The sequence below is a fragment of the Leuciscus leuciscus genome (assembly GCF_965113295.1).
Source record: "Leuciscus leuciscus genome assembly, chromosome: 23".
Classification (NCBI taxonomy): Eukaryota; Metazoa; Chordata; class Actinopteri; order Cypriniformes; family Leuciscidae; genus Leuciscus; species Leuciscus leuciscus.
The window spans coordinates 22,233,156-22,513,687 of record NC_138747.1 but is presented as its reverse complement, the minus strand read 5'-3'; the positions used below and the strand labels follow the sequence as shown (position 1 = coordinate 22,513,687).

The 280,532-nt window shown below is 41.2% G+C and overlaps 5 protein-coding genes and 5 long non-coding RNA genes across 14 annotated transcripts; 5 read left to right on the top strand and 5 right to left on the bottom strand.

Annotated features, from left to right (window-relative positions):
* The first annotated feature begins 26,035 nt into the window (after window positions 1-26,035).
* On the top strand, window positions 26,036-44,740 carry LOC309488542. 2 transcript variants are annotated; one of them, XR_014202162.1, is made up of 5 exons: window positions 26,036-26,406; window positions 26,615-26,642; window positions 36,027-36,276; window positions 36,663-36,827; window positions 43,989-44,739. It is a non-coding gene; the product is annotated as an uncharacterized lncRNA (long non-coding RNA). The 2 variants fall into 2 exon arrangements; XR_014202161.1 differs by lacking the exons at window positions 26,036-26,406; window positions 26,615-26,642 and having other exon boundaries at window positions 35,268-36,276; window positions 43,989-44,740.
* Window positions 44,741-70,497: 25,757 nt separating this feature from the next.
* LOC309488539 lies at window positions 70,498-113,202 on the bottom strand. The gene is made up of 5 exons (XR_014202157.1): window positions 111,863-113,202; window positions 78,926-79,103; window positions 78,768-78,846; window positions 78,282-78,428; window positions 70,498-71,169 (listed from the first exon to the last, which is right to left on the bottom strand). It is a non-coding gene; the product is annotated as an uncharacterized lncRNA (long non-coding RNA).
* On the top strand, window positions 93,382-98,592 carry LOC309488522 (uncharacterized protein). Of its 3 annotated transcripts, XM_082156799.1 has the most exons (8): window positions 93,382-93,541; window positions 93,877-94,070; window positions 94,389-94,551; window positions 94,938-95,033; window positions 96,533-96,802; window positions 97,074-97,141; window positions 97,686-97,729; window positions 98,046-98,592. In XM_082156799.1, the coding sequence occupies exons 3-8, from the start codon at window positions 94,485-94,487 to the stop codon at window positions 98,101-98,103; spliced, it is 603 nt and encodes a 200-aa protein (XP_082012925.1). In that variant the 5' UTR covers window positions 93,382-93,541; window positions 93,877-94,070; window positions 94,389-94,484; the 3' UTR covers window positions 98,104-98,592. The 3 variants fall into 3 exon arrangements, 2 of the variants coding, with proteins under 2 accessions (XP_082012925.1, XP_082012926.1); XR_014202145.1 differs by lacking the exon at window positions 93,382-93,541 and having other exon boundaries at window positions 93,861-94,070; window positions 94,389-94,528; window positions 94,938-95,027; XM_082156800.1 differs by lacking the exon at window positions 93,382-93,541 and having other exon boundaries at window positions 93,865-94,070; window positions 94,938-95,027.
* Window positions 102,496-110,616, bottom strand: LOC309488476 (uncharacterized protein). Of its 2 annotated transcripts, none has more exons than XM_082156736.1 (18): window positions 110,340-110,616; window positions 109,021-109,268; window positions 108,807-108,915; window positions 108,636-108,716; window positions 108,019-108,420; window positions 107,769-107,873; window positions 107,404-107,636; window positions 107,139-107,317; window positions 106,305-106,398; window positions 105,990-106,225; window positions 105,603-105,717; window positions 104,780-104,897; window positions 104,599-104,690; window positions 104,322-104,439; window positions 104,115-104,216; window positions 103,856-104,029; window positions 102,996-103,172; window positions 102,496-102,824 (listed from the first exon to the last, which is right to left on the bottom strand). In XM_082156736.1, the coding sequence occupies exons 2-18, from the start codon at window positions 109,099-109,101 to the stop codon at window positions 102,616-102,618; spliced, it is 2,625 nt and encodes an 874-aa protein (XP_082012862.1). In that variant the 5' UTR covers window positions 109,102-109,268; window positions 110,340-110,616; the 3' UTR covers window positions 102,496-102,615. The 2 variants fall into 2 exon arrangements, with proteins under 2 accessions (XP_082012862.1, XP_082012863.1); XM_082156737.1 differs by lacking the exon at window positions 110,340-110,616 and having other exon boundaries at window positions 108,807-108,827; window positions 108,860-108,915; window positions 109,021-110,298.
* Window positions 113,203-122,700: 9,498 nt separating the features above from the next.
* LOC309487614 (uncharacterized protein) lies at window positions 122,701-128,138 on the top strand (the record flags this gene model as incomplete). Its single annotated transcript, XM_082155336.1, has 3 exons — window positions 122,701-122,947; window positions 123,296-124,626; window positions 124,660-128,138. The coding sequence occupies 2 exons, from the start codon at window positions 122,701-122,703 to the stop codon at window positions 124,492-124,494; spliced, it is 1,446 nt and encodes a 481-aa protein (XP_082011462.1). The 3' UTR covers window positions 124,495-124,626; window positions 124,660-128,138.
* A 3,163-nt stretch (window positions 128,139-131,301) lies between these two features.
* On the bottom strand, window positions 131,302-254,700 carry LOC309488495 (bactericidal permeability-increasing protein-like). The gene is made up of 16 exons (XM_082156769.1): window positions 254,613-254,700; window positions 253,145-253,263; window positions 243,417-243,531; window positions 221,228-221,359; window positions 220,970-221,125; window positions 220,177-220,240; window positions 220,005-220,065; window positions 219,794-219,885; window positions 219,124-219,300; window positions 132,780-132,839; window positions 132,535-132,702; window positions 132,378-132,445; window positions 132,235-132,277; window positions 132,083-132,146; window positions 131,608-131,684; window positions 131,302-131,462 (listed from the first exon to the last, which is right to left on the bottom strand). Exons 2-16 carry the CDS (start codon window positions 253,245-253,247, stop codon window positions 131,421-131,423), a joined length of 1,422 nt encoding a protein of 473 aa, XP_082012895.1. The 5' UTR covers window positions 253,248-253,263; window positions 254,613-254,700; the 3' UTR covers window positions 131,302-131,420.
* On the top strand, window positions 137,380-145,065 carry LOC309488549. Its single transcript, XR_014202170.1, has 3 exons — window positions 137,380-139,134; window positions 139,686-144,889; window positions 144,928-145,065. It is a non-coding gene; the product is annotated as an uncharacterized lncRNA (long non-coding RNA).
* LOC309488486 (protein FAM200B-like) lies at window positions 222,940-224,859 on the top strand (the record flags this gene model as incomplete). The annotated part of the gene is made up of 2 exons (XM_082156757.1): window positions 222,940-223,658; window positions 223,698-224,859. 2 exons carry the CDS (start codon window positions 222,940-222,942, stop codon window positions 224,857-224,859), a joined length of 1,881 nt encoding a protein of 626 aa, XP_082012883.1.
* Window positions 225,850-229,727, bottom strand: LOC309488553. The gene is made up of 3 exons (XR_014202174.1): window positions 229,549-229,727; window positions 228,868-229,513; window positions 225,850-225,983 (listed from the first exon to the last, which is right to left on the bottom strand). It is a non-coding gene; the product is annotated as an uncharacterized lncRNA (long non-coding RNA).
* Window positions 254,701-260,991: 6,291 nt separating the features above from the next.
* Window positions 260,992-261,546, bottom strand: LOC309488134. The gene is made up of 2 exons (XR_014202032.1): window positions 261,187-261,546; window positions 260,992-261,069 (listed from the first exon to the last, which is right to left on the bottom strand). It is a non-coding gene; the product is annotated as an uncharacterized lncRNA (long non-coding RNA).
* Window positions 261,547-280,532: the final 18,986 nt, after the last annotated feature.

The following is a 280,532-nucleotide window of genomic DNA, read 5'->3' as shown; positions in this document are numbered from 1 at the left end:
AAAAAATCTGTGCTTGAACACTGTGATGGATTTTTAAATTAATCATAACTAACATTTATTTTCCTTGCAGGAATAACATTTATATGCTTTTGAAACCTAAATGTTTCCAAACACTTTGGTCAAAGTCAGTCAGTCAGTGAATCATCTCCGAATATAACAAAAGGGGAAATGAAACTAGACAGATGTTTAAATATATAAACTCATGACTTTGAGTAATAAAGCTTCTACCTAGTAACAGAATGGTTTGCTGGATTATACATATGAAGAACAAATCATATTGTAGGAAAATATCGAATGAATTATGTCACCTTTGCCATGCTCCTATTCTATAAAAACTGTTGTATTCTTTTTGCTAGTGGGATTCTCTCTGAAATTGGTCTGAGATCCTCCGGCCGTGATTAAAGCATATTCGAAAGCATTGCCTGGAGTCTGTTTAGTTATTGCTGTGCAGCAGGTTAGTGGAACACTAGAGACATTATTCCCAAATGATAGTGTTCAAAAAGGAACGAGACATTGTTCGACTCAGTGTGATACTCTTAGGTGGGGTTAGATGTGGTCAGGTTACTATAATTTTAAGGCATTTTTTTGCGGTCAGAGTAGCTACACTTAGGCGTCAACCATGTAAGGAATATGACTTAGCTCAAATGATTATAGGGAATCAAAATTATGAATCGGGTTGATTCATCTATATTCTTACAATATTAATAAATTATTGAAGCTGAAATTTAGACTTATTCGTATACATCAATGTTCAATTACAATGAATTATAATTCAATCATTAATATACCAAAATGTCCCTCTTTCAGATCAATTAATCAGAATAATTTTAAGGGAAATTAATGTATTAATTAAACAGTTGTTTGTCCCGCAAACTGGTCGTAAAATTAATTCCATCAACTTCTCAACAAAATTATCTCTTTCTTATAATTCGAAGAAAGCTATATTTTCTGGCCAAGAAAATTACTTTCTTGTTCTTATAAAATGTAGGTTACTTAACAGTAGCGCATTTGTAAAGCGTAGCTTGATCGTCATTTCATTGACTTGTAAAATGAACACTTATACAGAGACAATCTAGGATATAATGGGTCTTTAATAATTTGACTAATACTACATCGAACTAAGGAATAGAAGTTCTACAATTTACATGAGTATGCATATAACAATACAAACAGTACAATACAATACAATACAAACACCACGGGGTGGTGGTGGCGCAATGGATAAGACACATGCCTTTGGTGTGAGAGACCCGGGTTCGAATCCACTGTGAGACACTAATGTGTCCCTGAGCAAGACACTTAACCCCTAGTTGCTCCAGAGGCGTGCGACCTCTGACATATATAGCAATTGTAAGTCGCTTTGGATAAAAAGCGTCAGCTAAATGAATAAATGTAAATGTAAAATGTAAAAACAGTAAAGACAAATACAAGACTAAACGGAATAACAGATGAGAGAGGGAGAGGATGAAAGGGAGAAAGTGAAACTAAAGTTCAGGATGAGAGATCACCGAGATGATCTCAGCATGGAAAAATCACAGGCACTGTAACCTTGAGAGACAACAAGAAATCAGATTACATTAAAAGTTCCATAACTTATCTTGCAAAATGGTTCTCTTTGTTGCTGAAGAACGCCGAGTCGTGTTCGGGCGTGTGTCCTAAGAGCAGCGTGCGTGTTTCTTTAAGAAAGCAGGGCTGGCTTCTGTGAGCGCGGCCGCGGGATGTTCAAGTCTCTTTAAAGTTGAGGTTACCGGCTACGTTCATTTCACTGAACGTAGGTAGAGTCCGAAGACGAAAATAAAGAAAAGACTTAAAGAAAAGAAAAGAGAAAACGGAGAATGCTCCCTAAAAGGGAGCCATGTGGATCTTCTCGCTGACGAAGATGGTTCGTAAAAGTGCTCCCTGAAGATTTCCTGAGTTGGTCTTTTATGGAAAATATGGGTTGACGCCTCTGTTCGCACGAACAACCAATGAACGTCCAAAGATCTGAAGCGGGAAAAAGTTATTTGTCTCTGGGGGGCGACACCCACTCGAGGGAGTTATGGTGTTGTCTTAATACTCTAGTAAGATGATTCATATAGTAATAATCATATCATTGCAATCTATTATCGAGATTCAACTCCGTTAAGTCTCAAGATTTAAAATGATATAAAACATGTCATATGAAAGATTATGGGAATACACAAAGTTACATACTTGTATGCATCTTACAAACATTTTAAAGTTTTGATTAATACACGATAACATTGCAGATACACAAATTTGATATGGGAAAATCAAATCCTTGTTTATACATTTCTTAAGTGGTTATACATAAATGTAGGATTAACACTTTATTCCTACTCCTCTCCTGGAATCTCAGTTTGCTTGACATTCCGTTAGGGCAATAAAAACCAAGTGGGGGGAAGGCAATTGCCAGACAATCTTGAATGCTGATTCTAGATTACACATTAGAAAACTACACCTCTATTATAAAGCAAAGCTAATCACACATGCATAATGGCATTGTACTTATATGAAAATGATATTTCTAAGTTCTAATACAAAGGTGTGTGTGTGTGTGTGTGTGTGTGTGTGTGTGTGTGTGTGTGTGTGTGTGTGTGTGTGTGTGTGTGTGTGTGTGTATGCATGTATGTGTGTGGGATGACTCCTCAGTCTCCCAGGGGGTGTTGTAACGTGTTATCCTATAGCAGGAGGAAGTTTCGTTATCTCTCTGTGGTCCAGAGAGGGGAAGGGGGTTTGGAATGTCTCTGAGGTGCAATTAGTGTCGTAAAAGTCCATTTGTCGCCGACTAGCTGGAGCCGAAGCATGATTTGCACTTACGAGTTCAAAGTGCACCAGCTTTTGTATTCAGGAAGAAATGTTTTTAGCAACAGAGTATTTGAATTTGTTAATTCAAACCAACGACGAATGATTCGATAGCCAATGTTGTTACAACCAACACGGTCAGAGTCAGTCACCTTAGTATAATTTTGTAGGTGTCAGGGTTGTGTCCGGGCATTCTGCGTCTGAGTGTAAAGGAGATAACTGTCTATTTATTGTTTGTTTATTTGACTGTATTGTCTGTTCCGATTTCCTGGCCAGAAATTCATCTTTAACACTGGCATAAAAAACAAATACAACACTGTACAACCACATTATATACCACATAATAAAACACATGGTACACACATCCCCGTCCCGGGGTCAGCCCTATGTTCCCACGGCCCTATGTTCCCACATTTCTAAGAATTATTTTTTTACTGAAAATTTTGAAAATTAGGTCATTTGTTTTATGAATGTTTTGGATGGGGACAATGGGAGCATGTCTATGTTCCCACAACCATATGTTCCCACAGTCCTATGTTCTCTCATTTAACTATGTCCCCTATGAAGGGTAGGTTTTAGTGCTTGTGCTGGTACAGGGATAGCCCAATTATGGCGCTTTTCCACTGCATGGTACGGCTCGGTACGGTTCGACTCGGCACGGAACGGTTCGGCTCGCTTCGCTTTTCCACTGCGTGGTACGACTCGGCTCGGTACGGCAGGGTTCGGTTCGCTTTAGCTCGGTTGCTTTTCCACTGCAGTTAGTACCGCTTCAAAGTGGGTGGGACTGATCGTTATAGTTGCCGTCTCTACTGCCATGACATCATCATATTAAATGCGAATTTTTCATTCCGGGTTTCCCCATCCGCTCCTCGGCAACCAACGAGAGGAACGTCTGCACCTCGTCCACTGACCACGATTCAGCCATTTCTTTTTTTTAAGTTTATACAATTTTTTTGAAGGAAATACTTTTAAAACAGGCGCTACAGCGTTGGCTGTTGTCTACTGGCTATTTAAATCTAGCGGGTTTAGTGTCTCGTGTTGTAAATACAATGACGCTGGTAGTGATGATTCTGTCTGACTAATCAGTGATCTGCAGTGTTTCCACGTCACATTTTAGTATCGGTACGGTACGCTTGGAACCTCAACAGAGGTGGTACCATTTAAAGCGAGCCGAAGCGAGCCGTACCATACCGTACCATGCAGTGGAAATGCGCCATTAGTGAGCCGTACCGAACCGAGCCGTACCGTACCATGCAGTGGAAAAGCGCCAAAGCGTGCCGTACCGAACCGAGCCGTACCGTACCATGCAGTGGAAAAGCGCCATTACATCCCAGACAAGTCTCCCTCCTGTGAGGGGTAGCTTTAGGTATGTTAGGGTTAGGGTTAGGGCTGTGGGAACATAAGGCTGTGGGAACATAGGGCTGTGGGAACATAGACATGCTCCCATTGTCCCCATCAAAAACATTCATAAAACAAATGAATACAATATATACATGCATAAATACACTCACACATACTTATGCATACCTGTACAAACGTACTGTAATGTTGCTGAGGAAGACAGACGAAGACGAGGATCTAAACGCAGGGTGATTTAATGAAGTAACACAAAACAGAGAACACCGAACTCAAAGAACAAAACCTTGGGAATCGCAAAGAGATAAAACCATTACACATACAACAACTGACCAAGTAACAAGTGAAACACAAGGGCTATAAATACACAGGGACCAACAAGCTAAACAAGATAACAAGGGGGTGTGGCTAATTAGAAACACCTGGGAAGACTAATAAACTAGAAAACTACAAAACATGGCACAGAACAGGAAATAAGTCCACACAAGACAGGAATCATGACAGAGCCCCCCCTTTAAGGAGCGGATTCCAGACGCTCCACACACAAAAAAAAAAAAAAAGGTCAAGGAGGGTGGTGGAGCAGAGGTGGAACGGGGGAGGGATGGAGGGCCAGGTCCGTGGAATGGAAGAGGACCTGGAGACTGCGGCAAGACGGGAGGCCAGGGCGGAGCAGGCAGTGCAAGTGACCAGGGCGGAGCAGGCAGTGCAGGCGACCAGGGCGGAGCAGGCAGTGCAGGCGACCAGGGCGGAGCAGGCAGTGCAGGCGACCAGGGCGGAGCAGGCAGTGCAGGCGACCAGGGCGGAGCAGGCAGTGCAGGCGACCCTTCAGGCGGAGCAGGCAGTGCAGGCGACCCTTCAGGCGGAGCAGGCAGTGCAGGCGACCCTTCAGGCGGAGCAGGCAGTGCAGGCGACGACCCTTCAGGCGGCCAAGGCGGAGACGACCCTTCAGGCGGCCAGGGCAGAGACGACCCTTCAGGCGGCCAGGGCACAGGAACAGACACAGGCTCAGGGACAGGAACAGACACCGGCTCAGGGACAGGAACAGACACCGGCTCAGGGACAGGAACAGACACCGGCTCAGGGACAGGAACAGACACCGGCTCAGGGACAGGAACAGACACCGTGGCAGCGGCCATCTCTGCTGACGGCTCAGGTTCAGGAGTGTCATTGGCCATCTCTGCTGAGGGTTGAGGTTCTGAGATGGAGGCAGGTTCAGGACTGGACAAAACCAGTGGCGGAAAAGTCTCTGTGCTGGACGGGACCAGCGGCGAAGGAAGCTCTGGACTGGACGGAACCAGCGGCGAAGGAAGCTCTGGACTGGACGGAACCAGCGGCGAAGGAGACTCGGGACTGGACGGGACCAGTGGCGAAGGCGGCTCTGGACTGGACGGAACCAGCGGCGAAGGAGACTCGGGACTGGACGGGACCAGTGGCGAAGGCGGCTCTGGGCTGGACGGGACCAGCGGCGAAGAGGGCTTTGAGCTGGGCAGGACCATCACAGACTCTGGCTCGGAGGCGGCGGCCATCTTGTCCAGAAACACTGGAACAGACGAGACGTGAACAGCCTCTGGATCGGCAGACGTGACGTGAACAGCCTCTGGATCGGCAGACGTCCTTGGGAAATGAGAGCGCTGAGAGCAGTGAAGATCTCGGGATATCGGCTGCTCGGGCAGATGCCAGTGGCAGATCGGCCAACTTGGACAGCAGTCCTCTCCAACCTCGGACAGGTCCAGTGCACGCAATTGTGCTGGCTGATGGTGCGATCTGCGATGGGCCACGCTCCACGGCCAACGAAGTTTCAGCTGTATAGCCCCCTCCCCAAAGAAGTCTTAAGGGTGAATCCTCCACTTCGCCCACAGTGAAGGGAGATCCACACAATCGTAGAGCCAGATTTATATATTGGGCCAGGGTCCAGCCAGGATAATCCTCCAGCATCATTTGGGCAATGTTATCATCCAGCCCACTCCAAAAAAGGTCCATCAGCTGGGATTCATCTAACGGTGCTAGATGACAGCAAGTCAAAAACTTCTCCACATACCCTTCGATAGACTGCCCGTCCTGAAAGATGGACTAAAGCACTTTCAAAGGATCCTGATTACCTCCTGCTAGATCCATATTTTGGTCAGTTGTTCTGTAATGTTGCTGAGGAAGACAGACGAAGACGAGGATCTAAACGCAGGGTGATTTAATGAAGTAACACAAAACAGAGAACACCGAACTCAAAGAACAAAACCTTGGGAATCGCAAAGAGATAAAACCATTACACATACAACAACTGACCAAGTAACAAGTGAAACACAAGGGCTATAAATCCACAGGGACCAACAAGCTAAACAAGATAACAAGGGGGTGTGGCTAATTAGAAACACCTGGGAAGACTAATAAACTAGAAAACTACAAAACATGGCACAGAACAGGAAATAAGTCCACACAAGACAGGAATCATGACACGTACATATACCTATAGTAACTACCTCAAATAAAGATTTGATTTAAAACAGCCACGCCAGTGGAACAAATTATCTTTTATAAATGTTCTTTTAAATCATAAAATAAACTTTGTTGCAAGCAGAGAATCAGAACCAAATTCGTATTGTGCGCAAATCAAGCGTAGCGTTAGTTCTGGCAGGTCACGTTAGTCAAGCTCGCATCAGCTGACTATCAGCTGATCCACATCTACCTATAGGAATACGACGCCTATCACCGTATACATATATAAGCTCCTTCAGTATTATCAGCAGCTATCGCGTTTCTCAGGAGCTAATTAAATGGCGAAATTCAGCAGGCAAACAACATCATCTCACAAGGAATCGTGCAATCGGGAATTTAGCAAGAGGAATTCGTTCCCCACAAGGATTTCACCTCAGATTCATCTTAAACTTGAACACGAGATTTGCTACATTGATCATAAGTTGCCTGATTTGGAAGTTGCCTGCTCGCATCGCTGCATTATTGACACAGGACTCGACGTGAATCATTCTCCATTCATCTCTGAAAGTCTTCACAAAGCTAAGCTAAGTCCTTTTTTGCTCATTGCTAAAATCTAGCAGGGTTTTGGCAACATGCTTGTTGCTAATGCTATACGTGTGGCTTGGGCTAATCTAACTTAGTCATTTTCATTAAAATGCTCTTGCTAGGCTCATGCAATCGTATTGGCTATGTGCGTTACTATGTGTTGTCATTGGCAACTGATCGCGTTGCACAGGCTGTGCTTTTAGCACTATGCAGCACAGATTCAAGCAGCTGCTTGATATTAATTAACAATTCATGGTACAAACGGAAATATTCTGCTGTGGCACAGCTTTAAAAAAGACAGTAAACAGTCACAATTCAGTTGAGTCACTTCGGACACGCTTGGTCTATCTAGTTCTTGGAAACACGTCGTTCTTAAAGCTGCTTGCATTTGAATGCATTCTTATATTTTTTTTTTTAAGACCTTGCATTTTTATAGGCTGACATTCAACATGGTTCTATATTTAAGCTGTGTATAAAGTAAAAAATAAATAAATAATAATAAAAAAAAATTATTGAAACACTGCTTGTTCTAAGGCTAGGCCTATCTAGTGGCTATTTGAAAACTGCTTGCATTAAAAACTGTTAGTTGCTATTGGGAACATGGTTGTTGAACTTTTAAGGTTATTTAGCCCAGTCGTTATTTGGAACATGGCGTGTTTTAAGCTTATATCTGGTGTCATTGTGTCACATGCTGTGCTAAGCTTATCAGGTATCAGCAATATGCTGTCTTTTCAGCAACACTGCTATAGCGCATACTGTCCTCAGCGCATGGCATAGTGCTCAAGAGTTGTTTTATGCTTATCTGGTTGTATTGGAAAATGCTCGTTCTTTATTCTATTCGATTATTGCAACGTGCTGCTTTAAAGTTACCACATGCTTGTGGATAAAGCTATCTAGATATCAGTAACATACTTGGTACACAGTACATTCACCGCAGGGGTCTGGTATTCAACACTAACAACACCATAGTTTGATGGTCCTGTAAAGGAGTGTGTAATCAAGGGAGTCGTCATCTTCACCTCCACAGTGATGGAATCCGTAGGACGGGAGCAGGAATCATGTTCATGAATGAGGAAGCACACTGTATTCATAGCTTAGCTGCGCACTGCATATGACTCGAGCTAGAGGATGTATGCTTCTCCGATCGGACTACACTAGATTTAATACTAGTCCTATGGTTTTACAACATGCTAGTTGTATCAGTTTGGTTGCTGCTAGTCTGAGCTATTGCTGTAGGGTGTATGCTTCCCCTGCCAAACTACACTAGTGTTAGCAATGGTTCTGTGATTATACAACATGCTTTTTGTACCAGTTGTTGCTGCTAGTCTGAGCTATTGCTGTAGGGTGTATGCTTCCCCTGCCAAACTACACTAGTGTTAGCAATGGTTCTGTGATTATACAACATGCTTTTTGTACCAGTTGTTGCTGCTAGTCTGAGCTATTGCTGTAGGGTGTATGCTTCCCCTGCCAAATTACACCAGTTTTAGCAATGGTTCTGCGATTTACACAATATGCTTGTTGTATCAGTTGTTGCTGCTGCTAGGGGTGTAAGCTAACCACAATAGATTCCGTACAATGGTTAAATTGGCTACAGCAACACGCTTGTTGCAATGCGTCTTGCTTGCTCCAGTGTGGAGATGTTAAAAATCAAATAACAAAAACAATTTTTTTTCTTGTTTTCTACAGAAGTAAACTACATCCAAGTATAACAAGGTCATGATGTCATTTACAGTCGTCACTCAACGAAACTGGAACTGGACTGCGGATATACAACAAGCAGCAGCTGATACATTTTTGATATCACAATTTTCACTTTTTCATTTCAGGTGGTATGTCATTCATTGCAATATGCATGTTTACTGCTAAGCATTTCGGGTATTGACAACATGCTTGTTGCTATGGCTTATGCGGGTATTGGCAACATACTCGTTTAGGTCATCCAGGTAAGGGCAACATACTTGTTGCTTAAGGCTTTCCGGTATTGTTGGTAGCATGCTGTTGCTCAAGCTTTTCAGGTATTGGCAACATGCTTGTTGCCCTGGCTCACTCACGTAACTATAAAGCATCCAGATTGCGCTGTCAGTTGGTTTTGGGGGATATTGGCATATGGTTGTGTTTTGGGGGGTTATTACTGCTCTCCCTGCTCTTATCCATGCTAGGCTGCATGGATGCGCAGGGAGTTCTCGCCCAGAACGGAACCATACCGCCAATCCAAATTGTATGCTAATTGTCAATCATATATGACGATAGTGGTCCTGACAGAAATCCAGCGTAGCGTTAGTTCTGGCAGGTCACGTTAGTCAAGCTCGCATCAGCTGACTATCAGCTGATCCACATCTACCTTTAGGAATACGACGCCTATCACCGTATACATATATAAGCTCCTTCAGTATTATCAGCATCTATCGCGTTTCTCAGGAGCTAATTACCCTCCTCCATCCCCAGCTCCTCCTCTCATCAGTAAGGATTTGGCATTCTGATTCCCTTCGAATCAGAATAAATTCTCGAATTATGTCGTACTTTAAAATCTTGAATGAATGATATCTGCAATACATTCATGTTGGTTCTGTTCTGTTTACCCCAAGGGGGGTTATTGCTGCTCTCCCTGCTCTTATCCATGCTAGGCTGCATGGATGCGCAGGGAGTTCTCGCCCAGAACAGAACCATACCGCCAATCCAAATTGTTTGCTAATTGTCAATCATATATGACGATAGTGGTCCTGACAGAACTTTTATTAACTAAATCACAAACATAATCTAAACACACAACATACAATCACACAAACTTGGGTAAAATGGGAAGTGACAGAATGAAACCAGAAGCAGGAAATGAAACTATGGAAAAGATCCATTTAACTATGAAAAGAACCATCAGCTTATTATTTTCAGAGCACCTCATTAAATATATACTTGCATGGCCTTTGCTGTGAAAGCATTTCGTGAAGTTTCTGAAGAAGGATTTTGATGGTCCCCTGAGTCTCAATCGATTTCTTCTGCATTGAGTAAAGAAGAGGTGATGAACTTGCATGGTTTGTTTGACTCTGTTCTGGTTGGAAGTTCTCTCTCTTTTCATGAGCACATGGCTGGAGCGCAGATTGTGGCTTGCCGGTCCTGGGCCGGAGAGGCCACGCAGAGCAACCAGGAGAAGGGAGGAAGTCGGAAGAGTTGATGGTTGGAGTTGCGATGGCACAACTTCTTCATTCAATGCAGAAGAAGTCCAAACTCCTGATGTTGTCCTTGATTCTGTTGTGGTTGAGAGAGTCCTCTCTCTCTCCTGAATGAGCACATGGCTGGTTGTGAGTCAAGGCCTGCTGCCCTGGGGCCTGGTGCGGCCCTGCAGGACAGCAACCCGAACGTACAAGAGAAGGCCAAGAGAGGGAAGGGCTTGTATAGAGGCCATTTAAAGCCTGAGAAAGGTCCCACATCTCAGGTTTGGCTCGACAAATAAGAAAGGGGGAATTTCCAAGCGGGAAATTCCTCTGTTGGGAGGATTTATGACTCTGTCTCAAGTGTGGGCCTTGCCATTTGTGTCCATTTATACTCAGATAGATATCACAAACACACACTGCATTCTATGAGAAGGTACACCAAAGTCTGAGTTATTAAATGAGGATTAATTGTAGGAGACACGATATAGGTGGGGTTACATTAACTAGTAGTTTTCTCATAAAGCATTTCTGCTTTCTTGAGGGCCCAAGTGTGCTTGTTGTACCACAGCTTCTGACTATTTTCCTTAATCTTCAAGCACAAAGGAGCAACCACGTCTAAAGTGCTGGGAAAGAGAGAGTCAGTAGTTTATGTTGCAACATCCATTCTTCTAAGCTATCTGGTATGCTAAGGAGTAGACACTGAACAGGAAGATTATTTATAAAGCAATATATAATGGTAGAAGTTATAGTTCTAACAGGAGGTTTGTTTTGCAGCCTTGGCTAAATACTCAAGACTAGAAAATGATCCGAGATGTAATCGCTCTGCTGCATAACTTCAACGCCATCAACATCAATTCCATGTGACAATATTAGATCTAAAGTATGATTACAAAAATGTGTGGGTCCTGACACGTGTTGTCTAACTCCAATAGAGTTGAGAATCAGTCTGTAAATGCCAATCCCATTGCGTCTTTTTCATTATCTACATGTATATTAAAATCACCAACAATTAAGTCTTTGTCTGTAGCCTGTACTAATTCCTATAGAAAATCAGCAAATTCTTTGATAAAGTCTGTATGGTGCTCTGGTGGCCTATATACAGTAGCCAGTACAAACGTCAAATGGGATTTATCACTTACACTAGATAACATTACATAAAGGTCCATCACGTCAAGTCACCTTTATAAATATTGCTTTTACCAATATAGATTGTTTCAAAGCAGCTTTACAGTGATAATAGGAAATTAAAGTTAACATAGATTGTTTTGGCTAAAGTTAACCAGCTAAAGTTAGTTTTGATTGATTCATTTCCATTGCAAAGATCATTAGTTATTAACTTAGGGGCCGCTAACAAGACACCGTTCTAACAGAAAACCAACGCTATCTCACGACCAATTTGTACAAATTCATACGAGTGATAAAAAGGTGGCTAATTCCTACGAATTCGTACGACCTCACTCGTACGAATTTATACGATTTGTCTAAACCCACGTGATGGGTAGGTTTAGGGGCGGGGTCAGGGGTAGGTCATTCGTATGAATTCATACAAATTGGGAAATTCGTAAAATATGTACGATTTAGCAAAAATCTTACTAATTCGTACGAGTGAGGTCGTATGAATTCATACGAATTAGCCACCTCGTAGAATTCGTACGAATTGCCGTGAGATCAGGCTGCAGAAAACCCTTAATGCGCTCCGGCCTGCTCATTTGCACAACAACAGTGCCTGGTGGATCGAGAACGCAAACCTTGAAATATGTTCCAAGGTGCAAGCGGTGACATTTAAAAAAAAAAACTTTATCATCTCCACGTAAGCTTCAAAAACGCGAATCTGTGAAAACACTGACGGTGTGCACATGCATATTACGTGTTCAGTCTATAGGTATGCGCGTTTGAATATGCGCGCAGGCGTTTAGTCTTTCTTTACAAATTGACCACACCAAATTACTTGTCTGGCCTTAAAAATTCATAATACAGAATTTTTTGTTGCTTCCACGTATCCATGTGAACTGGAATCATTTTGACGTTTTATCTGTACAGGGGAAAAGGGAAGGGAAGGAGGCCTTCACAGAGGAGAGACTAGTTGACACTTCAGGACTGCGTTGTCATCATGTCCAGGCACAGGGCCTTCATCAGATCTGGATACTGCCTGGATCCGGCGGACTGCGGTAAACCTCGGGATAAACAGAGAGACTAATATTAGCGTGGACGCCATTCTTCTTATGATGCAACGAGTACATCAGGATTTATGGGAAGTGTTCCCGGTTCCGGCTGACCTAATCTATGCAGCCTAACATTGAATTATAGAAGTTGAAAATGTGTTATGTGTATGCTAGGTCAAAGAGATGTGTTTTTGGTCTAGATTTCAACTGACAGAGTGTGTCTGCTTCCCGGACAATGTTAAGAAGACTGTTCCAGAGTTTAGGTGCTAAATAAGAAAAGGATCTAGAAAAAGAAAATGTCTCTGCACTCAATTGGATAGACCTACAACCAATCAGAGCAACGGAGTAAGTGACGTATGTTTTTCATTCATGTTTCCGATCGACAAATGCCTTGATCGCGGTTCTCTGTTCCTCTTTTAAAATGAATTCGCTGTCGATATCTTCTATAACAGACGCGATGGCGGAATCTACACATAATGTTTTATAAACAAAGTTCGAGAGGAGCACGTTCAAATCATCAATCCAATCAACTTGTCATCAAACAATTGCCGTCTACAGTATCAGCATGAGAGGAAGCATATATTTATTCACTATGTCAACTCACCTAACATTCTTTGACAGTTTTCAGCATCCCTCCACTCACTCTCACGCCTGTATGCATTTATTCTATGTGACTTATTTGTAAGTGTGAACTCGTGAAATAACAATTCTCCAGCGGCAGTCATCTTTGTTGTAAACGAATTCAACCCAAGCGCTCGTTGGTGACGTGGATGATGATTACGTTACGTTGCTCATCTGTCCATCATCGAATAAAGCCCGCCCTGACAATTTGATTGGTCCGAACAATTTTTGTTCGGGCATAATAGCTCCTCAACGGATCGAGTCCAGACCGAACTTCCCGACCTAAAAATTTTGTGGGCGGGACTAAGTTCGGCTGGCATCCAGGCTAGTGAAAGACTATAATGCGTTAAGAGCTCACTCAAGTACTGGGGAGCTAAACCATTTAGTGATTTGTAAGTAATCAGCAATATTTTAAAATGTATACATTTTATATATATAAAAAAATATTTTTATATTTTAAAATTCAAAAGAATTAAAATAGACCTCTGAGTAATACTATAAATATTATAGTAAATATTACTATAAATTACAACAACACCTCCCCTTTATTGATCCTTTCTTACATTTTTCTACTAAGACCAGTTTCTTGCACAAAACACATTAAAGCCGTAACAACTTCTATTTGAGAATCATCTATACTTAACACCATTAATATTCCATTTCCTTCCTAGTTCAGTGGTGTTTTCTTTAAGATTCTTCCTTTCTTCCCTAAATTTCTTACAATTTATTAAAACATGTTCAATGTTTTCTTTGCATTTGCATATCTGACATTTATCTGAGTTTACTTTATTCATTAAAAAGAATGTATTAAATCTGGTATGTCCTAACTGTAGTCTTGTATAAATGATTTCTTCTCTTCTATTTTTACTTTTATATGCTCTAACTTTAATTGTTTTTTTGTATCTTGTAATATTCTCTTTCTTTATTATCTGAGACCCAAATCTCTTGCCAGTGTTTATTAATGTTGCTCGTAAATAATGATTTACCTTCATTTTTTACGAGGGAGATCTCTATTATGTCATCATGATTTAATTCTTTTTTTGCTAATATATCAGCGATTTCATTGCCTTGAACACCTATATGTGCTGGAATCCAACAGAATTGGACATCTATTTGTAAATGTTCTAATTTTAGCAGTGTTGTGTATATTTCAATTAAAATGTTTTCTATAGATGTTTTACTAGTATAAATACTCTGTAATGCTGCTGCTGAGTGTGATAAAATCACCACTCTGTCTGGTTTGATTTCCTCCACCCATTGTAAACGTACTCGGTTACTAACGTAACCTCGGTTCTCTCTAGAAGAGGGAACGAGTACTGCGTAAGATATCTTACGCTAGGGGAAAATCCTTTTCCGCGAGATATTGAAGCCAAAAATTATCCTTAATTTTGTAATAATGCAAAACGCGTTGCAGCAGCAATGCAGACATAGGCGAGACAGCTCGCGCGCCTATTGGCTGCTCTGCGGCAACTGCAGCAGCCTATCGAGCGAGGCCTGGCGTGACGTCAGACCCAATCAGGGCACTTCGCGCCCGCTGCGTCACGTCCCGCCGAAATGGGCGTGGTCTAGGCCTATAAATATCGCTCGCAGGCAGCTATTATCTGGTTTTTCATCATCGAAGCAACCAGAGCGTGTGCATGCACGGCAAGATACGCAGTACTCGTTCCCTCTTCTAGAGAGAACCGAGGTTACGTTAGTAACCGAGTACGTTCTCTTACGAGAGGTCTCTCGTACTGCGTAAGATATCTTACGCTAGGGGACCCAATGTAAAACGCCGTGCATGCTGAGATCTGACACCAAAGACCCAAGGGCGAAAGCCCGGGGTACATATAGTGCACAATCACTCAGGGAACTCACAGGGAGTCCGGGAAGAGGGAGGGGTGCAGCCTCACTTTTCCACATATAGTAGCGTCGATGGGACGCGAATTTCGTCATACAGACAGGGCGGGGTACGGCCTGAACTGATGGGGAAAATGTGGGTCTTACACAGTTTGCCCAGCTTTATACTGTCGAACATTGAGCTGTGCTCAGCAGACGCAGCATTCTGAGCTGATCGCATCAGGTCAGATAATACTGGTAATTTAGACCGACAGCAGCCTGGCCTGCAGGGCGGGAACCTCTAGGTTATAAAACCTTATAAATGTAGACGGGGAGGCCCAGCCTGCCGCCATACAAATATCTTGCAAGGCAATCCCACTTGACCAGGCCCACGAAGAGGCCATGCCTCTCGTGGAGTGCGCTCTGACACCCAATGGGCACTGCATGCCCTTGGAGGCGTATGCCAGCGCTATAGCATCAACTATCCATCTGGATAAGCTCTGTTTCGACGCGGCTAGTCCCTTAGAACGTCCGCTAAACGAAACAAAAAGCTGCTCCGTCTGTCTGAAAACAGACGAGCGAGACACATAAGCTCGTAATGCCCTGACTGGGCAAAGGAGGCTCGCGTCTCTTTCCTCATCAGGGACCGGTAGGGCTGACAGGGAGATAACCTGCGCCCTAAACGGTGTGTTGAGGGATTTTGGAACATAACCGTGCTTAGGTTTGAGTATAACTTTTGAGTCATTGGGCCCAAACTCCATGCACGCCGCGCTCACAGAGAGCGCGTGCAGATCCCCTATGCGCTTCACTGAAGCGAGAGCCAGCAAAAACACCGTCTTGAAAGACAGGTGTTTCAAATCGATTGACTGTAAAGGCTCAAATGGCGCACCTTTCATGGCTTCCAGAACCGTAGAAAGGTCCCATACGGGGACTGAGGGAGGTCTGGGAGGATTCAGTCTCTTAGCCCCTCTAAGGAAGCGGATGACTAAATCGTTCCTTCCCATTGACTGACCAAGCGTTGTTTCTGAGAACGCTGCTATAGCCGCCACATAAACTTTGAGCGTGGAGGGGGCCCTGCCCCCATCCAACAGCTCTTGTAGGAAGGAAAGCACCTCCGTCACACCACAGTTTGTGGGTGACACACCACGGGCTGTGCACCAGCCCGAAAACACCGACCATTTCGAAGAATAGAGTCGTCTTGTAGACGGAGCTCTAGCCTGCGTGATCGTGTTTAATACTCCTTTAGGGAGTCCAACATGTACCCGTTGATGGCCCAGACATGAAGGGACCATAGTTCCGGGTGAGGATGCCAGATCGAGCCGCGGGCCTGTGAGAGGAGATCTCTCCTCATTGGTACTGGCCACGGGGCAGTACTTGCTAACTGCATCACGACTGGGAACCAAGGTTGGTTTTTCCAGAACGGTGCTACCAGCAGTACTGAGCATCCTTCTTCCCTGATCCGTTCTATCACCTGAGGCAGGAGAGAGACGGGGGGAAAAGCATAGAGCGGGTGGCGGGGCCACACATGGGCCAGCGCGCTCCTGCTCTTGGAGAAAAATTCTTGACAGTGAGCGTTTTCTTGAGACGCAAACAGGTCCACTTCCGCTCTGCCAAATTTCTTCCACAGCAGATGGACTGTCTGTGGGTGTAGAGACCACTCGCCTGCCGGAACATTGTTCCTGGACAGTCTGTCCGGTCCTATATTCAAGATCCCTGGCACGTGCGCTGCTCTGAGCGAGCGGAGGTTGCACTGAGCCCATACCAGGAGGCGTTCTGCCAGCCTGTACAGTTTCTCGGATCTGATGCCGCCCTGGCGATTTATGTAGGACACCACAGACATGTTGTCCGAACGGACCAAGACGTGGTGACCTTTTATTTGGGGACAAAAACGCGTCAGCGCGTTGTCTACTGCCAGCCTTTCGAGGCAGTTTATGTGCAGGAGCTTCTCCCGTTCTGACCATTGGCCGAAGAACGGTCTGCCCTCGAGCAGCGCTCCCCATCCCGAGGTGGACGCGTCCGTGGACACCACTTTCACCCTTGAGGAAGTTCCCAGGCTTACACCTGATTGGTACCAGTCATTCGCTTTCCAGGGTTTCAGAGCTGTGACGCACTTCTGATTGACCCTGAGGCGAAGCAAACCGGGTGCCCACGCTTCGCGTGGGACTCGCGCTTTCAGCCAAAACTGCAGCGGGCGAATGCGGACCAGGCCCAGCTGGAGCACTGACGATGCTGAGGCCATGAGACCTAGCATCTTCTGAAATCTCTTGAGCGGGACAGACGCGCCGCAGCGAAAAGAGTTCGCTGTGCGTCGAATGTCTACCGCGCGCTGTTGTGATAGTCGCGCTATCATGGATAGTGAGTCCAGTTCTGTGCCCAGGAAAGATATTTTCTGACTGGGTGACAGGGAGCTCTTCGCCCAATTGACACTCAGACCCAAATCCTCGAGGGGATCGAGTAAAATGGTCGTGTGTTTTATGAGCACTGCGCGAGATTGCGCTAGAATCAGCCAATCGTCCAAATAGTTTAGCACTCGCATGCCTCTCATTCTGTGGGGTGCGAGCGCCGCATCCATGCACTTCGTAAATGTACGGGGTGCCAGGGACAAGCCGAACGGCAGGACTGTGTACTGATATGCCTGGCCCTCGAAGGCGAATCTCAAATATCGCCTGTGACGTGACGCTATCTGTATTTGAAAATACGCGTCTTTCAGATCTATTGACACAAACCAATCTCCTTGGCGAATCTGCACAAGGATTTGCCTGGTCGTGAGCATCCTGAACTGTCGCTTCACAAGCACTTTGTTCAGTTGCCTTAGATCTAGTATGGGTCTGAGACCCCCGTCTTTTTTCGGTACCAGGAAGTGTCTGCTGTATAGCCCTCCTTCGCTCTGAACTTGAGAGAGAGGCTCTATGGCCCCTTTGCTCAATAGTTTCGTCACTTCGGCTCGAAGTAGATGTGCTACTTCTGTTTTTACCGTGGTCTCGACGCGCGCCACATAGCGGCGAGGGCGTCGGCGAAACTGCAGCGAATAGCCTCTTTCTATAATGTTCAGCACCCACTTCGAAACCCCGGGTAGCTTTGCCCATGCGTCTGCATGGATAGCTAGGGGTTGAATACGAAGCGCGCTCCGCTCGCTCAGCGATGGAGAAGCTTCGGCGTGCTGTAACACAAGCATGGCGCTCGTGACATTTGAGGCATGGTAACAGCGGGCAGATTGCCCGCGCTCGACTCCTCTGCGGTGGTCAACCGCGAGGGGGAGGGCTGGGCGGTTCCCGTAGGAACTGTCATGTCTATGTGTGGATGTGGGCGCGGGACAGCGGGCACATATCACACCGAAAGCATCGATCGCTTGAGTGAAGCGAGTGCACGTTGGTTTCGTTTTTACAGAAACCGTGAGACATGCATAACGTGGTGTTAGTGGGCACTGGGTAGTGGGCACATTCACCATGTTTGAAGCGCAATCGATCTGAGTCGATTCATGTGCGCAAGCCCTGTGTGACGGGCTGTGCTTGTGTGTAGAGATGGGCACTGGGCAGTGGGCATTCTTTCTACACATAAAGCACCATCGGCCGTGGCCGGGACACCAGAAAAATTCACGCTTATGGGATTTATCTGGGTAGCCGTAAAAACGGCGTTTGTGTGCAGGCAAGCGGGTGACAGAACCGACTTGTTTACTGCAGGATACACTGGAACAGTCACATTTACTGGAACTGAACGAGCGAGAAGTTGCCATAGAAACAGAGAGCGTCAACATGCTGGCGTTTATTGCAGGCCTGCGTGCATTACAACAGGCTTGTTCACTGCAATATTGACATTTCCAGTCGCCTGAGTTCCAGAGGGGAATGGGAAATGTATAGGAAAAAGGAGGTTGATCCGTCCGCAGCGGGACCAGAAAAACTCCCCTTTTTTTCCTTACGCCAGTGACGCACGGAACACCATAGAAACGGTGTTTGGGTGCAGGCGAGCGGGTTGTACAACGCGCTCGTTGGCTGCAAAATACACATCTGCAGTCGCCTTTTCAGGGAACTGACAGAGCGAGCATTGACGGCATAATTTTATCTGCCGGTAGACCCGGGGATCGAACGCGGGTCTCTCGCGTGCAAAACCTGAGTGTCTGCCACTGGGCCACAGGGGGAGACACATTATAACTCAGTTAGCGCGAGTATTATAAGAGAGCGTCAACGTGCTGGCGTTTGTTTGCAGGCATGCGTGTATTACAACAGGCTTGCTCACTGCAATACTGACATTTCCAGTCGCCCGAACTTCAGAGGGGAATGAGAAATGTACGAGGGTTGTGCCACGCGCTCGTTGGCTGCAAAATGCACATCTGCAGTCGCTTTTCCGGGAACTGACAGAGCGAAGCATTGGCGGCATAATTTTAACTGCCGCTAGACCGGGATTCGAACTCCGGTCTCTCGTGAGGAAAACCAATGATTCCGCCACTGAGCCACAGGGGGGAACACAAAGGCTTTCGGATGCACGAGCATATAACAGCGTCACATGCTTTCTTCGGCGTATGCTTGCAGGCGCGCTTGTATTAAAACAGGCTCGCCTGCTGCAATATTGATATTTCCAGTCGCATGATCAGGGAACTGGGAAATGTATGAGAAATTGAAGGTCAGTCCATCCTCGGAGGGACTAAAGACACACCTTTCTCCTTTTGCCGGTGAGTGACGCATGAATGGGGCGCAGAGGCAGGGTAGCTTTCTTATAACGTAAAGAAAAACTAACCCCGACCGTCCGCTTCCAGCCTCCCTTGTGAGCGGCGCAGTTTGCGCGGCTTGAACAGAGGGAGAGAGAAAGCTAGCCCCGTGACCGCCCGCTCCTGACATCCTCTGTGAGCGGCGCGGTGTGCGCGGCTCGAACAGAGGGAGAACAGGTATCGTCCCCCAAACAGGCAAGGCAAGCGGGCGAACCGGCAAGCTTTGCGGGTTGGGGGTGGGGGGGCGGAGGAGCAGTCTCGGAGAAGGATGCCAGGTGAGTCCTCAGAGTCACCACAGGCAGTAACTAGCTCGCAGTGAGGGCAGTCGCCGTCAGCGAGCGCGAGAGCTGCGTGATCAGGAAAAGGGGCGTCTTGAAAAAGACGCCCAGCTCTTTTAGTGCAATGGGAGTGTGTGTCGCGGCGGCGAGCACACACACATACATAAACACAGTAGCAGAGAAAGGATATAATGCCGGATAGCGCAGCAGGAAGGCAAGGAAGGTGGCGCGGCCAGCGACTTCAGTGACTCGTCCCGCTGAAGATGCTCTCTCTCAGACGGCGCGGCTTCTTATCCAGCTCCAGCGATGCGTGTGCTTCGCTTGAAGGATGAAAAATCAGATAATAGCTGCCTGCGAGCGATATTTATAGGCCTAGACCACGCCCATTTCGGCGGGACGTGACGCAGCGGGCGCGAAGTGCCCTGATTGGGTCTGACGTCACGCCAGGCCTCGCTCGATAGGCTGCTGCAGTTGCCGCAGAGCAGCCAATAGGCGCGCGAGCTGTCTCGCCTATGTCTGCATTGCTGCTGCAACGTGTTTTGCATTATTACAAAATTAAGGATAATTTTTGGCTTCAATATCTCGCGGAAAAGGATTTTCCCCTAGCGTAAGATATCTTACGCAGTACTCGTTCCCTCTTCTAGAGAGAACCGAGGTTACGTTAGTAACCGAGTACGTTTACAATGGGTGGAGGAAATCAAACCAGACAGAGTGGTGATTTTATCACACTCAGCAGCAGCATTACAGAGTATTTATACTAGTAAAACATCTATAGAAAACATTTTAATTGAAATATACACAACACTGCTAAAATTAGAACATTTACAAATAGATGTCCAATTCTGTTGGATTCCAGCACATATAGGTGTTCAAGGCAATGAAATCGCTGATATATTAGCAAAAAAAGAATTAAATCATGATGACATAATAGAGATCTCCCTCGTAAAAAATGAAGGTAAATCATTATTTACGAGCAACATTAATAAACACTGGCAAGAGATTTGGGTCTCAGATAATAAAGAAAGAGAATATTACAAGATACAAAAAAACAATTAAAGTTAGAGCATATAAAAGTAAAAATAGAAGAGAAGAAATCATTTATACAAGACTACAGTTAGGACATACCAGATTTAATACATTCTTTTTAATGAATAAAGTAAACTCAGATAAATGTCAGATATGCAAATGCAAAGAAAACATTGAACATGTTTTAATAAATTGTAAGAAATTTAGGGAAGAAAGGAAGAATCTTAAAGAAAACACCACTGAACTAGGAAGGAAATGGAATATTAATGGTGTTAAGTATAGATGATTCTCAAATAGAAGTTGTTACGGCTTTAATGTGTTTTGTGCAAGAAACTGGTCTTAGTAGAAAAATGTAAGAAAGGATCAATAAAGGGGAGGTGTTGTTGTAATTTATAGTAATATTTACTATAATATTTATAGTATTACTCAGAGGTCTATTTTAATTCTTTTGAATTTTAAAATATAAAAATATTTTTTTATATATATAAAATGTATACATTTTAAAATATTGCTGATTACTTACAAATCACTAAATGGTTTAGCTCCCCAGTACTTGAGTGAGCTCTTAACGCATTATAGTCTTTCACTAGCCTGGATGCCAGCCGAACTTAGTCCCGCCCACAAAATTTTTAGGTCGGGAAGTTCGGTCTGGACTCGATCCGTTGAGGAGCTATTATGCCCGAACAAAAATTGTTCGGACCAATCAAATTGTCAGGGCGGGCTTTATTCGATGATGGACAGATGAGCAACGTAACGTAATCATCATCCACGTCACCAACGAGCGCTTGGGTTGAATTCGTTTACAACAAAGATGACTGCCGCTGGAGAATTGTTATTTCACGAGTTCACACTTACAAATAAGTCAGATAGAATAAATGCATACAGGCGTGAGAGTGAGTGGAGGGATGCTGAAAACTGTCAAAGAATGTTAGGTGAGTTGACATAGTGAATAAATATATGCTTCCTCTCATGCTGATACTGTAGACGGCAATTGTTTGATGACAAGTTGATTGGATTGATGATTTGAACGTGCTCCTCTCGAACTTTGTTTATAAAACATTATGTGTAGATTCCGCCATCGCGTCTGTTATAGAAGATATCGACAGCGAATTCATTTTAAAAGAGGAACAGAGAACCGCGATCAAGGCATTTGTCGATCGGAAACATGAATGAAAAACATACGTCACTTACTCCGTTGCTCTGATTGGTTGTAGGTCTATCCAATTGAGTGCAGAGACATTTTCTTTTTCTAGATCCTTTTCTTATTTAGCACCTAAACTCTGGAACAGTCTTCTTAACATTGTCCGGGAAGCAGACACACTCTGTCAGTTTAAATCTAGACCAAAAACACATCTCTTTGACCTAGCATACACATAACACATTTTCAACTTCTATAATTCAATGTTAGGCTGCATAGATTAGGTCAGCCGGAACCGGGAACACTAAGATATCCTACGCAGTACGAGAGACCTCTCGTAAGAGAACCTAAAGATATTGCAACTAGTTCTGCAGCTACATTATTGGAATAATAAATATTTTACTAATATTTATTTTAAATTCCGGAATAACAATGCCCACTCCTACATGTGTCTTTAGATCCATCAGTATAAATTTCTAAATACCTAAAATAGTTTTTGTTTATAGATTCTTAAACTATATATACTATCCTTTCCATTCTCTAACCATTCCTTTTTCTTTTCAATAATATCTAAGTTAACCATAGGTTTTGTGAATATTCATGGTGGAATTACGCTTACTGTATGATATTTTCTGTAATAAATTCAAATGTATTTAAGTCAAGTCATCTTCATTTATATAGCGCTTTTAACAATGTAGATTGTTTCAAAGCAGCTTTACAGAGATAAACGTATAATTTAAGGTAACAGAGATTGTTTTGGCTTTATAGTGGTTCTTTAATAAAGTTATTTTCCAGCTAAAGTTAGTTTTGATTGATTCGCTTCCGTCGCAACGATCGTTTGTTATTAAATTAGGTGCCGCTAAGACGACCCCATTCTCTCTACACAGACTTTAAACGCGAACCTGTAATAAACGCTGCGCATTAAGAATTGGTTCTATAGTTATGTGCGTTTAAATATATGTGCGCAGGCAAAGTTACTGGTCTTTTCTTATACATTTTTATACAGAATTTTATTTTATTTTGTCACTTCGGGGTAGGTACGCGAAACGAATTTTCCCGACAACGTTTTATCTGTAGAGTGGTAAAGGGATCCTCCATAGGGAGAGAGTTGGCACTTCAGCACTGCGTTGTCATCGGGTCCGGGCGAAGGTCCTTCGTCAGATCTGGATACGGCCTGGATCCGGCAGGCTGCGGGAAAACTTCGGGATAAACAAAGACACTAAAATTAGCGTAGATGCCATTCTTCTTATGAACACAGTTAGCAGACAGGGCATCTAATACGGGGTACACATAGATATACACATATACAATAAAGTGCTATTCTATGTACTTCAAGTATATTGTAATTATGATAAAATACTAATAATACAGTAAAGGGCTGGATCTGGTTTGGAAAAAAAAAAATAGAGGTCATCTGGCTTTAGATGACCTTTCAGATGTTTAAAAACCTTTATAATCTATAATAACTAAATTATATAAATTATTTATTTTATGTTTCATTTAACCCCTTGGGGTCGGCTATTGCAAATAATAAAAACAAAACGTTTTTCGTAAAATAAAATATAAATAAACATGATGCGTTGTCCCGTCTCTCTCAAAGTGAAGTTCATTCTGAAATGTGTCAAAAAATGATCTGTAACTCCGCGAATGCTTGTCACTGTGGCTTGAAACATGTGTCTTTACAAAGCTTGAAGTCTCCATTTTTAAATGATGTAAACCATATAAAAAACAAATATTCTCTGTTTAAGTAATCCGTATGAAAGCAACGACATATGTACAGTTCCCCTTCGAGGGAACTCGCACTGCGTCGTCGTCGTGACGACACTAGCGTCTCCCCCAGCGTAGCGCGTCTGAAGCATGAATGAAATCCATCCAATCCTGATTGGTGCTGCGTCATGGCGTAGTAGATGACGGCATACCCGGACGATACAAAGGGACGCCGGCACACACACACGTTAGCTTTTTTGCTCTTCAGCTAAAGGGCTCTGTGTGAATTGTCTGTCTATTTGGTGTTGTCTGTCCTATAGTTTGAAAACAGTTGCACAAGAATGGCAAGCGAGCAGTTTAGAAGGTGTGTGCACCCGTGTCCGCGTTATTTATTGGGCACGGACACACACGAGCTGTGTGTGCAATGCCTCGGTGTGCAGCATGCTAGGGCGGCTCTCGAGGGAGCCGCCTGTAGCGAGTGTGAACTGCTGCCGCTCAGGGTGTTGCGCTCACGGCTGGCCGTGTTTGATGAGCACGGCCAGGCTCGCGAGCCCCGCGGTTCTGGGGGCGCCGCAGATCGTGGGGCTCACAGATGGATCTCTCAACGGGACACGGGACTGCTGCGGCATCTTCCCGGTCCTCGTCTGATGATTCAGATGTTCTCCCGCCCCGTGTGGAAGCCCGTGGCTGAAGCCCGGGAGGACCCGATGCTACAGTTATCTGGCTCTGAGGAGTCAGATGCTTTAACCCTCTGAGGTCGGCAAACGCGCCCCCGCGTTTTGCTGGATTTTCTTCACATTGTAGCACAATAAACTTATATTACTCCGTCATTTATGGTCATACAGAAAAAAGAAATATAAAAAAAGAATCTGTGATATTTCTACTTTTGTATGTGTCCACTTACAATCAAATCAAAACATTGTACTTTTGTAAAATAAAGAAAATAAACAGGGTGTGAGTTCTGCCTCTCCATCGCGGTAAACTTTTTTTTTCTTGAGCACGTCTATAAACTGAAACAAAACTCAGTGAATACTTGTCACACATTTATGAGCCATATACCTTTATACACATTTAAGTGTGTACTTTTAAATGATCGGATTCAAACTGAAAACAAATATTCTCTGTTTTAGTAATTTGTATAAAACCAACAGGATGTCCAGTATCTCAAACGCTTGCTAATTACTTTTAATTCGACCACGCCCACTCGGGCAAAAGTGATTCACATGCAAATCGTCCACATGGAACGCGAACGCGTTACCTCAAACACAAAACACCAAAAAACGTAACAAGTCTCTGCTTTTCGTCGAGTTTGGAAGACACGTCTGAGCTTACATTGGATTTACCCCCAGAAGAAGAAGAACGCGATTTGAAGACAAGAAAGATGTAAGGTAAGAAATTCTTACTTATTAGTTTATGGTATTGTTGCATAAACTTCACATTGCAGTTGAACTGTTGCTAGATATATGGTGAATATTATACTATTTAGACCCGTGTTTACTGTTAAATATTGTTTGTGGATATCTGCTCAAACATAGATATGTATAACCATAATGTTTAATATTTTGGAGCGCGATCCCGTTTGAATGTATCATATTTTGGAGCGCGATCGCGTTTGAATGTATCATATTTTGGAGCGCGATCGCGTTTGAATGTATCATATTTCTGAGCGCGCTGTGGGTTTGAATGTATCATATTTTGGAGCGCGATCGCGTTTGAATGTATCATATTTTGGAGCGCGCTGTGGGTTTGAATGTATCATATTTTGGAGCGCGATCGCGTTTGAAAGGAAAAATGCACCAAACATTAGGCTTTATGTTTTTACTATTATCTCATTTCATATCATCATAACGAATGGAAACATTTGAAGTAACATAAGATAATCAATATATTTTTCTCTAGCATTCCCATACAAAAATGTAATATATGGCCATATATGTACTTATATATTAAATAGCATGACATATCTATACATATATTTGACTTATCTGAGAACACAATACATGCCTGCAACATATATGAACATTTATGTGTCCAAACATGTGAAGAAAATATTTGAGTTCATCCATATATGATACCATATATCTGCATATATTACAGTATAGTATTGGTTTCTCGCATATATGGACAACATTAAGTATAAATATGTGACATACATATTTGTTTTCCACATATTTAATAAATGTATGTAAACATACACTGTAACCCTTTACTGTAAATTTACAGCGAATTTCTTACTGAATTGTACTGTATTTCCGTAATACAGTATTAGGCTGACTGTAAAGGCATTGCATTGTGAGATTGATTTCTTTCGCGCTCAATTCAGTTCAAATGTGACGCGAGCACACAGTAGCTACTACAGGCAAACTTGTTTTGTCAGCGGGATTCAACTGAACAGAATAATCATTCCTGTTATCAAGATAAACAATGTCTGCGAATCTGTGAGCAATTTTTAAGCTTTTGTGAGCTTCGGTTCGTGTTTCAAACATTAGTTGCCTGTGACGCAGCAGAAAATGGACGACGTTAACGGTGCATGAAGACGGATGGAAGAATTTGTCATCTGAAACTGCGCGTGATGATAAGTGGGATTTAGAGTTTGAGAAGATGGAGAATTATTCAACTGAGTGATACGGTAAGCCAATATATAAGTTTTTGTTTTGCGTTCGCATTTCTACATTGTTTCCACATATTTGGTTTGATTTTGCGAACGCGGTTTACTACCGTGGCCGCAAGCAATTCACTGACTCTGTTCCACCTGTTTACCAAGTAACTTAGACATTTCACATAATAGGCAACATTTACCATGCTATTTGCATGACGTGCTTTATTTTTCGTTTCAGGCTTTGTAATCTGATGGCCAGTGTTAATGTCAAGTCAAGTCAAGTCAAGTCAAGTTTATTTGTATAGCGCTTTTCACAATACAGATTGTATCAAAGCAGCTTCACAGTATTAAATTAAAATAATACAACAAAGTTTGTTTCAAGAGGAATTTATTGATTGATAAAATTAAATTAAATATCCCCAAAATATCCCCAACTGAGCAAGCCAAAGGCAACAGTGGCAAGGAACCGAAAAACTTCATCAAGTGACCTAATGGTGTCCTAAAACTCCATCAGGTGACCTAATGGAGAAAAAAAAACCTTGGGAGAACCCAGGCTCAGTCGGGGGCCAGTTCTCCTCTGGCATTTATGAGCTAGAGGCCGGATTGTAGTTTGAACTGTAGGATTATATGAATGCCTGGCTGAAGAGATGCGACTTTAATCTAGTTTTAAACTGGGAGAGCGAGTCTGAGCAACGAACAGTATCAGGAAGACTATTCCAGAGTTTTGGAGCCAAATGTGAGAATGCTCTCCCTCCTTTGGTGGTTCTGGATATCCTAGGTATGACCAAAAGCCTTGAATTTAGTGATCTTAAAGAGCTTGGATGGATTATAGGGTGATAGAAGGTCCGTTAAATAGACTGGAGCTAAGCCGTTTAGGGCTTTATAGGTCAGTAGCAATACCTTGTAATTAATACGGAACTTTATAGGTAACCAATGCAGTGATGATAAAATCGGTGTTATATGATCATATTTTCTTGATCTAGTAAGAACTCTAGCGGCGGCATTTTGGACTAACTGTAGCTTGTTTATTGAGGATGCAGGACAACCAGCTAGTAAAGCATTACAGTAATCCAGTCTCGAGGTCATGAATGCATGAACTAACTTTTCTGCATCAGAAACTGATAGCATATTACGTAGCTTAGCAATGTTTCTAAGGTGGAAAAATGCTGTTTTTGTAACATATGAAATATGATTTTCAAAAGACAGGTTGCAATCGAGTATAACACCCAGGTCTTTTACTGTAGAGGATAAAGTAACAGGACATCCTATGATGTTAAAGTTGTATTGTGCGAGGTTTTGTGGGCGGTTTTTTGAACCGATAAGTATTACCTCTGTCTTGTCTGGATTTAATAAAAGAAAATTACGGGTCATCCAATCTTTTATATCTTTAACACACTCTGTCAATTTGGAAAATTTTGCGTTTTCATCCGGCCGTGATGAAATATATATTTGAGTGTCATCAGCATAACAATGGAAACTAATTCCATGTTTCCTTATAATATTTCCAAGTGGCATCATATATATTGAAAATAACAGAGGGCCTAATACAGATCCCTGCGGCACTCCATAGTTTACTGGAGTTATGATTGATTTTTCTCCATTTAAATAGACAAAATGGTAGCGGTCAGATAGGTATGATTTGAACCAGCTTAGTGCTTGTCCTTGAACACCAGTATAATTTTGTAGTCGATCTAAGAGTAATGTATGATCTATAGTATCGAACGCAGCACTAAGATCAAGTAAAACTAGTATTGAGATACAGCCTTGGTCAGAAGCTAAAAGTAAATCATTTGTGATTTTAACGAGCGCAGTTTCAGTGCTATGATGCGGTCTGAATCCAGACTGAAACTTTTCATAGATCTCATTTTGTTGCAAGAAAGAGCCCAGTTGAGCAGACACCACTTTTTCTAATATTTTAGACATAAATGGAAGATTTTAAATGGGTCTATAATTTGCTAGATTATTATGATCTAATTGTGGTTTCTTAATGAGAGGTTTTATAACTGCCAGTTTAAATGTTCTTGGAACATGACCTAAAGATAAAGACGAGTTAATAATATTGAGGAGAGGATCTTCCACTACAGGTAACACTTCTTTCAGTAGTTTAGTTGGTATAGGATCTAATAAACATGTTGTTGTTTTAGATGAAGTGATAAGTTTATTTAACTCTTTTTGTTCTATAGTTGTAAAGCACTGTAATTGTTCTTTCGGGGTGATAATTGAAGCTGAATTATAAGGCGCGATTGAAGATTGAACGTTTACAATTGTGGTTCTGATGCTTTCTATTTTCTCAGTGAAGAAGTTCATGAAATCATTACTACTGAACTGTAACGGGATATTTTGTTCGGGTGACGTCTGTTTATTTGTTAGTCTAGCCACGGTGTTAAATAAAAACCTTGGATTGTTTTGGTTGTTTTCTATTAGTTTGCGGAGGTACTCAGCCCTGGCCGCTTTTAGGGCCTTTTTATAACGTGACATACTGTCTTTCCACGCGATTCTAAAGACCTCTAAATTAGTTTGTTTCCATTTACGCTCTAAAATACGGGTTTCTCTCTTTAAAAAATGCTTAGTATTGTTATACCATGGTGCTTTATTTTTCTCTCTGACCTTTTTTAATTTAATAGGTGCAACCACATCCAATGTTCTAGAGAGAATGGTGCTCATAGTGCTAGTTAGTTCTTCTAGTTCATCTGTTTGTTTGGGTTCAGGCAGCAGCTGAGACAGATTAGATAAGCAATTTGAGAAATTATCTATGGTGGATGGGAGGATTGTTCTGCCTGGTTGATAACGCGACGCCGCATGACATATTACAGCAGTACGTAATATGCAAGTTACCATGTAGTGATCAGTGACTTCATCACTTTGTGGAATGATATCTATATCGGTTGGATCGGTTCCATGTGATATAATTAAATCGAGTGTATGATTAAGACGATGAGTTGGTCCGGTGACGTTTTGCTTGACCCCAAATGAATTTAATAAATCTGTAAACGCAGCTCCTAACGCATCATTTGGATTATCTACGTGTATGTTAAAATCTCCAACAATTAGTGCTTTATCGACATTGACTAATAGGTCTGAGAGAAAATCTGCAAACTCTTTTAGGAAATCAGCGTAAGGCCCTGGCGGTCTATATACGGTAGCCAAGGCTAGAGATAATAGGGATGTTTTTCTAACATCTAAGAGCGTAACATTTAGTACAAGTACTTCAAATGAAATAAACTTATAACCCGTTTTCTGGGTAACATGAAACGGGGCTCATGCTTATAACAGTATCCAGGAGGAGTAGACTCATTAATACTGAAATAATCATTTGGTTTAAGCCAGGTTTCAGTAAGGCAAAGTATATCGAAGCTATTATCTGTGACTATTTCATTTACAATAACTGCCTTAGGTGTGAGTGATCTAATGTTTAGAAGACCTAGCTTTAGAAATAGTTTTTGTTTACTAATAGCAACATTTTCTGTTTTAATAACAATTAGATTTTTCCTAGATCCTGCATTAGATTTATTATTTGATCTCACTAAACGAGGAATAGACACGGTTTCTATGCAATGTTCTACACTAGTATTTATATCAGTTGAATTGGTGCAGCAGAGACTATGATTTGGACTTTTGGTTACTAGTCAAAGGGTATTTAACATTTTGGAGATGTTATCTGACAGAAGATCCGCTCCGAATCTGCTTGGGTGTAAGCCATCAGCACGGAAAAGCCTAGGACGCTCCCAAAACAGATTCCAATTATTTACAAAGAGCAGTTTCTGCTCATTGCACCATGACATTAACCATTCATTTAGCGCAAATAATCTGCTGAACTTTTCATGCCCTAGTCGGTACGTGGGAAGCGGTCCTGACACAATGATCGTTGTTTCAGGCGATGTGCTGCGTACCGTATCGATTAGATTCCTGAAGTCTTTCTTCAGAATCTCCGTCTGGCGCAGCCTGATGTCGTTCACTCCCGCGTGCAGGACCACAGTTCCGACGCGCTCGTCACCGTTCAGGATCTCGGGAACGCGAGCAGCGATTTCAGAAACACGAGCACCAGGAAAGCAGTGACTTTGCACCTTACTTTTACCTAACGTAGCGTGTACATGCCGAACGATGGAATCGCCGATGATCACAGCATCGCGTTCTGTTTCGCGTAGAGGGGAGAAGCGGTTTTGTGTCGATAACTCGAAAACCGGGAGGGTCGGAGAAAGTCTTGGTCTAAACCTGACTCGCGTCTTCCGCTGCGGAACCACCCAGGCTTCGTGGTGGCGTGTTGGAGCCGGAGTGAACGAGACCATGGCTGATTTCGACCGATGCTGAGGAACGCACGGAGTAGGGATGGGCGATATGGCCTAAAAAATTTATCACGATAATTTCAGGGATTTATTGCGATAACGATACAAATGACGATAAATTATTTTCTTCTGTAAAATATCAGATTATGTTATGTTTAAGTTGTGTTCCAGTGACTGTGCTGAAAAACATCACACAACAACAATTACACAATAATAATTCAAATCAATTACAAGTTAAAAAAATGTTATTTATTTATACTCTCATGGTGCAAAAATTGTGCAAAGCAAACAGCAAAAGTAACAATCACCATGTCTTCAGTTGTGTTTCAAAATTACAACAGAGTACAACTGCAAATAAATCCTGATAAAGTAACAAACATGTTAAAGTAACCTGATAAAGTAAAGAAGTTCAGAGTGAAACACACTCTTAGAATGTAAATATAATACGTAAGTGGAACATGCTAACACCAATTAGGTAGTTAAATTATCAACACTCTTGTCCCATGGAACAAATTGTAAAAATAGTGCAAACACTGTATCAAAAAGTAATGATCCCAACTATGTCTTCAGATAGTTTACAAAATAGTGCAAAACAAGATGATAAATTAAAAAACAAATCAATAAATTAAATTTAAATAAAAGTTTAATTAAACTGTAAACACTGATATACTCTTGCAAAATATAGAAATGAGGCTGACATGAACATGTCTGGTAGTGCAAGTTGTATAACACACATACTAGTGTGATTCAGTAGCTTTCAAAAAGAGAACAGGGCTCACACCTTAAGATTTTTGGTCAAGAAGACCAACATATTCACAGTAGCTGGTTTCAGAAGAGACCTTTGGCATGTCACTACATTTCCAGCAGCGCTGAACACCCTCTCTGAGGGTGTACTAGTGGCGGGGATGCACAAGTACTTTTTCACCAAACGACTGATGTTAGGGAAATTCACCTCATGTACCTTCCACCACGTAAGGGGATTGCTTTCACCATCTGCAAGTGGCCCATGCAGGTAGTTGTTTAATTCAGCCTCAATTTTCTCTGTTTCAGAAAGCGTGGTCATCTCAGCAGCTGGTTTCTTGAAAAAACTTCCAAGACTCTTCTTCTGCCTTTTAGATGCACTCTGAGTTTCTTTTGTTGATTCAGATGACGTTACAGGGGTAGAAGAGCCAGCATCACTTGGCATGACAGAAAGGGATTCCACCTCTCTGACTACTCTGGCTTTGATGACCAGGATCTCTTCTTGACTCATATACTGAGTGCGGAAGCGTGGATCAAGAATTGTTGCCATGTTGATCAGTTCCTGAACCTCTTGGTCACCATATTTGGTGTTCATGTAGTCCAATATTGAACTTTTAATTGTCCTGGTGAGATCTGTGTCTTCATCTTTCCCCTGCAGCAGCTCACTGTTGAATAGGTGAAGAGTAGGCTTCAAGCATGACACTGTGACATAGTTTTCAGAAGAGAGGGCATCTGTAAAATCAAGAAGAGGCCCAAGTGCTTTACTGACAGAGTCTAGGACATCAATATCCTGCCAAGTAGGCACCAGATGCCTGGTTGACCTGTCAGCAGCCAGGACTTGCGTAATGGCCTTCTCTTGCTCAAGTATCCGCTCGATCATCTTCTGCCTTGATCCCCATCGTGTTGCTGATTCAGTCACAAGTTTGTGTGGCGGAAGGCCAAGTTCTACTTGAGCATCTTTGAGTGTTCGCTGCTTTTTCCAGCTGTGCGAAAAAACACTGACAATCTTCTTACAGACTCCCACAGCTCTGTCAATCCTGGTATCCCTCATGCTTCTCTCTGCAAAACAACAACAAAACTATTTATTTTTATGCATGTCTTTTGCACAAGAATAAAATAAATACAATAAAAAACAAACAAAAACAAAAAAAAGTTAAAAGAAAAGAGTTAAAGATCAGTTAAAATTAAAATAGATGAACCTAAAAAATCATTTAAATAAATGAACATTTAATATTAAACATGTAATGCATTTCTGTTCAAAATAATGCATAGTCAGTCACGTTACTAATGCAGAAACAAATACATAAATACAGTTAATATTAAGCTCATATTTGCTCAGTGTGCATGCATTAAATATACTGACACTAAGAGAAAAAGAGTAAACTTACCAATAGCAATGTGTAGACAATGGCCAAAGCAAGACAGTCTTGTCCACATGTTTAGAGTGGCTGCTTTTACTATATTGGCCCCGCTGTCCGTTGTTAGGCACACCTGTTTCTCCTCATCTAAATTCCATTCTTGAAGAAACTGCTTCAAGCCACTCGCGATGTTTTCACCCGTGTGGTCATCTGGGAAAAAACTTGTCTGGATGCAACAGCTGTTCAAACTCCAGTCACTCGTTATGTAGTGGACCGTAAGACTAATGTACGGCTCAGTCGCTCTGCTACTCCACATGTCTGCAGTTGAAGCATAAAAGTCCGCCGTAGACAGTGATGTTTGTACCCTACCGCGGCACTCTTCATACATCGCTGGCAGGGCTGTTTTGGAAAAGTACTTCCTTGAGGGCATGTTGTATCTTGGGTCCAGTTTATGGATCATTCGCTTGAATCCTTCTTTTTCGACAGTTTGGAATGGCAACATGTCTTTTGTCAAACAAAACGCCACTGCCTCCGTCAATTCGTTCCATCGTTTACTTTGCTTATCATAAGGGACGCAACTAGCAAATGCGCTGGCAATTTTCGTCTGGGTGGATATTTTCTTACCCCTAGGTCCACTTGTAGTTTTCGCCTCCGTTGCCTCGCGTATCTTCAGACATTCGTCATGCTCTGGTTTGTGTTTGTGTTTCAGATGGTGGAACAAATTGGACGTGTTTCCACTCTTTGTAACCACCGTTTTTCTGCAAACTTTGCATATTACGGTAGTTTGCTCCTCGTCTGATTTTCTGTAACCAAACCAGTTCCAAATTGTGGAGGTAGCTCCTCGCTTAACAACAAGCTCCTCTTCAGCCTCACGTCCGCCTTCCGCCATGCTTGTTTTCACTCCACACAGAGAATGTCCGCACGTGAACAGTGAATCGCGCGCGCGTGCACAAAACTACGTCATCAACTAGACTTATCGTTATTATCGTGAGGAGACACATTTTTATCGTGAGGAGAATTTTCAACGATATATCGCAAACGATAAGATATCGCCCATCCCTAGCACGGAGTAGACGCGGTCGGAGTCAGCGGGTTAGTAACGTTAAACACTGATTTGTGTGCATCGGCGCGTGATGTTTCAAGAGCCAAACACCGGTCTCTCAGCTCGGCCTGTCTCAATAAAAGGTTGTGGATCTGTTTCTCAACAGCTTCCAGCTCAGACTGCAGTGCGTGCAGCCAGGGGCGTCGGACTGGGGGGGTAAAGGGTACCGAGTACCCAGGGCCCGAGGCAGGGGGAGGGCCCTTAGAAGTCAGTTTTCTATACATACATATACATGCACTAACATTTGTATAGCATTTATATACAAATAAAAAAGTTCCTGTGCAAAACTAAACTTGTAGTTAGGCACTGGTTTGGTATAAAAAAAAGTCATTTTCATGCTGTGCAGGGCCCCACCACCCCTCTCGAATCAATGTAAATGGTACGACCCGCAGGTCAGGTGCTTCTGCTGTGGACCTGCGGTGAATCAGTTGATGAGACAAGAGCTGGAGTGAGCCGTGGTAGGAACTAGGAAGACAGGGGAAGAGTTATGTCTTTCCTTAAGAAAGGAAAATCAGGGGCTCAAAAACGAAAAGAAAAGAAGATTAAATAGAGAAAGGCAAATGAGGGCAAGCAGTTGCTCACTCAGTTTTTTTAAAAGAAAGGTGAGCTCCAAATGCATCATCGAGCATTGACATCTTTTTAACATAAATATCTACTCCAGGTAGAATAGCCTACATTTATGTTCGTACTCTATTTGAATAATATACCAATACTTTATAGTATCACACCCTACATAGCGAGCAAACAATGTTTCTGGGTAAATAACAGGGAGTGAGAAGCAGACGGAGGCGGAGCTGGGAGCTCAACACACTGCCACTCCAGGCAGCTGCGCAGCTTGTCTCCTCTTCTGCTGCAGTTCTCCCCAGAGTCAGAAGTTTACATGAAAACACTGTATATTTCCCTCCATTGTCAAAATCTAACACCCGCGACAACACAGATCGTTAGCGCCGATTTTACCGCATTGTTATGCAAATTAGCTCGCGCACGCTCTTACATTAAGTACAGGATTGTTCTCAGTTTAATGCACATCTTAATGATTGAAAATGACTTATTTTAAAAACGTAATTCAAAGACTGAATGTCTAGTTTGGCGGTTAGTGTACCCTGTGATTCTATAGTCTGCATTTATTTTAAATAATCATCAATTAACTTGTACTTTTGACAATAAAACAAAAATAAATTAATCAGAGTGTGGCTTATTTTGTTTACATTTTAAGTGTTTTTATGATAAAATGCAATACCCCACCCATTGGTATCACTATGGTATTTGGTACGGGGGCCCAGCAAGATGGTTTGTACCCAGGGCCCAAAATTTGGTGCTACGCCCCTGCGTGCAGCTCAAATGTGTCCTCACCTGCACCAAGCGGTAGACTACTTACATCTGATATATTCGCCATTTTAACAGATGGACAGTGAGTTAGCAACGAAGCTACCAGTGATGCTATCAATAATACTAATTTATATTATAAGTTTGTTTGTAAGTGAGTGTGGAGAAGACGCGTTCAGCCGTGATCCATGGACGTAACCTTTAAGAGTATGCAGCGTTGGATCACTAATAGGCTTGAGACGCGTCTGCTCAACAGTCCGCGTTGTAACTATGAGGTTTTTTAGGTTTTTTAGTGGTAGGGGTGTAGAGTAGACGCACGATAGGTAAAAAAAAAAAAAAAAGTTTGTTTATAAGTGAGTGTGGAGAAGACGCGTTCAGCCGTGATCCACGGACGTAACCTTTAAGAGTATGCAGCGTTGGATCACTAATAGGCTTGAGACGCGTCTGCTCAACAGTCCGCGTTGTAACAATGAGGTTTGAGCAGTAACATTAGTGCTTCTCAGTGAGGAAAAGTAGAAAATGTTCGTTGTAAGCGAGTTTAAAGAGAAAAATCAAGAATTATAAATCAAATCGATAGAGCTCCAAAAACAACAACGCATTCAGACGCAACGCATGATAATAACAGGACAAGACATTACTCACCGTGTTTGTTGAGTGTTTCTTACTCACCTGAGCTTTAATGTAAGTGATTTTAAGTAGTGTTACAGTTATAGTCTATGTGGTAAAAAAAAAAAAAAATGCTATCAAATGCTGTCAGTTCTGTGATCGTGCTTTTGAATCGTTGTCAGAATTTTGCTAGCACATGAAAATCCATGTTCCTAATGTTGTTTTCAAATGTAGTATTCCTGATTGCAATGCCATGGTCCTACAACTAACGTTAACTCCCACAATTCAAAGAGAAGTTAGACGGTGTTATCCTTCAAGCAGATAAGTAGAGATTATTCAGCAAATCTCATTAATCTGAAATAAGTTTTATGTTTTGGTTCTGTTGATCATGGTTGTGCTGTCCTTTTTAAAAATTGTTTCAGGAATTTGCAACGCTGATGTCCAGCAATCTACATTTGCCAGAGAGTCCACGCCTTATTTCCTGGTATGTAAACATTAAAGGGGTAGTTTAAACCTAAAATGAAAAGCCATCATTTACTCACCCCACTGCAAAATATTTTTTTCTTAATTAGTGTTTTTATCTTGTTTCCAGTCCAGATATCTAAAATTCTTACATGAAGAAGCATTTAATAGACAAGTAAAAATAATTGTCTTGTTTTCTGAAAGAATAAGTCAAAATTAAGTGAGTTTATGCCTAAAACAAACAAAATTATATATTCATTTTAGCATTCTAACCCTAACCAATTTTAATTTTTAGTTGAAAAATTTAATTCATAGAACTATGAATAGACAACTACATCGAACCACAGTAGAACCCACAGTAGTTATTTTGATTATTAATATTATTATTATTATTTTATTCCATTACAGGTCAATCTCTAAGCAACCAGTGCTGGACATTAAGTTTGGAAAGTCAAGGTGTGTGTGAAAGGATCACAGCCTAACTTCATCACTGGCCTGGCAGCGCTGTTTGCCTCCTCCTATGAGTTCAGCTTGCAGTACCAGGAAGAGGCAGCACCTTGAGTTTGTTCAGAGGTTAGTCATTGGCATATTTGCCATTCATATATTAGACTGAATTGTGTCATTAACCTTGACTTGACAGTATTTATTAAGCTGACTACTGGTATGAACAATATGGCCCTGGTTTCCATACAGGGCTTAGCTTAAGTAAATAAATAAATAAATAAAAAACATTACTGGTGTGCATCTTGAGACAAAACAGTGGCAGTCACATATTTTAAGATATGTCAGTGCAAGTTGTTTTCAGTTAAATGATTAGTGAAAATTCTGTCATTAATTACTCACCCTCATGTCGTTCCAAACCTGTAAGACCTTTGTTCATCTTCAGAACACAAATGAAGATATTTTTGATGAAATCTGAGAGGTTTCTGAACCACCCATAGACAGCAACGTCTTTGCAACTTTTAAGGCCCAGAAAGCTAGTAAAAACATTGTTTAAATAATCCATGTTACTACAGTGGTTCAACCTTAATATTATGAAGCGACGAGAATATTTTTTGTACACAAAAAACCCCCAAAATAACGACATTATGCAACAATCTCTTCTCTTTCACGTCATTCTCCTACGCTGTTGGCGTAGTGTAAACACTAAACAGTGTCAAGTCACCTTCATTTATATAACGCTTTTAAAAATATAGACTGTTTCAGCTTTACAGAGATAATAGGAGATTACAGTAGCATAGATTGTTTAGGCTTTACAGCAGCTCTACAATAAAGTTATTAGATCGACTATTGCTAATTGACTAAATGCCGGCGGACACAGCTTCAGTGAGTTGTTCAAAATCTTTCTATTAAACTCTGTGTACACAAACAATGTTTTCAATGCTGGACAAGCACAGTTTCATGTTGTGTCGAGCCTTCTTAGTGTTTTAAAAATAGTGAGTTTTGATGCTATCATAGAAGTGCCACAAGCACTCCCATTCAAAAGGCAATTTGACCAAAAACGAAAATACGGTCAAACTTAAAAGTGGCATTTCCATTCTAATTATGGTTCTCTTACGAGAGGTACTCTCGTACTGCGTAAATCTTACGCTAGGGGAAAATCTCTTTTCCGCGAGATACTGAAGCCAAAAAATTATCCTTAATTTTGAAATAATGTAAAACGCGTTGCGGCAGCATGCAGACACAGGCGAGACGGCTTGTGCGCCTATTGGCTGCCCTGCGGCAACTGCAGCAGCCTATCGATAAGGCCCACTCGTGACGTCAGCTCCAATGGGGGCGCTTCGCGCCCAATACGTCACGTCCCGCCAGAATGGGCGTGGTCTAGGGCTATAAACATAGCTTCGAGAGGCTAGCTCACTGATTTTTCATCTCTTCAGCGAAGCTCTCGCATCGCTGGATCCGGAGAGAAGCCGCGCCGTCTGAAAAAGCCTTTCAGCGGGACGAGTCGACACTCTGAAGCCGCTGGCCGCGCCGCCTTCAGTCGCCTTCCTGCTGCGCTATCCGCCGTTATATCCTTTCTCTGCTACTGTGTTTTGTGTATGTGTGTGTGCTCGCCGCCGCGACACACACTCTCATTGCACTAAAAGAGCCGGGCGTCTTTTTCAAGACGCCCCTTTCCTGAGGATCACGCAGCTCTCGCGCTCGCGCTCGCGCTCGCTGACGGCGACCGCCCTCACTGCGAGCCAGTTACTGCCTATGGTGACTCTGAGGACTCACCTGGCATCCTTCTCCGAGACTGCTCCTCCGCCCCCCCCAACCCGCAAAGCTCGCCGGTGCGCCCGCTTGCCTTGCCTGCTTGGGGGATGATACCTGCTCTCCCTCTGTTCGAGCCGCGCAAACCGCGCCGTTCACAGGGGATGTCAGGAGCGGACGGTCACGGGGCTAGCTTTCTCTCTCCCTCTGTTCGAGCCGCGCAAACTGCGCCGTTCACAAGGGAGGCTGGAAGCGGACGATCGGGGTTAGTTTTTCTTTACGTTACAAGAACGCCTGCAAACAAACGCCAGCATGTTGACGCTCTCTGTTTCTATGGCAACTTCTCGCTCGTTCAGTTCCAGTAAATGCGACTGTTCCAGTGTATTCTGCAGTAAACAAGTCGGCGAAACAGCCCGCTTGCCTGCACACAAACGCCGCTTTTACGGCTACCCAGATAAATCCCATAAGAGTGTATTTTCTGGTGTCCCGGCCACGGCCGATGGTGTTACGAATGTAGACGAAATTCCGACACACAAACACAGCCCGTCACACAGGGCTCGCGCACATGAAATCGACCCAGGTCGATTGCGCATTAAACGTGGTAAATGTGCCCACTGCCCAGTTCCCACAAACACTACGTTCCGCATATCTCAAGGTTTCTGTAAAAACAAAACCAACGTGCATTCGCTCTGCTCAGGCGGACAATGCTCTCAGTGTTGTAAATGTGCCCGCTATCCCGCGCCCACATTCACACATAGACATGACAGGTCCTACGGGACTCGCCCAGCCCTCCCCTCTCGGTTGACCACCGCAAAGGAGTCGAGCGCGGGCAATCTGCCCGCTGTTATCAGCGCGCCCCCTGCCTCGAAGCGCGACGCTTATGTTACAGCACACCGAAGCCCCTCTGTCGCTGAGCGACCAGAGCGCGCTCCGCATTCAGCCCCTAGCCATTCGTGCAGATGCATGGGCAAGGCTACCCGGGGGTTTTGAAGTGGGTGCTAGACATTATAGAAAGAGGCTATTCGCTACTGTTTCGCCGACGCCCTCGCCGCTATGTGACGCGCGTCGAAGCTACGGTAAAAACAGAAGTAGCACCACCTACTTCGAGCCGAAATTTTGAAACTGTTGAGCAAAGGGGCCATAGAGCCTTTATCTCAAGCTCAGAGTGAAGGAGGGCTATACAGCAGATACTTCCTGGTACTGAAAAAAGACGGGGGTCTCAGACCCATACTAGATCTAAGGCAACTGAACAGAGTGCTTGCGAAGCAACAGTTCAGAATGCTCACGACCAGAAAAACCCTTACGCACATTCGCCGAGGAGATTGGTTTGTGTCAATAGATCTGAAAGACGCATATTTTCAAATACAAATAGCGTCACGTCACAGGCGACGTTTGAGATTCGCCTTCGAGGGCCAGGCATATCAGTGCTCAGTCCTACCGTTCGGCTTGTCTCTAGCCGCTCGCACCCCTCAGACTACAGGGCATGCGAGTATTGAACTACTTGGACGATTGGCTGATTCTAGCTCAATCTCACTCGGTGCTCATAGAGCACAGGACCATTTTGCTCGATCACCTCGAGAATCTGGGTCAATTGGGCGAAGAGTTCTCTGTCTCCCAGACAGATAATATCTTTTCTGGGCACAGAACTGTACTCGCTGTCTATGATAGCGCGACTGTCACCAGAGCGCGTACTAGACATTCAGCGCGCAGCGAGCTCTTTCCGCTGCGGCGCATCTGTCCCGCTCAAGAAATTTCAGAGGATGCTAGGTCTCATGGCCTCAGCATCATCAGTACTTCAGCTGGGCTTGCTTCGCATGCGCCCGCTACAGTTCTGGCTGAAAGCGCGAGTACCGCGCCGAGCGTGGGCTTCCGGTCTGCTTCGTCTCAAGGTCAATCAGAAATGCATCGCAGCTCTGAAACCTGGGAAAGCAAACGACTTGTACCAATCAGGTGTTAGCCTGGGGACTTCCTCGAGTGTGAAGGTAGTGTCTACGGACGCCTCCACCTTGGGATGGGGAGCACTGCTCAAGGGCAGACCGTTCTTCGGCCAATGGTCAGAACGGGAGAAGCTTCTACACATAAACTGCCTCGAAATGTTGGCAGTAGACAACGCACTGACGCGTTTTTGTCCCTAAATACGAGGACACCACGTCCTGGTCCGCTCGGACAACATGTCAGTGGTGTCCTACATAAATCGCCAGGGCGGCCTCAGGTCCCCAAACCTGCAAAGGCTGACAGAACGCCTCCTGGTGTGGGCTCAGCGCAACCTGCTCTCGCCGAGAGCAGCGCATGTGCCAGGGCTCCTGAACGTAGGACCGGACAGACTGTCCAGAAACAATGTTCCGACAGGCGAATGGCCTCTACACCCACAGACAGTCCAGCTGCTGTGGAAGAAATTCGGCAGAGCGGAAGTAGACCTGTTCGCGTCTCAAGAAAACGCTCACTGTCTGGAATTTTTCTCCAAGAGCAGGGACGCGCTGGCTCACGTATGGCCCCGCCGCCCGCTCTATGCCTTTCCTCCCGTCTTTCTCCTGCCTCAGGTGATAGAACGGATCAGAGAAGGATGCTCAGTGCTACTCGTAGCGCCGTTCTGGAAAAACCAACCCTGGTTCCCAGTTCTGATGCAGCTAGCAAGCACTGCCCCATGGCCAGTGCCAGTGAGGAGGGACCTCCTCTCTCAGGCCAAGGGCTCGTTTTGGCATCCGCGCCCAGAGCTGTGGTCCCTTCATGTTTGGGCCATCAACGGGTACCCGCTGACCTCCCCAAGCGGAGTGTTAAACACGATCACGCAGGCTAGAGCTCCGTCTATGCGACGTCTCTATTCCTCGAAATGGTCAGTGTTCTCCAGCTGGTGCACAGCTCGTGGCGTGTCGCCCCTAGACTGTGGGGTGACGGAGGTTCTCTCCTTCCTACAAGAGCTGTTGGACAAGGGCAGGACCCCTTCCATGCTCAAAGTGTATGTGGCGGCCATAGCAGCGTTCTCAAAAACAACGCTGGGTCAGTCAGTAGGAAGGAACGATTTAGTCATCGTCTTCCTTAGAGGAGCTAAGAGACTGAATCCTCCCAGACCTCCCTCAGTCCCTGTATGGAACCTTTCTACAGTGCTGGAAGCCATGAAAGGTGACCCATTCGAGCCTTTACAGACGATTGATCTTAAACACCTGTCTTTCAAGACAGTGTTTCTTCTGGCTCTCGCTTCAGTGAAGCGCACAGGGGACTTACACGCGCTCTCAGTAAGCGCGACGTGTATGGAGTTTGGGCCTAATGACTCAAGAGTTATACTCAAACCTAAGCACGGTTATGTTCCAAAATCCCTCAACACACCGTTTAGGGTGCAGGTCATTCCCTGTCAGCCTTACCGGTCTCTGACGAGGAAGGAGACGCAAGCTTCCTTTGCCCAGTCAGAGCATTAAGAGCTTATGTGTCTCGCACGTCTGTTTTCAGACAGACAGAGCAGCTCTTTGTTTTCACTCTACGGACGTTCTAAGGGACTTGCCGTGTCGAAACAGAGCCTATCCAGTTGGATAGTTGATGCTATAGCGCTGGCTTATACCTCTAAGGGCTTACAGTGCCCATTTGGAGTCAGAGCACACTCCACGAGAGGCGTGGCCTCGTCGTGGGTTTGGTCTAGTGGGATTGCCTTGCAAGATATCTGTATGGCGGCAGGCTGGGCCTCCCCGTCTACATTTATAAGGTTTTATAACCTAGAGGTTCCCGCCTTGCAGGCTAAGCTGCTTTCGGTCTAAAATCGGTACTGTCTGCCCTGATGTGTTCGGGCCAGAATACTGAAACTGCTTGTGCAAATGCTCGCTGTTGGATCGCGCAGCTCTATGGGCAGTGTGTAAGACCCACTATATTCGTCAGTCCAGGCCGGGGGTCGCCCTGACTGTACGACACATCATCAGTATAACTGCTCCTTATAAGATGTTATATTATTACAGGAATGATGCTATTCTAGCCACTCTTTCCTGGGCTCTCTGTGAGTCCCTTATGATCATGTACTATATGAGCCCGGGCACTTGCCCTTGGGACTTTGGTGCTGGATCTTAGCATGCACGGCGTTTTACACTGTTTCCCCTAGCGTAAGATTTACGCAGTACGAGAGTACCTCTCGTAAGAGAACGTACTCGGTTACTAACGTAACCTCGGTTCTCTCTAGAGAGGAAACGAGTACTGCGTATCTTGCCGTGCCTGCACACGCTCTGGTTCGCTTCGGCGATGAAAAACCAGTGAGCTAGCCTCTCGAAGCTATGTTTATAGCCCTAGACCACGCCCATTCTGGCGGGACGTGACGTATTGGGCGCGAAGCGCCCCCATTGGAGCTGACGTCACGAGTGGGCCTTATCGATAGGCTGCTGCAGTTGCCGCAGGGCAGCCAATAGGCGCACAAGCCGTCTCGCCTGTGTCTGCATGCTGCCGCAACGCGTTTTACATTATTTCAAAATTAAGGATAATTTTTTGGCTTCAGTATCTCGCGGAAAAGAGATTTTCCCCTAGCGTAAGATTTACGCAGTACTCGTTTCCTCTCTAGAGAGAACCGAGGTTACGTTAGTAACCGAGTACGTTTTATACAAAAGTTTGCCTCGGGTAGAAAAAGCCAGTGCAGCGCTTCTGGGTTCTACGTCAGAACGTAGGCTTATTATTGGCCGTCTCTGGTCGTGTGTGATGACCCAGGAGCTAGCCAATAGTGAGCCTACGTTCTGATGTAGAACCCATAAGCGCTGCACTGTTTACACTACGTCAACAGTGTTGGAGAATGACATGGAAAAGAAGAGATTATTCAACAATGTCGTTATTTTGGGGTTATTTTGCGCACTAAAAGTATTCTCGTCACTTCATAATATTTAGGTTAAACCACTGTAGTTATATGTACTATTTACCAATGTTTTTACCACCTTTCTGGGCTTTGACAGTTGCATGGAAGGACAGAAACCTCTCAGATTTCATCAAAAATATCTTAATTTGTGTTGCGAAGATGAACGAAAGTCTTGAGGGTGAGTAATAATGACAGAATTTAAATTTTTGGGTGCAAACATGTAAATTTAGTCTGGTAAATGTCATGTTTAACATTATCGTGTAGTCATATATGCAATAAACATTGCAAGGCTTGCAATAAGTTCAATTATTTCTGTCACAAAGGTTTGGGCTGGATTCTGGCAGTGTGTGCTCTATATAAACTGAGAGTCTATGGCTGCCTTTCCACTGATACTCTGGGACCTGATGAGGGGATGATATTGTTAATGAGCTGGGTGATGAGTAGACAAAAGTAGTAGAATAAAACTTTAAATCTGGCAACCCCACTTTCAAAAGTTTAGTTAGTTGACAGTGCGCATGTAAACAGACACATTGAGTTGATGTATTTTAACCAGGGCAGAAAAAATATCAGTTATTGATCACAACATCCAACATTGCATTTTTTTTTTATCCAAACAGTCGTTAAAACCGGTATCTGGTTTCTTTTTACACATCTTTTGTGCTGTCTCTCTCTGTCAAAATATATAAACTCAGTCCATAATATTTAATTGTTTTTCTGCCTTTTAGACGCTTTCTTGACATCAATCCTGAACGTGGATCAAAAACAAAGAAAGGACAAGTAACTTCAAAGAAAACTGGCCAAGTTGTGCAAAACAAGACCACCACTGTAAGCCTACACAGGTTCCCTCACTTCTGCGAAAACTTGCAGACTTTGAATGGGATTTCGTTTGCACTTTTATGGACTTCAAAACAGAAACAGCAATTCACTGCCATTATAAAGCTTGGAAGAGCCAGGACATTTTTTTATATATCTCCGATTGTATTCGTCTGAAAGCAGAATGTCATATACACCTAGGATGACTTGAGGGTGAGTAAATCATGGGCTAATAAAAAATGTTGGGTGAACTATTCCTTTAATTAAGTGCTAAGTGTTACCTGTTTGTTGTTAAGTGTTAAAATTGCATTTTATGTTTAAAAAATTATTCAGCCAACATGTTCACAGAAGGCAATTTTCTGATCTTTGCTTTTAACCTAAATAAATGTTTTAAAACCCAGAAAATGTTGTTTTCTTTTTCCTAGTGTGGCTACTCTTATGAAACCTTAAAGTATAATATTTTAATTATGTAGTAACAAAAGCATTATTCCCTGTAAAATACAATTTATTGCTGTAGACAAGTTTAATATTGTAAAAGTATGTGGCATATACTGTATTTGGTAATTACAGTGGAGTACTGTAAATGCTGTTTACTGTACTAGTGTTGTAAAAATACAGTATGTGGATGGCAACCCAGCTGCCAGTATTTTACTGTAAATTTACTGTGAAAAGTTTTACAGTGTACATGCATGTGATGTGATACTGATGCATTTTTAAAGCTGTGGCATATGGTTATGGTACTTTGTGGATGTATTTGTCAAAAATGACAAAGAAAACACTGCATTATTGTATTAAAATACTAAATTTGGTATTCACACAATAGACACAAAATCTCCAACTATAGGCATTTAATTACAATGCATTCATATATAAGATTTGTATCCCTAATATAAGTGAAAGTATGTACAATAGAAATAAGTACATATATGCATGTACATATATGCGTCATATACGCATGTATACATATATGCGTCATATACGCATGTATACATATATGCGTCATATATGCGTATTACATATATTTCACATTTATGTGCATATACGGGAAAATATATGGCACTTACATGAAAACGGCCATTTTTGCTATATTTTGAAATATATGTTTCATATATGTGTATGTGTTTTACATATATGAATTTTGCATATATTCTCATATAGGCAGCAGACATACATGGGCACTGACATTATATATGTAATTTACATATATTGACATATATTACATTTCTGTATGGGTTGTTACTGACATTTTTTGGAAGATTTATAGGCTGCTATAGGTTATTATTATTATTTTTATGCAGTACTGCACATAGCTTGTGCCTACAAGGCACAACAAACATGGTGTTCATTATATTATATATTGTTGGAAACATTTGTGTGTGTGTGTGTATTCTGTGAATTTTAAAAAGCAATTTTAACCAGAAAAATCTAAAATTTATTCCCAAAATCGTGCAGGCCTAGTTTCTCTTGATACCAGTATGTTCACTTTTTTTCTTTTCTTTCAGGGACCAGATGCAACTGAGTCCTGCTGACTTCAACATTCACATGAGTCTCTGTACATGAACATGGTAAAGTGAAAATCAAACACCTTGGAAATGAAAGGTATGTACAATGTTTTTAGGAATGGCACAAAGGTCTCTGTCTTTGGATCATTGTTTTCAATGTGCTCTTTTTGTCATTTGTTGTGTATTTTTGGATTATGTTGTGTTGTAAATAAATCCAAACAATCTAAAAGCCATTCTTTTTTAAATCTCCTCATTCTTTGTGCAAGGTTGCTCTGAATGACAGGGCCTGATCGCTCCTAATAGGGCAGTTAGGGGAGTGTCTTTGTCTTTCTCAGGGGTTGAAGGCTTACATATTCATGAAATGATCACGCCTCTTCGCATATGGCTTTCTCACACAAAACACGTCTTAGAAATTTTAAATCAATATATTGTCTTATCTGAATGAGCAGTCAGGGTGATTTTCACATAGTTTTGGAGCAAATATTCTAGGCTACGTGATACAATTTTCAAAAGTCTTGTGAAGAAATAATCAGTATGGGTTTCATGGCCTTATTTCAGTGACAATTTTTTTTTGTATTTTCACAAACCACGCATAAATGTCATTATCTCAAAACTGCAAACTTTTACATACATGCTGCTGATATATTATTGTAGCAGAGTTTGTGCTAAATACAGTGTAATAAGACTTTAGCCATGACAATGTCACAAGTAACAGAAATAAGCACAAATGTCAGAGCATGTCAGAACACCTCCAGGGCCAGAAAACAGCTCAGACCTCAGAGGGTTAAGCATCAAGGCGGGTGATGTGGAGCTCGATCCCCCACTTCACGCACCCGCTCAAGAGGAGCTGGTGGAGGTTTTGACCCGCGCTGTGGCCAAGTTAAGAATTGATTGGCCACAAGAAGAATTAGAAATCCAGCCGCCAAGTAAGCTGGATGAAAGATTTTATAAGCGCAGGTCTCAAACTCTACGCCGGGGCCTTCTGTTTTTTCCTGACTTGCACAATGAGTTGAGCAAGTCATGGGAAAGACCATATTCAGCCAGGCTCTCCAACCCCCCAGTGCTTGATTTTTCTAATGTGCTGGGGGCGGCTGAGCGTGGTTGTGGGACAATGCCTCGGGTGGAGGAAGCTCTCCGAGCTATTTTTCTCCTGAGGCCACATCATCCCTTAACACTAGAAGTCCCAGAGTTTTTTAACCCTCCTTTAGCCAAGTGGATGCTAACTGGCCAGTCTTTTGGCTATCATTAGCATCAATTCATGTGTAAATGTGGTCATTACCTGAGCAATCTGCAGGGGGGTTGGGGGGTGTGTGTGTGAATGGTTGCTGGTGGCTTGTTTGTATGTGTGGGGGAGGGAGGGCTGCTAAAAGCAGAGAACTTGACTCGCTGCTGTTTCCTGCAGTATATTGCAACTAAACCTGACAAGTTTGGGATCAAGTTTTGGGTGGCTTGCGACCTAAAATCCAAGTACATTTGTAATGTCTTCCCATATCTTGGCAAGGACCCTAGTCGTCCCAGTGGAGAGAGACTGTCTGAAAATGTAGTGATGAGGCTGATGGAACCATTCCTAGACAAGGGCAGAAATGTTACCACGGACAATTTCTTCACATCGCCAAACGGAAGAAGACCGTGTACATTCTTAGCAGCATGCACAGCGTGATTCAGACTGAAAATACCACCAAAAGGAAGCCAAACACTATCACCCTTTACAACACCACAAAGTGCGGCGTGGATGTGATGGACCAGATGGTGCGGGAGTACACTGTCCGCACAGGGACACGGCGCTGGCCAGTTGCCGTGTTCTATAACATGATTGACATGGCAGCACTGAATGCACATGTGCTGTATCAAGCATGCACCGGAAGGCAGGAAAGACGGGTGGACTTCCTGCTGGAGCTTGCAAGAGAGTTGGCTAACTCTCATATGTGTGCGAAGAAGGCAAGAAAAGAACAATTGCTTCGGACACAACCCTCCACACCTAGCCCTGGAAAAAGAGCCATGTGTCAGGTCAAACACCAATGCAAGAACAATCATGCCACTGTGCGATGTGTTCACTGCTACAGATACACATGTGGTAAATGCAGACGGGAGATACCATGGCAGTGCCAGGATTGTGAGTGATTGCTGGAATGTACTCACTCACTTTTTAATATTATTTGTAAATATGTGTACAAATGGTTGGTTTCTTTTTTATTTAATTTTTTACTGTTTTTATCAATAAATCTCAGCAACAAAGGAAAAAAAAAACATGTGTGTTGATTTCTCCCTAAGATGGCAAAGTGAAACACAAGTTTCCTTGAAGTGGCTCAGCATAGCCCCACATTGTTTGCATAACAAAAGCAACTGTTCACAGCTGATTAAGGATATTAGCCTAAAGCCTTCCAGCCCATCGGCTGTCCTGCGGGTTTTATAGGTAGAAAAGCCAAATGGCTGCTCTCTGGGACTTCTAGTGTTAAGGCCCCGGTACTGCCCACTAAGCCATGCCGCGATACATCTTCGCTAGTGGGCAGGGCTTATATGGCGGCTGGGCGGGCTGGTAGCTTCCTGCACACTATGGCGGTGTTGCAGGCCTACCAGGCCGACCTCCTCAAGGAGCTTGATGAGGGCAAGGGTCCCTCTCCGAATGATATCACGGAGCTAAGGAAGGCCACCGACCTTTTCTCTCCGCATCACCAAGGAGACGGCCCGTGCCATCGGCCGCTCCATGGCTGGTCTGGTGTGTGTGGAGAGACATTTATGGTTGAATCTGTCGGGGATGAAGGAGAGAGAGAAACATTTTCTCCTAGACTCCCCGATTTCACCTTCTGGCCTCTTCGGCGGCGCGGTTAATACCGTCGTCGAGAGGTTTCAGGAGGTGAAAAAGCAGTCGGCGGCTTTCCAACAGTACCTCCCTCGCCGCTCTGGCTCCTCGGGGAAGGCTGCCTCAAAGGGGCAGCCTCGGCCGTCTACCAGCTCCTCGCCCCGACAGGTGCAAAAAGAGAGTGTCGCCTCCCGCGCCCCTCCCAAGGGAGCCTGGCAAAGGAGGCGGCGCTCTCGCTGTAAGCCTTCTGAGCCTACGGTCGATCTGAGGACCGTCCTCCAGGCAAAGAAGGCTTCCGCCAAGCGGTCCTAGTTGCGGCCGGACCGCTGAGAGCTGTCCCCCCCGGGGCGGAGCGATCGAGGTCGCCTCCCCCCCGGAGCTCTCGGGAAACCAGTGCTGTGTTCCCGCCGTCCTGTACGCTTCGGGCAACACTGATTTCCCGCGCACGCACGCCGCTCCAGCCGCCTCTAGAAAGACCTGCGGCTGGGCAGCGAACGCGTCCGCACACCAAAAATCATTCTCGACTGCTCCCTGCCGGTCAGCCGCTTCAGGGGGTCGGGAACGAGTCTCGGTTGACACGAGTGGCTGGTTCCCTTAGTAGATTATCTCGGCGCATGGTCATGCTTTCCGAATATATCTGCGTGGGCCCTGCGTACTGTAGAGCTGGGTTACAGACTGCAGTTCAGCTCCCCTCCCTCGAAGTTCAGCGGGGTTGTCTGGACTGTGGTCGGCCCAGAGCAGGTTCGGGTTATGGAACAGGAAGTTCAATCCCTGTTGGTCAAGGAGGCCATAGAACGTGTTCCTCTGCCAGACAGGGAGTCCGGGTTCTACAGCCGGTACTTCATAGTTCCCAAGAAGGATGGGGGGTTGCATCCAATAATAGATCTCAGGCACTTGAATCGTTCTCTGAGGAGATTCAGGTTCAAGATGCTCACAATTCCAGCCATCGTGAGTCAGATCCAGTTCGAGGACTGGTTCGTCACGATAGATCTGAAGGACGCATACTTCCATATATAATAATAATAATAATTAATTACATTTATATAGCGCTTTTCTCGGCACTCAAAGCGCTTTACATAGAAGGGGGAATCTCCTCAACCACCACCAATGTGCAGCATCCACTTGGATGATGCGACGGCAGCCATATTGCGCCAGAATGCTCACCACACACCAGCTTACTGGTGGAGAGGAGACAGTGATGAAGCCAATCGGTATATGGGGATGATTAGGAGGCCATGATGGACAGAGGCCACTGGGCAAATTTGGCCAGGATGCCGGGGTTACACCCCTACTCTTTCGAAAGACATTCTGGGATTTTTAATGACCACAGAGAGTCAGGACCTCGGTTTAACGTCTCATCCGAAGGACGGTGCTCTTTGACAGTATAGTGTCCCCGTCACTATACTGGGGCATTAGGACCCACACAGACCACAGGGTGAGCGCCCCCTGCTGGCCTCACTAACACCTCTTCCAGCAGCAACCTGGTTTTCTCAGGAGGTCTCCCATCCAGGTACTAACCAGGCTCAGCCCTGCTTAGCTTCAGTGGGCAACCAGTCTTGGGCTACAGGGTGACATGGCTGCTGACGATCTCCATCCTTCCATGTCACAGGAAGTTCCTGAGGTTCGCTTTCGGAGGCGAAGCGTCACAATATCGGGTTCTTCCCTTTGGCCTAGCTCTCTCCCCTCGCACCTTCACCAAGTGCATGGATGCAGCGCTAGCTCCCCTGAGACTCCAGGGCATCCGTGTACTCAATTATATCGACGACTGGCTAATATTGGCCAAGTCGCGCGTGATGGCAGTTTGGCATCGAGATGTCGTTCTGGCCCATATCAGGTGCTTGGGGCTGAGACTCAACACGAAAAAGAGTGTGTTGACGCCCTCCCAGAGGACTACGTTCCTGGGAGTTGTATGGGACCCCACGACGATGCGGGCACAAATGTCTCCCGCGCGCATGGAGTCCATACAGGCGATGGTCTCCAGAGCGAAGCTAGGCCACAACCTCACTGTGAAGCAGTTCCAGAGATTGCTGGGGCTCATGGCAGCAGCGTCCAACGTCATACCTTTTGGCCTGCTACACATGAGACCCCTACAGTGGTGGTTGAGAGCCAAGGGGTTTTCCCCGAGGGGAAATCCGTTCCGTATGATCAGGGTAACGCGCAGATGCCTTCGTTCCCTTGTCATATGGAGAAAACCTTGGTTCCTGTCCCAGGGACCGGTGCTGGGAGTATCATGTTGCCGGAAAACCGTTTCAACAGATGCCTCCCTCACTGGTCATGGACGGCCGCTTTGCGAGAGGCCTGTGGGAGACCCGGCATTCTTCCTGGCACATCAACTGCCTGGAAATGCTGGTGGTCACAAAGCTCTGAGGAGCTTTTTCCCGGACCTCCGCGGCCACGATGTCCTGATACGCTCGGACAACACATCTGTAGTCGCGTATCTGAATCATCAGGGGGGTCTGAGGTCGCGCCCTCTATGCAGACTGGCACACCAGAGCCTTCTGTGGTCCCAGGGGAAACTGTCATCTCTCAGAGCGATGTACGTCCCCGGGGACCAAAATCAGGGAGCAGACGTCCTGTCGAGGCAGGGGCTGAGGCCCGGGGAGTGGGTCTCTTCGCGTCTCAAGAGACGTCCCACTGTCCACTGTGGTTCTCTCTCAGGTATCCAGCTCCGCTGGGGCTAGACGCCATGATGCAGACGTGGCCGAGGCTGCGTCTGTACGCATTTCCCCCGATTGCTCTGCTCCCGGGAGTCTTGGAGCGGGTCCGTAGGGAGGGGATCAGCCTACTTTTAGACCCCGCTGGCCGACCCGGGTATGGTTCTCGGACATTGTAGCACTGCTGGACGGCCTCCCGTGGCAGGTCCCTCTGAGGAGGGAGCTGCTGTCGCAGGCAGGGGGCACAATATTTCACCCCCGGCCAGAGCTGTGGAACCTCTGTGTCTGGCCCTTGAGGGGTCCTTGGTACCTAGAGGCTGGCCTGTCAGCAGGTGTTGTCGAGACCCTACTCAGCTCCAGGGCTCCTTCCACCAGGAGACTGTACAGCCTGAAGTGTTTTCCACTTGGTGTAGAGAGTGTGAGGTGGACCCAGTTAACTGCCCAGTGGCTTCAGTGCTGGAGTTCCTCCAAGATCGTTTCTCCGCCGGTCTTACCCCGTCCACACTTAAGGTGTATGTGGCTGCCATTGGGGCTTTCCACTCGCCTGTAGGTGATGGGCCCTTGGGAAAGCTCCATCTGGTTGTACGTTTCCTCCGTGGGGCTCGGAGGATGAGGCCTGCGGCTGACTCCAGAGTCCCAACTTGGGACCTGGCGGTGGTACTTGAAGGGTTGGCTGAGGCCCCCTTCGAGCCACTGGAGTCGGCTGAGGCAAAGAACCTGACCCTTAAGGTGGCCTTTCTCCAAGCTATCTCACCTCTCTGAGGAGAGTGGGGGATCTCCAGGCCTTGGCTATAATGTCAACTTGCCTGGAGTTTGCCCCCGGCGGAGTTAAGGCCATCTTACATCCTAGACATCCTTCTTACATCCTTTACATCCCTCTTACATCCATTACAAGAAGGCCATCTTACATCCTATGTGCTCAAGGTGCCGTCTAGTGTGGCACGGTCAGTGGTTCTTCAGGCCTTCCATCCTCCACCTCACGTGACGGCGGAAGAGGGGAGACTTCACCTGCTCTGCCCAGTCAGAGCCCTAAGAGTGTACTTGGAGAAGTCTTCTCAGTGGAGGAAGTCAGACCAGTTGTTGGTGTGCTTTGGTTCACCCAAGAAAGGGCTGCCTGCATCTAAACAGACAATCAGCAATTGGATTGTCCAGGCTATAGCCACGGCTTATCAGGTGCGCAATTTGCCTTCGCCTATGACCGTGAGGGCTCATTCCACCAGGGGCATGGCCTGGGGCATGGTGAGGAGATTTAATATTGTCGACAGAGACACAGTGCATTCTGTACGAGTTCATCCAGCTGATGGCTTGTTCGGAAAAATTTAAGTTTGTCAATCTAGACAAGAGCATTTGATGATTGACGGTATCGAATGCCCTTTTCAAATCCAGGAAAACAGCACCAACAACAGAATGAGTGTCTAACGAATGTTTGACCTTTTCAATAAAGACATTAACAGCTGTTTCAGTAGAGTGATAGGTACGAAAGCCAAATTACATGGGATGCAGAGGAGAGCCACATATATTTAAATGCTTTATTAATTGTTTTGCTATCCGTTTTTCACTAATTTTAGATTTAACAGGCAAAATACTGATTGGTCTATAATTATTGATGTCTAATCTGCTCCCTGATTTAAAAATTGGTGTAATTGTGGCCATCTTCCAATCTAGTGGAACAACAGACTGTTTAATTGATAGATTAATCATATGTGTAATAGGGCATACTAAAGACTCTTTGTGCAGTTTAATGAAATTTGTGTCCAATCCAAACATCAATGATGGAGGCCACATCTGGTTCTGTAATTTCTTCTATCATAAATATAGGCTTTGTGTAGTTAACAGGGGAAGAAACACTTTCAGATGGGATGAATAATTGAGATATTTCTTGAACAGAATTTTTAAAAGACGAGTTTAACTCAGATGCTAGGATGAGTGGATCTTTCACCAATACATTATTACCAGTTAATTACAAATATTTTCTGTAAATTAAAAATTCACCTGTTATTTTAGGTATTGGGACATTATTGACAATTGTTTTCTTAATGAAAAAAATTCTGATTTATTGTTTTGTTACAGTTTTTTTGGGGGCTTCCAGTCATTTGACCATTTATCATTTAACTGTTTTGTTACTGTTTAATTACAGATTATATTTGTACTTTTACATACATTTTTAATGTAATTTGTCACCATTGTTGCAATTCATACACTGATTTTTGATGTCTGTATGAGTCTATATGATCCTGTCAAAAACTTTTAATAACTTCATAAAATCGTTTAGAGTATCACAGCACAGTATTGGCATGCACAATTTACAGCCAATATTTAACAACTTAATCAGATATTAGACTTCAGGTTACCACCAATAAATCAGGCCACTACATGATGATTATCATCACTGAAAGAGACCAAGATCATCTGATCTGAGTTTCTCTTGGATTCCTACCATAACAAATATGTATCAGAGACACACAGTTAAAGCAGCCAGAGAAAAACTAATGTTTAACACTGAAGGGTCAAGAGCCCAACTAAAGCAAACACTGATCATCAAACTTTATTATTTTCAATAAAACATCAACTTCTAAACCTCTGTTAATTCAATAAGAATGTTAGTATGAAATAAAGTCTGGATTGTAATAAGTGAAGATGCTGAGACCTTGAGAGATCTCTTAGTGTTTAAAGGGGTCATATAATGGTACATGCACTTTTACAAGTTGATTGTACTGAAATGTGTGTTGGCAGTGCCTGTACACAACCATCATAAAATGATAAAAATCCATCCAGTGGTCTTTTTTTAATCTCCTTATATGTTTTCCCCCATCTCAAATCAAGCCGTTCGACTGTGTGACGTCACACGGTCGGACGCCCCTCCTATGCTGTTGATTGACAGCAGCGTTTCAACACAGACCCGCCCCCGCTCGTGAGCGAGCTGTCTGTCATCATAGTCCGCGCGTCATTGTTGACACGCTGGAGCACTGTCTATGAGCAGAATGGCGTCTAAGCGATTGTGGTGTTCTGTTCTTGGGTGCAATAAGGAACACAGCAGTCATTTTGATGTTCCTAAATCTGAACCGCTGAAGACGCAGTGGCTGAGTTTTGTTTTTCGAAGGGAATATTCCCCACGATCAATAAACTCGAACACTGCTCCGGTGTTACTTTTAACTCCCTGCTGGTGGTTCACATATAAACACTGAGCGGTGTTAATTTTACACCAGGGATTTAACTGGGGATGAGACTCAAAAATGGATTTGAAGCGCCAAGGTGGCAGGTAAGTTTCACCTGTGAATAGGCTATTGTAGTTTTTTTTTTTCTTTGTTTACTTAGTTAAGCAATAAACTGCTAGCAGCTGATAGCAGTAGCAGCCAATTACTATTATCACTCAAAAGGACATCATCATTATTATCTATTGTAAAGTTACAGTAGTAATTTAGCAGACAAATATTCGCATTGTTTTATAATGGGTTTAGGGAGCTATAGTGCAGAAAACAACAGAACCCTTACGAAAATGAACCATGGTTTTACTACAGATTTCCCAGCCTGAAATTGTCCCATTCTAGCCCTGTTCTACATGGTGGTTGTTCAGCCTTGATACATTCATTAGCTAACAAAATTTGAAATGCAGACATCCCAACCTGCAAAAAGTCATTTCAGGGAGGCACACACGCAAGGTCTCTCGCTCTCGCTCCCTCTCTGCCGTGCGCGCGCTACACGGTTTGGAACACTCCCTGCGTCCCAATATGCATACTATCCACCCTATCTGCCATAAATAGTATTGACAATTACTAATGTCACATACTATTTAGGATGGATAATATGCACATTGGGACACAGGCACAGTCTCTGTCTCGCATGCGCGCTCTCGCTCGCTCGCTCTAGATTCCGGGAGATTTTAACTCATTTGCGGGCATCAGGGAGCCGCTATCTATATGCGGGAGACTCCCGGAACTTCCGGGAGACTTGGGATGTCTGGAAATGTATTAATATGATGTGAGGTCCGGTTACCAGCGTGACACTAAAACAGGTAGTAGTGACTACAGTTTTTTACTCGAGACTTTTTAAACATGTGTATGTGTACTTCTACTTTAGTGAAGGATGGTGTGTAGCTTGCCATCTGTGAGGACAGAACAGTGTTATGGGAGCCAGGAATAATGTTTTGTGGGCACAAAAAAAAAAAAAAAAAAATGTTTTCACGAGTTCACACTTACAAATAAGTCAGATAGAATAAATGCGTATTTGGCGTGCTGTCCGAGGAGAGGGCTCCGGGCTTGGTACGGCCCGAACCCAGAGTACTCCCCCCGTATTCCTGGCTGTGAAAGAACAAGCCAAGAGTGAGGAGTCGGGGTGGTGGAGGGATGCTGAAAACTGTCAAGGAATGTTAGTGTCACGGATTCAATCATCAATGACACCACTCCATCAATTTCAACTCAGCGCACCTGGTCCCGCTCGTCATCCCCGGAATTCTAATTGCTCCCACCTGCTCTTCATCATCACTCACCCTGATGCACGCTGTTCTTAAACCTCAGTCAACCTTCACTCAACGTCCGGTCTCGTCTTTCATTACCTGACTCTCTGGTTCCTGGAACTCGTTGTCCGGATTCAGATTTAGCATTCCTTCAAGTGGTTTACACCTTATCCTAACGTCCTGTTTATATCTCCTCTGCAGCGTCCGTGAAGTGGGTTTCCAGAGATTCACAATCACCTTCCTGTGTTTCTCCTGCACTGATCACAGACACTTCAAGTATCCTACAGTAAGACCCAGCGGATCCATTCAAGCTCTTCCATTATCACTCCTTCACACGTATCCCCGGGGACTTTGGATCTCCGTGTGACATCACGAGCCTTCAAGTATTCTGAAGTTGCTGATGCTTGTTAAATAAACATTGTCACTCTACCTTGGTGTCTTCGTTCCTCAGTACAAACGTGACAGTTAGAGTGTGAATATATATATATATATATATATATATATATATATATATATATATATATATATATACAGGGTTGGGGAGTAACGGAATACATGTAACGGCGTTATGTAATCAGAATACAAAAATCCAGTAACTGTAATCCGTTACAGTTACGTCAAAAAACATAGTAATCAGATTATAGTTACATTTTGAAAAAAGGGGGAATACTTTCAGGATTACAATGGTTTCATTTAAAACTAAATAAGTATTTTGGCATAATAACACTATATTAAGCGCTGCTTGATTGTACAGTAGTTCCTGGTTCTGTTGCCAGTAATGACTCACGTGTGCCACCCGCTGGTGCGTGTGCAAATAACAGCTGTCTACAATCTCCTCAGACGCAGATTGAATCACTGCTGCTGGTAGAAACGATGCTGCCTGCGGGTAAAATCGCTTTTAATTCATGGAAATTCCGCTGCTATTTTGTAGAAATTAGGAGAGTAGTTTTTTTAGTACCCAAAATGTCCTTTCAAATCTTTTCTCCCGTAACGGGATGTTCGCTGTCTAGGTAACGTAGGGGAACTCCCACTGCCAACGCCCCACGTCCAGTCAGGCAAATTAAGAAAGATCACGGCTTTAGTCAACATGTAGGCCTATTTTAAAATAAACTAATATGTAGATTGTGTAAAAAATGTAAATGTTGAGTTTTTATTTTTTAGTTAAAAATTAGTTAAAAATAAAACAATATAATCTGTAATACCATACATTAGCCACTAGATGTCTGTATAGCCCTTTACATAAATACATTTCAGGCATGTGTGTATATTTTGCAAATATTGTACACTGGACCAAATTCTTTAAAAAAAAAAAAATTATATATTTCTTCTTGCTTGACTTTATTTATATATGTGACCTTGAAGTAATCCCAAAGTAATCAGTTACATTACTTTCATATTATAGTACTTGGATTACGTTACTGAATACTTTTTTTATGAAGTAATTTGTAACTGTAACGGAATTCATTTTTAAAGTAACCCTCCCAAGCCTGTATATATATATATATATATATATATATATATATACTGTATATATTAGAGATGCGCGGATGGGCTATTATTTCATCCGCAACCGCATCACAAAACTCATCATCCGTCCGCCATCCATCCGCACCAACGTTTTTGACCAATTTTCAAAACCACACCCGCCCGCCATCCGCTGAATGTATGCATATAATTTTCATTTGATTGGTTCATTTGATTGGTTCAACCGCCCGCCACCCGTCCGAATTTAATTAAAATATTATTTTTCGTCACGTCATCCGCCCGTCCGCGACTGTAACCGCCAACCGCGCAGCTCTAGTATATATATATATATATATATATATATATATATATATGCTTCCTCTCATGCTGATAGGGTAGACATGGTAATTGTTTGATGACGACTTGATTATTTGAACGTGCTCCTCCCGAACTTTGTTTATAAAACATAATTTCACGAGTTCACACTTACAAATTTTGGCGTGCTGTCAGAGGAGAGGGCTCCGGGCTCGGTATTCGGCCCGAACCGAGAGTACTCCCCCCAAAAGCTGCAAATAAATGCAGGACAGCCGCCATGATGATGTTGATGACCCCCCCAAAACAACTTGCAGAGTGCAAAGCTTAAGGTATCAGAAGTGGAAAGGGGTAAGTCGCTGGAAGGCTTCTTGTGACATCGGACGGGAGTTGATTGTCATGACGTCAGATGGGTGTGCCTCTAAGGTGGTAGGCTGGGGATGGTCATATGTGATGTACTTCTGCGGAAGCGGAGAAGATGGTATAACCGCTGCAGTGGAAGCAAGTTTGATGGAGAATTAGCTCTAGAGATGACCCTGCTGCGGCATTGGATCAAACTTGCTTTGGCTTGCTTTTCAACTATCTGATGGCAAAGGATGGATAATAGGGTACTTGTGGGAACGGAAGAGTAAACACTGCTGCGGAGAACGGAGCTCCTGCGGGAGTGGAGGAGATGACACTGCTGTGGCAGTGGACCAAACTTGCTTTTCAATTTGCTTTTAAATATCCAAAACTATTTTGGACATACAACTGAGCTCCTGCGGGAGTGGAGTAGATGACACTGCTGCGGCAGTGGACAAGTTTGGACGGAGTAACAGAGCTCCTGTGGGAGCGGAGTAGATGACACTGCTGCGGCAGTGGACAAGTTTGGACGGAGTAACAGAGCTCCTGTGGGAGCGGAGTAGATGACACTGCTGCGGCAGTGGACAAGTTTGGACGGAGTAACGGAGCTCCTGTGGGAGCGGAGTAGATGACACTGCTGCGGCAGTTGACCAAACTTGCTTTTCAATTTGCTTTTAAATATCCAAACTATTTTGGACATAGAACTGAGCTCCTGTGGGAGCGGAGTAGATGACACTGCTGCGGTAGTGGACAAGTTTGGACGGAGTTACGAAGCTCCTGTGGGAGCGGAGTAGATGACACTGCTGCGGCAGTGGAACAAGTTTGGACAGAGTGACGGAACTTCTGCGGGAGTGGAGTAGATTAGCTGTAGTAGAAGAACTTGGTTGACTTGCTTTTAACTGACTGGAGAGCCAGTTGGGTGGAGAAAGGGCTCCTGTTGGAGGAAGAGGTGATGCTGCTGTGGTGTTGGAAATAACTTGCTTTCGAACTGTGATCTGAAAGGTGAGTGGGACGGAGATCTGAGCTCCGGCTGGAACGGAAATAGAATTGCTGTTGCAGAAAAGCGAGGTAGGATTGGGAACGTGGCTCCTGCAGGAGTGGTGGCCTGTAGGGTTGGGTGTATGGGGAGTTGGCAAAATAATTAGCTGATGAGGGTTCGTTAGCTGTTGAGGGTTCGTTGGGCAACTTTGATATGGAAGCGATTTGAGCGGATGTAACTCTCGAAGCCCTCCGATGACCAGCGGCCAAGTGCTTGGATCTGCTGCTGAGAGAGGCCTTTTTTGGGCAGCTGTGGTTGCTGCGCCTATGCGAAATGTATGGCTGGAAAAGTGGTCTGCTGGGATGCCTGAATGGAGCAAAACAGACTTAAGGTGTTTTGAAACCAGAAACGTCTGACGGGGCGGTTGGAGTCGTCTGCGAAAAGTGGGTCGGAAGGGGATTTAGTCTGTGAATTTCTGAAAAGCAAGTAGGCTGAGAGAGTTTGGTATGTTGAATTGGTGATGAGAGATTGAAAAGGTATATGAAATGGCCTTTCCCGGTTTGATCTGTCTCACTTTGCTTTATGAAGTAGGAGATGGTTTCGTTGTCTAGCACTGATAGATCTGTGATTGTGGGGTGGACTTTTGGGTTAAAGCTGGAAGTGATGGTGAGTTCTGAGCATCTGAGGAAACCGAAAAAAGCCACTATGAACATTGCGTCCAGTGTGTGGGCAGTGTTGGTGGAGTGGTAGCCTCGGCGGAGGGTGGAGATGCATATAGTAAGTATGTCTAACGTTATTGGTTGTCTGGCATCTGGGCGAGTAGGTTGGGTTATGAGGTTAAGTGCTCATGGAAGAAATGGGTTTTCAGTTGTCGTCTGAAGGTTGCCAGGGATTCTGCATTCCGGATGAGGGTGGGGAGAGCATTCCACCAGCATGAAACTGTGAATGAGAATGTTCTGGAAAATGATTTTGTGGCTCTCTGTGATGGAACCACGAGACGTCGCTCGTTGACCGATCATATGCTTCTGGTAGGGATGTAGGTTCTGTTGGGTGAAATATGCAATTGATTCTATTATGACTCATATAAACAGTCTTATATTGACTATAACAATGCTTGTATGTAAAGGAAAACACTGTATACGGTTTTTATAAGAAACCTTAATGTATGGAAACAATGTAAGAGGTTTTTATAAGAAACCCCTGAACGTGGTTTATGATAAGAGGTTTTTATAAGAAACCCCTGAACGTGGTTTATGTAAAGAGTTTTATAAGAAACCCTTTATTTTTATAATAATGACACTGAGACATGTTTTATTTGAAATTGTTTATTTGATTTATAATAATGACACTGAGACTTGTTTTTATAAACATGTTTATTAAGAAATTGTCATTAAGAAAAGACACCACAACTGTTGTTTGTAAAGTCATTTATTGAGAGAAAATGATTTATAAAAAAGAGACACTGCAATTGGTGAAGTAAAGTCATTTATTGAGAAAATGGTTTATATAGAAAAACAAACCACACTGAATGTTGTAAACATTTATTAAGCATATGGCAGAGTAGAGAGACATTGAAAATGTATTAGAAAGAGCTTTACCAAAGAAAGAAGAAAAATGCAATCATTACCGTCTATGTGTTGCGGACGAGACACAGAAGATCCAGCGATGAAGAAAAGGTCCAGAAGAAGGAGGACGGAGAGACAAAGGTCCTAAGGATAACTAAGTCCTAGGGGGTTTCCAGGAGAGGGTGACCAATGAACAAGTTTTAGGGAGTTTCCAGGAGGAGATTTCTGAAGATGTCCAAAAGTTGATGGACTTTAAAAGAGCTGGAATGACATGTCCAGTCAGACGCTGATTCACCAAGGACGGCCTCTCCGGTGTTAGATGCCTTGCCATTGCGCCTCATGAAGATGAAAGCTTGTAAATTATTTGGTTTGGATTTGCTTTTATTGTTATTTTATATATTAGTACCTTTTATGTAAACTAGTTAACCTATATTTAATAAATAAAAAAATACATATAATTGAAATTAAGAAGCTCGCCTGCCTTAAGTCTCTGTTTTACAAAATATTGAGCTGAACTAAACCACAGAGCAGTCTTTCGACTGAATTGTAAGTATGGAAATTTATATACTTATTGTTTAGAACGAATTCGACTGACTTTACCTAACCTGAGAATAAACAAAATAAGGTAGAAGGTGTTTGCACCATAAAACAGTTCGTAGGAGTGAGTGAAAGTAGGAGGGAGCTGAGCCTGTGATAGATCTGTAAGCAAGCGTCAATGCCTTGAACTTGATGCGAGCAGCGAGAGGTAGCCAGTGCAGAGAGATGAACAGAGGAGTGACGTGGGCCCTTTTGGGCTGCAGCATTCTGAATCATTTGTAGAGGTTTAGTTGCACATGATGGAAGTCCAGCCAGAAGAGCATTGCAGTTATCGATGCTGTTGAGATAGGATATGGATGAAGTGATGGCGAGCAGAGAAAAATTGGGAAAAGGCAGGTTGTATGTGAAGTGGAAAGACTTAAAAAGACTTAAAATGCTTCCATGCGGTTAAGTAGGATTGGAGGGTGCTGGGTGAAACGGCTTGAAGAATGGAATTAAGAGAGGCATCAAGAAGTGGTTTCGATGGGTGGTTTATGTGGATATCAGCTCTGAACATTGAGGTACTGAGGTTGGGAATGGGTCCGCGTCTGGTGCCAGCAACCTGAATTTCTGGAAAGCAAAACGGAGAGAGTCAGCTGTTTGATTTTTGGACCCGGGAACATGTTTTGCAGTTATGATGAACTGATCGCAGGCTACAATCCAAATGAGGCATCTTAGGAGAGGCATTAGTGCAGGGGAAATTTGAGCGGCCTTTGTTGATGCAATGCACAGTTGCTTCGTTGTTGCAGTGCACTATGATGCTATTAGAGGACCATTCTTTACCCCACAGGAAAGCTGCTACCACTAAAGGATACAACTCGAACAGCGCTGAGGATGTTAGTGACTGCGGTGAGTCTAACAGCTGGGTGGGCCATGTAAACGTGAACCAACGGCCTTGGTAGAATCCCCGATACCGATAGAGGGAGCTGCATCGGTGAACAGTTGGATATCCACAGGGAGAGAAAATCTCTAGAAAAAATTAAAAAAAATTAAAAAAGGACAGGCCGTTCCATTGTTTAAGGAAGGTTAGACAGAAACTGAGCTCCTGCGGGAGCCGATGGTCACATCACTACTGCGGCAGTGGAGAACATTAGCTAGAGAAACTGAGATCCTGCAGGAGCGTGAGGGGACATCACTGCTGCGGCAGTGAAGGCAAGGTTAGCCAGAGAAACTGGACTCCAGTGGGAGCAGAATGGACTGCTGTGACAGTGAAGAAGGTTAACCAGAGGAACGCCAGAGACGGAGCTCCTGTGGGAGCAGAGGAGATGACACTGCTGTGGCAATGTGAGAAGTGAGTGGGATCCTGCGGGAACAGTGGGGAAAGGTGGATATGGTGAGCTTGTAGGTTTAGAGTTTAGAGGGCAGCCTTGCAGGATTATGCGCATCTGAAGTTTAAGTGGCCGAGCAAAGATAGCAGTTCGCGTTTAGGACAGTTTAAAATGTCTGGGAAGGTGGGTGAGACCAGAAATATCCTTTGATTTCTCCTCGTGCAGTGCGGCCTGGAAATGAACTGTATCCAAGTTAATGCCCAGAATTCAATGGATGTGGCTAGACCCATGGTTTATCCTGGTTGACTGGAATCCAAAGCTCACCGGAAACCATGTGGGGCTGAGAGATCGATTGCTAAATTATTTTATTTTATTTATTTTGAACGAATACATGAGAAGCCTAAACGGTTTATAACCTGCATATATTCACCTCTGACGCATCGATTTGATACTGTAGTCGTTGTTTGATCAAACAGCAAAGTACAATCTGATTTAGATGATCGTTTGTTCCTTTATCCGTTGCTGGTTCATTTATTTAGTGAAGTTCAAAAGAGACTCACTTACGGTGAAAGACAAAGAGCTTTCATAGAATTTCACGCCTTGAATTTATCCAATTGTGTTTGAAAATCGCTAAGGACTACTAACTTTGCCGTGGAAACACACTGCTTGTATGAATTTTTATTTACATTTTTTCTCCTCATTTCTATGGGTCACATTACATGCCGATTTTGTTCGTTCTGAATCAGATTTTTACCAATGGTGAAGCTTTGGTTTTAAATTACTTTAAAAATAAAAATACATCTGTGCTATAACTAAGTTTCTAAGCGATTTTTGAAGATAAATTGCAAGACAGCGTTAACGATAAGGTTCTTAATGATTCTGTGTCCGTGCAATCTGCACGTAATGTGCGAGCTACTGTTTGTACGTGTGAGTTTAAGCCGTTTGAGTGAAGCAGCGCGTTAAAGGGATAGTTCACTTTGAAATAAAATTTTGGTATGTTTTAGCTTACCTCAAGGGCATCCAAGATGTAGGTGTCTTTTTTCCGCAGTAGTTTCAATTTTGATATTTTTAGGTCAAACCGTTCTTGTCTGTCAGTCATATAATGCAGGTCTATGGTCATTATCTCAAAGAGCATGCACAGAGTCCAAATTAAAACAATTCCCCATCGTCCAAATTAAACAATTCCCCATCGTAAGTACACATTGATGGCCTAAGACGGTTTCCAATGAACTGCAGTAGCCAAGGCGACATCTAGTGTATATATCTATGCACCAGTCTGCGCACACGTCACACAGCAGGATGCGCCCGCGCCCTCAGATCACTTGGACGTGGCTGTGTTCAAGAGGTAAAAACTTTATAAATACTGTTCGTTTTCTCACACAAACCGCTCGTTTCGTGTCTTAGGCCATCAATGTGTACTTACGATGGGGAATTGTTTAATTTGGACGATGGGGAATTGTTTTAATTTGGACTCTGTGCATGCTCTTTGAGATAATGACCGACCTGCATTATATGACTGACAGACAAGAACGGTTTGACCTAAAAATATCAAAATTGAAACTACTGCGGAAAAAAAGACACCTACATCTTGGATGCCCTTGAGGTAAGCTAAAACATACCAAAATGTAATTTCAAAGTGAACTATCCCTTTAATGACAGCAAATAATTTGAACAGAAACCATTTAAAACGTATTCCCCCGATCAAAATGAATTTCCAGATGGCAATACTGTGCTTGTGACTCAACGACTGAAGCGATGCGAAATTTAACCAGGGACATTAAAACGAGAAGGTTTTGAGCTGAGCACTCACGGAGTCGAGCCAGCGGGGGTTGAGAGTGTGAGCTAGCCAGCCGGGACTGAATCTGCGGCGCGGCTTACTGAGAGCCTGCTGCGGCGGCCTCGTCCTGGAAGAAGGCCCGTTTCTTCGTGTGAAGAGGGCGGCATTGCCCGAGACGCGAGCGTGGTGCTCGGCGGGCCGTATTGTCCATTTCTCTATTGCAGGAATTATTGAATGGTTCAGTTTAGAGAAATGCGCAGAAGAAGATTGCGGATGTTTCGCCCGTGGTGGCGAGGATCCGTTTGTTTGGGCCTGACGCCCGCGAGATAACACCAGAGGATTGCGGCAAAGATTCCTGAAGGACGAAAGATTCTTCATTGGACGGGAGAGCTCATTTCGGAAATGTTAGGAAGGTAGGGCGGGGCCAAATGCTGAAAACTGTCAAGGAATATTAGGTGAGTTGACAGAGTGAATATGCTTCCTCTCATGCTGATAGGGTAGACATGGTAATTGTTTGTTCACGACTTGATTGATTGATTATTTGAACGTGCTCCTCCCGAACTTTGTTTATAAAACATCATTTATTATTATTATTATTATTATTATAGCCTACCTACACAATAGAAACAAGGATTTGACTTTGACTTTAGTGGACAAAAATGAAAGTCAACGTTTTATACAAAATGATGGTGCATAACATTATACTTTCAATAAAAAAAGAAGGCTAGAAATAATTATGTTAGTTCTTCGAAGTTTGAGTGCTCTGGTTTCCCCCACAGTCCAAACTCATGCAGGACAAGTGAACTGGAGAAGGTAAATATAGGTGGAATGTATATTTTAGAATTTTTTTTCTTTCAAATATTTGACTTTAACTGCAAGAGATTCACTTTTAACAGTGTTTGTTAGTGAAAATTGAGGAAATATATGTGAAATAACTGTTTTTGTTGAAAAGTTTAATGAAGATTTCTGTAAAAGTCTTTTGCACTTTATTTAAATTAGGATATTTCACATTCATTTTACAGTTTTTGTATGGAAGCCATTGCTGACAGTCATTTGACCATTTTTTTATTTAATTTTTTTTTTCATTGAAGGTGTTTGATTGTAATAGTTCAGGAAATAGCTGTGAAACTGTTTTTCTGTAAAACATTTAAGGAAAATTTCTGTAACAGTTAGGGATAACAGGATATTATACTTTATTTTTACGGTTTTTGTTTGGCAGCCGGAGCTGACAGTCATTTACCGTTTTTTTTAAGATTTTATTTTTTACAGTGATGATAACATTGTTTCTTAGTTTGATTTCTGTAAATCATATAACTTGTTTTTAATATTTTAAAACCCCAATTATATGACCAATTTTCAACATTTTTAATTGCTTCCTGAATTTTATTATTAACATACTTAAAATTGTTTTCCTCTTTTCCAAATAACTCCATCATCAGCATATAATGTTGATTGAATCCCTGATCCTACATCCCTAAACATACCGTTAATCATAATATTAAATAAATTAGGACTGACTACACTTCCTTGTGGAACCTTATTGACCTATTTGTTAAAAAAAACTCATCACCCAATTGTAAAGTCTTCCTCTTATCCCTAGATTATTCATTTTCATTAATAATCCTTCTGTTCACATGGTATCATACGCTTTTTCTATGTCAAAATAAACTGTCATCATTACTTCTTTCATACTAATTGTCTTTGCAATCTCATTGCTTACTTTAACCATTGCATCCATTGTTGACCTACCTCTACAAAATCCACATTGATTACTATTAATTATCCCTCTTTTCTCTAAAAAAAGATGTAAATCTTTGTACTATCATTTTCTCCATCCATTTACATAAATGTGATGTTAAGGCTTTTGGCCTATAATTTTCAGGATTTCCAGGATCTTTTGTCATGAACGAAAGAGAGCAGAACAAAAGCAGATCAAATCACGTTTATTCGAGAATAAACAGAGAAGGTCAGGTCCACACAAAATACGACACACAGGGGCGGGAGAGTGACGCAGGGACTTCGATGGGCAACCGGGCTGAAGGTGGATGGTGGATGAATGACGAGTCCAGTTCCAGAGAGTGAAGATGAAGAACGGAGATGAAGACACAACGAACAATCCAGCAGGAACGGAGACCATGAGAGAATGCCAAATGGGAACAGGAACAAACACCAGGAACACCACAACAATCTGACAACACAAGACACCAGTCACTGAGAATATATAGCTGAGTAGAGTGGAATCAGCTGGCGCTGAAGATCAGTGGTAATCAGAGGACACACACACACTAATCATACACACTACACAATCACACGAGAGTTTTGAGTTTGAGTTTGGGTTTATTCACAAATAACTACCAGCAAATTCTATAATACAGCGGGGGTACAGAATCAGAATTTGGTATAGTGAATGGGTCCCCCAAAGAAGCTAAAAAAGCTTATAGGTGGGGGCCCATAGTTTATGAAGAAGAAGTGGTACAGACAAGGTACACAGTTACCATCTGCAACCAGACGATGGTAAGTGAACTGAAAGCACGCAAAAGCGCACCAGTACATACATAAAAGTACATACACATACACATACAATCATACACATACATCCCAGTAGTCCATGAGAAGACAGTTATATATTAAATATAGGTTGATAGATAATATTTTTTTTGTTGTCTTTTAAAGTTGAAGATAAAGGGCAACACCTTAAGGCCATCATCAATCCCGTTCCAAATCTGCGACCCCCTACAGACAACGCTCATACTGGCGCGAACATGTCGGCGATATTTTCCAGATATGAGTGGTTTGGTTCTCGTTTGATATGTGTGCTGGGGGCTGGATATAGGAACAAGACTACTCAATCTAGAGTTCAGACTATTAACAATTTGAAACATAAGGCAGGCATTATGATATTTATTTAGCTCAGCTAGTCTTAGTAACTCAAAGCGATAAAATAGAGGGTGAGTAGGAGAATTTATCTCTGACCAGGACAGAGCCCGTATGGCTTTCTTTTGCAATGATCTAAGTTTTTTAAGATGACTTGTGAAGGTGTTGCACCAATATCACATTACAGTAATTAAGATGTGGTTCAAAGAGAGTTTTATACAACAAGAGTAGGGCAGACAGCGGAAGAACGTGTCTGATCTTATAAAACAAGTCAACATACTTTGACAGTTTGTTTACAAGATGATCAATATGACATTTAAAGGTAAGAGATTCGTCAATGAGGACCCCCAGGAATTTAGTGGAATGCACTCTTTTTATCAATTGGTCATTCATTTTAATCAGGCAGTGGTCAGTGTTTTTAAATAATTTTTGCTTGGTCGATTTGAATATAATAACATTTGTTTAGCTTACATTTAATGACAGTTTGTTGCATTTAAACCAAGAGTCAACTTTGATTAACTCTGAATTGACTATATCTTGTAGAATAATTGGGTTACTATGTGATGTAAACAAATTTGTGTCGTCTGCAAAGATGATTTTATGGAATAATGTCGATGAATTTACAAAATCATTTATATATAGAATAAATAAGAGTGGCCCTAAAATGGAGCCCTGGGGGACCCCAAAGATTATGGGCTTACAAGTAGAGTTATGATCATTGACACGGACATACTGTTCCCTCTCATATAGATAACTTCTGAACCATTCAAGTGCTAGACCTCTGATACCATAGTGTTGTAATTTGTGCAATAAGATATCAAAATCAATGGTATCAAAGGCTTTTGATAGGTCCAAGAAAATACCAATACCACATTTTCCCTCTTCAATACAGTCATTAATTTGTTCAATTAGGTCTAGTATTGCCATACAGGTTGTGCTCTTTTTTTCTGAAACCGTATTGAGAGGGAACAAGAATATCTAATTTATCAAGATAGCCACTAAGTCTATTGTATACTACCTTTTCCATTACTTTAGAAAAAGTGGGTAGAATTGATATGGGCCGGTAATTATTCATATAATTTCTATCGCCCGATTTAAAAATTGGAATTATCTTGGCGATTTTTGTCATTTTAGGTACAATACCAGTAAATAAAGAAAAGTTAATACAATGAGCCAGTGGCTCTACAATGACGTTCGCAATTATCTTACTAGATATTCCATCTACACCAGCGGTGTATGAGCTCCTCAAGTCCAAAATGATCTTGAGGAGTTCGGTACTATCTGTTGGTATCATGAAGAATGAATGAATGTAACTACCAGAAAGAAAATGCTTAAAGGTGACACCCTTGGGTTGACTTATCTTTTTAGACAGATTTACACCCATTGAAGCGAAATGATTATTAAAACTCTGTGCATGATCAGCTTTGGCATCACCAAGATCAGGTAGAGCAGTCGGTTTATGCAGCATCAGGAGTCGCACTGTCATAGACAGAAGCCCACGACTTGGCCTGTAAGTTAACAGTTAAATGCTGTAAGGTTCTCTCATTAAGGATTTTAGATTTAATTTTAGAGAGTGGAGGAGAGACTGATTTGCCAGAGCCAAAAAATATTGCAATTGGAAAATGATCTGTGATGTCAGCCTGCACGACTCCCGTCTCCAGCGTGATGTTTTGAATATTAGTAATGATATTGTCAATAATAGTTTTGGATGTAGGTGTTACTCTAGTAAATCTATCAATGGTGGGGAAGAAAGAGGAGGAATGCAATGTGTTCATGAAATCATGTTTTGCCCCATCTTCCTTAGAAATATCAATGTTATAGTCACCAAGTATACAGTCTTTTTTTTTATTATTCAGTTTATGTAATAGATCTTCCAGTTTACAATAAAAAGTGTCAAGAGCAGAGTCTGGTGGATGATAGATTACACCGATGATAAATGTTTTGTAATAATTGTTAATCTCAATGAATACAAATCACAGATATTTACTTGGAGGCTACTCTTTACATAAAGGCAGGCCCCTCCACCTGTTCTATTTGGTCTGTTCTTAATGTGTAGATTGTATCCATCAAGGTTAAGTAAATCAGCATTTGAAAATTCATTAAGCCAGGTTTCACTACACCCAATAACATCAAAATGACAGCTTGAGTTAGATAGTACAGAAACTAACTCAGAATGATGTTTGTTTAGGTTTCTGATGTTTAAATGTAACAGTGAATAATTATATATATCATTTAATTGTTTTAAATTATCAGGGTGAAAAATATTACAAGTAGTATTGCCAACCATATCAATGCAGTGCTGAGAATCTCCAACAATATTGAAATCATCAAAACCCATTTCAGTCAGGACCACTTCGCCAAGTATGAATAAATAGATTTATTGTGATAATATAGCATACAGTTAGTGTTGGCGGTATGGATCTGTTCTGGGCAAAACTCCCACGCCTTTCCATGCAGCTATGCCTGGACAAAGCGGGAGAGCAGCAAGGCAAACCCCCCATGGGGTACAGAACAGAACCAGTATATGCATGATTACAATTCTCAATTACATGAGTTGAAATGAGCAATTACATGTGAAATACAATACATAATAGAAATTTGCCAAGATTACCCTGTAAAGAAAACAAGTGATCAGAAAGATGAAGGTTTGGTTAGGAGGAGTTGGGGTTGGACGAGGGAGTTTAGATGCGAGCAGCAAGCTATGTGGGAAATGCTGCAGGAGTGTGAGATTTTATGTGTGCCGCTGAGATAGATGTCGACACTGGATTGGACCACGTCATGAACAGCTGACTAACAGCTGATGCGGGCTTGGCTGACGTGGCCTGCCTGAACTAACGTGATGCTTGATAATATAAACAGTACAAATTGATCATGGAGTTTTCTGGGATTACATTGAGACATTGACACGGCGATAGTCGCAAACATGCTCGGAGCAACCAAACACACGCACATACACAACACACACAAAAATATTCTAGTACCATTGTATAAACAATTTGTACCACACCGCAGTCATCCGTGCCGACTCGCAAAAGTAAAAATAAAGAAAAGAAATGAAAGTAGTCTCATAGAAATTGAAAGCAAAATGTCTCTCACCTGAAAACAAGGTTCGAGCCTCCAGTAAAGGGGAGTAGGCTATTAGAAACATTAAGTCATGATAGAGAGACTATCGCCCAAAATCCGCAAAAGTGGAGGCAAACAGATCACCGCTGTGCGCTGTCAATGGAGAACGGAATAAGCTCAAACGACAGTAAGCCGTGGCCTGCAGGTCTGTCACCCTCGTCGCATGGATTTGGGCAAACTATGATCTAGGTGTTCCGCGAGGGCAAGGAGACAATGAAAGCTTCAGCCTCAGCTACCGTGGGAAAGTGTTTCCTACCTCCCGACTCCATCTTAATGTAAAGCCTTCCAGGTAGAGCAGGGCCGGCTTGAATCCACGCTCGTACAACTCTGACATGACCGTCTTAAACTCTTTCCGCTGCTCCACAACCTCTGGAGGATAATCCTCAAATACAAGGATGGAATGGTCCCGGAATTTCAGCCTACCCCTCATGGTCCGTGCATGTGTAACCCTCATCTCAGGGTTTTGTGATCTAATAAAAAAAATACAAATTGTCCAAGTTCATTCAAGGAGCTTTGGGATTTTTTTCTTCTAGTCAAATACACAGAACTAACTGAATAACTAAAATATCATGAAAAGAGAAAAACACAAAATAAAGTAATGCCACACACAGAATTTAAGTTAACCAGAAATATATTTAGCACTTCAAAACACCAGAATGCTAAACATCAGATGACCCTCAATCTCAGATCAATAACAGAACAACAGTACAATTATAACAAAAAAAATAATTGACCTTTAAAGTCCAAATCCGGAAAGTTCAATATCTTCTTTTTTTCCTTGGGGACAAAATGTGGGGGGAAAAAAGAAAAAAAAAAGAAAAAAAAAATCTCAGTCCTACCACTTCCCCAAAGGAATCAGTAACTCAAGGACAAAGAAGAGCTGAAAGCTGGCGATGAAATGAAGAGGATCTGTTCCAGACGATTCCTTTCAAATGATTCAGGTCCCAAATGTATCACCAACAACCAGTCCAAGGAAAAAAACCAGTCTGCACAAATATACATTTCAAATTGATTACATCAATAACATTAGACATTTAACCCATTCTTCGTAAGAGAAATCACATGTACACTTTAAAATAAATCAAATTCTACAGTTACATTTTATGTCAACAATTTCACTCGGCATGTGGAAAAAACACAATAAGCATGGGCATCGTACACCTCATGCTCTCCATGACTAGCAAAACTAGCATCATGGTGGCTGTACTTAGCTTCCCTCTTAATGGCTTGAAAACACTCTTCATGAACAATTTAAACACATTTTTCTCTTTGGCAAATACATTCTGACTGGTTTTGCTCAAATAATAACATTTAGTTACACTCACCAGAATGCCTCAGAAACAGTCACAGAAAGCAATATGTATTCTTCGTTTTCTCTTCCAGTGTTTCAATTCAACCTCCCAGCTGATATATAAAACAATAAATCAGGTATTCAAGTCACACTATAAATGCTCATTTTAGTCAGCAAGTCAGAATTACTCACAATCTATGCGTTTTCTCCGTGCTTTTCTCCATGCACATTCACTCTGCGCGCTTTCACTGTGCACTCGCTTCCTGCATGAACTACCCTATCTCTTAAAGGTGCAGTACCCAGGTTTAAAGAAACGCAACTAAGAATTGAAACAGGATATAAATGTCAAGGGTTACATTCTCCCCTTCTAAATCGCATGAGTCCCTGCGTGCGTATTAACAGGAAGACTGGCAGAGAGAATGCCTCCCAAGGAATCAAAAAATGTAATTAGAGCAAGAATTATGGGCTTTCCTAATTCCTCATATTCTAGTGTCTTTGGTGGGCGTCTCTCCCGACCTGAACGTCTGAGGGGTATGGATTCAACGTCAATTGAATTGTGGGGCAATTCTTGGGATTCTAACCCTGCATCTGGTAAAATCTCCTCTGGGATTTCAATGACAATATGACCAGGGGAATGTTCGATCTCAATAGCCTCTGAAGCCAGAGGGACTGGTGTGCCCCCAGTAACCACCTCAGAGTCTTCTTGTGTGGGTTCAATCACAGGCTGGACAGACTCTGATCTGGGAATAGTTGAAATATGTGGAGAGAACTCAGCTGCGTGAGGGTTCAATGGGTCTGACGTCTTCCCAGAAATATCATGAGAGGTTAGTGGCCCACCATCTACTTGTATAATGTAAGGACTCCTTGTGACTATTTCGGGAATGGGTATTTGAAGGCAACTTCCTTCCTCATCACTGGACAGTTCCTCATTACCATCACCCTCCTGCATCTCCGTGTTTACTCTTGTTCTCATCCGTTTCCTGTTAGCGGTGTGATTTGTTCCAGGCACCGGCTCTTCTGAGCTCACAGGCAAAAACCCGCAAGGCAACAAGAGATCCCTGTGAAGGGTACGATGTGGACCATCACTCTTTTCTGGCTTAACTATGTATACGGGGCCATCTGAAATTCTCTTGACCACAGTGTGGACAGTCTTTTCCCATCGTTCTGCAAGTTTGTGCTTCCCCCTCAAACTCAAATTTCTCACAAGGACCCGGTCACCAGGCATTAGTTCAGCTGCTCTCACCTTTTAATCAAATCTTGCTTTGTTCTTTGCATTCATTTTGCGAGAACTTTCAACAGCCAATTCGTAGCTCTCTTGGAGATGCTCTCGTAGCTTCTTTACATACTCAGAGTGGGTTTTGTGTGTTCCACTTGAAGAACTCATGCCAAAAACAAGGTCAATTGGTAGCTTTGCCTGCCGCCCAAACATTAATTCATAAGGTGAATAGCCTGTGGTGTCATTCCGGGTACAGTTGTACGCATGTACAAGGGGCTTTACGAAGTCTCTCCAGTGAGATTTACCTTTCTCATCAAGGGTCCCAAGCATACTGAGAAGAGTTCTATTGAACCTCTCCACAGGGTTCCCACGTGGGTGATAAGGCGTAGTCCTAACCTTGTCAGCTCCAATAAGGGCACACAACTCTCGGATGGTGTGGGATTCAAAATCCTTTCCTTGGTCACTAAGGAGGTGACTTGGGAACCCATAATGGACAATGAAATTCTCCCAGAATGCCTTCGCAATGGTCTTAGCTTTCTGGTCTTTTGTCGGTACCGCCACAGCAAATTTGGTAAAGTGGTGGTCATGACCAGTATATTTCTAGTGTCATGACTATCAGGCTCGAGAGACAAATAATCCATGGATACTAACTCAAGGGGATACGTTGTCTGTATGGATTCCATGGGAGCTGCTTTCTGCGGGCACGCTTTCCTCCTAAAACATCTCTCACAGGTGTAACATCTGTTCTCAATATCCTTTGCCATCTTCGGCCAAAAGAATCTAGCACGAGCAAGGTCAACTGCACGTTCATAGCCAAGATGGCCCACCTCATCATGAACACCATTCAATGCTCTCTCTCTGCACTTTTGAGGCAGAACCAGCTGGTGCAACACAGCCCCATGGGTTGTCCACTTCCGGTATAACACTCCATCTCGTAGCTCAAGCCGTTTCCATTCCCTCAGGAGCAGTTTTACCTCGAGGGGTTCAAACTTGGTACGTTGGAAGTTGGGTTTCTGACCTTGCTCCATGAAAGAAATGATCCTTCCCAAAGTTGAATCCTCCCTCTGAGCTCGGTACCAATCATCACGGGTCATTCCAGGAATAGTCTCGTACCCTGTGGTGGTGAAACTTTCAGGGACAGATGAAGCATCCAAAGCCAAGGACTCTGCAAGAACAATAGACTCTGATGCCTCTGACACGTCGCTTGACAAGAAAAACGAATGACGTTCACACATTGCAGAGAGTAATTCGGGGGAGATCACTTCAGTTTCTTTGCATAATCGCTGTTTCAAGTCTCCAGTAGCCCTCTCTTCTTCAAGGAACGCATCATCTTCCTCAGGTGGATTTTGAGGTCTCCTGGACAATCCGTCCGCATCCTTATTGACAGATCTAGCTCTGTATTTTATATTGAACCTGTAAGTAGATAATGCAGCAAGCCAGCGATGTCCTGCTGCATCGAGTTTTGCCGTGGTCAGCACATATGTCAGTGGGTTATTGTCCGTGAGAACAGTAAATTCAGTGCCATAGAGATAATCGCTGAATTTCTCACAGATGGCCCATTTCAAGGCCAAAAATTCTAATTTGTGGGTAGGATAGTTCCTCTCACTTTTTGAAAGACCCCTACTGGCATATGCTATCACACGGAGCTTGCCCTCCTGCTCTTGGTAGAGAGCTGCGCCAAGCCCCTCCCCACAGGCATCTGTATGCAATACATAGGGAAGTACTGGGTTTGCAAAAGCGAGGATTGGGGCAGATGTCAATTTCTCAATCAGGGTCGTAAATGCATTCTCACACTCGACTGTCCACTCATTACCAAGGGGAGCATTGGTAACTACAGGCATGCTCGATTTCTCTCTCTTGTAAACCTTCCCCCTTTTCCTTGGAGGACTATATCCTGCAGGCAGACTGTTTAACGGCTTTGCTATTTCAGAGAACCCCTTGACGAAGCGCCGATAATACCCAGCAAAACCTAGAAAACATTTAAGCTCCCGTCTGGTTGAAGGACGAGGCCAATCTTTCAGAGCGGAAATCTTTTCGGGATCGGTGTGAACCCCATCGGCATCCACCACATGTCCGAGATATTTTACAGATGATTGGAAAAAGTGGCATTTTTCAGGAGACAACTTTAGTCCACAATCTTTCAGACGAGTCAACACTTTCATCAGCCTGGTTTCGTGTTCCTCAAGTGTTTTAGAAAAGACAATGAGATCATCCAGAAACACGAGTACTTCATTCAAATGCAAGTCCCCTACACACTTTTCCATAAGCCTCTGGAATGTGCTAGGTGCATTTGTGACACCTTGAGGCATGCGATTAAATTCAAAGAATCCCAGAGGACAAACAAAAGCAGTTTTGTGTTTATCTTCTTCGGCTACTTCAACTTGGTAGTATCCCGATTTAAGGTCCATGACTGAGAACCATTTAGCCCCACTGAGTGCAGAGAAAGTCTCCTCTATGTTGGGAAGCGCATATGCATCTTTTATAGTGTGCGCATTAAGCTTCCTATAATCGACACAAAGCCTGATTTGTCCATTCTTCTTACGAACCAAAACGATTGGTGATGCGAAAGGGCTCTCTGACTCTCTGATTATTCCAGCATCTAGGAGCTCCCTGAGATGTTGCTTAACAGCTTCTCTGTCACTGGGATGAATTGGCCTAGGTCGTTCTTTAAAAGGCGTCTCATCCTGTAGTCTAATGTGATGCCTCACTGCAGTGGCGTGACCATACGACAAGTCATCCACAGCAAAGACCTCTGACATGGAATTGAGTTTATCAGAGATGCGTTTTTTTCCATTCTTCAGGAATGGGTGAGTTATCAAGTTGGAACGCCAGCTTCCCACAGGGCAACTGAGCAGAACAAGACAAAAGATCAGTCTTCAAAGGCAGAACATAAGCAGCTGCCATTTCAGCGATCACACGCTTGGGATGAAGGGTAATATCACGGTCAGTTATGTTCTTTAAGACGACAGGAATCTTGGAACAAGCCCTGTGTGGGGCACCGACCACAGCACACTCAAGCAGAAGACCACCTGGCAAGGGAAAAGACTCAGGTTGCTCTAAAACAAATACGGCGTTTGACATTCCCTTAATCCTCACTTGACCAAGGAGGCATATTTTCTGTTTGGCAGGGATAGTGATTTGGCCTTTCCCCATTGCTTTCACTTGGAAGGATTTCCTCCCCCTCTCATAATTCTGAGCAACATGCTGAAAAAGCAAAGCATAATCACTACTGCCACCAGGTTTTTTAAAGAACTTATCCCCTTTCCTCTCTACACCCTGCTGATACAAGCGGTCAAGAACATTTGTCCCAATCAACAGCGGGACTTTACTGTTGAAGTGACAATCTGGAACAACAAGAAGAAGAGAAGAAAGCTCTTCCTCTGCACCTGTGACAGTACAAGGGAAGGTTATGATGGCTTGGATGTAACCAAGGTATGGAACATTCTGTCCACCAGCACCCTCAACCTCAAACAACGCATGAATTGGCTGAATGGGAACTGAAGAAAGATTGATCAAGTAGAATGACTCAGAAACAGTCGTAACTTGAGACCCTGTGTCTAAGAGAGAATCACACCGAGTTCCTTCAACAAGAACAGAAGCAACACAACGTTGGCCAATAAGACCTTGCGGCAAGAATTCATCCTTAACCCTGATGTTTGTTTGGGTTTCTCTCGCACAATGGACTGTATTGTGAATCATCATTGTGGGACGAATGTGTGTGCTGGCAGCTCCTGGGTGTCCCGCAACAGGAGCTGTTAGAGGTTTAAAGAAAACTGTGATGTCCCATGCAATCTCCTGTACTCCTCCCGTCTCTCTCTTAGCCGTGAATTCTTCTTCCGAACAAGCTCAGGGTTGGGTTGCTTACTGCAGCGAACTGCAATGTGTCCATCTTCCCCGCACTTGAAACAGAACCAGGGTTTTGGCATAGTTGCAGAGTCAGGTGTCACGTTGGAGCTGGACACAAGGCAGTCACTGGTAACTGCACTTTCTTTAGAGTCTTTCCCAGCTTTTATCTCATAGTCTCTAGTTTCACCTCTCCTTGACAAGTATGCAACTTGTTTTTTCAGCGCAGCTATCTCTCCTTTAAGCTTCTGGGTTTCATCCTGTTGGCATTTATTTGTCGGCTCAGGCGAAGGTTCAACATTAACAGGTATACCATACACTGAGTGAGCATGAGCAGCTGCTTTCGTGCTGCCAAGATGTTTCTTCATTCGATCTAGCTTTGCTGCTTTTTTGTCTTCCTCGGTTCTCACAGAGAGCAGGAGTTCAGGAAAGGTTGGTGGATTGTCTTTACGATGTTCAAGCTGAAGTCCAATTATCATGGCCTGGTCCCAGCACCCTCGACAGAACTGGCGAAGCAGGTGCTTACGGGAATCTGCAGCACTCTCCCCCTCTGGATATTGCTCGGGTAAGCAGAGTATGCAGTCGTTGCAGGTATGTTGACGGCTTTTCTCCCGCATTTTGATTTAAGTTGAGAAAAGTTGCAAAGAGCTCCTCTCCATCTTCTACTACACCAAAGGCGGATTCAATCTGGTTAAGGTAAGAGCTAGGTGAAGAATTAACACCTAAGGGCTTGACAATGTCAGCTGCTGGGCTGAGCAGGCTCTCTAAGATCATCCTCACTTTCTGAGAATCTGGCGAAGAGGGGTCAGAAACTAGAAGATCAACTTGAGTACGCCACGTCTCATAGTCGACTTCCCCATTTGGCTTGGGGGTCCGGCCGGAGAATGTGCGGATGCGGCTCTGCCTCAAGGGGGAATGAGCAGACTCATTACGGATGACGTGCTCTACAACAACCCTTTGAATCTGAGGGGGGTTGAGCATACTTTCATCAACATGCAGTGGACTTGGTGGAGCATGCAAGGGGGAACGGTTTGGAATCCTAGCTTGAGCTTGACTTAACTCAGCAGGGTTAGTTATTCCTGAGTCACGAAGACTTGGGCTGCAAACAGTGGTATGTGGATCTGCTTCAGCTGCTTGGGAATCATTTGAATGAAGCTGAATGCTCTGAAGTTCATTCTGAAGTTCATTCTGAAGAGCAAGTAGGAATTCTGCTCTACCACTGCCGGGGATATCGTTTAGTTCATCTAAATATCTTAATGCCAGTTCCCTGCCTAGCCTCCGCTGGCATAGATCACGGACTGTTTTTACATTCCATGTAATGGAAGGGTCTTTTGGGCTTGGCTGGTCACCTAAACAATCAGGGCTGATACTCAAAATAGATTTCTCAGACAAATACTGAATTAGGAGTCTACCGACTGGCTGCTCTGACTCATCAGGAACTCTAACTATTTTCTCAATTTCCCCATATGCTTCAAAAATACTCTGAATATCCTTATCGTCACAAATTTCTACTATCCCCGTAACATACAGACAGTTCTGACCATATACATCAAAACGGTCACAAAGATCCATATTTAGTTTTGGAACATATAATCAAGCTAAAAAAAATGAAAATAAATGTAGATCCCACTCTCAGAATATTGAATGAAAATCAAAATCACAAAAAATAAATTTCTTGAGGTAATTAACACAACAAGTAAAATTTAACCCAAGCTCCTGGCTGCTGGCTCGCCACTATATTTGTGTAACCCTCATCTCAGGGTTTTGTGATCTAATAAAAAAAATACAAATTGTCCAAGTTCATTCAAGGAGCTTTGGGATTTTTTTCTTCTAGTCAAATACACAGAACTAACTGAATAACTAAAATATCATGAAAAGAGAAAAACACAAAATAAAGTAATGCCACACACAGAATTTAAGTTAACCAGAAATATATTTGTGAGGCAATTTAAATGCTCTCTGTTCTAGCACTTCAAAACACCAGAATGCTAAACATCAGATGACCCTCAATCTCAGATGAATAACAGAACAACAGTACAATTATAACAAAAAAAATAATTGACCTTTAAAGTCCAAATCCGGAAAGTTCAATTTCTTTTTTTCCTTGGGGACAAAATGTGGGGGGGAAAAAGAAAAAAAAAAGAAAAAAAAATATCTCAGTCCTACCACTTCCCCAAAGGAATCAGTAACTCAAGGACAAAGAAGAGCTGAAAGCTGGCGATGAAATGAAGAGGATCTGTTCCAGATGATTCCTTTCAAATGATTCAGGTCCCAAATGTATCACCAACAACCAGTCCAAGGAAAAAAACCAGTCTGCACAAATATACATTTCAAATTGATTACATCAATAACATTAGACATTTAACCCATTCTTCGTAAGAGAAATCACATGTACACTTTAAAATAAATCAAATTCTACAGTTACATTTTATGTCAACAATTTCACTCGGCATGTGGAAAAAAGACAATAAGCATGGGCATCGTACACCTCATGCTCTCCATGACTAGCAAAACAAGCATCATGGTGGCTGTACTTAGCTTCCCTCTTAATGGCTTGAAAACACTCTTCATGAACAATTTAAACACATTTTTCTCTTTGGCAAATACATTCTGACTGGTTTTGCTCAAATAATAACATTTAGTTACACTCACCAGAATGCCTCAGAAACAGTCACAGAAAGCAATATGTATTCTTCGTTTTCTCTTCCAGTGTTTCAATTCAACCTCCCAGCTGATATATAAAACAATAAATCAGGTATTCAAGTCACACTATAAATGCTCATTTTAGTCAGCAAGTCAGAATTACTCACAATCTATGCGTTTTCTCCGTGCTTTTCTCCATGTACATTCACTCTGTGCGCTTTCACTGTGCACTCGCTTCCTGCATGAACTACCCTATCTCTTAAAGGGGCAGTACCCAGGTTTAAAGAAACGCAACTAAGAATTGAAACAGGATATAAATGTCAAGGGTTACACATGGCGGATGATCTTATCCTTTACCTGGAACCTGAGGAGATGAATGATGATCGGTCTTGGCCGCTGGTTGGGTGGAGGTTTGAGTGCCAGGGCTCTGTGAGCCCGTTCACACTCCACAGGCGAATCGAGGACCCCTCCAAAGACCTCCTCGAGCATCTTGGTGAAGAAAGCTGTCGGTTGTGGCCCCTCCACGGATTCAGGTACACCAATGACCCTGATGTTGTTACGCCGGCTCCGTGATTCGACGATTTTAGTTGCTAGTTTAGCATGGTCTGTCTGGAGCTTGGTGATAGCTTCCTTGGCAGCCTTCAGGCATAGCTCTCGCGCGTCACCTTCACTCTCAAGGATTTCGAGTTTCTCAGCGTGTTCTGTCACAGTAGTTATGACACCGTTCAACTTGGTCTCAAGAGCTGAGAAAGTTTGTTTGAAGTCCTCGGAGATGGCGGTTCGATGAGACTCAAGCAGGTGGGTGAGGGACGCCATTGTGACCGTCTCAGCGTTTGAGTTTGTCTGCACCACTTTTGCCTTCGGCATGGTCACAGCAGATCAGTAAGTTAGTAAATCCACCACTTTGGATACGTTTAGGAGAGAGTTAAGTTACAAACGATGAGTTTAAAGATGAACAAACATTAGCGAGGGCGCGAGACGCTGCGTGCTTCGCTTGTTACCACATCACGTGACCACCATCTCGAACCATCACCATCTATAAGCTAAATCGTATAGAGATCTAGCGAAGACACAAGGAAGAGACAGTGAATTCATGAACCGTGACATATTTCCCTGGTTTATGAAACGGTAGGATTGTTGCTCTTTTCTATTGCCTAGGTATATCACCTTCACGCCAAATTCGATTAAATAGCTTAAGAACATTCTCTAGAACCTCTTCTGGCAGTTGATGGTGTAGGGAATATGCAAATTAACTCAAATGGTAATAAAGGGGAATGTTAATAATGAATCAGGGGTATGATTCATGTATCGCATACAGTTACATTAAATTATCGAAGCTGAAAATAGATAGATTGTATATATGAATAATCAATCACAACGAATTATAATTCATCATTAATATATCAATAGTCTTATTACAGATAGATTATATGAGATAACCCTTAACCCTCTGAGGTCGGCAAACGCGCCCCCGCGTTTTGCTGGATTTTCTTCACATTGTAGTATAATAAACTTAAATTACTCCGTCATTTATGGTTATACAGAAAAAAGAAATATAAAAAAAGAATCTGTGATATTTCTACTTTTGTATGTGTCCACTTACAATCAAATCAAAACATTGTGCTTTTGTAAAATAAAGAAAATAAACAGGGTGTGCGTTCTGCCTCTCCGTCGCGGTGAACTTTTTTTTCTTGAGCACGTCTATAAACTGAAACAAAACTCAGCGAATACTTGTCACACATTTATGAGCCATATACCTTTATACACATGCAAATCTCCACATGGGACGCGAACGCCCTCGTTACCTGAAACACAAAACACCAAAAAACTTCACAAGTCTCTGCTTTTCGTCGAGTTTGGAAGACACGTCTGAGCTTACATTGGATTTACCTAAGAAGAAGAAGAACGCGATTTGAAGACAAGAAAGATGTAAGGTAAGAAATTCTTACTTATTAGTTTATGGTATTGTTGCATAAACTTCACATTGCAGTTGAACTGTTGCTAGATATATGGTGAATATTATACTATTTAGACCCGTGTTTCCTGTTAAATACTGTTTGTGGATATCTGCTCAAACATAGATATGTATAACCATAATGTTTAATATTTTGGAGCGCGATGGCGTTTGAATGTATCATATTTTGGAGCGCGCTGTGGGTTTGAATGTATCATATTTTGGAGCGCGCTGTGGGTTTTAATGTATCATATTTTGGAGCGCGATTGCGTTTGAAAGGAAAAATGCACCAAACATTAGGCTTTATGTTTTTACTATTATCTCATTTCATATCATCATAACGAATGGAAACATTTGAAGTAACATATGATAATCAATATATTTTTCTCTAGCGTAGTTGTTCTTGAAATCTTTTGGAAGATTTAATTTATTGTTGTTATTATTTTATGCAGCACTGCGTAGCCTATGCCTACAAGGCAAAACAAACCTGGTGTTCATTATATATTGTTGGAAACGTGTGTGTGTGTGTGTGTGTATTCTGTGAATTTTTAAAATAAATTTTAACCAGAAAAATCTAAAATCTATTCCCAAAATCGTGCAGCCCTATAGTTTCTCTTGATATCAGAATCAGAATCAGAATCAGAAAGAGCTTTATTGCCAAGTATGCTTGCGCATACGAGGAATTTGTCTTGGTGACAGTAGCTTCCAGTACACATACAATATAAAGTGACAAGACAAGTGACAAGTAACATAGGTATAAATAAAAAAAATAAAAAAAAATAGAAAAAATAAAAATAAAATAAAAATAAAAGATTATAAATTATAAATATATATAAAGTTATAAGGTGCTATAATGAAATGTCTGAGGGAAGTATTGCACATGTTTGTTCCACAGTAGGGGAACATTTAAGTGTTCATGAGGTAGATGGCCTGGGGAAAGAAACTTTTCCTGTGTCTGGTTGTTTTTGTGCTCGGTGCTCTGTAGCGTCGACCAGACGGTAACAGTTCAAACAGAAAGTGTGCTGGGTGTGACGGGTCCAGAGTGATTTTGCGAGCCCTTTTACTCACTCTGGATGAGTGCAGTACTTTGAGTGTGGGAAGGGTAGTGCCAGTGATTCGCTCAGCAGTCCGAACTATCCGCTGTAGTCTACGGAGGTCGGTTTTGGTAGCAGAGCCGAACCAGACGGTGATGGAAGTGCAGAGGATGGACTGGATGACAGCTGAGTAGAACTGTATGAGCAGCTCCTGTGGCAGGTTGAATTTCCTCAGCTGACGCAGGAAGTACAGTCTCTGTTGGGCTTTCTTCACAATAGAGTCTATGTGAGTGTCCCACTTCAGATCCTGAGAGATGGTGGTGCCCAGGAACCTGAATGACTCTACTGCAGTCACAGTGCTGTCCATGATGGTGAGTGAAGGGAGTGCAGGGGGGTTTCTCCTGAAGTCCACGATCATCTCCACTGTTTTGAGCGTGTTCAGCTCCAGGTTGTTATAACTGCACCAAAGAGACAGCTGCTCCACCTCCTGTGTGTACGCAGACTCGTCACCGTTCCGGATGAGTCCGATAACAGTAGTGTCGTCCGCAAACTTCAGGAGCTTGACAGAGGTGTCTTTAGAGGTGCAGTAATTTGTGTACAGGGAGAAGAGCAGTGGTGAGAGAACACATCCCTGTGGAGCACCGGTGCTGATGGTGCGGCTGTCGGACGTGATTTTGCCCATTCTGACTAGCTGTTGTCTGTCTGTCAGAAAGCTGGTGATCCATTGACAGATGGAGCTAGGGACAGAGAGCTGGGTCAGTTTGGTCTGGAGCAGTGATGGGACGATGGTGTTGAAGGCAGAACTAAAGTCCACGAACAGAATCCTTGCATAGGTCCCTGGTTTGTCCAGATGTTGTAGGGTGTAATGCAGTCCCATATTGACCACATCATCCACAGACCGGTTTGCTCTGTAGGCAAACTGCAGGGGGTCCAGCAAGGGTCCAGTGATGTCCTTCAGATATGCTAACACCAGTCTTTCGAATGACTTCATGGCCACAGATGTTAAGGCAACAGGTCTGTAGTCATTGAGTCCTGTGATCTTTGGTTTCTTCGGGATTGGGATGATGGTGGAGCGTTTAAAGCAGAAAGGGACTTTGCACTGCTCCAGTGATCTGTTGAAGATCAGTGAGAAGATAGAGGCCAGCTGGTCAGCGCAGGTTTTCAGGCAGGCTGGTGAAACACCGTCTGGGCCTGGTGCTTTCCTTCTCTTCTGTTTCCTGAAGATCTGACGCACATTATCCTCACTGATCTGAAGTGCTGGGGGGGAGGGGAGGGGGATGGCTGGAGGTGTTGATGGCTGTGTAGAGAGATGGTCAGGGCGGGTATGGGGTGTCTGATCGGGGGTCTCAAATCTACAGTAAAAGACATTCAGCTCGTTCGCAAGATGCTTGTTGCTGTCGATGCTGGGGGATGGTGTCTTGTAGTTGGTAATGTCTTTCAGGCCTTTCCACACTGATGCAGGGTATGTTTTCAGTATTCTTTTTTTTTTCTTTCAGGGACCAGATGCAACTGAGTCCTGCTGACTTCAACATTCACATGAGTCTCTGTACATGAACATGGTAAAGTGAAAATCAAACACCTTGGAAATGAAAGGTATGTACAATGTTTTTAGGAATGGCACAAAGGTCTCTGTCTTTGGATCATTGTTTTCAATGTGCTCTTTTGTCATTTGTATTTTTGGATCGTGTTGTGTTGTAAATAAATCCAAACAATCTAAAAGCCATTCTTTTTTAAATCTCCTCATTCTTTGTGCAAGGTTGCTCTGAATGACAGGGCCTGATCGCTCCTAATAGGGCAGTTAGGGGAGTGTCTTTGTCTTTCTCAGGTGTTGAAGGCTTACATATTCATGAGATGATCACGCCTCTTCGCATATGGCTTTGTCACACAAAACACGTCTTAGAAATTTTAAATCAATATATTGTCTTATCTGAATGAGCAGTCAGGGTGATTTTCACATAGTTTTGGAGCAAATATTCTAGGCTACGTGATACAATTTTCAAAAGTCTTGTGAAGAAATAATCAGTATGGGTTTCATGGCCTTATTTCAGTGACAATTTTTTTTTGTATTTTCACAAACCACGCATAAATGTCATTATCTCAAAACTACAAACTTTTACATACATGCTGCTGATATATTATTGTAGCAGAGTTTGTGCTGAATACAGTGTAATTAGACTTTAGCCATGAAAATGTCACTAGTAACAGAAAAAAACACAAATGTCAGAGCATGTCAGAACACCTCCAGGGCCCAGAAAACAGCTCAGACCTCAGAGGGTTAATTCTGAAAAAACAGAGATTCTAATTATTGAACAAAAAACTTCCTCACGTAATAACCTAGAATACTGTCTAACACGTGATGGCTGCTCTGTTAAATCTTCATCGCTGGTTAGGAACCTGGGTGTGCTCTTTGATACCAATCTTTCATTTGAAAGTCACGTGTCTAGTATCTGTAAAACCGCATCTTTCCATCTTAAAAATATATCTAAATTACGTCATATGCTCTCATTGACAAATGCGGAATAATTAGTTAAAGGGATACTCCACTTTTTTTGGAAATAGGCTCATTTTACAACTCCCCCAGAGTTAACAGTTGAGTTTTACCGTTTTCGAATCCATTCAGCCGAACTCCGGGTCTGGCAGTACCACTTTTAGCATAGCTTAGCATAGATCATTGAATCGGACAGGACCATTAGCATCTCTCTCAAAAAAATTACCAAAGAGTTTCGATAGTTTTCCTATTTAAAACTTGACTCTTCTGTAGTTACATCGTGTACTAAGACCGACGGAAAATGTAAAGTTGCGATTTTCTAGGCTGATATGGCTAGGAACTATACTCTCATTCCTGCGTAATAATCAAGAAACTTTGCTGCCGTACCATGAGTCCAGCAGGAGGCGTAATATGACGCAGCGCCTTTTTTCTTTTTTCCTTTTAATTAGGAAAAATATCGAAACTCTTTGGTAATTTTTTTGAGAGAGATGCTAATGGTCCTGTCTGATTCAATGATCTATGCTAAGCTATGCTAAAAGTGGTACCGCCAGACCCGGAGTTCGGCTGAATGGATTTCGAAAACGGTAAAACTCAACAGTTTAACTCTGGGAGAGTTGTAAAATGAGCCTATTTCCCAAAAAAGTGGAGTATCCCTTTAATGCGTTCATGACATCAAGGCTAGATTATTGTAATGCTCTAATGGGTGGTTGCCCTGCACGCTTAATAAACAAATTACAGCTGGTCCAAAACACAGCAGCTCGAGTTCTTACCAGAACCAGGAAGTATGACCATATTAGCCCTGTTCTGTCAACACTGGCTCCCTATTAAACATCGTAAAATGTTTTAAATATTGCTGATTACTTACAAAGCACTAAATGGTTTAGCTCCGCAGTACTTGAGCGAGATCTTAACGCATTATAGTCCTTCACGTCTATTGCAATCTCAAAATTCCGGCCAGTTGATAATACCCAGAATATCAAAATCGACTGCTGGCGGTAGATCCTTTTCCTATTTAGCACCAAAACTTTGGAACAGTCTTCCTAACATTGTCCGGGAAGCAGACACACTCTGTCAGTTCAAAGCTAGACTGAAAACACATCTCTTTGACCTAGCATACACATAACACATTATAGACTTCTATAATTCCATATTAGGCTGCATAGATTAGGCCAGCCAGAACCGGGAACACTTCCCATAAATCCTGATGTACTCGTTACATCATAAGAAGAATGGCGTCTACGCTAATATTAGTCTCTCTGTTTATTCCGAGGTTTACCGCAGTCCGCCGGATCCAGGCCGTATCCAGATCTGATGAAGGACCTGCGCCTGGACGCGACGACAATGCAGTCCTTAAGTGTCAACTAGTCTCTCCTCTTTCGCCGGATCCAGGCCGGATCCAGATCCGATGAAGGACCTGCGTGACAACAACGCAGTACTGAAGTGTCAACAAGTCTCTCCGTTTACTGAAGTGAGGTGGACCCCGGCCATATCCAGATCAGATGGTGGATCTGCACCTGGACCCAACCATGACGCATCCCTGAAGTGCCAGCCTCATCAGCCCTGTGAAGGCCTCATCGACACGACCAATCTGACTTCTGACCTGTAACGCTGCCTGGATCATAATCATACACTGTTCGCTCGTTGGCCAGAGGAGAACTGGCCCCCGACTGAGCCTGGGTTCTCCCAAGGGTTTTTTTCTCCATTCTGTCACCTGATGGAGTTTTGGTTCCTTGCCACTGTTTCTTCTAGAAACAAACTGTTGTATTATTTTCATGTTATCAATGTGAAGCTGCTTTGATACAATCTGTATTGTAAAAAGCGCTATATAAATAAAGGTGACTTGACTTGACTTGACATACAGGAGGCCGTAGAACCAGGCCAGCGGAGGACAGCAGAAAACGTAGTGCGAGTCCTCGGCGAAGGGACTAGAGCAGTAGCGCTCACCAGTAATCCCCTATCTACTGGCGAGCTCTGGCTTTTAGTTGACAGGTCGAGACGAAGTGACTCGCGGAGCCGCAGTAGAGGCAGAGTCGATTCAGTATCCGTCGTTGACGTTCAGCAGCAGAGATGTGGATACCCCCCAGCAGCAAATCTCATCCTTGATATCCGCATTCAGCCCTTCAAGGAAACATGCGACTAACGCCGGTTCGTTCCAGCTGCACGTAGTAGCCAGGGTGCGGATTTCAATGGAGAAGTCGGCAACAGTCCGCTTCCCCTGGCGAAGCACAGCGAGTAGTCATGAAGCTTTGCGACCGCAGGCAGAACGGTCGAACACCCTGACCATCTCCTCCTTAAAGGGCATCTTGCAGGTCAGACTACCCAGTAAGTCAATGTATAGAAAAATAATGTAGGAACTAGATTTAAATATAAATATATACTTATAAAACGCTATTAAGGCTTCTAGAGTCGTTTTTGTGAGAAAATTTTACTTCTGCATCTGAAAACCGCCGGAAGTGACGTAACAGGAGGGAGTGCGGTCAAAGTAAACAATAGGAAAGCAATGGATCGCAATGACAGTTCGGACGCTGAGGAAATTGTAAATGTTTACTCGTATGACGGACCTCAGCCATATAAGTTAATTATGAGCCTGCTATGCAGCCAAGAGAGCAGGACAGGCCAGGCAACTACTTTTATTTGTGTAAACAACAAGAAAACGTAGTGCTTTTGTAAAATAAAATAAAACGAACAGGGCGCGCTTTCATGATCTCTGTGAATTGGAGCGCGTCTCAAAAATTAACTGAAAAACAGTGTATAGATAAGCCTCACAGACATGAGAAATATAACTATCTATATAAAGTTTATAAAAAAAATGTCCACCAACGAAAAAAATCCAATCGAAAGCAAATACGGTACCATCTGATTGTGTAATCCTGTCCGTATGAAAGGCGCATCTACATTACAGCGGAAATGTATGGAGATATGTTTGAACCACATTCTGACGACGGACTGGGCGACCTGATGAAGATGCTGTGACAGTGTGCACATATCGCCATCATCTCATATAACTCCATCATATCGCAGGGATTATAATCATCCAGTCTATAGTGAACGCTACACACTACCATGTTTTTCGAAGCAGATGCAGAAGTGAAGTCCCGTCTTTTCACCTGCACATAATGCAGCCAGGCACGGAAGATAGCACCATCCTGAATTGCAATCATCCGGAAACCTGTGGACTCGAAGTCCTGACAGGCCATAATTCACAATAATTTACCACGACAATGATTCATTGAAATACAATAACCACCGAAAACACACTGAATCACGACCGCTCTCACTGAACACCAACCTACTCTGCACTAAGTGAACGCAGAGCCCGGCAAACGACTCCCTCTCATCACGTAATATGACGCGATGATGGAAAAAACTGCTTTTTCAACACGGTCAAGGAAACTGTCACGTTTCTACTAAATTTGTGCCCTTATGTCTTGCAAAACTATTTTAAATCCTGCATTAACTTTTCATATGGTATTTTCATACAAGTTTATATATTAATTTTGAAAGAAAAAAAACCTGCAAGATGCCCTTTAAACAGTACATATTGGTCGCAACAGTACATATTGGTCGCAGCAGTCCGCCTGCGAGTCCCAGATGGCCGTTCCCCACTCACATGCCCGTCCAGTCAGTAAGGAGACCACAAAAGCGACTCTGGTGCGGTCCTCAGCATAGGTGATGGGCTGAAAAGAAAACACAACCTCACATTGTGTTAGAAAAGAGCGACATTCGGTGGGCTTACCGGCATAACAAGGTGGATTATTGATCCTGGGTTCGAGGATACTGTGAGTCTTCGGAGAGGATGGCGGATCCAGGCGAAAGTGATGAAACTGCTTTCACAAGTCAGTCACCTGGGCGGCCAGACTCTCCACAGCATGTCTAGCTGCAGACAACTCCTCTTCGTGTCTGCCCAGCATGGCTCCCTGAACCTCGACCACTGAACGGAAAGGTGCCTCCTTCGCTGGGTCCATGGTGGCCAGATTATTCTGTCAAGGAGAACAGAGGACCCAAGAGCGAAATGCAGGTACAATCTCAAATTTAATGAAAAAAGAGAACAAAGGCACCAGACGGGCGCAGAACTGGTTAACAGAAATATTCTTGTGTAAACTTAATGAAACGGAAACGGCAGGGACCCCAGGGTTGGGTAGCAGCAGTCAGCGAGGGTACACAGTTTTAGACCTGCAGTAGCCGGGCGGCCGGATGGAGAGTAGACGAAGACCACGAGCAGCAGGGTAGCTGGGCAGAATACAATGTTAACAGACACGGAGACGAGGCAGGACAAGATAAGACAAGACAAGGCAGGTATCCAGTAGAGGAATAACGGTATACCATACAGGAACGAGCCTTACAATAGTAACAATAATCTGGCAATGAGACAGGGAGAGAGGTAGGCTAGAAGTAGCAGGCAATATCAGGAGGGAAGAGAAAACCGGTGTGGAGAAGATCAGCGCGAACGCTGATTGCGATGAGGATCAGCTGAGAGAACGAGTGGGTGTGAGTATGTGTGTATGTACGTGAATGTGTGCATGTGAGTGTGAGAGAGAGGGAAAAAGGAGAAAGATCAATCATGGTTCATGACAGATGCAACGTGGCCATCCTCGCCACAAGTAAAACAGTACCATGGTCTCGGCCTACCTATTGGTTTCTTATTGACTGGATTCTCACTCACATTACCAGAAGCTCCTGCCTTCTTTTTGTCCTGTTTGTCTACTGCTGCTTGCAGTGGGAATTTCTTCTGGGTTTTAGGCTTTGTCGTAAGATCGACTAACTGACTTTGGAGCTTAGCTATCTGTTTCTTGAGCTCCTCCTTGCTCCAATTCAGCAGAGAACACGTTTTTGGGAATGCATCAGTGCTCTCTGTTTAGAAGACCCAAGATGTTGCTTCATATGAGTGACCTTTGCTGTATGTTTGTCTTCTTCGGTGTACATCGGGTCACGGGTGTTATAGGAAGTGTTTCCGGTTCCGGCTGACCTAATTTATGCACCCTAAAAATCATTTAACTGATTTGAATAATAGGAATGTATAATTTTCCTTGTGTATGCCAGGTTAAAGAGATGTGTTTTTAGTATAGATTTAAACTGACAGAGTGTGTCTGCTTCCCGGAAAATGTTATGGAGACTGTTCTAGAGTTTAGGTGCTAAATAGGAAAAGGATCTACTGCCAGCAGTCGTTTTTGATATTCTAGGTATTATCAACTGGCCAGAATTTTAGACGTGAAGGACTATAATGCGTTAAGAGCTCGCTCAAGTACTGGGGAGCTAAACCATTCAGTGCTTTGTAAGTAATCAGCAATATTTAAAAATGTATACAATGTTCAATAGGGAGCCAATGCAGTGTTGACAGAACCGGGCTAATATGGTCATACTTCCTGGTTCTAGTAAGAACTCTAGCTGCTGTGTTTTGGATCAGCTGTAGTTTGTTTATTATGCGTGCAGGGAAACCACCATAAGAGCAATACGATAATCTAGCCTTGAGGTCATGAACGCATGAACTAACTGTTCCGCATTTTTCATTGAAAGCATATGTCGTAATTTAGATATATTTTTAAGATGGAAGAATGCGGTTTTACCAGTGATGGGAATAACGGCGTTATAAATAAACGGCGTTACTAACGGCGTTATTTTTTTCAGTAACGAGTAATCTAACTAATTACTGCTTCCTCCATTACAACGCCGTTACCGTTACTGTCAATAAAAATGCGGCGTTACTTTAATTGAGCTCACTGAAGCGGTTTTCATCCGAGTAGGCTCTCTCTCTCAGCCATAGGAGCTGCAAAGTTTTTTCTCTGGTGTGTGAGTGTTTATGAGGCGCGGGACTCGACAAAAGCGAGGCGAATGCCCCGAGCGTGCTCGACAGTGCGCGAGAGAGACCGAGTGTGTCCGAGAACGCGCTCGACAGTGCGCGAGAGAGACCGAGTGTGTCCGAGAACGCGCTCGACAGTGCGCGACAGAGACCGAATGTGTCCGAGCATAAATACTTTATTTATAAATAAATTACACATATCAGCATTTGAATAATCTCTGTAGCATATTGGTATCATATGCAATGTTTTAATTAGTTTATATAACATAAACTCCAAAATAACCTGCAGGGAACGTTCAAACATATTTGTTTGACGGTTGTGAGCACGTGCGGCAAACACGACTAGAATTTGGCTAAAATAACCTCTGATGATGACGTTCTCTGTAGATTATGAAAATAACCCCCCAAAAGATTATATTGTTTTATTATTATTTATGTTGATACATTGTTCAGTATTATATTGAAAGCACTTTTTGTTAAACTTACTATTGTGAGGAAGAAAATACTTCAAGTAGGCTATACAGAATGTCTACCAGTTGTAAAGGTGTGTGAGTTAAGTTTTATCATTTTAATTATATGCACTAGTGTATGTGTATGTATATTTTTATTAGGCTACTATTTATTTATTTTTGGTACATTTCTTAAGAAGCATAATTTATTTTTAGACTTATTTGTTGGCCAGTTGTGGTCTGTGCAATAAATATTAAAAGTTCTAAACCATCTATTGTTTTATTGTTGCACTATAGTAATGATAATATTTTAATATTTAAGTTAATAGGTGTCTCTCACATTGTCCCACAGCAACATTAAAATAGTGTAGATTAGTGTACAACGTTTTATAATAATAAGATGTTCTATTTAGTGTCAATTTCATTCATTGAACATTTCATATTGGGGGTATCCAAGAAATTTCTTATATTTAAACTTTTTTTTTTTTTAAGTAACGCAATAGTTACTTTCCCTGGTAATTAGTTACTTTTGTAATGATGTAATTCAGTTACTAACGCAGTTACTTTTTGTGAGAAGTAACTAGTAACTATAACTAATTACTTTTTTTAAGTAACTTGCCCAACACTGGGTTTTACAGATGCTAGAAATGTAGCTTTCAAATGAAAGATTGGTATCAAAGAGCACACCAAGGTTCCAAACCAATAACGAAGACTTGAGAGAGCAGCCATCAATTGTTAGACAGTATTCTAGGTTAGTACGTGCAGAGGTTTTTGGTCCAATCATTAGAAACTCTGTTTTTTCAGAATTAAGTAATAGGAAATTATTAGTCATCCAAATTTTTATATCAGCTATGCATTCCGTTAATTTCTTGAATTTGCAAGTTTTGTCGGGGCGCAAAGAGATATAGAGCTGAGTATCATCGGCATAACAGTGAAAATTAATCCCATGCTTCCTAATGATATCTCCCAAGCATGTACAGAGTGAACAGCAATGGTCCTAGTACTGAGCCTTGTGGTACTCCATACTGAACTTGTGATGGATAAGACATCTCTTCATTTACTGCTACAAACTGATAACGGTCAGATAAGTATGATTTAAACCATGCTAATGCAATTCCACTAATGCCAACATAATTTTCGAGTCTATTTAAAAGTATGTTGTGGTCAATGGTATCAAATGCAGCACTAAGATCGAGTAACGCTAATAGAGAGATACAACCATGATCAGATTGATAAGAGCAAATCATTTGTAATTCTAATGAGAGCAGTCTCAGTACTATGGTACGGTCTAAATCCTGACTGGAAATCCTCGCAGATTCCATTTCTTTCTAAAAAGGAACATAGTTGTGAAGAAACTGCTTTTTCTAGTCTATCTGACAAAAAGGGTAGATTTGAGATCGGCCTGTAATTGACTAATTCTCTAGGATCAAGTTGCGTTTTTTTTAATAAGAGGTTTAATAATAGCCAGCTTAAAAGTTTTCGTTACATATCCTAGTGACAAAGATGAATTAATGATATTAAGAAGAGGATCTATGACCTCTGGAAGCATTTCTTTCAGTAGCTTAATCGGCATAAGGTATAACATACATGTTGTTGATTTAGATTATTTAACGAGTTTAGGCAATTCTTCCTCTTCTATAGCAACGAATTAATGGAATTTTTCCTCAGGGACACTACATTGCACTGCCTGATGCAATATTGTAGTAGACGGTTGCATAGTTATAATTTTCTCTTTAATATTATCAATCGTGTAAGTAAAGAAGTTCATAAAGTCATTACTGCTATGCTCTTTGGAAACTTCAGAAGTAGAAGCTTTATTTCTTGTTAATTTAGCCACTGTATCAATAAATACCTAGGGTTGTGTTTGTTTTCGAAAACAAAGTCTAAAAATAAGCAGATCTAGCAGTTTTCAAGGCCTTTCTGTACGCAGTCGTGCTCTCTCTCCACGAAATTAGAAAAGCGTCTAGTGTTGTTTTCTAAAGTGCTGTAAAAGAGAGAGTCAAAAGTTTCTGTCGCAATATCGAGTTCTTCTAAGCTATCTGGAATTCTGAGGAGATTAAACTGATCAGGAATATTATTAATAAAGCAATCTTTAGAGGCAGAAGTGATAGTTCTAACATATTTGTAACATGGAGTCGGCTTAGCAACCTTGGCTAAATGGAGTACTGTATACACGAGACTAGATAATGATCTGAGATGTCATCACTCTGCTGCAGAATTTCAATGGCATTAACATTGATTCCATTTGACAATATTAGATCTAAAGTATGATTATGACAATGAGTGTGAATTTTTCATGACAATGAATTTTTTTTCCCTGTTTTTTTTTTTCATTAATAAATATTTTACCCTTAAATTTTTGTATTTCTAATTTGGGGAACAGACACAGTCTCTATATGATGATATCTAGGTGAAAGAGTCTCTATGTGTTGGGATTTATCTGACCTCAGTGACGTGAGACAGCTAGCAGACGGTCAGTTTAGCCAGTCTGTCTGCTTCCTGACCTGAGCCCCAAATCGTCATGTTTGAGCTCTAAGACAATGTGCCATATTTCTAGAGAGAAGAGCAGCACCATCCCAGGAGGGATGAATACCATCTCTTTTCAATAGGTCAAGTCTGCCCCAAAAACTTTTCTAATTGTCTATGAATTCTATATTATTTTGCGGACACCACTTAGACAACCAGCTATTGTTGATGTTAAGACAATGTTTTTATGATCTGTTATACTACATACCTCACGTGTCATTCATATCTGTTTTAGAAGTCAACAACAGTCTATAACTATGTATTATGACATTTGATCTAAAACCTCTTTTATAGCCTTCTTCTGATGCTTTCAATAATAGTCTACCACAAATACAAAAAACAAAAAAAAGTCCCTGTGAACTGGAAGTTGCATGTGAAAGGGAATTTTGAACAGAGGGCAGGGTTTTACTCTAGCGCTCCTCTTCTCCATCTCTGCTCATAGCAGACTAACGGTTTGAGGGGAGTGGTTAGGCGTTTCCCAACCCAAGCCGTTAAACCTACATCATCAGAGAAGGAACGCCATTCCAGACCAAAAGTAACTTTTCAGATTTTGATGAAAGATTACCACGGCAAACATATTTTTTTTCTGTGTATATACTTGCATAAATTAATTGTTCACCTCAAGACTAGTAATATGCACCAGCAAAGTAAATCCGGTATATTTTGATTTCATGTCGCCTTTAAGTTGATAAAACAATTTTTAAAACCAGGTTCTGAGTAGCATTATACTGTTTCAGTTTTCTTTAAATGTTTTGAAAGTTAGGTCACTGTGGTAACAATATTTTTGGAGACTGTGACTTGTCAACAAAGGGTGAATTTTTTTATTTATTATCCCCTCATAACACATATCATTCATGTTTCTTTTTACAGATGCCTACTCTAAAGGATTGCTACATATGCAGTACAAAAATTGGAGTAGCAAGCAAAACATGTCAACACTGTAGTGCCAAGCAGCCGTATAAGCAAAAGCTTGAGAAAAAAAAGAACAGCTTTCCCAAGAATGGATTGACCGGCAAAAAAAAACCTGCAGTGTGAACAAAGTTTATGATGCAACAAATCTACTGGTAGGTTTATCTTTCAGATGTTAGTCATAAAATAGTAAGTACTGTAAATAATCCCTGATATTTAGCTTATACACACATGTCGTTGTTATATTTATATACAAAGGCTTCAGCAATTCTTTTTTCAGTGCATAAGGACTTAGGTGTAACATCTGTTTGTTTCCATTGAACTCAGGTCTGATAAAGAAGTTCTCTCTCTCTCTCTCTCTCTCTCTCTCTCTCTCTCTCTCTCTCTCTTTCTCCCTCTCCCTCTCCCTCTCCCTCTCCCTCTCTCCCTCTCCCCCTTATTAGTTTTATAATTCTGTCTCAATTTTATTCCAGCTCCACAAGTGGGAGCTTTTAGAGAGGTTCCCACTCCTTCTCCTTGCCAGGAGAACCTCAAATGTTTTTTCTGCTGAGTGCTTCTGTCCTTGGAAGATGGATACAGAAGAAACTCAGGATGCTTTTCTTACCATAAAGAGGTTGTATGAAAGTCTTCTTAATGGTAATAAACACAAATGCTCAATGCATGCAGAATTTTCACATATTTAATTGCTTATTAGTGCATCCTCAATTATATATATATTATTATGATTATTATATATTTTTTTCTCACCTTAGGTTTTAAAAATTGCATATAAAAACAATACTTCCAGTGTTTTTACATAGGGGAAATTACATAATAAAACTTGAGCAGGGTATTATTTTGATAATGTTAAATTGATATTACATTAATAAAAACAACCCATATGTGGACTTAAACGTAATAACAAATAAATAAAATAATAAAACCATAATAACACTTTATTTTATTATTTATTTATTTTTGCTGAATTATTATTTAATTATTATTACTCTCATGTCCACATCACAGTTTCTTTTATCCAACAGTGGCTATAAAAGCACCAAGCAGCACAGGAGAGAGTTCTGCCATTAACACATCAGCAGACCTAGCATCAGATTCCCCATCTCTGCTTACCGGTAATGGTAAAATGTTTCATTCAATTTAACTAACATGTTCTTGTACAGCAAACTATTTTTTTTGCACCTGTCACCCACCAAATAATAATATCTGTCCAAATGCAGACCCTAAGAGTTACACTCATTACACTCATAAAATCATAAATGTTTCATCCTTGAAAACAACAAAATACATTAAATATATTTTGTTTAATTCTACAATTTATTTCCATAGATTACTACATACTATACTATAGTAAACTATATTGTTAAGGTGAGCACATTGTATGAACTGTATCTGTACATGGTGGTGTAATGGTGTATTGGTTTTACAATTTCACACCATGTATGTCTTTGTGCAGCTTAAGGCTGGAATACACTACATGAATTTTGCCCATATTTTTGCCTCAATTCAGAAATTGATGCTAGTTGCTAGAAGTCAGAGCCAGCCTACACATTCTGGGCAGTAACATTTCGCAGGAAATAATGTAGTGTATGATGGCCAGACTTTTATTTGTATTTATTTTTTAGCTTCAGGCTATGATTATCAAACACTTTCCCTGTTTCACAAACAAGGCTTAAGCTAGTTCCAGACTATAATGCATGTTTCAGCTGCTATAGGGCACATTTATTAAAGTTACTTAAATGTCCTAATTGAACAAACACCGTGTCTTTAGTACATGCGATCAACACCGCGACAGGAGATAAAAGGTTATCTTCCATATTAATACATTTTTTTGTCCTAACCAGCCGCAACGGCAGCATGTGACGATTCTATTTTAGAAACGGTTTCTCTTTTTCTGTGACGCCGCGCTGGAACAACAAACACAAAGTGTGGCAATGATAATCTTTAAACATACTGTTTATGTGCTTTACTTAATGTTAAAAGTGTGTAATGTGACTCTGAATATCATTCAGTGCTCCAGCTTTGTAGCTGTAAAAGCAACAATGGAGAATTCACATCAGATCTTGAAATTAAACGAATGGGGAAACAAGAACATTCAAACTGTGAACAAACAAGTCTATTTTTGGAGAAATATTGTTTTAGTGACTCATTATGTATTTTAAATAATGTTTAAATGGTGTAATAAGTGTACATTTCATTATGTAGGCTACTTCACATAACCTGTGTAACACACACAGGTTACATTTTCTTGCGAATGCCGTCAAGATTAGTCTTTACCCTGGTGCTATGCATTTGCAGCGAGAGCCCGGCCCCGCCTACATGCTGTTCTGATTGGCTGTGGGTTTTGATTGATTTTGACGCATCTCGCAGTCGCGTCGCTTTTGGTGTGGACAGGCAAGTTGCTTGTCGCTGGAATCTTATCGCATCGCGTTGGTTAGGACATGGTGAAAGGCTTAAACCTGGCTTAATGTATGTGAAACCGGCCCATGTTGTTTTATTTGGTTATGTGTTTCCTAAGCAATGTAGGCACATGTATTTTAGTTTATTGTGCCCAGAACAGAGGCTACAAGTTGTATAGTGTATTCCAGCAGTTTTTATTTATTTATTTTTATGTGTGCAGAGACTCCATCAGCAGACCCAGCATCAGAGTCTTCATCTCTGCTCAGTCCTGAGTCTGACACTCTTCCTCCTGCATCTTCCTCCTTGGCTTCTCATCCTGTTTTCACCTTCTCTGAGTCTAGTCCTTTACCTTCTTCTTCTCTGGTCTCTTCTCTGCCACCGGCCTCAACTCTTTCTTCCTATTCTAAACTGTCCACTGAGCTAGGCAGTCCAGGTCCAGTATCTTCCTCAGGAAAAGAAAGAAAAAGAAAGAGGAAAGCAGACAATAAAGGTATGTGTGGATTTGTTTTGTTTTTTATTTTAACATAATGAGAGCTTTTTAGAGCTAAAAGAACATGGCCTTTCTCATTGTTTTTTTTAAAGGCTGGGTTAGAATTCTACAAATGTAAATATTGTAATATTTTCTTTTACACATATTGCAACATATTTATATTAAGCTATTCAGTGTTGTGACCATAACGTACCCAAACCAAGAGTTGATTGTTTGTTGAACTTTTTATTTTACTTGTGTCAAATTATAACCATATTTTTATTTGTTTCAGAATGCCCCATGCATAAAGACTCAACCAATTTCCCCTACAAAAAAATTTTGAAGAAAAGAATCAGGGAGGTTTGTTTTAAATAGCAAAATACTGAAATAACCCCACCCCCCCATCCTAAAAAAAACATTCACAGCAACAATACTATTTTGTACTTTTGTATGTTGTAATTGCAATGTATTTGCACAAAAAAGAAACATTACAAAATATACTAGATGATTAATGTAAGGTTTAGGTATTTATATAATTTGTGTTATAATGTTAAACCGTGTAATAAGAAATATTTTACTTCACAATTTAAGTTGTGCAAATTTAAAACCTTAACCATAGAAATGGTAGTGTGACAAAAACAAAAACTGCAGTATTGCAGTATACAATATTACAAAATTGTATTGATAATATAGTAATAAATTGAATTGTGCTAATAATTATTAATTAAAGTTTTATTATGCTTATTATGATAGATTTAGTCCAACTAACTATTTATTTCACTTTGTTTATTTTCACTTGGATTTAATTTTGTATTTACCGTTCAGCAGATGTATGACTGTAACTTCATGTGTTGTAAGTAAATGTCATTAACATTAACCCATGTTTCTTTCTGTTTCTGCTAAGGGTCATGCGGAGGTGTTGGTGCAGTGGCATCCTTGCTCTGGATGGTATGCATATTATTTGAAGTTTATATGCTGTACTGTAGAAAATTTACGGAACTTTTTTTTTAATATAAAAACATTAGAGAGAAAAATTTACATTGCAAAAACATTTATTCAGTTTTAACTGAAGTTGCAGTTTGATCAGGACTTCAGACTTCAATGTAATTAAAATGGTGTGCTTTTTATTTTTTTATCTATTCTTTAATGTTTTCAACCACTCTTAGTTTGAAGTATTTTTTTTATCAAGCCTTTGTTGAGAACCAAGATAGTATTTATATTCCATTAATAAGCATTGTAACTAACATTTTTTGCTGTCTTACAGTGGGAAAAAGTGGAAAAACTCCTGGGAGCCAAGAGAAAATATTCAAAGTTCATCATGAAGAAATCTCTTGATGTGTTCTCAACCTCAGTGTCAAAGTAACAGTGTTTGTATTATGATTGTCTTTTTATATGCAATGTTTTGTTCTATTAATTCATAATTAGAATAAGCTTCTATATATTTGTTTGTGCAAAACTGGGAACTGAGTTTTCAAGCAAGCCATTTTTTGACTAAGTGTGTGTGTGTGTGTGTGTGTGTGTGTGTGTGTGTGTGTGTGTGTGTGTGTGTGTGTGTGTGTGTGTGTGTGTGTGTGTGTGTGTGTGTGTGTGTGTGTGTGTGTGTGTCTGTGTCTGTGTCTGTGTGTCTGTGTCTGTGTCTGTGTCTGTCTGTGTGTGTGTGTTCCGATGTATTTTTTGTTGCTAGGTTGTAAAATGGATGCCTTATATGACTTGCAATTTTGTCTTTCAGTGTAAGACATAGCAGTTTGGTTTATTCTTGTGTTCTGTTTCTGTTGCTGCTTTGTACAGAACATTATCTGTTTTTGATGAGTGGACTCATCAAATGTTTTGAAATATGTCACTGGCTCTGTTCCTTCATATACTCTTGATTTTTACCATTGTTTATATTTGTAATTTTAGATTAAGAGAAAACATATGCACCCTTAATGCCTTTAATGATCTGTTTACTGCTGAAAATGTAAGAAAGCCATGTTGTTGTTGGTATTATTATTATCATTCATTACCCTAAATGACCTATTAGCCCACAGTCATATCTATAATGTGTGTATGGGAGGATAGACCAATATACTTTTGGGCCTTGGTTTAGAACCATCTGAAGCTGGTACGTCCTTTTCTGTAGGTAAGAACACAAGGAAGACAGCGATTGAATACTATTAATACGAGAACAATGCTTTTAAATGATGCCCCATGCCACGCCCACCCGTCACTGGGCTTTGATATAATTGGGTAATGTAGTCAAGATTTATCCTCTGTTATGAAATCACCCATTCATTGTAAAACTTGTTATTGGCCTGAGAGATATAATCATTGCCATGGGAAACCCCTGTCTTTGCTACACATTTAATCCCACTGGTCATAATTATGACCGCATATTTTTTCTTATTTAAGTGTTGTTATTGGCTTTGGGCAAGAAATTAAACTTTTTAAAGAAAAAAATAGATTGTCGTGATTAAAATGTATTACTGTCATGTGACTTGCACATCTAGAAGAAGATGTATTCCTCAGACTAAAAAGTATTATATAAAACACCTTAATTAACAGATAGAACTATCAAATTTTGTACATATATTCTCTAAAGGGTCTACTACTTATATATTTTGAGAATTATACTCCTGCATATATATTTTGCTTGTAAGAGGTGTAAATTTGTTAACGGTCACAATTGATGTTTGGGGCACACCAATTGGTTCTCATGAACATCTGCCTCATCCTCTAGAATCTAGAGGATGAGGCAGATGCTTCACGAGAACCAATTGGTGTGCCCCAAACAACCCTTTCAACGATGCATGGCCCATCTTCAGTGCACTGAATGAGTGCACACACATCTCAATGAAACTGGCCTATTAGGACAGGGCCCAAATGTAGTCCTTGGTCTACTCTAGCCCATAGAGGTCTAGCCGAACAAGCAGAAGTTCCTCCAGGGTGTAACTTTGTCCATGACAACCTTTTCATCTCACTAAGCCTCCTTCATGAAATGACAGAGCAAGATTATGGATGTCTTGGAATGTGTTGTGTAAATAGGCCTAATTTAAGTATTTGAATGAATTCTGACTATGGTGTTTCCCACCGGTCTCTATTGTGACAGAGTATAAAACCTATTATACCATGGTCTGGGTGAATACTCGATTCTGATTGGCTGCAGGGTGTCCGTTAAAAAGTGATAATGTACACCTAGGAAAGGCGTCCTTATAGTGTGTAAGTTACGTCTGGCATAGGCCTGCTGCCATTGCCTGTCTTTCTGTCTTGCTTGCTTTCCTTTCAACACGTGAGTGAATGGTTGACAATATTTGCTGTAGGCCTAATAAAAACGATTTAGGAAACTCTAAAATTTTTACTCTGAAACACATTAAAGTATTATTAATTGATTAAATATTTCTTTCTTTCGTAAGTGACCATGGTATAAGCGGGTTAATGCCCTTCGAGGTGTCCATTGTCAGGTATAATGGACTTCGGCGGAGGCAACCGTCCTCCGCTGCGCGTCGGACGGTTCACGCCTCGCCGTCGTCCATTAATACCTGATAATGGACACCTCGTCGGGCATTAACCCTTACATATTTCACTAACTTAACCAACATAAAAATCAATGAGGGCATAACGTTTGTGTGTTAGGGAGGTCTAAGGAGTAAAATGCATGAATTCAAATTGCAAGAAAAAAATTGTGATTAAACAGTTAAAAATGACAAATTGCAGAATTTATCAAATTAATCATGATCTTATGAGAGACACACTCTCTCACACAAACACAGGCACACACATACTCTCTCTCTCTCACACAGACACACTTTCTGTCTCTCCCTCTCTCTCTCTCTCTCTCTCTCTCTCTCTCTCTCACACACACACACAAATTTACCTAACCCTAAACCCTATTGCTCACACACTCTCTCTCTCACACAGACACACTTTCTATCTCTCTCTCTCTCTCTCACACACACACACACACACACACACACACACACACACACACACACACACACACACACACACACACGCACACACACAAATGTACCTAACCCTAAACCCTATTGCTCACACACTCTCTCTCTCACACAGACACACTTTCTATCTCTCTCTCTCTCTCTCACACACACACACACACACACACACACACACACACACACACACACACACACACACACACACACACGCACACACACAAATTTACCTAACCCTAAACCCTATTGCTCACACACTCTCTCTCTCACACAGACACACTTTCTATCTCTCTCTCTCTCTCTCTCTCACACACACACACACACACACACACACACACACACACACACACACACACACACACAAACACACACGCACACACACAAATGTACCTAACCCTAAACCCTATTGCTCACACACTCTCTCTCTCACACAGACACACTTTCTATCTCTCTCTCTCTCACACACACACACACACACACACACACACACACACAAATGTACCTAACCCTAAACCCTATTGCTCACACACTCTCTCTCACACACAGACACACTTTCTATCTCTCTCTCACACACACACACACACACACACACACACACACACACACACACACACACACACACACACACACACACACACACACACACACACACACACACACACACACACACACACACACACACAAATGTACCTAACTCTAAACCCTATTGCTCACACACTCTCTCTCACAGACACACTTTCTATCTCTCTCTCTCACACACACACACACACACACACACACACACGCACAAATGTACCTAACCCTAAACCCTATTGCTCACACACTCTCTCTCTCTCTCACACACACACACACACACACACACACACACACACACACACACACACACACACACACACATACACACACACACACACCTAACCCTAAAGCTCACAAACTCTCTCTCACACACAGACACACTTTCTATCTCTCTCTCTCTCTCTCTCTCTCTCTCTCTCACACACACACGCGTACCTAACCCTAACCCTAGATATCAATCTATATGCAGGATTGTTTATTGCTGTAATAAGTTAAATGAGTAAAATCCTGCAATACAATGTTTCACAGGCATTATACAAATAAAGAAAAAGTAATATGAATGATGTGTACATTAACTTGTATGTATTGTTATGAACTAATATCCTGCTTTGGCCACTTGTGAGCAAAATGCTAAAGAAAAGTTATAAAATTAAGAACATCAGTATCAGCATTCAGGGCACTATGATCATGTTAATTATTGTTAAGGATATAGATGCAAAATAATATTGAATACATATATTTACAAGATCTAAAATATAAATACACTGTATTCTACAAAATCTGTAGTTTGTATTGATCTGTATGAGTAGTATTGTAGTTAATGTAAAGTGAGGAAGAAAAAGAGTATTTGTCAGTTTTATTCAAATTAATTAATGTTTTATCATGGGATATACAACTTGTGCTAAAGTCTATGCATACAAATTAATATGCATATGCTAAATGTAATATTAAATATATTGCATCAACAACCAAAAATTTATGTTAATATAAATATTTATTAAATTTGCAATAAATCATTATTTTTAAAAGTTGTAGGTGTAATGTAATGCCACGTGTAAAATATGTAATATAAAAGTAACAAGCAAGCAAGCTATGCCTCTATAACAATGGTGACAGAGGTTTATGGATAATGTAGACCCTTCTGTTATTCAAATCTGCAAAGAGTTAGAAAATATTGGTGTAAAAAACAAACACAGTAGCTCAGGGTAAGACTGACTTTTACTTATTTATTTTTTAATTAATCTGAAAAATATTTAATTTCCAGACTCAAAAATCTGATTTTGGGAAGATGACGAATCCAATGCTTCAAATGTTTGTTCTAAAACTTTAAAACTCTTCTTCAGAAAGTTCTGGACTGCTGTTGTCCTCACTCTCCTCTTCAACATCTTCCTCCAGCAAGAAGAGGGAAGGGTCTGTGTTGACACTGCCATAGGTGCTGGTGACTGCTGCAAGTTTCTGCTGTAGAATGTGCCGCTTGTGTAAGATACAGCAGTAGAGCCCCCTGTGTCCATCTTCGGTCAGCTCTCTAGGCGGATCTTGAGGTAAAAAGTGAAGAAAATTGACGATTATTAAGCAGTATTTCATTAAAAAAAAAACACTAAGAATTGTGATTTTTTTAAAGCAATATTTACAGGAAACTATAACATCCTGGTTAGTGGGATAACCTTATTTATACACATTCAATAAAAAACATTTATCGTACGTACTATGGATCTTGATGTCCTCTTTAGTTTCCCGAAGAAGACTGTCCAGTTTGTCCAATGTTTTTTTTAGATGCTGATAATGCTGAGTCATCTCTTTTACAATTATTATCTTCTCCTCCTCCATGCGCCTGACCAGCATGACTTGATCAAACAGTCGTCTCTTCAAGCAGAGACTCGCCACTATTTTTGAAAATAAAAGTGGAGAGGAAAAATTTCAAACACTAACACACAACATATTCAGCTTTACCTCTAGCAGTGTTCTTCACTAGTCATTTTGAGCGCCTTGAGAATAATATTGATGAATAACTTTATAAAAATGTACAAGGGTAGTAATATAACAATATCCTAACTGTATCATCCCTTAAGTATGCATATAATAATGCAGCCAATACACAATTGACAACAACTGAAACATCACACTACATTACAATACAACAGAAAGTAAAAAAAAAAAAGCTCAGGCCAGTATTAAGATATGTTTTTATTTTTTTTATTAAAGACATATCTAATTGTGATTTCATGCTTGGGTTGGATTTTGCCATTTCAGAATAGATATGGCTCTCTTCTTAAATGTATTTGGCTATTGCAGCTCTTATATATAAAAAAAAAGTGATGACCACTACTAGTATAGAAGGTGTGTTACAGGAGTAACAATAACTATCAGATTATCACTATGTCTTTATATGGTAACATTACAGATAACTTTTCAGATAGCAACAGAATATATAATGTGTTATTCTTTACTGTATGTTACACCTTTTTTACTGGGTGGCAGTGTTAAATTGCTGAGTGTTATTACTTATATTAACAATCAACTGCATTTTGTGAATTCAAAAAAGCACAAAAATAAACACATTAATTACCGTCTCCTTGTGCTTCCCAAGGCAGAATCAAGTCATCAGAGAGACTGCATGCTGCTTCGGTGCCAATTTTCTCTTCACAGCCAGGAATGGTGTTGTACAGCACTATCTTCTCTCTGAGTGTCTTTTTGAGCTCACCAAGTCTTCTCCGTTTGCGTTGCCTTGTTTGGTTGCTGTCTGTAAGTTTAAAAAAAAAAAATGTTAGAAATTTTTTTTTTTTTTACAAAATGCAAGTTGAGTGATGTAGTATCAAATAGCCTACCATTTTGTCGATACAGATCATGCTTCTTTCTTCGGATTGAATAAATAATCTCATCGATTTCACTCTGGAGCTCTTCCTGGCTACTGTGAGTAATGTCTCTCTCTTGAAAACCAGAAATAAGCAAAGTCGACCATTACAGAAAACACAGTATCAAAAATGTAGACAAATATATATGGAAATGTATACACCAGCGACTATATTACATACCAGTGGCTGCCCATTGCTTGACATCACACACCCACCGATCTGCATCTTCCATAGAGATGTTTAACTCCTGCTTGAGACTCTCAAGATTGGCTGCTTCCATTTCTGCTCTCTGTGTAATCTATTTAAAAAGATTTTTTTTTTAAATGACAGAAAACATAGTATCACTGCAGAATTAACCACAATTGCCCCTGAAAGAAAATGCAGGGGAGAGCACAATCACATTCATAGTGTCTCCAGGGCCCAGGAAACACCTTAACATGCGGTCTAGGCTTCTTACATTGACAAATCTTTTCGCCAGTGTCTTGTGGAGACTCTCCACCTTCCTATTGTTCCATCCCATGGCAAGTACAGTAATCATATCTCCTCTGCCTATAAAAAAACAAAACCGATAAGAACAAATCAATTGTACAATCTAGCATTGTGTCAAACACAATGGTTAACCCTTTTTTTCAACCAACCTGACTTGGTCATGTACTTTGTAGTAAGAGCTGCCCTTGAAAGGAAGCTATTGACCTGTTCCACCTCTTCACCAACAGTGTTTCCTGCACCCTCCTGGCTTCTACCGCCCCACCTGACCTGCTCCCAAGAAGAAGACCAAGACCTTTATCATTCTAAAGACCTTTATCAATCTTATTTATTAGTTTGTGTATCATCAATTGAATTTGGTGCCATGAGCAAATTTTGATGTTTAATATTTTAAAAATATAAAATGTTCTGAGGTAGGATAACAATGAAAGAAAAGCTTTCACAACTGCAATTGTGCAGTTAGAACTTTTGGACGGGATCGGGAAGCAAATCCTGCAAACAACCCTGCTGTTCAACCAGAATGATCAATTCTCTTGTAACAGTGTGATCACTGATAGTAATGTTAACTATGTTTAAAAAGTTCATAAGCATTGTGTGTATATATACACCCAACACACACAGACACTAAATAAGTAGTTTTAAACTTGTCCTTGAAGATTAGCACTACACATTTTGTATATCTCACTTATATGACACTTGATTTAACTCATCAGCTCATTAGTAGAGACCGCAAGACCTGAATTGGGTGTGTCAGATAAGGGAGACATACTGTACACAATGCAGTGCTGGGGTCCTCCAGGACAGGTCTGAAAACCACTGCATTAAAGTATTTCAATAATGTTTACCGGTACTACTTTTGACTTATGAAACGTGCATATTTTCCGAGATAATAATCAAGCTAAATTTTTCTGATGCTGTAAGGATGTTTCTAAAAAAACTTAACATTAAAACGTAAACTTAACTCGCACACAGTACCTCACATTTGCCAGTGTGAGCCTTGGCATGCATTACAGATAAAAAAGGTTTCATCATGGTAAGTGGTTGGAGCTCGGGTATCTTTTCTGCCATCTTTTCCAAATAAGGCCAGTACCTGTAAAGAAAAAATTGCCAAAACTGGTAAGGAGACAAACCAGGACCTAAGTGACTAGTACAATTCCTGTAACCAATCAAATAACACTACAGTATGTAGTCATATGTATGGTAATTTGTCATATCAGTACTGATAAGGTAGTAGCCATATTCATTTTCTAATTCCATAATATAAAAAATGTGTGATATTTAGCTAGTCATGGTGTTAATGGTTATTAATAAAGGTAAAACATCAGTAAAAACTTCAGTTATCATTTGGCAATGGCTATCTACCTGCAAGCAATGTCCATACAAAAGAATGTTGCATTTGCAGCTTGTGCCAGCTCCTTCTGCAGGAACATTGGGTAGGCATATATTTCACCACGGTAGTGGTTCAAGCCTTGCAGCAAAATTCCATGTCTGCACACAGCTATTTCAAGGCCCTCTTCATCCACCTTGGCCCTGGACTTCTGTGCGATTTCTCTGCCTGCTGTAAATGTTGCCGGTCCACAGACATCATGACCTGTCCTCTGAAAGTAGATACAATACGTTACATGTAATCCCAGGACAAGAAAACATTCAATTAAAAAGAGTTAAAGAAATCCTTACACTTAACATCTGGCTTCTAATTTGGTCAACAAAGGCAGATACTTTGGCATCTTGTGCGATGAACAGTCCATCAAAAAGAGATGGTTCGTCTGTCCTGTTAAATAAGAGGAATTCATCGCCAACACAATTACATAATAATGATTTAACATTGCATTCACCTAAATTAATATAACAATTAACCATAAAGGTGCCACACATTTTAGTCTGTATAAATCACATTTGATCTGGAACACTGTGTTTAGAGTATCAGCTTGTATTTGTCCTGTGTAAATGAATGTTGTAATTTGGAATTAACTTGTGTAAGTAAAAACATACTGTTTAAAGTACAAATAGAAATAACATCTTTATTTTTGTTTGTGTCTTCAGGCTACAGAAGGGAGAAAAAGTTCCTGAACAATTTACCAGATTGCTGTCATAGAATTGTAAAGCTTGTTTAAAACAGTGCTATTTCTCTCAAAACACTTTTTAAATTGTAAAAGCATTTACGTTTGAATGTGAAGCAATCATACATTTGACACATTTTGTTACTTTCCATGAATTTCAAATAAAAGTATAATTATATAATGACTAGAGCCAAAAAAATTATGTTGAAGAAATAGGTTTAGATGCCACGAATGGTTGTTATTTTTAACAGCAATAAGGTAAAGTACAGTTTCTCTATATATCAGTCCATCCATAGCTATACTTGCTTTTCCTTTAGAGGGTCATGGCATGGGGGGTCTAGAGCCCATCGCATCTAGCACTGGGTGACAGGTGAGATGCAGCATGGACACAAAAATACCATTGCACCACCCTATATCCAAATTAAAAAAAGAAATGAAAAATTACACTTACCCTTTGGATTTCTTGAACCGGTAATGTTTTCTATTGCCGTCTGCAGATATAGCCAGCATGTCTGGTGTGCATGCTGGGCATTTAAAGGGCTCCATCAGGCACATATCTTCTTTCCTAAAATTGCAGAAGGAAAACTCCCGAAAGACTCTGTGGAAGGTGTCACCACAAATACTACCCGTCTGGAAAGGAGGATGGTATTATTTTGGTAAATAAAACATTTTGAAGTCTGGAATTCAAACACTTTGGAAATTAAAACAGCCCTTACCCGACCAGTGCAAAGACATCGATGTTCAAGCATTCTGAGAAATGCTTGTTGGGATAAAGCTGGGCTGGCTAATTTCATCTGCTCAAATGATGAGAACAGATCAAACTTAAACAGCATTTGGCAGCTGGTGGTTGCTGGCCAGTATCTGTATTGAAGCAAGTCACTAATCCCAGGAGTCCATTTGGAAGAGCAAAGTGGACAGCTTATACACGGCAGGCACAGGTTGTATGGACCTTAAAACAAACATGCGTTTACGATTTGGCCAGTATTTGTACAGCACAGTACAAAAGAATATAGTGAGCCATTATTATGCTTGACTTCATCTGGTTGGATATAAAAAGGTAGAAGGAAGTGACAAGACATACCGTTGATAGTCACCAATACGGTCTGCTTTCCTGGGATCATTTTGAAGTCAAGGTTTGGACCACAGGAACAGATTTGTATTGGTGGAGGAATTGGAAGCATACACACTGCAGAAAGTCAAAATCAAATTTCAGAAAGTCAAATTTCAGAAAGTAATATCAGTAATGTCTACACATTTACTCAACAAAGTAAAAAAAAATTCAATTAAAGGAAACTGCAGAGGGCACCTACTACTACATTATCTGAACATACCTTGTTCACGGAGTTGATATTGGCCACTTTCATCAACCACCACTACGGATGTTGGTGGAATGGGTTTTAAAAAACCATCAAACATTGCTTCCCTATCATGGAAAACATTTTTTCGGTGGATCTCGGTGTCACTTGATGAACAGAAAAACTGATTTCCTGAGGGGATACAGTCTAAGCACCGGACAACAGCATCAAGAGTTTTGCATTGTTGACAGGAATGCTGGGTAACGGTCTCTGCAGCCAACATGCAATTCAAAATCTCTGGCATTGCAGCCCTGAATTTCTTTTCAGAGATGACCTGTCTTTTGGTCCATGCAGACATGGTGGGTGTCTCTTCTACTTCCACTGATGCAGAGACAGCAACAGAAGTTAACAGGTTTTTTAGCCTCTGAAGATTTTGATCTAAATTAATAAAAAATAAAATGATAATAATAAGGAAAAAGCCAGTTGCAATAATGCATTTTAATAAAGCAAATTAGCAATTTCTTATATGGTTTTGTCACTTCATATGCATGATAGGAATGGGAATTACATACTTTAACAGTTGCCTATATGTGACATTTTAAATTTAAATAGAAAAGCTGAAATTATTTAGGCTTTCAATTCAATATGCTTACTAAGACTTGGTACCTCTTGCGGAATATCATTCATTTGCACCTCCTCAACCTCTGAGATCTCCCTAGTGCCGGCAGGTTTAACTGCAAACACACGTAATGATATAGAAAACATTACTGCTGACCAAAAGCTTAGACACTTGTGAACAACAGTATGCAGTATATTTTACTGACCAGATCGTTTCTTCTGAACACGTTGTGGTAGGATGTACCCATGCTGGTCTCTCTTTCTCCAGGAAACATTGGAGACTTCAGTTCCCTTTTTTTTCCTTTTCTTTTTAGTCTGTAAGTAAAAACTAAATGATACATTTTGGGGAAGCATTTGCAGAGGCATTTTCTTTTAAATTTAGGTAAATAACATGATAGAGAAATAAATGAAATATTTTACTTTTTGGGTTTCCAACTCATCAGCCATGGTTTTTGCTGCTTCCAGCCATTCATTAAATTGTTGTAATGACTCTGATGCCATTTGTAGATGTTTTTAAATAGAAATAATTGAAGGATAAAGTAAAAACATTAAAAAAAATACAAAACAGGAAAGCGAGAAATAGAGAGAGAGGAGGAAAAAGAAACTGGCTCTTAAAAGAACCAATTGATTTGTAAAATATTTCAGTGATAAAGGATGGGTACAAAAACCTGAAAACAAACAGATGAGATGATTAGACAAAACAAACCAGGGCTCTGTGTGGGCACAGACTGGTCCTTGTCAACCTGTTTGTGCCTATAAATCTGAATGCACTAGTGCAGTGGTTCTCAAACCTGTCCTGGCGTACCCCCAACACTGCACGTTTTCTTTCTCTCCCTAATCAAACACACCCGATTCAACTCATCAGCTCATTAACCCATGTAATAATGAGCTGATGAGTTGAATCAGGTGTGTTTGATTAGGGAGAGAAAGAAAACGTGCAGTGTTGGGTGTGCCAGGACAGGTTTGAGAACCACTGCACTAGTGGGTATTATTAAATAAATTTTATTTTGCATGTGAAGTGGGGACACTTAATATTCACCAATATTATTGATCTGCCTGCATTGGCACCATTATGAGAACTGAACTGAACTGGATAATGGCATCACTGTTTTCTCCAGAGCGGCTATATAAATGAACTAAATTAATGTTTGTTTGTTTTTTTAAGCTGATTTGAAACAATCTGTATTGTAAAAAGCAATATATAAATAAATGACTTGACTTGTGGCTATAACCTAAAATAGGCAATAACAATGAATGTACAATGAACAATTGATTCCGTCAACCGATTTTGCCATTACTGCATTTTTTTTAAGTCTTTAAAATGTTATACCTAGCTGAATTGATACCCTGAATTTAAATCATTTGGATAGCTGTAAAACTGTTGTGACCTATTTGTATAATGCTGAAACTACCTTTTTCTCTAAGAGAAAACATTTAACGTTACAGTTTTGGATACATTAGGCTGAAATTATTTGTGGCAATATGACAGAAATTGCAGATGCATGTGAAATAGCAACATGCTGCTAGCGATGAAGCTAACGTTAGATAGTAGGTCGCAATGAAATAACGTAACGTTAACAGTTACTTTCTTAATGAGTAAAATGGCTAACAGTTATCGCAACTGATTTGTAACCCAGACGGCAAAATGCACTCATTTAGTTCCACATAAATTACAAAAAACACACACAACTACTTATAAATATATATTAAAAAACAACAGCATAAAATTCACACCTTACCTATATCGACCTCGCACTGGGACTGTCAGGAAAAAACCTGGCCACGCCACTCCTCCGCCGCCGCCGCCGCCGCCGCCGCCGCCTTCTTCTTCTTCTTCCTTTTGGTTCATTGATTTTTTATTTTTTTTATTCAGCGCCACACGAATGTGGTCAAATGGTGATATGTTAAAAACTTTAGCTGAACTGAAAAAAAAATCAATATAAAAATGCTGAAAATGTTTTAAAATCACTACATATGATAATATGTCACGGTTTTATCATCTGTAGTGTTTTTTTTTTTAAATCATCGTTTTTTTTTTACTTTGTTGTTACAAAAGGTTTATCTTAAGTTATTTAAAAAAAAAAAGGATAATAGTTTAATTATTTTGATGTGGTTCTTTACTTTCCAATACGTTTTTTTGAAGAAGAAAAGCACATCAAATACATAAAAAATATATAGCCTAAATAAATTTAGGCCTACACATCTCAGTTTTCTGTATTAATCTCAAGTAAATGCAATAATAAAACAAATACTATTTTGATTGGTAATGACGGTAAACGCCATTTCATTACACACGACACCGTCATTATTAAAAGGAGCGCTAGAGGGCGGTTAACTTTAAAACGTAAGTATAGGTCGTAATAAGCTGCTTGCACATACGACCTTGATGGTCGTTTTTTGTAGGAGGACAGTCTCCAAAATAAAGTCATATGACATGATCTTGAAAAATATTTAACTAAAGGACAAGTTCGGTATTTTACACTTAAAGCCCTGTTTACAGATCGTTTCTGATGAAATAGAACGGTTAAGATAAAAATTTGGACACATGCTGCCGTCCCGAGAATTTTAGGTTTCTTTCGCTTCCTTCCTAAAAACGCATTAAACTTTCGTTTACAAAGACGTGAAACTCACTGAGTGGTCAGGGGTGTTCACTGATATGCTCACACAAAAATCGCTGCAAAAGATGCTTTCAAACAGGTGTTTTACCATTCGTTGAGAGCTTGAATAATAGACACTCCAGCCCAGTTGGTGGCGGAGTAATAGCGTACCTCACAGCACATCCAATACAAGTCAATGGACATCCAATTCAAGTCAATGGAGTTGGACAAAAACTACGATAAAACCTGTTGGAAAGCATCTTTTGCAGCGATTTTTGTGTGAGCATATCAGTGAACACCCCTGACCACTCTGTGAGTTTCACGTCTTTTTTTTTTTTTTTTTTGTGATTATGATTTTTTATTTTCAATCAATAAACAACACATATCATACAGAGAGAGCATTCAGATGAGAATAGAAATAAAATTAAAATAAAGTAAAATAAAAAACACATGCACACAGAACACAACACACTTAACAAACACTGGCAGCAAACTCATATTGACTGTAGAGTATTCAAAGAAGCTCTTTAAGGGCAGAGGCTATATTCATCCAGGTGTTGAGTTTCACATCTTTGTAAACGAAAGTTTAATGCGTTTTTAGGAAGGATTGTTCCAGTGCCCATATGCAGCCATTCTGGAGGTGGGGGGGGGGAAGCGAAAGAAACCTAAAATTCTCGGGACAGCAGCATGTGTCCAAATTTTAATCTTAACCGTTCTATTTCATCAGAAACGATCTGTAAACAGGGCTTTAAGTGTAAAATACCGAACTTGTCCTTTAACTAATGTTTTATGGTGCTTAATTTAACCCCTTATTCGGGTCTTAAATATAGACACCTTCTACCTTATTTTGTTTATTCTCAGGTTAGGTAAAGTCAGTCGAATTCGTTCTAAACAATAAGTAGATAAATTTCCATACTTACAATTCAGTCGAAAGACTGCTCCGTGGTTTAGTTCAGCTCAATCTTTTGTAAAACAGAGACTTAAGGCAGGCGAGCTTCTTAATTTAAATTAGATGTATTTTTTATTAAATACAGGTTAACTAGTTTACATAAAAGGTACTAATATATAAAATAAAAATAAAAGTAAATCAAAATCAAATAATTTGCAAGCTTTCATCTTCATGAGGCGCAATGGCAAGGCATCTAACACCGGAGAGGCCGTCCTTGGTGAACCAGCGTCTGACTTTGACATTCCTTACAATACTTTTTATAGTCCACACGCCCTCCGCACAGATTCAGTCCTTTACAGACAATCTGTCCAATCCGAAGTCTTGAACTGTCCTCCATTCTGGAAACCCCCTTGCAAACTCCATATATAAAGCTCTTTCCTTTGTTCTCCTTTGCTTGCTGTTCTGGACCCTCTGCCTTTGTCCTGCGTATCATGCTCCTCATCAAACGGGTAATGCTTGCCATTTCTACTTTGCTAAGATACATGCTTTTTACTGCTTAGTGTTACTTCTATCTACTGATTAAATGTTTTACTATGAGTACATCATTGTCGTTTCTTGCATGCATTACTACAATAAAAGGTTATTACAAAAACAAGTTGTGATGTCTTTCTTAATAAAACAGATTCATAATAAAGACTTTTATAACACAAGTTGTGGTGTCCTTCTTAATAAAACAGATTCTCAATAAAGACTTTTACAAAACCAGTTGCAGTGTCTTTCTTATACAACACTCTTTCTTACTAAATCATAAACTTGGTTAATAACATACATAAGCTTATACCTGAAAGTCATTGGTTAATACAGAATAAATTGCATATATATTACACTTACCAAGTTACAATTGTGGATAATATCATGTCAGCCTATATATATGAGGCATTATAAGAGAATAAATTGCATGTTCACTTAACACTAAATACAGAGTTTTGGACTTATCATCTTCAAATTTTAAACATAACATGGTCAGACATATGGCTTTAGCTGCAGTGCATTTCTAGATTGCTACAGTGCCAACTTCAATTTTATTTTCATGAAGATGTTTCATAAAAATAAATGTCTAATAACGTTACAAAACTTTGAAGCTATTTATAAAAAAAAAATTCATTATGACAATAATTAATTCTACATTTACAATAAGCTGCCAGCTGTCAGCTTTCAAATGAGATCATACTTGTGATTTTAGTGCAAAGGGTTCTTGAACTGTATCTGTTTCAGTTTGGGTATGTCATTTCTGGGGATTTTTCAAAAGTGGGGTTGCAGCTTAACAGGTTAACAGGCTAGCGAATTACTAGCGTATTGTGCTAGCAATAACGATTTAGATTGAAGCTAGCGATGTCAGGTTAATTTGTGATGTTGAGTAAGTTATATTTAGCAGTATAAACATTAAGGAATGATAGTAAATAATGATTCAAAACAGAACGATATACGAAGCTTACAGACGCAAACCAACGCAACAGCAGCAGAAGCAACCAGGCAGACTGGAGCAATCAATCAGCAATAGCAATATAAACAACAAGGAAATAGAGATTCAAAACGGAAAGCTATACGGAGCCTACAGACGCAAACCAGCAGCAAGGCAGACATGAGCAATTGAACGAATCCAGGGGATGGAGCTTCAGGGCTTAGATGTTTTATAACATCTGCTGCAGGTGGCAAAATACTGTCTACTATCTTCCTGGACACATGCAGATCAGATAAGCCAGGATCTTTCAAAACAAGCTCAACACTGTACTGCCAAGTATCATAATCAACCTCATTTCCAGGTCTAGGACATTTTCCGGAGAATACTCTGAGCCATGATTGTACAGGTCCTTGGACAGCCACTTCACCACTCCTCATAATGTGTTCAACAATACGTTTCTGAACTTCAGGTGGATTGAGTATTTGTTGAGAGGTAAATAGAGGTGGGCCGATCGATTTAACAGGCGTGTGCTGTGACTGTGATTGGCTTGGCTTGGCTTAACAGGTGCTGCACCAACACTCTCGCCAGGGAGTGCTTGGAATGGTTGCTCATTTAGGTTTCCATCTACAGCTTCAAGATCAGTGGATGCTGGTTTGAGTTCTTCACTCATTTCACTCATGAGATAGCATCTGGCTCAACACTGCTTCAAAATTGGTTCCACTCAATTTAGCCATTTCTTTCTATTCATCAAGGTAAGATTTAGTGATGCTACAGCCAAATTGCTGTGTGTAGACATTAGACAATGCATTCACATGATAAGTGATGGCTGGATCACCGGACAGCTGGTGAGTATACAGCAGCTGGGGTTCTAGCAATTCCAAGGCTTGACCACTGATATATTCAATTATTGTGCTCTGGTAAATCTCTGACTCTTTGTCACTGATAAAAATGGTTCTGGCAAAAGAACCATACCTTTTCAGGATGTCAATTAATTCGAGTAGGGGGAGGCTGCAGACCTGGAGCCCGGTAGATATACGCCCCAGGCAGTTTTACGCCCCAGCAGTTTTACGCCCCTGCTGTTCCTGATGCGTCCAGTAGGGGGAGGCTGTACAGCGACACGAATTGAGGTAGCCTATATTAAATAATCTGCTAAAGTTATTGTTGTTTAGCCATGAAGAAACATTTATTATTTATAAACGATTAGCTTGATAGAGCAAAAAGTTCTGGACGGTCAGGTTGATGTTCTGTCTTGCTTAAACTTAGCTAACCACGTGTAAGTTTAGCTGCCCTAGTCACTTTAAAAATAAATTTTCTTTTGCATTTTCTTTTGTTGCTTGTCTTTATCTTGTGTGAGATGGCCTCTTCTTCCTCTATGTTTACTCCTTTCTGTTTGAGTTGTTTCTTATAAATGAGATGATCTAACTATCTAATTTATATCTAAATATAAATTTTTCTTAAAATAGCTTACTGATCTGGACTACTGATCTCTCTCTCTCTCTCTCTCTCTCTCTCTCTCTCTCTCTCTCTCTCTCTCTCTCTCTCTCTCTCTCTCAACTTGTATAAACTATAATAAACACCCATATCTTTTTTTAACTGCATTCCAAACCAATAGCTTCTCTAGTAAATAAATGACTTACAGAGGACTTACATTACATACATGGACATGTTTTTAATGTCATTTTCAATTTTCTCTGCACAGTTCATCATCAGTGGCCAAAAGAAATCAAAGTGTCTTGACACTTTTTCCAAAAGTGTTCCACCAACAAGTGCCTGTGCCGTTGTACTTTGAAAATCAGGAGCAAATTGATGCAATCCACACTCACCTGACATAAATTCTGGGCAGCACACACACACTGTGACAAGATCAAATTCACCATGGATGTCCTTTTTACATTTTTTAATGTTTTTTATTTTTTTATTTTTTAATGAAATACCCACAGATATGAAACTCAAATTAAAAAGGCAGTTTGTGTTCTCTTAACTTTATTTTATGTGGTCTGTGACTCTTAGGGGGTCTACAGTGATTCTGCAGGGTCTCCAATAAGTCTTATAGTTTATCTTATTTGCTTTGATGCATTTCTCAGATCACAACTGAAATCACATCATCTTGTCACTGGTGCACATCATAAAGGCAATTTCTCATTATTTTATACAAATTGCAAATGCTTCAGTACATTCATGCAATTGATAATGTACAACTGTCTGCTGTTTCCTACATTATCAACTCTTTATGTCATGTTGATCAAAATATAGGCCTATTATACTATTTCTCTGTTGAATTGTCATACTTCTCAAAACATAGGCATTAGTTCCTTGCATAAGTCATTAAATGCAAAATGGTTGACTATAAACTGTCAAGCATGTTTTCAATACATTTTTATTAGACTTTATTTTGTAAATGTGTCCTGAATTGATGAATTGCAGAGGTGTATTTAGAATTTCATTAATGAAGGAAATAATGAATTGATAAATTAGGAAGCAGCAAGGCAATTCATAATCAGATGCATGAATTTACCAAAGCATTGGCAATTTGTTCAAAAGTAGTTATGAGAATTTCAGTAGTGATCTGAGAAATGTACCAAAGCAACTGTGATAAAAAATGAAGTATTCAGGAATTTTATAAAAAATGTAACAGTGAGTCCTGCTGCGTGTGAATTTGAAAAAATCTAATTCACCATGGATGTCCTTTTTTTTTATGTTATTTTTTTTTTAAATCAGTGAGCAGAAACACTTTGACAGGAGGATAGAAAAACAGTTAAAGAAGAGTGGCAAGCCATAGGGAAGTCATCTACACGAGTCATCATAATTCATAAATGGTGTTGATAAATAATGTTTTTGTGAACAACAATATTGTCTATTTCTTCAAAATGGCCCTTGGAATTTTAGAAAAGGGATACATTGTGTTTGTCTTCATAAAATGCTATGTAGGACACTGTTTTGTAGCTGTATGATGACTACCTAATAGTGAATACAGTAGATATTTCATCGAGGATCCATACGATTACACGGTGCTGTATGTCTAATAGGCTAAATATGGTTAATATCTAAATGTAACTTTATATAAATTCACAACAACATATTTCACTCTGTCTCCTGTATATAAAAATATTCTATATTATAAAAATATATCCTATATTCAATGAACTATTCTACAGTAGGTCATATATCATAACTTGTCATCTGATTCAACTATGTGTATTATTAATTTTTTAATTCACAAAAACAAATAGTCTTCTGTAGGCTGAGTGAAGAGAGTGAAGCCCAACTGAATATCTACAGATATTTTAATCCATAGTGCAGATTTAATGGTGTTATTTCGCAGTATATCCCCTACTGGACGCATCTGGAACAGCAGGGGCGTAAAACTGCTGGGGCGTAAAACTGCCTGGGGCGTATATCTACCGGCTCCAAGTCTGCAGCCTCCCCATATAGATTAATTCACCATCACTCTCGCTTTTTGTAAAACCACTAACAATCACAGAGTTTGGAATTTTAATACCCTCTGCCTCAACGATATCCATTCTTGTTTGTTAAGGGTCAAAAGATGCAAAGTTAGATGCAAAGTTAGATGAAAATCGTTTAGATCACAATTGTTAATACTCCGCAACAGCGCCACCTCCTGGCTGTCTCGCCACAGATTGTAGTGGGTATTAACTCGCTTACTAATGGACCAGAGAAATAAAATCAGAAGACTGAACGATACGGAAAAGGAGGTGGCGGTGATGCTGAGAAACAGGCAGAGACAGAAGGTAAGTTAAACCATAAAAGGTGACTTTACTTTGAGTATTTAGTGATTTTTTTTTCTCTTTAGTATTTTCTTTTTACTTCAATCACAAAACCAAAGAATAACAATAAAAAATAACAGAAAAATACAATAAACTATATATATATATATATATATATATATATATATATACACACGGTCTGAGTGCACCCTCTAAATGACTTTTCATTTATCAGTAATCATAATTACAATCAATGTATTCAAGTGAACAAAAAATTTGAGAAAAAAACAAAACAATCACCAGTAGTATTACATATAACCCACTGAAATCAGTTCTTCAAGTTCAAATGGAATATATCTATTGGAAAATTTATCAGTCTTAAACTTTCCCAATTGTGCTCTTGAGATGTTTCAGTCCCATCATTTAAAATAAAATAAAAATCAGTCTCTCTTACTTATCTGAGGAGAAATAATAGAACGTAAAATTGTCCTTTCTTCTAAGTTCGTGATCCTTTCAGAGTCGAAGTGAGAGGCTCGCCATCAATTAGGGAAATCCATCTTGAAAGAACGTTCACACAGAAAAAAACCTGGCCTGTCCATTCACTTTTATTCGCGCTCTTCTTTTTTTTTTCTTTTTTTTTTAAACGCCAGTCACATACAAATAATAGATATTATACAAAAATAATACAGACAATATTCAATAGATATAAAGAATATATTATAAAAGAAAAGGAACAAGTATGAGATCATCATATAAATAGCATAAAAGCTTCACATAAAGACCTAGTACGTTTTGCTTTACTATTTTTCAACCCAAGTAATAACTCAATATAATTCTTCATTTCTATCTGAAATAACAAGTTGGGTTTTTCTTTAGTCTATTTTTGCTTATGAATATGGTATTTTCCCATAATTAAACAGAGATTAACAATAAATGCCACATTTGGTGGCAATCTTTGTCTATTAAAATAAAATAAACATATTTTTCAGAAAAATAAACTTTCATCCCTAAGCATTTACAAAGAAAACATTTCAAATTTACACAAAATATTTTGCTGTAAATGCAATTAAAAATTAAAGCTGCAAGCAGCATTTATCGGGGTTCAAGCAGTTAAGGCCTTTAAGGCCTTTAAGAACAAAAGCATCAAAAGTTATTAAGTTTTATTTAGCAAGCATTTAACCACTGACATATATGATGGAAAAGACCATTTACAGCCAATACAGGCCATTAAACATATAATAGGAAATATATGGTTTTCAAAGCTTTTTGACAGTTATAGCACCTTTTTGCCTGAGTCTTCTTACAGTCTTGCCTGATCTCCACCACTTTTATTAGTAGTACTCAAAGTGTGCCCATGTATATGTGTCAAATTTGTTGTAAATATCTAATTTTGATAAGGAGTTTAGACAATTATATTCAGTGGCGTAACGAGCCAACACCGGGCCCTTAAGTAGGATTATCAAGGCGGGCCCCTTGATGACGCAATTGATGACATTGATGACGCAATGTCCGCGAGTAAGCTACCATGAATAGGGCAGGATATGATCATACACAGCATATAAGAGATGAGATGACTAACAAAATCAGGAGGAGCCTACGCTCACCAAAAAAAATAAAAAAAAATAAACACTGGTGACAGCGCACCATAACACATTGTTAGGCCTAGGTCCAAATACATAAAAAAGATGCTCTCTTACATTATAGCGGGATTTTCCGGGCTTTCCTATGTGCAAGTGCAAAGTTGTCGATTAGATCAGGATTGTGCGCACGGGCATTCTCAATTGACCCTTTGCAGGGAGTTTGATTGACAGGCGATCTGACTAATCATAATCCGCCATTTTGTCTCACAAAGCAGTCAGGAGAGTTAGTAGATTAACATTGGAGGATTTAAATTTGAAAAACAAAGTGTACTGACGTCTTAGCACTTTAAAACAACATTCCTTTTATGTTCATTCATGTTTATTTTAATGCTATAAATTAACTAGAAGGAAGAGATGATTGGTTCACGAGCAGCTTTAACTGAGCCTCGAGTCTACAGCGATCTGTCAGACACATTAACAGTATTTATTGTTAAATGTCTCTAAAAAATGACTACATTTGAAAGGTGAGACTTTTGCCGCTTTTCCATTACCAGTACCAGCTCAACTCAACTCGACTCGACTCGGCTCGCTTTTCGCTCCGTTTTCCATTGCAGATAGTACCTCCACAATAGTACCTGGTCGTCATAGCGACGCCGCAGGAAACTGCTGTGACTTAATCTTCTACGCGAGATACATCCGCTGCCACACACACAGGACAATGGAGGAAATCGAGTGTATGCTGTTTTTGGATGTTTTTGTTTTTGCTGTTTTTTATTCAGGATACTCTGTCTGGCGCGTGCAATGATGACGCAGTGAATAGTGACGATTCTCTCTGACCAGTCAGCAGTCTGCCGTGTTTTCACGTCACATTTTAGTATCGCCTCAGCTCGCCCCAGCTCGCTTAGAACCTCGCCGGAGGTGGTACGAAAAAAAGTACCTGGAAGCAGGTACAGGTACAACTTTTACACAGTGGAAAAACTGTAACTGTGTTACACTGTGTAGTGGAAAAGCGCCATTTGTTTCATATCAAAAGTACTTGTCTGTCAGCGCGCAGTCTCCTCTCTGATCCGCAATGTATTTTTCACTGCGTGAGAACTTGGTGTGGTGTGAGAGTGGCGTCGCTTGTCAGACATAGCAACAGTAATTAAAGTGGGCGGGTCTTTGCGAATGGTCATTGACAGTATGGACGGGGATTCGCCAGTCCCAATTCAAAACAAATTTCATCACAATCCATCATTGTTCGTTTCAAACATGTGAGAGCATCAAAATGATCAATGGGTGAAATTGATTGGATTTAATTCATTTTTTTGTCAGTTCCTATCATAATTTTAACATTTTGGCGTTATTGTTTAGCTATTTACCTATGTTTTCAAATTTCCAAATTTCAAGTTTTTTGAGATACACCAATGTTCTCATAGACTATCATGGCACCCTGGACAAAGACACTGCGTGCCAATTTTCAGTAGACTAACAGTTGGGTGCGCTTATAGCTATTTTCATGATGATTGGCCAATTGTCACGATTTTTTTCATGTCAACTCAGATTGAGCTTATGAACATGTGTCCTAAGTTTAGCGAAAATATCTCTTTCCGCTCACAAGTTATAACCATTTTATAGTGCCACCAAGTGGACAATTGTCATGATTTTTTTTCACATGACCTCAGAATGAGCTCATGAACATGTGTCCCAAGTTTTGCGAAAATATCTCTTTCCGTTCACAAGTTATAACCGTTTTATAGTGCCACCAAATGGCCAATTGTTGCGATTTTTTTCAAGTGATCTCAGATTGAGCTCAGGAAGATGTACCCCAAGTTTAGCAAAAAAATATCTTTCCGTTCACAATTTATAACCGTTTTAGTAAAAGTGGCCCTGGTGCCATCAAATATTTTGGTTCCCCTTATCGACCGTTAATTGAAATTTTGAATTGTTTGGATGATTATTGATTGTTAGACTCCAGAGAATATTCTTGCAGTGGTTTGGTTCCGATCAGGCCAAAAACCTAGGAGAAGTTCGCAAAAAATAGGTTTTTCAAAAAAATGCAATTTACTCGAATTGGCGCCTGAAGAGCGAGCAAATCGGAGATAGCCATTTTGTCCACCTTGAGCCAAGGATTCCAACGATATAAGACACTTGATCCTGGGACAAACGGTCTAAGAGTTATGAGCAATTTTGAACTTTTGGTTGCTGTAGCGCCACCTATGGGCCAATCGGGGTCATACTCTGATAGGTTGTCCCCAAATTGAGGCCTACCATCTGGCCAGGTTTCACGTCTCTAGGCCTTACGGTTTGTCCTGCACGATGCGTTTTACAAATCCTTACAATTACAATAGGGTTTCAGCATTTCATGCTTGAACCCCTAATAAGTGGACAACATTTTCTTTTTCAGTGCCACAGAAATCACATTTAACATCTACATCAGTGCGAAACCTATAAGAAAAAGAGTTTTAACTGCGTACACCAGATGAAGTATTTTAAAATGTACTTCTCTCACCTTATTTGTTATGCAATTTTTTTTTTTTTGGCAGCAACCATGCATATATTTCCAGTCAATGCACTCAACTTTAGAATGCCAGTATGTTTTAGAAGATATTGGGCTGTATTCAGTTAGTAACTTTCTAATAAAGTAATTATTCCATCTTCTATAAGTAATAGTAACTCCTTTAATTGCAACATCAGGTCTGAGACACATTTCCTTTAAACAGACATTTTAAACCGGATGGTATAGCATCGAACACTATACAATATTCTTTTGGGATTATTGGAATATTATACCTTTGAAGAAATTCTACATAGGTATACAGGTGCCCATTTTCATTAAATAACTGTTTAACAAATATGATGCCATTATCAACCCATTTTTGAAAAGACAAAGTTTTATGCTTAAACGTTATATACCTGTTACTCCAAATTATACATTTGTTTGGAGAAAAATTATGTTTATAGATAAGCATCTACGAGAGTAGCACCTGCCTGTGGAAATGACTTACCGGTAATCTAACAGGAATCTTACTGATTTCAAAGTTGCATTGCAACAGAAAAGCAACCCCACCCATCTTTTCAAAAATTAGATTAGGAATTAAATACCAAATTTTATTTTTGTATTGAAAGTAATGCTTGAGACATCAATTTTTTTTTTTTATTGTATTTGAAGTGCTGAAGTCAAGCACATTTAAACCTCCATTACCAACCAAATTAGTTAAGGTACCTTTTTTAATGTAATGAGATCTTGTTTCTCCAAATGAAATTAAAACGATTTTTATCGACTTCTTTAATGATGTTATTTGGGACTTCTAGTGAAATAGCAGGATAGAGCAGAAGAGATAAACATTCAGTTTTTGATAAAATAATTCTACCATTAATTGACAAGTATCGCATTAACCATAAATTCAATCTATTTTGAACTTTTTGAACTACAGATTGAAAATTAAGCTGAACCCTTTCCTTTTCATCTTTACATATTTTGATTCCTAAATAGATAATAACATTCTTTACAGGGATGCCATTAATATCAAGAAGTTCACTATTTTTTTTAGAGGGAACTGTCAGGCTTCTGGGTGGATGAAGTAGGAGGCGAACTCGAGGATGAAGAAACAAAAGTTTTAATTCTCAATTATCACAAATACAAGGAACAGGGAGCGAGCGCTCAGAACAAGGATAACCTAACATTAAACAAACATTGACCGACAAGTGAGGAGTGAACAGAAGGAACTTAAATACACAGACAGATGAACACAAGACAGGTGATGCAGAGGATGATGATAACGAACAGGTGGGTAATGCAGGGAGTGAGTTCAGGTGTGGAAACAAGGAGGATTCTGGGAACTGTAGTGAAGACGAAGACAGGACGATGACAGATGGTGAATGTGACATTACTCCCCCCTCCCGCAAGGCGCGTCCCGCGCTGAAGGCAGCATACGGGAGGGGGGGTGGGCATCCTGGAGTCCGTGACGGGAAGGTGGAACAGGTTCAGAAGTACGGACTCCAGGATGGTGGCAGGACAGACAGAGGAGGAGGTGATCAAGACAGTGCAGACAGAACAGGGGACCAAGGAGGTGCAGGCAGAGCAGGGTACCATGGCGGTGAGGACCCTACAGGTGACCATGACCATGGCGGTGCAGACCCTTCGGGTGGCCATGGCGGTGCAGACCCTTCAGGTGGCCATGGCGGAGAAGACCCTTCGGGTGGCCATGGCGGAGAAGCCCCTTCAGGTGGCCACGGCGGAGAAGACCCTTCGGGTGGCCATGGCGGAGAAGCCCCTTCAGGTGGCCACGGCGGTGAGGACCCTTCAGGTGGCCACGGCGGAGAAGACCCTTCGGGTGACCGTGGCCCCTCGAGTGGCCAGGACGGAGCCCTTTGGCCACCCCCAAAAAAATACTTGGGGAAAGTCCTGGGTACCAGAGAGGGATGATTAAAAACTGACCGGGCTGATGGGGACCGTGAAGAGGGCTCGGTGCTGGGCAGCGATGAGGGCTCGGTGCTGGGCAGATCCAGCGGTGAGGGCTCTGTGCTGGGCAGATCCAGCGGTGAGGGCTCTGTGCTGGGCAGATCCAGCGGTGAGGGCTCTGTGCTGGGCAGATCCAGCGGTGAGGGCTCTGTGCTGGGCAGATCCAGCGGTGAGGGCTCTGTGCTGGGCAGATCCAGCGGTGAGGGCTCTGTGCTGGGCAGATCCAGCGGTGAGGGCTCTGTGCTGGGCAGATCCAGCGGTGAGGGCTCTGTGCTGGGCAGATCCAGCGGTGAGGGCTCTGTGCTGGGCGGGACCAGCGGCGAAGAGGGCTCTGAGCTGGGCGGGACCAGCGGCGAAGAGGGCTCTGAGCTGGGCGGGACCAGCGGCGAAGAGGGCTCTGAGCTGGGCGGGACCAGCGGCGAAGAGGGCTCTGAGCTGGGCGGGACCAGCGGCGAAGAGGGCTCTGAGCTGGGCGGGACCAGCGGCGAAGAGGGCTCTGAGCTGGGCGGGACCAGCGGCGAAGAGGGCTCTGAGCTGGGCGGGACCAGCGGCGAAGAGGGCTCTGAGCTGGGCGGGACCAGCGGCGAAGAGGGCTCTGAGCTGGGCGGGACCAGCGGCGAAGAGGGCTCTGAGCTGGGCGGGACCAGCGGCGAAGAGGGCTCTGAGCTGGGCGGGACCAGCGGCGAAGAGGGCTCTGAGCTGGGCGGGACCAGCGGCGAAGAGGGCTCTGAGCTGGGCGGGACCAGCGGCGAAGAGGGCTCTGAGCTGGGCGGGACCAGCGGCGAAGAGGGCTCTGAGCTGGGCGGGACCAGCGGCGAAGAGGGCTCTGAGCTGGGCGGGACCAGCGGCGAAGAGGGCTCTGAGCTGGGCGGGACCAGCGGCGAAGAGGGCTCTGAGCTGGGCGGGACCAGCGGCGAAGAGGGCTCTGAGCTGGGCGGGACCAGCGGCGAAGAGGGCTCTGAGCTGGGCGGGACCAGCGGAGAAGAGGGCTCTGAGCTGGACGGGACCAGCGGCGAAGAGGGCTCTGGGCTGGACGGGACCAGCGGCGAAGAGGGCTCTGTGCTGGACGGGACCAGCGGTGAAGAGGACGCTCACAGTCTCAGGGGCGGCGGGCACGACGCATACTGCCTTGGTCTCGGCAGCTCTGACGTGAAGTGCGGGCTCGGCTGGACTGGCGTGAAGTGCAGGCTCGGCTAGACTGGCGTGAAGTGCAGGCTCGGCTGGACTGGCGTGAAGTGCTGGGTTGCGTGACATTCCTGACCGGGGCGCAACACTCTCCAGACACCGGATTACAGTCTCTTTCCAGGATAGTCCAGTGGTGTCTGGGAGGTTGAGGGGACGATGGAAAGTGGCCCCGATCAGGAATAGTGTGCTGAGGGTTTCGTCCTCCAACGAGCTTGTGAGGGCGAGCTGAAAAAACTTCTTGGCGAAGCTCAGGATGTCGTGGTTCTCCTGAGCCACGAGGATGAATTTGAGGTGATCATCTATAACCTGGTCGGTCAATCTGTCAGGCTTCTGGGTGGATGAAGTAGGAGGCGAACTCGAGGATGAAGAAACAAAAGTTTTAATTCTCAATTATCACAAATACAAGGAACAGGGAGCGAGCGCTCAGAACAAGGATAACCTAACATTAAACAAACATTGACCGACAAGTGAGGAGTGAACAGAAGGAACTTAAATACACAGACAGATGAACACAAGACAGGTGATGCAGATGATGATGATAACGAACAGGTGGGTAATGAAGGGAGTGAGTTCAGGTGTGGAAACAAGGATGATTCTGGGAACTGTAGTGAAGACGAAGACAGGACGATGACAGATGGTGAATGTGACAGGAACAACTCACATTTGTTTAAATTAAATTTTAACCCTGAGACTAATGAAAACTTATTCAAACAATCAATCACACTTTTAATTTCTAATGAATCTCAAACAAATATTGTTGTATCATCTGCTAATTGACAGCATTTTTTTAATCTTTCTGGAAAAATAATAGCAAACACCTTAATATCGTTATTAAGTAATGTAATTGGTCTCCAATTGTCGATAAGGGTAGTGTCCTTATTAGCTTTTGGTATCAAACTAATCAATCCCTGACGTAACGATGGAGGTAACTCGCCACGTTCTATAGCTTCATTAAACTCACATAATAAAAATTTAGATAATTGTTCTTGAAATTCCTTGTAAAATTCGCTAACCAAACCATCCTTACCGGGATATTTATTATCTTTTAATTTACTGATCCCAAATCTAACTTCTTCTATAGAAATATCTTTGTCGCACAACATCATACAATCCGCATGTATACATTTGGCTTTAATGCTATCTAGGGTTGTCTATGATGGCTATCTATGATGTCTTGTATTGTCATCATCCTCTTTGCTATATAACGTCCGATAAAATGATGATATATAATTAGACATTTTTACAGAATCTTCAGACACCTCCCCATTTATATTTAGTTTTAATACAGAATTCAGCTCAGTGTTTCTTTTTTCTAAGTTAAAAAAAAAATATCTGGAGTTGTTCTCCCCTTCTTCAAGCCATTTCCCTCTAGACCTTACAAATGCCCCATTGGCTTTATATTCACACATCTCGTCGAACTGTAACTGTAATTCAAATAACCTGAGTTTGTCCTGCTGATTCATTACATTTGTATCGACACTGACTTGGCATCCGGCCAGATGTTCTGAATTAGCGAATCCTGATTTGCAAACACAGCTCCGTTTCTTCTTGAGTAAACAAAGGACATTCGGCTTACGACCCCCTGGGGGCAGTTTGACCAGCCTGGGCGCCGGTCTGGCTGGTTCTCTCGTGGCACATGACACATTTATAACAAAGCCGAGCGCTGTCGAGCAAATCGACCCAATCCCCTGACTCAAATCTCACCACACATAGACACACACATCCTTTGTATGTAACTCAGACTTGTATGTTGATTAGTTTTGTTTTGATCATATTGTTATGATCTTCTAGTGTTTGGCTCTGAAATGTATTTTTGAAGAATGTTTCTTCCAGTGGAATCGCATCCCGTAACCCGATCTCATCCAGGTCATAAAGGTCATTTATGACCTCCAAGCTTCAGCAGCTCATCCAGTTCCTCTGCAAAGAGAGATAATGGGAAGCGCAACGCAGCCAACATTCCAACACACACACATTATCACACACACACACAAACACCATCCATGGAACTTTTCAGAGAAAAGTACCTCTAAATGTTTTAAATGTATTCCTTTTGTGCTTAGATGTCTTCACATGCCATACTGGAAGTACTGACAATTTTATTGTGTGTTAATCAAACTTTAAAATGCTTGTAATTCGGCATATGAATGTAACTTTATGTTTCTTCTACTTTTACCTGCCTTTCTTGGTATCTGTTTGACCGTCTTGCTTTGATGGAACCACTCATACATATGAAATTACAGTAAAATGTATTATTCTGTAATTACCATCTTGCTGGAATATAATTGCTGAATTTTGACAACACCATAACTCACTCGAGTGGGTGTCTCCCAGAGACAAAGGAACTTTTTCCCGCTTCAGATCTTTGGACGTTCATTGGTTGTTCGCGCGAACAGAGGCGTGAACCAAGTCGCTCCATAAGAAGACTGACACAGAAAGTTCTCAGGGCACTTTTACGAACCCACTTCGTCAGTGAGAAGATCCATGGCTCCCGTTTAGGGAGCGTTCTCCGTTTCTCTTTTCTTTTTCTTTAAGTCTTTTCTTTATTTTCGTCTTCGGACTCTCCCTACGTTCAGTGAAGCGAACGTAGCCGGCAACTTCAACTCAAAGAAAAAGACTCTTTTGAAATTCCCGCGACCGCGCTCAGCTTCCTTAAGGAAGCACGCACGAGCGCTTCGTCTGAGAGAATTTCTCTCATCTCCGTTTTCTTTTCTTTACTTTACTACGTTTTATTTTCATATTCGCCTCTCCCTCCACGAGGGAGATGAACTCTGAATTATTTATTTGGGAACGTCACGTTCGGTGAACCTTTAAATCTTCCCGCGACCGCGCTCGCCCGGAAGACACGAGAGACACGCCAGCTCCGAAAAGAACGACACGCTTTCTTTCCTCAGCAAATACAAAGAGAACCATACGCAAGTATTGAGTTTTGATTTGATTGATGGGATTTCTTGTTGTCTCTCTCAAAAGGTTACACTGTCTGTGAGTTTTTTGCCATTCCGTGATCTCTCTCGGATCGCAGATTCTCATTCTCATCCTCACTCACTCTTTCAACCTCTCTCTCTCTCATCTGTTATCCGTTTGTCTTATATTGTTTTACTGTTTGTTTTGTTATGCGCATATTTACTCTGTGTGAATCGTAGTTATGAATTCATTAGTTCAACTATTAAATTCCATATATTCCTGATTGTCTCTGTTTTAAATGCTCATATAACCAAGTCAATGAGATGTTTCGATCTTAAGCTACATGCTTTATCTTGTTACGATTTCAGTAACCTAAATTTTATAAGGACAGGAGAGTTGTTTCAATGGCCAGAAACTATTCTTCCTGAAATTATAAGAAGTGATAACTTTATCGAGAAGTTGATAAGTTAATCTTACGGCCGTTTTGCTGGACAAACAACTGTTTGATAATTATGTTAATTTCCATTTAGGGTTATCTCACATAAATCGATCTGAATTAAGACCATTGATATATGAATGAGGAATTATAATTCGTTGTAATTGATTATTCATATATACAATCGGATCTATTTTCAACTTCGATAATTGAATGTAACTGTAATATGCAATATATTAATCATGTTCATGGTTAATTATTAAAATTCCCTATAGATCATTTGAGATAATGTTAATGTACTACCCAGTGCGGCTACACATTATTAGGGGAGACCGGGGACAGTTGCAACACTTTTTGCATTTCTCTCAATTACTCAGAGACTATTTGGACTAGACCAACCAAATTTGTATATATTAAACTTGCATCTGTCTGCTAATTACCCATACCATTTAAAGATGATTATATATGACATATCGTTCACAGTATTTATTTGAAAGGAAGAAGTCAGATGTTGCAACTGACCCCGACCCAGGGGACGGTTGCAACACAACCCAGGGACGGTTGCAACATGTTAAAAATACCTTAAATTTCATTAATTAACTTAAGCTTTTTGTCTCAATGAGCAAAGAATTCTGAAAATATTAACTGTTTTAGGCCTACTATAATATTATAGTATTATTTATTTCAATAATATTATTGTAGCCTATTATTTATTTATTTAGGCATATTTATCAAATAACAGTTATTGAGTTTTGTTTGTTTATGTGTAGAACATAGGCCTACATATATTCAGTGTGCAGGTGTTACAGATGCTATTCAATCTCTACATATTTCAGTGTCAGACAGGAAGAATTTAACAATTTGCAATGCAACAAACTTTTATTAAACATGCAATTTATAACATGTTGCATCCGTCCCCGACCCTATCAGCCATGACAGAACATCATATGCCTGCTAGACACACTGACTTTGACACATGCTAACCATGTCACTTAGAAGTCAACAAAACAATAATTCAAACAAAGTAAGTTTTGATTAATTCATACAAAATTTCAGGACAGTATGACAAAAATATATCTCATGAAAAAATTTACTTTCTTACCTCCAAAACAAGTTTTGTTCAATAAATGCAGCAGCAGATGTTGAATATGTCTACTGTCTTCTTGGTGGGTGGAGGGTCTAACTGTGCATGTGCAGTATGAGTGTCATCACTCTAGCTTATTTCTGATTGGAGAAAAATGACATGTTGCAACCATCCCCTGTTGCAACTGTCCCCGGTCTCCCCTACTTGTCAAATTAATTATGTCTTTTATTACTTGTTCCTCTCTAGTCCTTTTAGCCTGTGCTATTATTTTTCCTGTAACAATGGCTTGTTTTCTTATAAGATACTTCATGTACTCCCAATTGCTACCATATTTATTTGAACTTGCATTGTTCCAGCAACTTAAAATAATATTTTTTACTTCCTTTTTAATAAACAAGTCATCTTCTAATATTGCCTTATTTAATTTCCAGTGTGTTCGTGTTCTTACATAATTATCAATATTTCCAGATAAGTCAATAACTACGTAAATGACTTTATGGTCAGTAAGGACAGACGTTTCCACAGTAACATGGTGTACTTGATTTTCTAGTACACTGAGCCAAAAGTCTTTCCTAGACTGTTTACTTCTGTCAACAGAACACCATGTAAATTCTTGTTTGGGTTTCGGATCCTCCAAATATCAATTAATCCAATCCCAAACACAAATTATGAAATTCACTGAAATTATTTAAACTATTTCCAGGAGGAGGAATACAGTCCAGGTATTAGATAGAATTATAATCCCCTCCAAGAATTAGTTAAGCATCAGGAAAACTATCCAAGATGTTTCTGATTTTTTCTTCAAAGTCTTGTAGTAAACTTTTGTTCTTTACAACACTGTTTGTTGCATATATATTCCCTAACACAAAATATTGCTGGTTGAATTTGACAAAATAACCCATCTTCCCAAGGAATGTGAATAACTTTGAAAAAATGTTCCTCAAAATTTACCTTTCAAAATTACAACACCTGTGGAATGATTGCTACCAAACGACATCCTCATATCGTTTCCCCACTGACTCTTCCAAAACTAAAAGTCTGATTCAGATGCATGTGTCTCTTGGATGAAATAAAAATCACAGAAATATTTTCGACAAAACAAAAAGATTGCTTTTCTTTTAACTAAGTTTCTCATACCTCTAACATTAAGAGAAAAAACAGCGAGTGAACCCACACTCACAGAAGAACTTAAGAACAAAAGTTTACATCTCCAAAACTTGTATAACATTTCAACTTTAATTTTGAGGTCTTTGTTTTACAGATTGCACATTGTTTGTAACAAACTAAATATCTTAGAATCAATCAATATGGTCATGTTAGCGTCATTTTCTGTGTGCAAAGTGATGCACGGGATTCATCTGGGGGTTTTTTTTGTTTCGTTTTTTTTGCTTCTCAGCGCCAGACAGCTGTTATCTTTTCCCGGGCATAGTTGTCACAACTTGGCAGCCAACAATGGCGTGTGCTTACTGCGTTCAACGTAAAATGCATTTATTTTTATTTATTTTTTATGTTTATATTTACAGTATGTTAATATTAATATAGAATTAATGGGGTTTTTTTGAGCAACAGAAATGGTGCCCCCCTGGGGAGTTCGTGCACTACGTAATCTGCGTTTAGGGAGCGGCGGTACTGAGCATGATGTCTATGATCAGAAAAGCATCGCTTTACTAAACGGCCCAATAAAAGGAAGCATCGTGCACATCAAATACAGGAGAAGCAACAAATTATTATTATTCAACATATCCTGGATTTTTACTTAAAATATGATGCAACCCCAATTGTAATCGTTAACAATTTCATAAGTAACTGTAATTTAATTACTCATTTTTCTCAGTAACTGTAACTGATTACAGTTCAAAATTATTTTGTAATTACGTAACGCAGTTAAATGCAACTAGTTACTCCCCAACACTGCACGATAACCTTGTAAAGGAGACTCTGGAAACCAGAAATTAAAAATAACCAACCATTAAAAATACCACTCAGGACATGAAATTAAATTTGTATACATTGTCATTGCTAATGGGAGGTGCCCAATCTCATGCTTTGCCAATCATCTTTTCTAGTACACCTGACCTATTTTTTAGGAGCTGCAAAAGTTTGAGGAGTTGCAAAAGATTAGTGGTTCTCTAATCTTTGGTTCTCCGAGATTTAGTAGCCAGAGATTTGCCGTTTAGGAAGAGAAGAAATTACTTCCTCCATCAGCATAATTTCAGTTGAGTCTGCATCTGGTTTATAGTAATCGTTCAAATGACCTTTCAACTTCCTGCAGTTATATTTGAACATTCCACTGCCTTCATGCAAGCTTCAGATTGCAGAACTCACAAACACACGTGCTCAGGGCACCATATTAGAGACCAACCCCCACCCCATTCCCATAGAGTAAAAATTCTAATCGAAATTTTAAAGATGTAAATGATTTATTTAAAAAATAATCTTTAAAAGCATATTATCTTAAGTAGTAAATCTTATTTATTTTGTTTTTTATTTAAAATTCTTCACCAATTCAGGTGAAATTTATCCCGTGAATTGAACATCTGTTCCAATCAACAAGTAGTTCTGTGCAAAAAAAAAAAAAAGAAGTAAATTAGTACTATATAATAATCATTATTATACTTATTATTATTAATGTTAATGTTATTATTAGTATTATTATTACAACATATTACGGCAGTGTATAAAATTGTAGAACACTAATGCAAACCTTCAAAACCTGGAGTTGAATGTTTACAAGCTGCATCTTTCCAATGGCAGGAAGTGGATAACCTTCCTGTAAACGAGCTGAGAGGGAATTCCATGATTAAATAACATCTCTACAGCTACATCTATAATATAGCTTTTCACTTAACTTAACCCTGGGTTGTTGTCGTTCAAAACCCTGCTTTTAACTCTGGGTAAAGGAACATTTCACAATTATAATTTAGAGGCGGGGTAAGCACTGCTTTTGACCCAGAGTTATAAAACCCTGCAGGGTGCTGTGTTAGAACGTTACGGATATTCTTAGCAACCGACAGCCAAATTATGAGCAATGTGAAACGTGAAGCAAGATAATTCAGGATTCCGTTCACTGGGGGTTTAGAATGACACAGGGTTAATTATTTCAAGTGTGAAAAGCCCTATTGTTAAGGACTTAACATTTATCTAATAACAATAATAATAAAAATAAAAAAACATCTTACCATTAATCTTGGGAATCACAGCAATTTTCAAGACCATTGTGAAAATATTGTCAAGAGATGTCACCTGTTGATTCAAATTTTATGATGATATTCTGAATGATTGCTTTCAGATCAGTCATAAAAATAAAAATAAATCAGTCTGCTGTTCTTACCTGGAATGGTCCCACATAGCTTTTTGATAAGCTCATATAAATTCTGTTTTAAGAAAATTATGCCATGTGTATCAATCCTTTAAGAACAGAAACTCACATCCAGTTGTATATGGATAGACTGTGTGTATGACTCCAAAACTCACTTGTTAAGGGATACATTTCCTGCCAGTTTGAGCTCAGTCACATATATGTCAGCACTGACACTGCCCTCCTGTTGGTTGAAGGGAAGATTAATTGAAAACATTATAGTTATCTTGTTTAACTCAGCTTGTGGTTATCCCTCCTCTTGGTGCATCTTACCAAATTGAGGACAAAGAGTGGAGATAGTGTGCTGTTGGGCTGAATAGCGTAAGCTGTCACTGTACTGATTGCCTGGACAGTCATGTTGTTCGGTTCCAAAATAATGATCGGCTCCTTAACTGTCTCAACCAACAGTTTCATCATCAGACCAGGATACATTTTCGCAATCTGAAATAAATCACCTTAGACTTGGTGTTTTTTGTGTTTTGAATTTAATGACTGAACGTCGCTATTTATTTTCATACTTGAGGAATGAATGCTCCAAATGTCCTTGTGTTAAGACGAATTGGAGAACCAGAGGGAATCTGCAAAAAAACAAAAACAAAATATTTTAAGCAAAGTATTTTACATTTTGAATAAAAAGTCCCTCTAATGTCCTCATAGTTGGGACAGCAGGTGAGAAAGTGTTGCTCTGTCTCCACTTCTCCCTGGTCACAGTACAGTCAGAGTGTGATTGCTCAGTCTGCACCTCGTCATTCTTCTTCTTAATTTACAGTCTTTCACTGTACTCAGATATTCTGCTGTTGTGTAATCTCTATTTAGGGCCAAATAACATTCAAGTTTAATTTGTTTTTCTGTTGTTTCAGTCCAATAGGTCAGGTAATTTTTTTGTTGTGCTTTTTATAGTTAGCCCTTAAAGGGCGAAGGCCCTATTGTTTTCCTAAGTATAATTGATTTCTATTATTAGGGCCCAAGACCTGAAAGGGCAAACAGGAAGTGTGTTATTACTTCTGCATACATGAACTGATCTTGATGAAACTTCAGCAGTGTGTTCGTTGTAAGAGGCCGATCACATGGATGTAACTATTGTGAGTCAAAGTTATAGCGTCACCAACTGGCTGCAGGAAGTGTGTCACTTTCAAAATGTTTTGAAATCACCCTCTTATTTTTACCCGATTTGCTAAAAACTTTATGTGTATAATGTAAACACACGACAGATGTAGACCTGTGAAAGTATTCTTGATATCTTAGATACTGTTGCTGTGGCAACGCATTAAACTTTAATATTCTTTTTGGATGCTTTTGAGACTCTTCGCATGCTTGAAATTGCATGAAACTCGACAAACACATCACATTTATTAGCCAGTAGACATGTGCAAAGTTTCAAAAACGGGCGTGGTGCAGGGGCTCAGTAGCGCCATCTTTTGACAAAAGTGGGGGGTTAGTTTTATCTACAGTAACAAAACTCGGTACGTATATTGTTTTTATCAAGCCGGACAACTTTCTAATTTACAGTCATTAGCTCCGCCCAACAGGAAGTTAGCTATTATGGGTTGTTTGGAAAACGCATGCTTTGGAATTTGATATACTCCTCCTAAAGAATTCATCCGATCGCCACCAACGTTGGTCAGCTCTAGGTCAAGACATTGAGGAATGCTAAATTGTGGACGGATTTTTGATATCGCGAACGGTTTGGCCGTGGCGAGGAAACAAATTTATGGCAAGAAAAGAGAAACACGAAGTGTTATAACTTCTGCATACATTAACTGATCATGATGAAACTTCAGCAGTGTGTTCGTGGTAAGAGGTCGATCAGATGGATGTAACTATTGTGAGTCAAAGTTATAGTGCCACCAGTTGGGGGGTTAGTTTTACCTACAGTAACAAAACTCACTACGTATATTGTTCTCATCGAGCCGGACAACTTTCTTATTTACAGTCATTAACTCTGACCAACAGGAAGTCAGATATTTTGGTTTGAATGTGTATTTTTTTTGTATGATGAGTTTTTAGCTACTCCTCCTAAGTGGTTTATTTTATTCACACCAAACTTTTTCAACATGATGAAAATACATTAAAGATGCAAATTTGTGAACGGATATTAAATATCTTAAACGGTTTTGCTATAGTGAGGAATTCAAGTAATGTCCAAAAAGTAAACACTAAAAGCCTCATATCTTCTAAAAATTTAATTATACACAATTTATTTCTATATAAAAGTATACAAATATCGGAACTAAACCCATTTTATTCCTTTTTTGAACTAAACTAAAAAACATTCACTCTGTTCTGCTTGCTCCTCGCCGTGGACGCGCACCGTTATGAATGCCTGTGCAGCCGTGCACTTTTTAGTTTCACTTTAAAATTAGCGCCATTTCGGGGCCGATTGCTTGAATTGTGAGTTCAATAGCCTATTATTCTTAATGGAAAACACAACAACAAAACAGTACAATGACAGATTCGCTTAAATATGCGCTTTTACACAAAATATTCAGTCAGCTCTTCACTCCAACTCTTCTGCACCAAATATCTGCACCTTTAAAGGGCACCCTTAGTCTTATTAAATGTATACTTCATCTTTCATTTTTAATTTCTGAATTTGATCAATAAATTCAATTATTTAGAATAAGACGACACTATAGGGCTGTTACCCTAGGACGGCTTGATCAAATTAAATATTTTACACTGAAAAATAACAATGCATTAAAAATGTTATGAGATTGTTTAGAATATAAGTTAATTATCAATCGTTGGAAAGAATGATACTTTTAAACATAACACTAAACCGCCATTAGGTGTCGCCAGGCGACCGTCTTACCAAGTGAGTCAGTGATGCATTCGTTCAAACAATTCGTTCGAATGATTGAGTCATTCATGAATGAGACAGATGATTATGGATTGACCATTGAATCTTTGAGTCAACTGATTCGTTCAAAATGCTGAATCATTCAGTAATGAGAAAACGCGTTGCTGTGAGATGCGCGATGGTTCTACTGTGATCTTTGTTTCCCCTTACTAGTCAGCCCCAATTTTGGCAAGTGATGCATACATGACATACCCAAAATAAAAAGGTTGCTGCTCATAAGTCATTCTGAATAGACACATAACCAACATATATTTAGAAAGCCAACCCTTGAGAGTTTACAGTTCAAAACTCAAAATTATTCAGACTGTTATTAATATTGAGATATATAAGCTCAAACATAAAAACAAAAACAACAAATATTAAGAATATATTTATTAAATGTATAAAAATAGTATGTGAATGTAGGATTGTAACTTATAACCACAACTAAAGTGTAGCCACAATTGTGGTCATGCTTCATTTCAAATCTGAGGATGATATCTCTAAAATCATGCGTTTTACGATGCCTATTGTGAGACCATGTCAAGGGATGCTTTGGAGAAGTTTTAGAGAAGGCTTATTCTTATCAAATATTTGATTGCCCTGTAAACACCCATTTACAGTCTTTGACTAATGTCTGGCGAGAAGAACTGGCCCATTCATGCTCTATTGATGTAAATCGACGAGCATTTCAGACCTCTGCCTGTATGAGACTTAACCTTCATTATTCTTTTAGCCTTATTCTTTTGTTTGAATTCAGACATTATAGCCTTTATTCTGGCATTATGCTCGGCCATCTACACCTCTGTTATCCCACTATACATGAATAATCTACCTATTATCTTAAGTCTTGTTAGAAAACAAACACACAAAAAAATGATTCTTGAAACTTTATGCAAATTCTTTAAAAAATAGGTTATATATGTTATGGAATAGAAAAGCTCCTGCAGCAGGAACAACAAGTAGCCTCAAGCTACATGACACAATTTAATTGATTAATATTACAATTTTAGTTAAAGCTCACTTTAAAACACCATCGAGTATTTGTATCATATTCCGGTCGCGGTTTAAAATGGTTTCAAGTCAAAAAAAGATTTTGAAATATGTTATATTTAGCATTTTATATGAAGCTATGGGCATACTGTAAACATTCTTTATTCATATGAAATACCCCAAATCGCACGAAAATCACACACAAACCACATATACTTGAAACCGTGCGTTTATTAGCTTCTTGTTTCAGATGAAGAGAAGTGTTTAGTTTTGTTTGTCTCATAGCTCAGAATGAGGAAGTGTACACAGGACCGCGTATGCAGAAGAGGCAGGATTATGGTCACGTTGAACCACGTGAGATGATTGACAGCTGTACAGCGAATGAGGGATCTCTGAGATCATAACTGATGCAAATCAGGAAGAGGAGACACACATCTCGTGGTGTTCGCTGTTTGAGCTCTTCAGATTGCATAATTCAGTGGAAAATGAATAGAAATGTTATTCTGTATGAAGAAATATTTTTACAAACATGTGATAATTAATCATTATTTCTCCAAATATGTGCACCATTGGACTAATAGCCCTGATAATATTGCATGTATTTGAACACAAATAAACCAGAGAAGAAGTGAATGAATGCTTTATGAGTGACGATTTCTATTCAAAACAACGAACGTTACAGATTAATTATTTTGCACTGCTGGCATAAATTAAGAAATTAATGTCACTGCAAACCAGTTTAATCATAAACAGTGGTCAAATATCGAACCTGGAGTCTTAAACCTTTCTAATGATGCTCAGATTGTCCAGATCAAGTAAGAGTGTGATGTTTTAACGAGTAATGAATGTTGAACAACAATAATCATGGAGCCGTCAGTGATCTTTGACGCGAAAGGGGTTAACTATTTTCTCTGCTGAAACAGAACAAAAACACGTAACTGTTTATTGAACTGTTGTATTAAATCAAAGTCACAGTTTCAATCGTGATGGTATTCAGGAAACAACACTTGTCATGTGAGGTTGCTTAACTGTATCATATGTTAAAAATATAAAATCTCCATATTTTTATAGGCAGTATGTTGTTAACTGAGTTTCTAGTTTCAGCTACTAGAAGACTTACAACTGTCAGACAGGTTGCTCACGTCACATCTACGTCGTCAAGCTCAGTTTGAGGCTGTGCAGTACGCTCAGCCATCAGGAAGTGAGTGCTTCTAAGTGACTTCACTTGTCTCCGTTGAATTCTATGGGGTCGCTGTGTCCATTTCTTTTACTGTCTATTGGCACAACCTTGTTACCATCAGTAATACATTTATTATCCACTATCGATCGCAACTTACAATAAATGTAATAAAATCAGAATAATCTCTCGTTTTAGTGATTCCCAAGTAATTTTTTTTTGTCATTGACGTTCTAATCAGGCTACTTGTCTGGTCGGGCAAATAAAATTCCCTTTTTCTTGTCCTTTCAAAAAAGCCCTATACTGTATATGACATGAATCCATCTAAATTTAAATGATCTCATGGATGTGGCAGTTGTGGTTCACGGTCATAGTGGCACCGGCTGCTTCAGTAAATGTGGCGTATTCAGACGACTTTGATGTGGTTCTTTTACATTTATAGTGTTTAACATTCATATTGCCCATCGTGCACAGTTACCCTAAAGGCACCGGGGTGGCGGTGCCACCGGCTTGGGCTCGTTTATTTTTTATTTTTCTTATTGCTTTTCTTTTTTGGATTGTTTAGTTTGTTTATTTTGGGTCGCGTGGGGTTTTCCCCCTTGCGTGGCCATGGCGAACTCACGAGTTGGTGTTCTAAAGAATCTCACGCAGCGTCACGGTGTTAAAGTGGCGTCCGCGGTGAGTGTTGAAGATTGTTGTTTGGCAATGGGAGAAGTTGTTGGGCACGACAGTATTTTGTCGGCGTCTAAAATGAATAATGCTGTTGTGTTTTTTTTTAAGTCGGTCGAAAAGGCAAACGAATTAGTGGTAAAGGGAATTGTTGTAAATAATCTCTTCACACCTGTTCTTCCGCTTTCAACACCCTAAAAAAAGTAACATTGTTTAATATTTCACCTTTTGTTTCTGATGATACATTGGTTAAGATCTTGTCTCGCTATGGAAAGCTTCAGTGATTAAGAAAATCCTCATTGGTACTGCTTCACCGCTGTTAAAACATCTTTTTGAAGATTTGCTTATATGATTTTGAAAGACAGGAAAGAACTTGACTTGACTTTAAACATTAAGGTTGACAACTTTGATTATGCTTTCTATGCCACAACTGATAAGATGAAGTGCTTTAACTGATGTGGAGTAGGCCATCTGATTCGGACTTGCCCCAAAAGGAATAAAGAGGATCATTTATTGACTGATGGGCAAAGAATGATGGTGGCTAGTCTAAGTAGTGATGGTGAGGAAAGGGTTGAAGCAGGGACTTCTAATGCTCTCATTCTGAGTGTGAAATTTTTTTTTGAAGGAAGATGAGTTGAATGCTCCTGCTGTAGTGAGTGAAGGAGTCAGTGATGTCATTACTGAGTCAGTTTTGACAAAGGATAAAAGTGATAATGTGAAGTGTCAATCATTCGAACTGTGTGATGATGTTGACCTAGAATCAGATACAACAGAGTTTAAAATTCCAGGTAAAAGGAAAAGTTCAAGTGAAGTTCAAGTTGTTAAACAGAAAAAAACTAATGTAGTTGATGATGATGACGATAAAGAAGGGATGGAAAGTGGCAAAGAATCTTCGGATTCAAATTTCAGTTTTTGTCAAAGAGCTTCATCCAGTCGTGATTAGGACGTAGAAGACATTAAAGGGATACTTCACCTCTGGAAAGATGAATGTGTATTTAAAATAGGTCATTTATGTAGAAGAAATGTGAAGAAATTTTTGAATTTGGAGCTTTCTAGACTGAGAAAAGCCAGAAAATGTATTTTTGGCTTATGTGGATGAAAGACAACAACTCCCAGAATGCACTTGCTTCGCTGCTCTACGAGGCCACTCCCAAGCCACGCCTACCGGTAAGAGAGCGCAGCTGAAAACAACAAGGTTAGGCTACTAGTAGTCTCGCGTAGCCAGACCTTCAGACTGACGGCAGAAGGTCTGGACTCTATCTGAGCTTTTCTTGGCCAAGGACCGCCCAAGAGGATGTTTGAGTGACATGTAACCCAACCAATCACAGTTCATTTTGTTCCGCGTCATGTTTAGGGGCGTGGCAATATAATGTCGATGTCCCTACAATGACAGACCGGTGTGCATCTAATAAATTATTCATTCATGAACGTTGTGCAAGTTTACTGCAACAATGGAGCCGCGAACTTCACATACTTTTTGAAAATCCAGCGTTTAATTGATCCTGGCAAGCGCTATTGTCTCAGTTGTAAACACAACGGCTTTCTTCTTCCACGAGGGGTTTTGGCATCACGGCATTTGTTTCCAGGCGGGCCGATAAAGAATGCGACACACACGTCTCCCGGACATCCTGTAGAATTCAACCAATCAGATCGCGACTTCGAAACTCCTGAAGTGTTTCCAGAAAAGTGTGCCATATGCATCAGACGTTTAGCCAACGGTCTGTGGGCGTGACGTCTGAGGCTGAGACTAGGCTACTAGAGTCTCCGTGACGAGTCTGCACGGGATTTCGAGATCGCCCAAAATGTCCGGGATTCGGCTTTTGCGTTCTACAGTCGCCATTCATTATGTTTACTGTGGCGAGCAGGACGAGGCTGAGGGCCGCGGGAGAACGGCGCGAGGCCGGTGGCGTGATTACTGAGACGCACCGCTCTCCTATCTCTCACGGAGGAGCGGGAATTTTCTTAGCAATGTTAAAACGCACATCAACCGATCATTGGTTTAGCGTTCATGTAAACACTACATTCATATTCACCAATCGGAATGAATTCAGTTAGATTGAAACAAAAGGTGTGCATGTAAACAATGAATGGCGACTGCAGAAAGCAAAAGCCGAATCCCGGACATTTTGAATCCCGATCTCGACGGCCGGACATGTCCGGGAAAAAGAGGATGGTAACCCCTACTACTCAGCTTTCTCCTACTACTCAGCTTTCTCCACAGAGCAAGAGCCTGCTAGCTTAGCTTCCAAAGAAAGACGGCTGAAACTATGTGTACATTCTGTGAGTGAGATCCCACCTCCTATGGGCGGGTTGAAAACATGCGGGACAGCCCCTCCTACTGGCTGTAGTCTTTAGCCTCTGGCCAGAAAATCCTGGCAAAAAATGCATAAATCTCTCATCTCAGGGGGATATGAGGGTGGAAAGCACGGTAATTCGAAAATACTACAGGTTTTCTACTAATACAAAGCTTAATGCTAAATCCTGAAGTATCCCTTTAAACTATTCCTCAAAGCAACGAAAAATAAGAGAGGAGTACGTGTCTGTGAATATTTTACAGACATCAAACAATTTGTTGACAAAACCTAGATGTTTATGACGGAAAGTGTATTCACAAACAAAGAAATCTATCGATTAAAGAAAATTTAAAGAATTTTAAGCCCTGATCTTGTAAATTATAATATCTAAAAAGCCAAACGTAACGTATGGGTTTCTATAGTTTTGTTTTTATCAGCTTTTGCTTGTTTTTTATTTTCTTCTTTTCTTTTAAAAATGAATTAAATTAATATTGCTCCTCCTTGAATATTAATGGAGCTAGAGATTTTAAGAAAAGAATGTAAATTTAGGAATTTGTGAAACAAAACAAGTTAGATGTGGTGATGCTACAAGAAACTCATAGTGATCTAAAAAATGCTTCTGATTGGGCTAGAGAGTGGGGTGGTTTTTCGTTTTTAAGTCATAATACTTCACTTAGTAGTGGAGTAGCCATTTTTGCAAAAAGGTTTAACCCACATTCTTTTCAAGTAGAAGAAATAGTAAAAGATAGACTTTTAAAAGTAAGAGCAAACTATGACAAGAATGTTATTGTTTTTATTTGTGTGTACTATCCTGTCTCTGCAATAGAGTGAATGGTGTTTTTAAATACATTGTGTTCTGTGGTACAAAAATGTAATCAAGAAGAGTTTTTGTTTTTGGGAGGTGATTTTAACTGCACTTAATCTAATCTAGACAGGAATCATTTTAGCCTGGCAAGCCAGACCTACATCAAGATGTTTGGTCTGGCAACTCACCATAGACACGGCTCAATCCGAGGGGCGGGATAAACGGCTGTCTTTCAAATTCCCTCTGCACGCAATAGGACAGCGCTTCAACCAACTAGAGCGTTTTTCCAACAGCGGAGCCTCTGAGCGGAGCTAGTTGATAGATTCAACTTTTGCCATATCAAAACTACGAACACATCTTCCTTTTTTAAGAATGACTTAAGTGCCGTTCTATGCTCTTTTCTCTAAGAAAAACCTAACTCCAAGTCCTCCAGAGTCGCGGACAAAGCCGATTCGAAAGACTGTTCTCCAGCAGCCGTCATTCTTTGTTTTCAAGTGGCAGGTAACCGTCGCAACCATAGATATATAAACGCTAGATGTCTCGTGCACGCTGCTGGCCAATGGAGGGCGACGTCCGCACGTCTTCTTGCCACAGTGTGCTCGCTCACTCATTTAATGGTGCATGTACTTTTAAATAACCATAACTTGCTCAATTTTCTACCGATTTTCAAACGGTTTGGTTTGTTATAAACGTCAGAGATGTAGTTATGACACTGCATACATACACTGCATACATATGAATAATTATAACATACATGTTCAAGCATTCTGAATTATAGCCACTTTAATAACGTTTGTAAGAAACCAAACCATTTGTAAATCCGTCAAGATTTCAGTGAGATAAGAGGATTTGTGTGCATGCTGATCACTCACCTTAATTCACAGCTTCACTGTGACAAGATGGCCGAACGGTGATGCCGGAAGTGACTGTGCCATAAGACATCTAGCGTTTATATATGATATCTATGGTCGCAACTCTGTCGTCATTATGTTAAGCCCGCCCCGCCTACTCTATACACGATGTGATTGGCCTGACCCAATTTAGGTTTTTGCAGCTCGAAAGTCAATGGAGAGTTGCTAGACTGCCCTGGCTGCAAAATACATTTTGCTGCCGCTATAGGGTGCGTCTAGTTTTCTGTCACAGTGTCTGGTTTGTGTTCCCTGGTTACCACTAGATGTCCTCCTTCCCCACGGTGTCTGTCACATTCTGAACTACATTCCCCACGATCCTTGTTTCCTCATTGCACTCAGCTGTCCCTTGTCACTAATCATTGCACTCAGCCTATTCCCCATTAGCATTGTCATTTCCCTGTGTATATAAGCCTGTCTGTTTTAGTATGTGTCACAGATTCCTTGTATTTATCACGCCACTTCTGTGTTCTGTTTCCTGCCTGTTCTTGTTTGTGTCTGGTTTTGGATTGCCTTATCGGATTTTGACCCATGCCTGGACTTGACCACTGATACGGATTTCCCTAATAAATACTTACTGCAATTGGATCTTCTCCCTTGTTTCTGGTGTGTGCGATCGTGACAGTTTTCTAGGCTAGAATCATTTAGAACCTTATATACCTTCTAGAAATCGATTGATTCAATTTGTTAAGATGCATGAACTGTGTGATGTTTAGACGATTAAAGGGCATGCAAAAACAGTATACTTGGACTCATGTGCGTGATAGAATCATTTCTAAGGCAAGATTGGACAGGTTTTACGTTTTCAAACACCATTATAATGTTATAAGGAACTATCACATTGTACCTGTTAGTTTTTCTGACCATTGTATGGTCAAATGTTCAGTTTTTTTTAAACCCCAAAGTGCTTATTGGCAATTCAACACTGCATTATTAAGTGACAAACATTTTAAAGAATGTTTTAACTTTTTTGAGAGGATTTTAAAAACAAAGAAAGATTTTTATAACTCTGTACAACAATGGTGGGATGTAGGAAAAGCCCAAATTAAGCAACTTGGTTTACAGTTTACTCGAAACATCACTACAGAGACTAATTTTAGAATGAGTTTCTTGGAGGCTGATATTTTAAAACTCCAAGAGGCAGAGTCTACTGGTACAAGAGGTTTCTTAGACTTACTTTTAGATAAAAAAAATAACAATTGGCTGGACACCGGATTACAGGTTAAGATTTCAAAATATGAATCAAATTGATGCTTCAACTAAATTATTTTTTAATTTAGAAAAAAAGAATGGTCAAAGTAGAACCATTCATGCTTTACGATCTGAATCTGGTCAGATTTTTCAGATATTCGCCGTTGGTTTCGCCGTCATAAGGGCAGTTGGTTTTTATGAGAATTTATATGTGAAGTTGCTGTAGAGCTAGAAAATTAGGGTGAGTTCTTCTTTGAAAACTTACCTCAGGTGCCTGAAAGCATCAACACTGGAATTTATGGCCCTCTTAGTATGAGTGAGCTACAGAAGGCACTTCAAGGGATGGTGTCTGGAAAAACACCAGGCATCGATGGTATACCAGTGGACTTTTACAAGTCTTTTTGGTCAACAATAGGAGAAGATCTGCTAGAAGTGTTGAATACCAGTCTGGCAAGGGGTAAACTGCCTCAAAGTTGCCGAAGAGCTGTGTCTCCTACTGAAAAAAGTAGATCTTGGAGACAAAGTGTTGGCGTCCAGTTTTTATCGAAGGTCTTAGCTAACAGACTGGCTAATGTAATGGACAGTGTTTTTCATCCTGATCAAACCTACTGTGTCCCAGGTAGATCGATATTTGACAACATTTATTTTATTCGTGATCTTATCAAAGTCTCCAAGATGCTAAACCTAAATTGTGGTTTTACTTCGTTAGATCAAGAGAAAGCTTTTGATCAGGTAGAACATTGTTTTTTTGTTTTTTTATGGAAGGTTTTAAATGCATTTGGCTTTAGTGAGAGTTTTATTAACTACATTAAAGTCCTTTATAATGATGTGGAGAGTATTTTAAAGGTCAATGGTAGTTTATGTACTCCTTTTACAGTTTTTAGAGGCATAAGACAGGGTTGTGCATTATCTGGTATGTTATATTCTTTAGCAATTGAGCCTTTGTTAAATTAGATAAGGTGTAAACTTCAAGGTGTAATTTGACCTGAATTTAGGAATAAATTCATACTGTCGGCTTATGCAGATGATGTGACCGTGTGTATCAATGGACAAAGTGATATTCAGGCTTTGTTAAATTTGTTGAAAACTTTTTAAATATATATCTTCTGCTAATATAAACTAGAAAAAAATGAAGCTTTTTTAATAGGGGATTGGAAAAATAATAAACCAAAACTTCCTATGGGCCTGGAGTGGGGAAAATTGGTTTTAAATATTTAGGAGTTTTTATTGGAGATGAAGTAGTTACACAAAAAAAACTGGGAGGGTATAATTGAGAAAGTTAAAGGTCGACTTGGGAAATGGAAATGTCATTTAGAGGGCGAGTTTTAATTGCTCATAATTTAGTGGCTTCTTCGCTGTGGCACAAGTTTGCTTGTCTAGATCCCCCATTAACTTTGTTAAAGGTGCTCTAAGCGATCCCGGGAGTCGTAACTTCTTGTTGACATTCGAATTGTTGTCAAACAAAACGGAAACTAGCTAGACCCTCCCTCCTCCTCATCCCGTCTCCTCCCTCCTCCCCTCCCTTCTGGCATAAAGGAAAGTCAAAATAGTCACTACAAACAAAGTTAAGTTTTAGTGATACTTCATTTAATGTGTAATGTCGCCAAGTTAGATAAATGCTTTTATATATTGCAGAACAGAATGCAGAAAAAGAGAAACATTATCTTAATCGTTTCGCCACCTGAGGTTATAACTATAGCTCCCATACAAGGACGCAATAATAGCAAGATAACGTTAGCTTCGCGTTTCCCAGTGAGCATAAACAACGGCGGCGGCGTAAACAAATCTAGTTGTCAATAGCCTATAAATGGACATTCAGATTCATAACAAACAGTGGGTGAAAACAGTCATTCACACAAATTGTCGCCCTACTGTGAATTTGCTTGATCATTTACAATAGAGATTGATCGCTGCTAGAAACATACATGTTGTATTCACCAAAGTTAACGCTGACTGCATAGTTCTAGCTAATTACATCCTTGTGTTGGTTTGGCGAACATGAACGTCAGTTTAGAAAGAAAAATGGATTTACCTGTTCTTAGGGTGACCACCTCCAGTCAGACAAAATGTGGGACAAGTAGCATGGTAAAGTGGGACAATGTGGGACAGACGTAATAACGCCTCGGTTACGACTGTAACCTCGGTTCCCTGAAAGGGGAACGAGCGTTGCGTCGAGAAATGACGCTGTGGGAACGCTTTGCGTGATGACGTCTTGAAGCACATGTAAAATCAGTCCAATGGTGTGGCGGAACGTCAGAGGCGGGTGACGTCACGTACCAGGAAACTATAAAAGCCGGCCCAAAACAGAAAACGAAAGCTTCGTAAAAGTCTGAAGTCGAGCTGACAGGCATGAAGGAGATATGGCAGGGCGACGCAACGCTCGTTCCCTCTTCAGGGAACCGAGGTTACAGTCGTAACCGAGGCGTTCCCTTTCAAGGGAACTCCCGTTGCGTCGAGAAATGACGCTGTGGGAACGTCTATACCAACGCCTCCATAGCTACAAATGTCTGTCCTGTGTGAAATCCGTAGAGCAGCACTAGGAAGACAAAACATGAGACCCTGGAGCAGAGTCTAGATCCAGAGAGTAAAACCTGACGAAAGTGTGCGGTGAGGACCAGCCTGCCGCATCACAGACGTCCTGTAATGAAACTCCTGAAATAAGGGCCTTAGAGGCCGCCATACTCCTCGTCGAGTGCGACCGGACAGCCAAAGGAGAAGGCTGCCCAGCCGCCTCATAAGCAAGTGAGATAGCCTCGACCACCCACTTGCTCATCCTTTGCTTAGACACCGGGCCCCCTTTGTTAGGGGACCCAAAGCACACAAATAATTGATCACTTTTTCGCCACAGGGCAGCTCTGTGGACGTAAGCGTCTAACGCCCGCACAGGGCAAAGCAAATTATTAGCCTCCTGGTCAGCATTTTGAAAGGGAGGAGGACAGAAGGCCTGCAGAACAACAGGTCTGACCACATTAGTGGGGACCTTGGGGATATATCTTTTCGAACAAGATGGCGCCGCGGATGGCTGCCTCGGTGTGGAGCTCTCCAGTTATTGTGTTGTTTTTGTTGGTTTGTTCTGCGTTTAGTCATTCTTTTCCTATCAGTTTCACCAAAGACGAACTACTGGACATTAGGAAACACACACCAGACAACTTTTCTACAGATTTTGATTACTCAGACGTTTTACTGGACATTCTCGTCGGAGGGGCAGTGGTGTTGTTCAAACGCGCGGTCAGACGCAAACGCGGGAAGCGCGCTGGCGCGCTGGTGAAACTCCGCGAGCGCGGCCTCCGCACTGCACTCCCCAGTATTCATCTTGCAAATCTCCGATCTCTTCCTAACAAAATGGACGAACTTCTTCTCCTCACCCGCACTAACAAGGATTTTTTAAACTCCGCTGCTCTGTGCTTCACTGAAACCTGGCTGAGTGAAGCCATACCGGACAACGCACTACATCTGCCGGGCTTTCAGCTGTTCCGAGCGGATCGCATCGCGGAACTAACGGGGAAAACGAGAGGTGGTGGATTGTGTTTCTACATTAACGAAAGTTGGTGTTCAGATGTAACAACACTGAAGAAGATGTGCTCTCCTAACTTAGAGGTGCATTTCATGAACTGTAAACCTTTCTACTCGCCACGGGAGTTTTCCTCATTCATTCTCGCGAATGTTTACATTCCTCCAGACGCGTGTGTGAGCGCGGCGATACAACAGCTGGCTGAACATATAGCTGAAATGGAACAAAGGTACCCAGACTCTCTTTTAATCATTCTTGGGGATTTTAACAAAGCAAATCTCTCCCGTGAACTGCCAAAATACAGACAGCATGTTACATGTCCTACCAGAGACAGTAATATATTGGACCACTGTTACACCACGATAAAGAATGCGTATCACTCCGTCCCACGGGCAGCTTTGGGGCTCTCTGATCACTGTTTGGTTCATCTTATACCGACCTACAGGCAGAAACTGAAATCAGCTAAACCTGTAATAAGGACTGTAAAAAGATGGACCAATGAAGCAGAGCAGGATCTACAGGCCTGCTTCGATTGCACTGATTGGACTGTTTTTGAAGCTGCAGCCACCGATCTGGATGAGCTCACAGATACTGTAACATCATATATCAGTTTCTGTGAGGATACATGCATTCCTACCAGGACATTCTTATCATTCACTAATGATAAACCATGGTTTACTGGGAAACTCAAACAGCTTCGTCATGCCAAAGAGGATGCTTACAGAAGTGGGGATAAAATCTTGTATCCCCTATATCCTGCAACATCTTGACAGACCTGGGACTTATGCACGGATCTTATTTGTGGACTTCAGTTCGGCCTTCAATACCATCATCCCTGATCTTCTCACAGCCAAACTGACTCAGCTCTCCATGCCATCCTCAATCTGTCAGTGGATCTCCAGCTTCCTGACGGACCGGCAGCAGCGAGTGAGACTGGGGAAGCTCACATCCAGGACCCTCACCATCAGCACTGGCGCCCCCCAAGGGTGCGTTCTCTCCCCACTGCTCTTCTCCCTGTACACTAATGACTGCACTTCTAAAGACCCCTCTGTCAAGCTCCTGAAATTTGCAGACGACACCACCGTCATCGGTCTCATCCAAAATGGTGACGAGTCTGCTTACAGACTGGGGGTTGAACAGCTGGCTGTCTGGTGCAGCTATAACAACCTTGAGCTGAACACGCTCAAAACAGTGGAGATGATTGTGGACTTCAGGAGAAAATCCCCAGCACTCCCCCCTCTTACCATCATGAACAGCACTGTGGAAGCAGTGGAGTCATTCAGGTTCCTGGGCTCTACCATCTCTCAGGACCTGAAGTGGGCAAATCACATTGACTCCATTGTGAAAAAGGCCCAGCAGAGACTGTACTTCCTTCGCCAGCTGAAGAAGTTCAATCTGCCACAGGAGCTGCTGATCCAGTTCTACTCAGCCGTCATTGAGTCTGTTTTAAGCACTTCCATCACTGTCTGGTTTGGTTCAGCTACCAAATCGGACATCAGGAGACTACAACGGACAGTCCGGACTGCAGAGAGGATTATTGGTGCCCCCTTGCCAACCCTCCAGGACCTGTACTCTTCCAGAGTGAGGAAGAGAGCAGGTAAAATCATCACAGACTCCACTCACCCTGGTCACCCCCTGTTTGAACTGTTACCGTCAGGACGGCGACACAGATCACTGGCCACAAGAACATCCAGGCACAGGAACAGTTTCTTTCCACAGGCCATTTCCCTTCTGAACACTTAACATGCCCCCCAATGCTTATGCCTGTAAGTGCAATACTCCCACTGTCTAGTGCAATATTCTCTAAGTCAGGTGATATTTATATTTATATTATTCATACTACTCAAAATACTGTAAATATGTTCATAATCTGTAACATGCACTAGACTCCCACTGTCTAGTGTAATATTCTCTAACTCAGGTGTTATTTATATTTATATTATAATTCATACTACTCAACATACTGTAAATATGTTCATAATCTGTAAATGTTTATTCAAACTAAACCCAACTGTGACCCCTTTTTTTACTTTTTATACTATTTTTATTTTTTTTAATATATTTTATTCTTAGAATTTGTATTACAATGTTTCTTGTTGTATTTGTATTTGTAAATGTGCACTGGAAGCTTCAGTACCAAGAAAAATTCCTTGTGGGTGCAAGCACACTTGGCAATAAAGCTCTTTCTGATTCTGATTCTGATTCTGATAACCCGGTCTCGGATGAAGGAACGCTTTAACCATACCCGGAGCAAACTCTAAGCATGACGGAGTCACCGACAATGCTTGAAGATCCCCTATTCTCTTGAGAGAAGAAATAGCCAGAAGGAAAAGAGCTTTCAGAGTAAGAAACTTCTCAGGAACCTCCTCAATGGGCTCAAAGGGGGCCTGGGATAAGCCTTGTAGCACAAAGGACAAATCCCAAGGTGGCACCCTAGAGCGAACTGCAGGCCTCAGCCTCCAAGTGCCACGAAGGAAACGAGATACCAAGGGGTCTTTCCCCACAGACATTCCACCCAAAGGAATGTGGTAAGCACCTATGGCCGCCACATAGACCTTTAAAGTGGACGGGGTCAGACCTGCAGTGAACCGTTCCTGCAGGAACTCCAGCACTGTACCAATTGGGCAGTGGACTGGGTCCAACCGACGGTCACTACACCAAGAAGTGAATACTCTCCACTTCAGGGCATAAAGTTTCCTCGTGGAGGGAGCTCTGGACTGTAGAATGGTCTCAACAACCTCGGTTGAGAGACCTGACTCTATGAGCTGGGCCCCCTCAGAGGCCAAGCCCACAGGTTCCACAGTTCTGGCCGAGGGTGAAATATCGAGCCCTCTGCCTGGGACAGAAGGTCCCTCCTGACGGGTAACTCCAGAGGATGCCCGTCGAGGAGGGACACAAGATCGGGAAACCATACTCTGCCCGGCCAGCGCGGGGCTATAAGAAGTAGATGGACCCGGTCCCTGCGAACTCTTTCCAGAACTCCCGGGAGCAGAGCAACTGGGGGAAAGGCGTACAGACGTAGCCTCGGCCACGTCTGTACCATAGCATCCAGTCCCAGAGGAGCTGGATGCGTGAGGGAGAACCAAAGTGGACAGTGAGACGTCTCTCGAGACGCAAACAGATCCACTTGTGCTTGGCCAAACTCCCTCCATATCAGCTCCACCACCTCGGGGTGGAGCCTCCATTCCCCGGGCCTCGGCCCCTGCCTCGACAGAGTGTCTGCTCCTATATTCTGTACCCCGGGGATGTAGGCTGCCCTGAGAGACAGCAACTTCCCCTGGGACCACAAGAGGATATGGCGTGCCAAGTTGGATAACGGGCGCGAACGCAAACCCCCTTGGTGGTTGATATAGGCGACTACCGATGTGTTGTCCGTATGTACTAACACATGGTGCCCCCTGAGATCTGTGATAAAGCTCCTCAGAGCCCGGAAGACAGCTAACATCTCTAGGCGATTGATATGCCAGGAACGATGATGGTCTTCCCACAGACCTTGAGACGAGCGACCCTCCAGGATCGCTCCCCAGCCCGTGAGGGAAGCATCCGTCGTTAGCAGTTTGCGACGACAAGGAGCTCCCAACACTGGGCCCTGGGACAGGAACCAAGGCTTCTTCCACATAACCAAGGCACGTAGGCATCGCCGCGTGACCTTGATTGTGCGAAATGGGTTGCCCCTCGGGGAAAACCCCCTGGTCCTGAGCCACCACTGCAGGGGCCTCATGTGTAGCAGTCCAAAAGGTATCACGTTGGAAGCTGCTGCCATGAGACCCAACAGTCTCTGGAACTGTTTGACAGTGAGTAGCTGGCCTAGCTTTACACTTTTCACAGCTGCAAGGATGGAATCTATCCGTGGCGGTGACAGGCGCGCCTGCATCGACACAGAATCCCAAACCACGCCTAAAAAAGTGGTCCTCTGAAGTGGAGAAAGCACACTCTTCTTGGCGTTCAGCCGTAACCCCAGCTCTTTCATGTGGGCGAGAACAACATCTCGATGTTGAACCGCCAACTGATGCGACTGAGCTAAAATCAACCAATCGTCGATGTAGTTCATGATGCGAATACCCTGGAGGCGCAGTGGCGCCAGAGCTGCATCCACGCATTTGGTGAAAGTGCGGGGTGATAAAGCCAGGCCGAATGGAAGAACTCGATATTGGTATGCTTTGCACCCGAAAGCAAACCTCAGGAACTTCCAATGACACGGACGGATGGATATATGGAAATATGCGTCCTTGAGGTCTATCGTGACAAACCAGTCCTCGGACCTGATCTGTGGCACGATCTGCCTCAATGTTAACATTTTGAACTTGAGCTGCATGACTGACTCGTTCAGAACTCGAAGATCTAAAATGGGACGCAATCCCCCGTCCTTTTTTGGAACTATGAAGTACCGGCTGTAAAACCCGGTTTCCCTGCTGGAGGGAGGTACATATTCTATGGCCCCTTTCTCTAACAGAGTGTTCACTTCCTGTTCCATAACCAGAACCTGCTCGGGGCCCACCACTGTGGGATTTATGGGATTACACCCATAAACCGAGGTGGGCGTTTCTTGAATTGTATCTGATACCCTTTTTCCACGGTCTGCAGGACCCAACGAGAAACATTTGACAGTAGCTTCCACGCTGTCAAATATTCTACTAGAGGTACCAGCCTCTCGAGACTGGTTTCTGGATTTTGTTGCTGTTGAGTAGTCTGTTCGACGCCCTGTAACGGCGAACCGGCAGGGAACGACCGAACAGACTGCTCTAGCACCCTCCTCAGAGGGGGCGGGCATCCCGAGGCCACTACGTTTCCGGGTGGACCTTGAGATATGTGCTCGCCGGAGACCGCTGCGCCCTGTAACACCAGAGGTGGCAGGGTTGGCAGAACGGTCCCCTGAGGGTACCGAAGAGAGACGGGCACCGTAAAAAGAGGTGTTAACCGCTCTGCTTCGGGGGGAACTACCCTCATTTGTCCTGGGTCCTCGGACGTCAGGACTTCTTCCCAGCAGCCTTCTTAGCAGTAATAACGGTCCTCAGATCCGTTCTACCCCTCGAAGACTGCTGGGTTTGAGCGCGCCCTCCGTGTCCCCGAGGTTTTTGTGGGGGAGCACGGGAGGAAACGCTCTGCTTCTGAGTGGCACGGTGCTCAGCGCTCTTTTTAGAGGAGTGAGGCTGCTCCCGCCCAGCAGCCTCATAGAAAGAACGGCGGGGGAGGAGTTTTTGCAATGCAGCTGCCTGTTTAGCAGCTTCCTGAGATTTAGCTACCGCACTGTTTACTGCATCGCCAAATAAACCCACAGTGGAAACCGGAGCATCTAAGAGAACATGCTTTTCTTTCTCTTTTATATCACTCAGGTTGAGCCACAGATGCCTCTCAGTGGCCACCAGGGCTGCCATAGACCGCCCGATTGATTTAGCGGTCTCCTTGGTGGCCCTGAGAGACAAATCTGTGGCTCTGCGTAGTTCAGCCACTGTATCGGGACCAATTCCCCCGCCCTCCTCTAAATCCCCCAATAATTCTGCCTGATAGGCTTGCATAATGGACATCGTATGCAGACACGCTGCTGCTTGACCAGCGGCTGCATAAGATTTATGAACCAGAGATGAAGTGTATTTTACTGGCTTAGAGGGAAGTGAAGGAGCTTTCAGGGAAGATGCCGTTGCTGGAGAGAGATAGCTCGCAAGCGTCTCCTCCACCTTCGGCATCTCCCCATAACCATAATCTTTATATTTCTGAATAGATGAATAGTGAGATGTTTGTGGTGCATACACTCTGTATGAAACCGGTTTTCCCCACGATCTCGACACCTCGGTGTGGAGATCGCGGAAAAACGGAAGGCTTCTTCGCTGAGGCTGAGCACAAGATGGCAGGAAGCGTTCGTCGAGCTTACTTTTCGAACGAACGTCCTGCCTATCCTCTGGCCACTCAATAGATAGTCTGTCAACTGCTCTAGTAATAACATCGAGCAGTTCCTCAAACGCATGAGACTGAGGTGGCGAATCCTCAGACTCAGCTTCAATACTCACAACTTCCAACTCCTCAGAGCTGGATAGTTGCAGTATTGGTGCCTCTATCGGGGGGGAAGAAACCGCAATGCGTGCTTCCACACCCTGATGAGAGGCACTGGATCTGTCAGATTGATGCTGAGATAAGGCAGAGCCCGTCTCAACATCCACTGACAGATCCATTTGCGAACCCCAGGTCTGAGATCGCCGCCGAGCCCTGGGGAACGTGGTCGGGATTGAACCGAGCCAAACGGGATCGGAGCGTACGCAATGGAAGCGCACAGCAATGCTCACAGTCACCACCCTCGAGTGCTGACTGGGCATGCTCCTCTCCCAAACAAACAACACAAAGAGTGTGTGTGTCACCTCCCGTTAAATAACGCGGGCAGGGATGGACACACACTCGATACTGCTGCTTGCTCGCCATAACTGAATCAATATATATATATATAAAGACAGACAACACCAAATAACAAGGACAGATTTCAACACAGAGCGCAACTGAAGACTCAGAAAGCTTTCGTTTTCTGTTTTGGGCCGGCTTTTATAGTTTCCTGGTACGTGACGTCACCCGCCTCTGACGTTCCGCCACACCATTGGACTGATTTTACATGTGCTTCAAGACGTCATCACGCAAAGCGTTCCCACAGCGTCATTTCTCGACGCAACGGGAGTTCCCTTGAAAGGGAACTTTAAACTTAAGATATATTGTCTTTCTAATTTACCAAGAAACATTTTTTAAACCCACCGACTAAAAGATTAAGACACTACCTGACCCAAAATATCACCCAAAGTTTCTACAGCTTAAGGCATAGGAATGGCGTTATTTTTATGTCAAAAGTTATGAGCGTGTAAGACATGCTCACGAGCACATTATGTTATTTCACACGCGCAAAAATGAACCTTCAGCTGGCATGATAAAAGTACTCGCGCACAAATTCAACAACCGATAGGTGTAAAGGTAGCTGCAAGCGAGCGCCTGGCATACTCTCACAGGTTAATTCTGCTTGTACAGTGGAATCCTGCTCGCGCGCAGCGGGCTTCTGCTCGCGGAGTCCTGTTTTGCTCGCGCAGTGGATTTCTGCTCGCTCAGCTGATTTCTGCTCCCTCGAGTCTACATGACTTTTGACAATTTGGGGGCGGAAACCAAGGAGGCCACTGACCCTCTTATGATTGGTCACTTTCATCGTAATCACACCCACAGGGACATCCTTGTACCTTGATTGACAGCTCTCATTACAGGAAGCATGGAGTCAAAGTATCTGACGGAGTTCAGTCATTCAGTTAACACTGCACACTCAGTGGACGGAATGGCGGCGACACCTGAAGATGTAGGCGTAAGTGATATTGATATATGATGGGGGCTGTGTGTTTGACAATGTAGCAATTTAATCTGAAATTTGTTTGGAAAATGTAAGTAGCTGACATAAGCTAATCAACCTTAAAGGAACACTCCGACTTTTTGGGACTTTAGCTTATTCACAGTATCCCCCAGAGTTAGATAAGTCCATACATAAATAATGCAAAACATTTTCCTATTTATGTGTTGTGATCTGTATAGTCACAGCGTGTACAAATAACAAGGCTATATGAGACAGAGACCATTTTTAATCGTATAAATACTGGGAACTATATTCTCACTAGGCGTAGGAGCACAGCTACTTGGGCGGAGTGATTAGCGCAGCACACGAGACGCCCTGTTGATGGTTCCGTAAACAAAACCAACGAACTCTCTGCTCCTCACCACAGGGCGTCTCGTGTGCTGCGCTAATCACTCCGCCCAAGTAGCTGTGCTCCTACGCCTAGTGAGAATATAGTTCCCAGTATTTATACGATTAAAAATGGTCTCTGTCTCATATTGTTATTTGTACACGCTGTGACTATACAGATCACAACACATAAACAGGAAAATGTTTGCATTATTTTGTCACTTATTGGGATTAGTATGCTACCTTATCCATTTACATCCAGTCTTTGTGCTAAGCTAGGCTAGCGGTGGGTGCGTCAAATAACACTTACAGAACGCACAGAAATGAAAAAGGTATGTATGGACTTATCTAACTCTGGGGGATACTGTGAATAAGCTAAAGTCCCAAAAAGTCGGAGTGTTCCTTTAAGGTTGATTAGCTTATGTCAGCTACTTACATTTTCCAAACAAATTTCAGATTAACCCTCTGGAGTCTGAGCGTTTTTTTGGGCCCTGGGGGTGTTCTGACATGCTCTGACATTTGTGCTTTTTTCAGTTGCTTATAAACATATTAATGGCAAAGGTGTAAATTCACTCTATATAGCACAAACAGGACTACAATAATATGTGAGCCACATGTATGTACATGTTTTCATTTTTGAGAGAATAATGTTTATGCGTGGTTATCGAAAAAACTAAAAATTAAAGTTTTTGAAATAAGGCCACAAAACACATACTAAATATGTGGCAATAAGACTTTTGACTAATGGATGTCATCGCCTATAGTTTTTTCTTCAAAATTATGTGAAAATAGTCTTGCTTTATCGTTCACATAAAACCATACATTGATTTAAATTGATGTAAAACAGGTTTTGCTTGGAAAGCCAATATGCGAGGGGGCGTGAACGAGGAGTGGTTTACACCTTAGAATACACCCACTCTGCATAATGATGAGCCATTCACTCAGGTGTGACACTGACTGAGCCACAATGCAAGGACAAAAGATATATTTAGAAGAAGACTTATATTGACCATTTAAGATTTTGCTTACATCTATCCTGTAAATATGTTTTGCTATTTTATTAAAACGGTTACAATTACAACAATAATTACAATTTCAACAATATTTCAAGTGTACTCTTTCTTTGTAAAAAAAATGATTAGGCCTATAGGCCTACATTTTATCTATGTATTCATTAGTTTGAATATAACCAACATTGGCACAGCTAACATCTTAGTTGATGACTTTATTTTTGACAAAAATAGTATTTTATATATAGAAATTGCTAAACAAAAGCTTATTTGATGTGGCAGTATATTCTACAGTAAAAACTGTACCCAAATCTAGTCAACAAAATGTTGTCTTTCATATTTCGTCTGACTGTAACGTTGTTTTCATGAAATATTAGGGCATATTGTTAATTTGCAGTTTAATACGTTGCTAGTGTGATGCCCCAATTGTTGGTTCTTCACAATTGATGAATATAATATTATCGCTGTATGTGAAAATACATTGAGTGGATGGTGGTTCTGCCAGACCAGTGGAGGGCGCTATGTGAGTGCAGTGTGTTGCGACGGGTCTGCTGCGTTGCTCGTCATAATCCAGCAAGACCGGAGCTGATAACACGCACATTGTTGTCCTGTGTTTCTTCCACCATTCTACAGGTTAGTCGATTGTTTTATATTTCAATTTCCATGGATGTTGAAAGAATACACGTTAGTGCATATTAAGAGTTGCAAATTGAATAGTTTTGATAAAGTTTAACATGGTTAATCTCGAGGTGAAATCGCGATCTTCTCCCGCGATTGTATGGTATGTATGTTGCATTATAGAGTTGATTAAAGGTGAACATGTTTAAATGTGTTAATATATTAGTTAATAATATGTGTATTTTACTTAAATGCCTATATAAGTGGTCCAAAATGGGTAGAACACACAGGAATGTCTTTTTTTGAATATGTGTTTCATTGAACACTGAACAGCATTTTGAATATTCAAATGAGTAAAACAGTGATTGGCAGATGGACATATCTTCATGAAAGCATTATGTAATTGTAAGAAAGAGACTGAAACAGTGAAGTTTTGCATATAAAACGAATGATTGTGACATAATGTATTTTTTTGACACTTGTGTTTGTTCTAATGTGAACCTTTTGGAATAAATATATAATCCAGCAAGACCGGAGCTGATAACACGCACATTGTTGTCCTGTGTTTCTTCCACCATTCTACAGATTGCTGGGAACGCTTAACTGTCAGCTGATACTGAGATCCTGTACCCGCTACAGTTCTTGGGGGCTCGTCCGGGATGGCGCCACCTGCTGGAGGAGTGGAGCTTATCCAAAAGAATCCGAAGACCAAGACCAGCTTGCTGTGAATTCCTGAATGGAATCCCTGCTGTTGTTTGACTGTTGTTAACAGTGATATGGAGGTCAGTACGATGACAAACGAGAGAAGAAGCCTGGTGAGAGAAATCAGGAAAGCACTCTGTGAACTGTCTGCTGATGAACTCTTCTTTATCGCCAAAAACATCGAACAAATTGACGAGAGGGAAGAATCACAAGTAGAACTGGGGGATGAAGAGGGTTGTTTTGATTTTGTTAGTGGGTTTTTGTGTAGTAAAAGCCTGTTGAGAAGGGAAGATGAGGGGATGGCTGTATTACTTGATCTGAGAGACAAAATTACACAAATTACTCAGCCCCAGCACATAGCAGCACAAAAAGACACAACACATGTCACAAGTACAGCTCAAGCTCAGGTTCATTCTGATCACACAAAACCTGACACAAACACAAATACTAGTCATACCCACACATACACATACACTGGGGACACCGAATACCAGCAGATGTTGAAGATGTACGAAGAGCTTGGCCGAAAGATTCAAGCTAAGAGTCCTTATGCTATACCCCCACAGCCCAGCTCTTTCCAACCCCCTTTTCAGACTTACCCTTCTCCGTTCAATACCGATGACCAAGTGTTCAGGAGAGAACTCCCATATAGCTCACGGAGAGAGTTTAAAGTCCATGGAGGTCAGATTGGTGACTCCACTTCTGAGATCAGCTTTAATAGCTTATGTCGACAAATGGATGAAGGCCTACAAGAACATTTTAGTGAGAGTGAAATTATTAGAGGGGTCCTGAAAATCACTAAACCTGGTCATTTCAAGGAGATGTTAATGGAAAAAGAGGATTTGACAGTACAAGAGTTAAGAGGACTATTACAGTCTCACTTGGGTGATAAGAGTAGCACTGAGCTGTTTCAAAATTTGATGTGTGCACGCCAAGGAGAAAACGAGACCCCGCAAAAATTTCTTTATCGCGTCATTGGCCTTAAACAAAAGATCCAGTTTGCTTCTAAGCACAACACATCTGATATAAGGTATGATGCAAAGACCATTCAAGAAGTGTTTCTCCATACAGTTTGCCAGGGTCTGGGGCCCAAGTACAGTGAGATTCGTCGTGAGTTTAAACATCTTGTCGCTGCTGGATACGTAACCGATGACATGCTTCTCAGACAGCTTGTAAAGGTTACAAGTGAGGAAGAGGAAAGACAGCGTCGGCTGCAGTCACTGCCACGACATAAAGTCACTCACGCTCGTAGTGCTCAGATCGAAGAAGCTTCAGAAATTAAGGCAGCAGCTGTTACTACAGAACATACTGATAAAGAGATTCGCAAACTAATAACCCAAGTGGAAGCGCTGACGGATGTTGTCAATTCACTGCAGCAGACCAAAATGACAGAACAGCAGTGTCAGTGCACAGCTAAAGCACCTGAAAAGAGGAGAAGACTAGGCTGTCCCAACTGTATTAAACAAGGGAAAGTAGAGACATGCAATCACTGTTTCTTGTGTGGCGAAGAGGGTCACAGGGCTGTTGGCTGCCTGAACAGACAAAACAGGTCAGCACCCGGCACCAGGTCAAAGAACACACCACAGACTGCAGTCACCAAACCAGGGTCACCCTGCCGTAACTATACAGTTAATGTTGGGTCGTGGAATCACAGAGGCAACACCGCAAGGGAACCATACACAAGGCAGCCTCAGAATTCAGGAGAAAAGATTGTTCAGTTTGTCGGGAAGAAGTGTCTTCTGGAAGGGGAAATTGGAGGCCATAAAATGAGCATGCTTCTTGACACTGGAGCACAGGTTAGCATTATCGATCAGAACTGGAGGGAAAAGTACCTACCAACACATGATGTTCGCCCCTTATCTGAAATAGTGGGACCCAGTGCTGGTTTGGAGGTATTCGCCATCAGTGGGGATGTAATTCCATTCAGTGGGTGGGTTGAAGCAACAGTAAGCTTACCTGGACATGACGGGACTCGTTACTCCATCCAAGTTCCCTTTCTGGTCAGTCAGCTGCGGTTGGAGAGGCCTCTTTTGGGGTTTAATGTGATCTCAGAGTTAATTTCAGGGCCAAAAGATAGTGCAGATATTCTTACCACCTTGCATTCCCTTATGAGTAACACTGGAAATACCCAAGATGACCCTGTTGAGGTGTCAGTTGGCTTCATCCGTGCAGACAAAGTATTTGCAGACACAGCTCGGGTGAGGGTAGGACCGCAAAGTTTCACTATTCGTCCTGGCCAGGTCGCTAATGTGAAATGTAGGGTGCCTTATAACTTCAACACTTCCGAACCTACAGTTCTGTTTGAGCCAAGTAATGAGATCTCACCTGTAGGACTTCTTGACCTTGGAGAAGGACTGATTGAAATTCACAAAGGGGGGCAGTCATATATAAAAGTTCCAGTTGGAAATCATACTAAGCATGACGTGACCATTCCAAAAAGAGCTATACTTGGGGAAATAGCAACGATTAGCAAGATTATCCAGACTGATCAAATTGAACCAAGCAGCTCACAGGAAATGGTGTCATCTCAGCCAGTGCAGCCGGATGACAGTGGCACACTGTGGCATCCTCCCGTAGATTTGAGTCACTTGAAGGCAAGCAGTCAAGCAGTGGTGAAACAACTACTTTATGAAGAGTCTGCTGTGTTTGCCCGTGATGAAAATGACATTGGGAACATCCCCAGTCTACAAATGACCCTGAGTGTAAAGGATGATATCCCTGTGCAAAAGGCCTACACATCTATACCCAAGCCACTCTTGAAGGAAGTAAAAGAGTATGTTCAGGACTTGCTTGCCAAGGGTTGGATCGTAAAATCCCGATCACCCTATGCTGCCCCGGTAGTGTGTGTCCGGAAAAAAGATGGTACGTTACGGTTGTGTATTGACTATCGCCAGCTTAACAAGAAAACCATACCTGATCGCCATCCTCTGCCACGAATCCAGGATCTCATGAACACCTTGGGTGGTTACCGTTGGTTCTCCATACTCGACCAGGGTAAGGCATACCACCAGGGATTTATGGCTGAAGGGTCGAGGCACTTGACCGCATTTGTGACCCCTTGGGGCCTATTTGAATGGGTAAGGATACCCTTTGGTCTATCAAATGCCCCAGCCGCTTTTCAGCGGAGTATGGAAGAGATGTTAGATTCCATCCGCGATGAGTGTTGTCTGCCCTACCTGGATGATGTGCTGTGTTTTGCCAAATCCTTTGAAGAACATGTGGAGAAATTGCGAGTTGTGTTCAGAGCTCTTCGGCAGCATGGAGTCAAGCTACGTCCAGCTAAGTGTGAGTTGTTTAAGCAAGAGGTCCGGTACCTGGGTCGTCTTGTGTCGTCAGATGGAGTAAGAGTGGACCCAAAAGATCTGGAGGCTGTGAGGGTTCTCCGTGACAAAACACCTCAAAATGTTGGAGAAGTCCGCCGCCTTGTAGGCTTCCTGAGCTATTATAGAAGCTACATTCAGGATTTTGCTAGGTTGGCGAAACCCATTTATGAGCTGCTTCAAGCTAGTACAACAGAAACTCCATCACAAATAGGACGTAAGAAGGAAAGGAAGAGAAGTCCACAGATGCCATCTCGACATCCGGTTGTGTGGGAAGACAAGCACCAGCAGAGCTTGGACACACTCATTGACATGCTTACCAGCCCGCCTGTACTTGCATACCCTGACTTTGACACCCCGTTTGTATTACACACAGATGCGTCTGAGCAAGGACTGGGGGCAGTACTTTACCAGAGGCAAGAAGGAAAATTACGGGTCATCGCATATGGCTCAAGAACATTGTCCCCTGCTGAGAAAAATTACAGGCTCCATTCAGGCAAGCTGGAGTTTCTCGCACTTAAGTGGGCGGTGTGCGAAAAGTTCTGCGATTACCTCTTCTATGCCCCGTATTTTACCATCTATACTGACAATAACCCCCTCACTTATGTGTTGAGTTCTGCAAAGTTAAATGCAGCTGGTTATCGTTGGGTGGGGGAGCTCGCAGATTTTCGATTTGAGATCAAATACAGACCGGGCAAGAGTAACAACGATGCAGACTTGCTGTCACGTTGCCCCTTGGACATGGACCAATACATCAGTGAGTGCACAGAGGGCCTGTCACAAAATGCCATCCAAGCAACCTGGGAGGGCAACATGATGTCCAAGAATAGAGATGTAGCCTGGGTGGCAGCTCTAAATTTGAAGGCGCCAGATGCGGTCACACTGCATAACCAGTTCTCATCGACCATCAGTACTGATGAATTAAGTAGAGCCCAGCGGGAGGACATGGTGATTGGACCAGTTTTCGAACTGAAAGAAGCTGGTAAGACGGTGACCCCTGATGTTCGGTGCACTGTGGCTAGCGACACGAGGAAGCTATTAAGAGAGTGGCAAAGGTTGGTCCTAGAAAACAGCATCTTGTATAGGATAACAAAACAAAGACGACAACTGGACTTGCCCGCAAAGTATCGTCAGATGGTTCTTCAGCAGCTGCATAACCATATGAGTCATGTAGGCTCAGAGAAGGTGTTACAGCTAACCCGGGAGAGATTCTACTGGCCTGGAATGAGGAGAAGTGTAGAAGAATATGTGACTCGCCAGTGTCCATGCATAACACAGAAACAGCCAGTAATGCATGTGCGTGCACCAATGGGAGGAATCACATCAAGCGCACCCCTTGAGTTAGTATGTATTGATTACTTGCACCTCGAGGCCAGTCGCGGGGGTTATGAATACATCCTGATGGTGATTGACCACTTCACCAGATTTGCCCAGGCCTATCCTACCAGGAACAAATCTGGGAAGACCGCGGCTGAGAAAATATTCAATGACTTCATACCTCGTTTCGGATTCCCTGCAAAACTCCATCATGATCAGGGGCGTGAGTTTGAAAATTCCCTCTTCCACAACCTACAGAAGCTCTCGGGAGTTGGTCGCTCCAGGACTACACCATACCACCCCCAAGGTAATCCTGTAGAGAGACTAAACAGAACTTTGCTCCAGATGCTGCGGACATTGACCGATAGGGACAAACAGAGTTGGAGGGAACATCTGCAGAAGGCGATCCATGCCTACAACTGCACCAAACATGAATCTACGGGGTACTCACCATTTTACCTTATGTATGGTCGTCATCCCCGTCTCCCTGTTGATTTATTGTTTGGGCTGGTGCAGGAAGATGGATTTACCACCCCACACGGGTATGCGGAACGCTGGGCAGATCGGATGGCTGAAGCCTATAGGATTGCAGCACAAAGCAGCAAACAGATGAGTCTTCGCAATAAGGAATATTATGATCAGAAAGCCAGCTGTGTCATCCTAAGACCTGGAGATCGTGTCCTGGTAAGGAATTTGAGTCAGAGAGGTGGCCCAGGAAAGCTGCGTTCTTATTGGGAGCCTAGCATTCACGTTGTAAAGGAGCAATTAGGTGACAACTTTGTATACAAAGTGCATCCTGAAAATGATAAGAGCAAGATCAGAACACTGCATCGAAATCTCCTTCTGCTTGTGAATGACTTACCAACACCGGAGAGCCTGGACCCAAAGAGACAGGAAGTGCGTCAAAAGGGGAGTGTTGAGACAAGGGGACAGAAAGACAGAAAGGCGACACAAAAAGAGGAAGTAGGAGAAGATGGAGAATCTAGCTCGGAAGAGGAGGAAGGTTACTGTTGGAGGAGCATTCCAGAAGACCCAAGATCTCGAAGAGAAGAATCAGAAAGTATACTGACTCAGCGAGGATTGAATGAACCCTACATCATGGAAGGAGATGATTCACCAAGGACTTGCACAAGAGAGACTTTGGAACAAGTACCAACAGAACCAGAGTACATGTCTAGTGATACTTACATACAAGCTGACACTTACTTACCTGCTGAGAATCCAGAACCAGAACAATGTATGGAACCAGAATGTGGAGACACACAAGAGGAGCAGATGACTGAGGACCAAGAGGGAGAGTCACAGCAACAGGAATCCTGTGGAGCAATCAGACGGTCACTCAGAGATAGAAAACCTGCCCAAAGAATGACTTATCCATATCTTGGACAACCCACATTCCAAACATTGACTACACTAAACACAGTAGCAGCAAACCCAATTCAACCACTACCATTGGTACCCCCAACTGCACACACATGGTTAGGCTATGCCAATGATCCATACAGAGCAGTGCCAATTACTTTTATGGTTCCAATTTATTAAAGTTATGCATAAAGATATTAAGTAAAAGTTTAGAGGTTCACCTTCTGTGGTGGGGAGAGTGTGATGCCCCAATTGTTGGTTCTTCACAATTGATGAATATAATATTATCGCTGTATGTGAAAATACATTGAGTGGATGGTGGTTCTGCCAGACCAGTGGAGGGCGCTATGTGAGTGCAGTGTGTTGCGACGGGTCTGCTGCGTTGCTCGTCATAATCCAGCAAGACCGGAGCTGATAACACGCACATTGTTGTCCTGTGTTTCTTCCACCATTCTACAGGTTAGTCGATTGTTTTATATTTCAATTTCCATGGATGTTGAAAGAATACACGTTAGTGCATATTAAGAGTTGCAAATTGAATAGTTTTGATAAAGTTTAACATGGTTAATCTCGAGGTGAAATCGCGATCTTCTCCCGCGATTGTATGGTATGTATGTTGCATTATAGAGTTGATTAAAGGTGAACATGTTTAAATGTGTTAATATATTAGTTAATAATATGTGTATTTTACTTAAATGCCTATTTAAGTGGTCCAAAATGGGTAGAACACACAGGAATGTCTTTTTTTGAATATGTGTTTCATTGAACACTGAACAGCATTTTGAATATTCAAATGAGTAAAACAGTGATTGGCAGATGGACATATCTTCATGAAAGCATTATGTAATTGTAAGAAAGAGACTGAAACAGTGAAGTTTTGCATATAAAACGAATGATTGTGACATAATGTATTTTTTTGACACTTGTGTTTGTTCTAATGTGAACCTTTTGGAATAAATATATAATCCAGCAAGACCGGAGCTGATAACACGCACATTGTTGTCCTGTGTTTCTTCCACCATTCTACAGATTGCTGGGAACGCTTAACTGTCAGCTGATACTGAGATCCTGTACCCGCTACACTTATACAAATAGCCTACATTTTATTTCAACATTCAGTCGATGTTTACTTATCTCAGTATAGCAATGCAGTTTGCTAAAACATCTTCATTCATTCACACACGCGATTTAAATTTAAACTGTCTTTGCCAGCTGTGGTAAACAGCGCGCATCTCTGCCGTTTATTCATTCATAAACACAGGGCCGGCCCGCGGCATAGGCGGTATAGGCAAATGCTAGGGGCGCCAGAATGAGTGAACGAGTGAATTTTTTTTTTTTTTTTTTAAACTTTTTTTTTAATATATATATATATATAATACTATTTTAAAACCATTAATTAGAAATACTACCAAAAAAAAAAAAAAAAAGTCCGGCTCACCAATCGTCCCCCGCCCATAGAGTGCTTGAAGTGCGTCAGAAACAGAGCGCGCGCGCGATCAGTTGTTGGTAATTTGTTGTGTAGCGTGCGCGACTCCGCATCCAATGTAGACAACACTGCTTTTGTTAACACACAGCTCGTAGAAACGGGCCTGACAGCTCGCGCCAGTTCTAGACGAGGTGAAAGTTTCCTGATTGTGACGGAAGGCCGAATTTACATGACACATTATAAATGAGCATAGTCTGCGATAGATACAGTACCAAAAAGAAGAGAAGAGGATAAAAGGGGATAAAGACAGAGGTAAAGTGATGTAGTGAATGAACAATTTATGGCATAGGAGTAAGATACTATAATTTCATGGCAGTTATTTTTACCTTAAACTTAATGTTAGCAGTTGTTCTGAGTTCTCCAGAGTCCCCAGACTGTGTGGTTTTGTAACAATCATGTCAGTTTTAAGACGCATTTTTTATTATCACTTTTTTATTAATGTTTTACTCTACAGTTGTGCAGTTGTGGGGATACAGTGCAGGCCAAAAGTTTGGAAACATTACTATTTTTAATGTTTTTGAAAAAAGTTTCTTCTGCTCATCAAGCCTGCATTTATTTGATCAAAAATACAGAAAAAATAATAAATATTGTGATATATTATTACAATTTAAAATAATTGGTTTTCAATTTATTATACTTTAAATTATCATTTATTTCTGTGATGCAAAGCTGAATTTTCAGCATCATTACTCCAGTCTTCAGTGTCACATGTGACATCCAGTCTATCACATGATCCTTTAGAAATCATTTTAATATTCTAAATTATTATGAGTGTTGGAAACAGTTCTGCTGCCTAATATATTTGATGAATAAAATGTTAAAAAGAACTGCATTTATTTAAAATAAAATAAAAATATTTTCTAATTATATAAATCATCTTTACGATCACTTTTTTATCAATTTAACACATCCTTGCTGAATAAAAGTATTGATTTATTTCAACCAAAAAACAAAAACAAAAAAACAACTGACCCCAAATTACTGACCAGTAGTGTATATTGTTGTTACAAAAGATTTCTATTTCTTAAAACATTTAAAAAAAATTTTTTTTACTATTTATTTATCAAAGTATCCTAAAAAAGTATCACAGGTTATGAAAAAATATTAAGCAGCAGAACTGTTTCCAACTTTGATAATGAATCATCATATTAGAATGATTTCTAAAGTAGATGTGATAAGTACTACTAAAGTAAATGTGATAGACCGGATGTCACATGTGACACTGAAGACTGGAGTAATGATGCTGAAAATTCAGCTTTGCATCACAGAAATAAATGATAATTTAAAGTATAATAAATTGAAAACCAATTATTTTAAATTGTAATAATATATCACAATATTACATTTTTTTCTGTATTTTTGATCAAATAAATGCAGGCTTGATGAGCAGAAGAAATTTCTTTCAAAAACATTAAAAATAGTAATGTTTTGGCCTGTACATTTTATGGCATAGTAATGATATTTATTTACAGGTTTATTCAAAATAGCAAAGTTCACATTAAATCTTTATTGTAAATCGTGCTATAAAAGATAATGGGGACTTGACTTGAATGCTATGTAATGCTCTTGGTATTTGTGTTTAGGCTGTAATGTGTGTGTGTGTGTGTGTATATAGGCCTATATATATATATATATATATATATATATATATATATATATATATATATATATATATATATATATATATATATATATGCTAAATCATGAACACAATGACGGGGTGAAATGGGCTGTGATGCATGGGGCGCCAGGTAAAATCTTGCCTAGGGCAGCAAATTGGTCAGGGCCGGCCCTGCATAAACAGAAACCCACGTGAAGAAATTCACGTGAGAAGGAAAAAACTTACAGTATTCCTCAGCTCGCTCCTCGATATACCCGCACTTCTGAGGGACATTTTCCATTAGTATTATTCCTCACAGCGCTGCAAGACGGTGTAAACAATGATCTAAATAAACTTGTGTGTTTTCTCGAGCTGATGGGGGCGTTCACAGGATTGCCTCAGCCATTTGCGTTTGAATAGCGCGCGCTCTCCGTGGGCGTGGCCGATTATAACGTAATGAGATGAGATGAGCTCGACTGGAATCGCTCTCTTTTAATACAGATTTCACAAGATGAGAATATTAGCTTTTTATATAAATTACTTCATTTAAAAGAAGATAATTCAAGCTTCATGCCTGTGTGCCTGTATGTCTGTTTGACTGAGTATTCGAGAGAAGACTACACTGCAGAGGTGGGAGTAAGTCACACATGTGCAAGTCACAAGTAAGTATCAAGTCTTAACCTTCAAGTCTCAAGCAAGTCCGAGTCAATTTTGTGAAAAGCAAGTCAAGTCAAGTCAAGTCACTGCTTTATGTCAAGCAAGTCAAGTCAAGTCGTAGCTTGGGTCACAAGTCACTGGCAAGTCATACAAACGTTTGATGATTTCACTGAATTTATATATTAAAATAAGTTAAAACTACATAAGCTGTGGACTATGGTTTTATTTGCAACATTTTTTAAAAATATGCATTTCCACAACCAGCTGAGTGGTTACTACAATAAAAATAAATAAATAAATAAATAAAAATTCAAACTACATAGCCTAAAATGTAAATTTAACTGAAATTAGGCCAACATTAAAGCATGAAAAATAAATATGCAGTGAACAAACATTGCAGAAGACCATTAAAAGGTATTAAACAATTCACAATTCAAGTATAATGGTTCCTATGCCACCAAATGGCATTCTTCAAACTGGCATCCCCTTTATGGAACATGAACACATCCCAACAAGTTAGATCTTTCCTTTTTAACAAAAGAATAACAAGAAAAAAACAGTAATAATTAAATTGACACAAAACTTACACCTGTCAATCAGGTGGATTGACTATTGTACATTATTAATCTGTGTGAGTGAGTGATTTATTAATATTTGTGAATGAATGTGTGTGCATGTGTATGTGTGAAAAGTGTATTGTTTGCATGTCCATGGTTGTGTGTGTGTGTGTGTGTGTGTGTGTGTGTGTGTGTGTGTGTGTGTGTGAGAGAGAGAGAGAGAGAGAGAGAGAGAGGTGATTTGATTGAGTGTGATTGATTCATTAATATTTGTGAGTGAATGTGTGTGCGTGTGTATGAGTGAAGAGTGTATTGTTTGTTTGCATGTGTGCATGGTTGTGCTTGCAAGTTTGAATTTTTGTTTTGTGTATTTGTGTATGCATGGTTCGGTTCGAAAGTCTGTATGTTTTTTTTTCTTTGTGTGTAGTTGTCTTTTTACAATATTTTAGTGGTATTAACTAGCGATTTCTTTTTACTTACTCTATGCCCTATATACAAGCGTTATAAGCTAAACAGTTTTTAGAGATAAAACTCTTTACATTCGATTATCATGAAAACAAATCCCAGAGAACGGTAGACTGTACCAATGCATTATTAATTATTATTAAATTACAGTTAATTTTTTTTATATATTTCTTTTAACATTAAAGTCAACCCTGGGATAGCAGACTATATTGGTAGCATATAACTAGACAGTACAAAGGGATGCATGCAGGTAAGAAAAACTGGAATATGGCATATTTTAACATATTTTAACCTGATTTTCATTTTCAAGAAAATATTTTTTCTCTGTGCTTTTGTATGTAAGGGATTATTCAGATCATAAAAAAAAATCATTAATCCAAGGCACTCGAATATTATTAAAAATATATAGAAAGCCTTTATTTCATCATGGCTTTAATATTTTAAAATCAGGTGACAAGTACTTGCACAACTATGCGTTGTGGCTAATGAGCCTTTGTCAGGGTGTGTGACCAAATATGGAATGCCAAGTCTGCCAATATTAAAAATAAATAAATACATAAATAAATATACAAATAAATGTAAAAAATAAAAAATAAAAAAATAAATATATAAATAAATATACATAGAAAAGCAAAAAAAAGAAAATAAATAATTATTTATACATTTATTTCCTTATTTATGTATATATTTATTTTTTTCCATATTTATTTATTTATTATTTTATTTATTTATACATTTATTCATTTATACATTTATTTATTTATACATTTATTTATTTTTACATTTATTTATTTATACATTTATGTATTTATACATTTATTTATTTATTCATTTATTTCTTCCTACATTTCTTCCTGCATAGGGTAATGAGGAGGGCGTGGTTTACCTCAGACATAGCAATCGAGCTCAGAGTAAGCGAAGGCGAAGGGTTGAGGCCACAGTGACACCCTGTGGCGAAATACAATAAGTATCACTCACTGACGTTGATACGGTCTGTGACTGCGAGGTATATGGTCAGAATCCTAAATCTTACTGTGTGACATGGATAGGCTACTCTTTATTCCGGACATGGCAGTAGAACATCGTTTGGTCTGGATTTGTAAAATGTCCTGGGCTAACAAACATGAAACAGGGACTCTGAAACGGAATTGATATTTTCCATTTTTCGGTCAGAACTCACAGAAAGGAAGCAGGGCACATATAGGCTACAGTGAAGTCGACGCAAGCATATCAAGTTCAAGTTCAAGTTGAGCTTTATTGTCATTCCGCTACATGTGGGGACATACAGTGGAACGAAATGTCGTGCCTCGCAGGACCATAGTGCTACATAAATACAGACATACAACAATGAAGTAAAAAAAAACACTATAAACCTATACACAACTAACCTACTGACAGATTTAACTATAAGTATACTATATATAAGTATTTACCCTATACAACTAAAAGAATAAAGGATAAAAAATTAAATAAAAATAAAAAAATACAACCTATATACTTCACAAAAATATTTACGCTATACAAATAAAAATAGAAGATACTGTAATATGTGCAAAGAGAGACATTTGAGTCAGCAGCTGGTTGGGGAACAGTGCAGGATGATATGTAGTGCATGAGCATGTAAACATATATTGCAGAGTCTTTTGTGGGATTGTGTACACGCAGCAGTGTGTGTAAAGTGTCCATAGTGCAGATAGTGTAAAGTGTCATACAGTTTTTTCTTTGGTGTGGTAAGGTTGGGTTGGGTTGGGTTGGGTTGGGTTGGGGGGGGGGGTCCATGTTTAAGGAGGTAGGGGTATTGACCAATGCTTTTGAAACGAGACCATTGCATTTGAATGTAGCCTAATTTCCAAAAACAATACTGACAGCAACAGAAACCAGGGCCGCGGGAAGAGGTTTTAGGTTGTGGGTGCTCACCACTTTTGAATAAGAAACAATATCAAGACTATAAAACTCGTCAAAAAACGTGCACACACTCCAACCACCTGCCTGCACATTACATTTTTGACTTTATTGATTCTGCTTTTATTCGTAATGCAATGGACCGGTCAATGGGACATAAATGAATCCTTAAAGGATGGGACTTTATGGGACATTTGCACAAAAATAATACATAACTTACCGTAGCCTATTTTATAAGTCGCTCCGGAGACGCATATCAGTCAAAAAATGCGCCACGAGGAAGAAAAAAAAATATATAGCCTAAGTCGCACTGGACTTTTTTTTTTTTTTTTTTTTTTTTTTTACAAAAAAAAAAAAGTTACAGACAGTTCTCCGCTACGGACGTGAGCGCTCTAAAGCAGTACTAAAAGAATGTTTTAAAACTTTCACAGAGACCTCAAACTGAAAGCACAAAGCCTGTCTTTACATTTAATTTCGTTTTGTATTAATTGTATCTTAATTTTAATCGATGTTTCATCAAAAAATTGTCTGATTTTAATAAATAAGAAGACTATTAGAAAATAGATAATCAGGACACGGAGGCGCTGGCGAACCTGAAGCTCGTCTCATAATGAACCGAAACTCAGCGTAGGCCTATAAGGTAGCCTATTGCCTCACAGACCTGAGACACTTTTAAGCAGAACAATTCAAAACGAAAGAAAACAGACTACGCTGCTTATTTTTTATGTCAGTGTCGGCTAGACAGATGAAGTTGACGACTCGCGATCTTCGCAGCGCCAGAGAGAAATGCACATTTCATACGAATTACATAAGCAGCGCAGTCTGTTTTCTTTCGTTTTGAATTGTTCTGCTTAAAAGTAGACATTTCAAGCTATCTATATGTCTCAGGTCTGTGAGGCAATAGGCTACCTTATAGGCCTACGCTGAGTTTCATTATGAGACGAGCTCCAGGTTCGCCAGCGCCTCCGTGTCCTGATTATCTATTTTCTAATAGCCTATATTTAGCTACTTCTTATTAAATTCATCAAAATTTGTTGATGAAACATCGATTAAAATTAAGATACAATTAATACAAAACGAAATTAAATGTAAAGACAGGCTTTGTGCTTTCAGTTTGAGGTCTCTGTGAAAGTTTTAAAACATTCTTTTAGTGCCGCTTTAGAGCGCTCACGTCCGTAGCGGAGGTCTGTAACTTTTTTTTGTGTGAAATAACTTTTTTTTTTTTAAAAAGCAACTTAGTCCAGTGCGACTTAGGCTATTTTTTTTTTTTTTTTCTCGTGGCGCATTTTTTTACTGATATGCGTCTCCGGAGCGACTTATAAAATAGGCTACGGTAAGTTATTTATTATTGCAAATGTCCCATAAAGTCCCATCCTTTAAGGATTCATTTATGTCCCATTGACCGGTCCATTGCATTACGAATAAAAGCAGAATCAATAAAGTCAAAAATGTAATGTGCAGGCAGGTGGTTGGAGTGTGTGCACGTTTTTTGACGAGTTTTATAGTCTTGATATTGTTTCTTATTCAAAAGTGGTGAGCACCCACAACCTAAAACCTCTTCCCGCGGCCCTGGTTTCTGTTGCTGTCAGTATTGTTTTTGGAAATTAGGCTACATTCAAATGCAATGGTCTCGTTTCAAAAGCATTGGTCAATATGCTTGCGTCGACTTCACTGTAGCCTATATGTGCCCTGCTTCCTTTCTGTGAGTTCTGACCGAAAAATGGAAAATATCAATTCCGTTTCAGAGTCCCTGTTTCATGTTTGTTAGCTCAGGACATTTTACAAATCCAGACCAAACGATGTTCTACTGCCATGTCCGGAATAAAGAGTAGCCTATCCATGTCACACAGTAAGATTTAGGATTCTGACCATATACCTCGCAGTCACAGACCGTATCAACGTCAGTGAGTGATACTTATTGTATTTCGCCACAGGGTGTCACTGTGGCCTCAACCCTTCGCCTTCGCTTACTCTGAGCTCGATTGCTATGTCTGAGGTAAACCACGCCCTCCTCATTACCCTATGCAGGAAGAAATGTAGGAATAAATAAATGAATAAATAAATAAATGTATAAATACATAAATGTATAAATAAATAAATGTAAAAATAAATAAATGTATAAATAAATAAATGTAGAAATGAATAAATGTATAAATAAATAAAAGAATAAATAAATAAATATGGAAAAAAATAAATATATACATAAATAAGGAAATAAATGTATAAATAATTATTTATTTTCGTTTTTTTGCTTTTCTATGTATATTTATTTATATATTTATTTTTTTATTTATTTTTTTTTACATTTCTTTGTATATTTATTTATGTATTTATTTATTTTTAATATTGGCAGACTTGGCATTCCATAACCAAAGCCCCTTTCACACAGAGATTCCGGAAAATACACGGATAAAGTGACCCAAGATTTGACCCGGGTTCGTTTGATTTAGGTTCATTCACACTGCCAGTCTGGCAGTGCCAGTGATTTCCCGGAATCAGAGATTGCGTTCACACACAACCCCTAAAGACATGTAATGTCTTAGCAGCGTCTTAAGTTTGCTTATGAGCTGCGATCTCTCTCTCTCTCTCTCTCTCTCTCTCTCTCTCTCTCTCTCTCTCTCTCTCTCTCGAAACCACGCTTGTGCATTTTTTTTTTTTCTCTCTGATTCGATCATAAACTTGCGCATTACGTACCGTTTCACAGCTGGCGAACGATCCCGCGCTTCAGCGTCATCACTACGACACTCCATTATTACGGTTTTTGTTCACACAGCGCGCGTTCCTGCTGCGTCACGTGATTGTTGCGGTGCGTTCAAATACAGATATTTATTTTTAAAAACACAAGTTATTTCGAGTCATTTACCTCAAGTCCGAGTCAAGTCTCAAGTCATGAATATCAAGTCAAAGTCAAGTCAAGTCTTTTATTAATATTTGTCAAGCAAGTCTCAAGTCCTAAAATTTGCGACTTAAGTCTGACTCGAGTCAAGTCATATGACTCGAGTCCCCCATCTCTGCTACACTGGCAGAGAGAAGGCAGAACTCGCTTCGTGTTTATTTTTCTTTATTTGGCAAAAAGCACAACACTTTGTTTTTATTGTGAGTATACACAAAAATAATACACATTTAACAGAATCGATTGATGTATGAAAATCCTATGGAAAAGTTTCCTGCCTGGGTGAGGAACATGCAGCTCTCGTGCTCGCTGACGGCGGATGCCCTCACTGCGAGCTGATGGCAATGGCGACTCTGAGGACTCGCCTAGCCGTCTTCACCGAGACTGCTCCCCCGCCCGCCGCGGCGTCGCGCCGTAAAAAGCGCCGTGCCCAGCGGGCCCCGGAACCCTCCCTCAGCCGCCAAAGCTCGCCGGTTCGCCCGCTTGCTTCCCCGGCTTCTTCTGTTTCGCTTCCTGACGGACAGCGGCCGCCGTCTGCCGCCGCTTCCGTTGATATCGCGGATGAGGAAGCCCTGCTGGGAGAGGATGATTCCTGCTCTATCCTGGCGTCAGGCAGTGAGGATTGGGCGGGCTCTGAGGACCCCGCACCCCCTGCCCGCACGTCGTCAGGCAAGAGAGCTTCCATTGAGACGGAACTCATGCGAGTACTCGCACAGGCCGCGGTGAGCCTCGGCCTCGAGTGGTCTTCGCCTGAGCAGCCCGCTCACAACCGGCTGGATGGATTTTTCCTGCCTGGGGAGCGCGCTTCGCCTGCGTCCAGACCGGCGCCCTTTCTTCCTGAGTTACACGAAGAAGTCGCCAAGTCCTGGAGCGCCCCCTATTCTGCTAGAGTGCGTCCTGCTGTTTCTTTGGCATTCTCCGCTGTTGACGATGCCAAGAACAAAGGATACCTCTCGCTGCCGCCGGTTGAAGAGGCGATAGCGGCCCACTTATGCCCGCCCTCCGCTGGACGGCGCGCTAAGCCGGCCCTACCCTCTAAAGCTTGCCGCACGACGTCAAGCCTGCTCCGCCGCGCTTTCTCCACCGCCGGGCAAGCTGCGTCAGCGTTGCACACCATGGCAACGCTCCAGATCTTCCAGGCCGATCTCCTCCGTAAGTTGGATGAGGAAGGACCTGACGCGATCTGCGTGCCGGACTTAAGGAGTGCCACGGACCTCGCTCTTCGTGCTACTAAGTCCGCAGCACAAGCCATTGGACGGACTATGGCTTCTCTCACCGTGTCTGAGAGACATCTCTGGCTGACGCTCTCGGAAATGGCCGAGTCTGAACGCACCGCGTTCCTCGACGCCCCGCTTTCCGCCACAGGCCTCTTTGGATCCTCCGTCAAGGATTTCGCGGAGAGATTCGCAGAGGTACAGAAAGCGTCTCAGGCTATGAAGCACTTCCTCCCGAAGCGCTCCAGCTCTGCAGCAGGCCGTGCGAAACCGTCTGCTCAGAGCTCACAGCCACAGCCACCGTCCACTGCCTCCACTTCACAGCGCCGCCAGGCCAGAAGCGCGAGACCGCGCTCCCGCTCATCCGGTCGCCGCCCCACAGGACGTGGCTCGCGACCTAGGATCACGGTGAAGCCAGAGGCCCCGAAGTCGTCCTAGCACAGCTAGGAAAACGACGGTGTTCCAGTCCCGCTGCAGCCGGACTCACACCAAAGCTATTCGCTCGTCCAGTTCCAGAAAATGTGACTGTTCCAGTGTTTTCTGCAGCCAACAAGTCGGTTCTGTCACCCGCTTGCCTGCACACAAATGCCGTTTTCACGGCTACCCAGATAAATCCCCAAAAGAGTGTATTTTCTGGTGTCCCGGCCACGGCCGATGGTGTTTCATGTGTAGTAAGAATGCCCACTGCCCGGTGCCCATCCCTACACACAAGCACAGCCTGTCACACAGGGCTCGCGCACATAAAACCGACTCGGTTGCGCTTCAAACATGGTGAACGTGCCCACTACCCAGTGCCCACTAACACCACGTTATGCATGTCTCACGGTTTCTGTAAAAACTGGTAGCACCGTTCTGGAAAAACCAACCTTGGTTCCCAGCCGTGATGCAGTTAGCAAGTACTGCCCCGTGGCCAGTACCAATGAGGAGAGATCTCCTCTCACAGACCCGCGGCTCGATCTGGCATCCTCACCCGGAACTATGGTCCCTTCATGTCTGGGCCATCAACGGGTACATGTTGGACTCCCTAAAGGAGTATTAAACACGATCACGCAGGCTAGAGCTCCGTCTACAAGACGACTCTATTCTTCGAAATGGTCAGTGTTTTCGGGCTGGTGCACAGCCCGTGGTGTGTCACCCACAAACTGTGATGTGACGGAGGTGCTTTCCTTCCTACAAGAGCTGTTGGATGGGGGCAGGGCCCCCTCCACGCTCAAAGTTTATGTGGCGGCTATAGCAGCGTTCTCAGAAACAACGCTTGGTCAGTCAATAGGAAGGAACGATTTAGTCATCCGCTTCCTTAGAGGAGCTAAGAGACTGAATCCTCCCAGACCTCCCTCAGTCCCCGCAGAACCTTTCTACGGTTCTGGAAGCCATGAAAGGTGCGCCATTTGAGCCTTTACAGTCAATCGATTTGAAACACCTGTCTTTCAAGACAGTGTTTTTGCTGGCTCTCGCTTCAGTGAAGCGCATAGGGGATCTGCACGCGCTCTCTGTGAGCGCGGCGTGCATGGAGTTTGGGCCCAATGACTCAAAAGTTATACTCAAACCTAAGCACGGTTATGTTCCAAAATCCCTCAACACACCGTTTAGGGCGCAGGTTATCTCCCTGTCAGCCCTACCGGTCCCTGATGAGGAAAGAGACGCGAGCCTCCTTTGCCCAGTCAGGGCATTACGAGCTTATGTGTCTCGCTCGTCTGTTTTCAGACAGACGGAGCAGCTCTTTGTTTCGTTTAGCGGACGTTCTAAGGGACTAGCCGCGTCGAAACAGAGCCTATCCAGATGGATAGTTGATGCTATAGCGCTGGCATACGCCTCCAAGGGCATGCAGTGCCCTTTGGGTGTCAGAGCGCACTCCACGAGAGGCATGGCCTCTTCGTGGGCCTGGTCAAGTGGGATTGCCGTGCAAGATATTTGTATGGCGGCAGGCTGGGCCTCCCCGTCTACATTTATAAGGTTTTATAACCTAGAGGTTCCCGCCCTGCAGGCCAGGCTGCTGTCGGTCTAAACTACCAGTATTATCTGACCTGATGCGATCAGCTCAGAATGCTGCGTCTGCTGAGCACAGCTCAATGTTCGACAGTATAAAGCTGGGCAAACTGTGTAAGACCCACATTTTCCCCATCAGTTCAGGCCGTACCCCGCCCTGTCTGTATGATGAAATTCGCGTCCCATCGACGCTACTTTATGTGGAAAAGTGAGGCTGCACCCCTCCCTCTTCCCGGACTCCCTGTGAGTTCCCTGAGTGATTGTGCACTATATGTACCCCGGGCTTTCGCCCTTGGGTCTTTGGTGTCAGATCTCAGCATGCACGGCGTTTTACATTGGGTCCCCTAGCGTAAGATATCTTACGCAGTACGAGAGACCTCTCGTAAGAGAACGTACTCGGTTACTAACGTAACCTCGGTTCTCTCTAGAAGAGGGAACGAGTACTGCGTATCTTGCCGTGCATGCACACGCTCTGGTTGCTTCGATGATGAAAAACCAGATAATAGCTGCCTGCGAGCGATATTTATAGGCCTAGACCACGCCCATTTCGGCGGGACGTGACGCAGCGGGCGCGAAGTGCCCTGATTGGGTCTGACGTCACGCCAGGCCTCGCTCGATAGGCTGCTGCAGTTGCCGCAGAGCAGCCAATAGGCGCGCGAGCTGTCTCGCCTATGTCTGCATTGCTGCTGCAACGCGTTTTGCATTATTACAAAATTAAGGATAATTTTTGGCTTCAATATCTCGCGGAAAAGGATTTTCCCCTAGCGTAAGATATCTTACGCAGTACTCGTTCCCTCTTCTAGAGAGAACCGAGGTTACGTTAGTAACCGAGTACGTTTCCGCCCCCAAATTGTCAAAAGTCATGTAGACTCGAGGGAGCAGAAATCAGCTGAGCGAGCAGAAATCCACTGCACGAGCAAAACAGCACTCCGCGAGCAGAAGCCCGCTGCGCGCGAGCAGGATTCCACTGTACAAGCAGAGGTAACCTGTGAGAGTATGCCAGGCGCTCGCTTGCAGCTACCTGTACACCTCTCGGTTGTTGAATTTGTGCGTGAGTACTTTTATCATGCCAGCTGAAGGTTCATTTTTGCGCGTGTGAAATAACATAATGTGCTCGTGAGCATGTCTTACACGCTCATAACTTTTGACATAAAAATAACGCCATACATAGGCATAGGCCTATAAAAGACAAAACACTAATTTTGCAACATCTCGAGATGAACTTTGGACAGATAGTCCCAATAAAGACGATCGTCTTTATTGGGACTATCAAATTAATCAACTGTCCAAAGGACCAGGCATTACAAAAAAAAAAAAAAAAAATGCTCTCAGTGAATCAAATTCACCTTAAAATACAAGACACCAAAAAATATTAGGCCTAGCCTATTTAAGTTCAACAAAATATAAGGCCTAGCCTATACAGTGCAAAATATTTAGGGCTTGCCTTACTTCCACCCGCAAGCATAGGTGATGTCAGTTCTTGAATACAACTTGTTACTGCAGTCGGTAGAGCGATATGAATGTGTATGTACGGCATGATATAAATGCTCGTCACTTCTGCTGCCGAAACTTTGTCAGCCTGTGGGTCATTTGGTTTATTGAAAAACGATTGCACTGATTTGCATGTTTCTTGATGATGTGCTTTTTTTCTGTGGTACTCACATGCACCATGTCGCTTCACGTCGTATTCTCCACCATGTCCCACAGAAAAACTGCTTTTGCATTAAATGCAAAAAGCTCTCTCTGCTTCGCCATCTACAGGTCTTAACCAAGAGTATGTTGCGGTCCATTCGCTATTAAAAGTGCATCTTCTCTTTTTCGTGGCCACACTGGCCATGGCTGCTTTGCTTAACCTGACCGAACAGCGCGCGCGCTTTCCAATTTGAGATTGTTGACAATGTTGAGGAGGCGTTCGTGCACCAGTCAACAGTTTGATTGACGTACGACTCAGCCTATCGACTAACGCTTTTATTGCTCTCCTCTGAACTATTGGACATAAGTTAACAGTACGCCTATGGACGTATCCGTGTATTTATTAGGCAGGGTCGAATGAAAAAGCGGGACAGATGCTCAATTTGCGTGAGGCGGGACAAAGGGTAAAATTGCTGTACAGTACAACGTAAAGCGGGACAGGTGGTCACTCTACCTGTTCTGCAAAAACAGAGCAACTGAAGGTCGGATTGGAAGCCCTTCTGCCGGCGGAGTTCTCGCCACCTTTCGAAGGTTTTTCCGATGTAAATTCGGGACTTCACGCGTTCCTTATCCTTGTCCCTCTTCTTTGCAATTTGTTCATCGAAACGTCGTCTCTTTGGTCGTGTGTCGACCATAATTCAAACTTCCCTCTTCATGCTTCTCTCTCCTCCACACCCCCTTCATGTGTACGCGCACTAACCCCCCAAACCCCACCCTCAAATACTTCTTGTCGGTGATTGGCTGGAGCACTGTTTGTTATGTTTCGTGGTGCGGGTGAGCCCAGTTTGTTTTTGTTGCCGTTTGTGGAGCCTGTGGTGTCTAGAGAGACTGCGTTTTTTTACAGTGTGTTCGGGGGACAGGCAGCTAGCGGATAGTGAGGAGATGTTTGCTGTATGTGACAAAAAATGTTTGGGCCTAAAAAACGCGTCGCATCACTTAGAGCACCTTTAACAAAACTACAAGCACTGCTTGTGGACTTTTTTGGGGGATAAGCTGCATTGGGTCCCACACTTATTGACAACAAAATAGTGACTCTTGGCCGTTTGCTGGAAGTAGCTGGACTTGATTTAAAAAAAAAAAGGAAGCAACATCTCGATGTCTTGGAATCAATTCTACTCGCGTTATAGCACCACTTCTTCAGAGAAGGGAATCTGCTATAAGTGACCCAGGGCCGTATTAAGACAGTGTGGTGCCCCTGGGCACTATACCTCATTTTCTGTAGACGTTAAAAAAAAAAGACACATATGCGCGTACTTGTTGTGGACCAACTCAACTCTGACAGATTGGGGAGGGAGGGGGGGAGTGATAGTGGTCATGTTATCTTTATTTATTTATAATTTATTATTATTATTATTATTATTGTTAAATTAGTGTTCATAAACGAGTTATGTATGGTCTTTCAAGAATTTCAAGTTAATAATATAACAATTTACGTTAGCTTGTGTCATGTGGTGCCCCCCTAGTGGTTGTGAATGGTTGGTGCCCCTGGGCACTGGCCCAAGTGCCCTTATGGATAATCCGGCTCTGAAGTGACGAAGAGAGACTTTTGTTATTGGACTATAAAAATGAACTGTGTAATCCAGACTCAGAAGAGTGTTTTCCAGCCAGGTTTGATTTTTGCCCTTAAGTTGGATGGATGCACTGGGTTTTATCTTGAACAAGCTGATTCTTTCAAGCTGCAGTCCGTAGTTTTTCCTCTTTGTCGCCATCTCTGTTCAAAATCTGCAATTGCAGTTATTTGCGGAATTATCAACTTTACGTGTGTTGTGCCTCGGCATGGCACAGCGCGGATGAATCCAATGTTTTGAGGAGAACGTGCGGTTGTCAATCACCGCGCTGGTGGTGTGGATACTGTCATTCGGAATCACAGATTCTACTTTTTGGAAGTATGACCAACATAAGAATTTTCACCGTAAAATGTCGTCTGAAGAAGTAAGTAACATCCACTTTTGTTCTGACCAACTAAGGGAAAAAAGCATTGCAGTAAATCGCGCCGATTAAATCTAACGATTGCTTATCATATCACGTCAAACCATGCAAATTATACTTTATTCTCAAATTGTTAATGTTAACAACATCAGCATTGCGTGACTACATTTAATGCCCTTCCCATATTTATCCTTGTTTTCGCATGGGCCGGTTGCAGTCTCTTTTTTTCTCCAAAGTCTTTCGCGTTTGTTCGGGTGAATCTCCAGTTGTCACTGGTGATTGTCGTTTGAACCTTTCTGGATACACCATCAAATTTATTTTAATTATATCAAGTGCTGTGAGAAAAGGCTATAAATCTCCACCTCCAACATCCTCACATGCAATATACCCTACTAGCCGAGACACCTTCTTTATGTGTACAGATGTGACGTAATGACGCAAAGACATGCTTGAATTCCCCGCGGAAATCCACCAGTACCACTGGAATTAAAAACATTATTACAAGCTTACCGTTTTGAATCGAGCTAAGGCAAGCAGATAGTTTTGAACACTGGCTGGTTATGTACTTGCTCAAAAAGTTATTTTGGATAATTTTTAACCCAAAAAAAGCTACGGACTGCAGCTTTAAGTGTTTGGTTTTTTTGTGTTTTTTTGTTGTTGTTTTTTTTCTGTGACAGAAAGCTTTTGTATAAATACTGTGTAATTGTTTCTAACAAGAAAAAGTTGAATAATAGGATAGATACACCTTGGCATGTTTTTGTTTTTATTTTATTTTTATTGAATGAAGACAAAAAACCAGAATGGAGAGTCTTTTACAAACCACCTTTGACCAAAAAGACTGGAGATTTACAATGGAGAATTGCTCATGGTGTTATTGCAGTCAATGCTTTTACTTCTGTTTTAAATCCTGAAAGCACTGATAAGTGTCCTTTTTGTGATGACAGAGAAACTATTTTTCATGCTTTTTTAAACTGTTACAGACTTGAACCACTGTTTTCTGTTTTAAAAGATGTTTTAAAAAAATGTAATGAGGTATTCTCACAAGAGATTTTCATTTTAGGATGTAAATATGTCTTAAAGAAAAAGTTTTTGTGTCAACTGCTTAATTTTGTGGTGGGACAAGCAAAAATGGCCATCTATTTGAAACTGAACAGGATGTAGTACAAAACATTGTTGTATTGTTTTTTAACTTACAATCTAGAATCTTAATTGATTGTATTATTATAAATGTATTGATGGTCTGCTTTCCTTTGAAAATATTTGGAGCTGTAATGATTCTCTCTGGTTTTCTCCATTGGAAATGAATGCAAATGTTTTCCCGATCAAATTTGTACAGTGGAGGATGTACTTATGGCTATGGGAAAGGTTGTTGGCCTAAGATAAGGTTGTTGGCCTAAAAATAAGATTGTTTCGGCGTCTAGGATGAACAAGGCCGTTGTTGTGTTTTTAGAAGAAGAGAAATTTGTGAATGTGCTTGTAGAGAGTGGAATCGAAATGTCGGACACTTTTGTGCAGGTGACACCCTTGCGTTCATCTGAGACGCGTGTCATAATCTCGAATGCGCCCCCGTTCATAAAAAACGAAGCGATTATAAAATAACTAAGTCGCTTTGGAAAATTTGCGAGTACAATTAGAGCTGTTCCGCTCGGCACTTAGGTAAAGTTGGTTTTATATTCGCACATTCGCACTTTTTTGCTTAAAAGCTGTCTCAATAACAAGCGCAATAAAGCACATTTTTGCAAAATAAAAGCAGCTACATGATCTTTAGGACAAAGATGGTGAACTACAACACTCTCCACAATCGATCAAAATGGGCAAATATTGTTTTAATGGCATACAAATTCAGTGAACATTCAATGTGTGTGGTAAAGAAGATAGGGACCGTCTAAAAAGTTCTATTTTTTTCCATTGTGTGCAAACAGACAACTACATTTTTGCAAAGTACAGATGTATCAGCAAATCTCTCTCACATTATGTGTTCTAATGCTATTGATTGTATTTTAGCAACAATAAAAAGTGCATTATAATGATTGTATTTAGGAAACCTGCCTCACTGTACATAATGTACATAAATATTTTTAGAATAAAATTACATTAATTCACCAAAGGGATTTTTTACTATCCGGAGGTTGTAGCATGTTCCTAGTGACCACACTGACTTACTACAGGTGAAATTTTGACTAAAACTCCCTTACTGTATGTACAGTTGACAAATATGTTTTAAAAAAAATTACTGTAATTCACCCTAAGTATTTTTTTCGTGTTCCAAAGGCTGTAGTGCTTTCCTACGGACCAGACTGACTTACTACAGGTGAAATTTTGACAAAAAGTCCCTTACTGTACGTACAGTTGACAAATATGTTTTTTTTTAAATTACTGTAATTCACCCTAAGTATTTTTTTCGTGTTTCAAAGGCTGTAGTGTTTTCCTACAGACCAGACTGACTTACTACAGGTGAAATTTTGACAAAAAGTCCCTTACTGTACATACAGTTGACAAATATGTTTTTAAAAAATTACTGTAATTCACCCTAAGTATTTTTTCGTGTTCCAAAGGGTGTAGTGCTTTCCTAGTGACCAGACTGACTGACTTACTACAGGTGAAATTGACAATACCTCCCTTACTGTACAATTATCAAACATGTTTATGTACTGAGCATATTATTACATATGTTTATGAAATAAACTGTAAATCACCTATAGTGTTTTTTTTTTATATCCCAAAGGTTGTAGTACTTTCCTAGTGAAAGCACTGACTTACTACAGATGAAATTTTGACAAAAAGTCCCTTACTGTACCTACAGTTGACAAATATGTTTTTTTTTTAATTACTGTAATTCACCCTAAGTATTTTTTCATGTTCCAAAGGCTGTAGTGTTTTCCTACGGACCAGACTGACTTACTACAGGTGAAATTTTGACAAAAAGTCCCTTACTGTATGTACAGTTGAAACATAAGTTTATGAAAAAATTACTGTAATTCACCCTAAGTATTTTTTCGTGTTCCAAAGGGTGTAGTGCTTTCCTAGTGACCACACTGACTTACTACAGGTGAAATTTTGACAATACCTCCCTTACTGTACAATTATCAAGTATGTTTATGTAATGAGCATATTATTACATATGTTTATTACATATGTTTATGAAATAAACTGTAAATCACCTATAGTGTTTTTTTATATATATATCCCAAAGGTTGTAGTACTTTCCTAATGACCAGACTGACTTACTACAGGTGAAATTTTTACTATAACTCCCTTACTGTAAGTACAATTATCAAATAAGTTTATGAAAAAATTACTGTAATTCACCTTAAGTATTTTGTCATGTTCCAAAGGCTGTAGTGCTTTCCTAATGACCAGACTGACTTTCTACAGGTGAAATTTTTACTATAACTCCCTTACTGTACGTACAATAATCAAATATGTTTATAAAAAAATTACTGTAATTCACCTAAAGTATTTTTTCATGTTCCAAAGACTGTAGTGCTTTCCTAGTGACCAGACTGACTTACTACACGTGAAATTTTGACAATACCTAATAATACTGTTTTACATAATAATATAATACTGTAATTTTTTTTGTTTTTTTTTTTGTTTAAGGTTGTAGTACATTAATAGGGGCTACATTATTATTAACAGTAGTGACTGAACCTGTACGCATTGGTGCAGCAAATCTGACAGATAATGAACAGCAAGATCATGGAGGCATTCAAGATACTGTACAGTGCACTGTTTTATTTCTATTATCTTTCTAATTGTTCATGGAATACCACTGGGATTATACATAAAAGTTGTAATTAATTCCTCGTGGTTAGAGTAATATTTCAATTTCACCTCTTCAAAATTTTGCTGTTGTTGATCCTCTCTTGGTTTAAGTTGTTCTGACATTCGGACCCTGAATTTAGGCACGTCGTGACCTTCCACACTTGTAGTGATTGTAATGAATAATAATTGGACCAATTTTTGAGTCTGTAGGACCAACTCTATAGTGCCACCACCAGTTCAAAAATGCAACATTAAAAGGGTTATAGCTTTTGAACCCTTTGATGTAGATCTGAATGTAAATAGATGTAAAATGAAACTTAGTACACCTGATTCCACTCATTATGGTAATCACAATCAATATCTTACAATAAGACTCTGCCCATTACATTAGTGGCAATTTGAAAAGTACAGTGTTCCATTTTTTGTGCTACTCCTCATTCAAATTTTGTTCAATTTTTCAGAAAATTGGCTCAGATGATCTTTGGACCGAGCCACACAGAAGTGACTGAACAGATTTTTGATTTTTGCTACCGTTCCCGATATATTTTTCTCCAAATTTGACCTGTATTTGTTGACTTATGGTAGTTAGCTTAGCATGCTAATTGGTTAACATGAACCATGAACCATTCCGGTTGTGGGTTTGAATGCTGTGTGGCACATTTCCAGATCGCAAGAGGTATTGTGGCCTTAAGTGGTTGAAAAGTTGCTTCTGTTCCAGACATGCAGCAAATTTATACAAAAATGATTCATTTTGAATTGCTTCTCACTTGATCTATTGGACCTTTTTCATCTTGCCAAAAACACAACTTCCCAGTGGCGCAATGATATGAGTGACAGGTATCTGACCCAGAGATAATGGGTTTGAGCCCTACGTGGCATCCATTTTAAAAAATTGTGTGTAATGTTGTGTCATGTCGATTCCTTTATTATTCAACGTTGTACTAATCTTTCTTCCTCTTGGATTAATGTATGTCTTGTTCATTCTATGTTCATTCTCATCTGAACTTCTGTTCATTTTGAGTTCATTTTCACCTATACTTCTAAACCAGCTCTTTTTTCTTCAATTTCTGCTGTTTTTACTATTCCTGCTCTTGCTGCTTCAGGGGCTTGGCCCCGTATCGCTGCTTGCAGCTATATTTCCACTTGTTCCTTAACCTGTAACCAAGAATACTAACACACACAGACACAGTTTCTTCAAGATTGGATTTGGTGAGGAGGAGAGTCTTCTCAAAACATTAAGATAACATGTTCTTTCTCTCAAGGAGAGGATACTTTAAATCTAACTGTAAAGTAAAGACTTTAACTAAGAAATGGTCTCTCAACTATAGGTTTCAATGACTCCTGAGACCATTGCTATCAGGGTAGCCTAGAAAAGCAGATTGATGTAGTGACACCTGTTAAAGAAGTCATCTTCATCATTTCATCTCTGGAAGCCAGGCTAAATGAGCAAGCACTGTTACTGCATTCCTGGCATGGGCCAGACCCTTACGTTACACCTCAGATATCAAATACAGACATTTAAAGGATACATGAAATAACATTTTCGATAATCACACTGATAATTTCTATAACAAAGTAAAATCTCATAAGTCTAGAGAAGTCATTCAACTCATTTGATATATAGAAGGAAAACGTACTCGGTTACTAACGTAACCTCGGTTCTCTCTAGAAGAGGGACCGAGTACTGCGTAAGATATCTTACGCTAGGGGGAAAATCCTTTTTCCGCGAGATATTGAAGCCAAAAATTATCCTTAATTTTGTAATAATGCAAAACGCGTTGCAGCAGCAATGCAGACATAGGCGAGACAGCTCGCGCGCCTATTGGCTGCTCTGCGGCAACTGCAGCAGCCTATCGAGCGAGGCCTGGCGTGACGTCAGACCCAATCAGGGCACTTCGCGCCCGCTGCGTCACGTCCCGCCGAAATGGGCGTGGTCTAGGCCTATAAATATCGCTCGCAGGCAGCTATTATCTGGTTTTTCATCATCGAAGCAACCAGAGCGTGTGCATGCACGGCAAGATACGCAGTACTCGGTCCCTCTTCTAGAGAGAACCGAGGTTACGTTAGTAACCGAGTACGTTCTCTTACGAGAGGTCTCTCGTACTGCGTAAGATATCTTACGCTAGGGGACCCAGTGTAAAACGCCGTGCGTGCTGAGATCTGACACCAAAGACCCAAGGGCGAAAGCCCGGGGTACATATAGTGCACAATCACTCAGTGAACTCACAGAGAGTCCGGGAAGAAGGAGGGGTGCAGCCTCACTTTCCACATAAAGTAGCGTCGAAGGGACGCAAATTTCATCATACAGACAGGGCGGGGTACGGCCTGAACTGATGGAAAAAGAAAATGTGGGTCTTACACAGTTTGCCCAGCTTTAAACTGTCGAAAATTGAGCTGTGCTCAGTAAACGCAGCATTCTGAGCTGAACGCATCAGGTCAGATAATACTGGTAGTCTAGACCGACAGCAGCCTGGCCTGCAGGGCGGGAACCTCTAGGTTATAGAACCTTACAAATGTAGACGGGGAGGCCCAGCCTGCCGCCATACAAATATCTTGCAAGGCAATCCCACTCGACCAAGCCCACGAAGAGGCCATGCCTCTTGTGGAATGCGCTCTGACACCCAAAGGGCACTGCATGCCCTTGGAGGCGTATGCCAGCGCTATAGCATCAACTATCCATCTGGATAGGCTCTGTTTCGACGCGGCTAGTCCCTTAGAACGTCCGCTAAACGAAACAAAGAGCTGTTCCGTCTGTCTGAAAACAGACGAGCGAGACACATAAGCTCGTAATGCCCTGACTGGGCAAAGGAGGCTCGCGTCTCTTTCCTCATCAGGGACCGGTAGGGCTGACAGAGAGATAATCTGCGCCCTAAACGGTGTGTTGAGGGATTTTGGAACATAACCGTGCTTAGGTTTGAGTATAACTTTTGAGTCATTGGGCCCAAACTCCATGCACGCCGCGCTCACAGAGAGCGCGTGCAGATCCCCTATGCGCTTCACCGAAGCGAGAGCCAGCAAAAACACCGTTTTGAAAGACAGGTGTTTCAAATCGATTGACTGTAAAGGCTCAAATGGCGCACCTTTCATGGCTTCCAGAACCGTAGAAAGGTCCCATACGGGGACTGAGGGAGGTCTGGGAGGATTCAGTCTCCTAGCTCCTTTAAGGAAGCGGATGACTAAATCGTTCCTTCCTATTGACTGACCAAGCGTTGTTTCTGAGAACGCTGCTATAGCCGCCACATAAACTTTGAGCGTGGAGGGGGCCCTGCCCCCATCCAACAGCTCTTGTAGGAAGGAAAGCACCTCCGTCACATCACAATTTGTGGGTGACACACCACGGGCTGTGCACCAGCCCGAAAACACTGACCATTTCGAAGAATAGAGTCGTCTTGTAGACGGAGCTCTAGCCTGCGTGATCGTGTTTAATACTCCTTTAGGGAGTCCAACATGTACCCGTTGATGGCCCAGACATGAAGGGACCATAGATCCGGGTGAGGATGCCAGATCGAGCCGCGGGCCTGTGAGAGGAGATCTCTCCTCACTGGTACTGGCCACGGGGCAGTACTTGCTAACTGCATCACGGCTGGGAACCAAGGTTGGTTTTTCCAGAACGGTGCTACCAGCAGTACTGAGCATCCTTCTTCCCTGATCCGTTCTATCACCTGAGGCAGGAGAGAGACGGGGGGAAAAGCATAGAGCGGGCGGCGGGGCCACACATGGGCCAGCGCGCTCCTGCTCTTGGAGAAAAATTCTTGACAGTGAGCGTTTTCTTGAGACGCAAACAGGTCCACTTCCGCTCTGCCGAATTTCTTCCACAGCAGTTGGACTGTCTGTGGGTGTAGGGACCATTCGCCTGCCGGAACGTTGTTCCTGGACAGTCTGTCTGGTCCTATATTCATGATCCCTGGCACGTGCGCTGCTCTGAGCGAGCGCAGGTTGCACTGAGCCCATACCAGGAGGCGTTCTGCCAGCCTGTACAGTTTCTCGGATCTGATGCCGCCCTGGCGATTTATGTAGGATACCACAGACATGTTGTCCGAGCGGACCAAGACGTGGTGACCTTTTATTTGGGGACAAAAACGCGTCAGCGCGTTGTCTACTGCCAGCATTTCGAGGCAGTTTATGTGCAGGAGCTTCTCCCGTTCTGACCACTGGCCGAAGAACGGTCTGCCCTCGAGCAGCGCTCCCCATCCCGAGGTGGACGCGTCCGTGGACACCACTTTCACCCTCGAGGAAGTCCCCAGGCTTACACCTGATTGGTACCAGTCGTTCGCTTTCCAGGGTTTCAGCGCTGTAACGCATTTCTGATTGACCCTGAGGCGAAGCAAACCGGGTGCCCACGCTTTGCGTGGGACTCGCGCTTTCAGCCAAAACTGCAGCGGGCGCATGCGGAGCAGACCCAGCTGGAGTACTGACGATGCTGAGGCCATGAGACCTAGCATCTTCTGAAATCTTTTGAGCGGGACAGACGCGCCGCAGCGAAAAGAGTTCGCTGTGCGTCGAATGTCTACCGCGCGCCGTTGTGATAGTCGCGCTATCATGGATAGTGAGTCCAGTTCTGTGCCCAGGAAAGATATTTTCTGACTGGGTGACAGGGAGCTCTTCGCCCAATTGACATTCAGACCCAAATCCTCGAGGTGATCGAGTAAAATGGTCGTGTGTTCTATGAGCACTGCGCGAGATTGCGCTAGAATCAGCCAATCGTCCAAATAATTCAGCACTCGCATGCCTCTCATTCTGAGGGGTGCGAGCGCCGCGTCCATGCACTTCGTAAATGTACGGGGTGCTAGGGACAAACCGAACGGCAGGACTGTGTACTGATATGCCTGGCCCTCGAAGGCGAATCTCAAAAATCGCCTGTGACGTGACGCTATCTGTATTTGAAAATACGCGTCTTTCAGATCTATTGACACAAACCAATCTCCTTGGCGAATCTGCACAAGGATTTGCCTGGTCGTGAGCATCCTGAACTGTCGCTTCACAAGCACTTTGTTCAGTTGCCTTAGATCTAGTATGGGTCTGAGACCCCCGTCTTTTTTCGGTACCAGGAAGTATCTGCTGTATAGCCCTCCTTCGCTCTGATCTTGAGAGAGGGGTTCTATGGCCCCTTTTCTCAATAGTTTCGTCACTTCGGCTCGAAGTAGATGTGCTACTTCTGTTTTTACCGTGGTCTCGACGCGCGCCACATAGCGACGAGGGCGTCGGCGAAACTGCAGCGAATAGCCTCTTTTTATAATGTTCAGCACCCACTTCGAAACCCCGGGCAGCTTTGCCCATGCGTCTGCATGGATAGCTAGGGGTCGAATACGAAGCGCGCTCCGCTCGCTCAGCGATGGAGAAGCTTCTGTGTGCTGTAACACAAGCGTGTCGCTCGTGACATTTGAGGCATGGGGCGCGCTGATGACAGCGGGCAGATTGCCCGCGCTCGACTCCTCTACGGTGGTTAACCGCGAGGGGGAGGGCTGGGCGGTTCCCGTGGGAACTGTTATGTCTATGTGTGGATGTGGGCGCGGGACAGCGGGCACATTTATCACACCGAAAACATCGTTCGCTTGCGTGAAGTGAGTGCATGTTGGTTTCGTTTTTACAGAAACCGTGAGACATGCGTAACGTGGTGTTAGTGGGCACTGGGTAGTGGGCACATTCACCATGTTTGAAGCGCAACCGACCTGAGTCGGTTTTATGTGCGCGAGCCCTGTGTGACAGGCTGTGCTTATGTGTAGGGATGGGCACTGGGCAGTGGGCATTCTTACTACACACGAAACACCATCGGCCGTGGCCGGGACACCAGAAAATACGCTCTTTTGGGGATTTATCTGGGTAGCCGTGAAAACGGCATTTGTGTGCAGGCAAGCGGGTGACAGAACCGACTTGTTGGCTGCAGAAAACACTGGAACAGTCACATTTTCTGGAACTGGACGAGCGAATAGCTTTGGTGTGAGTCCGGCCGCAGCGGGACTGGAACACCGTCGTTTTCCTAGCTGTGCTAGGACGACTTCGGGGCCTCGGGCTTCACCGTAACCTTAGGTCGCGGGCCGCGTCCTGCGGGGCGGCGACCGGATGAGCGGGAGCGCGGTCTCGCGCTTCTGGCCTGGCGGCGCTGTGAAGTGGAGGCAGTGGACGGTGGCTGTGGCTGTGAGCTCTGAGCAGACGGTTTCGCACGGCCTGCTGCAGAGCTGGAGCGCTTCGGGAGGAAGTGCTTCATGGCCTGAGACGCTTTCTGTACCTCTGCGAATCTCTCCGCGAAATCTTTGACGGAGGATCCGAAGAGGCCTGCGGCGGAAAGCGGGGCGTCGAGGAACGCGGTGCGCTCAGACTCGGCCATTTCCGAGAGCGTCAGCCATAGATGTCTCTCAGACACGGTGAGAGAAGCCATAGTCCGTCCAATGGCTTGCGCTGCGGACTTAGTAGCACGAAGGGCGAGGTCCGTGGCACTCCTTAAGTCCGGCACGCAGATCGCGTCAGGTCCTTCCTCATCCAGCTTACGGAGGAGATCGGCCTGGAAGATCTGGAGCGTTGCCATGGTATGCAACGCTGACGCAGCTTGCCCGGCGGCGGAGAAAGCGCGGTGGAGCAAGCTCGACGTCGTGCGGCAAGCTTTAGAGGGTAGGGCCGGCTTAGCGCGCCGTCCAGCGGAGGGCGGGCATAAGTGGGCCGCTATCGCCTCTTCAACCGGCGGCAGCGAGAGGTATCCTTTGTTCTTGGCATCGTCAACGGCGGAGAATGCCAAAGAAACAGCAGGACGCACTCTAGCAGAATAGGGGGCGCTCCAGGACTTGGCGACTTCTTCGTGTAACTCAGGACGAAAAGGGCGCCGGTCTGGACACAGGTGAAGCGCGCTCCCCAGGCAGGAAAAATCCATCCAGCCGGTTGTGAGCGGGCTGCTCAGGCGAAGACCACTCGAGGCCGAGGCTCGCCGCGGCCTGTGCGAGTACTCGCATGAGTTCCGTCTCGATGGAAGCTCTTTTGCCTGACGAAGTGCGGGCAGGGGGCGCGGGGTCCTCAGAGCCCGCCCAATCCTCACTGCCTGACGCCAGGATAGAGCAGGAATCATCCTCTCCCAGCAGGGCTTCCTCATCCGCGATATCAACGGAAGCGGCGGCAGACGGCGGCCGCTGTCCGTCAGGAAGCGAAACAGAAGAAGCCGGGGAAGCAAGCGGGCGAACCGGCGAGCTTTGGCGGCTGAGGGAGGGTTCCGGGGCCCGCTGGGCACGGCGCTTTTTACGGCGCGACGCCGCGGCGGGCGGGGGAGCAGTCTCGGTGAAGACGGCTAGGCGAGTCCTCAGAGTCGCCATTGCCATCAGCTCGCAGTGAGGGCATCCGCCGTCAGCGAGCGCGAGAGCTGCATGTTCCTCACCCAGGCAGGAAACGCAGATCACGTGGCGGTCCCCGTCGCTGAGTGTGGCTCTGCACGAGCCGCAGGAAGGCATCTTTAAAAAGACGCTAGCTCTTTTAGAAATGTGTGTCGCAGCGGCGACACACACACACAGAAATACAGTGTAATAAAGAGAAGGATATAAGCGCCGGAAAGCGCAGCAGGAAGGCAGGAAGGCGGCGCGGCCAGCGACTTCAGTGACTCGTCCCGCTGAAGGTGCTCTCTCTCGACGGCGCGGCTCCTAATCCAGCTCCAGCGATGCGTGTGCTTCGCTTGAAGGATGAAAAATCAGATAATAGCTGCCTGCGAGCGATATTTATAGGCCTAGACCACGGCCATTTCGGCGGGACGTGACGCAGCGGGCGCGAAGTGCCCTGATTGGGTCTGACGTCACGCCAGGCCTCGCTCGATAGGCTGCTGCAGTTGCCGCAGAGCAGCCAATAGGCGCGCGAGCTGTCTCGCCTATGTCTGCATTGCTGCTGCAACGCGTTTTGCATTATTACAAAATTAAGGATAATTTTTGGCTTCAATATCTCGCGGAAAAAGGATTTTCCCCCTAGCGTAAGATATCTTACGCAGTACGAGAGACCTCTCGTAAGAGAACTATTGATTAATACCTTGATTATAATCACTCATTAGATATACATTGAAGCAGCAGTGTGTTCCAGAATCCACTTCTTCAGGACTTCATAACAAAAACCTAACTTGAATCATTACAATAAGGGTGTTGCTTATTTATAACGTTGAAAATATGATTAACCTAAAATCTCTGCATTTTTTTTTAATCAATGAAAGAATTGTGTTGTACAAGGAACAGCAGTTCTAATACATACTTTTACCTAATACATTTATCAAAGTTAATTGAGTGATCACTAGGAACATACTATAACCATTGGAACATGAAAAAAGGAGAAATTACAGTATTTTTAAAATAATAATATGTTTGTACTATACTTACAGTAAGGGAGGTATTGTCAAAATTTCACCTGTAGTAAGTCAGTGTGGTCACTAGGAAAGCACTACACCCTTTGGAACATGAAAAAATACTTTAGGTGAATTACAGTAATTTTTTCTTAAACTTATTTGTTTATTGTACGTACAGTAAAGGAGGTATTGTCAAAATTTCACCTGTAGTAAGTCAGTCTGGTCAATAGGAAAGCACTACCTTTGGAACATGAAAAAAATCCCTTTGGTGAATTACTGTAACTTTTACATAAAACATATTTGCGTACTGTATGCCTACACAAAAGTACACTAAAGCAGTCTAGGTGAATACGCAGCAAATATCAAACCTGAAAATATTTTTACCCTGGTTGGCAATCTTTTTTTTTTTTTACTTGACTATGTTCATGGTGCTGTCCACGTATGTGGTACTGAGGTCCTACATGATCAAGTCTGCAACTTGGGTAAAGTTGGTTTTATATTTGCATATTCGCGGAGTTCCGCGTTCAATATCTCGTGAGCTGAATATTGTTACTACACAAATAACATTGTTTTAATATTTAAATCTTCCTCAAAACGAGCTTTCCTTCGGGTTTGCACTTTGCAGATGGTCCCTTCTTAGCAGCCTGCGCATAGAGATCAATGTATTTTGTCCAGTGCGAAGGAAAGATCGTTTTGAGGAAAATTATGTTGTAGCTTCTGGTGTTTTATCTGTAGTTATATGTAATAGGTGTTTTCTGTAGCAACAACGTTTAGTTCACGAGTTATTGAACGCGGAAGTCCGCGAATGTGCGAATATCGAATATAAAACGTACTCGGTTACTAACGTAACCTCGGTTCTCTCTAGAGAGGGAACGAGTACTTGCGTAAGTATCTTACGCTAGGGGAAAACCTCTTTTCCTCGAGATATTGAAGCCAAAAATTATCCTTAATTTTGTAATAATGCAAAACGCGTTGCAGCAGCATGCAGACATGGGCGAGACAGCTCGCGCGCCCATTGGCTGCTTTCCGGCAACTGCACCAGCCTATCGATAGAGGCCCCTCATGACGTCATAACCAATGAGGGTGCTTCGCGCCCTCTACGTCATGTCCCGCCGAAAGCGGGTGGGGCTGGGGCTATAAATATGGCCCGAGAGGGTGGTTTGGTCAGTTTTTTCATCGCTGAAGCGAATCAGAACGTGACGCATCCACGGCAAGATACGCAAGTACTCGTTCCCTCTCTAGAGAGAACCGAGGTTACGTTAGTAACCGAGTACGTTCTCTTACGAGAGGTTCTCTCGTACTTGCGTAAGTATCTTACGCTAGGGGAACACAGTGCAAAACGCCGTGCGTGCTTGAGATATAACACTAAAGTCCCAAGGGCAGGTGCCCGGGGCTCATACAGTGCCCAATCACAAGGGGACTCACAGAGAATCCGGTAAGAGGGGCTAGAATAGCATCATTCCTGTAATATAGAGCTCTAATAAGAGCAGATTATATCAGGTGTTCCACACTGCCAGGGCGGATTCGGCCTGGACTGATAAATATGGGGGACTTACGTACTGCCCACAGAAGTATATAGGCGATCAGTGATCGACGCTCTAGCAGTTTCAGTATCCTGAGCCGATCGCATCGGGCAGGTAATACTGAAAAATCAGACCGAGAGCAATCTAGCTTGTAAAGCGGGAACCTCGAGGTTATAAAACCTTATAAATGTAGACGGAGAGGCCCAGCCTGCCGCCATACAGATATCTTGTAAGGCAATCCCACTGGACCAAGCCCACGACGAGGCCATGCCTCTCGTGGAGTGCGCTTTGACACCTATCGGGCATTGCAGGCCCTTGGATGTGTAAGCTAGCGCTATAGCATCAACTATCCATCTGGATAGACTCTGTTTTGACGCAGCTAGTCCCTTAGAACGTCCGCTGAACAAAACAAAGAGCTGCTCCGTCTGTCTGAAAACAGACGAGCGAGACACATAGGCTTTTAACGCCCTGACCGGGCAAAGGAAGCCGGGCTCTATGCGCAGGCTGCCCCTTCCTCTTCAGATACCGGCAGGGCTGACAGGGAGATCACCTGTGCCCTAAACGGTGTATTGAGGGATTTAGAAACGTATCCGTGCTTTGGTTTGAGTATGACTTTTGAGTCATTAGGCCCAAACTCCATACAAGCCGCGCTCACTGAGAGCGCTTGCAAGTCCCCTTTGCGCTTCACTGAAGCGAGAGCCAGAAGAAACACTGTTTTGAAAGACAAGAGTTTCAGGTCTATTGACTGTATTGGTTCGAATGGGGCACCTTTCATGGCTTCCAAAACCGTGGAAAGGTCCCAAACGGGAACCAAGGGAGGTCTGGGAGGATTCAGCCTCTTAGCTCCTCTGAGGAAGCGAATGACCAGATCGTTCCTTCCTAATGACTGGCCGAGCGGTGGTTCAGCGAACGCTGCTATGGCCGCCACATAAACTTTGAGCGTGGATGGGGTTCTGCCCTTATCCAGAAGCTCTTGTAAAAAGGAAAGAACCTCCGGCACCCCACAGCATGAGGGTGAAGTGCCACGCGCTGTACACCAGCTAGTGAACACGGACCATTTTGAGGAATAGAGCCGCCTCGTAGATGGAGCTCTAGCCTGCGTGATCGTGTTTAATACCCCCGCTGGGAGGTAAACGGGTACCCGTTGATGGCCCACACATGCAGGGACCAAAGCTCAGGGCAAGGATGCCAGATCGAGCCGTTTGCCTGCGAGAGGAGATCCCTCCACACCGGTATCGGCCACGGGGCGGTACTCGTCAGCTGCATCAGGACTGGAAACCAGGCTTGGTTTGCCCATAATGGGGCGACGAGTAGCACTGGGCATCCGCTCTCCCTGATTCGTTCTAACACTTGGGGTAGGAGCGTGACAGGGGGAAACGCATAGAGCGGGCAGCGGGGCCAGACGTGAGCCAGTGCATCCCTGCTCTTGGAGAAATTTTTTTGACAATGAGCGTTCTCTCGAGACGCAAATAGGTCTATTTCCGCTTTGCCAAATGTCCTCCATAGCAGTTTGACTGTCTGTGGGTGTAAAGACCAATCTCCCGCTGGAAGATTGTTTCTGGACAGTCTGTCCGGTCCCACATTCAGGTGGCCAGGCACATGCGCTGCCCTGAGCGAGCGCAGATTGTGCTGAGCCCAGACCAGGAGGCGTTCCGTCAGCCTGTAAAGGACTCTGGATCTGATACCTCCTTGGTGATTTATATAAGCCACCACTGACATGTTGTCCGAACGGACCAAGACGTGGTGTCCTATTATCTGGGGACAAAAGCGCCTCAGCGCGTTGTCTACTGCCATCATTTCCAGGCAGTTTATATGCAGGAGCTTCTCCCGTTCTGACCACTGGCCGAATAACGGTCTGCCCTCGAGCAGCGCTCCCCACCCCGAGGTTGAGGCGTCCGTAGACACCACCTTCACATTCGAGGAAGTCCCCAGGCTTACACCTGACCGGTACCAGTCGGTCACTGTCCAAGGTTTCAGAGGTGCGACGCATTCCTGATCGACCTTGAGGTGCGCGAGACCGGAGGTCCAAGCTCTGCGCGGCGCGAAAGCTTTCAACCAGTACTGCAGTGGGCGCATGCGAAGCAGACCCAGCTGAAGCACTGAAGATGCTGAAGCCATGAGACCTAGCATCCTCTGAAACTTCTTGAGCGGGACCAAAGTGCCGTGGCGAAAAAACTCTGTCATGCGCTGAATACTTAATCTGCGCTGCGGCGACAGATGTGCTGTCATAGACAACGAGTCCAGATCTGTACCCAGAAAAGATATTTTCTGACTGGGAGATAGCGAACTCTTCGCCCAATTGACTGTGAGACCCAGATTCTCGAGGTGATCGAGTAATATGGTCCTGTGTTCTATGAGCTCCGACTGTGATCGAGCTAGAACCAGCCAATCGTCCAAATAATTCAGCAATCGTATGCCTCGGAGCTTGAGGGGTGCGAGCGCTGCATTCATGCACATTGTGAATGCGCGAGGTGCCAGGGATAGGCCAAGCGGCAGGACTGTGTACTGATATGCCTGACCCTCGAAAGCAAATCTCAAAAATCGCCTGTGATGTGACGCTATTTGTATTTGAAAATAAGCGTCTTTCAGATCTATTGACATGAACCAGTCCCCGTGGCAAATTTGCGAGAGGATTTTCTTGGTCGTGAGCATTCTGAACCGTCGTTTCAGAAGTGCTTTGTTTAGTCGTCTTAGATCTAGAATGGGTCTGAGACCCCCGCCCTTTTTGGGTACCAGAAAATATCTGCTGTACATGCCCCCTTCGCTCTGAGCCTGTGATAAGGGTTCTATAGCCCCTTTGCTCAGTAACTTCGCTATTTCGGCTCGAAGTAGGTGTGCTACTTCCTTTTCCACTGTAGTTTCGATTCGCGCCGCTTGGCGTTGCGGGCGTCGACCGAACTGTAGCGAATAGCCTCTTTCTATAATGTTCAGCACCCACCATGATACCCCGGGAAGCTCTGCCCAGAGTGGCTAGGGGTAGAATGATATCTGGGCTCTGGTCGCGACCTAGTGGCGAGTGGAGAGCAACGGTGTGCTGTAACATGAGCGCCGTGTTTGCAGCGTGTGAGACTGGGGGCGCGCTGATCACAGCGGGCAACCTGCCCGCGTTCGGCTCTCCTGCAGCGGTGTGCTGAGAGAGCCCGAGCGAGGTGAGCCCCGTGGGGTTTACTACGTCTGTGAGCGAATGAGGGCGCGGGACAATGGGCCCATTCATAACGCTGAGAACACCGTCTGTTTGTGCAGACTGTATGTGTGTTGGTTTCGTTTTCACAGAAACCGTGAGACATGTAGCGTGTAGTGTTTGCGGGCACTGGGACGTGGGCACAATCACTACATTTGGGGCACAACCGACATGAGTCGATTTTATTTGTGCGGGCCGTGTGTGGCGGGCCGTGTCTGTGTGTAGGAATGGGCACTGGGCAGCGGGCATTTTTACTACACTCATAACACCATCGGCCGTGGCCGGAATACCAGAAAATACACTCTTTATGGGATTTATCTGGGTCGCCGTAAAAACGGCGTTTGTGTGCAGGCAAGCGGGCTGTGTTGTCGACTTGTTTACTGCAGAATACGCTGGAACAGTCGCAATTACTGGAACTGAGCGAGCGAAAAATTTTGGTGGAAGTCCGGCCGCAGCGGGACTTGAACACCGTCGCTTCCTTAGACTGGCTAGGAAGACTTAGAGGCCTCGGGCTTTACCTCGATCTTCGGCCGTGGCCCACGCGGCAGGGGACGGCGGCCGGTGGAGCGAGAGCGCGGTCTCTGATCCTTGGGCTGACGGCGCTGTGGGGCGGCGGCAGCTGAGGATTGCGGCTGGGAGCTGCGAGCAGACGGCTGCTTTGAGCGACCTGCTGCGGAGCTTGAGCGCTTGGGCAGGAAATGTTTCATGGCCTGCGATGTCTTCTGAACCTCCGCGAATCTGTCTGCGAAATCCTTGACAGAAGATCCAAAGAGGCCAGCGGGGGAGACGGGGGCGTCGAGAAACGCAGAGCGCTCAGAATCCGACATCTCCGAGAGCGTTAACCAGAGATGTCTCTCAGCCACGGTGAGAGAGGCCATGTTCTGCCCTATGGCCTGCGCGGCGGATTTAGTGGCGCGAAGGGCGAGATCCGTCGCACTCCTTAAATCCGGTAGGCTCACAGCTTCCGGTCCTTCCTCGTCCATTTTGCGGGGAAGGTTGGCCTGGAAGATCTGGAGTATGGTCATAGAATGAAGCGCCGAGACAGCCTGCCCGGCGGCGGTGTAAGCGCTTTCGAGGCTTTCGATGGCAGCGCCGTCTTTGCACGCCGTCCAGCAGAGGGCGGGCAAAGATGGGCGGCTACCGCTTCCTCGACGGGAGGAAGAGAGTGGTACCCTTTGTCCTTAGCACCGTCGACTACAGAGAATGATGAAGAACGGGAGCACGCACTCTGGCTGAAAAAGGAGCGCTCCAAGACTTAGCGACCTCTTCATGAAGCTCAGGAAGGAAGGGAGCTAGTCTTGAAGGCTGTGAAGTACGGTCCTTTTTCAGGAAACAGCCGTCCAGGCGGTTGAGTGCAGGCTGCTGGGGCGTCAACCACTCAAGGCCGAGGCTCTCGACGGCCTGCTCGAGCAGACGCATAAGCTCCGCCTCAATGCTGGCTCTTTTTCCCGACATAGAGGGCGCGAAGCACCCTCATTGGTTATGACGTCATGAGGGGCCTCTATCGATAGGCTGGTGCAACGCGTTTTGCATTATTACAAAATTAAGGATAATTTTTGGCTTCAATATCTCGAGGAAAAGAGGTTTTCCCCTAGCGTAAGATACTTACGCAAGTACGAGAGAACCTCTCGTAAGAGAACCAACTTTACCTAAGTCCGCTCGGCTGTAAGAACGATGCACTGAAGCATGTAACGTCTTTTCGGAGACCGGTTTTCATGTTTTTGCAAGCACCGACACAGTTTTGGAAGTATCTTTCCGTATACAACACGATGAAAGCTCTTACATGATTTTCGCAACAGCGGAAAGTATGCAATGTTTTGAATGTGGGGACTTAGGCCATAAGAAATTGTTTTGTCCTCACAGAAAACAAAACGAGGGGAAAAGTGCAGAAACTGAAAACAATGAAATGAGAAATCAGTCGGATCGCGGTAAAACTGACAAAACTCAAAAAAAGACCCACGCTGGTAAAAGAGACGTCTGCGCAATCGAAAAATAAAAAACAAAAAGTACAAAACGAGGAGACTCAGGATAAAAGCCCAAACAACAGTGGATGTACTCATTCCCTTGAGAACATACAGCTTTCAGATGGACAGGTTGAGTCAGATAGAGCCAATGTCAAGATCAGAGGTTAGTGACTCTTCTTTTCCTAAAGTGCTTGGTGTTTCAGAAGGAGCTGATCATGTGGCAAGGATATGGAAATTGAAAAGGCTAGTGGAAGTGGTTTACAGTTTGTTGAGAATGATGATGATGACGATGATGATGATGTGTGTGTAAATGAATCAAGATGTGATAGTGACAGTTGTTCAGAAGTTTCTGAGTTTGAGTTGAGTCAATCATCTGGGGATTTGTATACCTACTGTGGAAGAAGTTAATGACTTTCTGGATCAAACAAAAGGACAGAAAGTAGATGTCCTGAAGTTTTTTCCTGATGCTGCCAAATTCTTGAGGTCAGTTATGAGTCTTCAGAAAAGTGTAGGTTGTGACGTCATATCAAAACAAAAACAAAATCGTTTGAAGAAGCTTTCCTGTAGCTCAGTGGTAAGAGCATTGCGTTAACAACGCAAGGTTGTGGGTTCGATCCCAGGGGATTGCACATGCCTATGTATAAATGTATAGGATAATGCAATGTAAGTCGCTTTGGATAAAAGCGTCTGCCAAATGCATAAATGTAAATGTAAGAAACTGGCTACAGTAGTTCGGAAAGGAAAGAGAAAATAAATAGGTTCACATGGTTATGGGTGCTGCTCTTATCTATTTCCTTCTCTGTCTCTTTCTTTCTTGTTTCTCTTTCCCTCCTTTAACATGCAAATCTTAAGAGTTAGTTCTTTAAACGTTAATGGAGCGAGGAATAGAGAAAAACGAGGTTTATTAACTGAGTTTCTTAAGCTTAAAGAATCGCATGTAACCTTTTTACAAGAAACTCATAGTTCTACCAGAAAGACTCGGGAGAATTAATACTGTAACAATAACATTTATTTAGGAGCTCAGCAAGCAATCAGGTTCTTTGGCGTAGGCCCCGTTCATAACTCGCCTTCAGAGGGTACTGAATCTGCGAGTCCCGCCTGAAGACGAAGGCGGGGGCGCCGCTCACCCCCCGGCGGAGTAAGGAAAGGGGCCATCTGGTGGTGGTGGGGTGGATGGAGGAAAAGACATCTGAAGTCTTCAGGATGGAAGGGATAGCCTGACTGATGGTGTTGGGGTTGATAGAGGGAGGACCCAGCTTGGTTGAGTAGAGGAGTTGGAGGAAAGATCCCATCTTGGTGGAGGCGGGGAGGATGGAGGTACTGGAGTGACAGCATCTGCGAACTCAGACATGTGTAAGCGCTGCCCTTTTAAGCTACAGTAAGTGATATAATTGGATAGATGAGGAGGTAATTAATGACGCGAACGATTGAGTCTTCCTGGCAGAACTTGCGCTAGCTTCATTGATGAGAGTAATGAGGCAGATTGGGGATTGTGTTGGGAGGGCAGTTACTCTTTAAGCCATGGAACAAATTTAAGTGCTGGGGTAGCCATACTTTTTTCACCTTACCTCAATGTTGATATCTTGTCAAGTGTAGAATTAGAAAAAGGTCGCCGCCTTGTTGTAAAAACAAAAATTGATGAATACAATTTTATATTTGTTCATATTTATGCTCCAAACAGAAGTGCAGATAGAATAATTATATTTAAAAGACAGTGAATATTTGAGAAATGTGAATGCAGATGATTTCCTAATAGTAGGTGGTGACTGGAATAGTACAGTTGATTTTACACTGAACCAGATTTTGAATCACCTGCTTTGTTAAAAAATGTTATCTTTCAAAACAATTTGTTGGATGTGTGGAGAGAGAGGAATTTAAAAGTAAAAAAATATACTTGGGTAAAAATTTCACAAGGGAGAATAAGTGCAGCAAGATTAGATAGATTCTATGTTTGTAAAATAACTAATAACAGGATTGTGGCTGCGAACATTGTACCATGTAGTTTTTCAGACCATCATTTTGTTTCTTGTAATTTGACTTTGTCACAGACTCTGCAAAAGTCCTTACTGGAAATTGAATGTACGTTTGTTACAGGAGAAAGACTTTATTGAGAGATTTAAATGTTTTTGGGTTTCTCAGAAAGGTGAATATGAAAACTTGGTGGTGGGAATTGGTAAAACACAAATTAGAATTTTTTGTCAACAGTTTTCTTCTTTCTCTACAACACAGATTAAGAGAAAAATCAACAAATTAGAAAAGGAAATAGTACAGATTACATTGAATTTGGCGCTGCAACCAGATGCTGTGATGACTGAGAACTTATGTGAGAGAAAGAATACTCTTACCTCTCTTTTACAAGTGCAAGCTAAGGGGGCACTTATAAGGTCACGTTTTTTTGTCAGTATGTGATATGGACCAACTACATATTTTTTTAATCTTGAAAAAGTCTCAAAAAAGCAGAGTATAATACATTGTCTGACATTCCCAGATGGGTCTAAAACGTCTGACCCAAAGAAGATGAGGAAAATTGCTGTGGACTTTTATTCAGAACTTTTTAGAGCTGAAAACTGTAATTCACAGAGTACATCGGACTTGATTGAACAACTTCCTACTCCAACTTCCTAAAAACAACGTGGAAGTTTGGACAGTGTTTTTTCTTTTCAAGAATTGACTGAAGCAGTACAACAGGTGAAACCTGGTCGTGCACCAGGTATTGATGGTCTGCCGGGGGAATTCTATAAAGTCATATGGGGACTCATAGGTAAAGACTTCTATGAGGTTTTACAGAAATGTTATGAGGAACAATATCTTCCCAGAAGCTGTCAGAGGGCTGTTCTTGTTCTTATTCCCAAAAAAGGAGACATAAGTCTCATGAAGAACTGGAGACCCGTTTCCATCCTCACTACTGATTATAAAATTCTGGCAAAAGTTTTAGTCAATAGATTGAAGTGTGTTTTGGGTGATATCATTCATATAGATCAATCATATTGTATTCCAGATATAACTATTTATGATAATATTTTTCTAGTAAGAGATTTACTGGATTATTGTAAATTAAAGGCACACTGTGGAGAAATTGTGTTTTTGTCAAACAGCGACCCCTAGAGTCGCTGTGAATACTTGCACTGTCGTAAATACCCCTCCACCCCCCACCCCAACCCAACACAACACAACCTCTACGTTAGACTTATTTATGTCTTGATATTTATGTGAGATATTGAAAACTGTTCTCATGATAATCGCAATAATCAACGTCAACAGCGTCGTCTGATATCCCTCAGGACTACGTGATAAATACACCTCACAACACCTGAGTTCAGCTGGCAAACTAGTTCGTGAGGCAAGCTAGGCAATAAAACATAACGCAAAAAACACGTAAGAGAAACGAGTGTTTGTTACTTAGCAAGTCTGTTAACAGCTCTGATAATCGAAAGCTAGCTAGACATATGTGGAAATTATTGGACTGGTCTAATTATCAGCAATGGATGAATGAACAGCATGTAAAAAAAATGACATACTACAAGCAAGCGCAACAACATACAACATAGAATGCAAACAAATTTACAAATAAGAGATGTATTTACTGGCCACTTCATGCGTTTTCTCAGATAGGATTTCTGATTTATCAAAACGATTCCATTTACACCTGGTCACATAAATGTGTTTTTGCGAAACGGATTTTAATCCGATCTTCAATTCTCGCGCTATATGCAGATTTAATGGAGTGCACATCACCGAAAGCAACAGATATGAACTGCACTTTATTGATCATCAGCTAAAATGTCAAAATCAAAGACAGCAATAAGAGAGAGCAGTAACAGCCCTGGTAAGATCATTTCGTTTCTTTACTTTTAATGATGATGATTGTGTGATAAGCGTCTGCGACTTACTTTCATTTTGATTTGCGATTGTTTGCTCGTTGGCTTGATGAATCGATGCTCAGCTGCGGTAATGCGTGTTCCAGCGCGTCGTCATATCTGGCAATAACATATAGACTATAACACGCTCTCACACGTTTTTTTTTTATTTATTTATTTTTTACATTTTTGGGAGGAGTACAATTACATATGTGGTTTCAACAACCAGATGCATTTACACTTGTCCAGTTTCGTCTGGAATGCGGCACAGACCTCCTCCTGAAGTGGTTTGAGCGGTCGGATTCAAATCTGTCTTGAATGCGTTTCGGAGGACATTTACACCTGGTCTTTTCACGATCAGATAGCTATCCGATCTGAGAAAACGCATGAAGTGGCCAGGTGTAAACAGCCCCCATGACAAAAACATACGCACGAAAGCCGAAAACAAACGCTGGTTGGCCTCTCACGTCCATAGACAGTATATAAACGCTCACGTCCAAATTTGAGGAAGTGGTGGGGGAAGTGACGTATGCCGTAAAGCAGTCGAATTTTGTAGTTCTTTTTGTGCTCTGGTTACTACCCGAACCCCGAAGCTACGTAGTGCCAGTAAAAGCAATACAGACCCCGTCAGGCTATGGCAGACGTGTCATTCAACCTATTGTAAGTCAATGTACCATCACAAGGGTCTTGGAAATATATTATGAAGGTTGAAAAGCTACATAGTGTTCCTTTAAATGGTATCAATTTAGGTCTTCTATCGTTAGATCAAGAGAAGGCGTTTGATTGTGTAGATCATGAGTATTTATTCAGAACATTAAAAGCTTTTGGTTGTGGTGATGGTTTTTTATCCTGGATTAAGATTTTGTATACAATCGCTTTGTGTTTAGTGAAAATTGGAGGAGATTTAAGTCCACCAATTCAAATGCAAAGGGGAATCAGACGGATGTCCTTTGTCTGGTCAGTTGTATGCATTAGCAGTTGAACCTTTGTTGTGTTTATTTAGGAGAAATGTGTCTGGTATATGTATAGGAAACAGTATTCATAATGAAATTAAGCTGACCGCATATGCAGTTGATATTACTGTATTTGTCAAGAATCAAAAAGATGTAAACACAATTAGTAAGTGTCTATGTTTATATGAAAAGGCATCATCTGCAAAGTTAAATTGGAGTAAAACGGACGCTTTGTGGTGTATTGAACATTCAACAGAAGTCTGTAAAATGGGGAAAAATAGGTTTTACATTTTTAGGGATTTATTTAGGAAGTGAAGAGTTTAAAAAAAAGAATTGGGAGAATGTAAAGGATAAAATATGTGCTAAGTTGTCTAAATGGAACTGGTTGCTGCCTCAGCTATCGTATAGGGGAAGAGTGCTGGTTATCAACAATTTAGTTGCATCCACCCTGTGGCACAGGCTAAATGTTCTGGACCCTCCAATGGACTTATTTTGTGGATATCCAGAGAGTTCTTGTTAATTTCTTCTGGACTGGAAAGCACTGGGTGAAAGAGGCAGTTTTGTATCTACCAGTTCATGAAGGAGGACAAGGCCTAATTGAATTAAAATCCAGGTATGCGGCTTTTCGTCTTAAGACTGTCCAACGGTTTCTTTATTATCAAGATCAGAACTGGATGGATGTGGCATGTGCCCTCTTGAGGAGGGTGGGTCGTCTGGGTCTTGACAGACATCTGTTCTTAATGAACTTGAAGAATATGGATCTTAACGGACTCACATCTTTTTATGCTTCAGCTTTACAAGTGTGGAAGATTTTTTCTGTGGAAAGAGTTAGTGTCTGGACTTTGGAAGAACCTTTGTTTTTTAATGGACTTTTGTCTGCTGAACTACTGAATTCAGGCACTCTACGTAATAATCTGATAAAAGCTGGCATTTGTAAAATTGGACATTTAAAGATTAACAACCAGTGGATTACAGCGGAAGAATTGCATCTTAAAACAGACATTTGGTCTCTTCGAGTTCTTCAAAGATTGCTGGAGGAAATAAAGAATCTTTTGTGTCTTCGGATATTACATTTAGAGAACTTTGATGGATTATTCCCTGAAATACGTGTGTCTGTGGAAGTGGGAGATTGGGAAGAGACTGAAGGGAGTCTATTGACTTTTAGAACACCTGAACTTGGAAACTTTGAACTTCTTTCCAAGAAAGCCCTGTATATGATTTGTGTTAAAGCTCTTAATCTAAGAGCTCTTGACAAAGTGATCGAGTCAAAATGGATTGGAGTGGCTGAGCAACGATCTTCCCCGAAAGGTAGTTGGAGGTCCCTGTACAAGAAGCCCACTGAAAAAAAGATTAGGTGATTTTCAGTGGCGGATTGTACATTGGGCAATAGCTACAAACTAGGGCTGGGCGATAAAACGATAACGATAATTATCGCGATATAATTTTTCTCGATAAAACGATATCAAGAGTTCGATAAATGTTCGATAATGTTTATGCGCCAAAAGCGGAACGAAACTCATTTGAACCGCGCGCCACACGGACCATTTATCCGCTCAGCTCAAAGTCCAAACCGCAGCGCAGCGCGAACTCACTAGAGCAGATGCGTTTACTCTGACCGGTCTCGGTCACGAGATCCAGTGAGAAGCGCTTGAATTCAGCGAAGAACACAATGTCTCCGTGATTTACACCAGTTTAAAGGCAGATGAAACGGCGCTGACAAACAGGAGTAACACTGCGCAACAATACAGTCAGAAGGCTTTTCCGTCTACAATTTCCCATCATTTACCATGGATTTGCTGTAACGTTAGCAGGTTCAAGGCTCCCCAGCAAAGCCAGGCAAGAACGTAAAAACTTAATTAACTGTTTAAATAAATATAATATGACATAAAATGGGATGCTAATTCTAAAAAATATATATTCTAAAAACAAAACATTAATTTATTCTTTCATTTTAAATTTGATCGTCAGACAAGTGGTAGGCGGAGATTTGTATTGGCCAAGCAGCCTATCAATGTGCTTCTTGCAATTGCGTGATTCATCAGTGACGGCTAGATAGAATGATCGATTAAGGATTAATTGATCGATTAATGATCAATCAATTAATCAATCAATTAATGATCAATGATCGATTAAGGATTAACTGTATATATTCTTTGTTAAAGGAACACTCCACCGTTTTTTGAAATAGGGCTTATTCACCTTCTTTCCTACATTTAGATAGGTGGGCAAATGCATTTTTGTCTCAGTGCATGCATTGTTTTAGTTTGACAGGGTCGGCACTAGCTTAGCTTAGCATAATGAATGGAATCCTTTGTTGCCAGCTAGCATGTCCTGAGTAAAAGTGATAATTTTTTTTTTTAAAACCCACCTAATTACTTCTTGTGGCCTGCGTATTCACAACAAGTACAAATAGCGATGCAGATTAACACTAGACGATTTCCTATGCAGATATTGACTTGGGACTATATTAGGGGGAAGCACAGGTGAAGCACTGCTACTTGGGCGCAGAGATATCACGCCCAAGTAGCAGTGCTTCGCCTGTGCTTCCCCCTAATATAGTCCTTAATATATAAGTCAATATCTGCCTAGGAAATCGCCTAGTGTTAATCTGCATCACTATTTGTACTTGTTGTGAATACGCAGGCCACAAGAAGTAATTAGGTGGGTTTTTTAATTTTTTTATATCACTTTTACTCAGGACATGCTAGCTGGCAACAAAGGATTCCATTCATTGTGCTAAGCTAAGCTAGCGCCGACCCTGTCAAACTAAAACAATGCATGCACTGAGACAAAAATGCATTTGCCCACCTATCTAAATGTAGGAAAGAAAGTGAATAAGCCCTATTTCAAAAAACGGTGGAGTGTTCCTTTAAGACTACCATAACAGAATATAAAAATGGATATCCGAAAATATATGACAAGTCGGTCCCGTAGTTTTCCAGATGCGACCATGCAACAACAACTGCAACCATCCAACAGAAACTCAGCAGACTTACCAGGTGCCAACACGACACCAACACCGACTGATCGCCTGCTCTCGTCCCCCGGATTGAGCACGTCTGAACTCCCAAGAATGCCTCTCGACCTTGGTGAGGATAAACCGAATCAGGTTAAGTTAAGACGTTATCCTCTTCGCCTTTGCGGCAACCAGCAACGGTCATTGTTGCGTCATGGTTTACGTCACGGGAGTGGTTGGAATACTCCGTGGAAGCAGATGCTGCATTTTGGTTTTCGTGCAGAAAACACTTAATTTCATCATCAGACTCTGCTTTCACTGTAAAGGGCTTCAGTGATTGGAAGCACGCAGTAGAGGCGGGAAAAGGCCTAAACAACGGCGGACAGCAGCTTAAGAGACTACTTGAACAGCGGTGGACAGGGCATCTTCAAACAGTCAAAACAATTCTGAATTCTTTTCAAGACATTACTGAGTTGTTGGCACAGATCAATGGCAATCGCAGATACGAGACAGAGGTGCGCATGGAAGCAGTTGGCCTGATTAAGGAAGTATCAGAGACGAGCTTTAAATTCATTGCCCATATGGTCTATAAGATTCTCCAGCTGCTTGATGCTCCAAACAAACTGATGCAGTCAGAGGACATGGACCTGCTAAGTGCAGTTAAATTAGTTACATGCGCTTCAGAATGCCTTGCGAAATTGCGCTGTGAATCTGACTTCTTAGAGCTGTGGGAGAAGGCCGACGACAATGAAATGCCAAAACCTTCCAAACGAAAACGCACCATTAACAAAGGCCTTCAAGAATATCTGCTGGAGGAGAGCATTGGCCAGGCTTAAGGTGATTTGGGAAATGAAGAAGAGCTTCGACGATTGTACTACAGTACTTTGGTGCTTGCAGAAATCTCTGAGCGTTTCGGAGAAAGAAACAGCAAGTTGAAGCACTTTCAGCTTTTGATCCACAGAATGACAGCACTTTCTTGGATGCGCAACTCGTTCAACGCATGCTGAACTTAACTAATTCGGAAGTGGTTCATTCAGAATGTGCTGTGGCCCGACAATTCCTGCGTAAAGAACTGTCTGGATCGATTTCAAGTGGCGAGAAGATGACAGTTAAACAAATACTCCAGCAACATCATGCCATTGAAGCTATGCCTAGTGTACTCGCTGCAATGAAATGTGCACTGACATTTGGAGCTTCTACAGCTATGTGCGAAAACTCGTTTTCTACTCTAAAAAATGTGTTCACGGACAATCGAAGGAGCATGCTACATCAGCGAAAGGCACATTTAGTGCAACTGGCATTTGAAAGGGACTTGACTAGAAAATTTCGGCATGAATGGAAAGACTCCATACTGAGAAGGTTCAATGACAGTAAGCACCGCAGACTCCAGCTCTTCTAGCAGGTTGGTGTAATTGTATTTATTTTGACTGCTTAGTTTGTTTATTACGCCGTCTTGTATTAATCGTGATTTAAAAAATGTGTGTGTATAGTATAGTGGGTATACATAATATAACCAGTCCTATTCAACCGGCTCCGAGCGGGATTCGAACCGAGGTTTGCACGCACAGGTAGTTACGCAGTTTGAGCCAGTGCTGATGTGCGTCTTGGTCCAGTGCAAAATCAAAATACTGTTTTTTTTTTGTTTTTTTTTGCAATAATGACATAATGATAGGAATCGTTTTGTTGTATAGGCAAAATTACATGATACCGATGTAATTTCTAAACGGCCACTGAAACTCATGTGCCCCCCCCCCCTCCCCCTCCGTGCAGGAGGGATAGCCCACCCTGTTAAAATGTTCTGGCGCCGGGGCTGAACGTTAGCCTAGTAATATTAACTGCACCATGAAATGTGGGATATACATATTGAATTGTATTATATTATTAATGTAGACAATGTATTAAAGGACTAATGGAATATAATTGCAGTATTTAATAATGTATTTATGCTACTGTTTTTCATACAAATACCATAGAAACCATAAAGTAAAATTTTGCCATGATAGTGAGGTGCTGTAGACTATGCCTGGTTTTATCTGTTGTTATCATGATCTAAATGCATGATACTGGATGACCAATGGTTAATTTTAAGAAAACTCAAACAGTCAGAATATTACATTTTACCAAATAAAAATTAGCACATGCAGAAACTAAGAAAATTTTTTTTCTATTAAGATATTTATTTTGTTAAGGAAAAATGACAAATGTTTGAATGTTCTACCTCAGATTTGTGAAATGTTCACCTGTTTGGCAAGTGTTTGCCATGATATGTTCTGTCAATAAAGAGTAGTTTAAAACCACAATTAACGCTCTGGTTTCTACAACTTTCACTTAAAGGGGTCATATAATGGTACATGCACTTTTACAAGTTGATTGTACTGAAATGTGTGTTGGCAGTGCCTGTACACAATCATCATAAAATGATAGAAATCCATCCAGTGGTTTTTAAAAAATCTTCTTACACGTTTCCCCCCATCTCAAATCAAGCTGTTCGATTTTGTGACGTCACAAAATCGACGCCCCTCCCACAATTGCTGATTGACAGGAGCGTTTCAACACAGACCCGCCCTTGCTTGTGAGCGAGCTGTCAATCATAGCCCGCGCGGACCGGCGCACCACAGTCATTGTTGATAGCTGGAGCACTGTCTGTCTATGAGCAGAATGGCGGTGTTCTGTTCTTCGGTGCAATAACGAACACAGCAGTCATATTGATGTTCCTCAATCCGAACCGCTGAAGATGCAGTGGCTGAGTTTTTTTTCGAAGGGAATATTACTCACGATCAACGTCAATGCTTTCATGTTTGCAAGCGTGAATCATTTCACACACCAGACTGCTTTATAAACTAGGTCAGTATAAAGCTGTTTTTGCTAAGAAGCTGCTCCTGAAAAAAGGATCGGTACCAACTATTCGTGTTCCTGCTGCACCTCCAGGAGAACTGAAGTGAGTGTAACGTTTTATTAACCTTTATATTAATATTTATATTAATCTTTGCAAATCGCTTGCACGCTTCACGATGAATGCGGCTATTTTTACACTCAGGGTACATTACGGCATGTTTTCTATGTACGACGTTCTCAATATAATTCATAATCCCACGTTTATAATGAACAACGCGTTATGGTTATTGTGTTATTATTACAAACGGTGTACGCACAGAACAGAGGGGCGGGGTGAGCAAAGCTCATTATCATTTAAAGACACATGCACTCAAACGGCGTGCTGAAAACAGAGCTGTTTTTGACCAGGTAAAATGAGTGTGTTCTTACAATACTAAGGGACCGTTCGGTATTTATGGAAGGGGCCACCGGAGGAAAATAGGGGAGGGTCATGTCTTTTTATTTTTTGTTGAGGGGAGGGTCATCCAACTTTTTTTTAGTCTAGGGGGAGGGTCACCCAACTTTTATATTCATTTTTTCATTTAGCTCCATGTTGATCTCGCGTTATCAGCCCCCCTTCAATATCAGATGGGTCTGACCCAACAAAAATCCAGTTTGGCGCTGTTTGACAGTGCGCGCGCACTTCAATTCATAAAAAGTGCATCATGTCAGAACAGAATGCCAAAGAAATGTTTACCCGGCAAAGCTTTAAACAGGGATGCAAACAGCGCGCTTTTCGGCGCCTTGCGCTTTTTTCACGTCAGTTTGGGTGACTTGGGTCAGAGAGGGTCTGATTATAATTTCACAAAGTCTGATTATAATTTCATTCCATAGCTTAATGTGAGGTACAGAAGTCTATTTACATCATTAAATTAAAGTTTACGGAAACTCGTTTTCCCTCTGCGCTGTCAATCATTCTCCATTCAGTATTCAAACAGCGCGCACGCCTCGTCCGGTTACAGCAGGATGCACGGTAAAACTCTCTCCAATTTGGATTTGCATAAAATAACTTTATTTTGTGTATTTGTATTTTACGTTTGTTGCTGTTATTAAACAACTCGCGTGTGCCTGTTAGATCACACACATCACAGGGACTATAAATCGGCATCAAACTCACAATAACTAATTTAAAACTGTGAAGAAACAAATGATCAATAAACTGTTGGACAGATAACGTACTCTAGGATTTCCGCGCTCGACATTCTTCGCTTTGTGCAGTGAACTTTTAAATGCGCACTTGTGCTGCTGTGCAGCGCTGCACACTGTGACTCCATGTTGCTTTGAGCACATCATTCTGCACCCGCGATGCACATATACGCGCTTTGTGCGCTCTGTTTTGAAGCATTTCATATTATCATGGTTTTGCGCACTGAAAGATTTTTAAAGGCATATATTTTTTATACCTAGCCTGCACAATAATTTAATTGTAGCCTATATTAATATATAGCCTACACTTCTGAATTTTTGACATTCATATATAAATATAAAATTGTGAAATGTATGATTGCCTGATTGAATTTTATAAGAGTAGCCTACTAATAGTAATTTGTTTTTATTAACATGTTTAGATTTGATCAAATTACTGTGCAGATTTTTTCAAGAATTACTCTTTGATGCTGATTTATATACTCACTAAGTTTAATAAAAATACATAATACATTTATGTAATATTTAAAGGTGTTAACGGTAATCTTACACTGCAAAATGATAACTTGCAAAGGATTAAATTCATCACAATTATGTAAGTATCTGGATATTTGCCGCGGGGCGAGGGCTTCGATAACCTCTCTCTTTTTTGACCATAGCTGTGTTTGCATCCCTGTTTAAAGCAATTTAAGTTAACATAATAAAATACGTAGACCTACACCATAAAAACTAGTTAAACTAGTAAATTCGTTAAAATTGGGCGATTCCAGTGTTATGGACGTGACATTTGCAGTCAAAACTTGAAATATAAATTCTCAGAAAATGCATTTAATACCAATATTTTGAAACGTCTGAAAGGAGTCAAGACATTAGAAAAATATCAGTCTACACATGCGTTTTATATTTAATATGAGGGAAATACACATGTGACGTGACACAAAAAATCTTTAACTTTTAAATGGCAAAATATTTTTTAGTAGGCTAATTCTAGGCTATAAATTACACTGTGCAAACCAAAAGATATATACCCACCGGATGAATAAAGATCGGCCTCCACAGAACATAAAATTTAATTTTTATTTTATTTTTCGTGTTCGCATTTATGTGAGTGAAAAAAAAAAAAAAAAAATGTTACGGGCTCAGTTCTCCATTACGGACATGACTGCTCTGAAAGCGACTTTCACAGAGACCTCAAACAGAAAGCACAAAGCCTTTCTTTAAAGTGAATTTCGTTTTTTTATTAATTGTATCTTAATTTTAATCAATGTTTCATCTGGATTTAATAAATAAGAAGTAAATATAGTAGAAAATAGATAATCATGAGTCATGACACGGAGGCGCGGGCGGACTCTTGTCTCATAAATGAACCGAAACTCAGCGTAAGGTATGCTACTTGCCTCACAGACCTGAGAAATATATAGAAAGCTTGAAATGTCTACTTTTAAACAGAACAATTCAAAACGAAGGAAAACGGACTGCTTTCTGCTTATGAAATGTGCATTTCTCTCTGGCGCGTTCTGAGAAGATCACGACGCATCGTCAACTTCATCTTTGCAGTCGACACAGAAAACACTTGTTTATTAATAAACAATTAAAATGTCTCCATATTTGACATATCAATATCATTACTTTTGCCGGTTCTTTGTGACAGCTTTAGATGCTTGTTGGCAGCGCCACCCACTCACATGTTGAACGAGTCACACCGCATCAGCACCGAAAACATGATTTTTTTCAAATCTAAAATAAAAAATCGTGATACGAACCGAATCGTTGGTTTGGTCTATCGTTACAGCCCTAGTAAGATGAGAAAGCAAGAATTTATGGTTTAAAAAAAAAACAATGGCTATATGAACGTCTTTGCCAAGCGCAAACTAGTACAGAAGTAGGATAATCAATAAATTATCGGGGAGGGTCATGCCTTTTTTCACAATCATTTTGGAGGGTCATAGAAAAATGTATTGCTGGCGAAGGGAGGGTCATGTATTTTTTGACAACAGATCTCAAAACTCCTCCGGTGGCCCCTTAAATAAAAAACGAACAGTCCCTAATGAGAATTTTTAATTAAAGTATATTACAAACTCTTAATTTAGACCCTAAAGAATCATATTAGCTTGTACAAAAATGGCATTATATGACCCCTTTAAGAGCAAAAATTTGCCTTTAAACTTGAAAGAAATAAAGATTTGACATTTATCGTGATAATTATCGATATCAACTGATATAAAAAAATTATCGTGATCATTTTTTTTGGGCCATATCGCCCAGCCCTACTACAAACAGATACAAAGCACATCTGGATCCTTTGCATAGTGTAGAGTGTAGTTTTTGTGGGGAATCTGAAACAGTTAATCATCTTTTTGTTGAATGATCAAGGTTAAGTGAACTTTTTTGGTTGTTAAACGATGTTTGTCAAAGGTTAGGTTTTTTGTTTACTAATGGGTTATAAACAAAAAGTTCTAACTCTCGCGTGATCCTGAGACCCCAGCCTGGATATGTGCCCAAGGTTCCAACCACACCCTTTCACGACAGTGAGCTCAGACTTACGCAGGGCACTGGAAGACAGCCGAGGTGGCGTGTTTAGACTGGGAACCCCATTCGTCGTCACTGACGTAACTCGTAGTGACCACGAAAGGGAACGGGGACGTTACGTCTCCCTGCCACTTCCGCTGTACCGCTGGAATGCTTGAGTTCAGTCTCAGCTCCTCAGCGAAGACATATCTGCATGTTGCCGGCGTACTCCTTATATTCCCACGAGGTGGGGCGGAGTTACGCTATGCAAATTCCGCAGACCCATGGCATTTCATTGCCATTGGCTCGTTTTATATACTTGAAGATGACAGACTTTCTAAACGAAACCTCATTCGTCGTCACTGACGTAACGTCTCCGTTCCCTACTCAGGGAACGAGGGTTACATACGTAACCGAGACGTTCTATTGCTTTTATATGGAAATAAATATGATGAACAAGACATCCAAAGTACTTATTTAATTCCCTCCAAAAGACATGTTTTCCATCAATTTTTAGTTTAATGTACAATGCTAGTGTAATGTAAAACTTTGTTTTCTATTTTTTATAAATATGACAACAATCACATATCCCAGAGAGTTTGCACTCTCTGAGAGTTTGGGAATATTCACACATAATTTATACACATTAAAAAATAATATTAGTTTCAAAATCAAACATTTTAAAAGAGAACAATACATGATAGTTGTTTAAACCAATAAACATTAATTTAAGCTGTGTTGTCAGCAAGTCATTTCCCAATGTGCTTTTGATCAGCACAGTCAGCTGAGAGCAACTGCGCCTGACTTTCCACATGGCCTGTGGAAAATCACCAATAAAATATTTTTCACGATAATTTTTTTTGGCCATATCGCCCAGCCCTACTACAAACAGATACAAAGCACATCTGGATCATTTGCATAGTGTAGAGTGTAGTTTTTGTGGGGAATCTGAAACAGTTAATCATCTTTTTGTTGAATGATCAAGGTTAAGTGAACTTTTTTGGTTGTTAAAAGATGTTTGTCAAAGGTTAGGTTTTTTGGTTACTAATGGGTTATTTATATTTGGGCCAAAATATAGTGCTACAAATAAACAAAAAGTTGTATTACTTAATTTTATTTTTGGTAAAGCAAAGATGGCAATTTGGTTAACCAGGAAAAACAAGAGTCTTAATTTAAGTGGAGTAGATCCAATGCATGTTAAAAGGTTTTATAAAGGGACGCTTGATGCTGGAGTTTGCTTATTAAGAAATGATCAATGATATTGAGACCTTTTTTTTTATGTGGGGAACCGAAGGTGTGTTGTGTAAGCCCAGTGAAGGGCAAGGTTATCAGATTATATATTATGTTATAAAAGAGAAGTTGTGTTGTATTGTAATTTATTGATTTTTTTTCTATCAGTATCATTTTTATTATTATTATTATTATTATACATTTTCTTTTCTTTGTTTTTGTTTTTTTCTTCAGATTTTTAAGGTGTTTGAACAATGTTTAAAGGTGTTGGATTATATAATATTTTTTTTGATTATGTTTTGAAAAATGTAATGTAAAATAAATCAGATTTGAAAGGTCTCTCTCTCTCTCTCTCTCTCTCTCTCTCTCTCTCTCTCTCTCCCTCTCTCTCTGATAATCTACAAATGCTGTGAGAAGCAAGTGGTGAATAATGCCTCTTTCTGCAGTCAAAGACTGTAGGCCTGGGAGTTTAGGGAGTCAGATTAAATGCTTCCAATTAAAAAATATTTATGAACGTCAGGTGGGCATGTTATGAGATGTTGAGGAAGACCAAGGTTGATGAAGATGAACCAGAAAATGTACTCATGATAAAAGGAACTAGGAGGCCTTATGATAATCTGCTCATTTGTTTATCCAATCAATTCTAAAAGCCTTTGTTCAATAAAAAAAATATTTTATTGGTGATTTTCCACAGGCCATGTGGAAAGTCAGGCGCAGTTGCTCTCAGCTGACTGTGCTGATCAAAAGCACATTGGGAAATGACTTGCTGACAACACAGCTTAAATTAATGTTTATTGGTTTAAACAACTATCATGTATTGTTCTCTTTTAAAATGTTTGATTTTGAAACTGATATTATGTTTTAATGTGTATAAATTATGTGTGAATATTCCCAAACTCTCAGAGAGTGCAATCTCTCTGGGATATGTGATTGTTGTCATATTTATAAAAAATTTAAAACAAAGTTTTACATTACATTAGCATTGTACATTAAACTAAAAATGTATGGAAAACATGTCTTTTGGAGGGAATTAAATAAGTACTTTGGATGTCTTGTTCATCATATTTATTTCCATATAAAAGCAATAGAACATCTCGGTTACGTATGTAACCCTCGTTCCCTGAGTAGGGAACGGAGACGTTACGTCAGTGACGACGAATGGGGTTTCGTTTAGAAAGCCTGTCATCTTCAAGTATATAAAACGAGCCAATGGCAATGAAATGCCATGGGTCTGCGGAATTTGCATAGCGTAACTCCCCCCCACCTCGTGGGTATATAAGGAGTACGCCGGCAACATGCAGACATGTGTTCGCTGAGGAGCTGAGACTGAACTCAAGCATTCCAGCGGTACAGCGGAAGTGGCAGGGAGACGTAACGTCCCCGTTCCCTTTCGTGGTCACTACGAGTTACGTCAGTGACGACGAATGGGGTTCCCAGTCTAAACACGCCACCTCGGCTGTCTTCCAGTGCCCTGCGTAAGTCTGTGAGAGTTAGACCGCAGAGTTAGACCCCAGGGACCCCAGACCCCAGTTAGACCTCCTCAAAGGGAGCACTCTGCAGGGCAGTTAAAACCACTGAGAGGTCCCAAGAGGGAACGGGAGGAGGGCGAGGAGGATTCAGTCTCCTCGCTCCTCTCAGGAACCTGATGATCAGGTCGTGCTTTCCAACGGACTTACCTTCAACTGCGTCATGATGTGCGGCAATGGTGGCAACATACACTTTCAGGGTGGAGGGAGACAGCCTTCGCTCCAACCCTTCTTGCAGGAAGGAAAGCACGACACTGATCGGGCATTTCGTGGGGTCTTGTTTAGAAGAATACCAGTTGACGAAGAGGTTCCACTTCAACGCATAGGCATGTCGAGTGGACGATGCTCTAGCGGAAGTGATGGTAGCCACCACCGCTGGTGGTAGGGTACTCAAACCTGCCTCGTCCCGTCCAGGAGCCACACGTGGAGGTTCCAAAGATCGGGCCGAGGGTGCCATAGGGTGCCCCGTCCCTGAGAAAGCAGGTCCTTCCTCAGAGGGATTGGCCAGGGAGGTGCTGTCGCGAGGAGTACTAGTTCTGTGCACCAGTGCATCCGTGCCGAGCGTGCCCTCGGTCAGGGAATAAAACAGGTCGCAGTGGGACGAGTCGTGGGAGGCAAACAGATCTACCTGTGCGCCCCCGAAATGATCCCAAATCAGCTGAACCGTCTGGGGATGGAGTCTCCATTCTCCAGGGAGAGGCCGAAGCCGAGACAGCTCGTCGGCCGCACGGTTCAGGTCTCCTGGGATATAAATGGCTCGAAGCGACCTCAGATGCTTCTGACTCTATATGAGGAGGTGGCGGGCGAGTTGCGACATATGGCGGGAGCGCAGACCACCTTGTCAGTTGATGTACGCTACTGTCACGGTATTGTCTGATCGGACTAGTACGTGCTGACCCCTGAGCCCTGATCGCAAAGCCAAAGCTAAAGCGGTCTCATATGAAGCAATCCGAGTGGCGTTACTGCGGCTGCGGATGCCATATGCCCCAGGAGCCTCTGAAATAGTTTCAGTGAAACCGCACTCTTGCCCTCAAACTGACGAAGGCAAGTCAGCAGTGACTGCGCACGCTCGCTTGTAAGCTGCGCACACATGGCGACCGAGTTGATTTCCATACCGAGAAAAGATCCTCTGCACGGGGCAGAGTTTGCTCTTCTCCCAGTTGACCCGAAGGCCCAGACGAGCTAGGTGTCGGAGAATAGGTCCCTGTGCTCCTGGTCAAACCCTGTGCAAACCTGGTCTTGAGAGTGAGCTAGGATCAGCCAGTCGTCGAGATAGTTCAGGATGCGAACCCCGTGTTCCCGTAGAGGAACAAGGGCTGCCTCGACGACCTTCGTGAAGACGCGAGGAGACAGGGCTAGCCCGAAAGGGAGAACCGCGTACTGGTATGCCTGCCCCTCGAAAGCAAACCGTAGAAACGGTCTGTGTCGAGGAAGAATGGAGACATGGAAGTAGGCGTCCTTCAGGTCGATCGCTGCAAACCAATCCTGCGGCCGTACGCATTCGAAAATGCGTTTGGCCGTGAGCATCTTGAACGGCATCCTTAGCGGGGCGGGAGAGGGCTGTGGTGCCTTCCTGCGGCTTCCTCTACGACGCGGCCGCGGGAGGGCGTCCTCGGCGGCGAGCAGACTGAGGCATCTGTGCCGACGGCTGGGTGGAGGCAGCAGCGGGCCGTCGGGGCAGAACATGTTTGAGAGCCTCAGTTAGCTTCTGGGCAGTAAAGAACTACTGGGCAAAGTCCTCGACTGCTCCGCCGAAGAGGCCAGCCTGGGATATGTTTGAGAGCCTCGGTTAGCTTCTGGGCAGTCGAGAACTACTGGGCAAAGTCCTTGACTGCTCCGCCGAAGCGGCCAGCCTGGGATATGGGGGTGTCGAGGAAACTGGTTCGCTCGGCCTCCCGCATATCGGACAGGTTTAGCCACAGGTGTCGCTCCTGGACCACACATGTGGACATCACCTGACCCAGGGAGCGTGCGGTCACCTTCGTCGCTAGGAGAGCAAGGTCGGTGGCGGCACGCAGCTCATCAAAGAGGCCTGGGTCAGACCTCCCCTTGTGCATATCCCTGAAATGGGTTTGAGAGCCTCAGTTAGCTTCTGGGCAGTCGAGAACTACTGGGCAAAGTCCTCGACTGCTCCGCCAAAGAGGCCAGCCTGGGATATGGGGGTGTCGAGGAAACGGGTTCGCTCGGCCTCCCGCATATCAGACAGGTTTAGCCACAGGTGTCGCTCCTGGACCACACATGTGGACATCACCTGACCCAGGGAGCGTGCGGTCACCTTCATCGCTTGGAGAGCAAGGTCGGTGGCGGCACGCAGCTCATCAAAGAGCCCTGGGTCAGACCTCCACTGGTAGACCTGCAGAGTGGCCATGGCATGCAGTGAGGAGGCCGCCTGGCACGCAACTCTGTAGGCCTTCGCCACAAGGGTGGAGGAGAACCTACAGGCCTTGAAGGGGTGCTTTGGGTCACCGCGGGAAGAAGCACTCTGCGGACACAGTTGCATCGCAACAGAGCGTTCAACCTGTACACTTTGGTATCTGTACCCTGATCGAGAGGAGGCGGAGGAGGAGGTCGCCGAGCGATCACGGGAAGACAAGGGTGCCTTCCAGGACCTCGTGACCTCCTCATGCACGTCAGGGAAGAAAGGCATTAGGGGTTGGACGCTTACGGGGGTCAGCGGCCGCACCCAAAAACCAATCGTCCAGCCGCGAGCGCACAGGGCCGGGTGGCGGGGACCATTCGAGCCCAATGGCCGCGGCTGCCAGGGAAAGCATGGCCGTCAGCTCGGGATCAGACTCGGGCAATGCTGGCACGCCCGAAGGCGGCAGCACAGCCGAATCTTCATCTCCCGAGGACTCCTGCCCACCTTGTGATGCAGCGATTGACATTACATCTTCCTCTGGAGCGCCGAAAGAGACCCGCGGCATGCCGAGAGATGATGCCACGGGTTCAATCGGGACGCTCTCGGGTTGCGCTGTACAAGAGGGGGGTGTGGCGCGTGGAATAGTCGCCGCTTTGTTCCACACCGTCACTCTCTGTTCACCCTGGCCGCCAGCCGAAGTACCAGCTCTCGCGGAGCTCCTAGATCGGGGTGCGGATGAGGGGACTCTCCCTCGAACGAGGTCATTGAGTCTCGAACGCAACAGCGCGATGGTCATGTTCCCGCAATGGGATCATGACTCATCCACAAACGCTGCCTTAGCGTGGTCAATGCCCAGACATGGAAGACAGCGATTGTGCCCATCAGAGTCAGATATAACGCGACCGCAACCAGAAGTGCACGGGCGAGGCATCTTTAAAAAGACGTGTCGCGTGCAATGCTCTTTTGTTGAAAGGAGATTTCTCCGCAGAGTGTTGAAGCCACCAGGGAGATGAACACACAAACACTGGCAGATCACTGCACAGATAAGCAGGGAATGTGCACTCGCTGGAACTCGCTGTCACACCAACACCTGGAGAGAGGCTCGTCTCGAAGAGGATAGAGATAATACTCAGAATTGGCTTGTGGAGTGAAGTGAATAACTCGGCTCCGAAGCGAAAACATATCTGCATGTTGCCGGCGTACTCCTTATATACCCACGAGGTGGGGCGGAGTTACGCTATGCAAATTCCGCAGACCCATGGCATTTCATTGCCATTGGCTCGTTTTATATACTCAAAGATGACAGGCTTTCTAAGCGAAACCCCATTCGTCGTCACTGGTCACGTAACTCGTAGTGACCACGAAAGGGAAATTAAATTACATCCAGTTTATTAGCAACACAGCACATGAGTGTGAATCCGCTTTTGATCTCGTAGGTGAATGATCCACTACGAGAAGAGAGAACTGTCTGTCTTGCCTGCACTTTTTTCACTGCTCCACCCACTGCAGCTGCCTACTCTCGCCTCAATTTAAGGTGAGGTGAGGCTCATCTCAAACGAGCCTATTGTTTGATAGACCAGCTTTAACCATGTATTGCTTTCTTTTGAAAATAAATACTAAATTCAGCATTAACATTGGGTATGGAGATCCTTTCATGGATTATCTGCGTCAAACAATCCTTCAACTTTTACACAAGGTGGGTGGCTTTAATTTGGATTACTTTTGGACAATAAAGCCCCTCCAATACATAAAATATAAAAATATATATTTGTTCATGCCCATTCCAACATGACACGTGATATTTTAATATGTTTGTCCATTAATTTAAGACTCAAACTGTAATCTTTGTGTGCCAAAATCACATCGATCACTTCTTGACAATCTTCAATATTTAACTTGCAGATCTGAGTGACATTTAATTGGTATCTCACCATGTCATCAGTGATGTAGAGGCGGAGGGCGCTAGCACTGTGGTACACAAAGCCTGCTGAGTTGATGGAGAAGGCAGATACTCCAATATAAAGCATATTAGTGTCCTGATAAGGCAATGAGAAAGGTGTTGGGGAGAATGGGGGCTCCTTGTGTTGTCCAATGTTGTAGAATTCACCCTATAAAGTGTGAAAACATCTAAATTTAGCTATACAATTAGTTTTTTTTATAGAGAATTTGAAATGTTTTAGAGAAATATCACACATGGTAGAGCTTAAAGGGGGTCACACACCGGACGCGCAGCTCGGCGGCGCGCCGCGCAGCGCCACGTCTTTTAAATTCGAACACATTATTCTCTATGAGAGTACACACACCGGCGGCGCCTTTCGGCGTCTGTCCGCGGCGGCTCAGGACCGTGTTCAAAATCCTGCTGCGCCACAGAGCGCCATTTACATAGTTTTATATTAAATTTACATTTATGTGTCTCAAATCGTAGTTAATGTATATACGGACTTCACCATGTGCTGCAATATACATTTAGTTTTATATTTATTTACAGAAATCAGAAAATTGCTGATGTTATCGGATTTTCAGGTGAGAGTTGTCCTAGACGTGGCGCGGCGCGGCGCGGCGCTGAGCTGCGCATCCAGTGTGCGGCCGCCTTAAGATTACCTTTAAATCCAAGTCAATTGAAGTATTAGAAATGACAGGAGACCCCACCATGGAGTAGTCAATTTCAGCATATTGGTCAACTTTGGCTAAAACTTGAGGGTCAAAAATATTATTATTATTATTATTATTTGGTGTTATCGAGAATTGTTTGAATAATGCTGGTTTTCATACCAATCTTGAATTATTAATAAATAATAATTTATCATATCACCATTTAATGTTTTCAGGTGGGGGTTCATTTCAGCAATGGAGTCAGCCACCAAAGGGCAGATCTGAAACAGCAGATAGATTGTTGTATGTGAAACTCTGGTATGCCCTTACATTGCATCTCAATTTTTTTACTGGGCATAATAGAGGGCATTTACACAGCCTAGATTCCTTACCTGTTTCTGTAGAGCATTGCGTAAAGCCTTATTAATGAAGGAACTGAAGAGGTTATACAACCAGCTGTCATAAATACAGGAAAAAATTGTGCAGAAAATGTAAATGTTTGTTCTAACATATTCATTAGATATAAACTCTTCAATTGTCATTTGTTTTTGTTTTAACATTAATTCCTGATTTTATATTATTATAATTATTAATATTCAACTATTACATAGTTAGTATTTAGATTGTTTAATTCAATTACTATAATTTATCAGCTTATCAAATGTCCTCTTATAAGAAGTTAATATTGACCTGTCCTGCCTCACTGAACTTTTCTAACTCTCTTGCATCAAACAGTTACAAACAACTGCATTCCCCCCCCCCCCCCCCCCCCCCAATAAAAAAAAAAAATGTTTCCTTAAAATTTACCCAACTATAAAATCCTATGATGAAAGATACTGTAAGAAAAATTATACATTTGTTTTTCTTTACATAAAGGTTGTACAACTAAAAAAATAACATGGCACCCAAAACCAAAGCTAATCTTCCCCTTTTACTTGAATCATTTAGAAAACAGCCACAGATTGCACTTCCTCTAAAATATTCTTCTTTTTACATGTAAATGTAAATAATTAAATAATATAAAAAAAGAACAGTTATTTTGTGCAATGGATCCTTCTTCATTAAACTTTTAATTTGTAAGAGCAACTGTAATGACAGATTTTCCTTTCATCTGAATTGTGAAGCTGACATAATATGATAATTTGATATTCATTTTTGACTTTGACTGCTTTGTGTTGCAATTACCTGGCCCCACCATGAAATTTGACGTTGACACTTCCCACAGTTGCTGCACAGTTGGTCATGCTGACTGTTGGGCGGCCAGTGTCATCACTCATGACTGCAATAGTGGTGCTAATGGTCAGTTCACTCACAGCCAGATCAAATGATCCACTGTCTTTTCTGTGTATGAAGTGATAAGATATTTAGCATTTTACTTTTTTTTTTTTTCTGAATTTAATTAATTTAGCTTGTGAGAATAAGTAATGTGGACACTCTACTTACATGATCCTGAGGTATTTGACTCTCCAATTTCCATGCAGATTGATGTAGGCGTCGCCAATTGAAAGCATGACTCCAGTGTTAGGAACTAACCCCAATGCTGATTTGGGAAGTCCCAGGTTTGCAATCTGCATCCTATGATGTATATTTGTGCTATTACCAGCAATCATATCATCAGCAAACCAGTAACTCCCCCAGCCCCATTTAATTTATAAAATGTATTTATAAATTACATTTAATTTATATAAAATGATTGTGGGATCTCATGCTTTTCAGAATCTTTACTTTTTAAAATAATTTTGTTTCTGTATTTTTTAAATGAAACGATTACGATTTTAATGGCATTTTAAATATTTTTAATTTATAGAGTAAAAATGTATTCATCTATTTATCAAAATCAACGGAAAATAGTACAAACTTTGCTTAAAGGAGAACTCTGTAACTCTAGCGAACTCTAGTCACTTCTTCGCTGATTTTCCCTTTTGTTGTCGCATGTTTTCCCCACGAGCTCCCCCTACAGCTGTGGGGGGGCGTATATTTCACAACACAGTCGTAAAAAACTCACTTGCGGCGGCCTCCTCCCCCTCTCTACCGCTGCTCATGTGCGTTTGTTTTGATCGGAGCAAGCCAACTGTATCGCGTGGAGCTATGTCTACCGAGGTGAGTAATCTGGTAATACATCATACATGCGTGTGTGTTTATGTCGAATTGCCGTAAAGCAATTTGTGTTTCGCGCTCGTTCTCGTTCTAGTTCTCGCTTCTCACGAGACTTCCAATTTCACTTTGCCGGGACGGCAGTGCGCAAGTTGCAAGGTTGGTTTTCCGCCTGGGAACGCTGGGGGGAGCGGGGAAAGTCACCAATATCACCAGAACAGGTTGTTTAACCATCCAAATGATTTCTAGACAGTTTTATTAAGTTAAAAAAGTTACCAAGTTCTCCTTTAAGTGATTATTTTGAACAAGTATTAACTTGTTCATTAACATTTTTCAAAACAAGGGTACAACGGGGCTAAAGGCACACCTTAAGAACAATGTCCTTTTCACTACTCCCATATTGTGTGATTGCAGAAAAAATAAATATGTTTGTATTGATCAATACAAATGGAGCAAAAGATTTTGTGTGAAAATAAATCATAAGACTTGTTTATTTTAAATCGTATAAATGTACGAGATGGCAATGTGGGCCTTTTAGTCTGCCCACTGGTCCAACGACGGTTTCCAATAGAGTGGGTGAAATTTTCCTGCGCATTCAGTCTTTTCAGTGTGGCAAAGTAGTTTAATTCCAATTAAACTTTTATCATGACCTCAAATTTAGGTTAAAATGCCAATTGATTTATCAAGACACTTGATTATTAAATTTAACTCTTTTTTTTTAAATTACACTCGTTCATTTGGATTCCTATAACACTTTGAGTCTCGCACCAGCTGAGTATACGAATCTCATAATAACAAACTTGTCAGTCTTGGTCATTAGACAGAGGCAATTGACTAATACCCTTAGTTTGCCGCACCATGCTTGCTTATTTCTAAAAGTATGCTATTTAGTCTCCATAGATCTATACACACTTAATTAAGGTATTAATTAAGTACACTACACCAGTGATTCTCAACTGGTGGGTCGCGACCCAAAAGTGGGTCGCAGACCTGTTTTGGGTGGGTCTCGGTAAGCTGGTCAAAAAAAAAAAAAAAAAAAAAAAAAAATTATTGTGCGTCTCATGTTTGATTGGTCTTTTATTTTTGAAAAAAGGTTTATTTTGACAGGCATTCGTCAGAGACGTGCGGTAGTTTACTATGGTAGCAATGGTAACCATCGCCATGGTAACCATCATGTGATTTACGTTGTTTTGACATTCAGATTCGAGATGGCGAAGCACAAATATGACCCAAACTATTTAAAAAATGGATTTTCGTACATTGAGGATAAAAAGGGACAGAAACCCCAGTGTGTGCTTTGTAGTGAAGTGCTTGCCAATGAGAGCATGAAACCGTCCAAACTGAAGCGCCATTTAGAAACTAAACATCCCGCATCGAAAGATAAGCCGGTGGAGTTTTTTCAAAGACGTCTCCAGGAGCTGAGGGCATCACAAAAGTGTCTGACAGCGTCTTGCTCCAAACAAGAACAAGCTCTTCGGGCATCTTACCTAGTAGCTCACCGCATTGCAAAGGCCAAGAAACCCCACACAGTAGCCGAAGAGCTCATTTTACCTGCTGCAATGGATATGGTAAGAAAGGTGCTGGATCAGTCAGCGGCGGATAAACTGATAACCATACCACTTTCCAATGATACCATAGCTCGGCGGATTGAAGACATGTCTGGTAACATAAAACAACAGACCACAGCCCGCATCGAGGCAAGCCCTTACTACGCCTTACAGATGGACGAATCGACAGATATCGCTAACCATGCCATTTTATTGGTTTATGTGAGGCATGTGTGGGACGGTGATTTGCAAGAACAATTTCTCTGCAGCAGAGACCTCCCTACCACTACAAAAGCAGAGGACATTTTTAACACCCTGGACTTGTATTTGAGCTCACTGGGCCTCAGTTGGGAATATTGTGTGGGAATCACCACTGATGGAGCTGCCTCTATGACCGGGAAACATTCCGGTGTGGTGAAGCGAATTCTGGAGAGGGCACCTAACGCGACGTGGAACCACTGCTTTTTGCACCGAGAAGCGCTGCCGGCTAAAAATATGGTACCTTTACTTGATGAAGCTTTAACAAATGTCATCAAAGTGGTGAACCACATAAAAAGGAGTGCAAAAAGTAGCCGTTGCTTTTCACATCTGTGTAAAGACCTGGGCTCTGAGCACATGCAGGTGCTGTATCACTCAGAAGTCCGCTGGCTGTCGAGGGGCAAGGTGTTGTCACGCTTTTACGAACTTAAAACAGAAATCGCCACATTCCTCTCAGAGACTAACTCCCCGTATGCAGAACTGTTTGACAACGAAATGTGGCTCGTACGAGTTGCATATATTGCTGATATTTTTGAGCATCTCAACACATTAAATGTATCGATGCAAGGGAGAGGACACAATATATTTGAACAGTCAGACAAAATTGCTGCGTTCAAGAAAAAGATCTCACTGTGGCTAAATCATTTATCCAAAGACAGACTGGACATGTTTCCCAACTCTTGCCATGAAGCACAGCAGCTGGACAGTGCGGCCAAAAATAACTTGAAACAAACTTTAAGGGCGCATCTCACTAAACTTCAAGCTCGGTTTGACGACTACTTCCCAGAGAAACAAACAACCATGGACTGGATACGCGACCCCTTCGGTATCAATGTGGAAAACATCACGTTGCCAAGCAACGAAGAGCATCAGCTGGTGGACCTGTCATGTGACCTGACGCTGAAAAAGAGATTTGGTGAGGTAAGCCTTTCCCACTTCTGGTGCAGCGATGTGATGACTGAGTATCCATCCCTCGCCACTTTAGCAGTCAAAACGATCTTACCATTCAGCACAACCTATTTGTGTGAAAGTGGCTTCTCTACCTTGGTCCAGCTCAAGTCAAAGCAGAGAAACAGGTTGGACACTGAGCATGATCTGAGAGTAGCTCTGTCTACTGTCACCCCAGACTTTGAAACTCTTATCAAGAGTAAAGCACATCCCCAATTGTCTCATTAACTTCCACAAATGACCTGGTTAGGTGAAAACTTTATTTTGAGTGATTTTGACATTGATTTTATTCACTTTTGTACATGCAGTTGTCATGGTCCTCCTTAGTTTCTTATTAATTTGCTCATAATGAAGTGAAAATATCTTGTTTTGTGGCCTTGTTTATTTTGAGTGATTTTGACATTGATTTTATTCACTTTTGTACATGCAGTTGTCATGGTCCTCCTTAGTTTCTTATTAATTTGCTCTGAATAGAGTAAAAATATCTTGTTATGTGGCCTTATTTATTTAATTAACTTTTGTACATGCGGTTGTCAGGGTCCAGTTACTTATTAATATGCTCTGAAATGCTCGTTGTACGGGATAATATATGTCTGTATGTAGGGTTATGTTTTTAAAAAGATGATAATATGAGTGTTTTCAACAGTTAATTTTGAAAAATAAATTTTGTTGGTTGAATTCTAAAAAAGTGGGTCGCGACTTAATGACCATGGGAAAATGTAGGTCCCAGGGTGGGACCAGTTGAGAACCCCTGCACTACACTACATCTAATCAGAGGTCATGACCATTACCATAGAAATAAGCTGACCGACTTAACTTCCTCTAATGGTAACTTTATATAGAGTGGATCCAAGAGTGGATGTATATTTATTGTAGCAGAAGCGCAACAAAATAATGCTTAACGAAAACCAAAGCGAAGATGATGAACTAACGACAAGGAAGCACAAAAAATTAACATACTTACACAAAAGTAAATACAAACAAGAGTTGGTTCTAGTTGCTCACGTATGGAGTGGAATCAAAGCAACCTCTGCGTCTGTTTTCAGGCCTTCCCGCACTCAAAAGTTTTTCTAATAGTAACCCGGGTCCTAAAGCTCTTTCCTGATCATAACCCTTCATTTTCCAGTGATATTCTTATGAGCTTTTATCTTTTGTAATGTCTCTCATCCATCTCTCTTTTTACAGTCTTTCTTTAAATCTCCCTCTTGCTGATAATACTGATTGGCTACACGTTTGTTGTGTCTGGTTGTGTTGGTCCGACCAACTTTCAAACAGAGTTTTTTTTTAAATATCGCTTACCCCAACTTTAATATGTTATATTTACCATCTACCTTATTCATTAGATACTAGTACTTATTCATTAGATACTAGTACTTATTATTAGATACTAGTACTTATTCATTAGATACTAGTACTTATTATTAGATACTAGTACTTATTCATTAGATACTAGTACCTATTAAATAGATACTAGTACTTATTCATTAGATACTAGTACTTATATGGCAAGCCGTTTTAACATTTAATCATTTAAACCGACTAGTCTCTATTTTCATGCTACTAGTACTTATTTTTTAGATACTAGTATCTATTCCATTAAGTACTAGTACTTATTCATTAGCTACTAGTGCTTATTCTTTAGGTACTAGTGCCTATTCTTTAGATACTAGTGCTTATACTTTAGGTACTAGTACTTATTCAATAGATACTAGTACTTATTCATTAGATACTAGTACTTATTCATTAGATACTAGTACCTATTAAATAGATACTAGTATTTATTCATTAGATACTAGTACTTATTCATTAGATACTAGTACTTATTCATTAGATACTAGTACCTATTAAATAGATACTAGTACTTATTCATTAGATACTAGTACCTATTAAATAGATACTAGTACTTATTCATTAGATACTAGTACTTATTCCAACAGTGACTAGTAACTATTATTTTGTTACTAGTAACAAATAATTTTTTTTTGCCATTGACTTCTATGGGGATCTGTCATTCAGATATCAACTATTCAGTTCTGACTAGTATGTATTCCAATTGTGACTAGTACATATATATTAGATACTAGTAGTTATTTATTAGGTACTAGTACTTATTTTTTAGATACTAGTACCTATTACTAGATACTAGTATGTATTCAATAAATACTAGTACTAAATCATTAGATACTAGTACCTATTAAATAGATACTAGTACTTATTCATTAGATACTAGTACTTATTCAATAGATACTAGTACTTATTCATTAGATACTAGTACTTATTCATTAGATACTAGTACCTATTAATTAGCTACTAGTACTTATTCATTAGATACTAGTACTTATTCATTAGATACTAGTACCTATTAAATAGATACTAGTACTTATTCATTAGATACTAGTACTTATTCAATAGATACTAGTACTTATTCATTAGATACTAGTACTTATTCATTAGATACTAGTACTTATAAATTAGCTACTAGTACTTATTCAATAGATACTAGTAACTATTTATTAGATACTAGTATTTATTCCAAATGTTACTAGTAAGATTTTTTATTTTACTAGTAAGATTTTTAATTGAACTATCCAGTGGCCGTTCTGACTAGTCATAACATAAGACGAGTAAAAAAGCAGTTGTGACTAGTAAAATAAAAAATCTTACTAGTAACATTCTGAATAAATACTAGTATCTAATAAATAGGTACTAGTATCTATTGAATAAGTACTAGTAGCTAATTTATAAGTACTAGTATCTAATTAATAGGTACTAGTATCTAATGAATAAGTACTAGTATCTAATGAATAAGTACTAGTATCTTTTGAATAAGCACTAGTATCTAATGAATAAGTACTAGTATCTATTTAATAGGTACTAGTATCTATTTAATAGGTACTAGTATCTAATGACTTAGTACTAGTGTTTATTGAATACATACTAGTATCTAGTAATAGTTACTAGTATCTAAAAATTAAGTACTAGTACCTAATAAATAACTACTAGTATCTAATATATATGTACTAGTCACAATTGGAATACATACTAGTAAGAACTGAATAGTTGATATCTGAATGACAGATCCCCATAGAAGTCAATGGCAAAAAAAATTATTTGTTACTAGTAACAAAAGAATAGTTACTAGTCACTATTGGAATAAGTACTAGTATCTAATGAATAAGTACTAGTATCTATTTAATAGGTACTAGTATCTAATGAATAAGTACTAGTATCTAATAATAAGTACTAGTAACTAATGAATAAGTACTAGTATCTAATAAATAAGAACTAGTATCTAATGAATAAGTACTAGTATCTAATGAATAAGTACTAGTATCTATTTAATAGGTACTAGTATCTAATGAATAAGTACTAGTATCTAATGAATAAGTACTAGTATCTATTGAATAAGTACTAGTACCTAAAGAATAAGCACTAGTATCTAAAGAATAGGCACTAGTACCTAAAGAATAAACACTAGTAGCTAATGAATAAGTACTAGTACTTAATGGAATAGATACTAGTATCTAAAAAATAAGTACTAGTAGCATGAAAATAGAGACTAGTCGGTTTAAATGATTAAATGTTAAAACGGCTTGCCATAGTACTTATTCCAATAGTGACTAGTAACTATTCTTTTGTTACTAGTAACAAATACATTTTTTTGCCATTGACTTCTATGGGGATCTGTCATTCAGATATCAACTATTCAGTTCTGACTAGTATGTATTCCAATTGTGACTAGTACATATATATTAGATACTAGTAGTTATTTATTAGGTACTAGTACTTATTTTTTAGATACTAGTACATATTCATTAGATACTAGTACCTATTAATTAGATACTAGTACTTATAAATTAGCTACTAGTACTTATTCAATAGATACTAGTACCTATTAAATAGATACTAGTACTTATTCATTAGATACTAGTACTTATTCATTAGATACTAGTACCTATTAATTAGATACTAGTACTTATAAATTAGCTACTAGTACTTATTCAATAGATCTTTTCAATAGATAGAACTTTTTTTCTCATCTAAGGAAGTTAATGTTATTGTACTTCCATGGCAAGAATAGCATGCATGTCAGCATCTTTATTAAAGTGAATTAGTGTGAATCTCTTTCACGCATAAATCTTACGGCAACAATAACCTTTTAAGCATGATCATAAACATTGCAATTTAAAAAAAAAAAATTTGTATATAAAAACATTTTCTGAATGTCATGTCAACAAATCAGCCAGCTGTTTATTATTATGTTAATTATTGTGCTTTTAGCCACAACAGCAGGGGCGCCTTTTACCCCAAATACTATACTTTTAAATATTCTTCTTATATTGAAAAACTGTTGCTTTAATTACTTTGAACACAATTAAATTAAGAAGACCTTTGTTTCAAAATATATTTAATAATTTTTGCTATTCTCATTTGCTACTTAAATCTTCAACATTTAAAAAAAATATCAAATATTAGATCAAATTAACACAGTATCAACTAGTGATGCACCGAAATGAAAATTCTGGGCCGAAACCGAAAATTTAGGATGCACTTGGCCGAAAACCGAAACTGAAGCCAAAAATGGCTTCTTTTAAAAACGTATACTATATATACATTTAAATTGCTTGAATTTAATGGATCTGAAATGAAAAATCACAATATAATAATCAAACTTTTATTAAAAGTTACATAACAAAACATAAAATATTTTTAACAATAAATATAAATAATAATACCAAATAATATTATTCTTCAAGTTTTATGTTCCATCAAATAAAATAGTTTTTTAAAAGTTGTGCAAAAAAAATCCACAATTTTGGACATTTTTGCAGAACAAATGTTACATATTGCAACTTTGGTGTCCTCTCGTATAGGGCTGTCACTTTTGTGAAAAAAATCCTGTTCGATTTTTGAGACATTCATTGAATCGTTAGTAAATTGCCTATATTTGGCGTTGATCCGTTTTCAACGCCAAATATAGGCAAATCCACGGACAACTAAACAGGCATTAGGATGAACGTAAAGAGGGCGCTTGAGACGCGCACAAGTCCGCAATGTGGACTGCCATAACATCAATGAAAAACATTACTGAAGGCTACATATTATGCACTATATTTATGACTAGGCAAAACTGAATTACAGATATCTGCAACACATATCCAGTCTAGCTTTTAAATGTTAAAATGGCTTGCCATACACTATGTGAATTACGGATATCTGCAATTGAATTGTAGATATCTGTTATTCTAGTTTGAGATATCTTCAATTTGATTCTGACTAGTCATAACTCCAGTTAAAGATATCTTTAATTCACCTCAATTCAAGATATCTACATGTTCCTTTTCAGATATCTTAAATTAAGTTTTGACTAGGCGAAATTACGTTGTAGATATCTGTTATCTGTAACTGGAGTTATGACTAGTCAAAATGGCGTTGTAGATATCTCAAACGGGATAGTCATAATTTAATTGTAGATATCTATTATCAAGTTATAGATATCTTGAAATGAATTTTGATTAGAGATATCTGATATCTTGAATTAGAGTTTTGACTAGGCCAAATGACGTTGCAGATATCTGTATGCATCACACTTTAGGCAGGAGCAGTATGGCAAGCCGTTTTAACATTTAATCATTTAAACCGACTAGTCTCTATTTTCATGCTACTAGTACTTATTTTTTAGATACTAGTATCTATTCCATTAAGTACTAGTACTTATTCATTAGCTACTAGTGCTTATTCTTTAGGTACTAGTGCCTATTCTTTAGATACTAGTGCTTATTCGTTAGGTACTAGTACTTATTCAATAGATACTAGTACTTATTCATTAGATACTAGTACTTATTCATTAGATACTAGTACCTATTAAATAGATACTAGTACTTATTCATTAGATACTAGTACTTATTCATTAGATACTAGTACTTATTATTAGATACTAGTACTTATTCATTAGATACTAGTACTTATTATTAGATACTAGTACTTATTCATTAGATACTAGTACCTATTAAATAGATACTAGTACTTATTCATTAGATACTAGTACTTATTCCAATAGTGACTAGTAACTATTCTTTTGTTACTAGTAACAAATAATTTTTTTTGCCATTGACTTCTATGGGGATCTGTCATTCAGATATCAACTATTCAGTTCTGACTAGTATGTATTCCAATTGTGACTAGTACATATATATTAGATACTAGTAGTTATTTATTAGGTACTAGTACTTATTTTTTAGATACTAGTACATATTCATTAGATACTAGTACCTATTAATTAGATACTAGTACTTATAAATTAGCTACTAGTACTTATTCAATAGATACTAGTACCTATTAAATAGATACTAGTACTTATTCATTAGATACTAGTACTTATTCAATAGATACTAGTACTTATTCATTAGATACTAGTACTTATTCATTAGATACTAGTACCTATTAATTAGATACTAGTACTTATAAATTAGCTACTAGTACTTATTCAATAGATACTAGTACCTATTTATTAGATACTAGTATTTATTCCGAATGTTACTAGTAAGATTTTTTATTTTACTAGTCACAACTGCTTTTTTACTCGTCTTATGTTATGACTAGTCAGAACGGCCACTGGATAGTTCAATTAAAAATTTTACTAGTAAAATCCAAAATCTTACTAGTAACATTTGGAATAAATACTAGTATCTAATAAATAGTTACTAGTATCTATTCAATAAGTACTAGTAGCTAATTTATAAGTACTAGTATCTAATTAATAGGTACTAGTATCTAATGAATAAGTACTAGTATCTAATGAATAAGTACTAGTATCTAATGAATAAGTACTAGTATCTATTGAATAAGTACTAGTATCTAATGAATAAGTACTAGTATCTATTTAATAGGTACTAGTATCTATTTAAGAGGTACTAGTATCTAATGACTTAGTACTAGTATTTATTGAATACATACTAGTATCTAGTAATAGGTACTAGTATCTAAAAAATAAGTACTAGTACCTAATAAATAACTACTAGTATCTAATATATATGTACTAGTCACAATTGGAATACATACTAGTCAGAACTGAATAGTTGATATCTGAATGACAGATCCCCATAGAAGTCAATGGCAAAAAAAAATATTTGTTACTAGTAACAAAAGAATAGTTACTAGTCACTATTGGAATAAGTACTAGTATCTAATGAATAAGTACTAGTATCTATTTAATAGGTACTAGTATCTAATGAATAAGTACTAGTATCTAATAATAAGTACTAGTAACTAATGAATAAGTACTAGTATCTAATAAATAAGAACTAGTATCTAATGAATAAGTACTAGTATCTAATGAATAAGTACTAGTATCTAATGAATAAGTACTAGTATCTATTTAATAGGAACTAGTATCTAATGAATAAGTACTAGTATCTAATGAATAAGTACTAGTATCTATTGAATAAGTACTAGTACCTAAAGAATAAGCACTAGTAGCTAATGAATAAGTACTAGTACTTAATGGAATAGATACTAGTATCTAAAAAATAAGTACTAGTAGCATGAAAATAGAGACTAGTCGGTTTAAATGATTAAATGTTAAAACGGCTTGCCATAGTAGGAGCAGAGCGTGTTGTTCAAATCATCAAATCACATAGCACCTGTTAACTGTTAACTTGTAATTAGCACTGATTAGCACCATGTCGGCGCAACCAGAGTTTTTAAACGTCTTTTTAATGCTGTTAGATACTGTTTCAAACTGAAAAAACTAAATAAAAAAATAAGAACTAATCTGAACTAAGAACTTTTTTTCTCATCTAAGGAAGTTAATGTTATTGTACTTCCATGGCAAGAATAGCATGCATGTCAGCATCTTTATTAAAGTGAATTAGTGTGAATCTCTTTCACGCATAAATCTTACGGCAACAATAACCTTTTAAGCATGATCATAAACATTGCAATTTAAAAAAAAAAATTTGTATATAAAAACATTTTCTGGTGTTTTTTTCGATTGCAGCCAACAATCGACTGCTTCTTTCTTCTTCCATTCATAGAAATAAGGAAATGAAGCCACTTCTTCTTTGATTATGGCGGGGAGGGGAAATTACTTATTTATGGATATCTAAAATAGAGCAACGTCATTATGGCAAGCCGTTTTAACAATTAATCATTTAAACCGACTAGTCTCTATTTTCATGCTACTAGTACTTATTTTTTAGATACTAGTATCTATTCCATTAAGTACTAGTACTTATTCATTAGCTACTAGTGTTTATTCTTTAGGTACTAGTGCCTATTCTTTAGATACTAGTGCTTATTCTTTAGGTACTAGTACTTATTCAATAGATACTAGTACTTATTCATTAGATACTAGTACTTATTCATTAGATACTAGTACTTATTCATTAGATACTAGTACTTATTCATTAGATACTAGTACTTATTCATTAGATACTAGTACTTATTCATTAGATACTAGTACTTATTCTTTAGATACTAGTACTTATTCAATAGATACTAGTACTTATTCATTAGATACTAGTTCTTATTTATTAGATACTAGTACTTATTCATTAGATACTAGTACTTATTCAATAGATACTAGTACTTATTCATTAGATACTAGTACCTATTCATTAGATACTAGTACCTATTCATTAGATACTAGTTCTTATTTATTAGATACTAGTACTTATTCATTAGTTACTAGTACTTATTATTAGATACTAGTACTTATTCATTAGATACTAGTACCTATTAAATAGATACTAGTACTTATTCCAATAGTGACTAGTAACTATTCTTTTGTTACTAGTAACAAATAATTTTTTTTGCCATTGACTTCTATGGGGATCTGTCATTCAGATATCAACTATTCAGTTCTGACTAGTATGTATTCCAATTGTGACTAGTACATATATATTAGATACTAGTAGTTATTTATTAGATACTAGTACTTATTCATTAGATACTAGTACTTATTCAATAGATACTAGTACTTATTCATTAGATACTAGTACTTATTCATTAGATACTAGTACTTATTCATTAGATACTAGTACTTATTCTTTAGATACTAGTACTTATTCAATAGATACTAGTACTTATTCATTAGATACTAGTTCTTATTTATTAGATACTAGTACTTATTCATTAGATACTAGTACTTATTCAATAGATACTAGTACTTATTCATTAGATACTAGTACTTATTCATTAGATACTAGTACTTATTCATTAGATACTAGTACCTATTAATTAGATACTAGTACTTATAAATTAGCTACTAGTACTTATTCATTAGATACTAGTACTTATTCATTAGATACTAGTACCTATTTATTAGATACTAGTATTTATTCCGACTGTTACTAGTAAGATTTTTTATTTTACTAGTCACAACTGCTTTTTTACTCGTCTTATGTTATGACTAGTCAGAACGGCCACTGGATAGTTCAATTAAAAATCTTACTAGTAAAATTAAAAATCTTACTAGTAACATTTGGAATAAATACTAGTATCTAATAAATAGTTACTAGTATCTATTGAATAAGTACTAGTAGCTAATTTATAAGTACTAGTATCTAATTAATAGGTACTAGTATCTAATGAATAAGTACTAGTATCTAATGAATAAGTACTAGTATCTATTGAATAAGTACTAGTATCTAATGAATAAGTACTAGTATCTATTTAATAGGTACTAGTATCTATTTAATAGGTACTAGTATCTAATGACTTAGTACTAGTGTTTATTGAATACATACTAGTATCTAGTAATAGTTACTAGTATCTAAAAAATAAGTACTAGTACCTAATAAATAACTACTAGTATCTAATATATATGTACTAGTCACAATTGGAATACATACTAGTCAGAACTGAATAGTTGATATCTGAATGACAGATCCCCATAGAAGTCAATGGCAAAAAAATGTTTTTGTTACTAGTAACAAAAGAATAGTTACTAGTCACTATTGGAATAAGTACTAGTATCTAATGAATAAGTACTAGTATCTATTACTAGTATCTAATGAATAAGTACTAGTATCTAATAATAAGTACTAGTTACTAATGAATAAGTACTAGTATCTAATAAATAAGAACTAGTATCTAATGAATAAGTACTAGTATCTAATGAATAAGTACTAGTATATATTAAATAGGTACTAGTATCTAATGAATAAGTACTAGTATCTAATGAATAAGTACTAGTATCTATTGAATAAGTACTAGTACCTAAAGAATAAGCACTAGTATCTAAAGAATAGGCACTAGTACCTAAAGAATAAGCACTAGTAGCTAATGAATAAGTACTAGTACTTAATGGAATAGATACTAGTATCTAAAAAATAAGTACTAGTAGCATGAAAATAGAGACTAGTCGGTTTAAATGATTAAATGTTAAAACGGCTTGCCATAACGTCATGCACAATAATTTGCACTAGTCATAGTCATAATGACGTTTGAGATATCTTTAACTTTAATTCTGCCTAGTCAAAACTGAATTACAGATATCTGCAATTGTCATTTAAGATGTGTGACAAGTTGAATGTCGTTTTCAATTACGTCATTGCAGATATCTGTAATTCAGTTTTGCCTAGTCAAAACTGAATTACAGATATCTCTATCTGTCGTTTCGACTAGTCACAATTACGTTACAGATATCTTGAATGACAAATCCAACTACCCAAAATGTAATTACGACTAGTCAGAAAGACATTGTTGATATCTACAATGTTAATTTCGGATAGTCAAAATGAGCTTTTAAATGTTAAAAGGGCTTGCCATATGCGCTGGCTGAGTTCTCTGGCTACTCTCGAATTGCTCTCGCGGTACTTTGATGGCATACGTCACAGTCACGTGGCGTCGGCACTGTATCAAGTCGGACAAAATTTCTAACCGGCATGCACTGCTTCAAGTCAGCCGCCGATCGGTCTGCGCAGAGCTGCATGATGTCGAAAAAGCCTATTCATTTTCGGTTTACGTTTTCTAGAGTTGTGACGTTCGCGAACGAACCGATTCTTTTGAACGGCTCATAAACATGAACGATGGGAGCCGAGTCGCGGCTGGAGGGGAGCCGTTCTTTCTGTCGTTCTTTTTTTCCTATGCGTGTTTCACACAGATGCACACAAATGAGCTCTTCCGCGAGACAGAACAGTTGCGCACGGTCCGTGTACGTTTTGATAGTTTGTTTTCCAATTTGAAATGAAATAAGCAGAAACGAGAAAACGTACTCGGTTACTAACGTAACCTCGGTTCTCTCTAGAAGAGGGAACGAGTACTTGCGTAAGATATCTTACGCTAGGGGAAAACCTCTTTTCCTCGAAATATTGAAGCCAAAAATTATCCTTAATTTTGCAATAATGTAAAACGCATTGCAGCAGCATGCAGGCATGGGCGAGACAGCTCGCGCGCCCATTGGCTGCTCTGCGGCAACTGCACCAGCCTATCGATAGAGGCTCCTCATGACGTCAGAACCAATGAGGGCGCTTCGCGCCCATTACGTCATGTCCCGCCGAAATCGGGTGGGGCCAGGGCTATAAATACGGCCCAGAGAGGCTGGTTTGGTCAGTTTTTCATCGCTGAAGCGAATCAGAACATGACGCATGCACGGCAAGATACGCAAGTACTCGTTCCCTCTTCTAGAGAGAACCGAGGTTACGTTAGTAACCGAGTACGTTCTCTTACGAGAGGTCTCTCGTACTTGCGTAAGATATCTTACGCTAGGGGAACACAATGTAAAACGCCGTGCGTGCTTGAGACATAACACTAAAGTCCCAAGGGCAGGTGCCCGGGGCTCATACAGTGCCTAATCACAAGGGACTCACAGAGAATCCGGGAAGAGGGGCTAGAATAGCATCATTCCTGTAATATGGAGCTCTGATAAGAGCATGTTATATCAAGTGTTCCACACAGCCAGGGCGAACTCGGCCTGGACTGGTAAATATGGGGGACTTACGCACTGCCCACAGAGGTATACAGACGATCCGTGATCGACGCTCTAGCAGTTTCAGCATCCCGAGCCGATAGCATCGGGCGGGCAATACTGAAAAATTCAACCGAGAGCAACCTAGCTTGCAAAGCGGGAACCTCGAGGTTATAAAACCTTATAAATGTAGACGGGGAGGCCCAGCCTGCCGCCATACAGATATCTTGCAAGGCAATCCCACTGGACCAAGCCCACGACGAGGCCATGCCTCTTGTGGAGTGCGCTTTGACACCTATCGGGCATTGCAGGCCCTTGGATGTGTAAGCTAGCGCTATAGCATCAACTATCCATCTGGATAGACTCTGTTTTGACGCAGCTAGTCCCTTAGAACGTCCGCTGAACAAAACAAAGAGCTGCTCCGTCTGTCTGAAAACAGATGAGCGAGACACATAGGCTCTTAAAGCCCTGACCGGGCAAAGGAAGCCTGCGTCCCCTTCCTCTTCAGATACCGGCAGGGCCGACAGGGAGATAACCTGTGCCCTAAACGGTGTGTTGAGGGATTTAGGAACATATCCGTGCTTTGGTTTGAGTATGACTCTCGAGTCATTAGGCCCAAACTCCATACACGTCGCGCTCACTGAGAGCGGTTGCAAATCCCCTATGCGCTTCACTGAAGCGAGAGCCAGAAGAAACACTGTTTTGAAAGACAAGAGTTTCAGGTCTATTGACTGTATTGGCTCGAATGGGGCACCTTTCATGGCTTCCAGAACCGTGGAAAGGTCCCAAACGGGAACTGAGGGTGGTCTGGGAGGGTTCAGCCTCTTAGCTCCTCTAAGGAAGCGAATGACCAGATCGTTCCTTCCTAATGACTGGCCAAGCGGTGGTTCAGCGAACGCTGCTATGGCCGCCATACAAACTTTGAGCGTGGATGGGGTTCTGCCCTTATCCAGAAGCTCTTGTAAAAAGGAGAGAACCTCCGGCACCCCACAGCGTGAGGGTGAAGTGCCACTCGCTGTACACCAGCTAGTGAACACAGACCATTTTGAGGAATAGAGCCGCCTCGTAGATGGAGCTCTAGCCTGCGTGATCGTGTTTAACACTCCCGCTGGGAGGTTAATGGGTACCCGTTGATGGCCCACACATGTAGGGACCAAAGCTCCGGGCGAGGATGCCAGATCGAGCCGTTCGCCTGTGAGAGGAGATCCCTCCTCACCGGTATCGGCCACGGGGCGGTACTCGTCAGCTGCATCATGACTGGAAACCAGACTTGGTTTGTCCAAAATGGGGCGACGAGTAGCACTGGGCATCCGCTCTCCCTGATTCGCTCTAACACCTGGGGTAGGAGCGTGACAGGGGGAAAACGCATAGAGCGGGCAGCGGGGCCAGACGTGAGCCAGCGCATCCCTGCTCTTGGAGAAGAATTCCTGACAATGAGCGTTCTCTTGAGACGCAAATAGGTCTATTTCCGCTCTACCAGATGTCCTCCATAGCATTTTGACTGTCTGTGGATGTAAAGACCATTCTCCTGTCGGCAGATTGTTTCTGGACAGTCTGTCTGGTCCCACATTCAGATGGCCGGGCACATGCGCTGCCCTGAGCGAGCGCAGATTGTGCTGAGCCCAGACCAGGATGCGTTCCGTCAGCCTGTGAAGGATTCTGGATTTGATACTTCCTTGGTGATTTATATAAGCCACCACTGACATGTTGTCCGAACGGACCAAGACGTGGTGTCTTTTTATCTGGGGACAAAAACGCCTCAGCGCGTTGTCGACTGCCATCATTTCCAGGCAGTTTATATGCAGAAGCTTTTCCCGTTCCGACCACTGGCCGAATAACAGTCTGCCCTCGAGCAGCGCTCCCCATCCCGAGGTTGAGGCGTCCGTAAACACCACCTTCACACTCGAGGACGTCCCCAGGCTTACACCTGACCGGTAAAAGTCGGTCACTGTCCAAGGTTTCAGAGCTGCGACGCATTTCTGATCGACCTTGAGGCGCGCGAGACCGGAGGTCCAAGCTCTGCGCGGCGCGCGCTTTCGACCAATACTGCAGCGGGCGCATGCGAAGCAGACCCAGCTGAAGCACTGAGGATGCTGAAGCCATGAGACCCAGCATCCTTTGAAACTTTTTGAGCGGGACTAAAGCGGCGTGGCGAAAAATCTCTGTCATGCGCTGAATACCTAGTCTGCGCTGCGGCGACAGCTGTGCTGTCATAGACAGCGAGTCCAGATCTGTGCCCAGAAAAGATATTTTCTGACTGGGAGACAGTGAACTCTTTGCCCAATTGACTGTGAGACCTTAATTCTCGAGGTGATCGAGTAATATGGTCCTGTGTTCTATGAGCTCCGACTGTGATCGAGCTAGAACCAGCCAATCGTCCAAATAATTCAGCACTCGTATGCCTCGGAGCCTGAGGGGTGCGAGCGCTGCATCCGTGCACATCGTGAATACACGAGGTGCCAGGGATAGGCCAAATGGCAGGACTGATATGCCTGGCCCTCGAAAGGCGAATCTAAAAAATTGCCTGTGACGTGACGCTATTTGTATTTGAAAATAAGCGTCTTTCAGATCTATCGACATGAACCAGTCCCCTTGGCAAATTTGCGAGAGGATTTTCTTGGTCGTGAGCATTCTGAACCGTCGTTTCAGAAGTGCTTTGTTTAGTCGTCTTAGATCTAAAAAGGGTCTGAGACCCCCGTCTTTTTTTTTTTTTTTTTTTTTGGGTACCAGAAAATATCTGCTGTACATGCCCCCTTCGCTCTGAGCTTGTGATAGGGGTTCTATAGCCCCTTTGCTCAGTAACTTCGCTATTTCGGCCCGAAGTAGGTGTGCTACTTCCTTTTTCACCGTAGTATCGATTCGCGCCGCTTTGCGTTGCGGGCGTCGACCGAACTGTAGCGAATAGCCTCTTTCTATAATGTCTAGCACCCACTTCGAAACCCCGGGTAGCCTTGCCCATGCGTTTGCACGAATGGCTAGGGGTTGAATGCGAAGCGCGCTCTGGTCGCTCAGCGACAGAGGGGCTTCAGTGTGCTGCAACATAAGCGTCGCGCATATGACATTTGAGGCAGGGGGCGCGCTGATAACAGCGGGCAGATTGCCCGCGCTCGACTCCTCTGCGGTGGTCAACCGAGAGGGGGAGGGCTGGGCGAGTCCCGTAAGACCTGTCATGTCTATGTGTGAATGTGGGCGCGGGATAGCGGGCACATTTACAACACTGAGAGCATTGTCTGCCTGAGCAGAGCGAATGCATGTTGGTTTCGTTTTACAGAAACCTTGAGACATGCAGAACGTAGTGTTTGTGGGTACTGGGCAGTGGGCACATTTACCACATTTAATGCGCAATCGATCTGGGTCGATTTCATGTGCGCGAGCCCTGTGCGACGGGCTGTGTTTCTGTGTAGGAATGAGCACTGGGCAGGCAGTGGGCATTTTGTCTACACTCATAACACCATCGGCCGTGGCCGGAACACCAGAGAATACACTCTATGGGATTTATCTGGGTAGCCGTAAAGCGGCGTTTGTGTGCAGGCAAGCGGGCTGTGTCGCCGACTTGTTTACTGCAGAATACACTGGAACAGTCGCATTTACTGGAACTGAACGAGCGAGAAGTTGCCATAGAAACAGAGAGCGTCAACATGCTGGCTTTTGTTTGCAGGCGTGCGTGCATTACAACAGGCTCGCTCACTGCAGTATGACATTTCCAGTCGTCCGAACTTCAGAGGGGAATGAGAAATAGAATTCGGCCGCAGCGGGACATTAACACTCTTTTCTCCTTTCGCCAGTGGCGCACGGGAACCATAGAAACGGTGTTTGGGTGCAGGCGAGCGGGTTGTACAACGCGCTCGTTGGCTGCAAAATGCACATCTGCAGTCGCCTTTCAGGGAACTGACAGAGCGAAGCATTGGAGGTATAATCAATCTGCCGTTAGACCGAGATTCGAACACCGGTCTCTCGTGTGAAAAAACAAAGATTCCGCCACTGAGCCACAGGGGGGAACACAAAGGCTTTCAGATGCACAAGCATATAAGAGCGTCAACATGTTTTCTTCGGTGTTGCAATATTTATATTTCCAGTCGCCTGATCAGGGAACTGAGAAATGTGTGAGAAGATTCAGGTCAGTTCAGCCTCGGCGGGACTAAAACACAATTTTCTCCTTTCGCTGGTGATTGACGCGTGAATGGGGCACAGAGGCAGGGTAGCTTTCTTGTACGTAAAGAAAAACTAACCCCGACCGTCCGCTTCCAGCCTCCCCTGTGAACGGCGCGGTTTGCGCGGCTCGAACAGAGGGAGAGCAGGTATCATCCTCCAAGCAGGCAAGGCAAGCGGGCGCACCGGCGAGCTTTGCGGGTTGGGGGGGGGAAGGGCTGTCTTGAAAAAGGCTCTTTTAGTGCAATGAGAGTGTGTGTCGCGGCGGCGAACACACACACATACACAAACACAGTAACAGAGAAAAGGATATGTACGCCGAAAGCGTCAGCAGAAATGGCGACTGAAGGCGGCGAGATGTCGACCAGCAGCTTCAGATGCACTAATCCCGCTGGGTGCTTGACTCAGACGGCGCGGCTTCCTCTCAGGATCCAGCGATGCGAAGGCCCGCTGAAGAGATGAAAAACTGACCAAACCAGCCTCTCTGGGCCGTATTTATAGCCCTAGCCCCACCCGCTTTCAGCGGGACATGACGTAATGGGCGTGAAGCACCCTCATTGGTTCTGACGTCATGAGGGGCCTCTATCGATAGGCTGGTGCAGTTGCCGCAGAGCAGCCAATGGGCGCGCAAGCTGTCTCGCCCATGTCTGCATGCTGCTGCAATGCGTTTTACATTATTGCAAAATTAAGGATAATTTTTGGCTTCAATATCTCGAGGAAAGAGGTTTTCCCCTAGTACTTACGCAAGTACGAGAGACCTCTCGTAAGAGAACGAATTTTGAAGTCATTTATTCGTTTTTTGCCTGTGAACTAAAAAACGAAAACTCAAGCCGAAATCTCGTTTTTTCGTTTTTTTTTAAAACGAAAAAACAAATAAAGGGGCCGTTTTCTCGTTTCTGCTTATTTCATTTCAAATTGGAAAACAAACTATCAAAACGTACACGGACCGGCGCACCCAGCGCAGGGGTGCTACTGCCTAACAGCATGATGATAGTTGTGCAGCATCCTTCACTCGAGTACTCCAGTCAGTGGAAAAAACCCCTGCGTGCCTATTGGGTAGGAGCGGAGCCATGACTTTTGCATGCTGCCGTCACATGCTTACTCCAGTTAAAAACTTTTTTTTTTTTTAAACACGTGCGAGTGCCTCTCTGTCTCAGTGCCAACGTCAGTAATAGCGGTTCGTTAGGTATTGTATGAATAACATAAGTCAACGTAGCTTTACACATACACACACTTTGTACTAAAGGTAAATCCAAAATAGTGATGTCACTGTCTAAGCAGAGGGATGTTGTGCAACCCTATGGAATATAGTCCACACATGACAAATGAGGTAATAATCAATATTTCAGAATAATTCAAATATTGGTGTGTGATATCTGAGTTTTAATTATTTGACTACAAATCTCACCTCATCATTCCTCCCAGTGATTATTTCCAGGATAAACTGAGATGCCCCCAAGCTGGCTTCTTAAAACTGACTAAATATTTAAAAAGAGCCGTTCTTTTGAACGGCTCTTTGAAAGGAACGGATCGCCAAGATCCGGATCCCCTCAAAGAGCCATAAATCCCATCACTAACGTTTGCGGCTGTTTTTTTTTTATTTCGGCCCGAAACCGATAATGCCATTTTCGGCTGAACATTTTCGGCGGCCGAAATTTCGGTGCACCCCTAGTATCAACTTTGCCCGCTATCACGTCAAGGATCAGCCAAATTTCCATGTGCATCTTGAAAAGCGGATGTTTTGGAAGTGCTACAACAAGTTTTTGTGCCTTCTAGTGGCTGAGAGGAAAATATAATCAAAGACGCTTTTTACCCTGGTGCGTCTTTTGCCCCGTTGTACCCCACTTGTATCAGGTCATCTTCATTTATATAGCGCTTTTAACAATGTAGATTGTTTCAAAGCAGCTTTACAGAGATAAACGTATAATTTAAGGTAACAGAGATTGTTTTGGCTTTATAGCGGTTCTTTAATAAAGTTATTTTCCAGCTAAAGTTAGTTTTGATTGATTCGCTTCCGTCGCAACAATCATTTGTTATTAAATTAGGGGCTGCTAAGACGACACCATTCTCTCTACACAGACTTTAAACGCGAACCTGTGATAAACGCTGATGCCGTTCACATGCGCATTAAGAATTGGTTCTAAAGTTATGTGTTTAGATTCCCACCACGGTTAAGTTTCTATGGTTACTGTGATTATTAGTTAGTTTGGTTCAGGTGTGTTCACCTCGTAGTATATAAGTTCATGTGTGTTCCCTTTGAGTTTGTTCGGTCACGTTGACGGCTATACCTACTGTTTGTTGGGATCGCTACCCGTTTTGATTATTATTAGTAAAGTTTGTGTTGGAACTTTATTCATCTGAGTCTTAATCTGTCTGCTCACACGTTTGTTACACACACACCATGGGAGTAGTGAAAAGCACATCTAAAGGTGTGCCTTTAGCCCTACTATTCAACAAATAATTCTGTGAAAATTACATAATCTTTTCAGGAAGTTTGCCAAGCCAAGTAAATATATTTTATGTCTATATCTTATTTAGGGGACAATCCTAAAAAATAATCATTTAACATCATGTTAAGTACAAATATAACCAAATGGGTTAACATATTTCATAAAATTATTTTGATTTTGAAGTATAACAAGTATAACTTTTACAACCAAGTATAACTTTTACAATTACATAGTAGGAACTTATGACCATGAATTAGAAGGGACATTCATCTTACCCTGTAAAACTATATTGGACCTTTCCAATAGGATCCACCTTTTCTGTGCCACTTATATCTGGCACTTTAATACTTCTGAGCTTTTGCTGGATTGAGGCAATTCCAATCTGTCGACCTGCATTCAAAATAAAGACATTTAGAAACTGTACCTCAGAATTAGTGTCTTGAGATTTGGTTTAAATAGCTAACTGGTTAACTCCAGTTTAGCTCAAGCAAATTATTATTATTTATGGACATGGATTGTTATCCCTACATCCTTAACATCCTGTAAGTTTCAGAACTCAAAGCTTCCTTGTTAGTCCAAAAAACACTTTATTGAAAAACCAAGCTCCAAAATAGACTCTTTTCAGATTTTGTCCCATTATGACGTAATAGTGTGACGAAAAAACGCCTCTATAGAAACCGTTAAAAAATCATAATACAGCATAGCATAATGCTATCACTTCGCTTACACAGGATAATTCTAAATAAATTCTAAGAAAATTGTTGAGCATCGCGATTTCAAAATAAAAGTTAAAATTTTTTAAAGTTTAAAGTTTTGAATTTTCATGACCACATATTACAGTGATAAAGAAATTACACTGGCTGTAGCATTTCTATCGTAAAGAAGGGCAGATATTATTATTATTTTTATATTTATGGTTTAATTAAATACTGTTTGGCCAAAAACAAGGATTTGATCATGCTGTCTAACAACAAAAACAACAACAACAACAACCACCAGACCGTTGGCACCCTCTGCAGGCTTATATTACATTATGTATTTTGACAGTGTTGTTCATAAAACCATAAAATTACATGCTTTGGTACTTTCTTTGAACCAAGTATTATTGCTTCATTATTATATGCACAACAATACAATTCTGCTTAGGGCACCCATTTGTCCAGCAGCAGGCCTGGTGATGCTTTTGATTGGTTCTCTTGTTTAAATTTGCTGCCCAAAATGTCTGCCAATTACATCAATCCACATTGGAACTGAAAGCTTTAGGCTACAACCTGTCGGAGAGTTGCCACCATGATGAGTGATAAAAATGCGTTCCAGTGCTGGAAATGTTAAAATAATTTCATCCAGAAATCTGTATTTAACCTCAGAACAATCTCAAACTAAAAATATGTGCTAAAGTCTGATTTTGTGGTGGCTGTGCTTTAAAATGATGGGAGGATGTGGAAAAGGGAGGCTGGGTGGGAGTTCAGGAACAGGCTTAGGCTCAGGAACCATCTCAGGCTCAGATTCTGGAATGGGGACAGACACAGGCTCGGGGACAGGCTCAGGAACAGGTCTAGGAACATGAACAGTTCTTGGGGCAGGAACAGGTCTAGGGACAGGAACAGGTCTGTGAGGAGACTCTTGCAAGTAAAAAAAAAAAAGTTGTAGCATCAAGCAATATCGAGACATAGTTATGAGTCACAGTTACATTTTACAAATATTGTTTTTAAATTGGGAGGAAATTCGGATTAATCATCTGTCCACTACATTGGACATCATGTATCAATGGTTATATTTCAGCTACAATTCATACTATTATTGAGACTGTTTTATTTATTTATTTCTAAACAAAAACTTAATCTGCAGTGTAGAAGATTTTATTATTTAGAAAATAAGTAATGTAGCTATATATTTGTACACTATTATTTCCCCTGTCTGTGACTTTGGTTTGACTTTCTTAAGCCTGAAGCAAGGCCTTGGAATGTTGCTTGAAGCAGAAAATTCTATTCTAGTATGTCACATGGTACAAGACCTTTACCCAAAAATATCTATAGGGTGTGTTAACATTTTTGGAAAAGGATATATGGTATATATGTGTGAGCTGAGCAAAGGTCTGGAGTTATCTTCTGGAGGAGATACTCGGATTTGTTGCAAAATAAAGTATAATATTTCTGGCATCAAAGATCTGAGAAGTGATTTCATAAAAGAGAGAAACCACAGCAAATGGCAGCCCAGATGAAACTGTTTTAAGGAGCTGGTGATGAACCGTGGCGGGCTTCGCTGGACAAACAACACAAACAATTTTGGGGATTTGTATTTACTATATCCGTTATTGATTTGTGTTTACTTGTCAAGAGGGCCTCGATGGATGGCAAAGTATTGCATGCACACAGAAGAAGTTTAACCTGCGGTTACCGTTTTTTTGTTTAAACATAGGTTTACCGAAAGTTTGCTCGGTTACGTTAAGTCCTATACCACTTTGTTGTGTTTAGGAAGTGAATCGCAGAGGTCTATCATAGGATAGTTTTAAAAGTATATTGTATTCCACTGTGTTGAGGAAGTGCAGCAGTGAATCTTTAAATGTATTGTTTATAAAATAAAAATTGAGCAGAAGTGATAATTCAGATCTGACAGGGAATAGAGTACAGAATAGTGTGTGTGTGTGTGTGTGTGTGTGTGTGTGTGTGTGTGTGTGTGTGTGTGTGTACTTGTATAACTATCTTTGTGAGGACCAGTTTGAGTTTTAGACCATTGGAGTGAGGACAAAGAGAGTAAAGTGAGGACATTTTGGCCAGTCCTCACTTTCTGAGACCCCTTTAAAGGCCTGTTTGAGGGTCAAGACTTGGTTTTAGGGATAAGGTTATAATTAGGTTAAGGGTAGGTTTAGGGTAAGGGTTCGGGTTAGGCACTTAGTTGTGATGGGTAAGGTTAGGGTAAGCGGCTAGAGATTGCATTTTGTCAATGAATGTCCTCATAAAGATAGATGTACAAGAATGAGTGTGTGGGATCCTGTGTCTTGCTTGACTGTGCCTGTGGTTAAAAATAGTGCCCCCCAACCCTGGTCACTTGAAAGGGATAAAGAATGTGTTAGGGACATGTATAAATGGTGTGTATTTAAAAAGTAAAGGAAATTAGACCACTGTTTCAAGATATTAACTTTGCAGATTATTGTAGTATGAAATACGTTAAAATAATAAGATATATATTTATTCAATAAATGTAGCCTAATAATATAATAGATAAATATAAATAATATTGCACGTGCTTAATATATTTTATATCTGAAGACGTATAAGATTTGTATCTTGTTATCCCTGAGGACAGAATGAAAAAAATATTCCATTGCAGATAAATAAGTGTGTTAACAAAAATAACTTGTGCAGTGTGCTGAAGGTGAGCGAGATTGGGTGACCAAGTTTCAACAGTCATGTTGCATAAACATTTTACTGCAATCTTAGTATCGTAGTAAATGGGAGTTGCTGATTTAAAAAAGGGGGGGGGGGGGGGGGATTCCTTGATGTTGGTTGAGAAAATTTTTATTCACCATGCTAGATTATTTTGAACACAGCATACAAATATAGAAGAAAGATTGAAGTTTGATTTTATGATAGGGAAAATTATTTAATTGTATTATACTCAGATAATCAAAGTTAGATTATTGCTGCATATTGCAACCAGAAATAGCTTGCTTTTTCCTGAAATGAAAAACTTGCTTTACTAAAAATAGAATGGGGGTGTCACACTTAGACAAAGGCAGACAGGACTGAGGTGAATATACAAAGACGTTTTTTTAATAAGCAGAGGGTGAGCGGTGCAGGGAGAATAATGCAGTTAGAATAGAATAGAATATTTATTTGTCATTGTAACAGGTACAACAAAATTAAGTACAGTCCTTGTCAAGTGCCAAACATCTAAAAATACAAAAATACTACTACTGCATACATGTTAATACTAAAAACACATAGGAGACACACCCATCCAGACATCCACATTTAAAAATTGCACATGGGCCTTTTGACACAGATCAGTGGTGGAGACTATAATTTAGCAGCATTATTTAATGCACTTATGGCTGTTGGATAAGAGCTGTTTTGTAGTCTATTTGTTCTTGTTTTCATGGACCTATATCTCCTGCCTGACGGCAGTAGTCTGAACATTGTGTGACCGGGGTGTGATGAGTCCTGTATGATGGTTTTGGCCTTTTTGATGCAGCGGGAGCTGTGAAGTTCTTCCAGAGAGGAGAGGGGGCAACCAGTGATTTTCTGTGCTGCCTATATGACACCCTGGAGCTTTTTCCTCTGTGTCACAGTGCAGCTTGGAAACCACACACAGAGACAGTATGACAGGATGCTCTCAATTGAGCAGCGATAGAAGGACACCAGCAGTTTTTTGGGGATGTTGTTCCTCCTGAGAACTCTTAGAAAGTAGAGTCTCTGCTGGGCCTTCTTCACTAGCTCAGTGGTGTGGACGGCGCAGGTCAGGTCCTCCATGATGTTGACTCCCTGGAAGCGGAATTCAGAGACCCTCTCTACACAGGTTCCGCCTATGAACAGCGGCTGGATAACCGTTTTCTTCCTCCTGAAGTCCACAATGAGTTCCTTGGTCTTTGATGTATTGAGGAGCAAGTTGTTAACTCTGCACCACCCCACCAATTTCTCCACCTCGTCTCTGTAATTGGACTCATCCCCCCTTGTGATGAGCTCCACTACCGTGGTATCATCAGCAAATTTGACAAAGGTGTTGCTCTGATGAGCAGGGGTAAAGTCGTGGGTGTAGAGGGTATAGAGCAGGGGAATCAGCACACAGCCCTGCGGGGAGCCAGTGCTGAGGCTGAGGGCCGTAGATGTATGGGATCCCATTCTTACCCTCTGAGCACGGTCTGACAGAAAGTCCTTAATCCAGAGGCAGGTGGAGTGTGGTATTCCAATGTTGGACAGTTTGGACACCAGTCTGTGGGGGAGGATGGTATTAAAATCAGAGCTAAAGTCTATGAAGAGTAACCGGGCATAGCTCCCCTGCTGCTCCAGGTGGGACAGTGCAGCATGGAGGGCTGTAGCCACGGCATCCTCAGTCGATCTGTTCGCCCTGTAAGCAAACTGGTGTGGGTCAAAGGTGGGAGGATAAAATTACATGATGTGACTACGGACCAGTTTCTCAAAGCACTTCATCACCACAGGGGTGAGTGCTACTGGCCGGTAGTCGTTGAGAGTGGTGATGTTTGTTTTTTTGGGCAGGGGGACAATGATGGAGGACTTCAGGCAGGATGGGAAGCTGGGAGAGTGACTGGTTGAAGATCTTAGTAAAGACCCCACCAGCTGGTCCCTACAGTCCTTTAGTGCGCGTCCGCAGACGCCATCAGGGCCGGCCGCATTCCGCGGGTTGACTGCCCCGCAGCGTACGCCTCACCTCATGCTCTTTTACCATGAGGACGGTGTCGCTGTGCGATCGCAGTTGCGATGAATATGATATGGCGATGACTTAGCTGACCGGGAAGAATGTCTTTGCAGGAGAGAAGTAGACGAGATGAGCCTGGATGAGGAAGAACAATAAGGACGGGAAGATCGGGACTTCAGCTAAGTAGTATTGATGAAGATCACTCAGGTGAACAGTAGGGATGGCTGACGCGAAACAGTCGTTCCAAAGCTTTGCGAGATCCCGAAGCGCAGATGTTTCGAAACACTGATCCGAAGCGTGATTCAAAACACGTGACTATGGCCAAACGAAGCCTTGAAGTGTTTCACAAGTGTTTCATCAGGTGTGGTCCGCCGAATCAGCGTTTGATTGACACGGTCGGGAACAGACCACACAATCGCATATCTGTATAAAAGTGAAATCAACGCATATTGACCTCATGGGTTTTTGTGAGAGGAGTTTGATTTTGAGATAGCGGATTTTTGGTGATATAGTGACATAGTGTGATTTGATTAGTTATAGGCTAGAGACAGACAAAGTATACATATAGTGACACATTAATAGATACATAGATATAAATATATAGACAGCTAGATTAATAGATACATAGATATAAATATATAGACAGCTAGATTAATAGATAGATGCATATATAGATTATAGATCATACATATATAAATACATAGATAGATTATAGATAGATACATATATAGATAGATTATATCTAGATACATATCTAGGTATCTAGATACATCTAGATACATAGATAGATTATAGATACATATCTAGATACATAAATAGATTCATATAGATAGATACATAGATAGATTTGGATAGGCTAGATAGATAAAATGGAGGCTCCCCAGAAGAGATGCCGTACATCTGTGGTGTGGGTGCATTTCCATTTAGAAACCCCAAATAAAGTGAGATGTGTGTATTGTGATATTGTGTCAACATCAGACCCATCATCATCATCATCATCACCATCAACATCAACACCAGTAGAAACACAGGACAGTTTATGGGGACTTTTTGATACTCGTATCCATCAAACCCAGATGATACACAATGCTACAGCTGATGCCACAGTGGAAGTGAAAAAATACATAATGCGTATTTGCCCAGAACTCATGATCCTCTAACTTACTGGAAAGAGAGAGCAGTTTAGAGCATCTCTAAAAAAGTGAGACATTGTGGCTTGATTTCTTTTATTAATATTCATTTTGCAGGACCAAAATAACATTATGCACAGTGAGGAGCCTATAGGTTACAAGCTTCACATATTAGAAAAATACAATAATAAAAAAACAACACATTTTTTTAATGGCTCGTCAAGGTTGTTTCAGATCAACACCTGCAAGTGACCACTAGGTGTCACCGTTGAGACGGGTGTCGGATTGATTCGAAGCCTCGAAACAATATGGCCCATTTGGTTCAACTGTTTCATTGCTTCACGAAGCCTCGATCTGCCCACCGCTAGTGAACAGTCTGTGGCGCTTGTCAACAATGAGGTCAATAAACAGGAACGGCGGTTTCTCAGATGAGTAGACAATAGCGCAAGTCATAGTGCAAATCTAAGACGAGACCAGACCATGAGACTTCTTCTTCTTTTTCGTTTTTATTGGCAGCTCGCTTCTCAGATAGAGCATTACCGCCATCTACTGTGGGCAATGAATCAGAGACTTGTATTTTCCCTCATCCCATACTATTCAGAACCTGGCCTTTCGATGTTGCTGCGTGTTCAGCTCCTCCATCTACAGCCCAGGATCTTCCAGACTAGGGACGAGGGATAATAATAATAATAATACTAAAAAAAAATTCCAATCCCAAAACTAATATTAAACTTCATATTCTATGAATTAACTTAGTCCTTTTTAGAAATATTACTAATAAATTATCACTTCCTACTGGATTTAAGAGTTCTTTTAATGTTAACTGCTGTACACCATTTTTCTGAAGTTCTTCAATTATTTTCCTTCTATCCTCAGTATATTTATTGCACTGAATGAGAACATGTTCTACTGTTTCTCTGACTCCACACCCATCACACAACCCTGTTGGATGTTTTCCTATTATATTTAATGTTGCATTAAGTCCCGTATGCCCCAACCTTAATCTTGAAAGAACACAATCTACCTTTCTACTCCCTCTTGAATTCCTTCTTTTGTTTACCGATGATTGTATAGAGTAAAGATGCCTACCTATTTGTTCATTATCCCAGCAATATTGCCATTTCTCTGTTATCTTCTTTCTAATTATTGACTTAAGTTCGGATTTACTATACAAAATCTGCATATCTATACCATCTTTTGCTGCTGCCTGTTTTGCTAATTGATCTGCTTTCTCATTTCCCACCACTCCTGTATGCGCTGGAACCCACAAGAACTGAACTAGACCATGAGACTCAGTGACAAGAGTCCTTAAATAGAGCTGTAGGATGACCAATGATGATGGGTGACAGGTGACGGTGATCAGTGAAGGAGGTGCAGGTGAGGGCCAAGGAGGATCATGGGAAATGAAGTGTAGACAGTGGAGATTAGCTGGTGACTGTGACGGGGAACTGGCAGTTTTTATATAAATGAACTAGTGAAAAAGATGGTTAAAAAGTGAAATTTAGATAAAGAGCTAATAGCTCAGGCACAATTGGAACTGGTATCAATTTGATTTATGCAGAGTGTTCAAATTTCAGATAGCTTCAATGACAGTGTCCTGACGAATGGAAGCAACAAGTGGTGAAATTCCTAATAGTAATTCCAATCATTTCAAATTACATTGTTTTTCTAATAAATAATAAATAAATAAACAGCAAAAACAAAAATAAAGTGCATTTATTCAGCAACTACAATCGCAAATATTGTCAAGAATATCCTTAGAAGGATTTAGGATTTAGTCGCAGCAAGCAGAAAAAAAGCTGCTAGTAACAGAACACAGACTGACTAAATGACACTTTCATTAAAGCAGAATATCTCAAATGGAGATCGCTAAACTCCAGCTTACTCGTCTGTGTTTTCAGATCATCACTTCTGCAGTGTAGAGGGAGCGTGTGAGCATATTAAGTAAACCACCGGACAGAAAATGTATCCTGATGTATGTAATAGAAAAGCTCTGATTGGATTTAAAATCTGGCAACTGCAAGCATGAAAGCTCGTAGAAGCTTTTTAAAAACAGAATGTAACATTTTTATCTTTTTATTCGACAAAAACAAAGAGAGGTTTTGGTCAAGTTTTTATTTGTTTTAAAATACATTTTAGTCTCGTCTTTTTCGTCAATGATCCCATGTTGATATAGTCACAGTTATCGTTTAATGATGTTGGTGTCGTCTCGTAATCGGCTGTGTCCCAACTCAAAGGCTTCTTGTCACCTAGCAACTGTGACAGCTGGGTTGATGAGTGACAGTAATGTTTGTACTAAAGTTATATTAAATAAAACAGGGTTCACAAACTGTCTAAATATGTTGACCATGGTCAATTTCTGTATATAGCCTAATAAAGAGTATCAAATATATAATATAATAGCATAGTAAGATATGTCAACATTTTAACAAGGTTTTTTTCTTATTTTTTTTACATTTGTATCATTAGATATTTGAGTAAGTTGAAACCCAATACGTTTAAAAGTACAATTCAGCAATTTTTCAACAAAAAAAAATCCTTTCGTCACTGGCATGCAATGAATTCTGGGGTAGGCAAGGACGCGAAGGATCCATCTGTTCCTTCATTTCACAAAAAACAAAGGATGCATTTGGAGGCCGCATTTGAAGGAGCCTTTGAATTGGGACAGCCTTCGCCGTGCCATGATGACACAATCGGCCTTCGAATGAGCCCTTCGAAGAATGCATCCTCTGAATTGGGACGCAGCAAGCAGTCGAATGAATTTCCATGCCTGACCAGAAGATGGCGCCCACAGCTGAATCATACATTCATTTTTCAAACTGCTGGTCCAATGTGGCTACAGTGTAGTCATGCAGGTTTTTTGATTGATTATTAAATTGTTTAATATGCGGGAGGATCAGGAGGCTTTTATTTAGGCACTGGAAGGTGGCAGCACTAGTGGCGTTTTAATAGGGATCACCATCAGTCGACACGTCGACTACGTCGAACGTGAGCGACTGAAAGGGAATGTCTCGGTTACGTATGTGTTAAACTGCAACATTTGTAAGAGCAAGCGAAGAACATGGAAAGAAGACCGAAGAGAAAAACAGCACAAGCTTCCAAAAAAATTAATTATGAGTAGAAAATGCAAGAGAGCATAAAGTACAGATAATAAAACCAAGGAAAACATAATTTTAAAGAAAACATGAACATAAAATGAAGTTTTGTGCAAAATATTTTTTAATGTGTTTAATGTTTTTATTTATGCTTGTTATTTTTTGATTCACGCTTATTATATTTTGATCCGTGACCACGTTGTTTGCTATTCTGATCATTTTGCATTATTTTTTTCAGTTTGAGCGATATATTTTTTACATGTGTTTTTACATTTTTGATTCAAGCTTATTATTTTTTGCTCCATGACCACAATACATTTGGCGGGATATTGATCCCATACATCATACCTACATGCTTTTTTTATTTTTTGTGTTACAAGCAGTCTTGTTTTGATCACTTACCATACTCAAGCATCTTCTGAGTTAGTCTGACTTTAACTCCTGCATTGTTGCTTGTAGACACTGAGACCAGGTTCACAAGAACCAAAGCACACCAAAGGAACATCTTTTTCAAATATAGCCTATGAGAGACACACATCATGGGCATACGATTAGGTGTTTTTAACTGTCAGAATAGGTGACCGATTTAATCAGCTCCTGGCTAATCCAATTGTTTGTATTTTAAACATTTAGTACAAAAGTACTAATTACACCAGCTCCTGTCCTGTGTAGCCAATCCAGCACAACCCCCTTGGACCAAGCTCTTGTTTTGTGCCTAATTTTTTTTATTGTGACATATCCTTAATAAATAAACTTAACATTATTAAAAAAAAAATTATATATATATAATATTATTATTATTATTATTATATATATTTTTATATATATATATATATATAATTTACTACACAATTTGATCTGTGTCTTTTATTAATGTCTTTATATATACAGTTTGTTTAAGAACTAATCTACATTATGACATTGTTGGTCTGACCAGTTTAACTGGCTTTTCCCAAGTGAAAATAAACTTCCTCTATCTTTTTAACACAGCTTCCCAAAGCTCGCTTTAACCAGTTCTCTAATCTCACTTAGTTCTCAAATGCACAATGTTCTGCATGACGAATGACACTGAAAGTAAAAATTTAGCACACGCTTGACTGAAATGTTTCTCTCAAGCCTTATGCTTGAAATAACTAGTTGTGTCCAAACTGTTTCACTGATAGTGTACATGCAACTTAATTAATCTTTAAGTATTTACAATGTACAAATGAATAATAAAAATAAAAGCACTCTGCTTTTGCTGGAGAATGAGGAAATGGTTGAGACAAGCAAGGTTTTGATGTATTATGTTGCCCTAAAAGAGACCTTTGTCTTGCAGTCAGATGAATTAAGCCACATGACTGTGAACAAGTTGATGTTATGCTTATATTGAATTAAGGAAAGCTATAATTGAATGCAGATAAGAGGAGTCACTTTGCTGGAATGTGTCATGTGACATGAGACTTGGGTTTATTTACTGCTGTAGAATTGTTTGTTTTTTTACTTATCTTTTACTAAATTTGACATTTTACAACTTTATTTTTATATCCAACTGTACAATATGAGTAACACAATATACAATATATTCACTAAATGAATATTACTAACACATATGGCCACTCTGTTACAAATCAAGGACAGTTGATATCAACAAATATCTACGCATGAACCATGATATTTCTCTTGTGTAGAACCTTAAACACAAGCAAAATAATTCTAAATATAAATAACACAATCCATAGAAAACACTTAGCATGATCATTAAATGTATACATACAGTACAGATTAGATCTGAACAGATCATGGAAAAAACACATTTCACACATAAATTGAAAATATGTAGACTGGTGTTGTTCAGATACATATTGATATATATGTATGTGCACTGTACCTTAAACTGTTGTGATGTGCTAAATGGCTGGTCTCTTCCTGTCCGGATGCATGAACTGTCTACTCCCTAGCTGGCAGCAGCACTGAGTGGAACTGAAAGAGAAACATTTCACCACTAATTCAAAGCAACAGGAAGACTGTCAAGTTCCCATAAACAGCAGCATGCTGTAGCGTTCATACCTGAGCAGACAAATTATTAAGCCATGAGAGGTTTTATTTAGAGATTGAGGTTTGTGAACTTTGGATTCTCTTATTTTCCCCAATGAATATTCATTTTCCCAATGACTAAGAATCATAACAGTATCATTAAAGAAGGGTAATTCTATGTAAAAGGCTATACTTTAGAATGTTGCACTGGATGGTGATTTGTTGTTGATGTCAAAAGCTGTGTGTCCAACCAAATTATGTATATATATATATTGCATGCATCCACAGTCTCTATTTACACATTCTCTAAATATACTATTTATGACTTTAATGTGCAGTATGAGTTTGGACATTGTTTATTTAATATTCTGCTTTTTCGAATAAAAATTCTCCGTTTGTTTTTTTTTTTGTGTTTTTTTTTACTTGCAATTGAATTTTCTGTTTTCTTTCCCTTTAAAGAATGCCATATTGACACAAAACAAGATATGCTCTCATTGTGTAGTGGCGACATCATGTGGTCAACATGTGAACGTGAAGTCTGATTGTCTGGAACTTACGAAAATGTCTTAAGTGGGACATTTTAGCTCGGCCTCATTGCGAAGGCTGAGTCCTCCGGAGGTCGCATTTGTTGGCCGCATACCCCTTGTGAAAAAAAATGCTTTAGTATACTTTAATAAACTGTACTTATTACACAAATAATATACTCTAAAGCAACACACTTAAGTGTGAATTAAATGTAATGTTTTTGACGAACTTAATACATATTATATGTAATTGATTTCAAATGTATCACAGATTAAGTTCATATTAAATGCAATTAGTTGAACTTAAGAGTGATTTTTTTTAAACCACTTAAGTGGGACTTTAGTACATTTTTATAGCCTACTTTGAAATGTGGAAAAAGTGTACTTCCGAATGTACTGACAAGCAATTAATGTGAACTAAAATATACTTTAATGTAATTGTGTATAATAATGTACAATATTATATAATTAAATACATTTGTAATTTGTAATTATTTGTAATGAAGTTGCAATTTAGTATATTTCAAATTTTATTTTAAATATCTCTTAATTACCTAGTTACAATCATCACAAATGCAATTGAAATCTCAAAAAAAAATTGACAAAATCATTCAAACAAATACCCAAAAACCTTTTTTGTTGATGCACAAGAGAAACACTATACCCAAGCACATACAGTTACAACACTTTAACTCTCATTTGGAAAGAGTCTGGAGGACAATGAGGCTTATATGCACAATCATTCACACACAATTCATACACAAACCCTCACATAAAAAGATATCTAAACCTATACCTACCCATCACAGAAAACATTCTTCATTTTTACATTTTCAAAAAAACATCATTCTGTATGATTGTTTCCTCATGGTGACCTAAAAAAATTTCCCCACACGCTCAAAATGTACTGGTATTACTTTACTTGTGGGTTCACTTGAGTACCTTACACACACACACACAACTCATGAATTAATACAAACAAAATGTAAGGAAAAGTATCATTCCATGAACACTAAGATTCATGGATAATGCTTTACAATAAGGTTTTCTTCAAATAATATGAACTAAGACTGAATAATACTTTAAGCATTTATTAAATCTTAGTTGATGTTAATTTCAACATTTACTAATGCATTATTAAAATCAAAAGTCGTATATGTTAAAATTAGTTAATGCATGTGCAACAGGCCCAGCGGAAGTACTGGCGATGCAGAGGCCATGAGGCATGGCATCCTCGGAAAAGTTCTGAGAGGGGAAAGGGACCCTGCTCTGAACGAATTGGCGAGCCGCTGAACAGTCTGAGCATGCTCGTAGGTTAGCCACGCGTTTATTGGGGCTGAGTCTAGAACCGCTCTCAGGAAAGAGATTTTCAATTTAGTGAGTTCGTTGTGAACCTCAGGGAAGAACAATGCTGGTGAGGGGCCTGCTGGCGCCCCGGCAGGAACCATTCATCCAGGCTGCTGCATGTGGGCTCCTCTGGGGCAGACCACTCGAGTCAGAGCTCTTCAACGGCTTTGGAAAGAACGCGGAAGAGTTCAGCGTCAATACCAGCCTTGGTGTCGCTCATGTCTCTATCCACTGACCCCGACCAATCCTCCGTGTCAGAAGCCGGCAATGACAGACTGTCATCACGAAGATCCTCTTCAGATCCTCCAAACGAGACGAGGCTGCTCGCTTCACACGAGGGGCACTGGTCTGCGCGAGTGAAGAGCACTGGCTAAATCTATCTTGTCGGAGAGAGTAAGGCACGCTGGGGTTGGGCCGGCGTGAGTTCGCTCATGTCCGATTGCTCAGTCCTTTGCCCCCGAGGTTCCTGGGAAAAAGGAAACGGGAGAGTATGAGGGGCGGAGAGAGACTTACTCTCGCAGTGAGAGCAGCTCGTCTCTGAGAGCGCGGCTTCTGCGTGGGATTTCCCCAGACAGGCAACTGTCTCATCAGTTGGGTGTAGAGGGGCTCTGCACGTGCCGCAATCGCGGCGCAACATTTCCAACAACGTTGCAGGAAATTGCAAAAAATTTGCTGTTTTAAATATGCTCGCCGGATAGCCACAGGGGAGAAGTCAGCTGCAACAAGTCTGCTGGTCGCTTCTCTGCTTGATTGCAGGAGAGCACTCGTTTCGCTGCCTGACTTCTTCGACGGCGATAAGGCTACTTTGAGAATCAATGGGTTAAGTTCATCGCTGAAGGAGAATAAATCTGATTCCTATTGTGAATATGAGCAACTTTTATAGGCAGATGCCCCGCCCATTTTCAGCGGGCTTTGCGCTCTCACGGTGGGATGCGCCGCGATTGGCTCGCGCAGACACACTGCTTCGCTATAGGTTAATGCAGTTCCCACTGACCAGCCAATTGGTGCTCTCACATCATTGCACTGTTATGGCTGTGCGTTTTTTTAATTAAAAGGCTTCAAAATTCTGAGAAAATGAGTTTAACCCATTGCATCTAGCAGATTCAATTCGAGTAAACATTTCTAAAGGGAACTTCAAATGTCCATGGAGCTGGGCACCATCTCTCCACAGGATATGTGAATGGACATGTTCCAAAGACGCAGGAAAGTAAGAAAAAATACCTTAAGGGAAAGGAAAAAAAAGATCCAGATCCAGTCCATTATTATAATTGGCTCAATTGAAGTTAGCAACACTTCATCCTGCCAAAAGATGTCTCAATAATGCACCTTGCCCTGGAATGGTGTCTATTGAACCGGGCCTGCACTGGTCCCTGGAGTGGTTCCCTGTAAGGTGTTATAATTCTGATGGGATTGTCAATGCAGGGACATCCACCATCACCTAACAAAAAGTGTCCACGGGGTGGGTATGCCGCAAGCTGGTAAACTGGGCTGCACCGCAGGACTCGGGCAAGTGAAGTTATTGAATATTTTTCATAAAAATCATTTAAAAAATCATAAATTTACAATTGTATATACAACTTAAAATATATTTTTCCCAAAATAAGTGTTGTAGTATAACCTTCAGGACAGCAGTGATGTGTGAACTGAATTTGGAAACAATACAGTGAATTACAGTGAAGTTATTGAATGTTTTTCATAAAAATCATAAATTTACAATTTTATATACAATTTAAAATATTTTTTTCCCAAAATAAGTGTTGTAGTATAACCATCAGGACATCAGTGATGTGTAAACTGAATTTGGCAACAATACAGTGAATTACAGTGAAGTTATTAAATATTTTTCATAAAAATCATAAATTTACAATTGTATATACAATTAAAAACTTTTTTTTTTTCAAAATAATTGTTGTAGTATAACCTTCAGGACAGCAGTGATGTGTGAACTGAATTTGGCAACAATACAGTGAATTACAGTGAAGTTATTGAATATTTTTCATAAAAATCATAAAAATCATACATTTACAATTGTATATACAATTAAAAATATTTTTTTCCCAAAATAAGTGTTGTAGTATAACCTTCAGGACAGTAGTGATGTGTGAACTGAATTTGGCAACATTACAATGAATTACATTGAAGTTATGAATATTTTTCATAAACATTATCAACATGATACATTTACAATTATATATAAAATTAAAAATATATTTTTAGAAAGATGCGCCCTTGTCTTTGTTTCGCGGTATTTTTTAAAACATAGCTAGATAGATGTTTTACACGATAAAATATTTCAGAGAACCTTGTGCGGCATTCTATATCCGCATAAAGGGTTAAAATTAGGGCTGGGAATCGATTAAAAAAAATTTACTAATTAATTGCACAATTTCTGTAATTAATTGCAATTAATTGCGCTTCCCCCAAGCTTGTAATCATCAATATTTAAACTTAGAATCACCTAATTAAACAACACAGGAAAAAAAGGGAACAGAAAATAGCCCTATATTAAAATATTAAACATCAATATATCAATATATTATTCTTTTTCAATAATCAATCAACATAATCAATTTAACAGATTATTATTATTATTATTATTTTATTAATTATTAAAACAAAATATAGTCCTACAAAGCTATTATTACCAGAGCATGTGATCAGAGCAGGTCATTTTACCATTGTTGCCCAGCATGGCTATACCAGCTCAGCAAACAGAAGTCAACAGAGAAATTTCACGTTACTTGAGTGGACTTTACTTTTCCAGTGCTTAGTACATGATTGAAGCCTTTGGGCCGTTAACGACAGAGCCGCCGACACACACACACACACACACACACACACACACGGAACGGAGAGCTCGCCGCTGCTGGGCCATTAACGACAGAGCGAGCCGACACACACACGCGCGCGCGCGGAGCACAGAGCGCGCCGACCGACCGACACACACACACACACTCACGCGCGCGTGCGCGCGGAGCACAGAGCGCGACGCACATACCGAGCGGAAAAGACCCGCTCATGAAAGCTGCCCGAGAATGAAACCTGACCGCCGAACATGGAGGGGCGGGACGGCATATTTCGGCCTTTTTAATAGCAGACGCAACAGGAAATCATTCAAACGAGGCAAAAAAAAAAAGTGCTGCGTCAATTGCGTTATTTTTTTTTTACGCGTTAAACATTTCAAATTAATCGCAAAGATTAACGCGTTAATTCCCCCAGCCCTAGTTAAAATATACATTCAGCGCCGCCGCTCCCACCACGCGCATCACGCGCTGTGCGTAGGGCACCAAGTGCTGACGGGGCACCAAAAATAGCCTAATGAAAAAAAATTTGAATGCCGATATTATTTCATTAGCCTATAGAAATATTATTTGGCACATTTTAGCCATGTATATGTAACAAAAAAGGGGGAACAAGATCATTTAATTGCTCTAGTCTAGAAAGTACCGCCCCCCCCCGCGTTGGATGGTCCGTGCCGGTTGTTCGCGCGGGCGCCTTTGCGAAGGACGCGTTCGCACAGACGAAGTTTGACAGACAGACAGAATCTTTCCGTGGCAGGGGCAGCTCACTCGACCTGCCACCGCTATATGCGCCTGTCACTCGACCTGCCACCTCTATATGCGCCTGTCACTCGACCTGCCACCGCTATACGCGCCTGTCACTCGACCTGCCACTGCTATACGCGCCTGTCACTCGACCTGTCACGGCTATACGCGCCTGTCCCGTGACCCCCCTGCTGAAAAAAACAATAGAAACCATTACAGAATTGCTAATGGTTTCCACTACAAAACCATTACAAACCATCAGCCGTTAACCATTAAAACCATTACCAAGTGGAGTCCATTACGTAGTGTGTTTTGGGCCATATTCCATTAGGATTTACTGGTTTTAAGGGTTTCCATTACAAATTTGTATTGGTCTGTATTTTAATGGTTTCCATTACAGTTTTGTATTGGTTCTGATGGTTTCATTACAAATTTGTATTGGTCTTGAATTCCACATATTTAATGGTTTCCATTACAGTTTTGTATTGGTTCTGATGGTTTCATTACAAATTTGTATTGGTCTTTATTTTGCACATATTTAATGGTTTCCATTACAGTTTTGTATTGGCTAAGATTTGTAGGTTTAATGCTTTTAGCTGTTAATAATTAGGACATGAATTATATTTTTAATAAATTAATTTGAATTATAACTACTATTATACACAATTGATATAAACTTCACACCAACTTTTCAATAGCTTACAGCTCAGGTTTTGTTTTGCAAAGAATGAAGAACTTGCACCTGAAATAAAAATTATAGTATTAAGACCTGCTTTTTTACTCAACCCAGCTGGAAATAAACATCTGACACAAAACATTAATATTACATTTTTATTATTTGATTCACAGTTATTCTTTTACATTGTGTGGCTTCACTGGGGCTGACTGATTAGACCTGCAAAAAGAAGGAGAATTCATTAGGACAATGTACCTCTTAAACCACATTACCAGTACATATGATTCTCCATACATTATACATTTAAAAATATTCATCTAACATCTTTGGGCATACTTTGATACCCATTTTTCTGTGGGTATCATGACTCCATGTCCTAGATCCAAAAAAAACAACAACAAAAAAACATTAATTTGCAGAATAAGACCATTTTAGCTAATTTAAAAGTAGAGGTCGACCATTATATTGGTTTTACTGATTAGTTGGCACCAATAGGTAGCAGGCAGGCCTGGCAGAGTTACTTTAAAAATGTATTCCGTTACAGTTACAAATTACTTTAAAAAAAAGTATTCAGTAACATAATCCAACTACCACAATATGAAAGTAATGTAATATGGTTACTTTTTGATTACTTTAAGGTCACATATATAAATAAAGTCAAGCAAGAAGAAATATTATATAAAAAAAATATATAATTATATAAAAAATATAATATAATTAAAAAATTAAAAAATATATAATTAAAACACGTGTACGCAGACTGGTGCATAGATATATACACTAGATGTCGCCTTAAAGACATTCGTTCCAATGAACTGCCGTAGACAAGACGACATCTAGTGTATATATCTGCACCAGTCTGCGTACACGTCACACACCAGGATGCGCGAGCGCCCTCAGATCACTTGGACATGGCTGTGTATAAGAGCTAAAATCGATATAAATACTGTTCGTTTTCTCACACAAACCGCTCGTTTTGTGTCTTAGGCCATCAATGTGTACTTACGATGGGGAATTGTTTAATTTGGACGATGGGGAATTGTTTTAATTTGGACTCTGTGCATGCTCTTTGAGACCGTGACCATAAACCTGCATTATATGACTGACAGACAAGAACGGTTTGACCTAAAAATATCAAAATTGAAACTACTGCGGAAAAAAAGACACCTACATCTTGGATGCCCTTGAGGTAAGCTAAAACATACCAAAATTTAATTTCAAAGTGAACTATCCCTTTAAAGGCCAGTTACTTCATGGATCCAGGATACTATGCATCCTGATAAAGTTCCCTTGGCCTTTGGAATTAAAATAGCCCCACATCATCACATAGCCTTCACCATACCTAGAGATTGGCATGGTTTTATTTCAGTTAGCCTAATAGCTGGTTTGATTTGCATTGAGAGATGATCTTATGGAAAGTACTCCATGCCAATCTCTAGGTATGGTGAAGGCTATGTGATGATGTGAAAATTAATATTCGAATGTGGAAAAACGCCCGCGGTAGCAGAGGCGCGGCTGTCTGCTTTGCGAGTGGGCGCGCTGCCTGAGGGGTCAGGGACAGGTAACAGGAAGAAGCGTTATTAGAGATGTGACGGTGATAATATTCTCCCACCAGTTAATCGACTTGTGACAACACCGGTATTACCGGTTTCATCGTGGGGGTGGGGGGTAATCACACAGCCATATCAAGTGATCTGAGAGCGCGGGCGGGTATAGATATATACACTAGATGTCGCATTGGCTACGGTTTCGTTCCAATGAACTGCAGTAGCCAAGGCGACTTCTATTGTATATATCTATACCCGCCCGCGCTCTCAGATCACTTGGACGTGGCTGTGTACAAGAGGTAAAAACTATATAAATACTGTTCGTTTTCTCACACAAACCGCTCGTTTCGTGTCTTGGGCCATCAATGTGTACTTACGATCAGTGATGGGCAGTAACGCGTTAGAAGTAACGCGTTACTGTAATCTGATTACTTTTTTCAAGTAACGAGTAAAGTAAGGGATTACAATTGCAAAAGCAGTAATTAGATTACTGTTACTTTCCTGTGAGCAGGCTGCGTTACTGCGTTACACTGCGAGACTGTCTCGCGAAGTGAGCCGTGACTCGTGAGCAGTGATGGGCAGTAACGCGTTAGAAGTAACGCGTTACTGTAATCTGATTACTTTTTTCAAGTAACGAGTAAAGTAAGGGATTACAATTGCAAAAGCAGTAATTAGATTACTGTTACTTTCCTGTGAGCAGGCTGCGTTACTGCGTTACACTGCGAGACTGTCTCGCGAAGTGAGCCGTGACTCGTGAGTGACAAATGACATGAGCGCCGCGAAGTCAGTGGTAAACACTATGGCAAGCGATCGCGTTCAAAAGTCTTTAAACGAAACGCGTGAATTTTGACGCGTCAACACGCACCGTTTGTCCGTGTTCAGACGTCATGTTTATTCATGAATGATGTCGTAATGGTAAGCTGGTATGAACATGCAAACACGTTATATTTGTTCATGAGGGATAATGCATTGTACGTTGTGAGTGATGTCAGTCTTTATGTCATGATTTGTCATGCCTTTTTAAGTTGTTCGTTTAACATTATTTCCCAAGGTAGAAAAGACAACAGCTCTTAGAATGGGTCTTTTATTTTAGCAAACTGCCAAAAAAACCTTTTCAGACTGTGTGCAGCTGAACCAAGAAAAGCTTAAGATTGCATGGAGCTGATAAGCATGAATGGCAGAAGAAAAAGACTGCAATTAAAAAACAAAACAAGAGAAAATTATTTTAATGCAAGCAATAAAAAACTGCACACATCAGCTGTGGAATAAAAGAAAAGAAATGCATGATCAACTAGATTAAGGCAAACTCCTGTCTTAATTTAAACCCTGTCCACCACCCCCAAAGGTTTCACAAAGTTATTCTTGCCACTGTAACTTATGGCTTCCTAAAGACAGGTTTATGGGTAAATAAATGAATAATAATTAGAAAAATATACCAGGGCTTTGCATTTGTCCTTCGGTCGGTCATTCACTTGTCTGAGTAAAAACACTTGTTAGAACAGGAATTTTTTTTTTTTTTTTTGTGTGTGTGTGTTGTAAATATCATTTATTCCGAATCAGTATTCTCATCAGTTCAGTCAGCTTTAACATATATACATCGGCATATTTATGATATTTTAACCTTTATAAAGGGCATTTTTCCCTAATCGTTTGCTTCATCTTTCATTTAAAATTCTTAAATTTGATCAATAAATTACAATAGAATAATAACATGCTAAAGGGCTGTTACCAATCAAATAAACTGCATTAAATAATGTAATGAGATTATTTAAAATATTTTTTGAATATACAAATAAGAAATATTATTTGTGCATAGAAATAATATTTATAAACCGCCAGTAGGAGGCGGCAGGCGACCATCTTAATGAGTGAGTCATTGATGCAATGTGCATAAAGTTAAAATACTGAAACTAATAAAACAAGTTTTAAAAAAGAATGTTTAATTTGATTAAATTTTAGATGATGGAATATGCAGAAAGAATAGAATTAAGCAGAAAGGTCTATGGCTTTACATAGCTTATTCATTTCGTGCATCATGTTTTTGAAAAGTAACTAGAAAGTAACTAGTAAAGTAACTAATTACTTTTGAAAATAAGTAATCAGTAAAGTAACTGGATTACTTTCTTGGAGAAGTAATCAGTAATCAGTAACTAATTACTTTTTCCAAGTAACTTGACCAACACTGCTTACGATGGGGAATTGTTTAATTTGGACGATGGGGAATTGTTTTAATTTGGACTCTGTGCATGCTCTTTGAGACAGTGACCATAGACCTGCATTACATCTTGGATGCCCTTGAGGTAAGCTAAAACATACCAAAATTTAATTTCAAAGTGAACTATCCCTTTAATGGTATCCAATAGAAAAAACATGCCACCAATAGAAGAAAGCAAATCACCAATAGAGACCTACTAGTACCATTACAGTTTCCATTAAAACCAATACAGACAAATAGACAAAACATGCCACCAATAGAAAAAAGTAAATTACCAATAGAGACCCACTAGGACCATTACAGTTTCCATTAAAACCAATACAGTTCTCTTTATAACCATTAAAACCATTAGCAATTATGTAATGGTTTCCATTGTTTTTTTTCAGCAGGCCGTCACGGATATGCGGCTGTCCCGCGACCTGTCACGGGTATATGCGACCGTCCCGCGAACTAGCTGTCACGGGTACATGTGGCTGTCCCGCGACCTGTCACGGCTATACTCTCCTGTCCCGCGACCTGTCACGGCTATACTCTGCTGTCCCGCGACCTGTCACGGGTATATGCGGCTCAGGGACGTGCGGTCAGGGTAGGCAGGGTGGTGCCTCACCAAAGGAAATGTTGACATTACATTTATTAATTCCAAGAGCTTTATTAATTCACCACATTATTAATTGCATTTATTTTATTCCAAATATAAATTTTTGTAACAAAAATTTTCAGGAATACACATAGCCTATAATATACTCATTTTGCCATTGTTTGCTCCTAAAACCATTGTTTCATGCAGGAAATTCAAGGCCATGGCCATTGAGGCAGAGGTTAGCAGTGCCTCTTTGGTCCATAGAACGTAGTTTACGTAGATTTGCGCATGCGCAGTCAGTTCTCATGCTGTCTTGAATGATCAACATTGAGGCAGAGACCGAGCTTGCTTCATGTCACGTGATCCACTCGCTCTCACTCAATCCGCGCTTCCCGATACTTAGCATCTAGCGGCGCCTAGCGTTGGCTGTCAACAGGCCTGGGGTGGGTAATCGGGAGAATTCCCGGTGGGCTGCTTCACTTTTGGGTCTATAAATGATGGAACAGAGATGTCTTCCAACTTCAGCTGCTGTCTTGGTTTTTAAAGGAAAAGCCTCAACCCACTTAGAGAAATGGTCTGTGGCTGTGAGGATGTATTTAAAGCCATCTGCAGTTTCATGTAATGGTCCAGTTAAATCAATGCCAATAAGCTCCCAAACAGCAGAAACCTATCAAGTAAAATAAAATGTAAAGTAAGTTTAGCGTGTATAAAGTAGGTTTAGTATATGTATGCTGTATATGTTACTGCACTTATTTACCTTGAAGCACTGTAAGGTCTGCACAGCAGTCAAAGGCTTTCCCACTTTTTGACATAGATCACATTCCAATACCTTTCAGAAATTGTTGTATATATATATAAATATATTAAATATATATATATATATATATATATATATATATATATAAATAACTATATAAAATAAATAACACATACCCAATTTTCAATGTCAACTGACATGCCATGCCAGTAAAATCTGGCACAGATGGCAACACGTGTTTTACCAATCCCTGTGTGCCCACCAATGGGAGAGGAATGGAATTATTCAAAGAGCATCCTGGCTTCCTCTTTGGTTTTGATCACTCTTTTCCCTCCATAAAAAAGCATTCCATCTACATTAAAGAGAAAACATAACTATGACAAAAGTAGACTAAAAGGACATTTGGCATTGTTGGAAAAGAAAATCAAGATGAATAATAAAATAACCATAATTGAAATTTAAAGTTAAAATAACTACCCTTTAAGTTGAATTTGAGTGCATATCTTCGAATGTTCTGCCTTTTGGACTTATCATACCCTGATGGGTACGATCCCACTGACAGAAGATTATACAATGTTTGCTTCCCACTTATCTTCCATAGCTGTCAAAAAATGCAAGAAAAAAAAAGCACAAATAGATATAGTGCTGTAAATCAATGGGGCATTTTTTTATGTGATTAATCGTAATTACAAACATTAAAGTTAAATTTAATATATTTTATAATGTAATCATTTCACAGTTGATCTTCAAATGAATGCAGAAACAACATAGATTATATTTTCAATATTTGTTTAATGGCCTATATTTATGAATGAAAACTGCTGTCACTTTAACCTGCCGCTGTTTACAGATACGCGGATCTCACACGCCTCACACTCTTTACGCTCATTTGATACTTTATTTAATTCATTTAAGACTGATCTTATAGGGACACTCGACAAAACGGACATTTTGGCATAATTGTGTGTGTTTATATTTTACACTAAAACAATCAAATCATATTGATCATATCAAAATTATAAAATAAAATTATCAATGGTGCTAGCTGGCGTTATATGAATGTGACCGTAAACAGTTCTCATTACTGCTATATATCTTGGTATAATAAAAATTGGCATAAATAGTAAAAACTTACCTCACATGAAGAAGTTCTCAAAGCAAGTAGTAAAAAATGATGGGCGTGTTGTTCAGCGTGACAAAATTGACGAAATATTGATGTGCGCATGCGCAGCAAGCCCTGGTAGGACAATCTGACGGGTAGGATGGAATGTCAGGACACCGGCCCTACCGTAACGGTACGCGTCAGGGAGGATGGATGGGAGGAAGAGGCCAGGAGGTATGGAAGCTTGTTTCCGCCACAGATTAAAACATTTTAAAAGAACATTTCGACTTTTTATCTCACAATTGCGAGTTTACATCTCGCAATTCTGTCATTATTTCTCACAATTGCAAGATATAAAGTCGCAATTGCGTGTTATAAAGTCAGAATTGCGTGAAATAAAGTCGCAATTGCGTGAAATAAAGTCAGAATTGCAAGCCTACCCATGACAAGATTTCACTGCACGTTACTGATGCGGCTGTATGGCAAGCCGTTTTAACATTTAATGATTTAAACCGACTAGTCTCTATTTTCATGCTACTAGTCATGGGCGTAGGTTTAGGGGGGGACGCTAGGTACTAGTCCCAATCAATATTTTGAGATGACAAATTTGTCCCCACCAATATTTAGCAAGCTCCTTTGAACTGCTATTTGGATCTTTGCGCTGCTATTTGGATCGATTCCAACGGCCAAAACAACGACAGTACAAGAAACGCCGTAATTTGATTGGCGGTGGTGTATCTGACAGGCTACACGCGCGGGCCGGGACTACTTTTGTGCTTGCACTGGCAGCGAGCGGGTGGTGTGTGTGTGTGTGTGTGTGTGTGTGTGCGCGCGCGCGTCGACGACGCCAACGGTTATGGAAGGCCAAAAGGGCCAAAACGTGTGAAACTGTCGCGTTAACGCGTATTTACGTGTTAACACGCAATTTACGCGTTAACACGTCATTACGCGTTAACGCGTATTTACGTGTTAACGCGTAAATTGCGTGTTAACGCGTAAATGACGTGTTAACGCGTACCTAAATTTGGGACATTAGCACCACCTACTGGTTTGGTGCTGCTCTTGCTCAAACACAGAGAACCTAAATTAAGCTTGTAAATAGCAGTTTTTAAGGTGAAAATACATGTTCAACAATGACTTTTCAGAATAATTACAGCATATTTTAAATGGGCATATTTAGACAGTTAACTATAACTGTTCAAGCCCTAAAAGTCATGACCATTTTCACAATCACAATAGAAATTGTGTAATATATTTAACAGTATTTACATGTACACTTATACTGTAGCATATTTCTAAAGTATCTTTTTATAATTTAACCACTATGCATTATTTGTTAGAGAACCCCTTCTGTTAACACCATTAAGCCTTGAATCTGAGAATTTAGAAGAATCTGAGATTTGAGATGCATTGTTTGTTTTGCAGTATTTTTCGAAGATAACAAGCTCAATAAAATATAACAAATAATATATATATATATATATATATATAGGCTATAAAGGTGGTTATAAATTAGAATGTCTTGGAAAAGTTAATTTTTTCAGGAATTCAACTTAACAGGTGAAACTGTCCATAAGCAAAAGTGGCCCAAACCAAGTATTGAGTACATATGCATTATACTTTTCAGAGAACCAACATTTCTGTATTTAAAATCCTTTTTTTGTTGATTTCATGTAATATTAAAATTTTCTGAGATTTTGAATTTGGGGGTTTCAAAAGCTGTAAGCCATAATCATCAAAATTATAACAAATAAAGGCTTGAAATATCTCACTTTGCATGTAAAAAGTGTATATTAGTTTCACCTGTAAAGTTGAATTCCTGAAATAAATGAACTTTTCCACGACATTCTAATTTATTGAGAAGCACCTGTATGTGTATATATATATATATATATATATATATATATATATATATATATATATATATATATATATATATATATATATGTATGCTATATTACAAAGTTATATTACAACACACACTACACACAAACACAAACACACACACACACATGCGTAATAATAATAATCTAAAGTGATTGGCTTGAATTTTTAATAAATGAAATGAAACAGAACTTCTGCTTTTCTTTTTTTACAATGGATATTACATTGTGAAATCATGAATATAGGACCAAAAGTAATAATATATATTTTATTAATACTACACAGAACAAGAGATTAATCTATATTCTCGCCAAAATGTTGGATAGATTTGGAGTGCTAATACACTCGTGATCTATCTATTCAGTTTCCTGGAAGTTACCCTTCCATCAGTGTCGTTGCTCATGATGGCTCATGAGGTATGTTCAGCGTAGTGCTTGAGTCACTCTATCATGAATAATTCAAATAAAATAAAGGTGTTGTGTCACGGTGACACCGCCTGTCGTTACTGTTTGTAATCATTCTCATGCAGGGGCGGGTCTACGTGGTGGCCAGGGGGGGCACCGGCCCCCCCTGAAATTCGATTGGCCACCCCAGGTGCCCCCCCTATAAGATGTCTTGTGATTGGTTCATTTTACGGCCAATCAGTTTATAGACTCTACTGAAGTTCGCGATTCAAAGAAGTGCAGCGCCAGAGAAACAACGGTCGCAAGTTGTGAGTAAGTAACCCATCTTAAGTACACAATGATGGCCTAAGACACGAAACGAGCGGTTTGTGTGAGAAAACGAACAGTATTTATATCGTTTTTTACCTCTTGTACACATCCGAGATCACGTCCGGCTCTTTCCGGAGCTTGCGCAGACTAAGCCAGAACGCGCGCACACGTCACACACCAGGAAGCGCGCGCGCCCTCAGATCACTTGGACGTGGTTGTGTAGAGATAAAAACGATATAAATACTGCTCTTTTTCTCACACAAACCGCTCGTTTCGTGTCTTAGGCCATCAATGTGTACTTACGACAGGGAATTGTTTAATTTGGACTTCATTGTGCATGCTCTTTGAGATAGTGATCATAGACCTGCATTATGACTGACAGACAAGAACGGTTTGACCTAAAAATATCAAAATTGAAACTACTGCGGAAAAAAAAGACACCTACATCTTGAATGCCCTTAAACATACGTAAGCTAAAACATACCAAAATTTAATTTCAAAGTGAACCATCCCTTTAACTCTGAGTTACTCAGCTTTTTTGTAAATGAGTCTGAAAGAAATGCTGAATGAAACACTGATGTTTTGGCCAAACCATTTGAATTATTACAGTGGGGGGAATTTGTTTTTATTTTATTTTTTTATTATTATTATTTGAAAGAGATTGTGAATAAAACTACTCTATATTGTAATGGCCAAACTAATTAAAAGAAAATAGTTGACATCGTTTCTGCTTCTGGGTTTTTAAAATGGCTCATTATTAAAATTGCTTTTATTTTATAAACTTGTTAGTTTTATGAAAACACAAAAAATAATAAACACTGGCTCTCAAATTTAACTTAATGGATGCAGGGATGACAAAAAACTAAATTAATAAAAAATGTGCTTTATTACTACATTTGTTTACAAGTAACTTTATTCAAGTTAAAAAAATAAAATCAGTAGGATTTACGTAATATAGGCTACTGTAGAATTTAGCTTCTTTTTTTTTTTTTTGGTCACTGGCGGCCACCCCGTTTGGAGGCAGTGCCCCGGCATGGCCCCCCCACTGAAAATGCTCTAGACACGCCCCTGTTCTCATGACTATTAATTTGGTGACGCACACCTTCGTTTTATTGTATTTATTCATGAGATTGCGAAAAAGCGCTTACCTCATGGATACGATGAGCCTACGTCACCTGGCATCTTCCGTTCGGTGCGCGCCCGTGATGAGAATCGTATAGAGAGACGGGAATCCATACATCGTTTTTCCAAATTATATATTACACTTCTTTACAGGTAACTGTGAACAAACTAGCTTTCGGTTATAATAAACACTGTTAAACATATTACGGTGGGTTGAAAATAGTTTTTTTTTTAAACTTTATTTAAGTTTGTCATGAGATTGTTGCTTCGCAATTAGCGCGACAGCCTGCCATTATATGCAATAGGCTACATCAAAAATACCGTTGCATGGAATCCATAAGAGTTGATGTTTCAGAGTTATGCATTTTCTTCGACTCACATATTTGGTCATTTAACCCCCTGTGATATGTCTATTAACAGCGAGTTATAGTACTAGAATAGGCTAGCCTATGTCTTAACACATTTAATCATTTTTTCCCCCAGAGTTTCCCCACATTTGTATGGTATTTACAAGATAATTAAATAATCGATATCAATTATATATATAAAAAATAAATACTTTAAGGCTTTAACTAATCAAATAAAATGATGACACAATTACAAAAAATCTAGAAATTGGATGCAGTTATTATAAACTTTATTATAAACTGAATAACACAACAAATAAGTAAAGATAGATAGATAGATAGATAGATAGATAGATAGATAGATAGATAGATAGATAGATAGATAGATAGATAGATAGATAGATAGATACATGGTTTTACTACAGTTCTATTGTATCAATACAGTAAAACCATAGTAGCCTAACCATCACTGTAGTAACCATGGTTTTACTAAATTATCTAGAATTACATTCAAGCCATTTTGTTACAACAAACATAGGCTATAGGCCATCTGCGCATCTATACTTTTACAGCTATTATATGGAGATACATTTGCTGCCAACACTGATTAAGAATACACTATTAATAAACAATTAAAATGCTATGTAATTTTTTCAGACACATTTATTATCATTAGCCCACTTTTGCCGGTGCTTTGCGGCAATATGCATGCGCTTTGCACTCAGGATTGAATATAAACATGCGATTAGTCCGTGCTTAAATAAATGACCCTAGGAAAAATATTTAGTCTATGACAACTCTAATCAATAGCCCATTAAATAGCTGACATGATTTAATTAGTAGCCTAATTAGTTCCCAGCTCTTACATTAAACTGAGTTAGCATAATTAGTTAATTAACTAATAAAATCACAAAATAAATTTTCATAAGATGCTAACATATAGCATTGCTTATTCCACCACACAAATGACTGTTTATAAGGTGACAATCCGTTATACGATTGTAGGCTGTATCTTGAAGATTTTTGTATTTTATTGTATCTTCGATCTGTTATAAACACGAAGATTGACATTTCGTTAATAAAATAAATAATAACACAATGTTGTAAAAAAATAAACAACTCTAAGTTCTGGCTATTGTCACAACGCGCTGAGTGGAAGACAGACTAGAACAGGATGATGAAGAAAGTTTCTTTAATACTCAAAATAATTTCCAGAACAGAGAGATACTCACACACATGTAGCCAGGGCCGTTTCTAGGCATAGGCAAACTAGGCAGTTGCTCAGGGCGCAAACAGCCGGGGGCGCCAGTAAGAGCCCTAGTCACACCAAGAGATTTTTTTCTCGCCCAAGCAAGTGGAAGAATTTTTTTTTTACATTTCCAATAACAGACAGTATATTTGCACAAAATTCCTGTGTTTATGACAAAAAGACACCTGCCACTAAATATCTACAGTGGGTAGGTCGTTGGGCGCGAGGTGATTGAAAGTAGCTTTTTTTTACACATTATAATGTATAATGTGCAAAGTGTGTGTTGATATATATACGATATATATCAGTCAGATTCACAAGGCTTAATGTGTTATCAGAAGGGGCTCTCTAACAAATAATGCATAGTAGTTAAATTATAAAAAGATGCTTTAGAAATATGCTACAGTAGGAGTGTAGGCTACATGAAAATACTATTTGAAGGAAATGTGTAATATTATCCTAACACAACTTCTATTGTGATTGTGAAAATGGTCATGACTTTCAGAGGCCAATTTAAAATATGCTGTAATTATATGTAGGCCTAGTTGTAACCTATATTCTGAAAAGTCATTGTTGAACATGTATTTTCACCTTAAAAACTGCTATTTACAAGCTTAATTTAGGTTCTCTGTGTTTGAGCAAGAGCAGCACCAAACCAGTAGGTGGTGCTAATGTCCCAAATTTAGGTGCGGGTTAACGCGTATTTACGTGTTAACACGCAATTTACGCGTTAACACGTAAATACGCATTAACGCATAATGACGTGTTAACGCGTAAATTGCGTGTTAACACGTAAATACGCGTTAACGCGACAGTTTCACACGTTTTGGCCCTTTTGGCCTTCCATAGACGGTAAGTTACCAGGGCTGTCTCTCTGCCACATACAAAGGCCAGAGTAAAACATTTTAATATTCCGTTTTTTGCCACTTTTTGTACTTTGTAGATAGATCAGCTATGCCACCCAAGAAGAAGAAAGGGGACATACGAAGCTTTTTCATAAAGCAGAGTGTAAGTAGGCAAAATAACTAGCCGCAGTAGTAGTGACTGACCAGGCTTTCAAATGCAGATTCTACTGTGGAAAATAGTATTGATTGGTGATAGTATGTGTTACCATGTTGTTACAGTTAAACCTAGCAGCAGCAATCTTTCAACTAAGGTTAAGAGTATTGATTAGGCTGTGCAGCACTGATAGACTCATAGAAGTCACGCTATCATGATAGAATGCTACGTTAGCAAGTCACTGAATGTTAATTAGCTGACCTTAACTTAGAATCTTGCAGTCAACATAAACAGTGGATCTGAGACATTTTTCGTTTCTACATTCTATTTATGTAATGTATTTGTGAGTGAGTGTAGCCTAAGAATTTAATATTTAAGAATAGAATATATCAATAGAATTTGATATAGAATAGTAGATACAATTTTAGTATTAATGGAATACTGTAATCATGGATAATAATAATAATAATAATAGATAATAATAATGGATTTGTTGTGTTGAATGCATACTATGATACGTGTGTATTTTATTCATTTGTTCATTATTTAATTACATTTTTGAGATTATACAGTTATACTAGCTCTTTAGGGACAGTATACAGGATGGTGTATTGGGGTCAGGATACAATATAATGAGATGAAGTAGATTCACTTCTGTATTGTGATATTCTGTATTGCCAACAGTCTGAAATCGCCATTAAAGCACTGGTATCTTACAACAAAAGAATTCCAGGGGGAGGGGGAGGGGGATGTCCCCACCAAAGCTGAGGCCAAACCTACGCCCTTGCTACTAGTACTTATTTTTTAGATACTAGTATCTATTCCATTAAGTACTAGTACTTATTCATTAGCTACTAGTGCTTATTCTTTAGGTACTAGTGCCTATTCTTTAGATACTAGTGCTTATTCTTTAGGTACTAGTACTTATTCAATAGATACTAGTACTTATTCATTAGATACTAGTACTTATTCCAATAGTGACTAGTAACTATTCTTTTGTTACTAGTAACAAATATTTTTTTTGCCATTGACTTCTATGGGGATCTGTCATTCAGATATCAACTATTCAGTTCTGACTAGTATGTATTCCAATTGTGACTAGTACATATATATTAGATACTAGTAGTTATTTATTAGGTACTAGTACTTATTTTTTAGATACTAGTAACTATTACTAGATACTACTATGTATTCAATAAATACTAGTACTAAGTCATTAGATACTAGTACCTCTTAAATAGATACTAGTACCTATTAAATAGATACTAGTACTTATTCATTAGATACTAGTACTTATTCAATAGATACTAGTACTTATTCATTAGATACTAGTACTTATTCATTAGATACTAGTACTTATTCATTAGATACTAGTACCTATTAATTAGATACTAGTACTTATAAATTAGCTACTAGTACTTATTCAATAGATACTAGTAACTATTTATTAGATACTAGTATTTATTCCAAATGTTACTAGTAAGATTTTTTATTTTACTAGTAAGATTTTTAATTGAACTATCCAGTGGCCGTTCTGACTAGTCATAACATAAGACGAGTAAAAAAGCAGTTGTGACTAGTAAAATAAAAAATCTTACTAGTAACATTCCGAATAAATACTAGTATCTAATAAATAGGTACTAGTATCTATTGAATAAGTACTAGTAGCTAATTTATAAGTACTAGTATCTAATTAATAGGTACTAGTATCTAATGAATAAGTACTAGTATCTAATGAATAAGTACTAGTATCTTTTGAATAAGTACTAGTATCTAATGAATAAGTACTAGTATCTATTTAATAGGTACTAGTATCTAATGACTTAGTACTGGTGTTTATTGAATACATACTAGTATCTTGTAATAGTTACTAGTATCTAAAAAATAAGTACTAGTACCTAATAAATAACTACTAGTATCTAATATATATGTACTAGTAGTCACAATTGGAATACATACTAGTCAGAACTGAATAGTTGATATCTGAATGACAGATCCCCATAGAAGTCAATGGCAAAAAAAAAAATATTTGTTACTAGTAACAAAAGAATAGTTACTAGTCACTATTGGAATAAGTACTAGTATCTAATGAATAAGTACTAGTATCTATTTAATAGGTACTAGTATCTAATGAATAAGTACTAGTATCTAATAATAAGTACTAGTATGAATAAGTACTAGTATCTAATAAATAAGTACTAGTATCTAATGAATAAGTACTAGTATCTAATGAATAAGTACTAGTATCTATTTAATAGGTAGCCTACTAGTATCTAATGAATAAGTACTAGTATCTAATGAATAAGTACTAGTATCTATTGAATAAGTACTAGTACCTAAAGAATAAGCACTAGTATCTAAAGAATAGGCACTAGTACCTAAAGAATAAACACTAGTAGCTAATGAATAAGTACTAGTACTTAATGGAATAGATACTAGTATCTAAAAAATAAGTACTAGTAGCATGAAAATAGAGACTCGTCGGTTTAAATCATGCCCCGCGACCTGTCACGGCTACTCTCCTGTCCCGCGACCTGTCACGGGTATGCGGCTGTCCCGCGACCTGTCACAGCTATACTCGTAACTCGCCTGTCACTCGACCCGTCACGGCTATATGCGCCTGTCCCGCGACCTGTCACGGGTGGGTCATTCTACAGAAACGTCCACTTTTGGTATGGCAAGATGTCTTAAAATTGATTTCTTTTTCTAACATTTAAACTTACACCACATTATTAGATTACCCTTTGACTTTATGAATACGCATAAATGACAGCTTAATGATTTTTTATATTTTTTGTACATTTATTTAAAGACCACATGTACCATTTTTTTGTCACTGGTGTTACCTTACTTCTTTGGCAATATTAAAGGTTTTTATGAAATATTATTTCTAATTTTTTTTCAGCACATGTAGACAGAGTTACCTAAAAATAATAATAATGCAACAAATAAGGAGATTATGTTTTATTTATTTTAATCAGGTTTGTTAAAAGTGTGCTTGAATGAGGTTAGTTCATCTGCACTACCATCTATTTGCTATAACAATGAAAATATTTGAAAACCAGTTAAAATCGAGTAATGATGCAATCCTTTAAATCTTAACTTTTGAGTGTAGCAGAATTAAATGGATGTAACATTATTACTATGTCACATGCAGGCTTGGGAGGGTTACTTTAAAAATGTATTCCGTTACAGTTACAAATTACTTCATAAAAAAAGTATTCAGTAACGTAATCCAAGTACTATAATATGAAAGTAATGTAACTGATTACTTTTGGATTACTTCAAGGTCACGTATATAAATAAAGTCAAGCAAGAAGAAATATTATAAAAAATAAAATAAAATAAACTTTTATTTATTAATAATTTGGTCCAGTGTACAATATTTGCAAAATATACACACAGGCCTGAATATATATTTATGTAAAGGGCTATACAGACATCTAGTGGCTAATGTATGGTATTACAGATTATTTTGTTTTATTTTTAACACATTTTTAACAAAAAAATTAAAACACAACATTTAAAATTTTTACACAATCTACATATTAGTTTATTTTAAAATAGGCCTACATGTTGACTAAAGCCGTGATCTTTCTTAATTTGCCTGACTGAATTTAGGGGCGTTGGCAGTGGGAGAGGGAGACAGCGAACATCCCGTTACGCGAGAAAAGATTAAGAAAGGACATTTTGGGTACTAAAAAAGCTACTCTCCTAATTTCTACAAAATAGCAGCAGAATTTCCATGAATTAAAAGCGATTTTACCCGCAGGCAGCATCGTTTCTACTAGCAGCAGTGATTCAATCTGCGTCTGAGGAGATTGTAGACAGCTGTTATTTGCACATGCACCAGCGGGTGGCACACGTGAGTCATTACTGGCAACAGAACCAGGAACTACTGTATAATCAAGCAGCGCTTAATATAGTGTTATTATGCCAAAATACTGATTTATTTAGTTTTAAATGAAACCATTGTAATCCTGAAAGTATTCCCCCTTTTCTTCAAAATGTAACTATAATCTGATTACAACGTTTTTTGACGTAACTGTAACGGATTACAGTTACTGGATTTTTGTATCCTGATTACATAACGCCGTTACATGTATTCCGTTACTCCCCAACCCTGGTCACATGTATTTAATGTGACAGAAGAAAAAAATACAGTAACACCAGTGACACAATGAATCACCAATGGCATGAATAAGACCAAAGATCATTATTCTTCAACTATAATTAAAGGAGTCCTGACCTGTAATTTTCACTTTTCCACGAGAAAAAATTTATGTTATGATTGCCTAACGATTATACACTGGCCGGGAAGCCGATATTTAAAAGTGAAGCGTTTGTTTACCCCTTGGTTCGTCAACCAGCCCACGTGCACGCGCACTCAAATACGTGATGTTAATTTCTGCGCCGACTTGACGTCAAGTCGGCGCAGGATATACCATATATGGACACCGCAGACCTATGCTGCAGGAAGCCCGCCCTGCCCCTCTCCCCCTCCAGTCGAGCGCCGCCATGAATTCCGATTCGAAGTACGCACTCGACCGTGAAAGATGCAGAAACGTGGTGCACACGTGAGTTGCTCTGTTGTTGACTGCCAGAATCAACATGGAAATGTTTTTTCTCTCCCAAGAACGGACCAAGCTATCAGGGACCAGTGGATTAAATTCATTTTTAATGACGCGGTTCCTACAACCCTTCCCACTGGCTTAGGTGTCTGTGCTAAACATTTTACAAAACGCGATCAACAGACTGTCTGTCATCTGCTCAGTCAGTGCTCATCATGCTGCAACCTTTCATGTGATGGAATAGATTTAAATATAATGCTTTAAACGATAGTTCTCTTACGAGAGGTCTCTCGTACTGCGTAAGATATCTTACGCTAGGGGAAAATCCTTTTCCGCGAGATATTGAAGCCAAAAATTATCCTTAATTTTGTAATAATGCAAAACGCGTTGCAGCAGCAATGCAGACATAGGCGAGACAGCTCGCGCGCCTATTGGCTGCTCTGCGGCAACTGCAGCAGCCTATCGAGCGAGGCCTGGCGTGACGTCAGACCCAATCAGGGCACTTCGCGCCCGCTGCGTCACGTCCCGCCGAAATGGGCGTGGTCTAGGCCTATAAATATCGCTCGCAGGCAGCTATTATCTGATTTTTCATCCTTCAAGCGAAGCACAAGCTGGAGCTGGATTAGAAGCCGCGCCGTCGAGAGAGAGCACCTTCAGCGGGACGAGTCACTGAAGTCGCTGGCCGCGCCGCCTTCCTTGCCTTCCTGCTGCGCTTTCCGGCATTATATCCTTTCTCTGCTACTGTGTTTATGTATGTGTGTGTGCTCGCCGCCGCGACACACACTCCCATTGCACTAAAAGAGCTGGGCGTCTTTTTCAAGACGCCCCTTTTCCTGATCACGCAGCTCTCGCACTCGCTGACGGCGACTGCCCTCACTGCGAGTTAGGTACTGCCTATGGTGACTCTGAGGACTCACCTGGCATCCTTCTCCGAGACTGCTCCTCCGCCCCCCCCCCAACCCGCAAAGCTTGCCGGTTCGCCCGCTTGCCTTGCCTGCTTGGGGGACGATACCTGTTCTCCCTCTGTTCGAGCCGCGCACACCGCGCCGCTCACAGAGGATGTCAGGAGCGGGCGGTCACGGGGCTAGCTTTCTCTCTCCCTCTGTTCAAGCCGCGCAAACTGCGCCGCTCACAAGGGAGGCTGGAAGCGGACGGTCGGGGTTAGTTTTTCTTTACGTTATAAGAAAGCTACCCTGCCTTCTGCGCCCCATTCATGCGTCACTCACCGGCGAAAGGAGAAAGATGTGTTTTTTAGTCCCTCCGAGGATGGACTGACCTTCAATTTCTCATACATATTCCCAGTTCCCTGATCATGCGACTGGAAATATCAATATTGCAGCAGGCGAGCCTGTTTTAATACAAGCGCGCCTGCAAGCATACGCCGAAGAAAGCATGTGACGCTCTTATATGCTCGTGCATCCGAAAACCTTTGCGTTCCCCCCCTGTGGCTCAGTGGCGGAATCATTGGTTTTTCTCACGAGAGACCGGAGTTAAAATTATGCCGCCAATGCTTCGCTCTGTCAGTTCCCTGAAAAGCGACTGCAGACGTGCATTTTGCAGCCAACGAGCGCGTTGCACAACCCGCTCGCCTGCACCCAAACACCGTTTCTATGGTTTCCGTGCGTCACTGGCGAAAGGAGAAAAGAGCGTTTTCTGGTCCCCCCGCGGATGGACCGACCTCCTCTTTCTCGTACATTTCTCATTCCCCTCTGAAGTTCGGGCGACTGGAAATGTCTGTATTGCAGTGAGCAAGCCTGTTGTAATACACGCATGCCTGCAAACAAACGCCAGCACGTTGACGCTCTCTTATAATACTCGCGCTAACTGAGTTACAATGTGTCTCCCCCTGTGGCCCAGTGGCAGACTCTCAGGTTTTTGCACGCGAGAGACCCGCGTTCGATCCCCGGGTCTACCGGCAGATAAAATTATGCCGTCAATGCCCGCTCTGTCAGTTCCCTGAAAAGGCGACTGCAGATGTGTATTTTGCAGCCAACGAGCGCGTTGTACAACCCGCTCGCCTGCACCCAAACACCGTTTCTATGGTGTTCCGTGCGTCACTGGCGTAAGGAAAAAAGGGAGTTTTTCTGGTCCCGCTGCGGACGGACCAACCTCCTTTTTCCTATACATTTCCCATTCCCCTCTGGAATTCAGGCGACTGGAAATGTCAATATTGCAGTGAACAAGCCTGTTGTAATGCACGCAGGCCTGCAATAAACGCCAGCATGTTGACGCTCTCTGTTTCTATGGCAACTTCTCGCTCGTTCAGTTCCAGTAAATGTGACTGTTCCAGTGTATCCTGCAGTAAACAAGTCGGTTCTGTCACCCGCTTGCCTGCACACAAACGCCGTTTTTACGGCTACCCAGATAAATCCCATAAGTGTGAATTTTTTCTGGTGTCCCGGCCACGGCCGATGGTGCTTTATGTGTAAGAAGAATGCCCACTGCCCAGTGCCCATCTCTACACACAAGCACAGCCCGTCACACAGGGCTCGCGCACATGAATCGGCTCAGACCGATTGCGCTTCAAACATGGTGAATGTGCCCACTAACACCACGTTATGCATGTCTCACGGTTTCTGTAAAAACGAAACCAACG

Coding starts and splice junctions, on each gene's coding strand:
- LOC309488522 (XM_082156799.1), top strand. CDS start 94,485: ATGGATACAGAAGAAACTCAGGATGCTTTTCTTACCATAAAGAGGTTG. Junction 94,552..94,937: donor GTATGAAAGTCTTCTTAATG/GTAATAAACACA, acceptor TTTATCCAACAG/TGGCTATAAAAGCACCAAGC. Junction 97,142..97,685: donor TGAAGAAAAGAATCAGGGAG/GTTTGTTTTAAA, acceptor GTTTCTGCTAAG/GGTCATGCGGAGGTGTTGGT.
- LOC309488476 (XM_082156736.1), bottom strand. CDS start 109,101: ATGGCATCAGAGTCATTACAACAATTTAATGAATGGCTGGAAGCAGCA. Junction 104,217..104,321: donor CAAGCAATGGGCAGCCACTG/GTATGTAATATA, acceptor CTGGTTTTCAAG/AGAGAGACATTACTCACAGT. Junction 102,825..102,995: donor AGAGGACATCAAGATCCATA/GTACGTACGATA, acceptor TTTTACCTCAAG/ATCCGCCTAGAGAGCTGACC.
- LOC309488495 (XM_082156769.1), bottom strand. CDS start 253,247: ATGTTCCTTTGGTGTGCTTTGGTTCTTGTGAACCTGGTCTCAGTGTCT. Junction 221,360..243,416: donor GTCCAATATAGTTTTACAGG/GTAAGATGAATG, acceptor TATACATCATAG/GATGCAGATTGCAAACCTGG. Junction 132,278..132,377: donor GGAAATGTATCCCTTAACAA/GTGAGTTTTGGA, acceptor TTCTTAAAACAG/AATTTATATGAGCTTATCAA.